Genomic DNA, 288,358 nt, shown 5'->3' on the forward strand with positions numbered 1-288,358 from the left:
CCTAAAAGGAAGCAATGATGAAATTTAACCTAGATATATGTACCAATCAGATATATACCTACTACTTGTGAATTATTACTGGGAACAGCTGACACATAAAAGTTTGCAAAAGGTATTCTTTCCCGTAAATTAGAGTAAGTGGCATCCGATCATAATGTCACTTCAGTTCACTTGATTCTGCTATTCTTTCTTCTGTGAAAGAGAAATGAGTAGAGTTCCAGCTGATCCTCTGGAAAAGGTGCCAGGGTGTATGTGACATTTCAGCTACTGTGTATCGAAGCGGAAGGAAAGTTTGAGAGCTCCCAGGAGGTGGGAGTAATGAGTGTCTGGTTCTGGCTTTTAGATGATCCTGTTTTATTTTAGAAGATATCTTCAGGAATAGCTATTTGCCATATATAAAATTTAGCTGAGGGAGAATGACAATTGAGTCCAGTCTCTAGTTAAGAATATACTCTTGCTGGTGTAGCTCATTGGATTGAGTGCCAACCTGCAAAGCAAAGGGTCGATGGTTCAATTCCCAGTCAGGGTACATGCCTGGGTTGCGGATCAGGTCCCCAGTGAGGGGGTGCCTGAGAGGCAACCACATATTGATGTTTCTCTCTCTCTTTCTCCTTCCCTTCCCATCTAACAATAAATAAATAAAAACTAAAAAAAAAAGACTTTAAAAAAAAAGAATATAAAGGGAAATGAATTAATAGTGGAGATGAGTATTTTTCGCCGCCTCCTGTGAAGAACCTCTCCCTCCTTCCCTTTAACCAACGCAACCAAAGATGGCTCAACACTTGCCAGTTGGCTGCAGCCCTGGGGCAGCCAGAGGCCTTTACCAGTACGATGTGAGTCGGCTGGGACATAAGGTAGCTCTGCTCTGCAGGGCCATTCCCCTCTTTCTGGGGTTTGTAACTAGATGGTTACCTTCCATTGGTTTCCATTTGGGCATCTCAGGCTTTTTTTTTTACAACTGAAATGATATATTTGTCACAGGATATTGATCCTAAGTGATACACTGGAGTCTAGAGGGAACCACAGAATGCCGAGGCAAAGCACAGCATCTTATGTCCTGGTAAGTTACATGGGCCTTGATATTAGAAAGCCTGGGTTCAAACCCTGGGGCAGCCACTTGGAGCTTTGTGATCCTGGAATGTTAAATTGCTCAGAGCATCTGGTTTCCTGATCTGTGAAATGAAGAAAATAATAATGGTTCTTATTTCATAGGGAAATGGAGATGATTGTGCATGTATTTAGTAACCGTGAGTTGCTTGTGTTATCAGTAGTCGTGGAAAATATGGGGACTTTTATTTTGCAAACTAGAAAAATAAGAACCTGTTAGTCTAGTGTGAAGATCTGAACATTACGTTAGTCTCTGAGATAGGAATTTGGCAAGGAAATCAAACCATGGACACAAAGGCATCTTGGCAGTGTGCTGCAACCCAGACAGCAAAACCTTCAGCTCAGTGCCTGTCTTACACTCTGCCTGCGATCAGCTGTCTGACAGGAAGGGCTGCATTTCTTCCTGAAGAGCCCTGAGGATCCTGGGATAAGACCTTGCTCCACCTGGATCGAGTTACTAATGTTCCTTACCAGGCTGTCTTCCTCTAGGTCAGGCACTTCTCACCTATGTATGGAAATGAAATCTTTTCTTTTACAATCTAATCTGCCCTTCAGGGTTGGCACTTCTTTAATAAAGTAAATGGACTGGCAGCAATTTTTTTTTAGATTTATTTATTTATTTATTTTTAGAGGGGAAGGGAGGGGGGAAAAGAGAAGAAAACTTCAGTGTGTTCTTGCCCCTCGCATGCCCCCTACTGGGGACCCTGCCCCCAACTCAGCCATATGCCCTGACTGGGAATCAAACTGGAGACCCTTTGGTTCACAGGCCAGCACCATTGAGCCACACCAGCCAGGGTGGCTGGCAGTATTTTTTTTTTTAAATTCAATTCCCCATTTGTGAGGATGGGTTGCATATATTTTAAAACATTTTTATTTTGAAATACTTTTAAATTTATAGAAAATTTGAAAAAAATAGTACAAAGAACCCTTATCTATCTCTCATCAACATTTCCCAATATTTAGTGTACAGACCCATTCAAGACTCCAGAATTGGTATAAATATTATCTTTAACTGAAGATATTTGAGAATCAACATGTGGAAAGAAGTCTTCTTGGAGCTTCCCTTATCTAACTGAAGCCAGTAATTTTGGGGAACTAAGCCACAAATAAATTTATTCCGTGGGCAGATTTATGCCCACAAGGAAGAACATGAGTAAGACCGCCTCTGAATTCCTTCTCCTGGGGCAGTGTTATGGCCCTGGAGGGCACAGAAAGCCATTTGTATCTGTGTAGACAAGCATTATCCTTTGTCAGCTGTTTTATCCTTGGATTGTTATCTTAAAAACCTATTCCTAAGGAAACCTACTTATTCTTCCCAGAAAGACCTTCTCTCTCCCATCTTTTTCCCCTTCTAAATTAGGAAGATAAGCTTTTAATTGAATCATTTATAGAGCCAACTACTCCTTTAGTAGGCTCCTGTTAATTCGTCTTTTGACAATGGTCACTTTCTAATGTCATTAGTACCTCTGTATTTTTATCTGGCTTTCGGTTAAAAGGGAGAGCTTTATCTTTCCCTTCATGTACTTATGTGTTCACTCATTTATTTGTGTAAAAATGGACTCATGGACTTTCGTTTTGTTCAATGTGTTGTTATCTGTTACTGTGATTGTTCATTAGCCCCCTCAAGCAGGCTTCTCTGTCCTTTCGATGTGTCCCCATCATTCCTTGAAGCACTTGCTCACTTTCTGGTTCAACATGATGTTCCAGGTTCCAAGATTGTAATTTAGAAACCGTGATCTCGATGCTCATTGATATTGGGGTGTCACTACTTTTCATTCTTCTCAGCAGACTAGGAAATAGGTACGTACACACATACCCACTCATATATATGTGCACACATCCTTATCTGTCTGTCTGCCTATCTATTGATCATCTACATTAAAACACCATGAACTCACATTTCTACCTTCAATTCCAATCCAACACCACAAGGTTTATCCTTTCCTCTTCTACCTATTTGCTGTGCCATTCTCCAGCCCTGAGAAACTTGGCTCCCTTAGCCTCAATATGTTTACTTAGTTTGTCATTCCTCCTGTGTGTAACCAATGTTCTGACCCTACAGGCTGCTTCTTTGGCCCCAGCCCCACTGACCATGCTACACCAGTCAAGTTCTTGACCTTAACTAAGGGAACTGGAAGAAGAGATGCTATATTTTTTCTTTAATGAAGCCTAAAGTAGAAGTTCTGCTACTCAGTGCAATGTGTTATTCCCACCTAAATACAATTCTAAATTCAAAACAGACAAGTAAAAAGCCGAAGTGAGGGTTTGCAGTCAATTGTTACAATTAGTGATGAATTTAGCAAGTAATCATCTACTGTGCTTCTTTCCATTGTCAGAGACTGATGTAACACCCTGTCGAAGCCATTAATGTCAATCATTTTGTTGCATGATGAACAGATCTGCTCATTTCAGTGCAACCAATGTGCTTGATTGGTGTAGGTAAAATTCCAAAAATTAGGTTTTGCCACAAGCTTAAACTTCTCAGATTGCACTCATTTTCAAGCATTGAAATTCAGCATTTCCACATACTTAAACGTTGTTCTAGCTTCTAGTATTATTTGTTACTTAGTGGTTTGACCAACAGCTCTGGATTCGCTTAATCAGCACTCAAACTTTAGTGGGCACCCAAACTCCTGTTGTGCTGGTTAACAAGGCTGACACCTGGGCCCATACGAAGAGGTTTGGATTCAGTAGCCCTGGGGAATGTCTGCATTTTAATGAGATCCCCAGCAGACTCAGGAGTAGGTAACTCAGGGACCACACCTTAAGAAACAATGGATTTTCATGTTTTTACACAAGACCAGGGGGGTTCTAGTTAAGAAGCTGTAGTCCATTATTCCCGGTCATATGCAAGGTTGAACTGATTGTTAGATCCAGCAAAGCTTTCATAATCAACAAGCAAATAAATCAATGTGTTGAATCTGTCTGCCAACACCTGCCATCAAAGGGCAAATGTGTCAGTGATTTGTCAACATTGACGTGTCCAAGGCTGTGCTAGTGTGTCTGAAAGGGGTAGCATCCAAGCCAGAAACCTGGCCAACAAGGTAGAACTACAGCAACCCCCACCAAGATGCTGACATGATGGGCCGAGTCTTCAGGCCTTTCGGTTTGGCTGGTGGGTGTTTTTATTAAGTCTGAGAAGTGACTGGAGACAGACTGAGCTCATGTGCTTGCAATCCCGGGTAAAAGTCTGTTTTCTCTCTTCAGTTTTCCTTGGGGGACAAAGACAGATGATGGAAAAAAATAAGCAGAAAGCAAGAAAGCTATCCATCAGCACTTATTTATGTTGAGTGCTTTCACAGAGTGTTGCATTCAATGTCCGTACGTCACCTAGTGGACAGGTGACTCTGTTATCACAGTTGCACGGATGGGGAAAGGGAGACTCGAGGAGTGTGTTACTTTGCACATGATCACGCATCTAGTTAGTGCCATGAAGACTTTTAACCATTGACCTTTGTCTTTAAATCCAGTGCTTTGTGCAATAAATACTATGTTGACTAACCTTATATTCTGACTTTGTTTTCTATACTAGACCTGTTCTTTGAATTTTAAAGCAGAATATAGAAACAAAGGTCAGTGATTAATGTGAATGCCATTTTTCAGACAATTAACATCTCTATGCTTAATGTATTCTGGAAAAAAATTTGAGCTATTAGCTGGGTTTATTTCCCCTGAGGGTAGGCATCTTTCCTGGGTAGGTGGTCTTTTAGAACGAGAATGTACATGGTGACCAGAGTAGAGTGGTTTCCCTGTGTTCTGAGTGTAGGATCTTGCTGCTGTCTAGTTGCTGGTTTCTTTGATCCTTCACATGAGATACATGCTTTGTTAAATGATTTTACTGCTCTTTTATAGTCTATCAAAGGTAACTTCGGACATAACCCGGGGGTTTCCCTTTACTGCTGCCAGGTCTTAGTTATGCAAATTTTAAAGCAAAGGCGCTCTTCTGAAATGGAAATATTTCACAGAGGTTCTTTCCTTTACATTTAAAAAAGAAATAAAAAGGACCATCTGTACAATAAAAAGGACCATTTTGCCCTGGCTGTTGTGGCTCAGCGGATTGAGCACAGGCTGAGAACCAAAGGGCTACTGGTTCGACTCCCAATCAGCACACCACATTGATATTTCTGTTTCTCTCTTTTTCCCTCCTTTCCCCTCTCTAAAAATACATTTAAAAAATATTTTTTTTAAAAAGGACCATGTGGGCGATTTCACAAGAAGAAAGGACCGGCTCCCGAAGTATTACTGTAGGGCTCATCACTTCCAGATCTGAGCTGCTACTTTTGTTGCCCCCACTTCCCCCCAGGTTCTTTCCCTCAAGATTTCAGCCCAGGCGCCTATTACAGGAGTCAAGGGGCTATTGGTCCACAGACCTCAGTGGCAGTACTCGAGCTCATTGACCCAGAAACTCGCACTGACCAATTCCCTCAGCTTGTACGAGTCAGAATCAGAATTCAAACCAGATCTCCTGACTTTAGTCTATTCCTCTGTCCTTAGAGCCTGGGCAGAGGGCTTGAAGGTGTGTGAGTATAATGGGTAGGAGTGTCGAGAGGCTAGAGAGTAGCCCCAGTTCTCCCCTAATAGTTCTCTCTCCCAGGCTTGAACTAAAATACTTAGATGAGTTATTTGGGACCAGCTCCTAGTCCCTTTTCCTGAAACCCTACAACTCAATTTATCTAGTTGTAAACTGGGTAATAGCAGCTACCAAAACTCAGTGCCTTAGGCAGGTACCTGTCGGTTTGCAACCAAGGTAGATTCCCTGGTGAACCCCGAAACTGTTTCCTGTACATGGAGGTCAAGACTGATGAAAGAGGCCGATGACTCCAGATTGATAGGTGGCAGGTTTAATAAGGGAACTTACAAGGAGGCTTGTCTTGGGTGACCGCAAGATGAGTAGATCTGTGCATCCACCAGCCAGAATCTCAAAAGTTTAAATAGAGTTAAACGTAACTGGGTTCAGTCACATATTCAGTTTGGACGGTCTCGGCAACTCTGTACTTTCCAAGTCTGTCTTTGAACTGGCTTCCGCTGTGGGAATGGTGTGCAGGACGAACCTTCCAAGGACAGGAAACAGTGTGAAGAGCCTCTGATTGCCTGGGTCCAGCTTCTGGGCCAACTGGCGGTCACACCTCCTTGAGGACTTCCTCTAACAATAGTGCAGAAATAACACTAAGAGCACAATATGAAACATCCATATCCGTCCCCACACCTAATAATCACCAAGTCCAGTGAATTTTTGTTTCTAAATATCTCTCCATCCAATTCTGTCTGTCTCCATTGTTACCATTCTGGTGTAAGCCATCATTATCTTTGGTGGGGCCACTGAAAGACTCCTAGTCTCCCTTCTTTGCATACCCCAGTGTCCCCTTCAATTCATGTTTCGCTCCGCATCCTAAGGTTGCGGCCTTCTTGCGTGACGGTCCTAGAACGACCCTCCTCACACCCTTCTGCCTAATGCCCACATACTCACCCTTCAGATCTCAGCTCCAGCAAGGTTCACTTCCTTAGGGAGATTGGCTTTGCCCCCCAAGTTTTCATGTTACTTGCTCTTAAAGAAATTTCTTCTTTCACTTCATAGCATTTATCTCCACTGATAATTAAACACTCGGTCTGTGTGACTATTAAGTTAATGGGTGTCTCCTGTACTAAACCATAAAATCCATGAGAAGGGGATACATCTGTGTTAGTCTCTTTCCCTTCCCTTCTCTACTTCTCTTCCTGTTACCGAACAAGAGGTCCGAGGGAGGGGCAATACAATATTCAGCCCACCTAGGGATGCCAAAACTGCTACACAACAGGGGCCCCTCCCAAGGACAAAATACTAAAATCTACTGGGCTCTTCTGTCCGCCGCCAATTGGAAAGACATCTCTCAATGCCAGAGATTTGTGAAAAGGAAACAAAATGTTTATTTAATGCTATTCAGGCCTAACACCACCACTAAAATAGCAAAGTCCTTTAGGGTATACTCCTACACCCACACAGCTCTCCCTTCTCCCACTGTCCCAACTCCGGGTACCATAAATCAGGAAAAGAGCACACGTTTGTGTTTCAGGCCGCTGGCACCGTCAGCTGTGTCACCGTGCAGGCAGGATCTCTCTCTAGTTAATCCAAAGTACTATGGTACCCTCTCACGGTCCACTGGCAAGAGTTCTTTGTACCAAGTTCCAGTCAAAGTCTCTCCTGCTTTCCAGGCCACGCGGCCAAAGGGGGCACCCCAAAGCCTCGTGGGCCTCTTCTACCAAAGCTGCAGGGATTCGCACTCCACCAAAAGCATATGGCTTTCTTCTTCACTTGGCTGCAGGGATATCCACTCTGGCAAAGCTACGTGGTTTTCCCTTTCACCTGGGCAGTTATCCCCTCACGTCCTGGAGCCAGTCTTTTCCAAGCTCTCACACAGGCGCTCTCACTCCGGGGCGTAGCCCCTCGTTACATACTGAGTCCCAGCTACTCTCTTCTCCCTGGCTCAAAACTTAGCCACAACTATTTAACATATCTATGAAACCAGTTAAAGGTTATAGATATGTTAAATAAACATTCCAGAGGTTAGCTGCAAAACTATTGCTATGCAAAACATCTCTCAATGGCCCTGGCTCTATTTGTGTCTTCCCCCTGGGGCGGGGGCGGGGGGCGCGGTGAGGACATCTTATATGTCTCTCCAATATTCCTATACACTTTGAATTCTGGACACCATTCCAAATCTTTTTGCCCCCCCCTTTGGCTGCACCCTGTATCATTCCTGCCTCACTTTTTTCCATAGGAAGAACCCTTTGTTCCTTTCACTGGACAAAGGGTGTGAACTATCCCGCACTGAAAAGGAAAGATGGAAGCTGTTCCGTTGGAGGGCAGGCTTCCAAAGACCAGAGATGTCCCACTGAAGTCTAAGTTGAAGCACCTCTGCTGGGGCCCCCTACAACCTTTTATGTGTACAGTTAGTTTTTCTCACTTTCAGGGATTCTCTTTCTTCATTTGTCTATAGTTTTATTTATTAAAAATGTTAACAGAAAATTTTAGAATTACATAGAAGAAAATGATATCATGAGCTTTTAATCACTGTAACCCAGCTTTAACAATTAATAACATTTGGCTAACCTTATTTCATCCTTTTCCTTCCACTTCTGTTAGTGGTGGTGGCAAAGTAATTTAAAGCAAATTTGACATTATGTCATTTTACCGATAGATAGTTCAGAAACTAACATACAAGGATTTTTAAAGACATAACCTTACCCCAAGGCCATTATCATCCCTAATAATATTTCTGTCATGTAATTTTTAAAGAAGGTTTTATTTATTTATTTCTTAGAGAGGGGAAGGGAGGGAGAAAGAAAGAGAAAAACAACGTGTGCTTGCCTCTCACATGGCTCCACTGGGAACCTGGCCCGCAACCCAGGTATGTGCCCTGACTGGCAATTGAACTGGTGACCCTTTGGTTTGCAGGCCGGTGCTCAACCACTGAGCCACACCAGCCAGGGCTGTCATGTAATTTTAATAATACCCAATTCCCCCATGCTCAAATCCTCCCCATGGTCTAAAAATTGTCCTACAATTGGTTTGTTTAGGTTATAATTGAACAAGATTCACATACTGCATTATTTCCTAAGTCTCTTTTTATCCATAACTATTTCTTCTTCTCCCACCTTTTAAAATTCCAGTTATCTGTTGGGGAAACTGGGTCATTTATTGCATACACTTTCCTATCTTCTGTATTTGGCTGATTGCCTCCTTGTCCAACTTGTTTCTGTATCTCTTCCCTGTATTTCCTGTAAACTGGTCGCTAGATCTCCAGGCTTGATTAGGTTCAAGTAAACCTTCTTTGGCAAGAACACGTCCTAGGTAGTGCTTTGTACTTCTTATTGCACCTCATCGGGAGGCCTCTGATGTCCCATTTTCAGTGATGAGCTAGATCAGCTGATTTGGCTGTTGAGTGACAGTTCTCCACGGGGCTCTGCCTTCCTTATGTTTCGCAAGAAGAGCTTTTGAGTGCTTTGTCTGCGCTACCTTCTCAAGGTTGTTTGTGTACGGAAGCAGTCTTAGAAGAAAGAGATAGTGTCTCTCACTGGAGTAAAGGACAGATAAGCTCACTAGACAGTATAAAATATCAGAATCCTCTAAGCTTGGGGGTTACTTCTTCTAAGCAGCCCACTATGTGTGCAGGGTCATCCGACCCTCTTTGTTCGAATTGAGGCTCAGGGAACCAGTGTAAACATGATAATACCCTGGCCACTGCTATTGCTGTAGCAATCAACTGTCTTTGGTCTCTGTATTAGTCCAGATTCTCCAGAGAAACACACACACACACACACACACACACACACACACACACACACACACACACACAGCTTTACTGTAAGGAATTGGTGATTAGGGAAGCTGGGAAGGCCAAGATCACAGCAGTCAGCAAGCTGGAGACTTGGAAGAACCAATGAATTATGTTCCAGTCCAAGTCCAAAGGCCTAAGGAGCAAGAGAGCTGAATAGGGTAAGTTTCAGTCTGAGTCCAAGTCTGAAAGCCCAATGTCCCAGCTCAAACCCAGTCAGGAGAGAAGGAATTGTTTGTTATTCAGCTTTTTATTCTTTTCAGGACTTTGCTAGATTGGATGAGGCCCACCCGCATTAGGGAGGGCAGTCAGTTTTCCTCATCTTACTGATTCAAATGTTAATGTCATCCAGAAACACCCTCACAGACACGCCCAGAATACTGTCTGACCAAATATCTGGGCACCCTGTGGCCCAGTCAAGTTGACACATAAAATCCACCATCATAATCTCTGACCCAGTATCTGTATCATCTATCAGCTTCCATGAAACTGTGGCAGGTTAATTTGTTAGTTTACAAGTAGAATAAAATCTCGGACCCTTCACAGCTCGTGATATATTCTTAAAAAACACAATGAAAATATTGGTCAGTGGGCTCCGGTGGTGCCAGCCTACTCTCTTCATTACAAAACTTCCATTAGCTTTTCCCTTAAAGATTTTAGCATCAATGGATGTTTATTGCTTAGAGCCATTATTCTTATTAGAAGTTACAAAGTGGTGTCACTCTAATGCTACCATTCTGTTTGCATTCATTAGTAGGACTCTTTCTACAAATAATTTTCTCTTATCAATATTTGATTATGCTAAAATCTAATTTATACAGGAAAGACAGGATTAATTTCTAGTTCTTTCCCATTAGTTATTTAAGAATTTTAAGAAAAATGAGTTGGTGTGGTAGAAATTTCCCAAGTAATCAGTATACTCATCTTTTGAGTGTTATTATGAACCAATAAGTTTTTACATATTTCATATTTCAATTCAGTAAAGTTGTTTGTTTTTTTTTATGCTCAAATTGTCCCATCTTTGATTAGTTGGAACCCCTTCAGATGGCTACTGTAAACTTGAAAGATGATCACAATAGTATTTGATACTCTTATTGCTTTCCTGAATAACAAAGCGGCCCACAATTACCTTGTTGTACGTTTATACTGTTTACTGGAATCAGTCATTTCTCCAAGAAGTCCTGATTCCTTACAGCTCACTTATATCTGTGCCAAGCAAGGTGTGTTAAGTCAACCCTGCAGTGGATTGACCAACCACTGTAGAATTAGATGACTACAAGGGATTTCAGAAATCCTCTGGGCCAGCTTCGCTTCGCCCTTAGACAAATGGACAGAATGTTATTTGTCAATATTTACAGGGAAGATCCTAGCCTGCAGAGTAGAGGAAAGAGTTGCAGGGTTGACTAACACATTCTGCAGGGGAAATAGGGATAAGGAAAAGACTAAAAATGTGAATGGGGAAGGGAGAACGAGTAGTGGAACAGGCCCTGCCCTCAGAATTTGGTGGATGATGCATCTCGGCCTGAGACGCTCACGGCCTGGTCTGCAAGGGATCACCACATAATAACTGGGGATGGCTTGGTGTGTCTGTCTTTAGGAGATCCCAGCCTATTAGTAATTAGATAGTATTCTAAAGACTTGGTATTCTCTTTATAGCCTATTTTTAGGGCTGCCTCTGAAATACTAAGCCAGGAAAGAAGCCAGAAGCTAGATAACAGAAACTTTGCAAAGAATCGTGGAAAAAAACCTGAAGCCAGCTCAGAACAAGAGAGAAGGTCAGGGCCAGATCTGCTGACCTGTTTTCCAGGAAAGGGTCGTAAGGAAGGGCTGGCAGTGACTCACACCCCAGGGAGGAAAGCCGGGGTGTCAGAAAAAATGCCTTCACTGTCCCCGGTGCCTTGTGATTACTAAAAATGAAACAAAACAAAACAAAAGAAATTTCCTAAAACTAAGCAGTACCTGTAATGAGAATGGTCAGCACAGGGCCTTCAAATAAACGGGAACACTGAATACTGTTTGATCTTTGTGTGGGATCTTTGAGTCTTGCATCCTCTTCACTATAGAATTTTTAAAATAAAACATTTTTAAATCCTTTACATTCTGTTGGAAAATAGTTGCCTGCATTACGCATGTGTTGCTGACATTGAATTATGGTTGTTAGCAGTGTTCTGAGAGCAAGGCACTTCAGCAAAAGGTCAGCAGGTGGCAAGCTTCTACAACCTCAGGCTGAGGAAGGCCTGTAATGGACAGACCTCATTCAAAGGCATGGGATCTCTTGCAGTATCTCCATCGGCTGAAAGGATCAGCCAAATTCTGAGGGCAGGGCCTGTTCCACTACTCGTTCTCTGCTCCGGCCCGCGGAGCAATCAACTGGGGCTCGACCACCTACCTAGAACAAATGAGTTGGGGGGACAAGAGGTACGAAGAATGGCAGCAAAAGATTCTGATCAAGCTGCAAACTTTATTTTTCCGAACTGGGTATATATATATAAAAAAAAAAAAAGGGGGGGAGGGAGAGGAAGGAGATTAGGTTGCTTGCTATTGGCTAGCTTGAGACAAAGAAGGGCCCGCTTATTGATTACTTGGGTGCAGCTGGTACTCGTGGACACCTCATGTGCCTGTACATTGGCTTTGCGCGCACCATGTGCCTGTAGCCCATTGGCTTTGTGGAGCGCACAGGTTCCTGTAATCAATGCAATGTTTTTAGCTAGAAGCCAGGTGTAAGGTTCCCAACAGTTCTCCCTTCCCCATTCACATTTTTAGTCTTTTCCTTATCCTTATTTCCCCTGCAGAATGTGTTAGTTGACCTTGCAACTCTTTACTCTGCAGGCTAGGATCTTCCCTGTAAATATTGACAAATAACATTCTGTCCATTTGTCTAAGGGCGAAGCGAAGCTGGCCCAGAGGATTTCTGAAATCCCTTGTAGTCATCTAATTCTACAGTGGTTGGTCAATGCACTGCAGAGTTGACTTAACACACCTTGCTTGGCACAGATATAAGTGAGCTGTAAGGAATCAGGACTTCTTGGAGAAATGACTGATTCCAGTAAACAGTATAATACTGCAAGAGAATTATTTTTTAAATTATAATAAAATTAAATAATTTTAATTTAAAATTATTTTTTCACTCTCAGATGTTTTTCCTTTTAAAAAAGTTTTATTTTTTAATTACAGTTTGCATTTAATATTATTTTTTATTAGTTTCAGATGTACAATGTAGTGGGGAGTCATATACTTTACAAAGCAGCCCCCCTATATTTCAAGTATCCGCCTGGCACTGTACGTAGTTCTTACAGTATTACTGACCAGATTCCCTATGCTGTCCTTTACATCCCCGGTGCTGTTTCGTGACTAGCAATCTGTACTTCTCAGTCCCTTCCTGTTTTTCACTCCCCTCAATAGTGACATCCCTTACATGCTCTGAAGTCTGCCTTGTCGAACAGTAATGTGGACACTCCCGCTTGCTTTTGATTAGTGGTGGCATTCTGTGTCGTGTTCGTCTTTTTACTTCGAACTTTTTTATGTCATTATAGTTAAAGTTTGTTTCTTGTAGATAACGGATTTGGTTCTTGCTCATTTATTCAGTCTAACCATCTTTGTGGGTTAAATTTGTGAGCTTGGTATTTGGATCTAGTTTTTCTTCTTCTCTTTCGTGTGCCATTTTCCTCTTTTTCTGACTTTTTTTTTTGCATTGAATAATTGTTATGATTTGATTTTACCTTCCCTTTGGCTTATTAGCTATTCCTCTTTTATTTATTTTTGTGTGTGTGTGGTTGCTGTTGGGTCTATAGTACATTACTTAAGCATATCACAATCTACCTTCAGGTAACACTAAGTGAGCCCATGACTTACAATTGCACATTTGTCTTTGTGCACTGGTGTATTTATTCTCACTGCATAAAGTCTAAGAAGTGGTTTGCAAAAGCTGTTGATTTTTAAAATGTATCTCTTTCATCCAGATACTTATTTAATTCCATTTTGAACTCTAAAAGTTTTTCAGTTGATTTGTTGGGTGGTCTTGTCTGGTCATCACATCGTCTGTGAATCATCGTGAATTTGTCTTCCCAGTTCCATAGTTAGGTACTGCTGGCTTTTGTTGCATGTCTCATTGAACAAATCAGACTTCTAGAACCACAAAAAATATCTCACTTTATTTCTAATTCTAACAGGAATACTACTGCTGGTTAACGAACACATATCAGCAGTTACTGTGTGTCAGGCACTGTTCTTTTTTTCTTTAAGATTTTATTTATTTATCTTTAGAGGGGAAGGGAAGGAGAGAGGGAGAGAAACATCAATGTATGGTTCATGCATCCCCTGCTGGGAACTGGCCTGCGGGGAACCGGCCTGCAACCCTGGTATGTGCCCTGACTGGGATGTCAGGCACTGTTCTCAGTGCTCCGCCTGTATGATCTACTTTCACCGTCACAACACTGTAAGGTCATTGTCTCCAATTCACAGCGAGGAGACTGGCCAGAGAGGTTCAGTAACTGACCTAAGAGGAGAAGCAGAGAGCTGGGATGTGAACTCTGGCTCTAGAGCCTGTTGATCTTTATCTCCCAACTGGTGTGCTGGTGTTTAACATCCAGCTCTCTGAAGATGAGCTCTGGTTTGTCACATTTGCCAGTTTTCATGGTGTAAATACTCCACCGTGGCTGACGTGGCATCACTGAGCATGGACGGGTTCAGGGACAGCGCCTCATAATTCCTCTTGGAAGCTGGAACTCTTGCCAGTTCCTGTGCACCACAGCCTTCAGTGTTAACGCCATTAGGTAAGCAGGTGGTGGTGTTTAAGATAATTAGTTATTGCAATTCTTTGGTTTTAAGAAATCAGCTGGAGCTGGCCCAAGCAGAAAGTGGAATTTACTATAAGAATATAGTCTCAGAATAGGGGGCAGGGGGTCCTTGCGAGGGTGGTGGGCAGCAGATGAGGAGCAGATACACTGGGGTCCTCACTGGGTGCCTGGTCTCTAAGTTTCTCTTTACTACAGGTCAGCGTTCTGGCATCTCTGGCCCATAGGCAGAAAGCCACTGCCCATCACTCCTGAATGCTCTTTCTCACCGAGGTTCCTGCCACCAGCAGAGACTGATGTCTTCTCTGACTGGCTCTATTAGGCCAAGAGTCAGGTCCAGGTCAGTCGGCTGTGGCCATGCAACTTCAGTGGGTCCGTTTGGCACTGTTCGTGATCTATCGGAGATGTCAGCCTGTGGTAGGACCAGCCCCTCCTGTCTCTGAAGTTCTGTCACACTGAAAACCTACCTTTGTACTGTGGTTCCCTGGGCTCCTCACCATTTGGGTCCTGATGACTTTTCTGACATATGTCCTCCCTGTCAATTTTTTATTTACTCACTTTGGCATCCTGGCCTTCCCATTGGCCTTTGAATATTACAAGCTCCTCTCACCTCAGGGCCTTTGTACATGCTCTTCCAGTGTCCTTCCACTGGTCTTCTCATGGCTCACAGCCTCCCTTCAGTCAAGTCCCTCCCCCAGAGAGTTTTTTTCCTGCACATTCTTCCTGAAACCGTCTCTTACCTGCTCTATTTGTCTTCATTATGCTCATATTATCTGAAATTGTATCATGTATTCGACTGCCAGCTCACGTCTCTCCACTGGACTGTAACCAGTGGGTGCAGGGACTTTGTCTTGTTGATGGCTGTGTTTTCAGCCTGTTGTAGATACTCAAACTCTATCCTTTAAATGCATGCTTAAGTGAATGAATGAATGAGTTGCGGACATATTGTGAGGTATACACTCAAACATACACCTTAACTATTGACTTTATTTTCAAATGGGTTTTGCTATTGTGTCTGGAAAAAAATAGTATTTCTTTAAAAATGAGATGTAATTCAGATTTTTAATGGTCTGACCCTCCCTAATCTAGTCCTTAATGTACTTCCTCCCCGGCCCTGCCTGCAGTATTCTAAATAAGTGAGGTTTTACAATGATATGTGGAAATGGGCTTTTGTTGTTCATCTGATGCAGGAAATAATTGACATTAATTATGATTTGATGATCTGTATGTTTTCCTGGTAAGAGAGGGAGTGGCCTGAAGAGCTGGTGTTCTGTTTTCTGCTTTTAAAGATTTCGTGCAAGCAGAAAACATTATCCATTTGTTCATAAAACTCTCTCATGGATGACTGCTGCACGAGTCATCTTTCGTTAAACCCAGGTAAAGTGACTCAGAATTATCATCAAGATAGGTAGATGAGGAAAAAACGGTTCCCTGCCTGAAAAAAATTGAGAAAGGCATGTTTCCAAAAGTATGCCAAAAAAAAAAAGAATTTACCTTTCTTATGAAAAATGCAGAGCAAGAAGGAAAATATTATATTCACAGGAGAAAGCACACATTTGGCCATTGACAAGCCTGTTTTCTTTCTAAAGGTAAGGAGATATTCAGCTGAAGAAAATTGACAACTTTGCCTCCAGGCTGAATTTTATAGTTTTTTACTATCATGATTGATTTTCCTTTGCAGCTGACACACTCTGATAGGGTTTCAAGAAATATTGTGAACTGTGGCATTCTCATTGGCATGCACACAGGTCTAGCTCTTGTGTCCCAAGGCAATGTCTAATTCATGCCCTCCATTTAGATGTATCTATTCAAGAGCTTTTGGGGAAAATGTTCTTTCTTTGCTGTATAATCAACCTTGTACATTTCAGACTCTTGGGCAATGATGGAAATGAGAATGAACAACTGCACAGCTGGAGGGAAGCAAGTGCCTCTCTAATTAACTGGTTAACACATAAATTAATGAATTCAACAAACACTTAATAACAAACTCTGCACCCGATGTTGCTCTAGGATGCAGGCACATCACCGGGAGGAGACGTGGTCCATGCCCTCACGTAGCTCACAGGCCAGTGAGCAGATCCTAGAAAGAGGCGTTGTCCAATTTCAGGTCACAGACCAGTGGGAGGAAGTCATGCTTAAGCTCAGCTATCTCTGGCACTGGGAGTTGACCACCCCACTTAATTTTAAGCCTTTCAGATAAGCCATAATATTCATTATGAATTGGTTGGGCTCTTCTCTTTTCTCAAGGATTTTACTTTTTCAAGAAGGGTGACTGGTCAAACCATTATGTATATCCTTGTAGGAAATATGCCTTTACCTGCCACAGAAAGAGGAAGAATACTTTTTGCAACGAACTGGGAGTAACTATGCCCAGGGATCATCTAATGACCTTTTGTCCTTGGAAGAAACATGTATGACTGTCTCCTGACACAGCAGTCCTTTTATGTTCTGAGTGACTGATCTGAATGCACGTAAGGTCAAATTAAGCAGGTGTTTCCCTCTCTATTTTTTTCTGGAGGGGAGGAGTTTTCTAAATAAGACTTAAAAGGATGTTTTTGTTTCGCTTTGTTTGAAAGTTTTACTAATATCTTAGAATTTTCTGGATGGCATAAAAGTATTTTTAAAGTATGCTTAAAGTAAACCCTAATTTTACACAAAAGAAGCTCTTAAAATTACCTAAAAACATCTAATTTAAAAAAATTTATTCATTCATTTTTAGAGGGAAGGGAGGGAGAGAGAGAGGGAGAGAAACATCAGTGTGTGGTTGCCTCTCACATGCCCCTCAATTGGGAACCTAGCCTGCAACCAAGCACATGCCCTGACTGGGAATCCAACCAGCAACCTTTCAGTTTGCAGGCTGGTATTCAGTCCACTGAACCACACCAGCCAGAAATAAAAAAATCTAACTTTTATAAATGAAGTAATTTTTGGACTGAACATTTTAAAAGTCCTTTTAGTTTTGAAGAGTTCTAAGATCTGCCTCATACTAGACATTACTCCACCTCTTTCCTGCAGCCACTCTGTTATGAGATGATAGAATTGCTAACTCACAAAAAATGACTTGAGCTTAGCCTCTAATGTAGCATTAGTATGACTTTTCTTTAAAAACTCATATCAAATCTACTCTTTCATCTCTTTGATTTATAAGATCTAATTTGCTTTTTTTCCCTTTTTCTTTTTTTTGTTTTTTTTGCTTTTAAAAAATATGGTGTGGGGGGCCCCAGCTGGTGTGGCTCAGTTCATTGAGGATGGGCCTGTAAACCAAAGGGTCAGTGGTTTGATTGCCAGTCAGGGCACATGCCTGGGTTGCAGGCCAGGTCCCCAGTAGAGGACACATGAGAGGCAACCACACATTGATGTTTCTCTCCTGCTCTTTCTCCTTCCCTTCCTCTCTCTCTAAAAATAAATAAATAAAATCTTTTAAAATATCTGGTGTGGGGGCAAATGTCAAAGGTAGACCCCAATGAACCCCACTTTGGAATTCACACCCTTTTTCATTGACTGTGATCTGACCAGTGAGTTGCTTCAACCAACAGAATGTGGTAGGGGTGATGCTGAGCCCATTCCATGATTACTCGCTTCTGCTTCCTCCTCTTGGAACATTGATTACTCCAAACATTTGCTGTTGGGAGCCCTGGGCTCCTGACTCACTCACTGCCTTGGGGAAACATGCGCAGAGACCTCTGAGACCATATGGAGAAGGAATGAAGCCCAGCTGTCTGAGTGTCCTGGTCGAACCCTAGCTGCTGGCTGACTTCAACTACATGAAAGATTCAAAGGAGAGTGCAGAAGAACCACCCAGCCGAGCCCCGCAACACACAGAAAAGTGAAACAATATATAGCTGTTGTTTAAGCCCCTAAGTTTTGCAGCAGTTAGCTATGCAGCATGATTAACAAAATACATCACACTTCTTAACCATAAGGCTCCAAATAAAAGGAAAGTGAGTTGGTTTCCTCAGAATAATTCATATACTAACTTGAAGAGTTTTTACAGGACAGTAAGTATTCAGTGCACTGAGTATCTTGGTTAGTGAAGAGCATTCTTATTCTAGATCATAAAACTCATCAAAAACAGAGATCCTCTCTGTCCTGGTCCTCACCAGGGCTTGTGGTTTCTTCTTGACAGTCCCCAGCTCCTCTGAGTCGGAGCCGGAACTGTCCCAGAGAAGCTGTTCCCGGGCCCCTTGTTCGTAGGGCCGTGTCTCCGTCTTGCCGATTTTCTGGGGACAGTCATCCCTCCTTGCTTGATGCTCTAAAAATTCCGCGTGCTGTGGATTTTCTACAAAAAGTTAAAAGTTTATTTAATTTATTATTTCCTGACAATATTGTATTTGTTTAAGTGCTGATGTTTTTATGAACACAGAATAATTCGTTTGCCATTTAAAAAATATGTATAAAGGATTCCAACTGGGAATGTATTATAGATGTTTTTCTTTTTATTTTGGTAAAAATTAAAATGATCTGGGAGTCACAAGAATAGTGTAACATGTACTTGTATACTCCAACCCACCAACAATATTTTATCACAATAATGATATATAGTGACTTGTATTGTAGTATGTACATAGAAACACACACAGACATATTGTTACTTTTCAGTAGAAACACTTGAGAATTAGATGCAGAGTCACTTCCCTGCTCCACATACATCACCGCAAACCTCCTAAGAACAAGGGCAGGAAGGAGAAAAGAAGAAAGAAGAAAAGGATAGGGGATTGTTCTTGAATTAGAAAAGACAGAGGCAAGAAAAATAAATGCAACGTATGATCCTGGATCTTAATAAGAAAGCACAAATGGGGAAACAAAAAGTAGCTATAAAGGGCGTTATGAGGACAACCACAGATATTTATATATGGACCATATATTAGAAAATAGTGTGTTTCAAAGTTAAAACTTTTAAGTGTGATAATTGTATTGTGGTTATCTTGGGAAGTTGCTCTTGTTCTTAGGAGGTAGCTTTAAAATGCTAAGTAAATAGTAGTACAGGTGTCCAGATAAGGCCGGAATTGGGAAGGTACCATTAAAGTAATGTATTTAGGGTGACAGTTCCTGTGAAGCATCTCGTTATTTTCACTATTACATATAAGTTCCATCTGTCTTCAGTTCTGTCTGTATTCCCATGCCTTTAATGACACATTTCATATGTGCTTTTACTCATATTTAGATTAATTTTTACACAAAACCTACATGGTGACATGCGTTGTATTTCCAGTTTACAGATGTGGAAACTGAGGTTTGTGAGAGGTTAAATAACTGGAGTTTACCTACAATCTGTTTATATACAGGGTAAACCCATGTAGACAAATATATAGCTAATATTTATAGAGAGGATACTGTGTCCCAGGCACTGTTTTAGGAACGAGAGGGGACCCCTGCTTCCATAGAGCTTACATTTAGTAGCTACACTGTTGGGGTTCCAATGAAAGGCTTTGGCTCCAAGTCCATGGCTTTTTCTACCCACTATATTCAATTCAAAGCTTCTGGAAAGGGCAGCAGCCTCATAAACATGCTAACACTCATAGAATTGTGAGCCTGAAAGAGTGATGTTCACTTTGTAAAAGTTATAAATTGTTTTGTATATACATACATATAATTTATTATATAAATATATGCAAAGCATGGGCAATTCATTTTAAAGAGGCAGCAAAAAACAAAGACTGGTTTTTGGTTTTGTATTTCACAAGAGACCTGAACTCTCACCCCATCATCCAAAAGAGGGGACAAGAATGGGCAAAAATAGCATTCAATAAGAGGAGATGGGTACAGAGGAATCTTAATGAGCTGAATCTGACTAGCAGAATGCTCATGTAAATCTATGATCTTGGCTACACTCCACTTTTAGGAGAAAGCAAAGTGACCAGCTTTTAGAATACAGGGAAATAAATTAAAAACTCTCTTTGGGAATAAATAAAAAGGAATCATTGCTTCAGCATACGACAACTGCAGTGGTGAAATCTCTAGACTTTGCAGAGGGCAGCTCTTGAAAGATAAAGTTGAAGAGTCCCAACCTCTATATTTGCAGACTTTCCCGAGGTGGTCCTGGACGGAGCTCCAAGTCCCTGGAGTCCTATGAGACTGTACGAGGGGGTGGGTGGAAGAGCGTGCTCGGGATCAGAGGGACCTGGCCTTGAATCTTGGCTCTGTCATGTGGGGGCTAATAGTAACTCCTCCCATATAGGTTGTGTGAGGATTGAATACAATAATGCATTTAAGGGCAGACCACAGTGCCTGGCTTATAGTAAGCACTCGATAAACCTTTGCCAGAGCAAAATGAAACAGCTCTAAAAAGCATGAGGGGAGCAGAGGAAACCCCCCTTCACCTGGTGTCACAGTCTCTCCTATGCCCCCCAATCTGAGGCATCTTCCAAAGGCTATATCCATGTTGGTTTTCTTGGCCTGATCCCAAGCGATGAGTATAAATGTCTAACTATTGCTGGGGCGCTTGTCTTGATTGTTTTGCCACTATTTTTTTAATTGTAAAAGTTGTTTCTTTACATGACTACACAGCATATTTCATTCTGGGACTTGGGTATAGGTTAAACAGATGCCTTCCATAGATTTTCAATTATTTATCTTTTTCTTGTTTAATGAGCTTATTGATTAGGCATCTCATTCCTCTGAGCAGGAGCAATATCTCTTTCAGCTGGCTATTTTGCTTCTTAGACGCCCAAGACCTCCAGACACATGGCCAGCATTTCGTTGGAGCTCTTGGTGGTCAGTCTGGCCGGGGGTCTGGCCCACAGATCAGGAGTGGGGACTGCGTGTGAGAGTGGCAGGAGATGAAGCTGGGAAGGGAGCTGAGACTTTGTCTTCAGGGTGATGGAGGCTCATTAAAGGATTTTTTTAAAAACAAGACAGTGAGTTGGTCAGACATGCATTTTGTAAGACTACTCCACTATGGGTGCATTACTTCTAGAACTTTATTGTGTATGAGAATCACTTTGGAATCTTGATAAAATGCAGGGCCTGACTCAGTAGGTCTGGGGGTGGGGCCTGAAATCCCACATTTCTTTCTCTCTTTTTTTAAATTTTATTTATTTATTTTTAGAGAGAGGGGAAGGAAGGGAGAAAGAGAGAAACATCAATGTGTGGTTGCCGCTCACATGGCCCCTACTGGGGGCCATGCCTGCACATGCCTGCAGACATGTGCCCTGACTGGGAATGAACTGGCGACCCTTTGCTTTGCAGCCCCAATCCACTGAGCTACACCAGGTAGGGCCCACATTTCTAATAAACTCTCAGGTGATGCAGACTCTGCTGGTCTGCGGACAGTACTTTGATTACCAAGTAGACCAGTGGTTCTTAAACTTCAGGGACATCAGAATCACTGGGGTGGAGGTGTTAAACCCAGATTTCTGGGCCCCACCCCTGCAGTTTCTGATTTGGTCACTCTGGCCAGGGCCCTAACAAGTTCCTAGGTGATGCTGGTGCCAGTGGTCTGGGGACCATGCTGAGAACCACTGGAGTGGAGGGCTGATGTGAAAGGGTGAGAACCTGAGTGAGGATCCCAGTCGGGAGGCTGTAGCCACAGCCCTGGTATGACACGGTGACCCAAGGGTGACATAGGGAATGGGAGAAAGAGGGCAGATTTCAGCACTGGGTGACATCAACAGGACTTTGTGACTGACCAACTGCAAGAGGAGGGAACAGAAGGGCTGGAGAGGCCCCAGGTCTCTGAGTGACACGGGGCATGGAGGCCTCCCTGAGACAGTGGACGCAGCAGGAGCAGGCTTGGGCTCTGTTTTAGACGTTCCAAGTGTGCTGGAAGGGGACACTGGGCCGGGGGCAACCTTGTCTGCATAGGGCGCCAGGTTGGCTGATACCAATTAGCCGTTTAATATTTTCTCCACATGCTTCATTCTCTCTCACCACAAGATGAGGCTCTTTTGCCTTTTTTCTCCTACAGATGGAGGAAGGATTGCCAATAGTGCATATAAAGTACAGTAAACTTCTAAATAGAAAGAAACGTCTTATTGCAGTGCTTAAACTTCTGTGTTTTCTTCTTGGCCCTCCAAAATTACATAATACACCCACTATATCCTGGGAGGTAAAATATCAGCAGGGACCCAAGGCTATTTGCTGGCCTTTCCCTCTGGCCCCCTAGAAGTATATCTGATGCTGTTTTAAACACCCAAATGAATATTTTATTTTACTGAAACAATTTACATGACTCACCTGCACTTGGGTTGAAGGTTTCATCGGGCAACAAGGTTAGAAAATCACCATCCTCATTTCTTGGGATGCCGTGAAGGAGTTTCTTGGCTTTATGTTCCCTCAGTCTCTCCTTATTAATCCTTGCCTCCCTGTGCAGACTTTTCTTCAACTCTGCTTGGGTCTGAAAATGATTTGTTATAGATGGTTAAAGTTCTTCCTCCCACTTCCACCCCCAGCTACTTTCAGCCACTCTGCAAGTTGGGTACTTATCTATAGACCTCCGTGGTCCCCTACTCAGAGCATGGTTCCCTTTTTCCTGTTAGAAGGCACAGAGACATTCTTTCTGCACGGGTTGGTTAGGAGAAGGGAGAGTATGCTCTCAGTCTCAAAAAGGGGAGGACGTCTATAAAAGCACTTCTCTGCAGGCTAGTTGATATACTCGCCATTGCAGCAGACAGTGGCTTTGGGCTTGTTCAGCAGAGTGAGAAACTTGGAATGCAAGAGTTAGAGGGGCACACCGTAGGGGGTTTGTTACAAGAATCTTTCTTGTAAGAGAATTCTGTGGTACTAGTTCTAGAGAGGCCTAGGCATCAAAGTGAAGATGAACTCGCCCCCTTTCCTTTTACTAAACCAAGGAAAATGATCTAACCCCATTTTCTACTCTAGCCAGAACGTCCTAGTCAAAAAGGAAAGACTGGAGACACAGACCCATCCTTGTGAGGACGAAAACAGAGGAAAGACTCGGTCAGTAGCAGAAGGGACCTGGCTGGCTCTTCCTAACTCTAGTAGTCGAATCTTTTGTACCCAATAAGTTAAGCAAAGCCTGGAGACGAACGCTTCACTAATTTGCGTGCAGGGCAGTAATCATGTGGAGTGTCTTTGGTGAATGTGACATTCTTCCACTCTCTTCACATATTTACCTCTTGTCTTTTACGGTTCATTTCCAGCATTTGCATCTTATGTAAATATTGTCTTTTCCCAGAAGTATACATTGGAATTTGCATCTTTTTTTCTAACTCCTGCCACAAAAGACGACACATTTGTTAGTATGAAGTCATTAGTTACTGATTCTGCCATCAACAACTTGAAATCCTTTTGGGGACAGAATGAGATCAACCCTCAATCATAATTCACAGAGATCTCTGGTGACATCACAGGCGGGCCATTGCAGTCCCCGATAAGTTCGTTGTGTGGCCATCAGCGAATGAAGTGGACATGTGCAGTGTGCGTGTTGTAGTTGTTAAGGTTCCTGGAGAGTCTTACAGACCTTGAACGGACATATCTTTTCACATCACATTTTAACATGTTATCACTTCCCCTGGGAATAGATGCCTATTACTTGCTTCCCAGAAATGTGTTCTGGTTCAGTGAGACCTGCCTCTCTCTCCCCATCTTTTCTACTACTGACTGATTGTCTGGCTGTGAACTTAGAGGGGAGCCACTGAGTGGTTAAGTGGGACCTATTTTTGTAGAGTGTTCCCCCACGTACCAATCTAAGCTCTGGTTATAGTGCAGCTCAGGAAGGACTTGAGGTTGATTATTTGTGACTTTGGTGCTCTTCCCCTGGTGAATCATAAGCTGCAGTGAGACCGTGCAGACAGGCAGCTATACAGGGGAACCGTGGGGTGCATGCATTCACCACCAAATGTGTCCGGTGACATTTCACGTTGCCCTGGGGACAGTGACTGTGTTCGCTGCTGTGAGCCTCAGAGAGGGCCCCTCTCCCCAGGTGCTGCCAGCATCACAGACACGGCCTGGAGGATCCAAAGTGCCTGGACACCTTCCACCAGGTGAGGCGGTGCACTGCAGCATCTCGCTGGCTCCAAAGTGAGTCAGGAGTGGCAAGTGTTGTGAATCTGCTCCCACCTCGAATTGTGCATTTTTACATGAGGGGAGTTTCCTCAGTAGAGGTGACATTTATAAAAGGGGAGAGCTCTACAGAAGGCCTTTTCCCGATTACTTTTTGGTGCATTTGTGGAAAACAGGTCAGGAACAACTCACAGATAGGATTTATCCTGAAAACTGAGAACAGAAAGAAAGATTCAGTCCGAGAGGAAGAAGTGAAAGAGAAGAGTTATGTTGGACTTTTCCACACATTTGAACACTTCTAGAATCACCAATTTCCAAGAGAAAGTCCTCTGTCTCATCTACATCTCCTCGTTTCACCTGGAAACAGGAAAGGGCCACAGGTTCCCCTGAGAGGCAGGAGCTGGTCCCAGATGGAAGCAGGCCCAGGAGAATAGCTTTGGAAAGTACGGATAGCTTTGGAAAGTTCTAAGCCTGAATGGCACATTAGTTTGATTTGCTGTGAAGTCTTCTGGGCAGGGAGTACATGAGAGGGACAGCCCCCCCCCCCCCTCCAGTTCACCACTGTAGTTCACCTTTGCTTTGTGAGTCGTCCTGGCTTCTTGCTGGCTCAGGATCCTTTCAGAAGTAATTACTTGTGGCAGGCCAATGGGTTCAAGCTTCTAGAAGTCCAACATTTAGAGTATTCAGCATTCCTCGTGCCATGAGATGATGAAACATAAAAGCCATGCATTAAACTATCTTAACACTTTGCAAAAGCAGCGCTTGCTCCTGAGAGGACACTGAGAAGGCGATTTCAACAGGATTATAGTCACATCTGTGCAAAAGGCTTTTCAACCTCTCTGGGTTCTTTATTGTTCTAGGGCACTGTTGTCAGTGACTTACTGATCTAAATATTGGTCGGAGAGTTAAAAGACTAAGAATCCTTTTCTATCAGCATTGAGGGACCACATCTGAAGTAATCAAACAACGAGGACTTTAGGGTATTAGAGATGAAAGGGGCACCAAGAAGTTACTTTATTTTATTCATCTCTTAACCACCCAGCTGAGCTCTTCTGTCCTATTTTTGAGGTCTCTGGAGAAGCTCCCTGAGCCTCCTCAGTAATAATCAGCAGTGCTTATGAAGCTGGTGCAAAATGAAAGTGCAGTGTGCTCACCAATTTTAGACATGACTGTTCCTAGCAAGGGCTTGGCTTTTATGGGGGAGGCAACATTGGAGTTTCCACGGGTCACTAAGACTGGGCAGCCATGGATGAACAGGTGGATCTGCCTCCGGCCCTATGTGCCTCCGATGACTTCTGGCTCCGGAAGCTAGAGCACTGGGCAGTGACTGAGGAAGCTCGGGACATAGAGGCTGCTCTGTTCACATTGACCTACAGTCAAGGACCTGGAGGGTCGCAGAGTTTATTTCTTCTCTCGGCGGGCACTTATCGCACAACGGCCACGGGCCAGGCGTGGGGGTACAGTGGTCCGGAAAAAAGGGCACGGTTCCCCACAGAGCTCACAGTCTATGGGGGGAGCAAACACACCTTTGCTCATGTGATTATGTGATTAAGAATTACATACTAATGAGTGCTTTAAAGAAAACGCCCACAGGGCAGGGCCATGACAACACACACCTGGAAGACGCCATCTCAGAAATGTGTGGGGGGGGGTGTGTTATGAGTTGAACTGTGTTCCTTCTCCCAAATTTATGTGTTGAAGTTCTAAGCCCCAGGAGCTCCGAATGTGACCTTACAGTGATCCCTCCTCACCTATTGTGGGAGTTATGTTCCAGAGACCCCCGTGATAGGTGAAAATCCGCAAAGTAGCGGCGTTATATTTATTTTATCATTTATATATATTTTAAGGCTTTATAAACCCTCCCCACTCTCTTATTAACCTTTCTCACACTCTTATAAACACTTCATATGCTCTTAAACACTTTCTACACTCTTAAATCTATGTAATTTTAACAACATGTAAAATTTTATATGGGTACTCACCAGTGAAGTATACAGTCATTCCTCACTATATCGCAGTTCACTTATTGCGGCTTCGCTGTATTGTGGGCTTAAAAAACCCCGAGTTACAATGAAGCCACAATAAGTAAACTCGATATAGTGAGGGATGACTGTATTGAGGAATAGGGTCCTTGCGGATACAAATAGTTAAGGTGAGGTTGTCCTGGAGTAGTCTGGGTCCTTAATTTAATATGTCAGTGTCCTCATAAGAAGAGGAATTTGGACAGACACACACGCAGGAGAATACCACGTGAAGATGAAGGCAGACATCAGGGTGATGCTTCACAAGACAAGGAAAGCCAAAGGCTGCCAGCAAGTCCCCAGGACCTAAGAGGAGGCATGGGACAGGTCCTTCCTCATAGCCCTCAGAAGAAACCGTCCCTGCCAACACCTTGGCATCAGACTTCTAGCTTCCAGAACTGTGAGACAATGCATTTCCGTTATTTGAAGCCACATGATTTGCTATACTTTATGAGTGTAGCCCTAGAAAATGAATACAATGAGAAGACAGGTGAGGAAACCAGCCACAGAAATTTCTGAGGAAGCAATCTTTCAGCAGAAGTTAGCAGGTTGGCAGTTTTAAGGAAGAGAGAATGGCCCCGAGGTAGGAGGGTGCGTGAGCTGTTCAAGGAACTGCAGGAAGTCAGTTGGCTGCAGCTGGAGAGTAAGAGCAGCTCAGAGGAGGCTGGAGTCGGAGGCTGGAGTCGGAGGCTGGGGCCAGCTCATGCCCCGCCTGATGAGGGAGTGAGTATCAGATGTTAGTTTTCTTAAGACCATGGGCAGCCATTGGCATGTGCTCAGCAAAGTAGTGACGTGATTACATTTGCTTTCAGCAAACAATCACTGTGGCTGCAGTGTGGTAACTAAACTAAACTAACAAGAGCAGTCGGGAGGACAAAGATGACTGGCTGAGATTCATGGAAGGATGTAGGTGGGCTCCACAAACATTTAACACCAGCCAAACAGGATTCATGATGGTTGGTAAGGTGGAGTGAAGCCTTACAGATGACATTCAAGTATAAGGGACAGATAGTGTTACCCATCCCTGAGACAGGGAACTCTAGAGGAGGACCAGGTTTGGGTGGAACACAGCAGGGAGAAGCCAATTCGATTCAGAGCAGGTTGCGTTTGGGAAGCCTTTGAGACGGCCGCGTGGGTGCTGAGTAGGTGCACAGAGAGACAGGAACGGCACTCGGAGGACGGGTCTGTGCAGAAGATGCATGTGTGGGGATTGTTCCTGGGTAGAGAAAACCTGAAACCACAGTCATGGGCAAGGTCAGGAGTGAGAAGAGCAGAGCCAATAAGCCCAACACTGAGGGGCCATTGAACAGGGACAAAATGGCCAAGGACACTGAGAAGTGATGGCTCAGGAAGCAGGAGGAAACCAGGACACCACGCTGCTGCAGCAAACGTGTGAGCAAAAATCCCTCAGTCCAACACGAGAAGCAACTGAGAATACATGCATTTTACAATCTTTTTCACTGCAGTCAGGTTTGTTGTGTTATCAAGGGGTAGTCCTGGAAGTCAGTGTGGCTTTCAAGGGTGAAAAAAGAGAGAGGGAGGCTGCTGAGCATCCAGCACTCACAGTGGGGAGCATGACATTCCTGTCCCCCTCTCCCCCACTACCTATGGAACAGTTTCCTGGACCCTTGGCTTGGCCTGAACCGTTCTCAGGAAGGCAGCCAGCATTTCTTCCTGCTAGTGCAGTCTAACATGAGAAAGTGTTGTTGTTTGCTTGTTTATTTGTTTTTTTTATCATAATGACTTATCAAGGAGGTAACGAGAGGTGACCAATACTACTTAGAGAGGTTTGTCTGAGGCTCTCTTCTCTGCAGAACATTAAGGTACAGAGCAAATGGGACCTGGTACATAGGAAGAAGCAGCTGGTCCTGAGGGGGATGGAGTAGAAAAGGAAGGAGAAGGGGGACCAAGAGCAAAGGAATATCCAGGCACGAACAGAATGGAGAATCAATAATGACCAAGGAGAAATTTGAGGTTGAAGAAAGAACAAGGAAGTATTTATACTGTCCCCTGGCTTGGTTCATGATTCGGTTCTTTCTGGTGATTAGGCCCATATGCCTGAGAGGCCACTGCTGTCCGTCATGCCCAGGTCACAGTACGTTGTCTTATTCGATTATCATGGGAGCCCTATTAATGATTATAATGATTCCCCATGTCAGAGAGGTTAATAACGCGTCCAAAGATGAATAGCTAGTAAGTGGCAACTCAGGATTGAAGCTCAGGTCTGTCCAGTCCTGAATTTCATGCTTTTTTCTTTACTTTTTCCTGTACCTGGTTTTATCATTAGAAACTCTGGAATTAAGAAAATCCTGTGCCATTCATTGGGGATTGAGATTCAATAGGTCTGGGCTATGTCCTGGCAAAAAAACCAAAACCCTCATATATATATATATATAGTATATACACTTGTATGTATAGTTAATTAATATGCTTTATTTTTAAAGCATATTTGGGTTCACAGAAAAAGTAAGCAGCAAGTATAGAGTTCTCATATACCTTCTGCACCTAAATCTATCATCAGCACCCCTCACCAGAGTGTGCATTTATTACACTTGATAAACCAACACTCACACATCAGCAGCATCAGCAGCAGCATCCAAAGTCTTTAGTTTACATTGGGGTTCACTCTCAGTGTTGCCCATTCCAATGAGTTTGGACAAATGTATAATGACATGTATTTACCATTGTAGTATCATATAGAGTGGTTATATTACCCCCCAAATCCTCTGTGCTCTGACTACTTATTCGTCCCTCTTTCCCTCTTTACTCCTGGCAACCTCTAATACTTCTATTGCTGTCTCTATAGTTTTACATTTTCCAGAATGTCACAGAGCTGGAATCAAATAGTATGTAGTCTTTTCAGATTGGTTTCCTTCACTTAGTTTTTGCCATGCCTTTTCATGCTCAAGAGCTTGTTTCCTTTTAATGCTCAATAATATTTCATTGTCTGGATATATCACAATTTATTTCTCCTTTCACCTACTGAAGGACATCTTGATTGCTTCCAAGTTTTGGAAATTATGAGTAAAGCTGCTATAAACATCCATGTGCAGATTTTTATATGAATATGAGATTGTAGTTCATTTGGGTAAATGTCAAGGAGTGTGATTGCCAGATTATACGCTAAGAGTATGATTACTTTTGTAAAAAATCTTCCCACGTGGCTGTACCATTTTTGCATACCACTAGCAATGGATGGGTTCCCAGTTCTCCACATGCTCATCGGCATTTGGTGGTGTTAGTGTTGCGGACTTTGGCCATTCCAATATATATATGCAGTAGCATTTCACTGATGTTCTAATTTGCAATTTTCCAATGACATATGATGTTGAATACCTTCTTACATGCTTAATTGCCAGTATATCTTCTCTTATATTCTCATTTTCTTGATACCATCTTTCATAAAACATAAGTTCTTAATTTTAATAAAGTCCAGTTTATCAATTGTTTCTTTGGAATATATATTTTTCAAAACTCTCCAGTGAATTCTGATCATTTCCTAGGTGGGGTCCACTGGCCTCCACACTGTTTGAACTGAATGGAGGAGCCACGTCCAAATCGACCAGAGTGCATTTGTTTGTGGAGCATTAGTGAAAAACTGAGTCTGAAGAAGCCAGCTATGTCAATATTTTCAGCTATTTAAAAAATAACCTATCTATAAGCCAGGCTTTCCTGGGAAAGTATGAGTATATATTTTTCTCTTTTCAGCCTCATTTTATCTGAATCCTCAGCTCTGGTAAGGGTCAAGTAGTAGGTGACTTGAAGTCCTATCCAGACAATTCCTTCCTGGCCTTTGAAAAGAGCTGGAGGCCCACACTATTTCTCCATGAAGGACACTAGGTGGCAGCAGCTAACACTGCAAATAGGATCTCTAGGTTGGCCCCAGAAGCACTGCAGACAAAAATTTCGGAAAATCGGCCTCTCTAAACAAATAGTCAAAGGAAATTGCCTTGGAATTCTGGCTTCATGTTATGTTCTTTCTCCCTGCCTGGAAAACAAGATGCCTCACTTCATCATCTCCAGAAAGAATACAATGGAAGGAATTGGTGGGATGATAGCTGTTTTCGTTTCACTACTTAGAAATAAAAATGATTATTTGTCTATAGATTTCTAGATTGTTTGGCTTCTCGAATAAAACAAATTGTCAGGATGACCAACTGAAGTGTCACAGAGGAGACTGAAGAAAGAAGATTACATCCAGCCGAGATCTTTGAACCTGGTGACAAACACCAACCTGAGACAGTGGCTTCTATTTACTAGCAGGACAACAGAGGTGGGCAGGAGCACCTGGAAGAAAGTCTAAAATGCATTTGGCATCTGACTTAAGACAGTGTCCTCCCAGGTTCTGGGAGAAAAAGTAAAGATGTCCAGAGCAGCCTTGGAGCAAGAAATCGTAACACCAAGGAGGAATTTCTGGTCGAGGCATTGCAGTGAGTTCGTATCTTAGTAACATTGTTCCCTCCAAACATATAGCAATGAAAAATAAAACATGAACCCCCAAAAATATGGTCAGGCTTTAGATATAAGATATGTATCTCCATGGATCAGAAAACTCAGGGGAAGTTGATCTACAAAACATTTAGGCTCCTGATGGCTGTGCATTGCTTCTGTCAGTTAAACGGTAGGTAAAAGTTCTCCATACAGGATGGGAGACTAGAGCCAGGCTCAGTGTCAGCTCAGGGGTCGAGTTGTTCTTTACCTCTTTCCCTGCTTAAAAAGAGCTGCATCAACATGTAAGCTGGCAGATTTGTTGAAAAGTTGAATATGAATAAGCTAAGGCCTTATAAAGATAGAGTTGAAAGCTTAAATAAATGGATAATTTTTGGGAAAAATATAAGTTAGCAAGATTAAATGGGGAAGAAATCAGATACCTAAATCATCTAAGAAGTATAACACAAATTTCTCAACTCCCCCAAAATTCAGGTGGCCAAAGATGGTTTCACAGGCCCGTTTTACCAGACTTTTATGGAAAAAATAACTATGCTTATCAAATGTTTCAGAGAATAGAAAAGAAGAAAAGGTAATGAACTAATTTTAAAGATTTTATTTATTTTTAAAGAGAGGGGAAGGGAGGGATGAAACATGGATTGGTTGCCTCTCACAAGCCCCCAACTTGGGCCCTGGTCTGCAACCCAAACATGAGCCCTGACCAACAATGAACCAGCTACTTTGCACTTTGCCAGATGATGGCCAACCCACTGGGCCACAGCAGTCAGGGCTCAAATTTTCTAAACCTAGTATAATTTTGAGAGCAAAGCTGGAAAAAGAAGTATAGGGAAGTTAGCCCTGGCTGGTGTGGCTCAGTGGGTTGAGTGCTGGCCTGAGAATCAAGAGGTCACTGGTTGGATCCCCAGTCAGGGCACATACCTGGGTCGGGGGCCAGGACACCAGTTGGGGGCATACAAGAGGCAGCTGATCAATGTTTCTCTCCCTCTCTTTCTCTTTCCCTTTTCCTCTCTCTAAAAATAAATTAAAAATTTAAAAATAGGGAAATTATAGAACAGCTTTACTAATGAAAATTGATGCAAAAACCCTAAGCATATTTTATATATATTTTATTGATTATGCCATTACAGTTGTTCCATTTCCCCCCTTCATTCCCCTCCACCCTGCACACTCCCTCCCCCACCATTCCCCCCCCTTTAGTTTATGACCATGTGTCTCAAGTTCTTTAGATTCTATATTTCCCATACTATTCTTGCCCTCCCCCTATCTATTTTCTACCTACCATCTATGCTACTTATTTTCTGTACCTTCTCCCCCCTTCTCCTCCTCCCACTCCCCTGTTGCTAACCCTTCATGTGATCTTCATTTCTATGGTTCGATCCTGATCTAGATGTCCTCTTAGTTTGCTTTTGTTTTAGGTGTGGTTGTTAATAACTGTGAGTTTGCAGTCCTTTAACTATTCATCTTTTTTATCTTCTTTTTCTTAGATAAGTCTCTTTAACATTTTATATAATAATGGCTTGGTGATGATGAATTCCTTGAATTTGATCTTATCTGAGAAGCACTTTATCTGCCCTTCCATTCTACATGAAAGCTTTGCTGGATAGATCAATCTTAGATGTACGTCTTTGGATTTCATGACTTGGAATACTTCTTTCCAGCCCCTTCTTGCCTGTAAGGTCTCTTTTGAGAAATCTGCTGACAGTCTGATGGGAACTCCTTTGTAGGTGACTGTCCCCTTATCTCCTGCTGCTTCTAGGATTCTCTCTTTCATTTTAATCTTGGCTAATGTAATGATGATGTGCCTTGGTGTGTTCCTTCTTGGATCCAACTTCTTTGGGACTCTCTGAGCTTCCTGGATTTCCTGGAAGTGTATTTCCTTTGCCAGATTGGAGAAGTTCTCCTTTATTATTTGTTTAAATAAGTTTTCCACTCATGGCTGTTCCTCTTCCCCTTCTGGTACCCCTATAATGCGGATGTTGGAACATTTAAAGATGACCTGAAGGTTTGTAAGCCTCTCCTCATTTTTTTGAATTCTTGTTTCTTCATCCTTTTTTGTTTGGTCATTCTTTTCCTCCTTCTGGTCTACTCCCTTGATTTGAGTCCCAGCTTCCTTTCCATCACTATTGGTTTCCTGTGCATTTCCCTTCATTTCAATTAGTTTAGCCTTCATATGTTCCTCTAATTTGTGACTAAAATCAACCAGTTCTGTGAGCATCCTGATCACCAGTGTTTTGAACTGTGCATCTGAAAGTTTAGCTATTTCTTCATCGCTTTATTGGCTCTGGGGCTCTGAGTTGTTCTTGAGCCATGTTTTGATCTGTTTGTGCCTGTTACATATGAGGAGTGGAGCCTCAGGTGTTCACCAGGGTGGGGCCACCCAGGTTGCTGGTTTGTGATGCTGTATGTGGGGGCAGGGTCAGAGAGGGACAATAGCGGTTCCCTCTGCCACTTCGGGCTGCTGAGGCCTGCGTGGTCCGTCTCACTGCTCGCTCCTTCACCAGTTTATCGGTTTGGCTGAAGGGTTTGGTGTTGTCAGACTTCCGTATAGTTCAATTTTCTGTGGTTTGGCTGCATTTTTGTTGCTAAAACTTTGTTGTTTTAAAACTTGGTTGTGCGAGAAGACACTTTAATAGATTATTTAATAGATGGAGTAAAAAATCAATAAAATTTAATACTCAGCCAGGAAAAAACCTCTGAGCACACTAGGAATAAAGAAAACAATAATTTAGAAAGTGGCGTTCTGCCAGTTATCTTCTACTTGTTTCTCCAAATTGGTTCAGCTCATTTCTCTACCCTTTTCTCTGCTTGTGAGGACTAAGCAGTTTCTCCTGCCTTATGGCTTTCCACTGGGTTCAGCCACTCAGGAGCCCTGTTAGGGGATCTGAGAGAGGAGAGTGAGATCAGGATATTTCTTCCTCTGGCTCCTGCCCTGGTTGGTCATGCTGCTTGTTTGTGCCCCTCTCAAAGCAGCTTCCTCTACCTGACTCTCCCAGTCCAAGTTCCAGAAGTCTGGCCCTTTCCTCGTCCTTTTGCCTAGAGATAGTTACTCCTCAGCTGACACTGGCAGGTATTGCACTATCTTCTGTGATTTTCCTAACCCAAACCTGTATGAAGTTAGTTGTAAAGAAAACTGCCTTGAATTATGCTGAGTGTTCTCTTTTAAGTCTCTGACAGCATCTATCCAAATCCTATCACAACTATAGTTTGTTTTAGGACCAGTGCCATTGACATCACAGATGTGACAAGGATGCTCATTATCACTACTTGAGTTCAACATTGCAAGGGACATTCTTTCCATGCAAAAGTCAAGAAAACTAGTCCAAGGAATAAGGGAAGAAAGAAAAAATATTCTTATTTATAAGAGATATTGTCTACATAGAAAGTCAAGAAGAATCTGTAGACAAATAGAATTTCTAAGGTTTTTCAATAAAGTTGAAAATTCATTGTACAAATATCATCAGTTTTCTTGTTCACCAATAAATAATCACTTACAAGTCATTTATAACAGGAGGGGAAAACCCTACAGAATATATTGATGTCCATTTGTAAGTGTTAATGTGGCTAGGCCAGTCTCCAGTTATTTCAACACTCATCTAGGGGTTGCTGTGAAATTCTTTGGTAACTGTGGTTAAAGTCCATACTCCATTGACTTTAAGTAAGGAAGATTATTTTAAATAATCTGGGTGAGCCTGATTCAATTGGTTGAAAGGCCTGCAGAGCAGAGTTGAGGCTCCATGAAGAAGAGGAAATGCTACTTGTGGAGTGGCTTCAGCTCAGGCCCTGCTGCCCCAGCTGCCCTTCCTGATGGCCTGCCTTGTGGATTTCAGACTTGCTTTGCCAGCCTTCACAGTCATCGGAGCTTACTTCCTGCACTAAGTCTCTTAATATATAGCTCCGTCTGCTCATTCTGTCTCTTTCGTTGAACCCTGATTGATAAAGGTCCTGATAAATAAACATTAAAAAATTACACAAGACCCCTGTGGAAAAATGATGAAATATTATTGAAAGATCTGAAAGGCAATATAAGTCAATGGGGATGTCTGCCATGTTCATGATTTAGAAGACTCAGTATTGTAAATTTGGTTAATTTTCCTCAAGTTCCCCCATCGATGCATTCCAATCAGAAGAATGACTGAAGACAGAGTTTTTTGTGGCACTTGCCAAGAAGTTCCAAACTTTATATGAAAGGACTATGAATAGCAAAGGCAATTCTGAAGAAGAACAAAGTGAGGAGACTTTCCACACTGGATATTAAAATTCAGTTTAAAGTTACACAGTTAAGACAGCGTAGAATTCTTGTGGAGACACCGAGCAACCAAGGCAACAGAAGACAAGAGTCCAGAAACAGACTCATGAAGCTCTGGAAATTGTGCATTTGACAGAAATAACATTTCAAATAAATGGTCAAAGAATGGCTGACTCCCTAAAGAGTACAGGGACAACAGATTAAGCAAATGGACAGAAAGTAAAACTAGATTCCAACTTCACACCTGCACACAAATGAATTTCAGATCAATTAAGACCTAAACGTGAAAGTTAAATATTACATTTTTTAGAAATAAAGAATACTGTTATGAACTTGGAGAAGATAAAAATTAGTCAGAATACAAGAAACACACAACATAAAGATTAAGACTGAGACATCTGACATTAAAACAGGAATCTGTGTGTACACACGCACATCACACACATGTGCCACATGAGAAGGCAAACCGTGGGTGAAGAGATTTGCAACAGATATTACTAACAAAACACCAGGTTTAATATATGTAAAGAACTCTTACAAATCACAAAGAAAAAGATAATAGAAAATGGGCAAAGGACTAGAAAAAATAAAGGGCATAAGTTTGTGACAAATTATCTAATACTGAAAACAATCTAACAAAACCACCAGGGCAGAACCAGCTTCTTTATCTTTCATCAGCAGTCTTTATGCTCACCTTTCCCTCCTCTCTATTCAGTCATTCAACATGCATTCAACACATGCTTACCCATCACCTGTGATGTGCCATGTACTGTTGTAGACACTTGCATTCATTAGTGAAGACAACAGACAGAGATCCCTGCTTCTGTGAAGATTATATTCTTGCACTAGGGTTGGGGAGAGGGTGGGGAGGTATTGAAGAAAATACATGATGGAAATAACAGATAAGTACATTGCTTGCTATGTTCAATGAAAAGAAGTGTTCTACGGCGAGTGGGGGGAAATACTGAATGGTCAGTGCAATTGGGAGAGCCAGGGTGAGGGTTGCAATTGTCAGTGGGTTGTCAGGATAAGCCTTTCCAGAGAAGGTGAAGTTTGAGAAAATATTTGGAGATGAGGGAGTCATCCAAGATCACCTGAGGAAACATCATGTAGTGCGGTGGTTGGGGAAAACATCTCCTCCTTAGGCTGGACCTGAGATGGCTGACTGAGAAGGTGAATTGGGCCAGAAGGGACAGTGATGGTCAACTCTTCAACTGGGATAGGCATATTTGCATCAGAGTTCCCTGGAGGGGGCTCTCAGATTTCAGCTGCTCCAAGCTAGAGAGAACCCTAGTTCATGACCTGCTCTTCACTTGAGGAGTAGATGGTCAGCAAGTACAGAATGCCAAATACACAGCTCAAGTTATTTAAGTGCAATTAGACTTGGTTTAATAATTTAAAATACTTTAACATTTTTCTCTGGCAGAGATTAGGCTATTCATTAGCATGTCATGGGAACCCAGCATTTATTATTCTCTCAAAAACCCATTTGCAATGGCAAATGTGCTGAGCCTCATTTGTAAAGATAATTAGAGTTGATATCCTTCAGATATCTGCCAAGTTCCCAGTGATTTCCCTCTTCTCAGGGAGCTGCTTTCAGAATCTAAAGTGGAAGGCTTTGCTACCCACGTTTCTACTGCATGAGCATATTCTCTGGTCACAGCTCATTGGGCCAAAATTAGAATCATGAGCATAGCTGAGCCAATAAGATTTCTTCTCCTAGAAATTTGGAATTGGAGCCAACAGAGCCAGGCCACTCTGTTTGACTAGAACTCTAAGATGCAAATTAATGGTTATATTTCACCATTGGTCTTGAAGAGCAGAGAAAGTTGATTTGCAGGGAGAGAGTAAAGCAAATGTATGAAGAAAAGCTTAGGGGAGACACATAGAGAGTTCTGCCTTTCAAGTTCCAGGGCACAGCCCTTCCCTCAAGTTCAGGGGCCTCCCAGCTCTTGGGCTCAACAAAACACTCCTCTATCCTTGTAATTCATCACATTGGTTGTTTTGGCTAGTCACTTGGGCTTCCAATACAGTGATGCTACAGGTCTGTAGTAGGAAGTGTGCTTTGATGTTCTCATTCATACCTCTGTTCATTGTCACAAAATTTTGTGGGGTACATATTAGGGTGTTAGTAAATGAATATATAAGACTGAATAAAACATACTCTTTGTGCTCATATAACTTGTTTGTCTTGATTCTTCTTTTTTAAGGTGGTTGGTTAGGTTGTGGGGGTATAGTCTTTGAAACACCAGAGTTCTTTTTGAGTTTGATGGACTGACTCTTTTAACTTATTTAGGGTTGGTAGATATAAAAAGTACTTTGTATACCATAGACAGCTACACATTTATTTTTCACTGGTTATAGTAATATCTTCTATGTGAGATATTCAACTTAGAGTCTCTGCAGTAACATATGTTAAACACACTCCTTTGAAAGGGTATATTTGATTTAGGAATAAGTCATAAGTTTTAAAACTGTTCAATTTATCTAGAGATATGCTTAAAAATTAAAATCACTTTATTTTCATTAAACAATATTTTGAGATTTCTGATATTTTTGGGAAAAGGTGCTTTTTGTGATCAAAGGATATATAGCTACAGCAATAATAATTGTGAGCTTCTGGAGAAAACAGGTAAAATAAAAACCAAAATAATGAAACAAAAATAATGCCTCGCAATGAACTCAGATACACCTGGGATTGGTCTAGTCATCTGGGTGAACTATGTAGCAGGTGGGATTTGGCTCCATTTTTTGAAATGTCAGTGGTAGATCCTGCTCACAAGAGAGGCCCCAGCCTTCCTTTTAGCTGGTGCTCATTTTCAAGGACCCACTCATATCTCTTTCCCCTTCTAGGATAAGAGTTCTTAGAATTTGCAGTTCTCTAGAGAAAATGCATTAAATATTTATTAAGGTGAGTGCATTTAAAATTCTTGCTCTGCTGCCTTGCAATCTAATGTCCTCAATTTCAACAACCAGTGAACACTTAGAACAAGAAAAGGTTAGGGACAGAGGGCCATAGAGATCATCTATGCCCAGCTAAGAGCATGGGATTTGGAGAACTGGCTGATATCTGGCCTCTGTTGTCCTTGCTTACTCTCTGAACCACACGGAGAAAGCAAAGATGATACATCCTTTCTCACAGAGGGGTATAAGGATTAAAGAAATAACATAGATCAAGTTATCTGGAGTGTATCTGAGCTGTAATAGGCAGCAATTAAAAACTAGTAGTTGCTGTTATTGTTTATTACAAGTGATTTCCCATAGTCATCCAACTAATCAGTGCAAGCTCAGGTTTTTCGAATCCCATCATGGCTATGTCTTTGGTACTATACTATACTTCCTTCTTTTAGTGGTAGCCTTGAAAGTGAAATCATTACACTCGGAAACTTAAAGAAAGATGGTCTCACCCTGGCTGGTATGGCTCAGTGGATTGAGTGCTGGCCAGTGAACCAAAGGGTCACTGGTTCAATTCCCAGTCAGCACATATGCCAGGGTTGCAGACCAGGTCCCCAGTAGGGGGCACATGAGAGGCAACCACACATTGAGGTTTCTCTCCCTTTCTTTCTCCCTTCCCCTCTCTAAAAATAATGAATAAATAAAATATTTTTTTAAATTTACAGATTAAAAAAAAAGAAAGATGGTCTTTTCATTGACAACATTCTTTCTAACATTATTCTCATTCTCATTTGCTTGGTACTTGTCAGGGTCCCTTTCTATGATTATTGTTAAAAAGGGATGTTACCATTAAATTCCTTATGAAGCCCTTTAAATTCATCTTACTTGAAGTCTCCGGGGTGGATGCCTTTTAATAATACTTGTTTCTGTCTGTTCCAGTGGGATGTCAAAATACAGGGCCCTGGGCACTTGAAGAATTGGGGGAGAAGCAAAAAAAGACCATTAGAAACAATTTACTATTAAAGTAGGCTGATCATGTGTTTTTAGACTTTGTTAGCACAATTTTGCACCTTCTTTGTTAAATATGTCTAACCTATGGGTGGAATGTGGAGGTGAAACATCTCAAGTGGGACCCCTACCTGCAGAATTGACAAAATATTAGCCTAGATACAGGATTGAATCTCTCCTTTCCTCACTTTCTCTCCAGATTGATATTTAGAGGAAGCACTGCACAATGAAAAATGTATTGATGACAAAGTTTATTCAAACACAGAATTTGGCAGGTAAAATAGAAACTTATTGATTTATTTTCATTTCCTGAAAATGCCCCAACATAATAGAGTAAATCAGGAAAATATAGCATTAAGAAATGAAAATAATCCCTTTTAAGATTAAATAGATAGATAAATAGATAGGTGTTAGAGAGGTGATAAAGAAATGGAGCATGAGTGTATCATAGGTGTATGCAGTGCTGAGCATGGTATGTTCCTAATTAAATAGTCTCCTTAACTGGGGAAAGCCATCCCCACAAGTCGCCACTATAATGCAACATGTCAGTATTCTCTCCTGATAAAATAATGCAGGGCTAAGCTGTGTTAGGAAACAGAGAGGCTCAAGAGATCTATCATGAATTTGATTTTTAGCTTGATTATCCTGGGCCCTGGGACTACTACCATGACCAGCAGTGCATGAATGAAGTTCTTAGTTAATTGCACTTCCAATACAGAGAGAGAGTCCTTTCCTCTCAACAAACTGGAAGCATTCTGATTTCTAGATTCTTGTGTAGACTATCCTGCAGTTCTACTTTGCATTTACAATGGAAAAAATTCCTAGGTTACAACGTGTTTCTCTCCTTAAGACATTTGAATGATCACCTTAAGAACTTTGCTATGTCCTTCTTTTCTTTCAAGAGATGCCAGCATAGTTAGGGAAACAGAAATGACAGTAAAGGCAATGAAAAACATGTGGGGTTTAAAAATCCAAATAGTTTTGGCAAAATTTTCTCTAGTAGCCTGAGTACTCTGTAACTATGTATTATGATTTTAGTGATATCACCCCATTATTTGATTCTCCTGAAATGGCATAGGCCACATCAGGTAGTTATTTTCACCCCTGGTTTGTGGTTGAAGAAAACTGAGGAAGTAAATTGCCCAAAGTCATACTATTTGGTATTTGGTGGAGATGGATTTAGAATATTGGCCCCTTGAAAACGGTGGTCAAAATGCTCACCATCTCCTAGTTATTTATTTTTAATGTGATTTTCACTTCAAAACTAAGAACATTTTCCAGTTGGGACTCAAATCCATTAGAATCAGCTTTTACTATCCAGATACCAAAATCTTAACACTCTGAATAAAGGGTTTACATTAAAAAAGAAAAAAAAAGAATTCTTCAGTAAAATTAAGATGAAAATTCCCACTCCTGTCCTTAGAAAGTTGAAGAACAAAAGAACATAGGTTATAGAACCAATAAAAGGTTGTCAGTTACAGAAAGTAGCCATTCTAGGTGAGATTTTCTAGTTACTGAAATAGAATGTAAGGCTTCTGGCCAAACTGACCAATAATGGGAACTTGTTTGTGTCATTGATCCAGAACATGAAAAGAGAAAATTACATACATCTACAGGCATGTTTACACTGTGTCTGTGTACTATTCTTCCCAAGTAAGAATGTCTGTTTAATTACCATTGTGGTTGTCATAAGCACTTTACATAAGCATTTTATGTAAAATATCCCAGGATAATTTACAGCCATTTCAGGCTCAGAGATTTCTATCATAATTGGAAAAAATTCTCTTAGTTCTTCAAATAACCATGAAAAACATGGAGATTGAGAGAGGGTGACTCACCCACTCATCTGTACTGTGATAAATCAATTCCGTTTGGGGCGCTTTCCAAGTTCACTTAGAATGAACTCCTACAGTGTGGCTTTCACAACAACAAAGCCTGATGCATTACACAGTACTGGAGAGAATGATTTAAATTTAGAATCTAACTGAAACATATGATCATTACAATTTATCACACCTTTATCTAAATAATTTTAATTGTCTGACAAAGCTACTTATAAACCTTGAAAGCACTATAAACTAAGCTAAAACAAAATGATTTCTTTCTTCTCACGTGAAATGCTGAAAAGCCCTTTATGCAGTTTACATACTCACACTAATACACCCAGAATATTTACAGCTGACAAACCTTCAATCTCTCATCAAAAGGTATTCCCTTACATTTCAGTACTTTAGGAATTTTCTGAGATTACAGGGCAAGGCAGGTAAAGCTATCAATAGCTCTCTTGACACAAATACATGAATCTCATGCTGGGTTTTATGTTTACCTGCGGAATATCTCCCATACCAGGTCTCTCGCAGAGGTGGCAGCTGCCCTTCCAACGCTGGGTTCTGGTCCTGCAGTCTTGCCAAGAAATGTGCACTCTTTTCATCCAGGTTCTGATCCAATGCAAAGTCCACAGGTGCAGCTGAAGGCATTTCTTCCTCCTTGTTTTGCAGAGGGGCTACTTTGGTCACTCTAGGGTGAGCCTTTGAGGGGCTCAGGCCCATTTTACATGAAAAACAGTCAAAAGAAAAACAAGAGGGAAGTGGTGTGGGACCTTTAGTGCGGGCTGTTTTAATCAAAGTATTTCAAAAGTTGACCTATCCCTGTTTTACAAAGCAGTTGTTTCCTTCCTGACATCTTTGTAGGTCTGCTTCACCACACACTAGCCCCTCTGGCCACTTCCTGGGAGGCTGGTTTCCATGGAGACTTCCCTCCAACTCCCACTTTGCCATTTCAGACTGAGAAAATCCAGTTAAACATTGACTTGGTTATGCTACTTTCTGGAAGACTCAGTGGTAGGAATAGGACTCTCTATTGATCATTAAACAAATCTCTAACACCAGGAAGGCCATTACGGGTGACGGGGAGCAGATGTTTAGAGAAGTCTTAAACTTGACCCTTTCATTGCAGGTACCTTGAAGCTCCACCTGTAACAAAACTACCAACTAAGAATAGCTAAATTACCACTGGACTTAAGGGGATGCGTGCTAACCATTTAGGGTTTTGTTAATCTTTAATTTTAATTGAAAAATTTATCTTCAAATAGGTAAGAAAACAGAAGACTGGTTAAAATAATTTGGTTTTTCTGTCAATGACTTGAATTGCCTTTGAAGGAGATAAATACATTACAGGAGCACAGGAAGATAATAGGAATTTTTCCTAAAGACCAGAGGACAAACTTCTTGAATAAATGGTTCAAGTAAACCTTGAGTGTTAAAAAATAGTCTGTTTACTATGCTTTTAAAAATAAGGCGGGGGGAAGCACTTGAAAGAAATGTGCTAAAATATTGAGTGGGGGGTTTGAATGATGAAATTATGGGTGATTATTATTTTATTTTTTATGCTTAGAAACATACTCACCTTCAAGTTCTAATTGTTCATGGACATAGAGGACATGTTTTTATCACATCCCTGAAGAGAAGTTCATTTTTGAAAATTTTATTACTAAGAGTCTAACATGGGTTTGGAAAATCTTGATAACCAATAGAGTTCATTTAAAAAGATGTTAGAGTTTCATTTTTTTCCCCATTTAACTCCCTTTTTATTTTACAACAATGTTATCTGTGGCAAAGAGCCTTGTCAGAAAGAATCATATATTAACAGTATTTGAATACTATTTAGTCAGGTTTATTTTTGGATACAATCAGTTTACATATTTCTAAGGTCAAGGAAAAGCATTGCAAACTAACAGATGAACGAGGAATGATATGGGGAACTGTGGACTTTGTGCATCTAGACCAGTGAGAGGAATTCAACTCTCATATTTTGCTTTACTATTGTCTAATTTTGAGAGACTATATGTGGGGAGAGTATCAGCCTGTGCAGAGGACATCGGTTAGTTGTAGAGGAAATTATTTTTAAAATGGAGATTCACATTATGTTCATTCCCATTTTTATTATTAGCCACCGCCATGCTTTGTAACTTGCAAAGACTTAACTACTCAGCGCCTCAATTTCCTCATCTTTATAATGGGGTTAACACCTATGAATGGCAACAAACTGATTCCATTTATAGCTCTTAGAATAATATCTGACATACGATAAGCTCAGAGTAAACTTTAGCCATCATTCTCCTCCGGAGGGGGTATTGCTACATGTCTACATGCAGTGGGATAGTCCCTGTTTCCCACTGGTCAGAGTCCATTAAGTTAGACATATTCCTTACAAAAGAGTTTATACCTACGTATCGAAAAGACCAGTGAAGAAAGGGTAAATTAGTTGTGTCTATTTAACAACAGCACTTGTGGACTAGCATTTAAAAAGTGCTCATGTGTTGGAAGAATTTTTGTTAAAATAATGATAAAAAATAATTTCAGGCCCTGAGCTGGTGTAGCTCAGTGGATTGAGCGCAGAACCAAAAGATTGCGGTTTGATTCCCAGTCACAGGGCACATGCCTGGGTTGCAGGCCAGTTCCTAGCAAGGGCCAGTTCCCAGCAGGGGACACACCGGAAGCAACCATACATTGATGTTTCTCCTCCTCTCTCCTTCCCTTCCCTTCTAAAGATAAATAAATAAAATTTTTAAAAAGTCTATTCATTAAAAAATAATAATAATTTCATGTTCATTAAAAGAGGGAAAGGAAAATTGGATGTCACCTACAGAGCTATATATAAGATATAGTTTCTTAACCACAACAGCTGAAAACATTAAAAAGCTCTCACCCACCATAATCTTGCCTGCTCCTCAGATTATCTGTGATATTTTATAATGGTCCCTTCCCAGTTCAAAATGGTTATAAATAATGCATTATTGTGTGTAAAAGATGATAAAATCTGATGTTATTTTTAATTGTCAGAGCTCATGAATATGAAATAAGAATATCCGTTTATAAGTTTCTTAAAATAAGGCCAATAAAAGATTCATTCGGGTTTTCTAAAGCTGAGGGTAGTGCTCAGAGAAAACTGCATTAAGACGCAGGGCACAGAGGAAAGAGAAGTTGGTGGGGGAAGGAGCAGGAAGTGACAGCCCTGTGAACTATTCCACAGATTGAGGGACAAAAGCCACCAGTTTGCAGTGGCAACACTGACCACCTGACCGTGGAGTTCCCAAGGAATGTCCCTGCATAAGCTCCCAGCACTCAGAGCTTTCTTGCTTCATGTAGAGAACGCCTTCCTTCTAGGTGTGGAGTGAGCTCAGCACCGATTATCCCCACTCCCAACCTTCACTTTAGCCTTTCCACCCAAAGGGGAGGGACAAAGCTACAAAGATGCTTTCTCAACCAGAAATCTCTGCTTTTGTTCTCGGTTCACTCTTAACTTGGGCAAAACTGGTAAGGAAGCTTCTTTAATGGATTTAAATTCTATAGTAAACTCAATGCATGGTCATAGATGTGTGGATTTTTCTGCTCTCTTATCTAATAGGAGAAACTTTACCTTTGGGCGATGGAGGGCTTTAAGTATAAGTTTGGTACCAGAGTGTGGTGTAGTGCCAGCAAAACGAAAGCACCACCCCCCCAGCCAGTCCTGCCCCATCTCTTGTGTGGAAAAGTTACTTATCTTTGTTCATAGGATTGTGATTTGATTAGCTCTTGCCTTAGTTTTTTTCATGGACTTGCCAGGCTCACCCACTCTCTCTGGATAAGGTACCTCTTGGAGATACGGAACCTGAGGGAAGAAAGGTAGATTTTTGTGCTGGTAGCTCACCAGTACTATGTGAATCAAACAGGTAATGATGGTGACTGCAATAGCAGTAGCAGTAGCAGTGAGTTCTAAGCAGCCACAGGCAATGCAGAACCACACAAATGCTCAATGGCTGTGTACATTCATGAATAATAAATTTAAAATTTTAAACAACCTGATAATAGAGAAATGTTTTTTAATGGGCTATGGATATATACATTCAGATGTTTTATAGAAGGCAGGTTATAAATGCCCAGGTGATTTTTGTTAGGATAGGAAGGTGGTGCTCTGGAGTGAGGTTGGTTAAATTGCCTTTTGATCCATTAAGCATATGGTTTTCTTGAAAAGGGTTCAGATAGAATTAAAAACAACGTGCGTATGAATATTCCTTAGGGTTGGAAGTAATTTCACACATGGGTTCATTACTATGCACTGACCATCCAGAAAGTGGGGTTTAAATCCTGTCTTTACAGGATCCTTAAATTATGCTGCTAAAAGTGTTATAGCCTTTTCTGCAATTGATCTGAAATGGATAAGCCATCGCCGGAGGCTGTTCAGCAATGGGAATTATGTGTTTGGATGCCAGCTAGGCAGAGTAGATGTACCACCAAACCTTACTTTTCCTCCCGGTGATTATTTCCCTCTATCTTTGTCCATGCATCGGGTGGGAGGGGGACGGTGTCACTAGACCTTGGTTTGGAATTGCTGAAGCAAAACAAATGAAAAACAGTGAATTGAATCTTCTTGTATAAACTGTTCAATGAGATCATTTGAACTATCTCTTTACCCTTTAAGAGCAGTCTGCAAGTGCATTATTGAATTAAATGCTAAAACCAAACCACCACGTACCTGCTACTCTGCAGACAGCCAGTGCATGAGTTTCTTAAAATGCATTGCTGATAGGTTTAACTTAGGCCAAAGAATTTTTCTGTATTTTATTTCTTATTGGGAGCACATCAACCTTTGACTAATGACCTAAGGCTTCCCTTTGGCTTCATTTCCTCTTTGATTCTGTTTATTCCCCATCAAATGTAACGCCATTCTCACTGCTCTGGCCTCGGTCTGACAGGTCCTTCCTTCTGTCCTTTCTTCTTTCCTTCCTTCCTGCAAGGTTACATTTTAACTGTTGTCCATAGATGTTTATCTCAAGAATTTGCCCTGAAATTTAATCTTTAATATATGCTACCTGTGTGGTCTAAATAGTCATTCAGCACATAGGCCTAAATCAAATAATGTGCACTTTTTTCCAAGGCAAAAGGCCTATTCTTACTGATATCTACTGAAACCAAATTTTGAGTTTCTCTTTTTTTTTCTTAATAGAAATTTAACTGTGGACCCAGAGGTGAAAATGTGAACTTTAAATTTTAAGATAGCATAAAAACAGGGTGGAGAGGAGTAGAGCGAACTCCATGTCCCAAAGTTCAGGGTGGTCCAAGGTGGTCCAGAGTGAAGCTTCGGTTGGTGTCACTGAACCAAATGCCAGTCTGGCCCATGCTAGTGCTGAGCTCAGAAACCTGTTCTCAGTGGGTGTAGACTGCATTCACTCTGGGGTCTGCCCAAATCAGGATTTTGGTTTTTAAAAATGATTTTTAAAAAATTGCTTTGAGATGAAATTTAGAGGATACCAAATAAAGAGACCTTCCCCAAAGATTTCCCTTCCCCTTAATTCCCTCTTTTATTCCTTTTATTTCCCATCAAATGCAACTCCAAGACACATGGAGGTACTGCCCTCACTGCTCTGGCACGCTGCCTTCATTTGTCCAGGTGGCCAGGAACCCTGATCTGGCCCAGGTCACTTGGCAATGTGACGAGTAGAGAGGCTTCCTGTTACCTGTGACTGAGCTCTGGCCAGTGTCGTCAGGTGGCCACTCTGACCCTGTTTATTGCTTTCTTCCTGTGCAGAAATGATGTGTTTGTGATGACATCCAATTTTAACTCCGTGATCTCTTTTGGGATTCTGTAGGGGCAGCTTTCTACTTTTCATATCTCTTCCTTCCTTCCTTCCTTCCTTCCTTCCTTCCTTCCTTCCTTCCTTCCTTCCTTCCTTCCTTCCTTCCTTCCTTCCTTCCTTCCTCCTTTCTTTCCTAATATAAACAAAAAACAAATCAACAAGATTTCCGAACAAAGGAATAGAATCACAGAATTTTGCTAATATTAAATTAGCTTCCTTGCTCCCAACTTGTAGCTTAATAAAGGACACAGATCTTGGAATATCTTGCTTTAGAACAAAAAAGTAATAAAACAATAGGCTCAGTCTATTTTATCTGCTTCTCATAAAAAGAGCAAAATGTTGCCCAGAAGTGTGAGGGGTCTCAGCTGCTACTTGAATGATTTTCCCAAAGGCCTTCCATCATAACACCACTGGGACCCAAATTCTTTCTGCAGTTGTTCTAAGAACAGTGCTCAAAGTTTTTCCAATGGTTTGCTAGCAGCTGCCCAATCTTATGCTCGTGGCTTGTTCTGGGTCTTGTTAGCATGCTCATGGGCACTGCCATTGAGATAAAGCAGGGGCAGAGGATTCTTTATTAGAGTTGTGCAGCTTTCTGCTGGTCTTTCCCAGGGCTTGCTCCGTTATCCTGCGGAAGTTCCCTGGCACTGTGCTCACAGGCAGCCAGGTGCTCCCTTCGATCTCCATTTCCTCTAGACATTTCCTGCTACAAGTGGCATGATGCCCTCTCTTGGATTTTACTCCTAGACTTCAGACACCTCCAAGCAGAAAGCAGTAGTGAATTTCTAGGTAATTGTTTGCAGCTGGGGTGGCTGCAATGTGTGGGCACTGTGTAATGAGGGACTCTGGGCCTACCTTCAACTTCCTTGCCTGTTGCTCCTGGTGGGAAGCAGGGGGAGGAGTTGCAGAGCAGGGTGGGGAGGCTGTTGTCTGGGGCCGCTGGAGGGAGCCCACTGTGATGGCCACTACATGGGGAGTGTCTGATGTGACTGAGACACAACACTTACTATTCTGGCACATAGGCACAGAGTGGGACAGAACTAGCCATCCTAGAATGACACCAACAGCTGCAGCTTAGTGAACATGCCAAAGGCTTCCTGCTGCTCTTGGAGTAAACTCCAGCCTCACCTGCATGGTGTCCCGGGTGCCCTCAGACAAAGCTGGCAGTGCAAGTGGTATATTTGGGGGGTGATCCTAGAAAACTCAGGGGGCAGAAAACTCAGGGGACAGGTGGGGAAGAGAAAAAAAAGCTAACAAATCTAGTTTATTAGTTTTTAGTTAGTTTATTTAGTTAGTTTATTTAGTTAGTCTAATTAGTTTATTAGTTATCTAGTTTGTTTCAACATGAGTAGAACTTGTTTCTGCTGTAGATTTCTGGGAAACACCTCATAGATATCCCACCAGAAGGGTGAGGGAGCTGAGACATCCGTACCCCATCCTGTCTGACACTGGTTGAGAAATGCTGAGGGGAAGGGGTTTCTGTGTGTGTGTGTGTGTGTGTGTGTGTGTGTGTGTGTGTGTGTGTGTGAATTTCCCGGCACTTCTATCTGGGCACACTCTTGAGTCAGAATGGACCCTAGCAGTGAGAGAAGTCCCAGGACACAGTGACAAGTGCTGGCCATCTGGTCTGAAATAGTAAAAGCCCAGGAGACTGGGCAGGGAATCAACAGTGTCTACTACGATGCTCTTCCACAGTCCCGCACAGGCAGGCCTTTGGTGACCATTCCAGCCTTGGCTCAGGAAGACAGACTATATAGGACATTTAGGTTTGGGGAGATGACATTCTCAGTAGGGTGGGTTAGGCATCATTATGTAAAGAAGTCACTACGTGGTAAGTAGGAAGGCCATGATAGCACCAAGCTGCAGGCCATTCCATAGGAACAGGTCAGTTCATACATAGATCTCTGGTATGATACCAATGGTTGCCAGTTTTGAGTACCCAGTGTGCCCAGGTACGGTGCTAAAGGCTTTCATGCATCTTCTCAGCTATCTTTACAACCTGCCTGGAACGTAGAATGTGTCACTTTCTTTTTGCAGGGAAGGAAATAAGGCTCAGAGGAGTTCAGTAACTTGTCCCCAGGCCCATAAGCAGTAAAGACAAGATGTAAGCCCCCCGAAACCGTCTGACTCCCAGCCTCTTGTTTTGTTTTCAGTTGTTATATATCTAAAATGTCAAACATTTTTATCTAAAGCAATCCTCCCACCTTTTACATGTCACTAGGTTGTTGAAGAGACTGTGGAATCAGTTGACCTGTGGACCTGATGGTGTCCTCTTGGTGTCATTGAACTTGTTCCTCCAGCCCTTGGGCTTTCTGTAAAGTGAGAGTTAGGTCTGGAGGCTTGGTAGATAGAGACCAAGCCCTGTCTCAATCTTTCAGAGACCCTGATTCGATTCTAGTTGGTCTAGTTGGGCTGTATATGGTGCATTGCATCTATGGGGAGGTTGCATGCTAAAACTGGGTTTAGGAGGTGATGGTAAGATGCTCACCCCGCCACATTGTAAAGCTGCTTTTCCCACTTAAAATTAGTAAGTAATCATCCATGGGGTGATACTTTTAATGCCTCTACTGTTAACCATAATATAATAGAGATATCTCAACCCAGAAGTTTCAAGTTAGATGGGACCATGCCAAATCTGACTTCCACCAAGGTGCCAAGTGTAAACTAACAGATGAGTATCAGACTTCAGACTGCCTCAGACTTTGTTTTAAAATAAATGGAAAAGAGGCAGGATGTGCCTCCTTCGTGTTTCCCTAGACCTAGCCATGGTAGAGGCTTTAAGACCTTATCTTTTCTGTTTCCATGTGGAGAGAACAGGCAGGCCCTGAGGGCTGCAGAGGTTGACCACCGAGTAGGTTGGGACAGTTTTGGCACAGAACCAAGGACAACGGCAAGGCTCCTGACTTCCTGCCACGGCCAGCCAGGTGCAAGGGTGTCCTCTCCTTTCCTGAACTTGCCCAGATTCACTCCAAATGAAGCCGGACCCTGCTTTGTCTCTCATGCCAGCCTCCTCAGGTCCTGGATGAACAAAGACACGGTCAGTTTCCATTTCCAATTATGTCAAATGGTTCTATTATGTAATCAGATCTAGATGAGGCCCAGAATAGACCCCAAATCACCAAGTGATCTGATGACATTCCTACGCACTCTGTTCTCATTAATACTCTCCCTGGCCTGGTGAGCTATCTGACACCATCCAGATGTTCCCTGGGGCCGGAACTCTACAGGGAAAGCCCAAGGCTGAATTGCTACAGCTGCTTTTTGGGGGGCCAGAGGCAGGCTCCTCTGGCTGTGCCTGTCATTTTTGCTGCACTGTCATTATATTTCCTTGACATCTGGGTCCAGAGAGAAAGGTCATGGGCCCTTCCACTCTGAAAAAGTGAGATACAACCAATAATAATTGTGGTTTTTCCTAAAGGGCAAGCACAGTGGCTTGGAGCATGTCAATGCTGGGCTAGCCCACTCAGAAAAGACTCCTAATGTCCTTTCCCCAACCCCCAAATATTGCCGGGTTAGCAATGGACCCATGCACATACCCTAACAGAGAAAAATAGTTGCCCAGACTTTTGGAAGTTGAAGTTTAGAGGTTTAAGGTTCAGGAAGACTGCTCTGTATTTGGAGGGGCAGAACCCTAGGAAACAATGCCTCAAAGTTAGGTCCAGAGCCAAGAGGTGGCCAGCTCAATGTCACAGTGGGGTGAGAACATGCCACAGTCTAGAGACAGGACTAGATTTCAGGTCTAGTGAAGAAAAATCCTATATGAGAGAACTTATAATTTTTGTTCTTGCCAAAAAAATTTTTAAATTTATTTTATTGATTATGCTATTACAGTTGCCCAATTTCCCCCCCTTTGCCACTCTCTGCCTAGTGCCCTCATTCCCTCTAGCAATCTCTCCCTTAATTCACGTCCATGGGTCATGCATATAAGTTCTTTGGCTTTTTCATTTTTTTAACTATTCTAAACTTCCCCCCATCTGTTTTGTACCTACCATTTATGCTTCTTAGTCCCTGCACCTTTTCTCCTATTCTTCCCTTTCCTCCTCCCAGCTGATAACTCTCCACATCTATTCTGTTCCTGTTTTGCTTATTTACTTAGTTTGTTTTTTAGATTCAGTTGTTGATAGTTGTGAATTTGTTGCAATTTTAGTGTTCATAGTTTTGATCTTCACTTTCTTAAATAAGTCCCTTAACATTTCGTGTAATAATGGCTTGGTGATGATGAACTCCTTTAACTTTACCTTGTCTGGGAAACACTTTATCTGCCCTTCCATTCTAAATGATAGCTGCTGGACAGACTAATCTAGGTTGTAGGTCCTTCCTTTTCATCACATTGAATACTTCTTGCCAGTCCCTTCTTGCCTGCAAAGTTTCTTTTGAGAAATCAGCTGACAGTCTTATGGTCACTCCTTCGTAGGTAACTCTGCTTTTCTCTTGGGGCTTTTAAAATTCTTTGTTCATCTTTAACCTTTGGTATTTCAATTATGATGTGTCTTGGTGTGGTCCTCTTTGGGTCCAACTTGTTTGGGACTCTCTGTGCTTCCTGGACTTCTATGTCTATTTCCTTCATGACATTAGGAAAGTTTTCTTTCATTATTTTTTCAAATAAGTTTTCAATTTCCCACTCTTCCTTTTCTCTATCTGGCACCCCTATAATTCGGATGTTGGTACATTCAAAGATGTCCCAGAGGCTCCTTAGCCTATCCTCATTTTTTAATTATTTTTTCTTTTTGCTTTTCTGGTTGAATGCTTATTTCTTGCTTATGACCCAAATTTGTTGATTTGAATCTTGGCTTCATCCCCTCCACTGATGGTTCCTTGTAGATTTTTCTTTATTTCACTTAATGTAAGCTTTATTTTTGCCTGGGTCTTTTTTATGCTGTTGCCATACTCAGTGAGTTCTTTCAACATCCTAATAACCAGTGTTTTGAACTCTGTATCTGATAGGTTGGTTATCTACATTTTGTTTAGCTATTATTCTGGAGTTTTGTTCTGTTCTTTCATATGGCCATATTTCTTTGTCTCCTCAATTTGAGGAGACAAAGCCTCCTTGTATTTGTTTTTGTGTATTAGGTAGAGTTTCTTTGACTCCCTGTCTTAATAGTATGACCTACTATAGAAAAGACACCTATAAATTATATGGGGCAGAACCCTAGAAAATTGTCAGAATGGGGCAACCCGCTTCATTGCTTTTTTGGTTCTGCATGGGGAGAGGGTTCAGAGAGGGGATGATGCGTTGTCCTCCACACTGGAAGAAGAAGAGCTGTCTTGGGCCACACATTAAATACACAAACACTAACAAAAACTGATGAGCAAAACAAATACCTTTAAGTAAATTTATGATTTTGTGTTGGGCTACATATATAGCCATCCTAGGCCACATGTGGCCCATGGGCTACAGTTTGGACACCCTCTCTGAACCCTCTCTCTTCTGCCTGGATTCCGGGGAAAGAACTCTGAGTTTCTAATTAGTGCCTGATCTTCAAAATAGCATAAAGAAAAAAATCCTTAAGTTCTCATTAAGTTTCTAATAAGTTTTATTATAAGCACAAAGAAGAAAAGCAGTGATCATTCCACATCTTGCAGCTGTTAGTCTGTAACTGTCTTCATCATCATGTATATTGTAAAGATTCAAGGGAAGCATTTTTGAGTCCCTCCATTAGGAGAAGATCATGGATGTGATAACCGCTTGGCAAACACCAAAATGCACATTGGTGGATATGTGCCGTGAGGACTGTGGTGTGCCCCCTGCCCAGAAATCTGAACATCTTTCCTTGTCACAGCTGGTTGGTGCTGCATCTATCCTGACCACTCAGTTGCAGGCTTTACTTCCATGTCTGGCCCTTTCACCAGACTGCTAACGAGGACATCTGTCTTGGCGAGGTTAGAGGCCTCTGCACTTAAAACAGGGAAAATGTTCTCCATTATATTTCATAGCCTTTAAATGGACATGATCTCCAGCTGCTACTGAGCTGGATCTACCAGCCTATTGGCCTGGAGCTACTATTTCCTGTGTTTGAACACCTGTGATGAGGTGCCATAACAGAAGATGGAAAAATCAATTACATTGCAAGTATGAAACTGAGTGAAATCTCTCCACATAGTCATGGTGATTTATGATCCTCTTGTGTTAAGCAATACTTACCCCAATTCCAGTAGAACAGAAGAACTTGGAACACACCCTCAAAATGGGTTTAACCTACGAACCATGTGGCCCTTGTGCTTAGAAAGTTCTCCATTTGGTTCCTGACTTTCTCTGCAGGGATGGCAGTTGTTTCTTTTTGCCATTTTTCCTTCTTCTCCATAATCAACAAGCACTCCAATCAACTTTTTAGTGCCCCACTTTGACATATGGACAGAGAAGGCTCGCCAGACGTGTGGAAAAGACCTCTAATATGAAAGATAGAGACTAAAACAAAGAAACAAACAAAAACAAATTGGCAGAAACAGAGACAATGCAGGCAGGAGAAAACTGAAGAAAAAATCAACAACTTTCTATTCACAAACATTGAGGAGAGTATTTACCATCCATGAAACAAGACTGCAGATACTATATTTTTTCTTTTAAAAAGGACATCCAGAGAGCAAAAAAAGAGTGCTTAGAAATTAAAAACATCATAGAGAAAAAGTTTTAACTCCATAGAAATTTTGGAAAATTAATTTCTGCAAAATATAAAGGGGAAAAGATAGGGAGATAAAAATGGAGAACCAACAAAACAGAGTGAGAGGAGAGGAGAAAGAGAAAGAGAGAGAGAGAGAGAAACAGAGGGGAGGAAGTAATCACAGAAATTATTTATGAAAATCTCCTGGAACTGAAAGGGTATATTGAGTACCAAGCACAATGGATGAAAGTACTAAGTCCAGCCATTGTGAGCTTTTAGAGCAGCAGTTCCCAACCTTTTTAGCGCCAGGGACTGATTTTCCCACGAATGAGGGTGGAGGGTGGAGGTGGTCAGGAGGTGGACCTCAGGTGAGCTTCCCTCACTGCTCAGTTCCTAACAGGCCCTGAGGTCAGGATCCCCTGTTTTAGAGGACATGGGACAAAGAGAAAATCCTAAAAGCTTCTGACAAAAACCAATTTAAATTTTCTTTTTCTTTTTTTTTTAGAATTTATATTTATCTTTAGAGGGGAAGGGAAGGAGAGAGGGAGAGAAACATACCCGTTCTGAGGGAACCTGCTCAACCCTATCTGACTTTACCACCAGGGCTAAAAAACTCAAGTTTTAAACCAAGGTTCAGAATGGTACTAAGCTTCTCTACAGAATTCTCAGAAGCTAAAATACAATGTTTGAGGGCACTGAAACTTGCTTAATAACAAGCACACTTCAGTATGAAAGTTTAATAAGGACCTCTCGGGTATGCCATGTCTCAAAGAATTTACCTGATATACACCCTTTCTTTGGAAGATAATGGTGGATATAACCTACCAAAACAAATGAGTAAATGAAGTGAGATAAAACCTGGGATCCAGGAAAATGTGACTCAATGTAAGTGATGGACAAAAAACATGCCAAAGATGAAGTTGGAAGGAAAATCCAAGATGACCGCTGTGTAACAAGCATGCAGCAACTAGTCCACCTTGCAGCCAGCCAGAAGGCTCAAGGAGAGATTTTTTTCAGGATGAAATTGATAACTATTGATTTTTCTCTTCTCCATTCTCCCTGCTTCTTTTCCTTGTCTTTCCCCCTACCTTTTTCTTCTTCTTTAAAAATTTTTGGCATAAAATAGTTTGTCTTAATTTCGAAAGTACTGCTTGATCGCCACAGGATATCAAACAAAATACCAACAATAGCAAACATTAATCAAGTGCTTGCTGCATGTCAAGTGCCCTGAAGCACATTTCATGGCTTATCTCAATCTTCATCTTAACCCTGTGAGGTTGGAACTATTCTGATCTCATTCTCAGAGGAGGGAATGAGGGACAGAAGTTAAGAACTTGCCCAGTGACCCACATAAGAAGTGGTAGGATTGGGATTTGAACCTAGTCTGACTCCAGAGCCTGTGATTTTGACCATTGTTAAATGTATTAAAGGAAATGTTAAATTCTCTCCCCTTGCTTCAAATCCATGACATAGTTCTTGATTACAGTTTGGTGTGAGTATTGTCCTACTTTTTCATGTTCATATGAATATATGAACATATATATGAGTTTTTCCTTTAAAAAATGAACCATATTGCATGTTTCTATTTGAATTCAATGTTATTGAATGCACAGTTTGTGCTTAGCACCATGCTAGGTATTGGGATGAAAAGAGTCATATAGTCTCAATTTATAAGGATCTCTTAGATTAATAAATTGAATATTCTGGTTTATTGAGAGTTATTGTCATAAATACTTTTTTTCAAAGAACTGGGGTATAATGAACATACTTTTCTTTGATTCAGATACCACTTTACACTCTTGAAATACCTTTGCCTTTTTAGTGTAAACACCAGATAGTCTTGAATAATACAGCAAAAAATTCTGTTATTTGAATTTTCAGGTGTTTAAATTCCAGGGAAATACGTCTATAGAATGCATTTAATCAGCCTCTCTGCCAACACTCTTCTCATAAATGCATCCACCCCATGGCCTCGGTCTGTGCCAATGTGGTATCATTTAACTTGGCCCCAGGCCAGATCCCATGTAATCTTTTTAAAAGGCCTACATAATGTTGTCTAGGTTGTTGGTATATCTAACTCTTGGACTAGTGACAAACTGTTCAGTCTGTCTAGCAGAGATTTTGCTTCATCACCCCACCCATGAAAAGATTAAATGATAAGGAGTAAAAAATAAAGCTCGTTTAGTCAAAGACAAATTGTTGGCTTGGGATGTTGCTCGTCTGCTGGGTGCAGCAATGAGAAAGTAGGGAGAAATGAGGGAGATTTTGCAATTGATATGCCTTGAGAACTGCTAAGGTTTTTCTTATATGTGTCCGTGACGCTCAGAGACAGAGCTCAACTTACGGCTGTTATTATTGGAACCTGAAGATTGTCTCCTTGAAATTACTTGTCTTGAAGGTAACTATCGACCTGTAAATCTGGGTACACATCCTCATTTGTAATCTTTATCCTGTATAGCTTTCCTACAGTCTTGAATTTCATCTGATAACAAGAGAAAAATTATTGATGTTAAATTGTATGACAGAGTAAGATACAGATCAGTCTCCAGTTCTTTATCTGTAGAGTGCAGTATTCTACTGCCGGTGGTGGTGGCCAATTTCAGGTCAGGGAATATATCAGATCTCCCGAACAGCAGTTGAAATATGATCTCTTCATTACGACTGATGTTCCTGCATCTGGGAGCATGTTTACTGGCTTTAATACAGTTCCAGAGGCTGCTGCTGAACAACTGTGATTGCAATCTATGGATGATTTGTAGAGAAGAGTGTCTGAGCATGCTCATGTTGCAACAATTTATTCTGCTTCTTTTTCTTCCTGATCAACTTTATTAACAAAGAAGAGCTTACAAACAGTAAAACACATTTTAAGTGTACATTTCAACAAGTTTAGACACTTGTATACATCTTTGTAACTACCATCTCAATCAATGTGCAGAATATGTGCTCCAACCTAGTCACTCTTTTCTTCATTTCCCACACCCTTAGCCTCAGGCAACTGTAGATCTGCTTTTGTCCTTATAGGTTAGATTTGTTCTTTCTAGAGTTTCATGTAAATGGAACCATATGGTACATATTCTTTTGTGCCCATCTTCTATATAGTTCAGCATAAGGATTTCAAGATTCATTCACATTGCTGTATGTTTATTTCACGTATGTGCAATTTATTTCTTTTTTATGTTAAGCCATGTTCCATTGCACAAATATGCCACAACTTATTTACCAATTCACCTGTTGATGGGATTGTTTGGGGTTGTTTCCGATCATTGGCTATTATGGCTAGAACTGCTATGACCATTGTGTACAGGTCTTCATGTGGACACACGAGAAAAGTTTTATTTCTCTTGGGTAAATGTGTAAAAGTAGAGTTGCTGAGCCACATGTTGAATGTGTGTTTAACTTCTTAAGAAACTCATTTTTCACAGTGGTGTACCATTTTACATTCCCAGCAATAATATGTGAGAGTTTCAGCTGTTCCACATCCTTGAGAACATTTGGTATTTTCAGCCATGTAAACTTTAGCCACTCTGGTGGGTGTAATTTTAATGTGGATTTTCATTTGCTTACTTTATATCCACCTATCTTCTTTGATGAAATAATCTGTTCAAATTTTTTGACCACTTAAAATCTCTGTTTTTGCCCATTAAATTTTTTTTGTTCTTCTTGCTCTTGAGTTCTAAATGCTCTTTATGTATTCTGGATAAACGTATTTCATTAGATAGATGCTTTGCAATATTTTCTCTCAAACTGGGTTTGCCTTTCAATTTTCTTAAAGGCGTCTTTTGTAAAGCAACAGTTTTTAAACTCCAGTGAATTCAAAGCTTTCAAATTTGTTTATAGTTTTGCTTTGTATATTCTGAGAAATCTCTGCCTGTTTTGTTACTTAAAAAATCTTTCTTTTACTGGTCAAAATGAATTATTCATAGATGATAAGACTATGTTCTTAGAAAGGTCAAGGCAATCAATAATTATGAGAGATGATGAGAAAATTAAATAAGATGACCGGAATGAGATGCAGATCACAGCTGTCTTGTTTTAGCCAGGGAGCTGGCAGGAAGGCCAATGTATTCAAGAAGATGACTGAAGTGACTATTTACTCAGGAGTGGGTAGGGTTCAGCACTCAATGTCTAACAGCAGCAGGAAGCCATTACTAAGCCTAGGCTTGAAGAACTCAAAAGAAAGATCCAGTTTCTAGAGAAACTTAGAGCTATAGCAGAGGTCCACCTGATGGGAGCTATAGTCTTTGGTAGAGTAATGCAGATACTGTCAACCCACGACCTAGCAGGGAGGGAGTCTGGTAAATAAACACTTCAGTCCTCTCTCCTCCCATCCTTTGAATCTTCTGCCAGTGCTTCCCATTGGCCAAACTCAACTGGAAGCCAGATGGTAAGGAAGGCCAACCGACATAGTAAGTAAAAATTGGGCTCTCAGAGATTAATGTTGGCTCATTGGCATGAAGAATCCAAATCAACTAGAGGATAATCCCAACTTCCAAAGTAATGGAGCCCAGACTATGTTTATTGGTGGAATCACTTCTCTCTTGGGCAGGATGCCTTACAGAACCATTAAACTTAAGGCTGCACTATCAGCATAAAGAACCCAAACTCTCTAGGCGGGTTATTAAATCTAATAATGAGAAGAGCTATTCCCACTTCTACCCCTTGCTTCCCAGGAAATAGCATTCAGTCTATGAGGAGAGGGCACTGTATATTTGTATATTTGGTTTATTGTATTCACTCTGTCTTGTAGGAAAACACCCCATTTGCAGAATTAGACTTTAGGCTTTAAAAAACCCAATCTTGTGGCAATGGAGCTAGGGTGGCTCCTTTCAGAGAAGTCATAGAAGCTTTCTGATAACTTATGCAGATATTTAGCTGGAAACGCAAAGCTCTGAGTTCATCATTTTTTTCTCCAATCTCTCCAGCTCACTTAGAAGCAAGTAACCAACCAACTCCATAGTCCTTGTACTACATTTATACTAAAATCTTCTGTAGGAGCAACTACTTGATCATCCAAAGCCTTTACCTTCAGTAGGAATTTGGCTCTGGGTGATACAGACAGTATTTTATGTAACTTTTTGGTAACTCTATGCCATGAACTGTCTGTCTGTGTACCTTTTACCAATGAAAACATTGCCAATAACACCTTTAAAACTAGCCAATCGGAGAACCAATTCCAGATTTCCATCCTCATCCTTCTGTTCCACTGGGACCACTTATAGTATCAACAACTTTTTAATCAAGATTTGATTGAAATCTTGGCAGGAGAACAGAGTTCCTACAAGAATGATAGGGCAAGACACTGGTTGTAGGAATTGGAACTTACATTATTATGGGAAGAGGTACAGAAGTGAAGATCTGGAAGTTGTAGTGCCTCCTATGACAAGAGCCTTTCCAGATTTTACAGCAAGTTATATCTATCATCCAAAAACATCCTTCATTCCAAATCTGACCACTAGAGGAAATTGAATTCTGCCACTCTTCAGTTTGTTCCCACAGTAAAGTTAAAGACTCTGTCAGTGAGTTAAAGGGTCATTGTCTTTTTTTCCCCTTTCAGCCTGCTACATATTATTGAATCTGTTCATTCTTTCAACAAATATTTCTTAAGCATCTACTGATCTAGGAGCTGGAGAAACATTATTGAACAAAATAGGCAAAAATCCATGCTTTATGGATCTTGTATTCTAGCAAGAGAAGACTATAAACTAAGCAGTTCAATTGTTAGAGTGGGTTGGAAAATGAAGGAAAGGGTCTATTGAAAGGGAGACTGACAAGCCTGGGACCCGAATCCCCCAAAGTGGGGATTTCTGTATCTGGCCTTGATGGCCTCCCCACAGTCTTGCCCAACCTTGCCTTGCATACCTTGTCTTTCACTGCTCCCCAATGTCAGCCCCACCTTTCTATTAAACTAGTTCTTTCTCCCTCTTCTTTCAAGAAAATTGAGTGTTCCCTCCCACACAGCCATGGAAGCCACTCTGGGTGCTCCCTGAGGCCTCTCTCTTTGATTCTTCACTGGGATGCATCTTGAAGCTAAGTATTCAATGTCATAGATACCTGGCATGTCTCCTCCTTCTGTTACCAGACCCCCTTCACTTACACACAAAATTGATAGCATAGTCATTGCTTTGGATCTGGATTTGCAAATTTATGTTTTCCATGGGGTGTGTGAAGTGAAGCCACATCTTGTTTTACCAAAAAATTAAGAAAAGCGTCAGGTCCCTGGGGCACAGAGAATGTACACAGTTGGGAAATCCAAATAGGACTGGCTGCCCAAAACAGACCGAGATGGGTCAGGGCGATGGCTCGCAAGTGGAGGTCACATATTTCCCCTTGGAAAAGTTAGCAGATCTCATCCCCCACCCAAAACAGGACTGGGATATTATTCTGCCTTGGGAAGAAAGGGTGATTATCAAGGTGCAGATGGAATAAGGATGTTTCCCAGTGCCTGGAACAAGGTCAAGCTTAGTCATAGCTTCTCAACATGGTCTTAGGAAGCACATGTCCTTATATTCAGGGACCCAAGGGAGTGAGAAGTGTTCTGCAAGGTGTGCTTGTAAGGTCTAGAGGCAGCATGTGTTCTGAATCCTTGGAAAGTATGCTCTGAAGGCTGGAATCATGTTTTGGATCTTGTCCAACCCTGTTACTCAGGGTAATTAGGGGTTACACTGCCTCATGTGCACACCAACATGAAATAGGGTGGAGCGTGGAGCTGGCTCTGGCATCATCGAATGTCTACCTCTCCCAGCGCCACCATGCCTCAGCAGTGATACCACCTGTTCTCAGAGTCTAGGAGAAGGTTCCTAGGCGAGGCAGCCAGGCTTAAGCTTCCTTTTCAGTAATATCCAATCTATTTGCACAGTGGAAGAAAACTTCAACTCCAAAGTCAACTCTCAGGAAATTCTCCTGGGAGTCTAAGGGAGCAGTGTCAAGTCATAAGTACAGGATGCTTTCCTATTAATAGTTGCTATTAAATTTGTAGAGCGCTTTTAGCAGTTGTAAAGCATGTTCATGTTTACAGCTCTGGGAGTGCTTCACAAATACAGAAATGGGCTTAAAAAGGTTACCCAGGGACTATGTGGAAGCTTCAGGCTTTGACCCAGATATTCTGACCCCCCAAACCTGTGTTCTCTATACCATAGAACACTGCATTTTGCTTAATGGACTGCAAAATATTTGCCAACCATTCTTTTCTGAGAGTATTATTTTGCCTGGGAATTTGTTTACAATTCTGATGTGATGGAAATCTCTTTGTGAAATGGTAGGAAGCAGTGTGTTTTATTGGAAAGAGGAAGATTAAAATTCATGAACTTTGAATTCAATTCCCAGCTTGACTATTCAGTGGCTGTGTGACCTTGAGCCAGCTCCTTAACCTCTTTGGCCTTAGATTCTATTAAACAGGGGGTTCAAACTTGATATTTGTACTGTTTTACAGCTTCCAAGTTCTCAAGTGAACTCAGTCCTGTGGGGGAAACCATGCAGGTGCCACTGAAGACCATTTTTCTAAAAAAACAAGCTTTGTTCTGGATGTCTCATTAGGACTTAACTTTTATAAAGTCAAATAATTGGCCTAAGAGTCCTAGTGGTATCTGAATGTTTATAACTTTGTGTCTCTGTTCCCAATTACCTAGTGCTTTGTAATCGAAGAGTAGTGGTTTAAAACAATACAGATTTAGTATTTCTTATAACTCCGTGGGTTGGTGGGCTCAGCTGGGCAATTCTTCTGCTTCCTCTGGGGTCAGTCAAGTGGTTGTATTTGGTCTTAGTTGGAGCTAGAATGTCCGTGATGACCTCCCTCACATATTGGGGCCTAGATTCTGGCTGTTGGCTGAAGATCTCCACTGTGCTCAACTTGTGTCTCCAGAAGAAAAGCCCTGACTTCTTTTCTTGGCAGCTCAAGGTTTTGAAGAGGGTAAAATGCAAGTTGCAAGGTTTCTTAAGGGCTCAGTGTGGAAATTATACACCATCGCCTCTCCCATGTGCTATTGGTCGAAGCAAGTCAGAGCCACCCTGAATTCAAGAGGAAGGGAAATTGGCCCTTCCACCTCTTGATGGAACAGTGGCAAAGCCCCTTTGCAGAAGAGCGCACAGCATGCCATTTTTAGAAATGATCTGCAAAGGAAACTATGGAAGAGCTGGTGATGCAAGAGAGTAGCCCAAGGCCAGAAGACACAGGATCTTTTTAGAGTACATTCAAATCCAGGGAAAACCACAGGCTTCTGGGGTGCATTGGTAGAATGGATTAACTGTTACCAGTTGCCTGCTTCAAGTCGTCACTGTCAGCCCCAATATCTTTCTGCTCCCTTACTCCCTGCTCCTCCCCGCACTATTTCCCTGCCTCTCTCCCCGCCCCAGTCTTATTGGCTCTTCACATCTTTGTACTCCAGTTATAGTATTCTCCCCGATCCGCAGCTTCTCTTTCCATGGCCTCCATTACCCATAGTCAACTGCAGTCTGAAAACATTAGACTGGAATTTTCTGAAAAATTAAAGAAATAAACAATTCATAACTTTCAAATTACAAGCCCTTCTGAGTAACAGGATGAAATTGTGTGCTGTCCTGCTCTGCCCCGCCCAGGATATGAATCACCCCTTTGTCCAGTGTGTCCACACTATGTGCACTACCCACTTGGTCGTCACTTAGCTGCCATCTCAGTTATCAGGTCAGCTGTTGTGGTATCACTGTGCTTGTGTTCAAGTAACCTTTATTTTACTTAGTAACAACCCCAAAGTGCAAGAGTGGTGATGATGACAATTTGGATATGCCAAAGAACATGGCATATCCAAAGGAGTGCCATGGCATATCCAAGGAGTGCTTCCTTTAAATGAAAAGGTGAAAGTTCTCAACTTAAGTAAGGAAAAAAATTGTATGCTGAGGATGCTAAAGGTCTACAGTAAGAAGGGATCTTCTATCTGCGAGACTGTAAAGAAGGGAAAAAGAAATGCATGCTCGTGTTGCTCTTGCACCTCAAACTGCAGATGTTCCAGCCCCAGGGAGTGACAAGTAGTTACTCAAGACCGAAAAGGCACTAAAATAGTGGGTGGAAGACATGAACAGAAAATGTGTTTGATTGATGGCAATGTGTTGCACCAGAAAACACGGAGCCTATAAGAAGACATTAGCAAGGGATCCCCTTACACAAGTGACATCAAGCCATTTACTGCAAGTCAGGGATGGTCGCACAGATTCAGGACTGATGTGTCCTGTAAGTCTGCAGTGTCTGTACTTTCAAAGTTAAAACAAAACATACAAATAAATAAATAAAATAAAAATTGCTGGAAAGGCTGTGTCTGTTATGAGGAAGCTGCTGTCACATTCTGGCAGAGCCGAAACCTCTGGCAGAGGCTTTAGTACGCTCTGGGGTTTCAAGTGTCCTCTGGGGGTCTTGGAACCTACACCCCGAGGATAACGCGGGGACCACTGTACTTGGTTTTCTTGGGGAGGGAGTTATCTGGGGGAGAGTCCTCTTCACCAGCAACTTAAATTCCTGTGCTGATTAAACTCAAGGCTGTACCTTTTATGGATCATTTGAAACTGTGTCTTTGGAGGATCTCAGTTTGATTCCTCAGTTACAGGGTTTGTGTGTATTGTGTGTGTGTGTGTGTGTGTGTGTGTTCTCATGGGCTTGCAATGCCCCCTGTGCCACGGACCCCAACAAACTACTGTTTTACACCAAAGCTGCCCCCTTTTCACTGTTTCTATTTTCTGCCAGGCCCCTGAGGGTGTTTATGTCTGCATCCTTGGTCTAGTCTAACACCCTCAGTTTACCGGCTAGGAAAACAAGGCCCAGGGCTGGAAGGTGATTGGTCTCTCTAAATTAAAAAAAACAAACAAACCACTCAACCTTTGCTTTCTCATTATTATCTTTTTTCATCTTTTCCAAAGCCCAGTTCCTAGATAGGAAAATCAATATTTTGGGTGTCAGAAAAAGACCTATAGCCCAGATCTCTCGGTCTCCCTTCCACCACACTTTCCAATGCAGCGTGTGGGGTTGGCCTTGAACATGGGAAAGAAGAGTATCCGCTGTTCCTCAGGTGAGGCCAGCATTTTCCTGGGATTCTGTGGAATCATCTGGACTCTTCCTAAGTACAGATCTGCCTTCATGTTGTATCCTTGGAAAACTCTGAGCCAGTGAAGCTGTTTACAGATCCCCATGAATTGCTTCACTTGTTATCTTAAAGCAAATAATAAAAGCAAATGTGAAATTCAGGTGAGCAGTATTACTTTGTGTGAATGCTGCAGAATACATCTTTCATCTTGCATTGTGGACTCCTAGCGAACCGGGGTCAGGTCATTCATTTGCTTAGCATCTAGAATAATGGGAGGAAAACAGTAGGTGCTCAATAAATACTTGAAAGTCTGAGTGGATATTTTGGGGGAGTGTCCTTTAAGTGAGTTGTCTTTGCTCTTCCCATGGATCAATAGTTGGAGACTGGGTACACTTTTTTCACCTCTAAAATAAAGTTAGAAAAGACAGTCTCTTGTATTCTTCTCACGTTCAAAATTCTATAATTTTTTCATGTTATATTGGTTTAGGAAATGGAAAAAGTACTTCAGTCAAATATTTTCTGCTTCTGCATCAGTTTCTCATTGTTTGAATTTCGGAGTTTAAAGCTTCCTACTGAAAGAAGAAGAAGAGAGCCATCAGAGATTCTTGGGTTAAAGAAATGTATTGCCTTGTGGCAGCTGTTGAGTGTAGACCCCTGTGGCTCGTGTTTATTTTACGCAGCCAAATCTTGGAAGGAATGAGTTTTGGGAAAGAGAAAGCCAGAGTAGCTTATGTCCTTATAGAACTGATCAACTCTTCAAAATAGTGTTCACATAATAGATTTCAAAATAGACTTAGGGACTTATAAACTAGGAGGAACTTACTTCTAGGTTTTCCTGGATTAGGGAAACAGGCATTTCCTGAATATTCTGCTCTGAATGTGAATAGGGATGTAGTGTCTGGCATCTACCTGATATTCGGTAAAACTCTACTGAGTGAGCAAGTGCATGAGTCAGAGAATGATCTTTGCTGATTCATTCTCCTTTTCTACCTAAACAGATCTAATCAATCGACTTTTCTACATTCTCTCTCTCCTGGCTTGAAAGTTATCTATACTTTTCTTATTGTTGTAGTGGTCACCCTGATTTCCGCTTTCTCCCAGATATAAGAAAAGTTGATTCCAAATTCCAGGCCCTGTTCAAAAAGGCAGCTGCAGTCACAGTCTTGTTGGTTTTTCCCCCTGAGACCCATAGGTGGATTTTCTATGATTATAGTGATCTGAAGTTCAGGCCCCTCACTTGCACACTCCAATGTTATAGTACATATTTAACTAGTGTGAAGTTAATTATTAACCCATGAAGAGGTGCAATACACACATAAAGGCCTGCATGCTTTTCCTATTTGTATAGACAGAAAACTGAAGAATATGTATGGGAATGGATATGGAGAGTGTGTGACTAAGGTAGCAGGAATATTAAGGTGGAAAGCCTTAAAAATGGGACTGAGGTTTTAGAGAGAGAGCAAGAGTAAGAGTGAGAGTGAGAAAGAGAGAGGGAAAATGAGTGTAGGGAGGTGGATGGAGGGGAAAAAGGGATTAAGAGGAGAGAGAGCTTTTTATGTCCTCTGTTTATCCCCAGTTTGGGGCTGTCACTTACAAAGGCCATGGAGACAGGTGAACCCTTGGGATACACTGTAATCCCAAGCCAGAAGAGAGGTAGATATTCTAGAGAGATACTGCGGAAGATGAGGTGGCTGGGGTTTAATCACTGTAACTGAAAAGTGTTAGTTGTCTTTCAGATCATTTATCTGAGAGGTTCTCTCCTGTCCTTCACTATGATGCAGATGTGAATCGGCCTCTACCCATTCTATCCATTCAGGGACACTAGATAAAGATACAACATGACTTATAACTCACAGTGAAGGTAAGACACGGGACAGGTAGGACCTTGATGAGGAAAAAGGGTTGGGAGGGTGAAAAGGACCCTGGGAATAGTGGGAAAGATGGGGTTCTTGAGGAGGAAGGAATGGAGGAAAATCTTCTGATGGGAGGTTCTACTCAAGAGACTGGGCTAAGATCCAGTACCAAGGAAGGAGCACTAGGAAACACACTGAACAGCCTACACACCTGACCTTGACATGGCCTTGACATGGTTAAAAATTTTTCACTGGATCAGAAGCAGAGAGTGGCTGTCTCTAGGACTGCACGTGTGTGCTTCCCCAACTGAAAGTGAGACCATTTTGTTTTAGGTTCTAACTACCCTTCCTTTTACAATCAAGAGCATAGTGGCAGGGTTATGGTTGAAAAAGATAGGGCATGTGTCAGAGAAAAACAGCCATAGATCTGGAAGATTCTGATTTAATCACACTGCTTCTGACATCAAGTCCTCTCGATTCTCTCTGGCTCCACCATCAACCACAGCAAATCAGATTTAATGGATGTGAGCAACTAACATTGAGCCATTCTTATGATTTATTAACTCACTGTCCCTCCCAGCAGTGTGATGAATAATTTGTGTGGCACTTAACACACAGAGGAAAAAATGGAACAGTTCATTTTCCACCTGCCAAACCTCAGAGTCGCTTTTTGGCCAGTCAGCTGTTATTTGATCAATTGACCCCTCAGTTAACCATGCACCTTGGCTAAAAGCTAGTTGGGGTGAAATTAAATTGAAATATCTCATGAAGAAAGGCATTCACATTGAAGAAAAAATTCATCTCATGAACCACAAGATTTAAAAAGTCACTACTGTGCAAATGGGTAGTTTAAAATGATGCTCTTGTCTCTAGCTTAATTTTCAACTTTTCTGTGTTTTAATTGTGTTAGTGGTGTGCTGTTTTAAGGAAGTGGTGCTTTATTTACACAGTGCTTTGCTGGGCACAAAACTTTCCTGGTTTGTCTTTAATAGCAGAATTCTTATTTTTCTTATTTACCCAAATAAGAACAAGAACCGCAGAAGAACGTTGGTTAGAGGGGAAACAGCCAAAGATATCTGCTTATCAATTTGCCAATTTATATAGGCACTGGCCTTGAAATTCAATGGCAACTATGATTCACCAATTTGAGAAGAGAAATGAAAAGCTATGACTTTTGTGAAAACAAACAAACAAACAAAACTAATGCCCTTGGCCAAGATGAGATAGAAAGTTAACTCTAGTGGGAACAAAACAAAACCACCACCAACAAAAACAGTGAACCAGGAGACAGCCTGGTTTAGGCCAGCGATCTACCACAAGCTAATGGGTAATCTCGGACGGGCCACTGTTAACAATCTTGTTATTTTTTCTGAGATATAAAGGTAGATTTGCTGTGATGTTAATGAAGCTAAAATTCGGGGCACCTCACTTTCATGCTCCAACATTTTTAACAAGTACCTTTTTAACAAGTGTGAAGTTAGTGATCTCTGTCTACCTCCCTGGAGAAGGGGCAGTACACACAAGGAACTGTATGACTTTAGAACTAGAGGATCAACATTATGAACATGGACTTTTATATTATTTTTAGGTATATTTTATTGATTATTCTATTACAGTTGTCTCCATTTTCCCCTTTATCCCCCCTCCAACCTGCATTCCCCAACCCTCCAGCATCCCTCCCCCCTTAGTTCACGTCCATGGGCTGTACATATAAGTTCTTTGAGTTCTCTGTTTCCTATACCATTTTTTACCTCTTTCCATCTATTTAATGCCTACTAGTTATGCTTCTTCTTCCCTGTACATTTCCCAGCTATCCCTCCCTTTCCACTCCCCACTGAAACCCTTCCATGTGATGTCCATTTCTCTGATTCTATTCCTGTTCTAGTTGTTGGCTTAGTTTTTATTTTTCTTTTTTTAGGTTCAGTTTTTGATAGTTATGAGTTTGTTGGCATTTTACTATTCATAGTTTTTTATCTTCTTTTTCTTCGTTAAGTCCCTTTAACATTGCATATAATAAGGGCTTGGTGATGATGAACTACTTGAACTTGACCTTATCTGGGAAGCACTTGATCTGCCCTTCCATTGTAAAGGATAGCTTTGCTCAATGGAGTAATCTTGAATGTAGGTCCTTGCCTTTCATGACCTTGAATACTTCTTTCCAGTCCATTTTTGCTTGTAAGGTTTCTTTTGAGAAATCAGCTGACAGTCTTATGGGTGCTCCTTTGTAGGTAACTGTCTCCTTTCCTCCTTCTTCTTTTAAGATTCTCTCTTTGTCTTTAATCTTGGGTAACTTAATGATGATGTGCCTTGGTGTGTTCTTCTTTGGGTCCAACTTCCTTGGGACTCTCTTGGCTTCCTGGACTTCCTGAAAGTCTATTTTCTTCACCAGATTGGGGAAGTTTTCCTTCATTATTTGTTCAAGTAAGTTTTTAATTTCTTGCTGTTGTTCTTCTCCTTCTGGCACCCCTATAATTTGGATATTGGAATGTTTCAGGTTGCCCCAGAGGTTTGTAAGAGTCTCTTCACTTTTTAAAATTCTTGTTTCTTCATTTGTTCCAGTTGGATTTCTTCCTTTTGTTCCAAATCATTGCTTTCAGTCCTGGTTTCCTTCCTGTCACTGTTGGTTTCCTTAATATTTTGCTTTATTTCATTTTGGGTATCTTTCATTTGTTTTTTCATTTTTCAAGCAAGTTCAATCAGTTCTGTGAGCATTTTGATTACCAGGGCTTTAAATTCCCTCTCACATAGGTTGGCTATCTCCTTATCACTGAGGTCTCTTTCTAAGGCATTGCTCTGTTCTTTCATTTGGGCCATTTTCTTTTGTTCGGGCCCCCTGATAATTTGTAAGAGGGCGGGGCCTTAGGTATTCATTCACCTGAGCAGGGCAAATGTCCTTGCTGTGCTGCTTGTGTGGGAGGAGCCAGAGAGGGAACAGTGAGGCTAACCAGCTTTTCTATAGCTCACTTTCCAACGAACTCTAGTGTCAGACTGGGAGTTTCTCCCTATGCAGCAACCACCATAGTCCACACTCAGCTCTGATTCTCAGTTTCCCCATAAGTCAGCCCCTCCCTTGAAGCCTGCCACTGGGCCACAGCCAGCATTGCCCCAACAGTCTGCTGCCTCACCTCGGTTTCTCTCTCTGTCCACTGCCTTACTGGTCTGGTTGTTCTGTTTGACTGTTTCTTTAATTCCATGGTCATCAGAGTTCCATGCAGTGTGATTTTGTGGCACTTCTGGTTGTTTATTGATTTTAGCTTGGTCGTTATCCTCCTTTTGATTGTACGAGGAAGTAAAGGGTTCCTACCTATTGCTCCCATCTTGGCTGGAACTCAATATGGACTTTTATATTATTGTAGATGTAAAGAGAGAAGATAGAGACAAAGAAGAGATGCAGGTGTGCCAGAGAGGTTCTTGGAAAACTGAGAATTAAGAACTAGAAGTTAACATCATTTTTAAGACTTGGTATAGCAATGGCATCTTGAACATAGTACTCTTTCAAGGCCAAAGTTAGGAAGAGCTTTAGAGTTCAGCTCAAATATATTATATGATGTTAACATTTCCAAGAGAAAAAAAACTTTATTAATCAGAAGCAGGTGATCACCTCAAAGCAGGAAACACTGCAGTGTCTATTCAGCATGGGTGAGGGCTGCAGGATCACGTGTGGGGATATTGAAGGAAAGGGGAAACTTGTATGTGAAAGGAGGGAATTAAACTGGTGTTCACTGATGGAAATAGGATTAGTAAAAATAAAAATATAAGTAATGTTTTAAAATTACAGGTAGAAGTTGGATTTTATAGAAGTCCATATAAAAGAAAAGTAAAAACTGGACACATTTTATCATTAAGATGAGTTAATGCAAATAAAAAATAAAACAAGGTGGAAATTTTGGTGACTACGTTGGATAAATCACATAACCAGTAAGTACAGCATTGTTGGGACTCTCAGAGCGGGTTTAGCCAAGGACATGGACAGAAGTAGAGCAGAGGTCTTGTCAAAGACTGAATGCCAGTGCATCACTTAGAATTACCCAGGTAAATGGAGCCCCTAATTATATTATAAGAAGAAAATCCATGTGTAAGGGAAGTAATCATGGAAGGATTAACTCTAGACTTGTTAGCTTTTCCCTTAAGGGAAAAGACATTAAGAAGGAACTTGTGTAGAAAAAAAAAGTTCATAAAGAGATCTATCTGCTGGACACTTCTGGGTGCATATGTACCTGTATTGACTATTTTGGTCAAACCAGTGTCTATAAATCAAGAGTTGGCACATCTATGATGTCTACTTGTTAATATCATTAACTGAAGGGAGTTTCAATTTGGGATTAGGTAGAATTGGGATGGGAGCAATTTTACCAGTTGGTTCTCTAGATTCCTCTCTTTACCACCTTTACTCAGCAAGGATGAGCTCATTTCACAAGGTGGCTGGGGATGGGGGGAGTTGAAATGCAAATCACAAACAGAAGGGAAGAGTTTGAATCTGACTCTTCTTGCTTTGATTTCGGCTCTCTGAGCAACCTTTTCATGAATGCTCAGCTTCCCAGGCGAAGATTTGCCTCTTAGAGAAAGATTGCACTGGTCTTACTAATGAGAGTTTTCGTCTATATGACAGTTCAATTCATGATTTCAATGAGTCATTTTTCTGTTTATAGCCCAGCAGTCATTAGTGGCTCTTAGACTTTAGCATGCATGGGAATCACTTACATCATATGATCATGTGCTAATTTCAAGCAGGGCTTATTAAAACCAGATTGCTGGGCAATCTACAATGTGAGTCACAGATGCAAATTTAAAAGTTAAAAAATTTCTAGTAGCTACATTAAAAGAGTAAAAAGAAACAGGTTAAATGAATTTGATAATATTTTTATTTAAACCAACATATCTAAAATATTTCCATTTCAATATGTAATGACTAGAGAAAGCTATTAATTAAATAGCTTACATTCTTTTCTTCATACTAAATCTTCAAATCTGGTGCATTTGACACAGCACTTCTCAATGTAAACTAAGCCATATTTCAATAGCTTCAGGTGACTAGTGACTAATATATTGAACACTATGGTTTTAGGGCCTCTGAATTCTCTGAATTAATTCCTCCGGAATAAAGCAGCTAAGTTCGCACTGTTTTGAAAACTCTGTCAGGAGTTTTTGAACAACTGTTGAAGCCCATTCCTGGAGCTCAGGTTAGAATTCTTGTTCTTCCACCTACAAAGGAGTCCCCATCAGACTGTCAGCAGATTTCTCAAAAGAGACCTTACAGGCAAGAAGGGGCTGGAAAGAGGTATTCCAAGTCATGAAATCCAAAGACCTACAACCAAGATTGCTCTATCCAGCAAAACTTTCATTTAGAATGGAAGGACAGATAAAGTGCTTCTCAGATAAGATCAAATTCAAGGAGTTCATCATCACCAAGCCCTTATTATATGAAATGTTAAAGGGACTTATCTAAGAAAAAGAAGTTAAAGAAACATGAACAGTGAAAGGACAACAAACTCACAGTTATTAACAACCACACCTAAAACGAAAGCAAACTAAAAGGACAGCTAGATCAGGAGTGGAAACATAGAAATGAAGATCTCAAGGAGGGTTAGCAACAGGGGGGGGGGAGGAGGAGAAGGGGGGAGAAGGTACAGAAAATAAGTAGCATAGACAGTAGATAGAAAATAGAGGGGGGGGGGCAAGAATAGCATGGGAAATATAGAATCTAAAGGACTTGAGACACATGGTCATAAACTAAAGGGGGGGTAATGGTGGGGATGGGGGGGTAGGGTGGAGGGGAATAAAAGGGGGAACAGAACAACTGTAACAGCATGATCAATAAAAAAATTTAAAAAAAAAAGAACTCTTGTTCTTAAGGTTCCCACAGCTCCCCAACGATCTGGTGCTCCTGTCTCCAATGACAAAGCCAACAACGACACAGTAACCTCTGCTTTGTGGCATACATGTGGGGGCACTCGGCTTATCAGAGCTTTACAACACAAGACTCTGCTTATTCTGTCCCTGGTTTCTTGGCATCAGCGCCCCCACACCATTAGCTCCTGCATTCTTCTGTTCTTACTTCACCTTCAACTACTACAGGTGGTGGATGTGGGGAGAAAAAAAGAAAGAAAAAGAATTAGAATTAATAGAGACTTCTGTTCTAGCCTGCCAGGCCCACCAGGATCTCCTGTGCTAGGTGTTCTTTGTATTTGTGACAAGGGTTTATGGATAAGAAAGAGGATTTGTACTTAAATATCAGAAACATTCTAACACTTGGCCGGTTATACTGTTCACTCTTCTATTGCTTGCATGTCCTTCTCCAAATGGGTTGTCCTCTGGTACATCCTGACAAAGCGCCTGCACAAAATTAACAGGCATGCAAAGCCTGGGTGAGCAAAATTGATTGGCCTATAATTTGTTTGCAAAGCAATCAGAACATGGCTGAAGTGATTTTAATTTCAGAGCCCAAGTTGCCAGTCTGTTTTTTGACAGGCAATTAGTTCCACTGGCTGGGCCAGCACGCCCTGGCATGGTGCGCTGAGGGGAACTGGGTAAATGGGGACAGCGTAGCCTGTTTTGCTGTCTCCTGTCAGGCTTCTTTTGTCTCTCTGGCTTATTCTGGGTAAAATTCCCTGCTCTGTACCAGGTTCTGTGACTGCTGAGCATAGTGCTGTGGATATGTGCTCTTGATAAGGACTTGGAGGAAGGTAAACAGAGGAAACCCTGACAGTAGTTAATAATTCTAGATTGGCACTGTGTTAAGCTCTTCTACACATGATTTTATTTAATATACTGGCAGCCTCAAATGATAGGTATTAATATCCTTATTTTACTGATGATGAAGTCGAGGGGCACAGAGAGGTTAACAGTCAGCCAAAGTCGCACTTTTCAGAAATGCAGTCGGATTGTGACCCAGGGGCTCTCTTCCCTGAATGATGTGGCTCATTCAGTCACCTGGGAGCCACTGACTCCTGGACTTTGGGGAGGAACCAGGTTCGGATGAACAGGCAAGACAATGGCAACCTCAACGAGGCACTTCCACCCATGAGGGTGGGGACTTTGTCAGTATTTTCCCAACCCAACTGAACTTGACTCATTGAATGTGTATCGTAAGCACCTGGGAGGCACAGCCATATGGGTTCAGTGACTGAAATATATTACCCTATTTGACTCTCACCACGGCAGTGAGAAGTAGCAAGGCAAGGTATTATTATCTTTATTTATGACTACTTTACTTGAATCAAAGAGTGTATCTCACACTCCCAAAGTGATTTAAACAAATTTCTGAGTTGTTGTGGTTTTAATTATTGTGGTAACAACTTACCTATTAAGGCTAAATTTGCCAGAGGCAGAGACCATTTCCTATACATTTTGTGATGCCTTGCTCACAGTGCAGAGAGAGGACGTGTCTGTGATGACAGAATGTTCTGGCAGACAGTGCTGCTCTAGAGACAGGCAGAAGCCAGCTGGTGTTCATCTGACATAATATCCTGTTTCAGAGCCGGAAGCAGAGCTTAATATTATTTTTGAATGAATAAGTGAAGGAATACCATACTGGAGGTGTTTTCTTAATATAGACTAAGCTAATTACAGTGATCAGTCACAGGGTGAATTAGTACTTTCCAGGGTACCTGACTCCATTTTTCAAAATGAATCGTTAAAAAGAGCAAAACAATTCATTTCTTAAACCTGTCAAAATACAATTTTAAATGCCATGCTAAGTAATGGCAAGATACCGGAGTGGGTTAGTCAGTGATTACTGCTATTTAGTAGTAATTTGAAAACAAAGTAAGAGCAATGTTTGTACCCATATGACATTTAAATAGTCAAAACCAACTTGACTTAAATTATGAATTAACTCATATTTATTAATAATATATATCATTTATTTCGTGAAGCTTAAAGTGAGTCATGGTGATTATTTTAGTTAATATCATGTTATCTGTCTATGCCAGGGGACTAGCATTTTCTTCTCAAAAAAAAAAAAATGACGGAGCAACGAAAGAATGTTAAAGTTTTAATGTACCACAGGGCCCAGCCAGCAGGTGTGGTATCCTGAGTCCCCTCTACTTGCCCTATGATTGTCTCACCTACGCCTTTGGGGACATTTGAATTTAAAAAAAACATAATAAAACAGATGTGAGAAAGGCTTGGCTTCTTGCACTAAGTTTTCCAGGAAGTGCAGATTATCTTCGATTGCTAGCTGCCCTAACCAGCCTGTTAGGGAAGAAAATGCCTTTTATCAATTTAGTAAGTTGGCATTTTATGGAAACACAACAAAGGCTATGGTGCATTGAACCCTTTTGGTCTTTAACCAATCTCATGTGTGAGCCTGCCTACCCTCAGCTACGACTGGTCTAATAGAGTTTGTGTAAAACAACCCATTCACTCATCCTTTAAATGTCTGCAAGTGCCAGGCACTGTGCTGGGAACACAGTGAGCAGTGCTCCACAGTCCCACCTTCGAGGAGCTTATGGTCTACTGGGAACGCAGATGAGCAGACTGACAGTTACTGTGGCGGACGGTCAGTGCCATGCTGGTGATAACAGAGGTTTCTAAAGAAGCCACATCGTTCAGCACGGGGGGTAAGAAAAGGCTTCCTGGGAAAATAAGACCAAAATGTTGTCGTGAAGCCTAGGTAAGTGTTATTCAAGTGATGAGAGAGGAAAAGAGAGTACAAAAAAGAGAGCATGCCTTTTTTTTTTAAAGATTTATTTATTTATTTATTTATTTATTTATTTATTTATTTATTTATTTTTAGACAGAGGAGAAGGGAGAGAGAAAGAGAGTGAGAGAAACATCAATGTGTGGTTGTTTCTCAGAGACCCCAAACAGACCTGACCCCACGATCCAGGCATGTGCCCTGAGTGGGAATTGAACTGACAACCCTTTGGTTCTCAGACCTGCGCTCAATCCACTGAGCCACACCAGCCAAGGCAGGAGAACATGTCGTGATTGAAGAACTGCAAGAAGTGTAGTGTCACTAAAACATAGGGTTTCCGGGGTACCAGTGTGGTATAGTGGAATGAGGCCCTGGAGTTGTGTTGTCCCATATGGTAGTGAGTAGCCACATAAATTTAATTTAAAATTAATTCAAAGTAAATAAAATTAAAAATGCAGGCCTCGAATTTCTCTAGCTGTGCCTGGAAAGCTTGATAGCCACTTGTGGCTACTGTGTCGGACTGTGAAGATAGGGAATAGTTCCATCATCAGAGGAGGTCCTATTAGATAATGCTTCTCTGGCCACTGATGGGCAGGGGCCATTTAATTAACTTTGAATGACAAGTGGAGGTGCTTGGGCCTTATTCTGAGGACAATGAGATGCCACTGAAGTATTTTACACAGGGGAGTAGAATGATCAAAATTATGTTAGAAAAGTCACTCTACAGAGCACAAAAGGGATGAGAGAGGCAAGACTGGGAGTTGGAGAGACCAATGTAAGGAGTGTCTTTCATTCATCAGGAAAAGGTGATTTGGCCTAGAATAGGTAACATTGTAGGGAAGTGTATAGAATCAAAAAATATTCAGAAAGGGAAGCAACAGGACTTATGGTTTAGATGTGGAAGGTGAGGATAAGAAGTTAAGGTTGATCTCTGGCTTGGGTAGCCAGTGATTGATGGTACCATTTACCTAGACAGGGAACAAGGGAGAGGAAGGAATACTGTATTTTGCCATGTATAATGCTCCCCCATATTTTGTGCACATTATATACAGGAGTATTATACCCATAATATGTAATCATTACACCCATGTATAATGTGCGTCCTTATTTTTCTCTAAAAATTTTGGGCCAAAAATGCTCATTATACATGGCAAAATACAGTATGTCTGGGGAGGAAAGATGGTAAATTCAACTTTGCTCTTGAACCTGAAGTGAGTAATGAAGTATCTAATTTAGCTTGCAGAAGGCATTTGGATAGTCTATTCTGAAGCTCAGGGACCAATTGGGGCTGGAGATGAAAGATTTTGAAGCCACCAACATCTGGATGACATTTGAAGCATGGGAGGAGGTAAGACCCCCCCATGGGAAAATGTGGAATGAGATGCTAAGAAAACCAAGGACGGAACACTGATGGTGACGAGATCAGCCTAGGAAGAGAGGCCCAGAGAGGCAGACAGTGAGGGAGAAAGAGAACCAGGAGACTAAAGTGGATCTAGGAGAGGAGACTATTTTAGGGAAAAAAAGGAGTAGTCATGTCAAATGTTGCAGAGAGGACAATCAAGTAAGGGTTGAATGGTGTCAATAGGTTTTTCAAAAGAGAGGTCATTGGTGACTTCGGTGAATGACCTTTTGGGAGAATGATGGGGGCAGAAGGTGGATTGTAGTGGATTGAAGAGTGAATGGGAGTTGAAGAAGTAAAAGCAAATATAAATGACTCTTGCAAAAAAACTTTGTGGTGAAGGGCTTTAGAGGTGGCTGGTGACAGATGTTCTCTCTGTCACCATTGTGCCACTTTCAAATGTCTATCTCCTATTAGAGATATTTGTAACCTCTCTCATGCTCAGTACTACTCCAAGCACATTGGAAATACAGATGGGGTCTTCTGCAATACCTCTCACATCTTAATTTCTAGTGTAGGTCTTGCACATAGAAGAAGGCGCTCTGTTGATATGTTTAATTACTTTCCAGCTTTCAAATTTAAGGTTGTTAATATATAATATATATATATATATATAAAATATAAATATATAAAAAGTATGTATCCTTTTCAAGTGTTTTCCTTTTAGACAACTTTCTCTGAATGAAAAGGTCTCAATTTCAGGTGGGAAAAAGTAATGACAAGCCCATAATTTAATAGAATTTCATGTTTTCAGGAAATTTTGTGAATCAGTAGGAAGGAAATTCTACCCTGCCAAACCCAGAAGAAATAAAACAAGAATGAATATATTTTAATAAAAAATTTTATTATGATTATTTATACCAGTTCCTTGATATGCATATAAATGTAAACTTTTATTGTTGGCATTATTTCACATATGACTTATCCAAATTCAGAGTTAATAATGTCGTGTGAGTATACAGGTAGTGAGAAAGTTTTATTATATTCACAGAATATACATACACGTGCATTCAAAATGTGTTTCTCCTTAAGCCAGTGGTATAGACACTGTCCCATTGACCCTGCTTCTGCTTCGCAGGTGCACACTGGAATCTGTGAGGTCATCCGCATGCTCCTCACTCTTCTTTTCCTTCAGGCTGTTGATGAATTTCAGGGTAATTTCATCCCACTCCTCTGGCAATAGCATCAGCAGGAATCCAATGCAGATGATGATGGTAGCAGCCAGGCGCACGACATTGAATATCACCTCCTGCTTCAGGAGATCCACAGCTAAGTAAGAAATATCACGTCAGTCACCATCTATGACTATTTCTAAGCTTTTTTTAAAAAAAAAAATGATCCAACTCAGGGCTACTTCTGGAGATTTCCAAAGGTCTTCCTTGTTCTTTCAAGCTCACCTTTCCTTTTTCTACAGCATTGTCTGTGGTGTTCCCTTTATCTGCCTTTCATTCCTTATCTTTAAATCATAGTTATCCCTTAAGGCCCCTGTGATCTGATTTAATTACTTCTTAGGACTTTTCCTCTCCATCCTTTCAGAGCCAAGTTGGTTAATGTTTAGGTCATTGCACATGCTATTCTTTTAAAATTTTTTGATTGAGGTAATAATCATATAACATAAAACTAACCATTTTAAAGTGAACTTAGTGGCCTTTAGCATATTCATCATGTTGTATAATCATCACCTCTCTCTGCTTCCAAAACATCTCCATCACTTTAAAATAAAACTTCTCATCCATTAAGTAGCTACCAACCCCTACCTCCTACCCGCTGGCAACCACCAATCTACTGTTTGTTTCTATAGATTTACTTATTCTGGAGTCACGCTATATGTGGTCTTTTGTGTCTGACTTCCTTCACTTAGCAAGATGTTTTTGAAGTTCATCTAGGTTGTAGCATGCATTCATACTTTTTCTCTTTTTATGTCTGAATAATATCCCATTTTATAGATCAAAATTTGTTTATCCATTCATGTGTTGATGGATATTTATGTGTTTCTGCCTTGGCCATTGTGAAGAGTACTGCTACTCACATTCATATACAATGATATATTTGAGCCCCTGTTTTCAATTTGGGGGTGTATGTACCTAATAGTGGAATTGTTGGTCACACACATTCTGTTCTTTTTTCATGGAATGCCCTTTCCTCCTCATACCTACTTCATCCAACTACACCCTCTACTAGATCTCTCCATTTAGGCTTCTTGCAGGGAGACTTCTTGGTTGCACCTCCTGTGAGCTATCAGAGCATTCAGTACATGCCTCTATCAAAGCAATTCTCTTTTGTCTCCCTCTTGATAATATGTAGTCCTGAAAGCAGGGACTGTGCCTTGCCCAGGATTGCTCACCAGGGCTATCACAGCTTCAAGCTGCTCTAAGTGCTCAGAGACTACTTGTTGAATGAATGAATCCATAGATGAATGAATAAACTTTCTTGACAATGCCATTCCTCCCTAACATTCCTTTCCACTGAATATCTTATAGTCTTTGGAGTCTGTCACACAACTGACATTTAATGATAAATTACTTTGTAGAGCTCTAAGTGATTTACTGTATGGTGGTCTCATTTTCCAATGCAGGCATAAGCTTCTTAAGGGAACAATAATATCACGTTTTCCTGTCTCTTCTACAGTTCTAATCCCCATAGTAAGTGCTCAAGAAACACTTTCTGATTGTCCTGAGGCAAAGAAAGATGGAATGGAACCATGCATTTTAACGTTAGGAGGACTGTGCAGTCATCCAGATCACCCACTTCCCTTCCTTGTTCCACCAACAGGTTTTATTAGAAAGATTATCCTGGAAAAATAACTTCTCCTCTTGTCGCTGAAGTGAACCAAATTGCTTTTTTCCTATCCCTGTTCCAGAGAGCCATCTGCTGTGCCCCCGGGAAAAGCTTCTGCAGCTCCGCAGGGTTGGGCTGATAGGGAGCCAACACCCTGTACGTCTCCTACACTTTCATTAGTGATGTTTACTTGAGAGTCCTATGCTGGGATGCCTTTTGTTTCCATAAAATTTCCTCTAAAAATACCCCAAAATTAGGTTGTCAGGGAGATTACATGAAACCCAAATGATACATTCAGTATTTAATTCTAAAAACACAACCAAGTAAAAACAGTGTTTATAGCTGCAAATTTGAAATCTGTTGCATAGTTATTCTGTTGATGCCACCTTCGTGATATTTAAAAACATTTTCCCAGGCAGGCAAGGGACATAATTCACAATTGCTCAGAGAAACAACTCAGGGTGCAAAACAAACATGAGCAGGAGACTTACTGTGCACACGTCAAATCGTACCAGTACCTGCATTTCCAGGAACACTGAGCAGGGTCCCAATGGAGATTAGGATTGGGTATGTCAGCACCACGCCGACATTCACCAGGATGTTGAAGACTGTAAAACAAAGGAGGATATTGAGGATATTGGAGGATAGAGGGGAATTGATATGCTAGGTGCTTTCCTTCTTAACATAAAATAACCAATGTCTGTGCTAAACTGTCGGCGCCTTCGGCCAGTTAATTCTCGAATTTTGGAGACAGATGTATGCATCTCTCATCAGAAGTAAGCTTCTTGTTTTTCTCCTCTGCCACTCTGGCTGCCTGACCTCCTGCCTGCTGGATGAAAGGGTGTATGGAACAAACGCAAAGAGGTGGGATCATCAATTTGCCATGCTGGGATACTACACCCCTTGGGGTGTGGAGACCATGCTGTTGGCGAGGAACCAGTGTCCCGCCGGCACGGGCAGCATCCAGCCTTGCAGGCTTGCTCAGAGGTGTGTATTAGACGTGTCTGGGGATGCATGTTAGAGGAGGGCTACTTGGCAACAACTGGAGATTGTGTGTGTGCAGGTGGGGCCGCAACCAGTGAAATTTTGGCTGTGATTGTCCCCAGTTAGATTGGTTTGGGCCAGGAAATTGTCCAGGCACCTTTCATTAGGATGTTTGGTCTTGCGGAAACATTGCTACTGATTTCTACTTAACTTAGCAGAGGTTATGACAGGTCATAACCACATATTTTTGGTCTTCAAATGTAGAATTCAAAGGACCAACAATTAGCTGAAGTGTTTCCTGTCCTGCTTAAGACCTCCCCTTAGGGCCTGGGCCAGAGTGTAAAAAGATGACTCAGCGCCTATGGGGGTGGGGCGGGAAATAAGAGCATATTTTTCTTCTAAGAATTGCTCTGCTGTTTCAGATTGTGTTTCAGATTATGTCACCTTGATAAAGAAAGTCAAGCGAGGGTTGGCAGATGTCTTGTAGGTCAAATCTTGTGGGTAAACATGGAGTGGGCAGAGGGGGCTGTCTTAGGTGGAGTGAGGAAAGAGTAGCAACATGAAAAGGATTTGATTCTGAGCAAAGAGACACTGGTCACTGGGTGGGGGTGTTTGCTGGGCCCGAGAAGAGCAGGCTTGTTAATGTTCAAGTACCTCTCACGTCAAGTTACAGCAGGGGCACAGCCTGAAAGTGGGAGGCCCTTGGTGAGGCAGGCAGCCTCAGAGTTACAGGGAGTAAAATACTAAAAAGGGAGAAAAAATATTAAAAAGAGTCCAGGTGACCTTTTCTTGGTCATCAGGCAGGCCATAGCCTGCTTGGCTGAGCCACCGAGCCCAGTGCTACTTCGTTGCCTTGCTTAGTGAGGGCTGGTATCTCACATTCCTTCTCTGTGCACAGCTAGAACGGGCTGTTTAAGATGCAGATCTGAGCCTGTTGCCTCCCTGCTGAGAGATTAGTAAGTAAATGTCATATGATCTCACTTATATGTGGAATCTAATGAACAAAATAAACTGACGAACAAAATAGAAGCAGGCTTGGGTCCACGGACCAGATTGACAGCTGTCAGAGATGAAAGAAAGTGAAGAAAGAGATTAACCGAAAAGCATATGCATGACACACAGACACAGACAACAGTGTGGAGATAGCCAGAGGGAAAGAGGTGTGGGGGTGTAGGTGGAGCTGGGCAAAGCAGCAGGGTGGGGGGTGGAATGGGGACAGAAAGAGACTTTGCTTGGAGGGACGGGCACAGGATGCAGTGTGCGAATGATGTTTTATTGAGTTGTACACTTGAAACCTGTATGGTTTTGTGAACCAATGTCACCCCGATAAGTTCAATTAAAAAGTAAGTGGATTTTAAATTCAACCCTGTGACCCAGCTGGTGTGGCTCAGTGGATTGAGTGCTGGCCTGTGAACCAAAAAGTTGAGCCAAAGCGTCACCAGTTTGATTCCCAGTAAATAACACATGCCTGGGTTGTGGGCCAGATCCCCAGTAGGGGGCACAAGAGAGGCAACCACACACTGATGTTTCTCTCCCTCCCTCCCTCCCTTCCCCTCTCTAAAAATAAGTAAATAAAATATTAAAAAATAAATAAGTAAATCCAACCCTGTCAATGTGGCTTTTCAGGTCCTTCATTACCGGCTGCCCTCCCGAATGTCATTTTCATCTTCCTCACCACTGTTCTTGCATTCAGTGCTCCAGCCACTTTGAACCACTTTGAGTTCCTTGAGTAAGAGTGTCCCTCTGTCCCTCAGCCTGACACATGGTGGCACACTTGGAACCCAACAGCATCATACAGTAGAGCAGGAAGCATGGACGAGGCTGCTTGCAGCCCCAGGGTGATCAGAGTGGCTGGACCTCCAGCTCGCACTTTAACCCCTGGGAGGCACACCGGTTGGAGAGCTCTGATCTAACCAAGCAATAGCCTGCAAAGAACCTTCCAAATTCAATAACATGAACCAACCTTAGGTAAGTTTGGGAAATAGAGGACAGAGGTACCCAAGGAAACAATCTAATGTGATGATTTAACTATCCAAGGGAACTTCAGTGACATGGGGAGTGGAAGGCAAAACACGGGGTCACTTACCCAGCCACAGCCCTGCCATCCCACAGAGACAGCCCCAGGGCAGAGCCGCGAAGGAGGACCAGTGCTCCACCTTGGTGAAATACAGGATGACCGGGGCCAAGGAGATGACGATTAAGTTGAAGAAACCCACCGTGGAGACAAAGTGTGCCGCTTCCCCGAAGTTGGCACTTCCGAGAAACATCTTAAACAAAACCTGGAATGGGAAGAAACCCTTAAGCCACACCAGAAAGGTGAGTTCTATTCACCTACTCAGGGAGCTAACTGGCCCGGTGTTTATCCTCCATGTCTTCTTACCTGCCACCTCCATGACATCCCATGTGGTGCTGAGATACGGAGCTAAAATGCCCTGTAGCCTTCATGTGAAACAGCAAGTGCCAGGAGACAAATTCCTTATGGTGGTGGAAACTGCGGGGACACTACACACTGTGCTGAGCACCGTGACCAGTGTGGTGGTATAGGGTGGGTCATAAAGAAAAGCGGGAAAACCCAGGAAAATCTTCTAGTTTGAGATGCTGTCAATTTTCCCCTCCAAGCATGGGATTCATTTCACTCTTGTTTGGACAGAGACTGAAAATCATATTGGATAGGGAGAGCCTGTCATTATTCGTTGAGGTAAATAACAATGATGCCTTGGATTTATAAATACTTTTCTCTCAGAGCTTAAAATATTTTCACAAACACTGTTTATTCTTCAGATTAAAAAATCTTTTTCTCTGGATTGTAAATCTGTGGACAGAGAAAGATGGCAAGAAGGCATGAACGGCGAACCTAGTGTCGCGTGTCAGACTGGGGAGGAACCAGGACTCTAGTCCCTACATCTTGGTTTTGTTAACCCCTTCGCTTCCTATGTGAGTCCTCAAACAATGGAGAATGAAGCAGATCTCTGTGGCTCTCATACAAGTTTGTGCATGTCAGCAAATACTACCTCTCCTGTAATGGGTCCACCTGTAACATGGTCAGGAGAATCCTGTCTATCAGATGGCCATCCTGGTCACACAGTGATGCCAGATAGTGCTTTTAATTTCTATTGGACTTATTATTATTTGTTCTTTTGAGAGACTTAATCAAGAGACCTTGATCAGATACTAGTCTTTGGTCACATCAGACATCTCAGTGGAGTCTCAGTTGGGGGCAAGTTAGACACGACTGGTGACTGAGTGAACACTCGTCAAGCTTGTCACGCAGAATCAGTGGGCCAGGAAATGTCAGGATGGAGACAGACTCAGTGTCCTCTGAGCTGCAGTGCTGGCAGATAATGAGAAAAGGCGTCCACGAGAAAGGCAAAGGGCATTTTCTGCCTTTCAGAGAGAATTTTCTCATTCAAACACCAAGAGAGATAAAAGTGGAATAAGTCCTTTAGCTACATCCAGAAAGTTGGCTCTGAAATGTGGAGCTTTGGGGCATACCCTTTTAGATCTGCTCTCTAGTCCTCACTTCTGAAGTTAAGAGCAATGATTGAATAGAATTTTCATTGACGACAGCAGTTCCAGGAGAGAAAGAACAGTGAGTACACAGTGCAAGCCAGGAGTATCCTTCAGAGAGGAAGAGAGACTCTTCATTTTGCTAATAATACGAACTTGTGTGGCAGAGTCAATATGTAGCAAAAGGTAACTTTTCAAACGACAGCTTGTTTATTAATTTTAACACCTCAATTGGAATTAAGATAATAACCGTAGGTAGGTCAAGTAAAGAAACATAAAGAGGGGAGAGGTCTTTCTCCGCCTCTGCTACAACTGATTGATGATGCGGGAGGTGTGTTTTAATCTTGGCTCTATCACATCCTAGTTGTATGACTTTGGGCGAGGTACTTAATGTTTCAAACCCTCAGCATCCTCCTCTGTCATTCAAACAATATTAACACACCAAATGCAAAAATATTTATAAGAATTCGATGCCTCCATTATTTCAGAGCAAACAATTGAACACTTCATGGAAGTTGCTAAATGCTTCCTCAAACTCAGTTCCCTCTTTGAAATCGGGGATAAACACCTTTGTCTCATGAGGGTGCGATCACAATTCTCTGGCAGGTGCCCAGCATGTAGCAAGCACTCAGTAAATGGCACTTATTAAACCAGCTTTATTTGTTTCTAGCCGAGATTTTCTCTGCCCTTCCTTTATTATTTAAGTCTAAGCTGCAGACGACAATTGACTACGTAAGAAAGCGCACAACATACCTTATACAACGCGGACGTAGAGGCGGAGCCCACCGCAAACGCCACGCCTACGATCGAGTCCGCATGGAAATTATCTGCGTAAGCCATCATGACAATGCCTGTAATTGCCATTATCGTGGCAACTATCTGTCGAATAGAATGCACAGAAATAAGAAAATAAACAACAAAAAAAATAAATAAAAATCTGATGACTCCATATTCCTGAGCAAGCAATTGAAGACTTCATGAAAGCTGCCAAATGCTTCCTCAAACTCAATTACCTCTGTACACTGCTGTTTCATTGTAGAAGGGGTTGTATTAACAAGGAATCGGTATATTCAGGAGATATCCAGACAGAGAATATAAAAGCTGCTCACATTCAAATCAAGGACTAAAGATTCTAGTTTAGTTTTTTTGGTTCAATTTTGTAGAGATTTATACCCATATTGGTGAACTACAGTTAGTGGGAAGCCAGTTCTAAGCCTTTTCATCTATACTGCATTCTTTTTCTTCAAACATTTAGCATACATTTTAATCAGCTCCTTGGATCAATGCATGTTGGTAAAGACTTCCACATAACCAGAACTTGACTAGGGAGACTTCATACTGATGCAGCCAAGAGGCCAAATTTAGGGCAAAAGGAAAAAAGAAAGTGAGTAATCTCACAATGATTTATAAGGAGCAAGCTTGCACTGCCACTTGGAATGTCAAATGGAAGCTAGTTCTTCCTTTTGTTTTCATGTAAATTAAGCCACAGAGAGATAGTTTTATTTCATTGTTCTAGAACATAAATCACAAAGTGAAATGTTCATAATTTGATTGCAATCATAATGGTTGACTGTAAATTGGTATGATGCTTGGCATATTTAAAACAAGAGTTGACCCCTTTGTGAAGTGCTGATTTGCATCTGTTTCTTTAATTGTCTTCAACTGGAGCGATTCAGACATTTCACAGTTGCCTCACTGACTTTAAAACCAAAGTGCAACTTTGTAAGAAATTTAAACATATGTGGCAATTAATTTTGTTAAGCTTCAGTTCTGAGTATTCCCAAGTAAATCAATTCCCCTGCTGAGCTGCAAAAGCTACCTCAGAAGTTACAGATAGCCTTTTCGCATGGATTTCCTTGCCCCTCTGAACATTTTTAGTGAATTATTTATTACAACAAAGTGTAGATCTTTAACAAGGAACTGTGTGCAGTGCATGATAATGATGACATGTAATTTAGATGCTGCTAAAGCAATTCTTTTGTTAATAACCACCAAAAGCAAGTGCACAGTCGGCTTCAGAGCCAGCTCCATACTAAAGCGTCCTTTATGGAAAACAGCAGGAGAACTTGAGAACAGACGCTGACATGTCAGCAGTGAAAAACTGTCTTCATAAAGTGTGATCCGGGGGGCTGCTTGATGGGAAGCGTTTCTCTTGCTGAGTGAATATCATATTCTCCAAAGCTGCCGGGCACATGTTCTAGTTAGACTGTGCCTCAGACTGTAGGGAATAAAATGTAATATACACACCATGAGGTGTCAAGGAAATTTTCCAAACAAGAAGTAATAGATTCATAAATAAACATGGCGAGGGGGTTATCTAGACCTGGAAATTCTGGGAGGGCTATCATTTTCTTTGATTTGTGGATTTATCGTTCAGCCAGGGATTTGCAGCAATTCTTTGGGCAGTCTGATTTCAGACAATGAAAAGGAACATAAGACCTTTGCAATTTCTGATTTGTTTTTGTGTTTAAATAATGTCCAGGGGTTAAAGTATTCAGGAGCATACATAAATCTCCCTCATAAGACCGAACTTGTAGGGTAATAAATTTGAATTAATATTTGTGGGGTGTTTTTTGAGGGGCCAAGCACCAATTGTATTTTCTTGGTCAAATAAATACAACAGGGTTAAAAGAACACAGTATTAATCCTAATGATTTTTAACACAATGTGCTGTTTCATATTTTAAATTATTATAAGTTTCTATACTCTATAATTCTGGGTCTAGAAAATTATAAAAACAAACAGCCCATATGAACAAACAAAAAAAGCAAAAAACAAAATCACTGACTAGGAAGAGATGAATATTTAAAACTTTTATCCCCAGGATCTGACCCTAGTTGGGGACTGTTCTTTTCCGGAGTCACCCATTATTAACAAGATATATGTATAATATTATTATTATAAGTTTTCTCAAGATAGGCATTAGGCATGGACAAAGATTACATAATTTTATAGCAATTCCAAATTAGAACCATAATGGGCCTCTTTAACTCTCCATTACATTTTACATTCAAGTGCCTGTGGAAATATTGGTCTGGATGATGTAAATTGACATATCAATTACAGCAATGTATCTCTCGATTGCCTTCATGGAGAGAAGCATTTTTCACTTCAGGGGGTCAGACAACACTGTTAGTTAAGTTCTAAAAGCATGAAAATCTGAATATTTGAGATGTTAGAAAAAATTTCTCTCTATGGTGTGAACAGTAGTTTATAGGTTAATAATTTATAGGTTTATATAGGTTTCCTGGGGAGAAAGACAAGTTAAATTATTTTCCATTTTTATTTAAATTTTACAACTATCTGATAGAAAAAGTTCTCTGAGACCAAGTTTTAAGAAATTTTCAATATGCTTCTTATCCACACCATTAGCACTAAGTAAGGGAAGGGGTCTCTGCTAATCCAGGAAATGCAGGAAAATGTTGCATAGGAGTCCCCTGTGGAGTGGTCGTTTGCATGGTCGCAGGGTGGTGTGGCTTGGCTCCATCAGTTCATTACAGAGTAAATACTCTCCAGCTATCCCAAGAACAAACAACGGAAGCACAGGTCTGAATGGTGCATTTTCAGAATTCACCAGGCACTAAGGAAGGATCAATAGTTTGTTCTTTGTAAAAGAAAAACACAAAACGACTTCCATTGTCCTTGGGCTCAGGTCGCTGGAAATGCGCCTGCAGTGGAGCAGGAAATGCCCAGGAGCAGTGGCTTAGCCGCTGTGTCACAGAAGCTCAAACGTGCACGCCCACACGACAAAACCACAGAAATGCTGCCGAGCACTTCAGTGTGCACAGCACTGGCTCCTGTGCTGGAAACCCGCCATTCCCTGGTGCCACCTGCTTGGCCTCAGAGAAACTCAGCCCTCCTCACAGCCTATTCCAAGTCCAGCCCCTTCACCAACCAGAGGTGCCTGAACAAGATGAAAATCCCACCACTGCCATCACTCGAGTCTGTCTGGCATGAGAGGGTTAATAACCACAGTGGCCACAGAACTGATGATACCTCACTGTTAACTGTTTGACCCTGTTAGTCCTCTCTCATCACGGTGCGACCTCATTATCCCAACACGCCACTTGAGTGAGATCACCTCCCAGGACAGCCACCTTCCTCTTCAGGCTCAGCCCCCTCTGAGAGCCTCCACATCAACTTTCTGGGCCAATTGGAGGGACCACGAGGCTGTTTGAGCCTGTTCCTGAAGCCCAAAGGCCAGAAAGGTAGTATCACTGTGCTGTAGACCACCTGTGACCCTGCATTAAGGCCAGGCTTCTTTCACCTCTCAAAAAACTAGTTCGTACAGATAAAGGCGGGAGAAGTGGTTTCTGGCTAACAGTTTCCTTAATCTCCCCTACTTCCTCTTTGGGCTCAGGCCCTCAAAAATTACAAGGTTCAGCCTTTTTCTGGATCTCCATGAAGTTTTCCAGTCTCATTACTATTTCTCCTTGACAAACGATTTATTTCCAGAATATTTATTTGCACAGCAATATCAGCTCTTCTAGAGTTCAGGGAGTTGAAATGAACTTTTAATTGCTTCTATTTCTATTTGTAACCCCCAACATCTTCCTTAATTTGCCTTGTGCTCAACTCTCTTTCTGAAGCTGAGTGGAACATGGAGGAGATCTACTGACTCACAGTGGACCCTCAAGTCTCAAGCCTACAGCAGCCTCTGAAGTGGAAGGCCTTGAAGCTACACTGCCAGCAGGCTGCACTCAAGTTCAAGAATGAGGGACAGCAACTGAAAGTGGGATGCTCATTAGTGACTTGGCCAATGAGACCTGCTCCGATGATCATCCTGTTCTCACTGAATATATTTAGACAGAGCCTGTTTTCTAGGAACTGTGGCTGCACGAAACCCTAAAACATGTTCACTGGTGACGTTTAAGGTTTCACAAAGAAGAACTATCTGTTTTACTCAGATCCAGTGAAATCGGTCAAGATTTGAAGTGAGAGAAATGCAAGAGGTGAGCAGTCCATAGCTGTCCAGATGCTGTGTGTACGTGAGCGGTGAAGGGTGGCTCCCTAAACTGGTCTAACACCAGGGGTGCAGACCCTCAAACCAAGATTCCCACCTCCCTATCTCCTACCACACACACACACACACATTTATTTTTATATGCATAAAATCCATCTGAAAATTGTCCCAGTGGGAGACCAAGATGAAAAAGAGGGAAAGAAATGCCAGCAGGGAAGACTGAAGAGTGTATGGGAGTGGACCTACTGACTCCACCAGGGTGAAGGGGCTATGGATTCCTGGTGGACATAAAACCAGAGTCATTACAACTCATCTTTCTTCTCCCATATTTATAAATCAATCTTCTGCCAAGAGGGGGCTGAGAGGATGAGCCTCACTACCCATCCTGTACTGCCTCCTTCAGGAGCCATTGAGGTTCTGGACAGAGGATTCTACATAACACTTGAATGAACAGTAACAGCATAAATGGCAACCAAAGGCAAGGTGGAAACCAGATGTTATCTTGGATCCTATCTGAGTGTGTAAAGTTGGCACAAATCAGTAGCAGCTCGGCTCCAGTGTCCTGATATAGAGCACTCTGGAGCCCAGTTTGAATTCAGAGAAGCATAGTTCAAGCAATGAAAGATTCTCTTTAACTGACATTCTTTGGGGGGGCCTTGGTGGGTGTAGGAAAGTCTCTAAAAGAACCACAGTTTGAGAATTTAACTGCATAGGGAGCAATTAGAGCTAGAAAAAAAATGTGGGTGCCAAGGCAAAGGGACATGATTTCATCCCTAAACCTGCTAAGAAGACCAGGGTCTGCTGAACCATTCACCACCCACCAGTTTTCTTCATATGTTCAAGGAAATTTTTTAAAATGATGAAACATTTCAATTAATAATATAAAAAATAAGGGAAGGACAAGATCTGAAAGAAAAACATTTAACTTCTTAGTCTGACATTTAGCTTTCATTGGAGTGAAATAGATTCTAGTGACATAGTAAAAAAAAAAAAAAAAAAAGCCCAGCCAGGGGCTCATTTTCCTTGAAAAAAATTTTAAAAATTAAAGTCGTTTCTCAGCTTCTCATGAATTTAAAAACTCTAGCACCACAAGACAAGATATTAGAGATGGGAAAACACCCATTTTCAAAGCTGCAAGAACTGGGTTTTCACCAACATCTTTGCAATTTAAAAAACTGATCTTTTAAAGAAGTTTTCTAATTTCCATGGAATGATCATATATCGGCTGCAAGCAACTACTCATGAAAGAATTTGCTAGCACACTGAAGTTTACCAGAAAATTGGTTGAAATTATTTCATAACAGAAAATTAAATGTATAATAGATTCCCTTGTCGTCTATATGTCAATCCATAGTCCAAAGAAACAAGCTATTAAGAAGTTATTTATAACATAAAATTACTTTTTGTGTGAATATTGATAATTACGGCCAACCAGTACTCCGGGTAAACACATATTTATTGATATTATAACTAAGGCATCCTTCATTCTGTCAATGGTGTTACTTTGACAAAAAAAAAAGAAGTGGGGGAAGCCATATATTTCATCTCAAATGTGATCATTCTTGGGGTCAAACAAATGGACCTACAATCCAAAAATGATTGGTTTCTAAACTACTGCAGCCTTAAAATCAGTCAGAAATATTCATTTAAATTCGATGACTAACTACTTAAAAAAGAGGCGTCCAGATGAGGCAGCACTCACAGGCCACGCTTTAGGTGACTCGTGGGTGGAGCCAATAAAAACCACACTCGTGCTGTCGGTATTCTGCCTGCCCTCCCTCGATCTCTCAAAGGGCCGAATTCTACATGCTCTCAGTACGTCTCAGGAGGACCAGAATTGCCGACTGTCAAGAGGTAAAATGCTGAATACGTTCTGGTGCTGAGTATACTCCATGGGCTGAGTATTGGCATCGTGAAAATTACACCTTGACATTCTTCTGAAACGTGGCATGAAATCGTTCCTAATGTTCCACAGTGAGACGTGAAGCCTTTCCTGTCAGTTAAAAAGAAGCGTATCTGACTTCCTCCAGCGTGCCTGACAGTCATGCTTACCGTTTTGCCATCTAAGATGTCTTACTTTACCTATGTACTTATAACCATTACTTATTGGCTACTTAACATTTTTGCTACAGATACTCTACTAGGTTCCTGAGGCTACTGTAAGAAATTACCAAAACTTAGTGACGAAAAGTAATAAAAATGTATTCTCTCACAGTTCTGGAGTCCAGAAATTTAAATCCAGCAGAGCCACGCTCCCCGTGGCAGGGCCGGGAGGGAGCACGTTCCTCGCCCCTTCCCGGTGCCGGTGCCACCCCGGCTTTCCTGGGCTTGCAGCCGCACCACTCCAGTTTCTGCCTCGTGGTCTCGTTGCCTCCTCCTCTTCTGTAAGTCTCTTCAGTGTGTGTCTCTTTTAAGGATACTGGCTGTTGGATTTAGGGGCCACCCAGATCATCTAAAATGATCCCCTCTTCCCAAGATACTTAAATTAATTATGTCTGCAGAGACCATTTTTTTCAGATAAGGTCATAGTCACACATTCTTGGCGTTAGGACATGAGCACCTATTGGGGGTCACCATTCAACCCACTACGGATACCAATTTTAAAATGGCAATGGTCTGTGGCCTCTGGGCAGATTTCCTAACCCTATGATTTAAATATATTACAAAGTTGAGGGTTTTTTTCCTTTAAAAGACCTCAAATAAACACCAAATGTCTTTTGATAGGGCCTCTTGCTTCAGTATGTTCCATAGTTAGATGCAGTCATTCACTCCAATGCAGTTGCTTTTCTTACTGGTCAATCTAACAGTCAATGTATTAATTTCCTTTTGGTAATCAGATGCCACTGAGAGGACAGAAAAGCCTTGAATCTCCTCTGTTTCCCCCTCTCCTGACAAGCCCCCCCCCAAACTCTCATGGATCAACCATGGTGGAGGTAGACAAAAAAAAGTAGGACCTCATAAACATGAGTTCACTTACTATGCCCTCAAATACCTGCTGAGCCCCTACTTTGTCCCCGGAATTATTCTGATAGAGATAGAGGCAGAGCTGGACTCCCGGGCAGATGCCTGGGGCGGCCCCATGATTAGAAGGGCCCCATTCTTGGTTTAATGTTCTGCTGTTGCCATCTTGACATTATTAATAATTTTTTTCATTTCAAGTTTTTAATGAAAGTTGTTTTTTTCCTGCATCTTCTCAATTGTTTCTTCCTTGTATTTGCCCTTTTCCTTTCCTAGTTGGAGAGATCTGGCTTTACGTTCAAGGATTTCTTGTGGTCTTTGTCCAGCTTTAGTCTGGTGATGACCACCTTGCTGGGGTGAATACCCACATGAACAGTTGTGCCATTAGCGTCCTCCCGCTGCACTCGTTCAGTGAAGCTGACGCATTTCTTCCTGCAAACCTGGACTACTTCGCCAATTTGCTGCCCTTTGTAATGTCCTCGCACAACCTGAACTTCATCATTCTTTCAGATGGGCGAATCTTGTACTTCTGTCTCAGCTCTTTGGAAAGAGGAGAAGACATAATTCTCCTGTGAATGTGGGAAGGTGCATTGAAATACCTTTTATGGTTCTTGCTCCGGTCAGAAATCACAAAGGAATTGAACTTCATTTTGACCACTGGCACCTCAACTTTGGCCACAAAAGGACTATTCATAATTTTTAATGGGGGCCCTGTGCTTTCATTTTGCACTGGACCCCACAAATCATGTAGCTCATCCTGAATGGAGCAGTGAGCAAAATAGGGAAGTCCTTGCTCTCAAGGACTTGTCAGGGTACCTGATAGTGACCTGCCAGCACCTCGTAAAACATGAAGCTAAGCCCTTTGGGTGTCAAATCTAAGTAAGACAAGCTAATGGAGAGTGTGGCTATATTCTAATGACATCATGGACTGAGTCAGAGTTTCTCATCTGGTCTTCTGCTTTCTACTCCATCACTTTCTACTCCTTGTTCATGTCACTCTTCAGTCCTGAATTTCTGAGCAGACTCTCCCAGCATACAACCAGAATTTGCTAATTGGTTGTTTTTTTAAAAAAAACTTTCAGGGTTATGATTATCATAAACTTTTAAATACAGACATTAACTTTATCATGTAGGGTGGAGAGAGCACTGGAATCATTGCAACAAGAGCAACATTTGGGTGGCCATCTTGGACATCTCTCTCAGAGCACAATAATTATGGGATGTTTATCTTTCGGGAAAAGGCCATTCATTTAGAACTGCTTCTAACGAACTATTTCCTCAATATTATCATCAGGGGGGCAGGCCAGATTACATAAATGAGATCTGACTCTTTAAATTTGCATGACTTTCAATCTAACATAGATTAAACGTACAAAAAAAACGTTAAAAAAATCCATGTTACTTCTGAAAGGAATAAACTCAGAACTGAAATGGTTGGTTGAAGTTTAATGCAGTTCAATTAATTTGTACCCACAGTACAAGTCATTGCTTTTGGTTCCATTTCTAGATTAGTCACATAGATATACAGACACTTTTAACAGCACTGTGACATGACCAGGGACTTCAATTACCGTTTGGTTATCTTGCCTACTTATACCAATATTAGGTCCATCTCTGGGTAGGAGGGAACAAGAGGGAAGTGTCCCAACATAGGTTGATTGAAAATAAAAAAGCATCACCTCTGGCTAATTTTCCTCAGACTCTTATTCCCCAAGCACAGAAGGAACTGATCACACCATTACTCCTAAAAAATAGATGTTATTTTCCCTGGTTTAGTGCCTCCTGTTGAAATCAGCTGACTGCCCAATAGAAATCTCTTTATCCTTTCATGATTTGCAATGTCGTGGGCATCCTAATCTGCCTTCAAATGCCACTTTGTACTCAGAACCTATGGAAACTTCGTGAAACAGGGCAGCTCTCCTGATGCCAATGGTTTATGATTAAGGGCGGCCTCACACAGTGAATCAAGCGTGCCATTACCCTCACTCCCATGAACCTGTCTTTCAGGACGATCCACGACAGCAAGAAGACAAAGGCTTTGTTACAACAGAACAGAGCAGAGACGTCTGTGGCCGTCAGCTTCCTTAAAGCCAGTAAATACAGGTAGTTAGTCAAAGTCCATAGAATAGAAAAAGGAGCAGTTCTTTTAAGAAAGAGCTTCAACGTCAGACCATCTTCCCCAAAAATCCGACTGCATTCCCTAGGAAAGAAAAAGAGGTTAATAGTCAGGTACTGTTTGTGACACATCTCATGTTGTCTAACTCCTGCCCCCCATGTCCAGGCAAGAGCACAAAACACTCCAGACTCATCAGTCGTCTGTGGAACATACTGAACCCAGTCCTGCTGCCTCCAGGCCACAGAGGATTCCATGGAAAAGAGTCCACCTCTCCCCAGGCACAGGGTGAGACCTCTCCTACCTTGGTATGCTCTCAAGATTCCTGAGGCAGCCACGCTGCTGCTGCTGAATGTTCTCCGAGAAGCCCAGAGAAACACAGAAATGTGTGGTTGCTGGGATTACCAGTTATTAAAAGAGAGAGAAAATTCTTTCCCAATGGGTGAGTGCAGCAGGATCGAATTGGCTGCTACCGGGCGAACAGGCTCCAGATAACCTGCAGCCTCACGTATCACATAGAGACAAGTGTGGGGCTCTGCTCTTCCTAAGACAGTCTACCTCTTTGTAATATATCTGCCCTATTGACTCGTTTCTTTTTTCTTTAGCATTTTAAGGCAGGACAAAAAAAAACAAAGAAAGTAAAAATTTAAAAAAACCTCAAGATATACCTTTGTTATATATAAACACTTGGTCATTTTGGAGAAATTATCTGGATTCATTGTGTACAAGTAATCACCTCAGTTAAATTGTTGATGTGTTTGATTTCTGACTAAATTGGTTATTTAGCCCAAGGGGCCATTTTAATCAAAACATTCAAGCTAGTGATACAGATCAGCAATCACGGAAGTGATAGAATAGCTACTTATTTGACTATAGACTGAAAACAGACTTGCCACTGAGAGAAGTCAGCTTGATTTTCTTTACTCAGTTGTTCATGAACATTCAAGTATTCATTGGGCAACTATCATGTGCCAGGCACTGAATTTTCAAGAATAGTATAAATATCTTGTTCCAAGCAACAGGTTACTAATATTTGCACATTTCTAATGAAATACATTTACATGGTTCTAGATGGTACTAGTACTAGTTTCTCTTTCAGCATTTTCTGAAAAGAGATCATTGAGCCTCAAAGTATTGTCACCCAAAGTAATCTCTAGCAATGCTTGCCTCATGTGCATGAAGCAGGAGGACCTCATGGAGGGGGGAGTGACAAAGCAGTGAGGCTCTAGGCACAGGGGCATGACTGTCTATATCAAGTCTCATAGAAAATGTTGCTGAGAATGCTGAGAATTGCAAGTTAGAGATTCCGGGAAGGTTGAAAATGGAATTTGCACACGTAGGAAATGTGTAGTGGTTCACTTTCATGCAAGAGACAACCAAAGAGGATTTTTCACAAAATGAAAACGTGGTTTCCCAAAAGTAAACTTTACCTTAAAAGAGACAAAACTTTAATGAAGGGTCTAAAAAACCCAAAAGTAAAGTTTTTATGAGGGAAGCAGAAATTACACATGCTCACCCACGCAGGAAAGCAGAGGGCCTCTCTCCAACCCTGTCACCACGGGCATATTCGGGATCAGAGCCACAGGTGGAACGAGCAACTCTCCTCTTAGGACGTCTTGGGCACATGTTCTGTATTCTGTATTTTATTTTTTAATTCTATTGTTGTTGTACTTTTTCCTTACCATTCAGTCCCCTTATATGCCCCACCCTCAGTAGTCACCACACATGTTCTGTATTTTCAAACAGATCTACTCCGCGAGACTCTGCCAGGCAGAGATAGAGGCGAGAGTTAGAGGTTAGCCCTAACATCTACAACTACTAAATGCCCTTTAATTTTTTAAAATATGTCTATTGATTTTAGACAGAGAACAAAGGAGAGAGAGAGAAAGAGAGAGTGAGGGGAGAAAGAGAGAGAGAGAAACATCAATGTGAGAAATATTTGGTTGCCTCCTATATGTTCTCAGACTGGGGATTGAACCTGCAGCCTAGGTATGTGCCCTGACTGAGAATCAAACCCCCAGCTTTTTGGTGCACAGGACGATACTCTAACCAACCAAGCCACACTGGCCAGGGCTAAATGCATTTTAAATATACATTTATGGAGAACCACAACAAACCCATTTCTGATTAAAGAATTTTTTTCTTATCATTGGCCCTAGCAAGTGGTGGTTCTTCCTTCCTAGAGCCCACCATCACGCTAGTTGAGTGCTCTCAAGTGAAGAGTTTGTGTGCATGCCAGCAAGCGTTCTGACTCCCATGGGGGAAGCCAGTGGAGGCATACAGACAAGGAGAGCCCCCCACCAAGTGCTGCTGAGGAAGGGCCCCCACTACTCCTAGAAAAGACTTCTCTTCACTGGCTCATTACCCCCTTCTGCCAGGTATTGGCTGCCTTATCATTCCCCTCTCTTCCCCTTCTCCTTTCACTGTCAACCTTCTCTCCATTTGTTGCTGCTGTTTCAGGAATTTAAAATGCTCTCCACTCAAACACCAGGTTACCTGTGTAGAACCTTATGCTATTTAAGCATTAAAATGATAAGAAATGCAAATATTTTTTAAAAGAATAAATTTTAATGGAGAAGCAAATAACAGTCTCTCCCTGGAATGATGGGAGGCAGAATTTCTAAGCAAGCATCACTGACAGATGGAAAAACTTGGAAGGAAGCTTAGAAGTTGGGGGACATTGATAACTTAATTACAATCATCATTGTTACAGCAGCTACTAGTTATTGAATTTTTTCTAGATGTCAGGTGACACCTTAAACATATTTTATCAGTGCCTGACATAGACAAATGTATCTTTGGCTCTAGTTTTATGCTTTCTACATATTCTTTTCCTGAAGATAACGCTCCTTCAAAATATAGTATATATGTTTTTTCTCCTTAAATTTCAAATTTTTCCTGAGGCAATTAAATTCTCTTGGTAGTATATAAATGGAATGATCAAATATCAAGAACTACTTCTAAGTGCAGAATTGTCACCATCTAGATTTGATACTTTATTAAAAATTCTTTTGCTGGTAGTGATAAGAAAAACACTAGAAATGCTTTCATACCATTTAAGAGAAAAGAAGAAACTAGTCAGAAGGTTTGGCACTATGGGACAAATCCTGTTTCTAGTCTTATATATTAACTTTGTTTCCCCTTTCTGCTGTGCTGAGAGCTTGGGGGAGTGCCTTCTCAGCAGATGGTGTTAATGAGTCTGTAGGGAAAAAAAGATGGAGGATTTCAGAATTTTCTGAGTGTGTTTAGCTCTCATACGGAGGAGGCCCTGGAGAATATTTCCTTCAAAGGCAATGCTTTCTGCTTGACAGTAAGAGCTCTTTGATTTGGTTTTAGAAGTGATCAGCTTTACTCTACCTCCACGAACAAGTGCAAATGTCTTGTCAAATCACAGATTTTGCTAAATTCATAGTTAGTCTGACATGACAGTTGTGGTGAAGATGAAGCTGTTGCCAGAACATTTCCGTCAGCAGCAGCCTCTAGCAAATGCGTTATCTTCAACACCACAGGCCTGGCTTACTCTGAGCTGTCCTGAGTTACCACTACCCATACCGAACTTTTGTTCTTGTATCAGCACGTGTGTCTAAACCACAGGGACACACACCCACTGTGAGTACACGCAGACATTTTCAAACAAGAATTTTAGCCCAATAATAATCACCTCCTCTGCAACCATTTATTAAATGTCATTATTTAAAAAGAACTTATGCCTCAAGATCCTGTCTATGTTGATGGACATCAACTACAAAGTATTTTTAACAATCACAAACAGGTGTAAGGCTTTTTATTTCCCCAAAACCAGAACACATTTATTTTTAAATGGTTTTTTATCTTTAACTGTAATTGCATTTTCATGGACACACATGGAAAATGAGCTCACAGTGTGACTTTATCATTCCCAGGAACTTCCAAGCAGGTGATAGACAACAGGTTGAAGATAAACTCTTTACAATTTGTTAAGTTTTTAAGAACAGTCTTATAATGCGCCAATTATAATAGTCATTCATTTTTCATTCTGGACAGGGATAAGATATAAAGGTTATTTGGGCTCCCGCAGGACAAATTGTCATTCTGCTGAGGAGCAATGAGCTAGTGTAGAGAACCACGGGGATCCTGACTACTGTTTTTCCCTTGGTCATCAGAGTGACTTCCTCCGTTATCTTGGAAGTTACTCCTTAGCTCTGGGCTTTTCCTTTCTGAGAAGCAGTCTGTTAGCAAAGGAACTTAGATCCAAAAGCTGTTTTTCCTTCCCTGAGCACTGTGCAGTGCTGGGTGACACTGTCCCTACCAGCTTTCTGAGCTCCCCAAGGTGTGGCTGCAAAATCCAGGTTTAGCACAGAGCAACCACTAGGACCTTGATACTATCAAGTTCATGGCTTACAAACCAACAGACAAGTCTCCATGTGCTCCTAGAAAGCAAAGAACAGCATCTTTCAAAGTATTCCAGGGTCAAACTTCCCTTTGCGAGGAATCAGGTCATTCCATCTGCTTAGGCACCACTGTGTCCAGAACATTGAACAAATGTTTTTCTAACAATTAATCTTATTAATACAGTTTTTTCCTCCCTGGGCTAGAAACACTGGGTATTTTGTTTTGTTTTGTTTTATTTTATTTTATTTTTTAGGTTATGTGAATTTTCTTTTTCTTTTTAAAAATATATTTTATTGATTATATTATTACATTTTTTCCTATGTTCCCCTCTTTGCTCCCTTCCACCTGGTACACTCCTTCCTTCCAGCAATCTCCCCTGCCCCTTAGTTCATGTAGATGGATCATGCATATAAGTTCATTGGCTTCTCCATTTCCTATACTTAACATCCCTCTGGCTATTTTATACCTATCAATTTATGTTTCTTAATCCCTGAGCCTTTCCCCCATTCTGCCTGTTACCCCTCCTCACTTGATCACCCTCCAGATGATCTCTGTATCTATGATTCTGTTCCTGTATGGTTGTTTGCTTAGTTTGTTTGCGTTTTTTAATTCAGTTGTTGATAGTTGTGAATTTGTTGCCATTTTAATGTTCATAGTTTTGATATTCTTTTTCTTAGATAAGTCCCATAAGATAAATGTTAAATGTCTTTAACATTTCTTGTGATAATAGCTTGGTGATGATGAAGTCTTGAGCTTTGGCTTTAGCTTTGTCCTTTAGCTTTGTCTTGTCTGGGAAGCACTCTTTCTGCCTTTCCATTCTAAATGATTGCTTTGCTGGATAGAGTAATCTAGGTTCTAGGTCTTTGCTTTTCATCACTTTGAATACTTTTGCCAGTTCCGTCTCGCCTGCAAAGTTTCTTTTGAGAAATCAGCTGACAGTCTTATGTGAAGTCCTTTGTAGGTAAATGTCTGCTTTTCTTTTGCTGCTTTTAAGATTCTTTTTATATCTTTAACCTTTGGTATTTTAATTATGATGTGTCTTGGTGTGGTCCTCTTTGGGTCCAACTTCTTTGGGATTCTCTGTACTTTCTGGACTTGTATGTCTATTCCTTTCTCCAAATTAGGGAAGTTTTCTTTCATTATTTTTTCAAATAAGTATTCAATTTCTTGATTTTCCTCTTCTCCTTCTGGCATCCCTAAGATTTGGATGTTGGTTCATTTGGACATGTCCCAGAGGTACTTTATACTATCCTCATTTGGGAGGATTGTTTTTTTCTTCTTGCTGTTCTGTTCGAATGCTTATTTCTTCCTTATGTTCCAAATCATTGATTTGAATCCTGGCTTCACCCCCTCCACTAATATTTCCCTGTAGATTTTTCTTTATTTCATTTAGTGTAGTCTTCATTTCTTCCTGGTATTCTTTATACCGTTGTCATACTCAATGAGTTTTTTGAGCATCCTGATCACCAGTGTTTTGAACTCTGTATCTGATAGGTTGGTTATCTCTGTTTCTATTTAGTTCTTTTTCTGGGGTTTTGTTCTATTATTTCATTTGGGCCATATTTCTTTGTCTCCTCAATTTGGCAGCCTCACTGTGTTTGTTTCTGTGTATTAGGTACTGCTGCTTTGACTTCCTGTCTTAGTAGTATGGTCTATTGTAGAAAAGGCACCTGTCTGGATGAATGTGGCTTCTTTAAATCCTTGGTTGTTGGACTTCCATACAGCTTGATTTTCTGACAGTTTTATTTGTTTTGAGGTGTGGTTGTAGTTCTTTCTGTGGTTGTGGGAGGAGGCAAAGTCTATTTACCTACGTCTCCATTTTGACTGGAAGTCTGGGTGCTATTTTAAAACATGACTTTCAGAGATAAACAGGTCTGGATAAAAATTGGGGGTCATTATTTGTAAGTACATGACCTTGAACAAGTCACTTAACCTTTCTAAATCTTTTCTAAATATGCTTAAATAGGGATAATAGCACCACTGTAAAAGGTTGGCGTCACCACCAGTGACAATTAAATAAGGTAAGATACATAAAAGCACCAGTATAGACACTCAATAATTTTTTTGGGGGGTAGAAAATATTCCATTTCCTAGTATTCATTCCTGACCTTAGATCCTGTCTTTCCACACTCATATTCCAAAGAGATGAAAATATACACATCTGTATGCAGTTATTTTAGAACATATCCTATTGGCCATTTAATATGAAACCTACCTGATTTTTTTCATTGGTGGTTGCTTTTCTTGAGCAGTGGCCAGATGACCAGAATAATAGACCGGGAAAAACATAATGTTCCAGTTTGTTGAAAACCAAGTCATGAAAAATGGACAGTAGAAGTTCTTATAAGTAATTTTTACAATCTGTGTGGTTCCAACCCAAGATGATGACACTGACAAGATGATCAAGAGTCCCCAGACAGCCTTCAGAACCATGGACATGCAGGACAGGCAGCGAGCCTTGATTCTGTTTTCTTGGCTGCTGTTCTCAGGATGAGTCTGTGTTCCATCATCCCCTGAAAACAAGACAGGAATACAAATGTGTGAGAATTGAGTTATGAAACAGCAGTCAAAGAGACAGGCAGCAGAAACATCAGTGGTTTTCTTTTCTACCATCATTTCAAAAGACTGATAACTGTGGCTCACATTATGTCTAGAATCTCTAGTCTGCAAGGTACAATATGAACCTTGTCTTCCATCCAAGTCATGACAATGTTCATGAACTTAGTGGATGCTGCACTGTTCCCCAGCATACCCTACTGACTTCCTTGTAAGAGCATTGCACATTTCAAGGCCAAAAGACTTTGGCCTTGTCCACATTACCTGCTTTGTCTAATCAGACATGAGCAGATGAAAGTATGCCACCTCCCAGAAGAGCTTTAAGAAGCATCACAAGGTCCCACCAGCTCTCTTGTGCTTTTTTTTTCCCACCAGAACAGTAAATCCCAAATAGTTGCTGCTCTCCCACACTGCTAGTCAGTGTGGGAGAACAAGCAGAACCTAGCCAAAGCAGCCTTGTGTCCACTGACAGGAAAAGTAAGTGAGAAACAAGTATTTGTTTAATATAAATTCCACTGAGTTTTTTTTAACTGCAGCAAAGATGACTACTAAACTGAAAAACAATGTGTCCCAAGAAAAGAAAAAGTCCTGACTACACAAAGTCATCCCCCACCTCAAGACAAATTATTATTTAATGTAGTTCTGGGAGCACAGTGAGTTCTACTTTGTATTTTTACATTTACTAAAAATATTTAGTAGCATATTTTTCACACTAAAATAGAACTCCCCGAAAGTGACAATCAAAAAGGCCTTCTCCTGTGATAGGGAAAACAAGTTCAATACAATGAATTTATGTCAGGAAGTTAAATGGGAGAAGAGGTTCCTATGCTGAGATATTAGGTGGTAGAATCCTGAGGGGAGGGAGGCAGAATTTATCTGCAAGATTCTCTTGTGTCTTTGTGTCTTGTGATGCAGTCCACAGATTGCAAGTCATAGTAGATGGGTTTCCCACTTTACCACTCTAGAACCTACTGGCTCTCCTGCTGAATATGTTCCTGCAGCTAAATGAGCCAGGAGCGACTGCCCCACTGGAATAAAAACTTTCACCCAGCACAGGCTTTCTCATATAATTATTTGGAGGGGGCAGCAAGCCTTAAAAGGGAACTCTTCACTGGAGGAATATAACCCAAGTCAGGATGAACACAGCCCTTACTCCATGAGTTCCAAGACTTACACACAGTACTAAATTCTCTGGTCTAGGCTTCCAGGTGAAAACTGGTATTCTTTTATTCATTTACTCAATCAAATCCTGTGGAGACTACCAAGAACTAGTTAGCTAGTTGGGTCCCAGGAGTTTAGAGATGAAAGACTTGAGTTCATGGCCTAGTGGAAAGCCAGAAAATACATCCAAGACAGTGTGGTAAGGGCCAACTATGGCATATACAAGGCCATCTGGAGGCAGAGGAGAAGCACTTGTTACAGAGTGGTGTGGGCAATGATCAGGAGAAACTTCCATGCTGTAGTGACATTGAGATGCACCTAGAAGTATGAGTTAGCTAGCTCCCTTAACTATGTGCAGTCAACACCTGCTCTTGAAAACAGTTCTGCTCTTCATAAGTTCAGTGATCGTGTGGCTTATGCAGAGAGTAGAGGGGAAAAACTTAAGATGAGTAGGAGGTAGAATAAGAGACTCTTGTATTAGGGGTCGGGAACACGAACTTACCAAAATAAGTAGGTGTTATCATTCTCATTTTATAAATGAAACAACTGAGACATGGTTTAAGGTTATCTAAGGGTGAATAGAAGTCAGCGTGACCTAAGGGTCCTAGCTTTCTATTCTGAATATGCATTCTGTCTAGGATTCAGGTTTGAGGACTCTGTTCAAACACTGGAAGTTTTAGAAATGGTTTGGAAGAAAAGTTCTGTTTCCTGTCATGAATGATTGTTTTGCATTAAGACAAGTGACACTTAAGAGACTGCACTTCAGATCGCAGTATTCTCAGGGACTTTCTCATAAAGTAGAAATGATTCTACCAAGATTCTAAGTATCCCTTTGAGCTGACTCCTGCCTTTATTGTCACCCTCTTTGAAGATTGCTTCTATACCACCAGCACAGCACAAACACTACTTCCACTGACATCAAAAGCCACTTAAATCCTCCAGTAGATTTGGCCCATTCTCTTTCTGTTAACTATATTTAATTGTTGCCAATTCTTTAATTTTACCATCTATAGGTACCATAGAAAGACTACCTCCAGAACTCATTTATTTTTCTATTTTAAACATAACTTTTAGATAGTCCTGCTTAGATACATAGTTTTATAAATATGTTTCATTAAGATCAACTTACCAGGAACTCCATCCATTTTTATAAATTGCGATTGAAGCCATACAAATCAATAGTAGAGGCAATCGGAATTTGGGAACATGCATGTAAATCCTGCCTTGCCCTGAATATATGTTTAATTCTAGCCTAGTTTCATTATCTGTCAAGCAGTGATAATATCTGTATCATGGAGTTCATTCTGAGGTTAATTTCTATAACATTCATGGAAGCCAAGTGAGCTTCTCTTCAGACTCTTCTTCTTTAATCTTTTTTCTTTGGTGCCCTGGAATATCCCCAAGTGCCTCTGCACACCACAGAAAGAGTAAGTTGTGTCCCACATGATCTTTAACGGTAGAGTCTTTGAAATTTGTTATCTATATATGATAGGGCAAATCTTTATGAAGTAGCACATTTAATTAACTAGTATATTCTGCTTTGCAGGTAACTAGGATAATAGGAACATGATGTCTGTCTAGAAGGTATCCAACCATGTAATATGAAAAAGGGACATTTATTGAAGAGGATACAAGATACAAGAAACATCGTACATAGGACAATGATGCCTCAGTCCCCTTCAAAGTAGGCACCTTGGGACTTCATACAGTTCTCCCAATCACCATTAGCTGCCTTATTATATTTTCCTGAATCTTATCAATGGTCTGACATCTCTTCCCTTTCAAAGGTGATTTTATGCACGAGATGTGATACATGAGTGGGCATGTTGTTGTGATAAAGCTGCCAACTACTAGTTGCCCATAGCTTTGGCCTTCTGAATTATCTGAATAGTTTTGATGGAGGAATGTTCAAGCTTAAAGCAAAATTTGATGCAGATTCATTGCTCTACTTGCTCAGTCATTTTAAATGTGATGGCCACACAGTACACATGCTCACTCAATGGCATCTACTGCCTCCACTGACTAGTACAGTGAAGTCATCATTGTTTATGCATGCACATTCCAGTCTACTCTCCTTGGCTGCCAGGTTATACCAATGTTGCATAAAACATTCTCATTATACTAACAATGGCTAGACTTTTTCCAGACAGACCTGGTATTACTGCAATTTATTAAAGCCAGTTAAAAGTTTCTGAAAAGTTAAGGTATTTTCTTCACTTTTTAAAGGAATTTTAGTCTTGAGATTCATATCATTTAAAAATACTGTCACTTTGTAGAAATTATATTTCCCCATATTTAAAAAATCCTCTTCTCAAATCAGTAGGATCCTAGAAAGAGCCTTTCAGGTCTCCTTTATACATTTGTTTACCCCATCCCTACCTGTGTTCCCCAAATGCTCATTTCTCTTCTTTTGTTTTTAAAGCCAGTTTTCTCAAAGTTCTGATTTTTTTTTACTACCCTGATATTTTGCATGGAATATTTTGCTGTTGTTACTGTTTTTAAGGATGCAGGACATTTTAATGTGTTGCTTGCCAAGCTGAGGGAACAAATGGAGAAGGAGAGACTGAAAATGTCAGTGGAAGTGATGGAGGGGTGATCCCAGACGCAGGAAAAGGAGTTAACATCGGAATGTAAGAAGCACACAAGTCAAAGGTGGTCTTGCAGTGGTGGTAATAAGCAACAAGAGAACATTTTGAGGCAGAGAAGAAGGCATCTATTAGCATATAACCCTTTTGCTCTTTGGGGGAAGGTAGAGTGTGGTGAGGTGATGAGAACAAGTAAGTATGGACTCAGGGCCTGAGAGCATCCTCTAGGAACGGCAAAGCGTATCAAAAAATAACAGCATTGGGCAGCAGCCTAGTGGAGACAGCTGTAATAAAAATGTAAATTTGTTGGGAAACTCGTGGATATAGTTATAAGATTTATCTAGCAATTCCAGTAACCCAGGTAACCCAGGAGTTGGCAGGCAAATAAGAGGAAAGTCTAAAGGTCTTGACTAATCGGTAAATGCTGATTAGGGAGGCAAGTAAAGCATCCCAAAGGATGTGTAATGTTGCAAAAATTACAAGTGCTCCAAGGACTGGCAGTCCCAAAGAGAACACGAGCAGAGCCTGTGATTTCATGGGTGTTTCTATTGCTTGCAGAACAGGCACACTGCACTGCTGCTGAACCCCAGGGCTGAAAGATGCTGGCTTTTGACACCTCGAAGCTGAGAAAACTATGTAAATGTCATTACCCTGTAAATGTCATTAGATGTCATTATTTAACCATGTGTTGGTTAAGCCCTTCAACAATAGGTTTGTGTTCAGTTTCTCTGCTACATTGTACACCCCTAAGAGACTGTACAAATCATGCTCCTTGACTTACAATGGGGTTACATCAAAATGAACCCACTGTAACTTGAACATACTGTAAGTCTAGAAGGCATTTCACACAACACTGTAGAGAATTGGTTGTTTACCCTTGTGATAGCGTGGCTGACTTGGAGCTGTGGTCACTGCTGCTGTCTGGCATCATGGAAGAGCATCATACCATATATCAATAGCTCAGAAAAGATCAGAATTCAAAATTTGAAATACAGTGTCTACTGAATGTGTAAAGTCAAAAACTCCCAAATCAAACCATCGTAAGTCAGGGACTGTCTTTATCAATACATTTCCCTTCTTCCTTCTCCTACTCGAGAAACCTTCCCCTCACCCAGTCCCAAGCATGCACACAATGTCTCTGTGTTCTGTGACAATGGTGAGATCTTTCATGGCTGGTTAGAAGGTTACTCGGATGTACTGCTGTTTAAGAGAAGGTCACCAGCCTACCTGCTCTGCTCTGCCTCTCGATTCTGTGTCCACAAACTCCAGAGGATCCTCGGCTCTGAAGTTCAAGAATAGGAGCAGAAGAATCTTCGGTGACAGACAGAGGGGATAACTGTCTACTGATGCCACTGTGTGAACTGGGGCAGTTGGCTCCTGGTTTACATCGAGTGACGGATGATCTGGAGGTACCTGGGAAGAAAGAGTTCACAGCAGTTTGAGTACTTCCTGGAGGAAGGTATTGGAAACAGATCTTAAGTGCCTTGGCAGGAAAATATGTGGCAGCCATAATCACGGACCATATGGAATATTCATTGAGCTCATTTCTAATTTTATAGGGGCTCTTAAAAAAATGCTGTGTTGGCAAGGTCTGCCTCCCTAAGATAAAGAGTCTTTTTAGATAAATCCACTAACTAGAAATGAACATTAGAATATGGTGTTTGGGTTGATACCTCTGTTCTGAATTAGAACCGTTAACACTGTCTAATTTGTCTCTCACTGAAACAAATCTCAAGGAAAGCAAACTGTTACGATATGTTTGCTCTCTCATTGAATTCCTAAATGGTAAAGCTGCCAAACAATGTCTCCAATCAAATCCACGGTGCATTTTTTTCATCAGATTGATCACTAAAATCCAATTTCATGTGTCTTCTCAGTGACCTCTAGCCTCTATCCACTGTTATAGACAAAAACTCAGCCTTCAGGATCCTCCAGTGTCTAAGCCCCTTCCTATCCCAATAAATCTTCCCTGAATCCCCAACCCAGGCTGGCTCCTGGGCCTGCCACCAGTGCAGTCACATAGAGCACTGTATTAGAAGGACCCCGCCACCACCAGCACCACACACACCTGAGGGTAGGTGTTGTGTAGGTGCCACCTGGAAATTCTCAATGCTTTTATCTTTTAAACTGTTTTATTTATTTATTTATTTATTTATTTATTTATTTGGTAAGTGACTTCTGATGACATAACAGAACATACAGGGGCTTGGTGCTTCAGTTCATGCATGGTCTTGTCTCCCTACCTCCTGGGTGGGATTTCATCTTTGTTCCTGCTTAGCCAGGACAAAGGGTCCTTACAGGGCCCTGGGTGCTGGAATGCAGAGTGTTGGGGTCTCAGGGTGAGGCCACAGTGTCTGTGGGGGCCGGAACTCACCCAATAAGCATTCCCACATCCAAGGGAGCAGACATTAAATAGCAAGAAAAAATGCCATGATATGGAGTCACAGAGATAGACACACTCATGGGTGCATACACACAAAGAGAGAGAGTGTGCACATAAGAAAGGAAAAAGCCATTTTCCCCCTGCTTTTTGACCAAGGAACCCTACATTCTCGTTTTGCTAGCCCTTACCCCAACCCGAATACCCCATTTCAAAGAAGCTGGTTCTGGCTGTGTTCTGACACTTTACTCTCGGTGCTGGAAGTGTTTAAGGTTTTGATGGGCTGCTCCTTTATCTGAAACACTCCAAAACTAGCCAAGTTCTTAAATCCTTGACCAAGTTCTGATTGGTTCATGCATTCTTCACTATTATTAGATCTCATGCACCTGTACTTTCTTTGCACTTGTATGGTCTGAGCTCAGTTGACAGCAGCCAGACACTAGCTGCCCCAATACTTCACTTTCTCGTGTGTGAATGCAAAAGCCACCTGATGTCAAGAGACTGTGTTCTTCTCTATCTCTTTTGTTAAATACACTTTTAAGTTTGGAATAGTTTTATATTTACAGGAAAGTTGAAAAGATAATTCATGGAGTTCCTGTGTGCTCTTAATCAATTTCTCTTTAGTGTTAATATTTTACACACACTTGGTGCACTTATCCAAGTCAAGATATTAACATTGGCAATTACTATTAATGACATTTAAAACTTCATTTGAATTACATTAGTTGTATCACTAATGACCTTCTATTCCAGGATCCCATCCAGGATACATTACATTTAGTCTTCATGTCTCCTTAGCCACCTATGGTCCTTGACAGCGTTTCAGTCTTTCCTGGTTTCTCATGACCTTGACAGTTTTGAGAAGTGCTGCTGAAGTGTTTTGTAGGCTGTCCCTCAGATTGGGGTTTGTCAGATGCTTTCTCCTCATGTTTATACTGGGGCTATGTGTTCTGGGGAAGAACATCACAGAGGTGAAGTGTCCTTACCACAGGATATCAGTCCTTTTATGCTACCAAAATGACTTATTACTGATGAAGTTTACCTTGATCACCTGGCCAAAGTAGTATTTGCCCAAATTTTTCCACTGCCTTTCTCTCCTTCCCATACTTTGTTCTTTGAAAGCAAGTCACAGAGTCCAGCTCACACTCTGGGGTGCAGAACGGGGATGTGTTAAGCTTTACCTTCTGGAAAAAACTGTCTGTGTATATTATTTGGAATTCTTCTGAAAAAAAAAAGATTTGCCTTCCATCCTCCCTTTATTTATTCAATCATTTATCTATATGAGTACGGACTCATGCATGTTTTTGTATGCTTTGAATTATTATCAAACCTGGTTTGTTTATTCTTTCACTCAAATTATTTCATCTTTCACCATTGGGAGACTGACTTCTGAGTTCTTTTGACACATTCCCATTCTTTTGTTTTGGAGTCATTCTTCCTTTTGGGCATTACAAGTACTCTGGGCTCATCTTTTATTTTCTCTGTCCCACTCCTAGAATCAGTCATCTCTTCAAGGGTCCCGATTTCCTTTCATTAAAGAACATTATTTAGCAACAAGGTCTGGCTGTGTGATTATTGTTAGTGGAATACACCTGAATGTAGGTCTTCTCAGTTGTCAGAGCTAGGAAATAAGTGTGTATGTTTCAACCCATGTATACACATATATCCATAATTCTTCTTGTTATCTACATATCATACACTTTTAAAGTTATCTCTAAGAACCAGGTAAAATGTTCTATGTACAGTATGACCTCAAAAAATGCCTGTTGGGGAGCAACTGGGGTGATCAGAAGTATCAGAATCAACTTAGACACTGATGGGCATCAGCTCCGAGGTTGGTGGGAGACCGCTCTAACTGCTCTCCGGAGCATTTGTGTTTGTTCTTCACTGCAGTTAGGAGTCTCTTTAGTGTTGCTGATGCAAGGTGGAGAACAAGGCTATCATTTCCTCTGGGCTATGGAGGCTATGTCTTGTTGGGGTGCTTCTGTGATGGCAGGAAGGAGGTAGAAACTGTCAAATGGAAGACCACATCTTGAAATGGCAATAATATATTGGTTTTAACTTGGCTTTGAATACATCACGTTATGTACTAAGTGAGTAATCACTTGACACAATCAAGTCAGAACCTGGAGAAGCAATGATGTCAAGAAAATGGCATCTCCACCAAGAAACTAACAGAACAGCAGTGTAACTTCACTGCAAATGTTAGTTCCACAGCCCAGGCCTCTCCATCTATGACAAAAGTGTGTCTTGCTTTCTTTTCTTTTTTTCTTTTTTCTGGTTCTCAATCTTGGGGAAAAAATAAGTAGAGGTATGTAAAAATGGAGTTAGCTGTACTATCAGCAGAGTCAAGTTGATTAAAATTTATTCTTTAATTTTGGAATTAAGGAAGTAAAAAATGTATAGCTACTCAAAAGTCAACAGAATTACATACAGATTACTATGGTTAAATTAATGCAATGTTAATATGGTTATTATCAAACTGTCATAATACATAAGATTATCATTTTAAATATCCAAGATGCTTACTGTACTTTTTATGACTATGTTTCTAAATGCAATGAGGGAGGCTGTCTGGAATTCTGTGAACCCCCATTTATTCATGCTCTTCAAGATGGACTGACACTCAGATACTTTGAATAATTTTTTACTTATCTTTCAAGTATCTTTTATAATTTATTTTTGCACAAATTGTGCCTTCTCCTGTTTTCTTAGGTGAATACCAGGTTTCATTGTGTGATCATTTGGCAATTGTGGGTGGAAAGGAAAAAGCCTCCAAACAGGTTGGATGGCAAGTTGAAATGGAGTTGAGATAACATATTGGCCATAGTTACTCAAAAGTTGGTAAATCATGTGTAGCTGGTAAGTGCTGGATTTGTAAGCCAGACTAACAATTTCTCTTGCTTCTTCATTTTCACTGACATGTTATGCCCTAGCTTCTGTACCTTCTTATGCAATATGGTTCAAAGCCTATTGCCTGCTGCCAGCTACTTCCAAATGGTTCATTTGTGGAAAGACCTAAAAGCAGTTGAGCCACTGGAGATATTTAAATCATTGTCCTGAAAAGGCAAATTTGAAACTTTAGAGCCAGGCTCAGAGGCTTGTTCGGGGATTGGACCATGAAACAGTCATCTTCAATCCTGTTAATGAAGACACTGCCCCATGCTGTATGGCTTTGTACCACTCAATTAATATAAAGCCAGTCCTAACAAAAAATAAATATTCAGAATGTAACCTGGGATGCAGTCAAGAATTATAAATAGACCATATCGATTTTTCTATGCCCCTGAAAATGGCAGGGGCATAGAAAAATCAGACTTTAATAGGTATAGAGAAAAATCAGACTTTAACAGGTATTGAGAGTAAGCTGTATTAGGAGTGATGGGTTGGAAGTCTCTCATTTATCATATCAGATGATCCTCCTGCTTCAAGAAGAAAAAAAGACATTCTTGCTTGGGCAAACTTTATACTCATCAAACATATGTTCAGGATTTGTATTCTAAAGAACAGGTCAGAGTCAAGATTTATTTATTCTGGCTTCCTTCTCCCAAATAAATGATCATCCCTAATACTTGTTTGTTTAGATCATTTCTGGCCCTCAATCTCCGTCCAGTATGAAGCTTTGTTCCTTCAGTGCTGCCCAGGGATGACCCCCTGCATCAACTGCAGCCCTAATCACACCAATGTTTTCTCACATCTAAACTTGTTTTCCTGTCCCAGCTACTCTTATCTTGCCCATACCCAGTCTCTGACTACTGAGCCTGTTACACCTTCCATCATCTGTAGAATTAAACTATGGGTTAAGCTTGACGATTTTTGCTGAACATTCATAAAAATCTGAAATGGATTTCTAAGTATATTTCAAGTATACTTAGAGAAAGTGCCTAAGGAAGACATTTGAATCTATTTGGTTTATCCTATAGATGAATCAGCAGAAATACCACAAAACTGCCTGAAAATTTTTTGATGGTAGTCCTGATTTTAAATAATTTCCCAGATAATAGAAAGTGAGGGGTTTTGTTGTAAAAGAATATTTTTTTAAAAATCTCTAAGCCCAATTAACAACTCCCGCAATATTTTTGATGTGGATACCTCAATCCCCTGTCCTATTTTTAATGGCCAGCATCAAATTCCCTTCCCATTTAGGGAAACAATGCTCCATATCCCACAATGGAACGTTAAAAAAAAAAAAAAGCCAAAGAATTCTCCCTGCCCCTGGCAATAGGGTACAGGCATGACTGGGATTTAGCCAATCAGACCCTCCTAGCCAGAACTTTGAATCTCAAGGAAGACAGATTGTTGCTATTTCATGAGCAGCAGGGTAGCAGGTAGTGATGGTGATGATAGCATCCTGGCAGCTTGTCCCAGCTGCTCAACTGCGGTGCCCTCTCAGAGCCCACACATTTTTCAAGGCTCTGTGAGTCTCCCCTTCCAGATCTGCTCAGTAAATCTCCCTGTTGTTAACTGGTTTCTGAGGCTTGCAATCAAGAGCCCTGTCTGATATCCACTTTCCAGAGCTTTAACATGCACTCAACCTCATGGAGCCTTCCTCACCTGTCCTTCCCCCTTTCTCTCTGATGTCTTTACTCACCACTTCTTTTCTTAAATTTTTCCAATTACAGTTGGCATACAATATATTAGTTTCAGGTGCACAACGTAGTCATTAGACATTTATATAGCTTATAAAGTGATCACCCCTATAAGTCCGGTACCCATCTGACACCATACTTAGTTATTGCAATATTATTGACTATTCCCTGTGTTGTACTTTACATCCCTGTGACTGTTTATATAACTGAAATTTATACTTCTTCATCCCTTCACCTTTTCTTTATCCACACCCCCTAACTCCCCTCCCATCCAGCAACCTCACTACTTCTTTTTGGACTGCATCCACCTCTATGGAGGATGGTTCCTGTGCTCAGAGAAGGGCCCATTAGAGCATTTAGGAGATTTTCTGGAATTCTTGCCAGCTTCCCAATAAGAACCCAATGGCATACATTCTAAAGGGGACATAGCTAGCCAAGTTACCTTTGCCAAACACCTGCAGGCAAGTTTCCCTCTGGAAGATGATTCCCAGGTGAAGGCAGGGAGGAGAATCTCTAAGATGCACTTTTCCTCCCATCATCCTTGTCACCCTAATGCCAACAGCAACTTGAGATTCATTGGCCATACAGTAAAAAGCCTTGTTTTGATGGGTCTGAAATATTCACTTTAACCCAGGAAAAACCAAAGAAATATAAGATCCACATTAGAACGTTTTCCAAGAATATCAGCTCAGTAAGTTGAAGCAAAATAGATAAGAAAATGCTGTGCTGCATGAAGAAAATAAAACTGAAAGCGCTGTCCTGGTCTTGTATAAATCTATAGAAAATGCAGTTTTGGAAGTTGTGCTTTTGAACTTATGTCCCTTACTCTTACATAGTTAAGACGCTGGCCTTAAGAGTACACGACAGTTTTATTTTTTTGATAACACCATCTACACCACTCCTAAACACATACAAATAGTGTAATAGTATTTAAATCATACTTTAGAGGGAATGGGAGTATTTATGCTTAGAAATAATTTCTTGTTAAAGTAAGTGGTTCTAATTGTTTTAATCCTGGTTTCTCGTAGGTTGAGTTTACTTCCTTGAATCACCCTGTGTGCTTTTCATCAGGCCTTCATACCGACTTTCTTTTAGCTGAGACTTTGTCTCTTCTGCCTCCAAAATCTTGATTTCTTGTAAATTTGAACCAGAGTAATGACCTACATATAGGTGCATATAAAAGGTACTAGGATGCCTATATGCACCTTGCAGCATCACTATCTCCCTCTTGCAATGCCACTGTGACCCTGAAGATCTTGGAAAATACTCGCTACTGACTGTGGAAACTCTTTACTCACAAATTCCTCTCTATTAGGGCCCCCCTAGAATACATTCCCTTCTGAATGGCCTTGGTGAGTACCTTGATTGATGGATTCAACAAAGCATTTGTAAGACAGAGTCATAATTTATTATAATAAAAAAATTGCAGGATAAATCAAAAAGCTTATGGCAATTGGTCTAATTCTGTGATATTTCATTAATCAACAAGTTATTGATACCTACTATATGTCTAGCCCTCAGCTAAGTACAAGGAAGGCAAGAAAGCATGTTGACTGCCCTCATTTTCTTATGGTCCAGATAGGGCAGTAGCAAATTAGACAGTAATTTCTGTAAAGAGAGCTAAATGCTGAATGAGTGGATAATCCAGCCTTTAATCAAGGAGCCAACTGACTGCTCAGCCCTTTGCCACTGCCAATAGTCACAAATGTCCTTTTCATTTGGGAATTGGCTTTTAAGCCATAACCTTATGGGTCAGTTCACAAAATATGTATGCCTTGTTTATGAGCAGAAAGGAATGAATGGGCAGTCAAGTATGCCAGGGTACAGCGAATGCTGTTAGCATTTACATGTGTCACTTGGGAGGAGTTCAGATCTGGAGCTGGCAGAGGCAACTGACTACTGACTTAAGCCACGATCTAAATGAAACTCTTGAACAGGCATTTCTTCAAGGAGGACATACAGAAGATCCAGAGACACATGAAAAAATGTTCAATATCACTAGCTATCAGAGAGATGCAAATTAAAACCACAGTGAGATATCACCTTACACCAGTCAGAATGGCCATCATAAACAAAGCAACAAACAACAAGTGTTGGAGAGGTTGTGGAGAAAAGGTGACCTTAATCCATTGTTGTTGGGATTGCAAACTGGTACAACCACTATGGAAAACAGTATGGTATTTTCTCATAAAACTAAAAATGGACCTGCCTTTTGACCCAGCAATTCCACTGCTAGGATTGTATCATAAGAACCCTAAAACACCAATCCAAAAGAACCTATGCACCCCAATGTTCATAGCAGCACAATTTACAATAGCCAAGAGTTGGAAGCAACCTAGGCACCCATCAGTAAATGAATGGATCAAAAAATTATGGTACATATACACAATGGAATTTTATGTAGCAGAAAGAAAGAAGGAGCTCCTACTCTTTGCAAGAGCATGGATGGAACTGGAAAACATTATGCTGGGTGAAATAAGCCAGGTGTTGAAAGACAAATACCATAGGATCTCACCTTTAACAGGAAGCTAAACAACAAGACAAACAAGCAAGTAAAATATAACATAACCAAAGACACTGAAATAGAGAACAGGCTGACAGTGACCAGAGGGGAGAGGGGAGGGAATTTCAGGGGAAAAGGGGGAAGAATTTACAGGAACAAGGACAGTATAAAGGACACATGGACAAAAACTAAGGGGGGTGGAAATGAGAGGGAGGTGGGAAGCACTGGGGGGGCTGGGATGGGAGTAAAAGACAGAAAACTGTACTTGAACAACAATTAAATTTTAAAAATTTTAAGAAAAGAATAAAAAATAAATGAAACTCTTTGTAAGTTTTTGCCTTGGGGAATATGAAGAAAGCTAAACAACCAGCATCAGGTTATTTTCACAATTGTCATGGGTGTACTCACCTACAAGGTGGGTGGGCTGCCACAGTCTGTGAACTGAAACCCACTGTGGTAAGTTCCAGCTCCACAGTCACACAAGCAATCAAGCCTCTTCCCCACTAACTTAGATCCTACTCTCCTTTCAATGTTCAGCTCCAGGCCTAACCCCAACTGTCTGAGCCTAAGTTCCACTTTCATTCACATAAGACAATATTCATTGAGCTAGAAAGGGGACCTAGTTGGTGGGGAGGGTGACATATTGAGTTTAAGGTGCATAAAAGTCATCCAAGGGAAGATGGACAGCAGGCAACTGGGCACACCGGTCTAGAGTTGAAAAGACAGGTTTGGATGGAGACACAGATCTGAGAGTCACCAGTATATGGGCAAGTCACTGAAGTCATAGGAGAGGTTAAGGGTTGCATTGTGTCCCCCCAAATTCACAAGTTGAAGTCCTAACCTTCTAAATGTCAGAATGTGACCTTATTTGGAGATAAGATTTTTATAGAGGTAATCAAATTAAAGCAAGGTCCTTAGGGTGGACCCCAATCCCATATGATTAGTGTCTTTATAAAAAGGGGAAATTTGGACACAGACACACACGCAGTGAAAACACCACATGAATATGAAGGCAGATATAAGGGTGATACTTCTACAAGCCGAAGAATGCCAAAGATTGTCAGCAAATCACCAGGAACTAGGCAAGAAGCAAGAGGCATGGAATAGATTTCTTCTCACAGGCTTCAGATGGAAGCAACCCTGCTGACACCTTGATCTCGGACTTCTGGCCTCCAAAACCGAGACAAGAGATCTCTGTTATGTAAGCCATCAAGTCTGTGGTACTTGGTTATGGTAAGGAATGACATCATCCAGAGAGAGAATGCTGACTGAGAAATGCAGATAACTGGGACTGAGACCCAAGAAAACCAAGAATAAAAGGGATATGTACCTATTAGAAAAAAGCCAAAAAGGTTGGGGGAGGATGTAACAATGTGAAAATCAAAGAGAGTGAGAGGGAAGATCACGGCACAGGGTGCTTTGGTGACAGGACAGTCACCGATGAGTGTGGAAGGAGTACTTTGGTTGGACACTAAGGGCGAAAGGACTAGCATTTACTGAGAAAGGCATGGGGGGGTGAGAAAGTGCATGCAAGAAGTGTAGAAAGCACACAGATGCAAGGAGAAAGGAAGAGTTTTCTCAACATAGCTTCTGAAAACACCAAAAACAAGTGAGTTTCAACCCCAGCACGGAAAGCCCTAATCTACTGACAAATCCTGGGCCAAATGAGGATCCACAATGGGAATAGATGGATGGATGGGGGAAAAGACAGCAGAGCCAGGGAATTCAGGGTAGTTTGTTAGAAAACAGTATTTTATTCACCATGCAAAAGTTCATGAAAATCATGCATGGCTTTGTAATTTAATAAGAGATGATGTAAAACTGTCTTTAAGCTCCTTGAAATCTTCCTACCCAGAATTCAGGGGACCTGACTTAGCATGTTAATCACTTCCCTGCTATCATGGCTGTTGCAAATGTTCAATCAAAATCCCCACTAAACTCATCATTTCTTGGTCAAAATGAGGAATATATATTAAAGCTCTGTTCCTTTCATAAGCAAACGAGAGTAAATTATCCCCTGGGAGTGCCGTATTCACCCATGTAAGGCAAATTACAGCCGCTGATAGAATGTGAGTGATAGAATGCTTAATGCACTAGTACTGACAATTGAGCATAATATGTTTAAAAATTCTCCTGTAGAGGCAGCGCTTGCAGTTTGCTGGGCATGCTCTACCCTTGAATTCTAATTTTAGCTTATGGAGTAGAAGATACTTTGTTCACACTATCTAAAAAAAATGACTTTAATGTATTATTCAGGGCCTGGAATAAGGCAAAAGGCCCTGCTGGCATTACCTTCTAAACATTCATTGGGTCCATCTCCCTTTGCCATCTTTACCCATCCAGTTCCCCACATTGTGTCCTTGTTGGCTCTTTCTTTGCATAACTGATGGTCATGCCCCCAGGCCCAGAATTGCAGAGAGGAGCTATGAAAATGAAAGTTATCTGATGTCAAAGAGAAAACTCTGGGTTAACCTTGGCCTCATGTCTATAGCCCAGAGACTAATTTTCCTGGTTACTATTTGTTTAGGTTAGAGAAAATTTGGCAAACCTTATTCTTTCATTCATACACATTTCCTGAGGGGTCTCCCATGTGCCAGGCATTGAACTGGGATAGAGAAGCTACAAAGAGGGCAAAGACCCAGTTTCTCTGCCTTGATTCACAGTATATCAGGGCAAAGAGGCTGGAAAACAGGTGAATTATAACCCAACATGGAAAGCACTGATATACTGACAAGTTTTGGGGTTAATGGGAATGAAGATCTGCAGGAACCTGAGTCTTCAGGTAAGACCTGAAGACCGCAAAAGTAGGAACAACATTTTTAGGGCAACCACTTCTTGGGAAACTAGTCAAAACCATCAGGAAAACAGCCTGTGGTCTGTGGGATCAACCACACCATCCGGACTCAATAACAGCGAAGCTAAATTGTAATGGTGTGCAGTCCGGGCTACCAGACCAATCATGGTTTTCAGTCTTAAGGACTCTGTAGTCAGTTCCTTTTCTCCACCACCACCCCACAGCATCTAACCCCTTAGTTTCTTTTGTGCTCAGTGTGCACTTTCTCAGAAACTTTATTATTTTTATTAATAGAGGAACAAAAGGTTGCAGAAGCATTAAAGACTATACTTCATATGTTTATGTCTCTAACATCAATGCCTAGCACAGAAAAGCTAGGGTGAAGGATCTTTCTGCGGAGAAGAAAAGTGAGTCTTGTTATGTGCTCACTCATGCAACCTGCAAGTATTTACTGAGAATCTACAGTATCCCAGGCACCATGCTAGATGTCAAATAGAGCTTAATTGATAAAGCAGACAGGGTGTCATCCTTTTGAAGCTTAGGATAAGTGAATAAACACGTAGACATATGAATACAGCATGGATAAGCAAATACATCAACAATTACCAGTAATAAGTACTGTGAAAGAAGCAAGCGGGAGTGGTGATAAGGAACGACAGGGTGGCATCTGGGTAGACTGTGCAGTCAAGGGACATCTTTCTGAGGAGACTAAGGGGAAGTGGAGACCTTAGGGTGAGAAGACAGGCTTGCAAAAACAGAGGGAAGAGTGATTCAGGAGATGAGAACAGCATGTGCAAAACCCCTGAAGTGGGAACGCGATTGGTGTGTTTCAGTCAGTGTAGATGGAGTACAATAGTCAAAGGAGCAAAGAGTATAAGATAAGGTTAAAAAGAAGACAGCAGCCAAATCAATTTTGAGGTGGGATATCCAGATAAAAATATCTATGAGGCAACTGGACAATTCTGGCAAGAGTTTGGGTGAAGACAGGATTGGTCACACAAAGCTGCAACCATAAGCATAAATGAGACAGTGGAAGGCAAGACAGGAAATTAAATATATAAACCTATGAATAGATAGAAGCAGGTGAGCACCCTGGGGAACAGTCCTGGGAATACCTGTTATCAGGAGGTAGAGAAGTTGAGACCAGCAAATAAAACAGAGCAGGAGGATTCAGAGGCAGAAACAGAGTCATAGAGGGGAGAATCCAAGAGAAAAGTTTCAAAAAGGAGACACTGGCTAACCTTTTCACATACCACCATGAGGTCAAAGACAGTGAAGGTGGAAGAAATACTACGGCAATAAGGATATCACAGGTGACTTGCAAAAGCAGCTTCAGTGGGGAGAAGGTGAAGGAAGTGGAAGGAATAGGAAAGGAGGCAGACGTTTGAGGAACTGGAAGGTAGACAGCATCCAGGTCCAATGAGGGGCCTTCAAGATACGGGAAAGCTCCAGCTATGATGAAGTAACTTGTGCAGGACTAGTCCCCCTTCCCACTGCACACACAACTGGACAAACCACATGAGGCGACTGTCTTTCAGGCATTGGCCAACAGGGGGTGCAAGAGTGCAATCTCTAAGAGAGGTCACAAGGTCAGCTCCAAGAGCTCCAGCTTCTGCTTGGGGACAATTTCCCCTGTGGTGCAGAAAGCTGAGTCCACACAGGGCTCTGAGGTATCACTGAGTAGAGAAGGAAGAAGTCAAAGTGTGGGGCAGCTGAGGTCACCTGAATTGGTGGGGCACTTGGAGAGGAGGGAGCTGTGACTTCTGAGGCTGTTACAAACAAGTCAGTTTGCCTTTTTCTCCAGCCATGCCGTCGACCTTTCTCCTCATGGACCTCTTCGGCCTACATTCTGCAAACTGCTATTTAATTTTAAGACTCAGTTCAAGGGTTGTCCACCTTCAAGGACGTTCCTTGACCATTTGCCCTCCTCTGTGCATGCTGTACCCACCTAATTACACCATACCGTAATGCAGTTTCTGGTTAATTTCTTTTTCTCCCTGGCTCTCCTGTCACTTGTAGGTTTTCATGAACATTTGTTGAGTTGCCTGGCCCTTCAGGAGAAGTGAAATGTAGTGCCTAATTATGCTCTCCTATATTCAGTACCTCTCATGTGTATGTGTCTCATCATCCTCACACGTTAAGATGTGTTTAATGACTAAATGAATACATTGACATTAGAAATGCTTTGATTAAGAAGAACTGATTTCTAATTGTTTGGAATCTCTTATCTCTCCATGAAAAGATGTTGGATACACACTCACTGTTCAATAAATACTTGTGAAATTGGCTGATTAACAAGCAAGTCAATAAACCCCCAGATGCATCAAGAATTTCCTCACGTTTGCAACTTTGAAATGTGAGCATGGAATGGGAACTGCACTGGCAGTTACGTTTAAAGATTTTATTTATTTATGTTTAGAGAGGGCAGAAGAGAGAGAGACAGAGAGGGTGAGAAACGGTGATTGATTGCCTCTTGCTTGCCTCTAACCGGAGACCTGGCCTGCAGCCCAGGCCTGTGCTCTGACTGGGAATCAAACTGGTGACCTTCCGGTTTGCAGGCCAGCACTCAATCCACTGAGACACCCCAGCCAGGGCCTGGCAGTTACTTTGAGCTCTCTCATGAGCACTGATGTGTTGAGTGTAAGGAGCAATCACACTTAAGATCTATCTGGGCAGCAAGGACAGGATTGTATCTGCATCCCTGTTTCTGCCTTCTGAACGGAGACCATTAAGATACATGCTGAGTTGGTCTGATCAGCAGAGGCATGGACGAGGCTTGGAAAGCTTCCCAGGCTTTCTGGCAAATCTCAACAGAGTAATTAGAAAATCTATTGTGTGTTGGGCTCCATCAAAGGTTTAGATCAAAGTGCCACATCTGAGACCTGTTATTTATAAACTCTTATTTGAGGGGCAAAAGCAGAGTACGTCATATGTGTTCCTGAGAAATGGCAGTTTGTGCCACTGTCTGTGTCCTCTTTTCTTTTTGCCAAGGGACCGTCCCAGTCACAGCTCCAGAGGCCCTGTCCTCTGGAGTCTCAGTCACTCCAGTGATTCTTTTTTATCTCTCAGTAACTTGGGACAGGATTCACCCAGGTGTTGCTGATCTGGTTAGTCTGAGGAAACTTTTTCTGAGATTTAGGACAACAACATTATCTTTTCCTTGAAGATGCTGACAGCATAGCTTCCAAGGAATTTCTAAGGTCCAGCTTGGCTTCTGTCACGTTTTTGGGGTTTTTTTGGTGATCAATTTGGTTTTTTTTTTCATTTTCTTCATTTTAATTGTTGTTCAAGTACAGTTTTCTGTCTTTTACTCCCATCCCAGCACCCCCCCAGCCCTCCCCCACTCCCTCCCATTTCTACCTCCGCTAGTTTTTGTCCATGTGTCCTTTATACTTGTTCCTGTGAACACCTTCCCCTTTTCTCCTGAAATTCCCTCCCCTCTCCCCTCTGGGCACTGTCAGCCTGGTCTTTTCGGAGTGTGATTTCTGCACCACAGCACAGTTGCAAGAGCCCAGACTTGGAATCAGGCAGCCGGGATGAAACGCCAGCTCTGCCTGTCAGCAGTGCTGTGCTTTTGAGCAAGTCCTCTTTTCCCTCCAAGCTTCGGTTTCTTCGTTGCACTAGGTGAGGTAGCGTATCTCCCTGTTGTTATTTTCTTTGCAGAACATTATAGCCCCTGGAATGCTGGTTTTCACCTTAGAAGGCTCTGAAAAATATTTACTGACTGAATTTCACTCAAACAGAACATTCATCGTAGACAGAATTTCACTTATAAATGGCAGTTTTGCCCAAGTTTATATATATTTACCCATATAAAAAAGTTATAAATTGTGGTTTGACCACAGATTGGCACTAAAATCCCCTTCAGTGCCTCATATTGTATATCTGCAGTGGGGAAGCATAGTTATTAAACCAGACAAGGGCGCACTGGCTAAACCACTTTTATATTTATCTTGAAAGTTTGCAGTTGAAAAAGAGTTACATTTAAGAAAGAGGAAAAGGTTGTAGATAATTTCTTCAGGGGAACCTGAGGGAAGCTTTCAGGCATTGCCCCAAGGCTCAGGGTTGGTGCCTGCAGCGTGACTGGGTTTGGTTTCCATCAAGCTTTACCACTGGCTTCCTTGATACAGGCATCTCGTTAGTGCCAATTCCGTGTTAATCAAATGGGATTTCAGGAGTCCAGCTGTTATCTCCCAGAGAATAGAAAATGAAAAAAAAGATGAATGGGAGAGAAATGGAACACTTTTTAAAAGTAAGAACACTAAGACTATGTTAAAAAAATTGGAAACGAAGTTAAAAGTAGGTGTGTGTGTAGAGAGTGGACTAGGATGGAGCTCAGGTGAAAGATGGCGGTGGCTTTGGCCAGAGTGGTGGCACGAAGATGAAAATAAGCAGCCAGAGCCGAGCTCAATTTCGGAGACAGATCTGTCAAGATTTGATGATAGATGGTCCAAAGCAAGCCAAGAGAGGGGTAGAAGGCAGGAGATGAGGGCAGGAAAGCCTTAAAATAACCCTTGAATTTCTGGCTTTTGCAACTGGTGGACATTACTGAGCAATGAAGAAAGAACGAGGAAGTGAAAGGAGAGGACCCATCCGGCTGTGGAGGGAGGAGGGAGACTCAGTGTGTTAGGGTTAAGAAGTCTAAGAGACATCCAAGTGGCGGTGTCAGAAAGGCTACTGGATGCACAAGGGTAACCTGCTCAGAAGGTTAACACTAAGCTGGAGAACTGTGGGTATCGTCAGCTGACTCACTACAAGTGATTTTTAAATCACTACAAGGTTGGGTGAGGTCAGCTGACACCGAGAGAGAGCTGCAGGAGGAGACAGGGCTGAGCCCCAAGACCTCCCACATTCAGAGATGACGTTGAAATGCAGCCAATAAAGGAAACTGAAATTCAGAAAGGCAAGAAGGATGGGAGCTTAATATGCCCCATTTGAAATGCACAGAGTAATTTTTTCCCAGGAATTACAAATGTATTCTTGGAAGCTAATGGGCTGTTTTGGTTTCTGAGAACAAACTTAAATAAATTTGAGGAATAACACCAAACAATTTCTGCCAGTGTGTGCAGTTACGCCAACACATATCGCACCTTAAAACCACTCACTACTTCAATGGCACAAAAAATGCTGGCCAAGAAGGGAGCAACGACTCTCAACTCACAGCTTCCTGGCTCTACCAGGTGAAGTGAAGCAGCTTTTACACGTCTAGCTTCTATTGCTGACTTGTTGAGGTAGGCTTTTCATGATTTTAACAGATGCTTCAAGAAAATTATCCAGAACTTACACTGCAAACCTTACTGATTGCTTCAGAATCATCATATCAGACAGCTGAGGCATGAAGGGGGTGGGCATGGGCAGGCAGGGATCCTGGGGAACCAGGAGTTAGGCACAGCTTTCCCTGCAGAAACCAGTCCAAGCTTAAACAGACACTGGGTGGGTCTCCTCTAGGGAGCTGGGGTCGGGGTAGGGGGAACCAGAACAGCCCCGGAGGAACTGCTCCTGTACTCTGGATTTACTTACTGAACATGTACTTCTTACTGAAATATTAAGAAAACATACTCTTTTCCCTTTATTGCAGAGGCTACCATGAAAACGCCATTCCCAGCAGCTCTACTCCTTGCGCTATTTGTAACAGATTTGCAGCACATTTGTAGATTGCTGTAAAATTTGTAAAGCAGGCTCACATATCCCATTTCATGTTACTCTTCCATTACATTAATCTGTGAGGCACATACTGTTATCTTTGCTTAATCGATAAGGAAACCAAAGCTCCAACAGTTGCTGAAAGCAAGTATCACATGGCCAGCAGTTGTCCAAATATTCTAATGGTTTTTTTTTCTGGAACCATGTATTAAGCACTTGCTATGGGATAGGCATTGTGCTAGGATGTGGAAATATAAAAATAAGTTAGGTAATGATTTCTGCTGAGAGTCTACTGATACTTATTAGTGGGGTTAGTAGACAGAATCTTACAATATGTGAGATAGACTAATGCTAAAAATTATTCGTTGTGTATCTGATTCACATTTAACTGGGTGTTCTGTGTTTTTATGTGCAAAATCTTGCAGTCCTCCAAGTTATTAGAAACTCTTTATGAACCATCTGGGACAGCAGAGCCCTCATTATTTTTACATTAGATAGTGATTTTAAATGTTTTACTTTCCAAAAAATTATATTTGCCAACAAAATAAAAAATACAGACTGATGTTTGTTGACTGTAGCATAACCAGACCAAAGTTATAATTTGGAGTATATTTTTGGGGGGGTATTACAACAATAATTACAAATTATCTTCCTATTTAAGAAAAGTTTTATCTCTGAATTCATTATATATAAAAGTTCTTAGTTCATAGAGTTTCGCATACATTATGGTATTGGACCTTACACAGAGCAAGAGATGTCATGCCTGATTTGCAGGTGAGGAAACCAAGCCTCAGAGAAGCCATGTGCCTTGCTTGCAAGTGGGTGGTCAGTGGCAGCACTCAGAAACCAATGAATCTCCAGCTGAAGTGCTTGTTTTCCTACAGGATTCTGGGTACTGAGGACAATAATAACTGCTGAAGCAGAATCCCAAAATTGAACTCTTTCTTCTTCTGTCTTGGATGAGGCCACCAAGGCAGAAAACATTACAAAAGTCGTCAGGCGTTGCCACATCTGGAAGCCAGAGCACATCGCCTATGCCTACCTAAATAAGGTAGAGTGGCCTGTGGTCTGTGCTGCGGCGCCCTCACCCCTCGCCATGCAGGGGTGGAGGGAAGTGCTTCTCCCTGACCGTGGCTGGAGGGGAAACGTGGGGATCCCTTGCAGCACTTGCCATGTGTCCACCAGGGCCTAGTGTTCATGAGTGCTGCAGCCGAGTCTCCCCAAGGGAAAGAAGTTCGAAGGGGAATTTTGCAGCTGGAGATGTCCCTGTGTGAGTATAAGGGACGGCGCTGGGAGAAAGGAGCCCCTTTTCCAACACTGGGCGAAACAATATGTGCTCAGGACCAGCGAGGTGGTCTTAAAGGGCACGCTTCCCAAGATTACATGTCCAGAGTGGGAGCAGGGGAAGCCCAGGAACTAAGAGTTGGGGCATTATAACCAGCTAGTTTTCATGGGACAGGCAATTTCTTGGAACTCTTTGAATTGCTTTACATACATTCACTCTTGTCAATTGTCATCGCAATTCTATAAACTAACTACTGTTGTTATCCCACTTTATAGATGAGGAAACTCTAGCACATATGTAGTTGAATTACCAACCCAAGTTCATACAGGCAATGAAGCTGGAATATGAACTGAGGAATTTGTAAGTCCAGAGACAGGCTCTTAAGTTCTACTGATTTTATTAGGCGTTTACTTAATTAAATCCTCAAACAACCCCATTACTGTCCTATAATTATATTCAGCTGGAGTCAACAGGCTATAAAGTGAAAGGTTTTCTGAAGTTATTGATATTGTCATAGGGAACAAAAACTAACTTTTCCTTTTCTTGATTTTATTCCACCACACACTAAAGAAAAAGGTGTGATATATAGGTTTACTTTGAGTTACGGGATCATTTAAGCCATACTTTCCATCCCATACTCCCAAAGGCTCTCAGCTCATGGGACAGATAGCAGAAATGATGGAAGACAACACATTGGAAAGCGTGTGGTAAAGATGTTGAGCTTCATGTGCTGTCTCTGCCCGTAAGCTTCTGCTCTCCGGTCACAGATGGTAGATAGGTAGTAAGAAGGGAAGAAATTCTGACCTGAACTTGTATTGATAATGAACCCAGATTTGGCTGCCTGGCACTCAAAAGCCAATAATTGAGACACAAGGGCTGGTGGAAGGAAAGCAGGTTTATTCATGAGCCAACAACTTGAGAAGATGATGGACTTTCATCACAAAGACCATCTTAACAATTAGACATGGGCAGGAGATTTTGCAAAAAGGGAGGAAGAAAAAAAAACCCAGAGCACAGGAATCAAAAGGAGGGCATTGAGAGTTCTCCATGGAGGGGACTCCATGCAAGTTAACATAGTCTGTCCAGAAACTGGTTGAAGGTCAGCAGTCTCCCAGAGCTGTAATGTCTGAAAGTTGGAGTCTGCTTCTTTTGAAGGTCGTTCCTAGAATTCTTAAGCGAATAGGCTGTTTATGTGCAGTCACATATTAGTTAACAGGTCATCATTTGCAGAAATAATGTTAAAAGAATGGTGAGGTGGGTTACAGTATAATAAAAATTATAATCTATAGCCCTGGCTGGTGTAGCTCAGTGGATTGAGTCCAGGCTGTAAACCAAAGGATGTCTGGTTCAATTCCGTCAGGGCACATGCCTGGGTTGTGGGCCACGTCTCCAGTGGAGGCCACATGACAGGCAACCACACGTTGATGTTTCTCTCCCTCACTTTCTCCTTCCCTTCCCTTCTCTCTAAAAATAAATAAATAAATATTTAAAAAATATATCATCTATAAAAAAGCCTGCAGTCTTATGCATGTGATATGGAAAAAACATGCAAATGTAAGAATGCATAAAAGTAGATCTTTCCCAGGAAGTTTCCAGCCAAGACTACTGTGCTAAAAGTGGGTTCATTCTTCCAAGCTAATTGACAGAGGTGCTAAAGTCACCTCTGAAAGAATTATCACCATTAGACCATACCATTTTACATATTCTAAATTACTAGTTTAATGCCATGCCATTTTACATATTCTAAATCACTATTTTAATAGAATTTAATATGAACATTGTCACAAACATTTCCCCAGGAGACTAGGGCATGGAGCCAGCTAGTGTGATACTTTACAGAGTCACGTGGGACTAAAGCAAGAGGCTGCCCTTCTGGTATAAGAAAGGTTACCACAAGGAAAGGCAGGGGGCTGGAGAGAACACACGTCTCTCACTTGCCCCACACTGCTTTTTCATGATGAACACCCATGATCTTCCCTTGAGGAACCATGTCTGTTCTACTCTAGCTCTGTGTGGTTTAGGTGAAGCTGGATACCCCTCCACATGCCCCTGACCTTAACTGGTATTGATAGTGAACCCAGGATGAACAAGTGACCCATGACTGATCAATCAGTCTGTTCCATAACTCAGCCGCACAAGACTTAAGGTAAACCCATGAGGGCTGGCCCAGGACTCTTGCCAGACCTTATGAGAAAGACACTCTTTAATTGTTGAGATTGCCTAAATTGGTAGAATAAGAGCCTAAAGTTGTTGGGTTCGTCTTTGCCATAAAAAAATGGCGAGAGACAGGATCACCATAATTTTGGCTTTCTTATCAAGCTTCACCTGAACTGACACAACCCCTGGACTTTCCAGTTTCATAAGCCAATAAATTCTGCTTTTTATTTTATTTGTGTTTTTTAAACCCAGTTTGGGTTAGGGACCTGTCACTTGATAACGAAAGGGTCAGGACCATTTCGATGGCCCTAAGCAAGGGAAGCTGATGACATTTGACCTAATAGCTATTGCCAGCAATTAGAAAACAACTTGAAAAACAGCCTCAGTATCTACATTGAAGGTTAAGTTGGTTACAGATTTCAACCTGACAGGAGAAAAGGAGACGTGTTCCTGAATCGCCACCACATTGCCCGTCTCCTACCCAAAGTAGATCCTGTCTCATCAGTGACACAAGCTATTCTACTTCTCATTTCTCTCTTATGAAACCACTTTCTCATCCTTTTGTATCTATGTGGATAAATGAAAAAGGCAGAAGATTAATTGAGAAATCCCCATCTCCCGCCCCCATGTTAATCCTGTATCCTGTGCTTGAGGTTATCTTGAATCTACAAAACTGCGCATTGGCTTACCAAAACCCAAGTTAAATGAAGGATATGTTTATTTCTATCATCAGTGTCAGACAAAGCTTTAAAATATGATCTTGTACAGAGGCTCTCATAATTTCATATCAAAATAATCTCAGGAACATTGTTGCCTTCTTGGTGAAAGGCCTGATGATTTATTCAGGGATGTGGCAGAGGGCAAGGCACTGGCCCCGAATTATTGAACTAATGACAGTGGCCTAAATCTACTGGTGTACAGGGTCTACTCATTGTGAACCTAACAGTACATGCAACTATTCTCTCTAGCAGCAAACTTACTGGCTTAGAAAACTTGGCCTCCCAGATGTTCTGCAGTAGTGAGGGCGGGTGCACAGCCGGTCTATCCAAAAGAACCTTAAGAAACTCTTTCCAGCTCATGGTGCTTATGGACATCATGGCTGTGTGAGGCATCATCTCTACTCTAGCTTAAATAATAAACTTTTCCTCAAAGCTGACAATGTCCAGCCCATTCTTCTATATTAAAAATCTTCTGTCCTTTCCTCTCTGTACAATCCCTTCCTTTGACCATAACAACTCCCATCTCGTACTAAATCATCAAGTCTCTAATCGAAAAAGGGGGCACAAGAGGGAGGAAAGGGTAAAGTTCCTTGTCTTCTGACATGCCCTGTAAATGTGCCAGATGGGCCATGTGTTTGCAGCATCTGGACTTCACAGTGTTCCCAACATGTTGGCAACGCAAATTCCGTGAATCCCACTGAGTAAATATGGGAACAATAAGGAATTCATCTCTACTCACTTAAAGCCGAAACACAAAGAGTACCAAGCAAAAAGAAATATAAAATGACTTCAGACCTTAGAAACAGATAAAAAATGTCAGAAAGCTTCAAGCCAAGAGAACATTATAGACGCATGGGGCTTGAACCAAGGCAGATTTAAGTTTCCTGCCTCTTAAATTCTGGCTCTGAGCAAACGCTCTTGTTTTATTCGGGTACTACTAGTCCTTCCAACCAACCAATTTTAGTAACGCATTCTTTCTACATGTGCCAAATACTGTTTTAAAGGATACTTCGTTTGCTTCTTAGCAAACGAAGGTGCGGCATTTTGGTGAGGCAAATCTTACACATTATCCCTATCTGACAAAGGGAACAGAAAAATTAAGACCAGAAAAGTTAAGTAAAATGACTAAGATTACATAAGTTTATACAGCAAGTATAATCACACAGTCCTGATATATCATCTTAAATAATGTATTTCTGGTAAGTTTGTTTTACATAGATTCTCTCTTTTAAAATAGTACCTAGAAAAGATAAATATTTTCATATTTTGCCCTTACAAAAACCACTTGAGGCTCCAAAGGAATCAGGTAACGTTTTACAAATGATACTAACATAAAAATAAAACTTACATAGGCTCGACTGAAGGCAGACAGTTCATAGACTGTGGCATTTATGAAATGATAGAAAATAGAAGTTTATGTGACCTATGAATTAGCTGGTTCATGGGGGCTGACTCTGTACACAAATATAATGTCTTTCTGGTATTTAAAAAATTTTTTTCTTGCTAGAAGGCATTATCACAAAAGCAAAAATAAATTCAGTTTTATAAAAACAAGAGAGGGAGTATAAACAAGCATTAACTAGGCTTAGAGAGAAAGCAAAGATAATTAGTTACACGATGTAAGCCTTTCTCTGTATACCAGGAGCGCCTGCTGCATCTTAATTATTTACGCAGAATAGAGATTAAAAAAAAATAAGGTGGTGATAAACTGAGCACTCCCAGTTTCATTGAAAATCTCACCAAAGTTGACAGAGGTGACTACAGAATGAGATGCAAGGAACCTGGACTACCAGGCCAGCCTCATCAGTCTGGGCCTCAGTTTCTTCATCTTTAAGATGAGCATGTCAGACTGGATGATCCTAGACTGCAAAAACCAACAGTATAACAAAAAAAGCACCCTTCAAAATAAGTTGGTGAAATGGATAAATATATCTTTTTTGTTTTCTTACTTAAAAGCAAATAGCACAATACCCCACAGTTTACCATAGAGCTGACTAATCTGACTATTTCATTTTAATTTTGAGAGTTTCAGAGCCCCATTTACACTAAATGTACTCAAATCAAATTTGAGTACATTATTGTCCGCTGTGGCTCTATGATTATGAGAAGAGGTGGGGAAATGATTTGTGAAATGGAACCATAGCTGGTGGTTCATCTTGCAAACAGTTCTGATCCAGAGCAGTTCGACTAAGCACTAATTGCCTTTCTTATTTAGTGCTGTTGCTACCTCATGAAAGATTCTACTTGACTCTTTTCTCCAGGCATTTCCCCCTCCATTGAGAAACTTCCATAAATTGAAGGCAACCCCTTCAGACTATTAGAAGCATCGGCCTTCAATATATTAAAAGATCTCAAGTACATTTTTCTTTGGAAGTTCAATATCACAGAAGTCACAAGGCCATTTACAAGGACTACTTCCAAAGGCCTTTTATGGTTACTATTAAATAAATTATATGTTCAGTGTACTGGAGCTCTAGAGAAGAGATAAAAGTAGAATCCCTGCCTTGAAGTGTTTGCAATATCCTGCCAGGCCCAATAAAATATGGTGTGAAAGAGTTTTCATTGCAACAGGAACAGTCAGGTTTCACTGGGGGAAAAATTCACAAGGGAAACTCTTTCAAAGAGGGGACCCAGAGGACTCACAGGCACAATGTGGGGAGCATTCACTGTGGGCATGGGAGGGGCGGGGTAGGGGTGAGCAATGGGGAAAAAGGAGGGACAGCTGTAACTGGACAATAAATTAAAAAATAGAGCCCTGGCTGGTGTAGCTCAGTGATTTGAGCGCGGGCCTGCGAACCAGACAATTGCGGTTCTATTCCCAGTCAGGGCACATGCCTGGGTTGCAGACCAGTTCCCTGCAGGCCAGTTCCCAGCAGGGGACGCACGAAAGGCAACCATACATTGATGTTTCTCTCCCTCTCTCCTTCCCTTCCCCTCTAAAGATAAATAAATAAAAATATTTTAAAAAATAGAGAGGGAGGACCCAGCAAAGCCAAGGCTTTTCCCTCTGCTAAAGGGCCAAGTGGCAGAGAGCAATGCGGGCCCTGGCACCTCTCGCTCCGGACCTGAGCTAAGTGTGGACAGAATCCCAGGTCGGCATGAGCAGAGGCCACGGACTGAGCTGCTGGCTCTGTGTCCAGACTTGTACTGAGAGCAGTTCAGCTCTGGGACTTTGATTCACCTTTTTATCACCACAAATTTACTCAGGTACAAAATAGAATTGCTGGAAACACAAATTTCTTCAGCTTCCTTGTCTGCTTCCTAATCAAGACTATGGCTACCTCCTGAAAATGTTGCTGTGAAGTAATATTCGTCAGGAGGCAGGTGATGTTTGCTGCCACTATTCAGAGTGGTGGCCCCCTTAGGGGCAGCCACGCACTGTCAGGGCTGGGGACATGCTTGCTTGGTGTATTAGTTTATCAGAGGTGCTGTGACTAAGTACCCCACACTGGGTGGCTTAAACAGCAAGCAGAAAGGTATTGTTTCCCAGTTCTGGAGGCCAGAAGTCAGATCAAGGTGTTGACAGAATTGGTTCCTTCTAACGGCTGTGAGGGAGAATCTGTTTCGGGCCTCTTCCCCAGCTTCTGGTGGTTTGCTTGTTACCTTGGACGTGCTTTGAATTGTAGAGGCATCACCCCGATGTCTGCCTTCATATTCATGTAGTGTTCCCTCTGTGTGGATGCCTGCGTCCAGATGTCCCCTTTGGTAGGGACATAGCTGGGCTCCGCTCAGCTGCCCTAACATGGCTCAGAAGAGATTTTTTGGTTTGGCTTGTGTATCTGTTTGTGAGGGATAAATATGTTTGAGTATCTTAGAACAATGGAACTCAATTAGAGGGCAGGGGCATGGCCAGAAAAGAGTGATGAAGCTCAATTTGCAAGGTCTGGTTGGATGGTGTGCAGGCCACCATTGTCAGGCCAGCGTACGTGTGCAGGTCTCACTGACCTGTGCTAGAGCAGTGGTGTGTAGACAAAACATTGGAAAGCAGTATCTGGACTAGATTCAAAGGCATCACGATTAGGAAAAAAGCTTGACTCTTGACCAGTTCCTGCTGGGCATAACTTCACAGTTCACAGCTGTTCTGACATCTGTACCAATCATAATCTGTGAATCAATCCATCAACAGGTACGTGGTCCACTTTGAACCCATGGTCTGCTGTGGAAACCAGCCTCCAAGATAGTCCCCAATGGCCCATCTCCTGATGTTCACATCCTCATGTAGTCCCCTCTCACACTGAACTAGGGTTGGTCTGTGTGACCAGTAGAATATGGCAGAAATGGTGGGATGTCACCTCTGAGACGAGGTGATAAGCATCACTGTCCTTGTTGCTCATTGTCTTTATCAGATCATTCTCTCTGGGGGAAGCCAGGCACCTTATTGTGAGCAGCTTTGAGAAGAGGCCCAGGTAGCGAGGAAATGAAGCTCCTGCCATAAGTTTGAAAGCAGATCCTCCCACCCAATCAAGCTGTCAAATATTTTGACTGAAAGCTCATGAGATACCAGAACCAGAACCTCCCAATTAAGCCATTCCCAGTTCCCAGGTTCCTAATTCAGAGAAACTATGCAAAACAGTAAGTTGTTGTACATTGTGAGACTGGTTTTCGTGCAGCAATGGAAAACCAATACATCCACTTGGCTAACACTGGCCAGTTTGAATTACTCTGTTTCTTAGGCATTGTAGGGGCCGCAGGCAATAGGTTCATGGAAAATTAAACTGGGCAGATCAATCCTGCCACCATGTAAATAGTTACAGAACATTGGAGCAGCCTTTTAAGGCTTTTTTTTCTTTTACAGACCCAGACCTACCGAGGTGAAATGACTTGTCTGTGGTCCGACAGTCAATGCCAAAACGTCACTGCCCTTCCAGGCTCCTCCAGAGGCACCCTCAGGAGCTAGGGACACATAGCTGATCGTTAGGATCAAGATAGTGTTAAATTTAGGGTTAAAGTTCACTTTGAGGTTAGAGTTTTGGGTTAAATAAGGGTTAGAATTACGATTAGGGATAGGTTAACGATAGGGTTAAGTTTAGGTTTAGGGTTGGGGTTAGGTTTAGAATTAGGGTTAGGACCGTTCAACATGGTCTCAGCAATGCAATGATCTTAGGCCAATAAGTAATAAATGAGTTCAAATCAAGCCCAGCGCTACTGATAAGAGAGGCCAGCTTCCTGAAGGACTTCATTCACAACCTCCAGCTCATAGCTACCCTGTGTGAAGGGATATTAAGGCTGTGGGTCCCGAGGTAAATGCGCCCTTTGTGACAGGACACTGAGGGCCCCAGACTCTAGAGCCATGAGTTCCAGACTTCTGTGAGCATCAGAAAGCCCTGGGAAGCTTGTTCAAATGGTTTTCCTGGCCCCACTCTCAAAGTTTCTGATTCAGTATGTCTGTGTCTGTCGTTACAGTGCAGGGACCCCAGAGCCAGGACATAGTCACATGCACCTGACAGCTTGACACTGCTGCCCTGATTTCTCTGGTTTGTCAATGACACATTCAGGACAAATGTCAACCCTGTAGTCCCACGGGGTTCCAGCAATGGAAAATGCCACAGGTAACTAAAACAGAACTTGACAATTGCCACAAATTGGTCTGCTGATCAAATCAGGCTGCCGGGCCCTTGTTAGGAGTGACAGGTTAGTATTGCTTCTTTTGCTGTGACAAGGAAACATGAAGCGTCCTGGGCCAGGGGGCAAAGCCACAGTGAGAGATAGCAAGTTGGCAGCTCACAGTTGCTGTGTAATCCACAGGCATGTTTCAGTCAGCCCAAATGGTATTTTTATTTTTTTCAGTGGGGTTCCAACATATAATATTTGGGAGACTTCATATAAAAATTTGGATTTTCAGCTTCTATTGAAAAAATTCTCATGATGTTATGATGCTTACATAGAGCAAAATACCCGATAAGCCTTGATGGAAATATTAATGGCTGTAAACTAATAAGAGAATCAGGATGGTTCAGGGCTGCCCAACACGGGACTTAGAGGGACACTGATGATCCAGGAGCTGCTGCTGATGGCAAGGCAGCTGCAGGACGGAGACGGATGGACAGAGAATACAGTTGTCCCCCTTATTGATGGGGCATGTTTTCCAGTGCACGCCTGAAATCATAGATAGGACCAAACCAAATATATATATAAAATAGATGATATATACAATGTATATATAGTTGACCCTTGGACAATGTGGGGTTAGCAGTACTGACCCTCCCTCTCCACATCCAGTCAAAAATCCACATATAATCTTTCACTCCCCCAAAACTTTACTACGGCATCTCTCTTGCCTCTCACAGACTTAGAAAATGAATGGGTGAGGGGCGACTGGCACCGTCTCCCTAGCACCCCGCACCCCAGTTGGCACAGGCTGTTAATGGACCTCTCCAGAACAGACGCAAGACAGTCTCTGTGCTTGCTTCCCCTGCCTGACTCCTCCTCAGCCCCTGTCCCCAGGCAGCCCCTAAAGAGCTCTTCCCAGCCACTCGCCTGGGACACTGGACAGGCCTGCAGGTTGAGTAAAACACCCTGTGCCAGGCCACCCTTCCGGAAAGCACCTCAGTCTCTAAGAGAGAACTCTTCCCCAGGAACCCCACACCTTACTTGGCTCACTTCAAGAGAACATTCCCTCTGTCCTCTCTCTCAGAGGTGTCTCTTCAGAGTTTGTGGACAGATTCTATTGCTCTTTAGCTGATTAGATAGAGGAGGGGTGAGGAGAGTGGGGTAGGACTGGGCATGTCCAGCCTCAGTTGTGGTGGCTTGTGGGATATTTAGCACCTTTTGTTTGAGCTTCAGGACTGAACTGTAAATCAGAACAATGTGAAAATTCCCACTTGATATTACTTCTTACAAAAATCTGGATGAGTATAAAATGAATCAGTGTACTACATTATCTATGTAACAAGAACCAGATTTTCAAAATGCTGTAAAAGAGGTGGGTTATATCTTAATTGCAAGTAAGGGTAAGTAGTATTGTTATTAACTTTGAGTGAGATAAAGACACTGCATCAGTCCCTTCAGCTTCCCACCAGTGGGTCTCTGGTAGCATCTATTAAGGTTTGCCCTGCCCAACTGATGAGAAAGTCAAAGTAACAAGGGGAGTCAAGAACAGGCAGGTATGGCCTTTGGAAAAGATTAGGGCCTACACTTGACCTGACCACCAGAGATTAGACTGAAATTTATTTTGGTGACTTCAAGGAAATTTGAGGAAGAGAGCAGAGAACTCCCAATGGTTAGAAATGAACTTTCACAGTAAATCTTTGGCTTCAGGCCTCGTTGGTAAGTGAGTGACTTTCCTTGAGTTGCACAAGTATTACCTTTTCCAGTATTGGTCGTAGCTCCTTCCACTTCATTTCATTTCACTTGAACTGAATCTTTCCAAAGCATTGATATACTACTTTACACTTCTAAACAGGGTATACTGATCACATCACACTCTCCTAAGTCATCCAAGGTAAAATTATCCAAATTCCAATGTTGTCCTAGGACATACAGTGACACACTCAAAAGCCATTGGACATGAGACAGCTCATTGCCTTAAACATTAAATAACACTCACCCTCCCAACTCACTGCTTTTTAAATTATTTGTTTGTTAGAGACTTTTCTGAAGTCTTCCCCCATGATCAGTCTGATGACTCTTTTCACTGCTGCTTCCTGTCCATTAGAAGTCCTTGCCATCTCAGGCGCCTGGCCTTTGGCCTTGGGAACTAGCCAACCACAGCCATTTGAACTATTGAATGCACGGAAAGCAAGAGTGGGTCTGAGCAGATCTCCAAGAACCAAACAATATTATCTTCACTCCGTGTGACAACAAGGTTTGCTGTTCAGGGACATGTCTGGTTATTTCTCAGTTATTCCCTATGTTCAGACTGGATGAGGTTACCAGATACCCGAGTTTTAAATAAGTAATATTGAGCCAAAGTTTCTAGATAGAAATTAGGTATTGTGAGAGAGCATTAATTCTTATATCAGTGGGTCATTATTGCAATAAAAATCTATCAAGATAGGAAAACAGTCAGTGCATTTTTTGAAATGTCTTAATGTTACCAAGGAGTCAGCTTCTTACTTACCTGGCCCATATCTTGAAACTAATTCCTAAAGCTATTTATAATACGCAGGCTGTCCCTGGAGGCACACTTTAAAGGATGCTATTTCCAGCATGAGCTCACTCATTCAAGGCAGTGTCCTGGGGTTTTCAGTTCAAAATATCAAATTAGTACAGCTGGGCCGATTACCAAAAGCCATTAAAAGGCTCTGGTTGGCTTTTTAACAGCTCCCTACTCTCTTGCACTGTTCCTGCCTTGGAACCGCGGATGTTCATTGCCACAGCTTTTCTTTCTAAATTGCTTTTGACACAGGCTGCAGGCAGGCAAGCATGCAGTTAGAAGCTCACCCAGAATCAAAGTTATATGACAAAGCTGATCTCGGCTCCCAAAGTCAAGGGAAGAGCTTTATTTTGGCACAAGATTCATTCTGCTCTGACCCAAGTCAAGGACATTCCCTTATTTTTCAGGGCTTTTGATAACCTCATATCAATGTTAAAATGTGAGTCCCTAGATAATAAAAAATGATTGCCAAAGTCTTTATCAATGACATTTAAGAACTAGGTTCTGTCTAGGTTTGCTATGGGCCCCCCACCCCAAATTTGTTTAAAGTCCTAACTCCAGTATTTCAGGATGTGTCTGTACTTGGAGATAGGGTCTTCAAAAGGATGATTCAGTTAAAACAAGGCCATCGAGGTGGACCCTAATCCAATAGGACTAGTATTCTAATAAGAAGAGATTAGGATAGACAGACACAGAGGGAGGGCAATGGGAAGACACAGGAAGAACATTGTCCTCTGAACACTGTCAAGGAGAGAGACCCGAAAAAACCAACTCTGCTGACACCTTGACCTTAGACATCCAGCATTCAGAACTGTGGGTAAACAAATTTCTGTTGATTTAGACAGCCTTTGTCATAGCAGCCTTAGCAAACACTGGTTAAAAACCCACATCATAAACCAAAAAGGCACAAGAAAGCTCATAACCATGTATGGCAGCAGTGGTACCGAGCACAGCACATGAGTTACAATTTGAATACCTTTTTGCTCTAAGTGGCCCTGTTTAGGTGTCAGCTATGGATAGACTTGGCACCACCAATGATCAGTCCTCACAAAATAGTTACTCTTTGAGCAAAGGTGTTCTTTGTCCTATTCCAAACATAAAACATCTTCATCATTCTAAACACTTCTCTCATCTTTCAGGGCCCAAAGACCTTTTCTGAGTTCCAGGCTCTGTGGCCTTTGCTCCACCTCTAGGGTCTACGTGTCAGCTGAGCTCACACCCTCTCTCAGGGTTAGCTAACGAGCCTCCCTCCTGCCATCTCCTGTAGCTTTTTCCTCTCCAGCCAGAAGGGGAAAGTGTGAGACACACTTAGGCAGGTGCTGATTTTCAATACCTTGTAGTCATCTCCTTTACTGGCTTAACTAAGGCACCAGGAATTAATTAGCTATTAGTGGTAGAGTCTGTCCTTGCCTGCCAAAAAAAAATCATCAATGTACTAAAATGTTATCTCTGAAGAACTTAAACAAGAGAATCCTAATTTGAGGCCAAAAACAGTATTTCAGCAATATGTGAAAGTTGAGGTAGCTCTGTATTTAGATTACAATTGTACAGATGGAAAAATGAATGGCCACATAGCAAGCCTGGGGAGTCATCAATAAAGACTTGGCCCTAGAGAGGGGTGTTCTCAACTCCAGGCGAGTCTCCTGAGGAATGTTTAGAAAATTCTCATAGCTCTCACTCACAGAGATTCTGAGTTAACTGGTCTGGGGGAGGGTCTGTTCATCAGTGTTTCAAAAGTACATAAGGAATATGAAGGTGGGATCATTAATGAGGGAAATAGAGACACAGAGAAAATAGGTAGTAAAAAAGAAACAGAAATTTTGAGAGAAAGAGATTGAGAAGTAGCTGGAAAGACGGATCGATTTATTTTTTGCTCCTCACTACTATGCAGGAGCCGGTGTTGCCTTTGCAAGCAAAATTCAGAATCAATTAGGTTTGACTGCAGCTAAGAGCACCCTATTAAGACTGTGGAAAAACAACTCATATCACAGAATGGATGATACCTTAAACTGTGGCATCACCATAAAAGAGCTTTACAAATTACAGGGTACAGTGGGCTATTTTGATGAGATTATGGGTTCTTTATATTGCTTACTTAGACAGGGATAATAGCAGAATACAACCATGTTCACAGTTGCTATTGAAAAAGCCCTTAAACATGACCAGGATGAAAATGGTGATGATTGCATCTCCAAGGTGTGTTTTCTGAATAATGAAGTTCGTAATACTTCTTAATCTGAGCAACCATGCTTAGAGGTCAAGGTGGGCAAGATTCCATCTAGATGTAACCAATGGTCTGCTGTCTAACTGCAGCCCTGTTTTCCTATTCTTCCTACTGGGTAATATTCATTTGTTGATCTTGTTGAGATATTCAGATGACAAATACTTGGAAATGAAGGCAGGATTGTGGCTTATGACAAAGGGCTTTTCATTATTTACCATTGTAAATTAATCAATTTATTTTTATTTTCAAATCTAATAGACAACAAGAAAAGTCTAGATAAAATAGTGCCGTGCCAATACAATGTTTAGCACCAGGAAAAGCAAACATACATAGGGAAGTTGTCTGACATGCTGTTAAAGTTACTGTGTACATATTGTTAGTCAATTGCTATAAAATATCTTTGTAAAGATATTAAGCAGCATTAAGAAAACTATTGGATATTTTTTTGAGATTTTAATTAGTTGACTTTCAATATTATTTTGTATTAGTTTCAGGTACACAAAATAGCAGTTAGACAACCATATACTTTACAAAGTGTCCCCCCAGTATTTCAAGCACCCACCTGGCACCACACAGGGTTATCACAATATCCTTGACTATATTCCCTATGCTGTACTTTACAGCCCCATGGCTGTTTTGTAACTACCAGTTTGTATTTCTCAGACCCTTCACCTTTTTCATGCAGTCCTCTAACTCCTTCCTTTTGGCAACCATCATTCTCTTCTCCATGTCTATTGAGTCTGTTTCTATTTTGTTTGTTCATTTATTTTGCTCTTTAGATTTTACATGTAAGTGAAATCATATGGTACTTGTCTTTCTCTGGCTTATTTCATTGGCATGATACCCTCTAGGTTCTTCCATGCTATAGCAAATGGTAAGATTTCATTTTTTATGGTCTAGAAATAATCCAATGTCTATATGTACCACAGCTTTTTTATCCACTCATCTATTGATGGGCACTTGGGGTGCTTCTATATCTTGGTGATTGTGAATAATACTGCAGTGAACATAAAGGTGCATTATTCTTTCAAATTAATGAAAAACTATTGTTTTTCTGTGTCTCCTCTTTCTTCATCCAAATGTGCTATGTTTCAAATGCAGCATTCTTCAAAGCAAACTAATTTCCCTCTCACTTCCTAAATTCTTGACTTGAGTTAACAGAATCACCCTCCAATCAAATTAGAAACCTCCACACCACAATCTTCTCTCTCTCTCTTTCTCTCTCCCCCATCCCCAACCCACACACCTATGTGCCCAATGAACTCTAATTTTTTCCAGAGTGCATCTCACCACTCTTTTTTAAAATGTATTTTATTAATTAAGCCATTACAGTTGTTCTATTTCCCCCCTTCATTCCCTTCCACCCTGCACAACCCTCCCCCACCATTCCCCCCTTTAGTTTATGACCACGTGTCTCAAGTTCTTTAGATTCTATATTTCCCATACTATTCTTGCCCTCCCCCTATTTTCTACCTACCATCTATACTACTTATTTTCTGTACCTTCTCCCCCCTTCTCCTTCTCCCACTCCCCTGTTGCTAACCCTCCATGTGATCTTCATTTCTATGGTTCTGCTCCTGATCTAACTGTCCTCTTAGTTTGCTTTTGTTTTCGGTGTGGTTCTTAATAACTGTGACTTTTTATCTTCTTTTTCTTAGGTAAGTCCCTTTAACATTTCATATAATAAGGGCTTGGTGATGATGAACTCCTTGAATTTGATCTTATCTGAGAAGCACTTTATCTGCCCTTCCATTCTAAAGGAAAGCTTTGCTGGATAGAGCAATCTTGGATGTAGGTCTTTGGATTTCATGACTTGGAATACTTCTTTCCAGCCCCTTCTTGCCTGTAAGGTCTCTTTTGAGAAATCAGCTGACAGTCTGATGGGAACTCCTTTGTAGGTGACTGTTCCCTTATCTCTTGCTGTTTCTAGGATTCTCTCTTTCATTTTAATCTTGGCTAATGTAATGATGATGTGCCTTGGTGTGTTCCTTCTTGGATCCAACTTCTTTGGGACTCTCTGAGCTTCCTGGATTTCCTGGAAGTCTATTTCCTTTGCCAGATTGGGGAAGTTCTCCTTTATTATTTGTTCAAATAAGATTTCCACTCATGGCTGTTCCTCTTCCCCTTCCGGTACCCCTATAATTCAGATGTTGGAATGTTTAAAGATGTCTTGAAGGTTCCTAAGCCTCTCCTCATTTTTTTTTTGAATTCTTGTTTCTTCATTCTTTTCTTTTTGGTCATTTTTTTTCTTCCTTCTGATCCACTCCTTTGATTTGAGTCCCAGTTTCCTTTACATTACTATTGGTTTCCTGTGCATTTCCCTTCATTTCAATTAGTTTAGCCTTCATATGCTCCTCTAATTTGTGACTAAAATCAACCAGTTCTGTGAGCATCCTGATCACCAGTGTTTTGAACTGTGCATCTGAAAGTTTGGCTATTTCTTGGTCACTTACAGTTATGGGCTCTGGGGCTCTGAGTTGTTCTTGAGCCATGTTTTGATCTGTTTGTGCCTGTTAGCTATGAGGGGCGGAGCCTCAGGTGTTCACCAGGGCGGGGCCACCCAGGTCTCAGGTTTATGATGCTGTATGTGGGGCCGGGATCGGAGAGGGACAACGGCGGTCCCCTCTGCCGCTTCCCGCCGCTGGGGCCTGTGAGATCTGTCTCACTGCTAGCTCCTTCACCAGTTTATCTGTGCACAAATGTGTGACTGAGATCAGCCCTCAGTGGGTCCACCACCTTGTGCCCTCAGTGGGTCCGCCCGCTTCTCCACACCTGGGATCCACCCATGGCTGCTCATCTGGGTCTCATGCCCGGGTCTGTCTGGTGGATTTTTCCTGCCCAACCCCACTCTGCTGCTGGCTCTGCCCCTCTTACCAGTTTGGCTGAAGTGTTCGTTGTCAGACTTCCATGTAGTTCAATTTTTTGTGGTTTGGCTATGTTTTTGTTGCTAAAACTTTGTTGTTTTTAAACTTGGTTGTGTGAGAAGGTGCAGTGCTTCCACCTACGCCTCCATCTTGGCAGAAGTCCCATCTCACCACTCTTTAGCCCACTGTCATGAGAGCTACATCATCGCTCTCCTGGAGGATGGCAGTGTTCCCTGGAGGAGTGCTAAGCCACCTCAAATGCTCACACACTTTTAGGAATAAGGCTGTTACTAAAAACAACAAAACACACTCCCTGTGCCTGGTCTCACTTCTCACTTTGGCCCCCCAGGCCATTTTCCCTTCCATTCCCAGGGGAATGTTTTGAAAATTAAAAGTAGGTACATTATGACTTTGCTTAAGAACTTACAGTGCTTTAAAGATATAGTTCAGATTCTTTAGTATTCTAAGCACTTCATCCCTGTCCACACTAGATGGTTCCATTTACTTCTAAAAACAAGCCATGCTCTCTCCCACTTCTCCATCTTTCAACCCTACTTGCTCTTTCTAGAATGCTCTTTTGCACTCTCTCTCTAACCCTAAACCTTTTCTCTACCTCAGTTTTTAATCCTAGAATGAAACCTGGACTAGCCAGCATCTCTTAGAATGAGTTAGTTTATCCAGTCAACAGACAAAACACTGTACAAATCCTCACTGTAAGTTATTTATTGTACCATAACTACTGAGCACCTACTGTGTGCTAGATGCCAGGCGAAAGTAGCACATAAGAAAGGTAAGGTCCATGTTCTCATGTAACTAATATTCTAGTGGCAAGAGACAGGTATTAAGCAAAAAACCTAATACCTACAGTGACATTAGGACAAAAATCTAACTGGACTAGACTGAGGACAGAATAGGGGATAAGAAAGTGGAGACAACTCAGTACATTTTGGGTTTTTTATTCATTTGAGTGTCTTCCTTGCCCTCTAGCCCGTGAGCCACAGAAGAGCAATGATATCTTATTTATTGATGTAAATGAGGTCACAGCAGAGTGTCTGGCTTGTAATAAGCATCAATAGATTTTGTATAAAAAAAGAAGGAAGGAAGGAAGAAAGGAAAAAAACACAGGGAACAAAAAGGTGACACCTCACACTTGGTGTTTGCCACACCAGATCTTGAGTAGCATACCTCACCGAAGGCAGAAAGCCTAAATGCTAAAGTTAGCAGACTGGATACTGTAACTGTGATGGACTGATACCTAACTTCTTTTTGTTATGTTGAAGGTCAAAGGGAGCTGCAGTCCACAGCCAATGGTGGGAGTTCATAGGTAAAGGATTTTATAGCTGTTATCACAACAGATTCAGAACTGGAATCGGGGCATATATAAGGATAGACATGCTATTTAGGAAAATTAAGCACCGGGTGCTAATTATAATACTAGAGCATGAATAATCAACAGAACAACAGAACCTTATGTTGGCTGTGTAAAGTAATATTAATTGCAGTCATTTATGTGATCTAATGACCATTTATGTTTATCCTGGAGCACAATGATCATTTTTTACTCATATAACATTACATTCTTAAGACTACCTTTGTTTGTTACCTTATCAAACTAATACAGATCTAGTGCCCACCATATTTAGGACATCTAGCAGAACTCTGTTAGAGGATATTCAAAAGTTTAGAGAATAGGCTCCTTGCATTAAGGAGTTTCAGTAAAATAGGGAAGGATAAAGTACTCATATAATATAGGTCAAATGTGACACTCTTTCTAAAACATCGCCAATGCTACCGGAGTGGCAGGCCCTACGAAGGTCCCATGGGAGGGTTTGAAGGATGTGTGGGGGTCGGTCAGATGGAGATGAGAGGAGAGGTAAAAATTGTCTTTCTTTGCAGATGGCATGACCTTATATAGAGAATATCCTAAAGACTGTATTAAACAAATTCATTAGAACTAATCAACAAATTCAGCGAAGTTGCAGGGTACATAACCAATAAACTGGGTTTCTACCCACTGACAGTGAACTACCTGAGAAAGAAATAAAGGAAACAACCCCATTGCATTAGCATCAACAATAAAATACTTAGGAATAAATTTAACTAAGGAGATAAAAGATCTATACACCAGAAACAGCAAGACAAAACTACATGAAAGAAATTAAAGAAGACACAAATTAATGGAAAGATATTTGCACTCATGGATCAGAAAAATTAATATTATTAAAATGTCCATGCTACCCAAAGCCATCTGTAGATTTGATGCTATTCTTATTAAAATTCCAACATCATTTTTCACAGAAATAGAAAAAACAATCCTAACATTTGTATAAGACCACAAAAGATCCAAACAGCTAAAGCAGTCCTGAGCAAAAATAAACCTACAGGCATCACATTTCCTGATTTCACAGAGTGGAATGGTTGCCAGGAGTTGGGGGTGTATGTATTGGGGGGAATATTGATCACAGGCTACAAAATGTTAGTTGTGCAAGATGACTAAGCTCTGGGGAGCTGAGGTACAGCACGGTGACTAGAGTTGACAATACTGTATTGTATACTTGAAGGTTGCTAAGAGAGTTTATCTTAAATGTTCTCATCACACACATGCACACAAGAGATAACTACATGAGGTAATGAATGTGTTAACTAATCTTACTCTGGTAATCATGTGACAATATATACGTATATTAAATCATCATGTGTACATCTTAAACTTACACAATATTACATCTTAGTTATACCTCAATAAATCTGCAAAATACAATTTTATACAATAAAGAAGAAAATGGTTGGAATAAAGGGTATTCTAAAGTGAACAAAGTTCAGAAGTGGGACTTTATGGTGTGTGTCCAGGAAACTATGGAGTGTATACTTTTCATAGATGGAAAAGTAAAATAAAAGGAGTGAAATTAGGTAAGAATGAGAAAGTAGATTCAGGCAAGACCACAATGGCCAAGTAGAAGTTTAAACTTTGTCCACTTCTTTATCAGTTTCCAGAAAAGCTGCATTTGGAATTCCCTGCACCACGTCCACTAGGTCTTCTTAGCCCTACCCAGAGGCCCCTAGTACAAGGCAGTTCCAACACAGAAGGATTCCCGAGGCCCAGCTCATGCGTGGCAAATGCATTCAGTTTTCAGTAAGTCACTGCCATCCAGCTTTTTAGTCTCAAGGTCAAATTGTCATCACTTGTGCTATATACAGATGGGAGAACTGGTTAAAAATGCTCATACTTTAATTGCCTGTATCTGCTTGTTTGTTAGTTTTTCTTTTTAAAGAAGATTTTGAGACAACTCCTCACTTATTGTTTGAAAAACAGGGTTTGTTTATCAAGAATCCATTTCGGTTCACCCCTGGCAGGCAAATTTCCCCGCTCGGAGGTGTAAAATTATATCTACTTGCTATTTCAGGAGATGCTCTGTCCCTGTCTTGTGAGAGGGATTAGAGTTTCTTTTTGCTCAGGCCTGAACACCAGCGAGGAGACAATCTAACTGGAAAACCTTCACTTATCTCCCCAAAGGCCAAGTAACTGCCCTGCAGCAGTAGACTGCGGTTCCTCATTTCTTCCTGTTATTTTGTGCGAATCTCCACCTCCAGGTGGAGCCAGTGTCCCAGGAAGTCACTGGAAATGTAGACAAGACTGTTAAGATAGATTTTTCCAGAAAGACCCATCATCTGCACAGCTATATCACACAGTTTTTCGTAACTACCTGTTGGAGTGCTCCAAACATGACAAAAACAAGAAAGCGCTGTTTCATTATTCCAAAGGGTACTTTAGGGAATTTTCATCAATGTGTACAACAGCTGATTTTGATTCTCAAAAAGCAGACCATTCAGGGGAAGTAATAAACACAGGCAGTTCCACAATGCTTTATTTTTCTATTTGACTCTATTTAAAGATATGTATTCTCTGCAAAGAGCTGAACATACCAAATGAGTTGGGAGTTTAAGTAAAGGAAGTGTTTTTCAACAGTATTGACCCCCGACATTTTTTTTTTCAATCTGTGAAGATTTCATGCCCACTTAGTAGAGTTGGTTCCAGTCTCAAACAGGATCTAAGCATGGACCAGACATATACCTTTTCCCAAAAACTTTAAGTCTGATATATCTATGATGCTAGGATCCAGTGTCGAACTTTAGAAGTAAAAAAAATTTCATCCAGTTTGACTCATTTGTGTTTAAAATAAATCCTTTTAAAAATGTAGAATATAATACAGATTTAGAAAAGTACATACAGATGTAAAATTCAGTAGTTTATAACCAATAAACATTTCATTCCTTGACCTTATTTCCCAAGTCAAGAAATAAAACACTGAGAGCACCTGAGAAGCTCCCTTCCTATCTTCCCAAACATTATCTTCTCCCACCAAATAGAACCGCATCCCTGGATTTGTGCATAGTTTGGCTACTTAAGAATACATCTCTAAATTGTATGGTTTAGTGTTGCCTCATTGTTTTTCAAACATTATATAAGTTTGATCATACACTGTTGTTTATGTCTTGCTTCTTTCATTTTCTGCAGTGTTTGTGAGATTCATACCAACATTTTGTGAAGCTGTGGTGTATTCATTTTAATCACAGAACTCCATTGTATGAACATATCACAGTTAAGTACCCATTCTAATGTTAATAGGCATGTAGTTTTTTTCTAATTTGGAAATATTACAAATAATGGTAGCAGGTTAAAAGAATTGGTATTAATTCTTTAAATGTTAGAATTCACCCGTGAATCCATCTGGTCCTGGGCTTTTCTTTGTTGGCAAGTTTTTGGTGACTGGTTGAATCTCCTAATTTTTATTGGTCTGTTCAATTTCTTCTTGATTCCATTTTGGTAGATTGTATGCTTCTAGGAATTTGTCCATTTCTTCTAGGTTATCCAATATTTTGGTATATAACTGCTCACAATAGTCCCTTGTTTTATTTTAAGATATTCATTGTAATGTCTCCTCTTTCATTTCTTATTCTATTTATTAGAGTCTTCTCTATTTTTCATAGGTGGTCTAATGAAAGATTTGTTTATTTTATTTTTGCAAAAAGTCTTAGTTTTTGTTTATTTTTTCTTATTTTTCTATTCTTGAATTTGTTTCTGCTCTAATCATTACTCTTCCCTTCCTTCTGCTAAATTTGGGTTTAGTTTTGTTCTTTTTTTCATTCCTTGAGGTGCAAATGAGGTTTATTTCCAATATTTTCTCTTTTTAATGCAGGCATTTATTGCTGTAATCATCCCTCTTAAATCTGCTAATGAATTTCATACTTTTGTATGCAATGCCTTTATTTTTATTTGTCTCAATACTTTTTAAAATCTCTTTTATTTACTCTTTTTTCTAATGGTTGTTCAAGAGTGTGTTGTTTAGTTTCCACGTGTCTGTGAATTTTCCCATTTTCTTATGTTATTGATTTCTAGTTTGATTCCGTTTTTGTCAGAAAAGATACTTGGGGTGATTTTGATTGTCCTAACTTTGTGAAGATTTGTTTTGTGACCCAATATGTGGTCTATCCTAGGGCTATTCCACGTATGCCTGAGAAGAATGAGTATTTTTCAAAGGTCTGTATATGTGTGTTAGGTCCATTTGTCTATCTGGTTAATCAGTTCTGCTGTTTCCTTATTGATTTTTTGTGTGGATGGTCTATCCATTATTTAGAGTGGAGTATCGAGGCCCTGGCTGGATAGCTCAGTTGGCTAGAGCATCATCCTGATATGCCAAGGCTGCAGGCTCAAAACCAGGCCAAGGAACATATAAGAATCAATCAATGAATGCATACATAGGTGGAACAACAAATCAATGTTTCTGTCTGTCTTTTTCCCTCTCAAATCAATAAATAAAAATTATATCTTTCCATTGGATTGGCTCTTTTATTATTACAAATAACCTTTGTTTTTGTCTCTAGAGACCATTTTTATTTTAAAGTCTATTTTGTCTGGTATAAGTATAGTCATCTGTGGTATCTTTTGGTTGCTACTTGCATGGAATATCTTTTTCTATCCCTTTGCTTTCAGCCTGTGTTTGTCCTTAAATTTCAGGTGAGTCTTTAATAAACAGCATGTCAGTGGATCTTGTTTATTTATCTGTTCAGCCACTCTACACCTTTTGATTGAGGGGTTTATTCCATATCTATTTAAAGCGATTATTGATAGATGAGAACTTACTTTGCCACTTTGTTCATTGTTTTTTTAATCTGCTTTTGCAGTTTTGTTCCTGTCTTCCTCTTTGCTATATTCTTTTGTTATTTGATGATTTGCTATAGTTGTTTGCTTTGTTTCCTTTTTTGTTATGTCTCCTAATACCACTTTTAAATGTGTATGTAAAGGTTTTAAATATAATCTAGACAATTGATTTAAAGACTTTAATATATATTTATATGTAATAACAACAATCTCAATAGACAGAAAAAATACTCACTAAAATTAACATCTTGCCTGTAATATATTGTTTAGAAATTCCTAACCAACAAGGAATAAAAGGAACTTCTTTAATTTCATAAGCGTATGTGTCAAAAACTGACAGCAGTTATAAACTTGATGGAGAAACTTTGGACATATTCTCATTGAAGTCAGAAATGAAGAATGGTGTCTATTACTCTTACTCTTTAGCATTATGCTGTTGTCCTATCTGATGAAATAAAATAAGGAAAATAAATGAGAAAAATAAGAATTGGAAAGGAAGAAACAAAATGTCCTAATTTATGAATGCCATAAACTATCTCAAAGGATCTACAATTAAAATTAATGAGAATTAAGTAAAATGTCTCATTACAAGATTACACTATAAAAACCTGTACCATCAACCATAATAAAAATATAGAACGATTTCATGACCCCTCAAAATTTCCTGTGTCCATTTGTTGTAAACCCTTCCTCTGGTCCTTGGTTCTTAGAAACCATTGAGTTACTTTCTGTCCTTATAATTTTTGCTTTTTTCAAAAAGTCATATAAATAAAATAACATAGTGTTTAGCCTTTTGAATCTTGCTTCTTTCACTTAGGACAATGCATTTAAAACCTGTCCATTTTGTTGCATAAGTTAGTAGTTCGTGTAATGTTATTACTAAGTAGTATTCCACTATAGATGTACCACAGTTTGTTTTTCCATTTACCAGTTCAAAAACATTAGGGTGTTTCCAGGTTTTTGCAATATGACTAAAGTTGCTAGAAACATTTACATACAAGTTTTTGAGTGAACATAATTTTCATATCTGTTGGATAAATTTGGAGACGGAGTAGCTGACAAGCTATTTCAAAAGTGACTGCATCATTAGTATTTCCATAAACAACATATGCGAATTCCAGTTGTTTCATGTCCTCTTCAGCACTTAGTATCATCAGTTGTTGTTTTTTTAACCACTTTAATAGGCATATACAGGTACTTCACTGTTGTTTCAATTTGTATTTCCCTGATGACTAATGATATTGGTTTATAGTTTTCTTTTAATGTCTTTTATTTTGGTACCAGGATAATGCTGGCTTTATAGAAAGAAATAGGAAGGGTTCCTTCCTCTTCTATTTTTGGGACAGATTATGTAGAATTAGTATAGTTTACTCCTTAGATGATTAATGGATTTCACCTGTGAAGTCGTCGGGGCCTAGAAGGCTTTTAACTGTAAATTTAATTTCCTTATTATATATAAGACAATTCACATTTTCTATTTCTTTCTCTGTGAGATTTGATAGTTTGTGTCTTTCCAGGAATTTGTTTGTTTCACTAATCAAATGTATGGGCATAAACCTGTTTATAATATTCCCTCATTATTGATGTAACATCTCATGGGTCAATAGCAATGTCTCCTTTTCCATTATTGATATTGATAATTTGTGTCTTCTTTCTATGTTCTTGGTCAGTCTGGCTATAGGTTTATCAGTTTTATTGATCTTTCCAGAGAACCAATTTTTGGTTTCATTAGTTTCCTCTACTGTTTTGCTGTGTTCAATCTCACTTCCTATTTTTATTATTACATTTTAATGCTTGCTTGAGTTTAATTTGCTTTTTGTATTTTTTTAAGTTTTAGTGAAAACTTAGAGCATTGATTTCTGACTTTTATTATTTTCTAGTACAAGTATTTAATGATATAAATTGCTCTTAGCATGATATAGATGCATCCTACAAATTTTGATATGTTGTGTTTTTATTTTCATTCAGTTCAAAATATTTCTAATTTCCCTTGTGACTTTCTCTTTGACCCATGGATCATTTAGAAGCATGATGTTTAATTCTAAATATCTAGGGATTTTTAAGATGTATTTCTGTTTTAATTTCAAGTTTAATATTTATGTTCAAAGAACATGCTTAGCATGATTTCAATTTTACAAAAAGTTGTTGAGGTGCCCTGACTGGTGTGGCTCAGTTGCATGGGCATTGTCCTGCAAAGCAAAAGGTCACCAGTTAAATTCCAGGTCAGGGCACATGCCTACATTGCAGGTTCAGTCCTGGCCAGGGTACGTGTGAGAGGCAACCAATTAATATTTCTCTCCTACTTTTTCTCCCTCCCATTCCCTCTTTCTAAAAATAAATAAATAAAATCTCTTTTAAAAAGTTGTTAAAGTTTGTTTAATGGCCCAGAACATGATCATTATGGAACATTTAGAAAATTCATATGAGCAAAAACATTTAAAGAACCCATTGCCCTAATTTAGTTAACAGTTTGATTATGTATTGTTTCATTTATTTTATTGTACCCCATACATATACATACATGTATATGTACACATGCGTATGTGTGCTATAGATAGACATACACACATCTACAAATGTAGAATCATGCCATGTACATACTTTATCTATGTAAAGCAGCATAAATTAGTAGTTAAGACATGAGCTCTTAAACCCCACTGCTTGGGTCCGAATCCAGGTTTCACAGTTTACCAGCTACATGACCTTTGGTGAGGTCTTTAAGTTCTCTGTGATTCAGTTCTTCACATGTAAAACAGGGATGGTAAAATGGCACTGACCTCGTAGGGAGTTTTAAGACAATTGTTTGAATTAATACAAATAACCTACATATCCCTGGCATTTTGCTAACATTATATAAAAGCTTCCTGTTCTCTACTATTGCCCCCCGGTCATGGTTCCAGTGTAAGCATGAACCGTGGTTCATTCAGCTGGTATCTTAGAACTAGTGTTTGCATATTTTCAACATTCACCAGTACAAAGTTACTGTGATAAAACTTGCAGGTAGGGAGCAGTCACAGTTATGTCCTTCCTAAGGATGAATTCACAGAGGTACAATTGCTATTTTGAAGGATGGGTCTATTTATAAAGATTTTTTGATGCTTTTGCCCAAGTCCCAAAGAAAGTTTATTTTTGTTTGTTCATTTGCTTTAACTTATTTATGAACCCATCATTATGTAACAAAGTGTGAAGATGTGTCATTTTAGGAAGTATTTTCCACAATCTTCTAAAATAATACCTGTTGAGGTTTGGGTAGACAATAGCATTAGAACACAACTCATTGGGGTAAGTTTCAAAGAGCTCCCCAAAGAAAGGATCTCACTCCAGGGCCCCAGATCATGAATGTTTCTTTTATAAATGAGTCCCAGGAGGATGACAGCAGACGCCGACCAAAAACACAAAGGGGAATGTGCTGCTACACTGAACAAGTTTTTAAACCGTGTAAGTTAATCTGGTAAATCAATGAACTGATTAAGAAAAATTTCCTATCAGACATTTACAGCCTTTTAAAGTTAGATGTAAATTCACCTTCTGTGGGTGTAGATAATATATATATATATGTATATGTATATGTATTTCTCTGCTTGCAACCCTGAATACTTAGCTTCTTGATTTGATAAAAGCTACATTTGATTCACAAGAACAAAAATGGAACACTTGGGGACAATCTCTTCCATTTTTTAACACTAAAATCCTAAAGAGTAGTGTTTAGAGAGGTGAGGAATATGGCCTTGAAGGTTTTATCTCAACAATTTTCCACATTCAACTCCATTTCCAACATGAATAGCAAATGTTTGAGAAAATTCTGGTCTGCATGTAAATAAGACCAAACCCAAGAATCTCATAATCTCTGCCAGAAAAGTCTGGCTGGCAAAACCAGACCAGATAGTCTTACATATTTAACCAAGCCTCAAAGGTAGAGAGCTTGAGCCATTCTCACCAATCAACATTTGCCAGAGGCTAAATTTAATCATATAAAAGAGAGATCACTCCAGGGAAGTCACCTTTACCTGAAGGAAACTATAGCAGGACAAAAGGCCTGTCCTACTTGGGGGAAAGAATTGAAGCAACTCTATTGATATTTTCTTGCAGTAAGCAAACCAGCTGATAGAGAGAACTAGCTGATCTACTTTAAGGATGCATAGACCCAAAGAACTAGAAAAATGAGGTACAGAAAGTTTTTTCATTAAAAAAGCTCTCTTTAACAGGAAGCTAGCAACAAAACAAACAAACAAGCAAAATAAAAACAAAGACACTGAAATAGAGAACAGGGGGACAGTGACCAGAGGGGAGAGGGGAGGGAATTTCAGGGGAAAAGGGGAAGGATTTACAGGAACTAGTATAAAGGACACATGGACAACAACTAAGAGGGGTGGAAATGGGAGGGAGGTGGGGAGCCCTGGTGGGGGGGTGGGCTGGGATGGGGATAAAAGGCAGAAAACTGTACTTGAACAATAATTAAATTTAAAAATAATTTTAAAAAGCTCTCTTTAAAAAGAATTACATATCTTCTGAAATGTAATTTATACTCCAAGGCTCACTTTTCTTTGGCTCCAAAGTCTGAGATTTTCCTACAAAATTGAAGTTCAATTGTACAGAATAATTAATTTTGTATACTTTCAATATCCTAGGGATGTGAAGGAGACCCATTCACTATGAGAATCAAAACTGTGGGCTTTATTAGAGTGTGGTCTGTTTGGAAATCAGAAAACTCATATCCAACCTCAGCCCATTTTATTCATTTTACTTCCTTCTCTTTAAAATAATAACACACTACCAGTATTGATTATTTATGTCTTCCCAAATGACAGGTCTTCATATGAAAAATTCATGTAAGTTTTTGACACCTTCAATTTAGTTGAATGAAAGATCTCATTAATACAAGCTGGTAATGATAGTTTACCAAAATGTTTGCTGCATGCCTCTTTCATAGGAGTGCAAATTAAGAGAAGCAGTAAAAAATGTGTCAACTTCTCATCTAATTTAAACACCTTGAGACTAAGACAGATTTCAAAACTAATTAGTTTTAGACCAGCAAAGAACAACACCAACAGAACATGTTCTCTGAAATTCAAAGTGCGTTTCTGTTATTACTCACTTTATCTGCAGTGTTCCATGAGCCAGTTCAGTCTAGTCTCATTTTATAGATGAAGACTCCTAGCACTGTCTTCATCCACAAAATGAGACTAGACTCCAAGAAGGCAAGACAACAATAATCTGCTATTGTTATAAAATGAAGGCAGTGCACGGCAGCCACAACCAGTGAGAAGGATGATTTTCTGAGTCCTGATCCTGCCTTTCTTGTGGATTGTTGAGATACATTGTCTTTACTTCTTTTAATACACACACACCTACACATACAGGCATATTTTTTATATCAAGCTACAGTTCATACTGACTTTGCACACACAGGTATAAAACAAAGCTGTTCTGATAAGGAAGATGGACAGCAGAACAAAAAGAAAGTAGAACTTGGGAGTCAAGTAAACCAACTCAAATCTTGGTTTTGCCACATACCAGCTATATAACCCTCTCCGAGTGCCATTTTCCTTGCCTGTAAAGTGAGGCTAATAGTGTCATCTTCACAGAGAGGTAATGAGAACAGAGAAAATGTGAGCACAGTAATGGGTACATACTTGATGCCTGACTGTCTGTTCCCTTCTTATTAGTAAATACAGTAGGTGGCAAATTAGTTAAGTCATTGTCCTTTCCTACTTACCCTGAATAAATGACAATCCACAGGTTTGCAAGGGGAAACAGCAAATAGCACAGGACAAGATTAAGCAGGATGTACACAGTCCTCAGATAAGCTGTTCACAAGTGGCCAGACAGATGTGAGGATTCCCTTGTCCCTACCACTACCTACTCTGTCCCAAGGGTTAATGGCAGTGGCAATGACCAAAGGGCTACAAGTGAGCAGTGGGGGAGGTAAGCTGTTACAGACAGGACTAATCCAACACCATATAATTCTTTCCCATTTAATTACATGTTGAATTTGTGCACCCATAAAACTCTTTTTCTCAGGGAAGCTAAACTCGGCAAAGGCAAGCTACTGCCACGTTCCTTCTTCCATTACTAGCATTGGCTCCAAAACTACTCAGGAAATTCTTTGCCATTCATTCTAAAGGGAATCTCTCGAAGAAGCTGAAACAATCAAGACACATTTTCAAACCATATTCATACCATTTCAAACCTCTTTATTGGCATATTTGGCCAGTTAGAAAACAAATGCCCCAAAGAGATCATTTTCTTCTTCAAAAGTACAGGCCTGTTCTTATTCTTTGTAAAAGGGAGTGGGTGCTGATGCAGTGAACCACAGATTCTTAAAGATCCTTGGGATTTCCTGCTGGAACTTTCCGCTGCTGCCACCAGAGGTCCAAACAGTAGGACCCTGATGCCAAATATTTGTCTGTACCTTTTCTCCAGAACACAGGACTTTGAACTAGAGAGTTAAAACTTTTTTTTTATGAGAAGCAATGTAGGGATCCAAATTTTCATTGTATGACCTTGAACAAGTGTTTTAACCTCCCAGACTGCAAAGAGACTGGTAGCAAATTTGGCCTCTTGACCATTGCTCCATGGTTTCCTATGGGGAAAAGCAGTCTGGTTCAACTCCTGCTGAACTAGGAGTTGAAAGGCCTGGTTCTAATCCAAGTTCTGATAACATTTGTGTGGGACCTTGACTTCTATGGCTTTAGCTTCTTCCATTTATACAATAAAAGTCAATGGTGAGAGACCCAGCCTGCTGCCACAGGACGTTCGCAATTCACAGGAGCTGGCTCTCAGCACCCACGAGGACTGGAGTCCCAGAGCCCTGGACCAGACAGACAGGCAGCTGGATGTGGGCAGGGGAGGGAGAGAAAGGAAGATGGCGACAGAGTAGGATGGAGCAGTTCTAGCTCCCGTACTTGTGGGTGAAAATCCTGGCAGATCTATAGAGAAGCAGCACACTAATCCATCGGTTATCCAGCATTTGTGAAATTAAAAGAACACAGATCGTGATGGACACTGAAACACCAGAAAGCAGCAGGTCAGTGGAGTCTCGGGGGCCGGAGTAAAGACAAAGCTGCAGCGGGGGACCGGTGCCCCCGGCCAGGTGGCCCGGGTGCTGCCTCTACGGCCAGGGTCCAGAGCCATCCATCTGAGACCAACACCAGAGGTGTCTGCCACAGGAGCCTGGGCACCCAGCGGCCCCAGTGGCCACCAGTGTGGGCCAGCAGCTCTCCCACTCCCCGTATAAGCAAAACTGGACAACACCGGGCAGAGACCTGTCTGCTTGCCTGCTTGCATTATCAGGAAGGGTTACAAAGACACAGGGCCCTATACAGCTGCAGACTCTGTGATTGCAAGCCTGGGAGAATTGAGAGATACATTGGCGTCACTGGTCTGGTAGGGGACTGAGCTGGACTGAGAGGCAGGCTATCTGGAGAGTTTTGTTTTTTTTGAAAGTGGACTGAGGGGTTCTCCTGCCAGGGCAGCTTGACTTGCTTCCCACCCGGCCTTGCAGCAAGCCAGGGGGAAAGCGGAGGCTTCTGGGTTCCTGCCACAGGGCTGGGAGGCACCTTGCTGGTTTCTCGTATCCCAGACAGCTTGGTGGGTGCACACAGGCACAGAAGCCTCTGAGTCCCCTCCACAGGACTAGGAACGAACCCATGGGTCCCAAGCAGCTTGGCGAGTGTGCGGGCACCCACACCCCAATCTGGTAGCCTGGCTGGTGTGCGCACTTGCGCAGGCTTCCCAGCCCACAGAGAGATCCTGCTGCAACCAGAAAAACCAGTCTGGACAGTTTGAAACCAACAAGGGAAGAGTTTCTCTGTTGTTGTTGTTGTTATTGTTTTTTGTTGTTTGTTTGTTTCCCCCCCTTTTTAGTAACTTTTTTGTGCGTTTGTTTAGTAATCTTATATATTTTTTAATTTTATTACTGCTTTATCTTTCTATATTTTATTCCTCTCCTTTCTTTTTCCCTGTTTTAGTCCTTCTTCCTTTCCTCTTAAATTCATTGCTTTCGCCTCCCTTCTCCTGCCTTTTTGTTTGTTTGTTTGTTGCTTCGTTTTCTTTTACCCACAAGAGACACAAACAACTAGGAACTGTGAAAGGACCAGAATGGGACCCAAAGAGGGGGCATCTCAACAGTAGAGACAGAGAGACAAATTCCACTTTCCTATAGCAGAGAAGCTATGAGGTGTTGCATATTTTTTCATTATTCTCACTTATTTTATATTTTAATAGTATCTCTGTATTCCTCCTCTTTCTGCATAGGCTTCTCAGTCTTGAGTAGTTATATTGTATTATTAGACAGGCTCCCCCTGTTCTTTCCTCCACAATGCTTTGCTAATCCTCTATACTCCACGACACTTGTTTTCCTTTAGCATACTACCTAAAGCTCTATAACCCCTACTCAGACAGATCACATAGAGTTTGTTATATGAGTGCTGCTCTAATCTTAGTGTAAATAATAGCTGATCTATACAACAGTAAATACTTCACAACACATATCCCAGATCTTAGCCCATTGTACAGGTCCCTGAATTCTATTACTGTAGTGATTAACTCTATTTGCTCACACATGACACCTATTTACTGTTCCTTACACTCACCTTACCTCAAAATCTGACTTTCTGAAACTTCACTGCTTTCTAGTTCCAACTAACAAGACTTCCCTCCCCAACAAGAGGCTTATCTTTTGTCCATCCTTTTGTAAAAGTGGCAAGTTGGGCTGAAGAATACAGTTAACACAATATATAGCCTAAAGATCGCCTATCTCCTCTCTACCGGCTGTGACTGTAAATATCATAAAAAACTCTTCTGCTGTCATAAACCATTTTGCCTCCCCCTCCAACTGGTTACACATACACGACAAAAGGAGTAGGTGGAAACGGAGAACATCAAGACACCTGAAGGAGTCTGCACCACTGAAATTCACAGGTATTATACCACAGAGGTTCACAACATAAACCCAGGAAGTCAGAACAGATCAATTTGAGAAGCTGAGGCTAACAAGAAGAGTCTCACAAACAATGGGAAGACAAATAAACAATCCCCATATGAAAGAAAAAGCAGAAACTTCAGAAAGAATGTTAGATGAAATAGAGGCTAATCAACTATTAGATAGCGAATTCAAAGCACTGGTTATCACGAAGTTCAAAGAGCTCACAATGAGCTACCAGAAACTACAGGGGAGCTACAATGATCTCACCGCAAACTATATCAACATGAAAAAGGAAATAGAAACTATCAGCAAGGGACAAGAGGAAATGAAGAATGCAATTTCCAAATTGAAGAACACAGTAGAAGGTTTCAAAAGTAGAATTGATGAGGTGGAGGATAGGATTAGCGAGTTGGAGGACAAAGTAGAAAGCATCTCACAGAAAGAGAAGGAAAATGAAAAGAAACTCAGGAAAAATGAAGAGGGATTAAGAGAAATACAAGACAATATGAAACGTAATAATATCCAAATAATAGGGATACCAGAAGGAGAAGAAGAAGAACAAGGGATAGAAAACATATTTGAAAGAGTAATGAAAGAAAATTTCCCTAATTTGATGAGAGAAAAAGTCACACAAATCCAGGAATCACAGAGTCCCAATCAAGAGGAACCCAAGGAGGCCCACTTCAACACACATCATCATCAAAATGGCAAAATTCCAAGACAAAGAGAGAATTTTAAAGGCAGCAAGGGAGAAAAAAGAAGTAACATACAAGGGAGCCCCAATAAGGTTAACTACTGACTTCTCAATGGAAACACTCCAAGCAAGAAGAGAATGGCAAGAAATATACCAAGTAACGAGAACCAGAGGCCTACAACCAAGGCTACTTTACCCAGCAAGGCTCTCAATCAAGATAGAAGGCCAAATAAAGAGCTTCCAAGACCAAAGAAGTCTAAAAGAATATGCCTCCACCAAACCAGTCCTACAAGAAATACTAAAAGGACTGCTTTAAGGAAAGGAAGGAAAAGTGAGAGACAGAGAGGAACACAGGTACAAAAATGGCAATGAATAAGTACCTATCAATAACCTTTAACGTAAATGGGTTAAATGCTCCAATCAAAAGACACAGAATAGCTGAATGGATAAGAAAGCATGCCCCTTACATATGCTGCCTACAAGAGACCCACCTTAGGACAAAAGACCATCACAGACTAAAAGTGAAAGGCTGGAAACAAATTTACCAAGCAAACGGACAAGAAAAAAAAGCTGGGGTAGCAATTCTCATATCAGACAAAATAGACTTCAAAAAGAGGGCCATAAAGAGAGACCCAGAAGGTCACTTTATAATACTCAAGGGAAAAATCCACCAAGAAGACATTCACATCATAAACATATATGCACCAAACATAGGAGCACCCAAATATATCAAGAAAATCTTGAAAGATAGAGGACTTCAAGAAAGATATTGACAGTAACACAATTATAGTAGAGGATTTTAACACCCCACTATCAAAAATGGACAGATCTTCCAAATAAAATGTCAACAAAGATATTGCGGCATTAAACAACACCCTAGATGAAATGGACTTAACTGATATATATAGAGCCCTTCATCCCAAAGAAGCTAGATACACATTCTTTTCAAATGCACATGGAACATTTTCAAAAATAGACCACATGATAGGACACAAAACGAGCCTCAAAAAATTCAAGAAAATTAAAATCATACCAAGCATTTTCTGTGACCACAAGGGACTGAAATTGGAAACCAACCCCAGAGGAAAAAACCCAAAGCACCCAAAATCATGGAGACTGAATGGTATCTATTAAACAATGAGTGGATCAAGAATGAAATTAGGGAAGAAATCAAAACGTTTCTGGAAACAAATGACAACGAACTCACAACAACACAAAACTTATGGGACACAGCGAAGGCAGTCCTGAGAGGGAAGTTTATAGCAATACAGGCCTACCTAAAAAAGATAGAAACATTTCAAACAAACAACCTAATCCTACACCTGCAAGAACTCGAGGAACAACAACAAAGACAGCCCAGAGCAAGCAGAAGGAAGTGAATAACCAAGATTAGAGCAGAACTAAATGACATAGAAACTAAAAGCACAATTCTAAGGATCAATGAATCCAGGAATTGGTTCTTTGAAAAGATAAACAAAATAGACAAGCCTTTAAGTAGGCTCATCAAGAAAAGAAGAGAGAGGACTCAAATAAACACAATCAGAAATGAAAGAGGAGAGATTACAACTGATACCCCAGAAATAGAAGGAATTGTAAGAAATTACTATGAAGAATTGTATGCCAAGAAATTTGAAAACCAAGGGGAAATGGACACATTTCTAGAAAAATATAATCTTCCAAAACTCAATGAAAAAGAAACAGAAAATCTGAACACACCAATAACAGGAAAAGAAATTGAAACAATAATCAAAAAACTCTCATCACACAAAAGCCCTGGACCAGATGGTTTCACAGGAGAAATCTACAAAGTGTTTAAGGAAGAGCTAACCCCTGTTCTTCAAAGACTATTCCAAAATATCCAGAGGATGGAAAACTCCCAAATTTTTTTATGAAGCCAGCATCATCCTAATACCAAAACCAGATAGAGACACAACAAAGAAAGAGAACTTCAGGCCAATATCGCTGATGAACATAGACACTAAAATTCTCAACAAAATATTGGTAAATTGAATCCAACAATACATTAAAAAGATCATACACCATGACCAAGTGGGATTCATCCCAGGGATGCAAGGATGGTTCAACATTCGCAAATCAGTAAATGTAATACATCACATAAACAAAAGCAAAGACAAAAACCACATGATCATATCAATAGACGCGGAAAAAGCTTTTGATAAGGTACAACACCCATTTATGATAAAAACACTCTGCAAAGTGGGAATAGAGGGAGCATTCCTCAATATAATAAAGGCCATATATGAGAGACCTACAGCCAATATCATACTGAATGGGCAAAAATTTAAAGCTTTTCCACTAAGATCAGGAACAAGATATGGATGTCCACTTTCACCACTTCTATTCAGTATAGTTTTGGAAGTTTTGGCCACAGTGATCAGGCAAGAAAGGGAAATAAAAGGTATCCAAATAGGAAAAGAGGTAACAAAACTGTCATTGTTTACAGATGACATGATAGTGTACATGGAAAATCCTATAGACTCTACCAAAAAACTGCTCCAACTAATGAATGAATTTGGCAAAACAGCAGGATACAAAGTCAATATCCAGAAATCAAAGGCATTTTTGTATACTAACAATGAATCAGCAGAAGCAGAAATCAAGAAAAAAATCCCATTAGATATAGCAAAAAAAAAAATAAAATATCTGGGAATAAACCTAACCAAGGAGGTAAAAGACCTGTATGCAGAAAACAACACAGCACTGAAGAAAGAGATCAGGGAAGAAACAAATGGAAACATATACCTTGTTCATCCTCATCAAAATGTCCATACTACCCAAAGCAATTTACACATTCGAACCATAAATGACCCCAAATAGCAGCTGCACTTTTGAGAAAGAAGAACAAAGTAGGAGGGATCACAATACCTGATATCAGACTGTATTACAAAGCCACTGTAATCAAAACGGCCTGGTACTGGCATAAAAACAGGCACATAGACCAATGGAACAGAACAGAGAGACCAGAAATCAACCCAACTTTCTACAGTCAATTAATATTCGACAAAGGGGGCAGTAACATAAAATGGAGTAAAGATAGCCTCTTCAACAAATGGTGTTGGGAGAACTGGACAGCTACATGCAAAAAAATGAAACTTGAGCACAAACTTACACCATACACCAAAATAAAGTCAAGGTGGATAAAAGAGTTAAATATAAGCCATGACACCATTAAAGTTCTAGAGGAGAACATCGGCAAGAAAATCTCAGATATTTCACACAGCAACATTTTTACCGATATGTCCCCTACAGCAAGGAATATAAAGGAAAGAGTAAACAAATGGGATCTCATCAAAATAAAAAGCTTCTGCATGGCTAAAGAAAACAGTATTAAATTAAAAAGACAACCAACTGTATGGGAAAATATTTGCCAATGACACCTCAGACAAAGGTTTAATCTCCAAAATATACAAAGAACTTACACGACTCCACTCTGAGAAGACATCTAACCCAATTAAAAAATGGGAAAAGGACTTGAACAGACACTTCTCCAAGGAGAACATAGAGAAGATCCAGACACATGAAGAGATGCTCAATATCGCTAGCTATCAGAGAGATGCAAATTAAAACCACAATGAGATACCACTTTACACCAGTCAGGATGGCTATCATAAACAAAGCAACAAACAACAAATGTTGGAGAGGTTGTGGAGAAAAGGGGACCTTAGTTCACTGTTGGTGGGATTGCAGACTGGTACAACCATTATGGAAAACAGTATGGAATTTTCTCAGAAAAATAAAAATTGACCTGCCTTTTGACCCAGCAATTCCACTGCTAGGATTATATCCTAAGAATCCTAAAACATCAATTTCAAAGAACCTATGCACCACAATGTTCATAGCAGTACAATTTACAATAGCCAAGAGTTGGAAGCAACCTAGGTGCCCGTCAGTAAATGAATGGATCAAAAAATTGTGGCACATATACACAATGGAATTCTATGCAGCAGAGAGAAAGAAGGAGCTACTACCCTTTGCAACAACATGGATGGAACTGGAAAGCATTATGCTGAGTGAAATAGGCCAGGTGTTGAAAGACAAATACCATATGATCTCACCTTTAACAGGAAGCTAAACAACAAAACAAACAAGCAAGCAGAATAAAAACAAAGACACTGAAATAGAGAATAAGGGGACAGTGACCAGAGGGGAGAGGGAAGGGAATTTAAGGGGAAAAGGGGGGAGGGATTTGGAGGAACAAATATGAAGGACACAGGGATAAGAACTAAGGGGGGTGGAAATGTTAGGGAGGTGGGGAGCACGGGGGGCGGCTAGGATGGGAGAAATAGAAAAAAAAACTACTTGAAAAATAACTAAACAAAACTTTTAAAACATTTTTAAAAAGGTAATAAAAAAATTTTAAAAAATGGTAAGATCAGTGATTCTGATGAAAGTTGGGCTGTTGTCCCAGAAAAATGGGGGAAAAAATCTCCAAAATTGGCACACAGTACCTGGTGGTGCACTGGCCCACAGGGCTGGATGGGCCTCCCCGCTCTGGGACATATGACTACTGTTCTCATGTATCCTGATGGGAAGGGGTGTCTCCTCTCCACTGGCTCCTGTTGCTCTTATTGCAAGAGACAGGGAAGGATAAATTAAGAAGAAAGAAGCACGAGAAGGCCAAGGTGACAAGTGATGACTAGATCGTTAGCTAAATATATTCTCTTTACACATATACTTAGGCCTCTGTGCAAAGAAAGAGTTCACTGCTGTGGCCCTGTATGCATTTACATAAGAAGGCAGCCAAAATGTCTCATTTACTTCAGTGTTATGTGCATGAGAGAGATAAAGAGAGAGAGAGAGGGCCCGCTCTGTAGTGGTGTCCTACCTAGGAACACACAGCAGGAGTCCCCCTGCATACAAATCGCCCAGCAGGGCTTCTTGCGGCAGAGTGGAAGGGAGAGGTTGCTCCTTGGCCGCTGCCTTATCCCAGTGAGGGCCAGGCAGCAGTGGCCTCTGTAGTAGCAATAGAAAGTCACCGGCAGTAGCTCAGCAGCACAAAGAATAAACATAAAGAATAAGGTGCCGTTCTGCATTGCCTACTGATTAGGCAATATTATACCCAGAACTTACATGTACGACCCATGGACATAAAGTAAATGGGGGGAATGCGGGCAGGACGGAGGTTGCAGGGTGGAGGGGAATAAAGGGGGTAGAAATGGGACAACTAATATCATAATCAATCAAATATACTTTTAAACGTAAAAAAATGTTCTGAGAATTAAATAAATTAATATAGGTAAAGGACGGTGCCTAGCACTAGGATAGCACTAATAAATGTTAACCATTAGTGCCAAAAAACTAATTGACAAAGAAAAGCACTAAAATTCAGCTCCACTGCATGTGGGGAGCACATGTGGAAACAAAAAGATCTTCTTTTACTCAATAATTGGATAAAGAGGCCAGGAACTAGAAGATAGGCTAAGTCCTAATTCATTTAGCACAATGAGAAACACCAATTTAGTGCGTTTACAATTATTCTCATAAAACCAACATTGGTTAAGTCCTATATTACCTGTGCTGGCTCTCTGTTTGACCCCCCGCCCCCGCCCCCAGATTCATTCTCTGCCTTTCCCTGCTCTACTCAGTATCCCAGAAAGCGGACCTTTGACATGTGGCCTCCTTCACTCCACACTCCTTACTGGGTCTGGGCGATGGGGGGCCTAGCAAGGGATGGAAGCATGGTGACCTCCGCAGCTACAGCTCCTGGTGAGCAGCCCCAAGATCCCGGCGGCTCCCGAGGGGTTTGTGGGTAATGCCATTCCCTCCCTTTTCCCCCTCAGGCCAAGGGGTTACAACGCTCTCCCACTGTGGCTAGACTCTGGCTATTTCTCCATTCCTTTCGGGTCCCCTAATGCTGTCCGCACCTCTGAAAACAGTCCAGTACACTTTCTTTAGTTAAATCCTTTTGACTGTGGCATCTGTTTCCTACTGGGACACTAATGGAAACACTTATTTTCTTATCTAAATGTTTCCTTGAAATCAGCTTCCTCTCCCCGAGCAGAAGTCAGCAGAATGGCCTTCGATTTCTTTCCTGCTTCATCTCTTCCACCTCATTCCCCCGACTCCCGCCTCGAACACAGAGCAATGTGCTCAAGGCACGAAAATGCGGCCAGCACGCCTCGTGCTCCATCTGAGCTCATCTTTCTCTCAAATGAGCTAAAGAAACGTCTCTAAACCTTGATGTGCAGGTTGCCATGAGTCTGTCCCAGGTAGGTTCGACCGACTGCTCTGAACTGCAGTGTCAGACGCCACACAACACTGAACCAATTCTGCAGTGAGTGCCACCTACTGTCACCAGTTAGTAATAATAACTATGTGTGCAGGTTATAGATATTATGTCTATATCTATACAAAGTTAGAAAAGATCCAAGTTTCATAAAAAAATATCACTGTCCCAGTTTAAATTCTAGTCCTTATAGTGAGGGGAAAAAAAGGATGGAATTGCCAATAGGACAATGTGAATTTTACAGGAAAAGTCTAACAGCCTTATTCCAAATGCTGGAAGTGTTCACAAGAGTGTAGTTTTTTTCATCGAACACATATTTGTTAAAGTCTGCCCCATGGCAGGCCCTGTGCCAGGCACAGCGGATACAGCAGTAAATAAGACAGAAATGGTCTCTACCTTTGAAGAGTTTATAGTGTGATGGTAAGAATAATTTTGGCTGAGTTCATAAGCATGGTGAGTGTCACGAAGAAGAGATTCAGATGCCATCTGAGCATATGACAGAGGATCTGACTTACCCTGCATAGTCGAGGAAGCGGAGTTGGAACTGTGCCCTGAAAGACTGGCATCAGCTCGAGGAATGGGGGTGAGAAAGTTGGAGCAAGATGTGCAGAGAGGAGGAGAAAGATCACGTGTTCAAGGAACTGAAGTAGGCCAGAGTGGCTATAATAGAAAGAGTACAGGATGAGTCTGTAGAAGTGGGCTGGATAATTCAAGACTCTATAGCCAAATTAAGAATGTGGATCTTTTATTTTAAGGCCAATGGGAAGCTATTGAAGGCCTTTAAGAAGGAGACAAAAATGACCAGATTCTGAAAGGATCTCTCTGGCTGCAGTAGAAAAGCTCTATTAAGGAGGATGGACATGGATGTGGGGAGACTGGTTTGGAGGCTGGTGGACTCAGCCCAGGCCAAAGATGACACTGGTTTGAACTAAGGGAGTGATGATCAAGGGGAGAAGTAATCAGATTAAAAAGGTGTTGAGAAAAGGGGTCCATAAGACTTGGGAATTGGTGGAACGTGGAGAGTGAAGGAGGAGGTAGAGTTGTGATAACTCCTGGTTATCTGGCTTGTGTAGTGGGATGGGTGGTAATGCTAATTCCTGAGGTAGGGAATACAGGAAGAGATAGGGCTGGGGGCATGAGAATGTCGTCTATTAGATTAGATGAAGAAAAAGTGGTTAAGAGCTATGCAACTAAGCTACAGGTTGAATCATTAAATTGTCAATGCTGGACCATCAGAGTTTAAAAACTGGTTCACACTTATTCATCATAATACTAGGGAAAGCAGGCAAGAAATGTGCCGAGTTTGATGCTAATTTTAAACAAGAATGCAGGTTTCTTGCTCTGGAGATCATTTAGAGAAACAGGTGCCCAGCACAGCATGTGGAAGCTCCATCCTGGATCTTGGATCGCCATCAATACTACTGCATATTGGACAGGCTGAAGCTCCTCTTTCCAAAAAAAAACCCCCATAACAAACAATAAGGAGTATTCACCAAGGTCTAGCATTGCTCATTGCAGTTTCTGAGAGGACTATCCCTCCGGCTCAGGCTGTGTCCTCTGCTACTGCATTGCAAGGCTCGGAGCCTATTTCTCTTGAAGCAAAATCACAATTGTTAACAGGGAGCGAAGTCAAGTCTACACAGGGTGAGATTGTTTTCACTGAGCACGGCTTTGTCCTACAGGTCACTTCAAATCAGGGATTCACATCACTTTCACTCTTGTCTGGTGCTGGTGTATGACCCATGATTAAGTAGGCATCCCAGAAATATACTGCTAGTAAAGAGCAAAACCGCACACTTAAAAGATTCAAATCTAATACGTTAGCCACTATTAGCCAAGAGTTTTTTTAAGGTATTGGTATTAACAAGTTGATTTCTTAGATATAATATTTTCCATGTGAAGTCTCGTTACAAGTTTGTAACAGTACCTGCCTGTTTTCTTCATTCCCCCAGACTCCAGGGCAAGGAGGGAGGGAAATTTATACACATGTTTAATTGCCTTCTCTGCCTAATTTATTTCTGCACTGCTTTACCAAAGAGATACATTTTTGAGTGGAAAGGGATTACTTTGACTTTCTATGACTTGGTTAGTTTCTCTCAAGAAAACAATTGCATATTTATATTTCATAATTTTAAAAGAGCTTCTAAATGCCTGTCAAAAAAAGATGTTATTTATAATCCCCTTTATTGGATGATTAAAAAAATTTATAGACATATCTGTGGCTAATTGGTTGCAGTTGGTTAGAGCAGCAATTCCCCACCTTTGGAAATTTTTAATACTTTGTTGGATTTGGTTTGATTTTATATTTCCTACCACGTCCACTTCTCAGAGATAGAATGTGCACATCTTCCTATAAACTGCGAAGGCCAGAAACCCCCAAAATATCCTGAATTCTCTCCCTTCCTTCATCCCGTTTTCTTCCCTGTTTCAACCGAGCCACCAAGTTCTGCTTGTTCTTCCTCTTAAGTATGTTTCTAATATTGTTACTCTGCTCTGTCCTCAGAGCTGCTGCCTTGATTTAAGCCTCACTATATACAACCCAGACAACAGCCAGAGCCTCTCCACTCTTGTCCATGCTTTACGCTGTTTTCCCCACTCAACCATCTGCAGTACATTTGCGTGACCTTCCTAAGCACAGATCTGCCAGTTTCTTTCCTGTACAAACCTTCAGTGCCTCTCCTTTGCCTGTAGAATGAAGTTCAATGCCCTTAGTTCGATGTGCAAGGTCATCTGTCTCATGGCTCTCTCCTCCCTTCCCAGACTTATTTTCCCTTCCCCACCCAGCACCCCTCTCAGCACCAGCCATGACAAACTACTTGTAGGTTCCTAAATATGATCTATACTCGTTCATACCTTTAAATCATCACAGTTTTCCCTCTCAACATGGGACTCTCCCCTGCCAAATTAAGTTTTTCTCCTTTGTGTTAACACCAAAGTGGGTATATATCTCTATTTCTGCTTTTATCTCACTATAGACAATAATTCTGTTTCCACGGCTGCCTTCCTATGTGGAACACAATAAAGGCTGGGGATTTTCTTATTTATTCTACCTTCAGCGACACCTGGCATGGTGTCTGACCCCTGATATGTGCTCAATAAATGGATGGATAAGGTCTTAAGTGGAATTTGTTTTTTAAGTGAATTAATGAACATTATTTTGCTATAAGAACATAGGAAAATTCTTTAAATACGTAAGTTGTAAAGTGTTGGCCAATATTCATTCAATTGTTGTCGTAACCCCACCCCCACCCACAATAGTTCGGCTTCTCTCTGCTCACAGGCTACAGACAATGTCTGAATCCCAATCCAACAAATATTTCTACAAATAGATACAAACGTATCAGCAGAGAGGAAAAAATCCACACCATGCACCTAACTGAAGGACAATAGCCCCATCTTTGTGCAGGACACAACAGTCAGAAATAGACAACACCTAAGAGGAGAACTGCCTACTCAGAGTTAAGAAGCAACTTAAGAACCTTTTTGTATATCACAATTTTTAAAAAATTATTACTCTTTGGCTCACCCAAAAGAAGGGGTTTCCCCAAAATTATTCAAGTCAAAGAGCTAACAGTGATGCACCCACAAATTAAGCCAGAAATTTACAAAGTTTTGCATTAAAAAACTCAACAAAAAATAAAAATCCCAGGACCTGAGTTATGTTTTATTATTCAATCTTTGAAGGCATTCAGCCAGACCGGCTAAATGTGTTTCCCTGCTGAGAGCCTCAAAAATAAACTTTAAACTTAGGAACTCTGCGAATCATGTTCCTTTAGAAAATGAAACCATTTTGTTTGTTGACTTTGCCTACACGTGAAAGCACACAGCCTCCGTTTAGTTTAATTATCTATGGATATACTTTGCCCTGAAGTGTTCTGTTTTTCCCACTCTTTACAAATAAGACCACCAAGGAAGAATAGAGAAGGTATGGTCTACCTGTGTGCATTCCCTCATTCAGCAAACACACATGAGCTTGCTAGGCCCTGAGGCCACCGAGGTGAATAATTTATAGTCCTCTCCTTCAACAGATTCTCAGCTCAGTGGAGATATGACACCTAATCATGTAATTATAAAGCCACGTGGGAGAGCAGTGATAGAGACACACAGGGTTTGGTGTCAGCTCAGGAGAGAAGTATCTAACCCACAGGTTAGAGCAGAAGAACAGACACACATTTCTGAGACTAAAGAGGCCAAGAATAGGCATGTTGGGAGTAAATCTGTAGGGAGATGCAAGGAATGGAAAGATGAGGGAGTTTATAGCTACTAATCTCAGTTGTCTCGATAGCAGAGGATTCTAGCTCATTTGCTAGGAGAAAGGAGTCAAGGATGGAGTGGGGGGCATCTCTCCGAAGAGCAGTGAAAGTGTGGGATCATCTTGGAGAGGACTACGAAACGGAGATGACTGAAGACAGGAAAACTGTGCAAGAGTGGCTCAGGGGGCTCAGTTAGGGGACTAAATCTGTGGGGAAGCCAGTCTGCAGGGATGTAGGAGAGGACCCGGCAAGCAGGAACACCTGGGTTTTGTAGAACCTTATACAGAAAAATACAAGAGGAAGTAAGGGGGCTGGTGAGAAAGCAGTTCTGACGGCTAGCCACAGGTTGGACAGAAAAGAAAGGTTACTCAGCAGTGTGTGGGGACTAGTGTGACCGTGCATCCCTGTTTGCCTGGGACCAAGTCGTGTCCACTTTCACTGCAAAAGACTCCTTTGGGGCAATAAATTTAATGATTCCCTAATGATAGCCTGGAAGAAATAATAAGAAAGTGAATGGGTATATTTGAAGTTAAATGGATAGGGCCAAAGAATGGACTGAAGGACTTATGTTTTCAGAAGGGAGGGGTTCCTAATAACAAGAAGAGAAAGAGTGTGGTCCTGGCAGCTGGTGGCTGAGATGGTGCAAAGGTGACAGCCTTTGGAGTTAAGGTAGCCCAAGAAACATGAATCCAATTAGTTGGATGGATCATTCTCATGGCTGCTGAGATCAGCATGTGGCACTTAGTAGATGTTCCTTAAGTGGTTGAAGATATGATGTAAGTTGGGGTGGGAAGGGAGACTATAAGTCGGGTCCCAGTGTTTCAGATGGTAGCGGGTTACCCAGAAGAAGAGAAACAAGTGGCGCTCGAGATGACAGGTGTGTGCCTGGGATGCAATGTGTTCTAAAAGTGTACTTTTAAAAGAGGGAGGTAGAGCAATGATCAGACAGCATTCAGAGGCAAGCCAGTAATTTGTGGGTGTAAGAGAATAAAAAGACTGTAGTGTGACCCTGGCTGGTGTAGCTCAGTGGATTGAGCACGGGCCTGTGAAGCAAAGGGTCGCCGGTTCAATTCCCAGTCAGGGCACATGCCTGGGTTACAGGCCAGGTCCCAGCAACGGACACATGAGAGGCAACCACACATTGATGTTTCTCTCCCACTCTTTCTCCTTCCCTTCCCCTCTCTCTAAAAATAAATAAATAAAATATTTTTTTAAAAAAGACTCTAGTGTGAGCTGCTGAAGAAGCATGTCCCCAAGAGAGAGGAATGGTGGGCGCCACTGTGTGGGGTTTCCGTGCCGTCTGCAGGGGGCAGCAAACTCCTGTTAGCGTAGAGGCCCTGGGACCAAGTATCTACCTTAATAGGAAGTTTGAGGGTACCAGGTAATTTTTCACATATCTTTTTTTTCCTTGTATCCTAGCCTACACCTTGAAGGGATGGTATAGTGAGAAAAAGATGGTTCACTGCTTTACTGGTTTGGGGCTAGTGTGTCAATTATGTTTTTTGTGTTATTACTTAACAATTGCTAGAAAAAAAGACTGGTGTCTATAAGTCACTTCCACTTCCCACATAATGTATCTCGAACAGCAATTTTTCTAAGTCATTCGGGGAGAGAACTGTAGCTTGTACCAGTCGTCTCTTCCTGTCTGGGTGGGGTATAAGGCTGACCTCAATGAGCAACGGCCCACAAGTTGTTCTGAATTTCCTGAAAATGTGCAACGTGCTAAATATGCTCAAAACACCTGTTAAATGAAATTAAATGATCAAATTAAATTATCATAACCAAATACAAAGATGGTAAAACTCAAAATGTTTTTCGGTGAAAAGAATCTCAGCAAATTCAACAATTTTAGAATAATTTGAAAATGTCTGGGTTCCTCTGCCTTCAAATCATGGTTCGGGGTGGGGTGGAGAGCAGACTACAGAATTCTGGCCCTAGTGACTCAGGAGGGAGAGGGGGGCATTGTGAAGGGAGCCGAAGAAGGGTTCATCCCAAACCTATTTCAATGAAACAGTTCCTGTCTGGGTCCCCTGCTTGCCATCCCTGTCCCAGTTACTGGGAGGCCTAGACACATGTCCCTGAACACGTGGCAAATTCTCTTCACTAAAAATGTGCTCGCCATCCAGTATTGACTTAAGCACTTCCATGTTAACAGGTGTCCATTAGGACCGTAGTTTCCAGTTTCAGAACTCCCCCAGCTCGTCTCATTAGCTGTCTCCTGTGTCTTCATGGTTTTTCTCTGGGTCAACCTCAGTCTAAATATCAAACTAAATAATGGAAAGATTATAACCAGTTGTATAGAAATATGGGAGGTGACTTTTATTTTGGTTTGCTCTTATGAGGAACTCTCCTGTGTTAAAATTTAAACAGTCAAAAATATCACTGTCTGAGCTAGGGGCATCTCTGAAAAATGGCAGCAATATGGGTGTGCATTATTTCATTTCTTCCTGTTTCATTATTTAGATACACACACTTCTGCGGCAGTAGGTCCCTAAATTTATCTCATAAATATGTCAAAAATTACCGCAGATGCAACTAGGAGTTGAGCCAACAAATACAAATAAGACACCAGGACCCTTTCAAAGGAATTTGGAATCCAAATGTCATGTGGCATGGTGAAATATACAGTGTTTCAGAATGCAGCTTGTGTTGCGGGGCCCAGATCACAGCTAGGGGTGGGGTTCCCAACAGAAAGTACAACATTTAAATGAAAGTAGCCCTGGGAGATGCCTCTTGGGAAGGGGGCATGTTCTTTTTTAGATTCATAGGAGAGACCTTAACAAGACAGAAGAGATTATTCATGGAAACGTCTTCATTTTACTACGGGAAGGATGACAACCCCCAATTTTGGGTCTGTTCAGAGACCCACAGCACACCCCAGGTGCAAACCAGAATCTTCAGGACAGCAGTCAGTGATGTATGTCACACAGCCTCCCCTTCAAGAAAGAGGGACCAAGCTGTGCCTTCGTCATCTGGAGACGACACATCGGGGGTTCCCGCTCCACACCCCACGACTGCCATGGACCCCTGTCATTTTCTGACCACCCAGCATTATTTCCCCAAGTCCTCGGATTCCTTTGTGGAATCATTTCTCTCCTGCTAGGACAGACTTTGGTGGGAGAGTTAATCCACCTGCCCGTCCACCGTGGAAGCTAAGGCAGCTCCGGAGGCATTTGCTCCCATCCTACAGCAGCCAGGGGCGGAGGCAGTGGGGTCCAGGGATCCCAGCAGGCAGCCCGGCCAAAACCAAGAGGCGATCAGTTCCTACTCCTGAGACGCAAACACCTCTCTTTTTTAGGTTTATGTTTGGAGCCCTGCCTTCCATTCAGGGATTTTCTTATATCTTTGCAAGATACAAGGAGTATTCCCAGATGCAGTAAAAGCAGAGAAAAACTACCAACCTGCTGAGATCTGGGTATAAACAGCTGGTGAATTTTTGATGTGATGCCGGTATTATCTTGGGGTTAAAAATCAGTGACCTCAGAGCTTTTCAAAAGAATAAAGTTTCAATTCCAAGATAAAATTCAACACGAGTTATAAAGAACCAGCACACACAGGTCTGAGGCTGAAACCAGATTTAGATTAAAGTTGAAGAGATCGCAGTGACATCAGTGTGAAAGGCATTATCTATGTCTCCATGTTTACTTTTTAAAATTTTTCTCCATATTTACTTAAATCTACTGTTTAATAGCTTCGTAATATTAACTTTTCCTTGTTTCGAGTTTTAGTTTTTGGAAAATAACAGCAGGTAGACAAAGTGATAAAATGAGGAAAAAACCAAATCTATCTCAGGCACAAAAAAAAATCCCCTGTCTGTGCTTTGCCCTGAGCATGGCCGCGACTGACGACTGACGCGGATGCGCGGTGGCCAACCTGAGTCACAGACCCTGTTTCTCCGATAAATAAGCCCTTTGACAGAATGACCTTACAACCTAAAGTTTAGTAAAGGGCAGTAAAGTCATGATTTCCATCTGAATTAAAAAAAAACATTCATATAATAGAAAAAGCTTTTTAGTTTCAAAACATCAAGGAAGTGAAACCTTCTAGTTGGGGGTAATTAAGACTCGTTAGATGTTCACACATATTGCTGTGTCATGTTCTTCATCCTGACATTTATAAATCAATATGTTGCACCAACAAGTTTTGGGGAACCAGAAGCTGAGCCTTCCAATTGCAGTAACCAGGCAGATGGCCTTACAAATAGAGTTAAGGAGCTCCAGTCAGAAGAACGGGTTTTACAAGTCGGGAGGAGGAAAACCCAGACCAAGCTAAACTGCGTTATGCAGCTTCCTTTCCTTAGTTGAAAGGAAAATCTATCTACAAAAAAAGAGTCCCCCAGACTGTCATACATCAGAACACTCACGCACGCAAATAAAAGCCAGTGCGTATTTCTAACACAAATCATTTTCACAGAATGCATGAAAATTTTAAAAATCTATTTTAAAATTCATGTTATATTTTGAAAACAAGCCATCTGTTGTTTTTGAAGAAAAGAATATGAAGTGAGCTTCAGAAGCAAAGGTGACAGGAAGGGCACTGATTCATGTATAAAAACACATAAATATGAAAAAATATTCAGCCTGCAGATTTGTAAAACATATTGCCAGGGACTGCCAACGCCAGGGCCCAGGCTGCTCTGGCTTCGCTACTGATCAGCGCGGGCCCGGCCCAGCCGCCAGGTCCTGGGCCATGTAGGCCACGTCAGAAACCCCAGCTTCCCAGCTGACTGGTTTGGAAAGTATGTACTGTGAAAATGAAAGTTTCGTATTCAGAAGTCAAGACAGAAATATGACTGTGGTTTAAAAAATACATTTCTGCTACAAAGAAGTGTCAATTTTCTTTTTTTTAAAATTGTCCATGACTATTAAAGTTGGCTTATAGGGAGATTTTCTATCAACCAATTAATTTAGAAACATTCAGGATAACTTTGGAAGGAGCATCCAGCCGGCACAGAAGACAGAAGACTGAACTTAGAGGTATATATTGGCAGGAAAAACAAATATCTTACATGCTCAAGACTGATGCGTGTTTAAGAATGCTAGAACACTATTCCATTGATGTATTAGAAACATTAAGAGAGGAGACTTTCATATTCTAATATAAACACCAAATTTTAAACATTTTTAACCCTTTAATCATGAAAATTTTAAGTCTATATAAAAGTGGAGAGGATAGTATAATGAACTATCAGGACTGTTTCAACCAGCTTCAGTGATTATCAGTTCATGATTCGGCTTGGCAAGTCTAGGATGTAGACAGTAATCTCAGTGTGTTGTAGAAAACGATACTTTATTTTCCAAAAGAAATGTTTAGCTTCAGTCTATTCCATGATTACCACGCAAATTTTTAAACTAGCTTTCAAGCCAGCTATTTTAAGAATCAGAAAACAGCGTGGCTGGTGTAGCTCAGTGGATTGAGTGCAGGCCTGCGAACCAGAGAATCGAGGTTCAATTCCCAGTCAGGGCACATGCCTGGGTTGCAGGCCAGTTCCCAGCAGGGGACGCAGGAGAGGCAACCATTGATGTTTCTCTCCCTCTCTCCTTCCCTTCCCTTCCCCTCTAAAGATAAATAAATAAAATCTCTTAAAAAAAGAATCAGAAAACAGGTTGGAGGGAACTTAGAGATCATTATCTGATCATTATCTACTCAACAATATCTACCTTAGTGCAAGACCCCCTGTACCTAAGATCCTCACAAAGTATAAGGAAAGTCTTTCCAGAAACAGTAGGAATTATTTCAAGTTCAGAAAATTTGCCTTACGAAGGAGTGGGCACTCCGCCCCTAGAAGGCTGAGACACAGGCTGCATTTCAGCAACCGCTTCACACAGGCAGGCAGATACTGTGCACTGGGTTCCAGATTGCTGCAGTAAAGCAAATATCGCGATAAAGCGAGAATTTGTTTTCCCAGTGCATATAAAAGTTATGTTTACACTAGGTAGTACTCTGTTAAGTGTGCAATAGCATAATGTCTTTAAAAAACAGTGTATTGAATACATACTTTAATTAAAAATACTTATTGCTAAAATATGCTATCATCTGAGCCTTCAGGAAATTGTAATGACATCAAAGATCACTGATCACAAATCACTGTAACAAATATAATAACAATGGAAAAGCCGGAAGTATTGTGAGAATGACCAAAATGTGATAAAGAGACACAAAGTGAGTATGTGGTTGAAAAGTTGCACCTATGGGTGTGCTCAACACCAGCTTAACATAGAGCCTTGATGTGTGACAATCACGGTGTCTTCAAAGTGTCATGAAGCAGAGCACAGTAGAACAAGGTGGGCTGTGCCGTGGAATACCGGGGAGAGAGTGGGCTGCAGAAACACACAGTTCTAAGTTTGAATCCTGTCTGTGCTGGTTGGTAGCTGTGCCTTCTTTGCGTCTCGACCCTCCCTCACAGGGTTGCTATTAGGATCCAATGAGGTAACAAATAAAATGTCTCACACACAGAGGATACTAAGTAAGCACCTCTTTCTTTCATCTCCCTTCAGTACCAAAATAAGTTGCACATAATGAGAGAGAAAACAAACACGGATATAAAATATTTTACTAAACAAAGTTATATACATATGTAATTTTTTAGCCACTGTCTTATTATGGGATAACATTTATCAACATTAGTAGTGTTTGCCCATGGCTAGACTTTCCCCTGGACGATGCACATGGAAAAGGATTGAAGAATATAGTGCTTTCATATCAGACTATTAAGCCAGAATAACACAGGGGAAAATAATCGCTCCAGAGATTTACAGCAATAAGAACTAAATTAGGTTTTTTTGCTTCACTCACATTCTTATGCTATGGAGAACATAACAGAATTGAAAAAAGAGGAGTTTTTATAGAAAAGAAGAGAACCCAATTAAAAGGAAACGAAAAAAATCCTGAAGTAGATAAATCCATAACTGCCTTGTCTGCCACTAGCTTAATAACCAGCTCCAGCGGTTTCATATTTTAAATTAGTGACTCCAGGGCAGTTTCAATGCCCAGGAACCTTCGGTGTAAAGCAAGTTCTCATGCGGCCTTGTGCTCGCAGCCTGAGCTCTCTGAGGAATGGCTGGCTCTCTCTACCTTCCAATACTCATTCCCGATGTGGAAAATTTCGAACAGCTACACAAGGTATCATTATTATTCTATGCGGAACCAATGTTTTGTTTTGGTTTGCTTTTGAAAAAAATATTCTTTTCCAAAAGAACCTGCCATATGACAAGTACTGACACTGTGATGTAAACAGTACAACATGCGGAGCATTTAAGTATTTCTCTAGGTGTGATTTCTCGTCTAGGGAGCACAGGGTTCTGGTGACTTTGTTGCAGATTTTTTTCTTGAATATTGTGCTCTGCTGTCCCTCGTTTCGTGGGTGTTCTATAACCATCAAAGTGAAAGATAGATTCTATTTTTAAAGCCTAAAATTATTTATTGAGTGTTTCAGTCAATCTCTACTTCGTAACACATTGGTCCAAAAATTGTTGGCCTAAAGCGGCAATTTTTTTTTACTTGTTTGTCTCTGTCTCATGATTCTGCTGGTTGCACCTGAGCTCACTCACACAGCTACATTCAGCTAGCGAGTTGGTGGGGCCAGAGGTTCAAGATGGCCTCACTTGTGTCTAATAGTTGCCGCTGCCTGTTGGCCAGGGCGCCTCAGTTCTCCATTTCACCTGCAGGAGACCAGGCTGGCTTTTCTTCACGGCTGTCTCAGGGTGGTGTTCTTGTCCTGGGTGGTCTAAAGCAGAAAGTACAGGCCTCTTCAGGCTTTGGGAGTTATATAACATCATCACCATTGCATTCTATGGATCAAAGCAAGTCAAAAGGCCAGCTCATGTTCAAGGGTAGGAAAATGGACTGTACCTCTTAAAGGGAGAAGCAGCAAAGTCACATTGCAAAAACGTTGAGGAGGAAACATTAAAGCCATTTTTTAAAACAATCAGCCACAGAGGGTTCTAAACAATGAATTGAGGGTCTGGCCTTTCTCTGTACCAAGCTTGCCTCTCGGAAGCCCAGCGCAGCGCAAAACCTCTGGCTGGGATCTCGGGTCAAAATCTAAGCCTTTGCTTAGAATTGCAACACATCTCTCAGTGCTCTGACTGTATCAATAATCCACAAAAGATTAAAACCTCACCTGCAAGTGGAAATGTAAGAAAGAAAAAGAGTTTATTTCATTTTTTCACAGTAATAATACCTATATTTTTTCAAATAAAAATAATATTGTAGGAAAAACGTTCGATCATATACAATACTAGCAACTGCCATGCTTGGATAGTGCAGGCAGGAAAATCTTCAAGATCCGTAGGCGGAGAATGTGACTGTGATGGCAGAGTGACCACCGGGGCACCGCCAGGCTGTTGCCATGACCACACAGCAGGCTCTCCCACATCCAGCACGCCCCCACAAAGGCCAAGAGCAGCGGAACAGCGACCAGCGGGTGGATGGTGCCTGGACCAGTGCTCAGAAGCCAGGAGCTCCGACCTGTCCTGCTGCTTCGCTTGCTTCTCTGACTGTGCACCTGACTCCCCCCACAGGTTATGCAGAAAGAATTTTAGATGTCCCTGATAAAATGAAATAATGAAATACCAGAATACAGTTTCCCTCAAATTTTGGCTACCGCTAATCAGTGGGTTATTTTAAGAGATTGCTGTGCAAAGGGAAACTTGCCTTCAGTTTTAAACTATTTTACTTGGGAAAAATAAAATCATGATGTTATTACAGAGCTTCGAGAGGCAAATTTGGTTCCACAGGTATTGTACCTCATTATGCCAAAAAACACTATACATATTTTTTCTGTTAGTCAGTGATCCATCTCTTCCTACTTTAAAGATTGTATGAAAGATATTTTGTGGTATCAGTTGCTTGCTTGGGTTTTTTCTACTAACTGGCCGTCGATCTTCCAGGTTGGCTATAGTCAGTGATTAGAAACGCCAGGATGATATATCAAATCTGTAGCTGTCTGTTCCTACAGTCTACTCCCTATTCTGCACCGGCTTGGCTTCCTCAGCTTATTTTGTTTTCTCCCTTTCTGGGGTTAAGTGATGACATGTTATTGCTTTGAAAGAACATAAGCTCTGCCATTATCTCTTGACGCTAGACTGTAAATTATGGCACTTAAAGAATGTACGTTGTCCAGAACTGCGAACAGATAACTGGAAAGGGGTTCATAGTAAGGTTCCAAGGTAAAATGACCCACTTAGCTGTCAGGAGTTAAATGAGTGTGGTGTGAACAGCAGCGCATGACCACCCAGTTTCACAACACTCAAGTTCAGACCTCAGTTTCTGACATATTATCCTCTCTCTAAACTCTGCTCGAGTGTCATAACGCACACTTCATTACTGTAAGCCATGCTACATTGGGCTTCCTCAAAGAGTGATGAAAAGCTACCAGCTCCCACAGAATAGAGCAGAACAATGAGAGCAACACCATGGAGCAGCAGCAGCTTGGCACCCCTGCCTTCCAGGGCAGAGCAGTAGAATTAATCTTTTTCAAATGCAACTAATTGAACCTTCCAGTCCAAAGTAAATAGAGATAAGGCTTATTGGATTACAACACTCACTAAGTGGGAAAGGACAGGCAAGTACTAGGGGTGGCTGGAAGAACTTCTATTGGAACAAAGATTGGTATGCACTGAAGTGCTGAGCAAGGGAACTGTATCTATAACTCATTTCCACGTAAAAAAAAAAAATCTGAGAGGTGTCTTAACTGTGCCTGCAAGCAAAGGTTCAATAACCCAGGAAGTTAGTTTCCCAGACCAGAAATGCAGGTCTGTCTCAGTCTTGGAGGACATTAGGATCTATGTGACTCCTGAGGGGCGGTGCCACCTCACCTGCACTCATTTATCTATTCCACGAATTTTTGCTGACCTCCTATTTTTGTGGCCCTCATCCACGTCAACATCACAGGGACTGTAAATCTGGACAGAAAGCAAAATGACCCCTGTCCTCAGAAGAGAAGTCAGCAACACCACTGCTGCTAAGGCGGGCTTTCCTCCCGCGGAGCCTCCTGGCACCCGCCCCTATCTGCCCATGTGAACCTCCGGGACCCTGACTGCCTGGATCCAGGCCTCCATCCGGCTGTTCCTCTGCTCCTGCCTTGCTCCTGGGGGTGGTTGCTGTCAGCCCCAGGACCAGACTCCGCCTCCCTAGCTGCATTCTGCCACACGCCACACACTGTTCTGGCATCCTTGTGGCTGCTTATGTTCCAGTGTAGATTATTACATGCAAGGATGTTTAAAAACAAACGGGCAAATGTAATTAACCTGCTTTTCAGCTAAATTAACTCTTGTTTTGTTTATTTCTCAAAATTATTGGAAGTCTGCCTAATGCCACTGGATTTACCACGCCAAATTCATTAGTACACATAGACTTTGTTTCATCAGTGTTTAAGTTGTCAATGTTTTAAAGCTCCTGGCAATGGTGTGATTCAAGAGAACTCTCAGCTGTGTCTTGGACAGCTTTTCTCCAGACTAAACACAAAGAAACAACTTTTACTCTCACTTTGCAACTAACAAAAATAATACGATCAAAGTTTCTCTTGTAATCAGTCCACAGATGGTGGCCAGGCTTTGTGTATGTGACACTGTGTCTCTTCTTACATAAAGACCGCCTTGGGGACACTCCTGGCCTATGCATCCTGCCAGGAGGTGGGGCTTCTGGCCTCTGAGTATTGGACTAGGGAGGAGACGCTTTTGGGACAGAGTCCTCCGGGTGCCTCCAGGTGTTCGTGCAGTCACTTAGACCTCTAGGTGTCAAAAAAACCCTCCACGATACTCCCCCACCACCCACCAGAGGGTCTTGCATTTTAGATGCTTTATCCAACATCTCCTAAGGACCCAGGGAGCAGCAGGAATAACAGCACATCAAAGTTTAGCACTGTGCTAATTGCTTTCTCTCTCCCTGCTTTTACCTAGTGGAAGGTTTCTTTGTGTGTAGAAGTGATAATGATGAAGCACTGGTTTGGAGAATGACTTGTTTTTAATCACACAGTTCCTAGCTGTGACTGGGAAGGGCATGTAATCTCTAGCAACTTTGGGCTAAAAACCAGGATCCAAAGATCTTCCCTTTCTGGACCAAACGGCCCACAGTGGGTTGTGTTGCAGACGGGACCAGCAGGGATGCTTGAGGAGTGAGACTTAGTGAGCAGTGGTGTGGAGTCTCAGCCCCACCCCGGGCCTGAAGCAAGCCTGTGCCGTTTAGTGCCTCCTCAACCTGGCGGAGCTTCCTCATCTACAAGTCAGAGGTATCATTCCTGCCTGAGAGGCTCTCTATCACAGGAAAAAATGATCCATGCGGGGTACTTAGCATAGAGCGGGCTCTCAGCAAATGGCAGCTATTGTTATTTTTCACTTCAAATGCAAGGCGATGATAACCTGACTCCTGTGAGACTTTCATACCTATTTATAATAATTCATAAAAAGCCACAAACTTTATTTTTAAGAGATTTATTTTTTAAAACTACAATTATTAGTTACATATTGCATTTTCTAAGTACTCAGAGACATAATTTAGACCATATATTTTAGGGTAAGTTATTTAAGTGTTGTCTTTCTGTTTTTTCAATAGCATGCATATTTTGCCTCCAAACGTGCTAAGACCCTTAAGCTGCTTAAACTCCAGCTACAAGGAGATTCATAAGGAATGCTTGCCGGAAGAATAAGGTTTAGAGACTCTAGTTTTGTGAGGTTTTGTGAGGGGAGGGGGCAGCTTTTTTTTGTCTTCCAAAGTTTTGTGTCATTCCAAAATAACTCAAGGAATAGATGTTATGCAAACACTGTTTATTACCCAGAAATTCAAGAATAAGAAACATGTGCTTTAACAATTTAGGAAGATATTATGAAGGTGTGAAGGGTAGAGTCTGGAGTGTGTGAGCCACGTCCAAGTTCCAGCCCGATTCTAAGGGCTTTGCAGCAGCTCAGTAATGGGCAGCTGGTCGCCTTCCCGCCCTCTCCTGCCCACACAGAGGGAGGAGTCTGGAAGAAATCCTAAGTGTGGAAGCTCTTGAGATAATCACTTTACTAAACACAGAGACATTTAAAAAAGATATTACTCATTCCATTAGGATTCAGAGTTTTACAACAAAACTCATTCTCAGGAAATGAAACAAACAAAAAGAAATAAACACATGAGTAATAATGCCCCCTAAAATATTTGTCTTGCTTTCTTGAAGGTTATCTCAGAAAAAAAAGCCTATTTTAATGACATACTTCAATAAGAAGACTAAAGATATAAAGCCAAGAACTTTAGAGGGCAAATGTCCACTGCCCTAGGATGTATTGGGCACCATGCGACCCAATACATGCTGAGGTCCGTGCACACTTCCACAGTGAGACACCCAGGAGTGTCCTGAGGCCGCGGATGACATGTGAAGTCCCTACAGGTTTAGTCCACATTTCCAACAAGAACTTCAAAAGGCTGGACTTTGTGTTGGGGCAGCAGTAAGGCCGCTTCTGATTTTGACTACCTTTTTCTTTGACGTTATCATATGAAATATTTCAGGTTGATACAAAAGTAGAGAAAATGGTGTTATGAACCCATCACCTCATTTCCACAATTAGCAACCTACGGCCAATCTTGCTCCATCTGTACCCCTATCTATTTCCCCTGTCCCTGGAATATTTTGAAGCAAATTCCACTTCATTATATCACTTCATCCATACATATTTTGGCATGCATTTTTTAAAGATTGTAACTCTCATCTCAAACCCAACCACAACACTCTTAGGCCATTGGAGAACGTGTAAAGTGATTCTTCGATGTCAGTGAGTACCCAGTGCTGACTACCCTTCCCACAATTATAAACAAGTTTGTTATGCACACGTCAACGCATTTGCATGAAAATGACAGCTGCCACTGAAATCCCAAATCTCTGAACAATCTTCGTTAGAACCAAATTATTGATAGTGAACAGCATCCAGAATATGCTTTAAGGGAACAAAAAGTGTGTTTCAGTGAAGAAAGCTATCCATTTTTAGGGGCACTTGCCTTCCCCAGCGAACTTCAACAGCACATTTGATCCAACCACTTAACTCAGTGATGGAATCCTGCGCAGAGAAAATTGAAAGCGTGGTATTTTTAGGCTCCAGTTGCAGAACTCTCTATTGGACCGAGAAAACATAGAAATCTAATGAAGCCAGCTTGACAGAGCCAGCACTTGGCTAAGTTGATTTTTTTTTAAAGAAAAACTATCTGAGGTTTTTTTACTGGTAGGTTAATATAAACGATTAAATACATTTGAATGTTAAGGTTGCTCCTACAGTACATTAATCTAGATCATGTGTGTGTATATTTTATATAATTTTATCACAAGTATAGATGTGTATGACCACCACCACAGTGTAGATACAGGACTTTCCCATGATAAGAGTCAGGTGCTACCCTTTATAGCTACAGTGTTGGTTTCCCTTTAAGATATGATGCAGGAGCCACCTGTATCAACATCACCTGCGGGCAGGGGCCAGGGCTGGCTTATGAATTCCAGGGTCTCACTCGAGAACAGCTGAGTCAGAGGTGCAATGGGCTGGGTCTAGGAATTTGCATTTTAATAAGCTGCTGAAGGAATTTTCATTTATATTAGGTTTTGAGAATCTTTCTTATATTAGTACCCTGGCTATAGCATAGACATATTTTTCTTAAAACTAGGCCAGAAGAGATATAGAACTTTCAAATTCAGGAGCAATCAGGATTGTTGCATAAGTATAATGAATCTAGTCCCAGTTCACATAGAAGGCTACTTTGAATTTTGGGAAGCCATGCAATGACTACATAGTGTATGTGGTCGCATCTAGAGCCAACTAAAATTGCAAAGTTTAGACTGTAAGTTCACTCCCAAATATGTGATACAAAACAGACCTCTTTGCTAGCTCCTCCCTGGGCGCTGTGCTAGGTACTTGACCGGCACCAGGTATTTGATCCTCGCCCTAATTTTATACGGTGGGTCTGAAGGTCCACATTTTACAGATGAAGAAACAAAGGTTCAGAGAAATAACTTGTCCACCACTTACACAGCTAGTACTCAGCTGAGCTGAGATTAAAACACAGGTAAATCTGACATCAATATTCATACTCTTTCCACTGTGCCAAGAGGCTTCAGAGATAAAGCAGAGAGCAGTGGAGTTAGATTAATATGAGCACTCTCTAAATTTCCTATCCGGTGGCTGAAATTGTATCTTTATTAAATTTTGCTGCTCTAGTTATTGTTTTTGTTTGGAGGTAGGATTACGACAGCAGAGAGCAGCCCCACGCAAAATAGTTGTTCTCAGACTGCAACAAATGCAGCGTAGAAACTGGGAGTAAGCATTTAGAAACTTTCACAGCAACTTGACATTGGGATGACATCCACGTAAGCAATCAGTGAACTGGCATCCTTGAAGAGAATGTCGGCCGGTTCAGGAAGCCTGGTGTGACTCCAGGTGCCTGCTGGTGACAGGCGGCAGGACCACAGACTGGTATGGGATGGCTCGGAAAGGAAGAACTGGTTCTGGGAAAGCACTGGGTTTTGCAAACGAAAATTTTAAAGGTCTAGCAGATGCACTTTGCCTCCCATTTTCCCCTGGTGCAAGGCAAGCATAAGCTGACCAGCCTCTCAGAAGCTTCCCAGCCTTACAAATTCCACAGCTGTCTCCTTGGGTGACGCACCAAGGTCTCCCCAGACCGCCCTGACCATAACACCCACTGCAGATCGAGACACAACTCTCTCACAAAAGGTCAACATTTAGCACGTTTGCTTGGAGCACCCTAGAGAGGAGGAATCGGAGCACAAAATCCTCTTCTGGTCCCTCACCTGCGACGTGCAGTGGCATCAGCAGCGGAGCTCTGACGTCCCCTGACGGGCAGTCTCTGACCTGCCCGGCCCCTCTGCAGGCCGGCTTTCGTTAGTGGCCCAGAAGCCGTCTGACCGGGAATCTGGAGGCCCCTTTCCTCACCTGCTCCTGATGCTTATATGTAATATACATGACTTACACAATCCGCATCATCGTCATTACAGCAGCTGTAATATACTAAAAAGTTATGTGTCAAACCTGACACAAGAGGAATTATGTGAATTATTTCATTCAACTCACAAAATCTACATGAAGGACATATAATTATCCCCATTTTTCATAAGAAAGAACTAAAGCTTAAGGGTATTTTCTCTTGGTATCATGGCTAAGAGGCAGGGCAACCATTTTATTCCCAACCTATGTTCTTGGTCACTTTAGATTAATAAATAACATTCGACATTATTAACATCTCTATGTAGTTAGTAGTAAATATCTCTACTTTACAGACAAGGAAACTGAGGCACAGAGAGGGTCAGACACCCAGTGATAAGGCAGGTAAGTTCTCATGACGCAGAGCAGTGGCCTTCGCACCGGAGCTCACTCAGAGGACGTTTTTCCCTTCGTGACTACTGGTCATAAAGGTCCCCCTCTGCTATTTGAAAGTCATTACCTGCATCGTCTAAATGGAGATTTACTTGAGCTGAATATCTCAGAAAGGCAACAACAAAACAAAGCACTTCACTTTAAAGTTATGAATGCCCAGAGCTTCTAGCCTATGTTTTTATTTTGGTTAATATTTAATTTAGCTCCTTGCAGGTGAATGGAGAATGAGTCCGTAATACAAAGCAGGGGGCGCGTGGAGACTGAAGTACATTACAAGGAACAGGATAAAAATAGAAGGAAGTTAGTTCTTGAAAATGATGGGGGATTTATTAAAAAGTCCGTGCTCACAATGAAAATATCATATAGCACTCATGTGGGTATTGGCATTTTTTGGAGGCATAGAATTTGGCCTTCATTAAATTTTTAATAAGTCAATATGGAACACCGAATCCAAACACCGAGATTCTAAAATTAGGCCCTTAAACAACATTGTCTCATACGTTCGTGTGCGTGTGCATTTTTTTTTCTTCACGACTAGGCAATCCATTACTTTTCCAGCTACTCGGGTAGGGAAGCAAGATTGCTGATGGGCCCCTTCTGCAGGCTCCTCGGACAGTGCGCCACGGTCCGCCAATCACATCCTCTGATGGAGCCGAGGTGCTCAGTGCAATCCCTAAAGAGCAACTCTCCAAAAGGAGATACGTTTGTTGGGGAGGGGTGGGAGTGGAGAGTTCTTAAGAGAATTTCTTGCATTTTAATGGTTTTGGTTTTATTGGACTAATACCTAACTAATGCTTTTTCAAGACAATCTGCTGACTTAAGAGTTTGCCTGCAAGTGGAACTCAAATTTGCTCTCCCAGAAAAGAAGTCTCCAAACTTATTGACCACCCCCCTCCCACCACCCCTAGCTCCAGCTCCAGCCCTTTGGAGGAAGGTGCAGGCAGACACCTGAGTCCGGCAGGCAGCTCCCACCTGGTGGGTGCTTGGCTCTGAGATGGGAAGCCTGGGTCTGCAGGGAGCCCCGTGTGGCCTTTACTTGTCAGGACCTGAAACAACCGTCTCCTATTTTAAGAAACACCAATACTCAGTGAAGTACATACACATGGTCCTGTAGCTACAGCAGACAGGAGGACAAGGGTACATGACCTTGAGAAGCAGGTAAAAGCTCAATAGCAAGGTGTGGTCATGTGACCCGGGGCTCTCTCTATCTGAGCCCTGCACATTCATTGTCTTCGCTCCTCCCTTTCCACGCCGGGGTCCGAGGGGCTTTGTTTTACCACTAGGACAGCAGGGGAGAGAAAAGAGATTTCATTTCTGAGAAAGAGCCACAGGTTCAGGGTGGGGCTGTGTGCCTGGGGCCTCCTTCCAATTGGGACTGTTTCTGAGGAACAGGAGGTGTTTGCAAGGTGGTAAGTACAAGCTTCCTGAGACAGTGTCAACCACACCCAAGCCCCAGCTATCACGGAGGACTCCCCGACAGGAGCAACCATGCCCTCTCTCTCCTGGTTGGGTCTCCCCAACACCTGGCTTAGCAGCCCAGGGGTTCTCAACTCTCTACCAACTTCCAGGAGCCCTACAGGAAATTAGAGATGCCTAAAAGGCAGTTTCTACATCCTCTGAGGGCGGAAGAGATGGCTATGGGGTAAGGTTTGCTCCTGTCTATTCCCGGGTGCCTCACACACAGCCTTTTCAAACCCCATGGGCACAGCTGCTCCCCTGGGCCTTCCGACATCTCTAGGCCAGATGCAGGCACCCACATTCCCTCAAACTTCAGGGAAACCATGTCAAACTTCAGCGCAAAGAATTCTCTCACACACACCACCCTGCGGGCAGCACCAGGAAGGAATTACAACATTCGGGCCACCCAGCCTCTGGTGATTCTCCTGCTGTCCCTTGCTCTTGGGTTGGATAAGGGGAGAAAATAGCTTTTATTTTCCACAAACGTGGCTTCCCCCCAGTGTAGACTCCTTCCATTAATCCCCTTTCTTCCATTTTCTGGAGTAAGAAGTGCCTGTGCCTGTTCCACTGAAACTGGCACCTCTGGGTGACCTCAGCAGGAAATTGTCCCCACGTGAGGCCAGCTCATGGGCAGCTCTGTGGACCTGGACTGTGTGCAACAGATTTCCATTCTCTCTTGGATTAGGGAAAGTGACTGGAAAAATATAAAAAGTCCCCCAGACATCCTTTACATAGAGATGAGATCCTTGGCGACTAAAAAACAGTGTATTTTAATTGTTCCTAACTTAGATTCGGTCCACCGCATCCTTCCTCCTGTGTGGTTGATCACCCCAAAGAGCCAGAGAGCTCACACTCAGGACTTCATTAATGGGACTCCAGGCCTGGCTGAGAAGCCAGGTGAACCACACTCCTGCATCTCCCATCCAGGGCCAGCTTCCTGGGCTCAGGACCAGTGTAGTTAGCCCCGTGCTTGTCTGCTCAATGTTCTGCATCTGCTGTCCTGAAATTCTTAGTAAGTTTTGCAAATGGGCCCTGCCTTTTCTCCTGCCAGTGGGCTATGCAAATTATGTAGCCATCCTGCTGGCATTAGCATATCCCACGTACCATAGGCCTCAGGCCTCCATATACAAAGAAGATAAGAAGAAATGGAATAAAAAGGAAAGTCAATATTCTTTGGGTCCGAAGAATCATGGGAGGAAAAAGGCAGGAGGCAAGGGACATAGGGAAGCAAAGTGGTCAGCAGTGTATCTCGATTTCCCCTCAACTCCCTTTCTTTGGTCTGAAGCCCAGGCAAGGGGGGGAGTGTTAGCAGCACGGGGGAGCTGGATGGAAGAGGAGCTTCAACTCCCAGTGCTAATCAGAGAGCTGGCAGGAGACTCACCCTGTCCCTTACCAAGCGGCTGCTAGCCCAGCAAGGTTAAACTTGGTGCTATGGCTCAGATAGGCTTGGGGCCTTGATGCTTAGCTCCCCTGACTACAAAGCCACCAGTGGACCCCACCTGGGCAACCCCCCCATTCCACACTGAGCCAGCCACAACAAGGTTCTATAAGCCCCTCCCTCCACAACCCAGAGAGCAAGTCAGAGAGAGGGGGAAGAAATAGCAGAGGCAAGCATAACCTAAAGGGCCTATTTTAAATGACAGCCCAACCACTTTATATGGGGTTTACAATTATTTCTTTCCCACTCCCTTGCAAGTAAGAGGGAAGGCCATATTGATTACAAACAAAATTAATGGAATTACATTTCCTCTGCACATGTAGGCTTGTAACGCTGCTATATTTTATGCTGTATTAAGTGCTACATTAAAAGTTTAATTATCCATTACAACAACAACACAAAGATGACTTACGTAAACAAAATCCACACATTAATCCCCAAGCTTCAGTTTATCTAGTAACTCCAAATTTCTTCCTACCTAATCTATACTGCACATTTTTCAGCAGTTTTATGTAAATTACTTTCACATGCATTGTCTTATTTGCTCTTGCAATAACCTGCAAGCTATGTAGGGAAAATACCACTGTCCATATTTTGCAGAGGACCAAGAGATGCGAAGTGACTTGTCCAAGGACAAGTCCAAGGACTCGGCCATTACAGGTGGAACCAGACCTGGAAGCCAGGCCAGACTCCACTCTCTCTAGCGTGCCATTCACACCCGCTCCACACTTGATAGCAAGACTAAAAAGTGATGAGTGTGGTGGGTGCCTTCCTCTTTCTCCCTCTGCTAATCCACTTCTCCTAACAGTTAGGGAACTTTTCTGGGCAGCTGCTCTGTTTTCTACGTCATTGATTTCTGCTCTGACTTTTGTATTTTCCTTCCTTCTGCTTGCTTCGATTTTATTTCCTCCTTTTTGCTAGCCTCTTAAAGATGAAAGCTCAGGTCTTTGATCTGAATTGTTATTTTGAGCCGCTAGGCTGTGGGATGTTTTACATGCAGCAATGGACACCTAATACAAACCCCCTTCCTATCTCCCTGCCGTGCAGTTCTGAGAACAAGAACCATTTTTGGTTTATCTCACTGTAAGTTGATTTACCTCAAGCATTCTTTTCCAAGCAAAAGCAAACTAAATTTCTAGCTGTTTCAAACATCAGTCCCCTTGGATATGATACGGGCGGGCCACACATGCATTTATATTTATAGAACTGTCATGTTCAGCATAAGTATTTGAAACTAATGAAAAGTCTTCCAGGCCCTCCCCTCCCATCAGGAATTGCTTTCTTTCCAAAGCGAGCATGGCTGCTACTGAGTTCCTATGTTGTTGGGGGCAGGGTGGTGGTGCTTTGACGTGATCTGTAGCTGTCCACTGGGTGTACAGCCCCTGAGGTTTCCCAGGTAGTGTGGGCCAAGGTCAGCCTACACCCGTGTTTTTCCTGGGACCACCCTGTCTGAGTTATAAAGCAATCTGAGATCGCTTTATAACGGTTCTCAGATTGCTGAGAACGGTGCAGCTGGCTGCTGCTTTTGCTGGACTTGGAGATTCCCAGGTGAAGCCAAGCTGTGACTCTAGGCTGGCTGCTGCTAGTGCCAGGCCTGATGCCACTTAGCAAAAGCTATTGGGCTGGATGTTGGCTGAGGCCAGCTGTTGCTTATCTGATCAGATTTAGGAATTTGTAAAGCTTGAGCCAAAATCAGCCATTCATAGAAAAAAGCAGTGTGTTTGGGTCCGTAAATTGGGTCGGGTGGAGTCTCTGGGGATCTCCAAGGAGGGAGATCCAAACAGTGTTAACCAGGTTGATGGAGTCTCAGATATGGCACCAACCTGCCAGCTCTTTGTGGGGAGGGTTTAGAATAGGGACAACGGCCTCTGCTCGCCTTGATGTCAGACACTTCGGTTTCTCCCTGTTACACCCCTGGGGCCCTTCAAGCTGCGGCCCTGTTGCTGGAGATCAGAGGGAGTGAGTCCTAGTAGGTGAATCCACGTGTGGGTTCATTAAGAGAAACTGCCTGGGGCTCGAGAAGTTTCTTTCACTAACTCAATCCCCACTTGTGTTTGCAGCCAGAAGTTGTGGGGACTTATCTTCCTGGCACTGGAACTATGGGTTGGGGGCATGGTATGTGGTTGGGACTCCTCACTCCGAAGTTATCCTTCCGAAATTTTTATCCAACACACATGGGTGAGGGACCAGCCTGTTCTGCGTCTGCCATCCATGGATGGATGTGGTTTCTTTAATTCTGTAGTTGTCAGACTTTCATTCAACTTGATCTCTGACAGTTCCAAGTGATAGTTGTTCTATATTTTAGTTGTAACTTCAATGTGGTTGTATGAAGAGTTGAGCCACGCCCCCCTATGCCGCTGACTTGACTGGACATCCCGAAACCATTTTTAAAGAAAAAAATTATTGGAAATCCTCATCACTCTTTTACATTATTTTCATTACAAAATTATTTAAATATGTGTGAACATAAAACAAGTATGTATCATGCCCTGCCTGGTGTAGCTCAGTGGATTGAGCGCGGGCCTGCGAACCAGACAATCGCAGTTCGATTCCCAGTCAGGGCACATTCCTGGGCTGCAGGCCAGTTCCCTGCAGGCCAATTCCCAGCAGGGGATGCAGGAAAGGCAACCATACATTAATGTTTCTCTCCCTCTCTCCTTCCCTTCCCCTCTAAGGATAAATAAATAAATAAATCTTTAAAAAAAACAAGCATGTATCAAGTGCCTACTATTCTAGGCACTGTTCTAGGCACTGATGAAAGACTACATCTTAGATCTCGGGGACTTTGTAATGTGGTAGAACAGGCCACTTATTTTCTACACATGGCGTTACTCAAAACAGAAAAGTCCAGATTTGGGGACATGTACAAATGCTGCACTGTTGTAATCCAAAGTCTTGGGAAGGCTAAAGAGCAAGACAGTGCAGATAGGGTGCCAGTGCCCTGGGAGGGAGTCGATGTTCACGCTGTCTGTTATCCTAGAGAAGGGTTAACCGGGAGGCAGGGTGTGGGGATTCAGGAAGCAGGCCTTACAGAGGAGGTAGAGATGGCCCCTCTCCGGGGTCCTGTCGGTCAGATCTGGACTGCGAGGCTGCTGCCCACAGAGCCTATTCTGCACTGGGAACCACAGACACAAGGATTTTAAAAATCCATCAAGTCCTGGCTGGTGTAGCTCAGTGGATTGAGCACGGGTCTGTGAAGCAAAGGGTCGCCAGTTCGATTTGCAGTCAGGGCACATGCCTGGGTTGCAGGCCAGGTCCCCAGTAGGGGACACATGAGAGGCAACCACACATTGATGTTTCTTTCCCACTCTTTCTCCTTCCCTTCCCCTCTCTCTAAAAAATAAATAAATGAAGTATTAAAAAAAATTTTTAAGCCTATCAAAATGTTTGAAAACTGGGAGGAAATTTATTGGCTCCAACATAAGAAAATTGCTAAATCAGTACTAATAGATGTTTAATTAAGTGTCTATACAATGTAACATTGTACCAGTAGCACTAATTGTTAAAATTAATATTCATTAAAATGTCATTCCATTTGGAAATAATTGGTCAGATTATCTCATTTTGCCAGAATTCTCAAATATGTATGATTGTCAAGAAATTGTTCTCAATAATGAGTTAAATGAGTTGCCAAATAATTGCCAAAGGAAACTTGTAAAAATCCTTTTATACAGTTAATATTAAGTTGATGTGGGATGTGGGTAGGTGCAGATGTGTTTGACAGGAAATTGAGTATAGTTTATCTAAAAGTGTGAGAACTCACAGTCAATAAAGGTCTGAAATGCGGAGCAGAGGTCTGTTTGCCCAGAGCCCTGTGAACGGTGCAGGGAAGCGCTTTCCTAGCCATAATGAAGCAGGCCGGGTGTTCAGTAGGGAGGAGTTTAGCAAGGCCACCAGGGCCACTCTAAATCCACACGGTGCAGCAGAAGATGGTGACCCTTTCAAGCAGATGGAGCCCCAGCCAAGGCACAGAGCACTATATGCCAGAATGTGCAACACTCCCCCGCAGAAACGCAAGACTGGCTTCTGAATCTGTGCAGGGGCAATCCACCCAAACTTCGTAAAATAATTCCATAATTTCAGTATCACACAGCCACTCTGCTACCTATTTCTTTTAGCATTTTGTGAATGACAGCCTGCCTTTCTCATTGTGGAAGGTGATTTTATGGAATCCAATAGGAAATGTCAAGTCTGAACCAAGGCTGCAGAGAACCACAAAGCAGGCATTCAACCAGAAGAACTAAGTCAGAGCTGGAAGGGCCACGTCCTCACCGACTACAGGCCCCTGTGAGAAGTATGGAGGACAAAGGACACCTGACACAGTGTTGTCAGGGGCGTAGGGATTACATAACACAGCTCTGAGAGAAATAAAAATGAATTTTCTGCCCCTTTCTTTATAAGACCAATGTATTTCAAGTGGATTTTGACCACAATTTCCCATAGCCTGAGGATAAGCCTTTTTTTGGAAAAGAGCAGCCATATTTTCGATATTTTACTGATGCTTTGCATTAATCATTTAAAAACACCATCTGCCTCTTTTGTCAAATGTCCAAGTTCTGAATTTAGAAGAGAAAGTCCAATGGCAAAAAAACAACACAAAAAAACCTCACAGAAACAAAAATTAAACTGTAAAAACACCACCCCAGAGATAAGTTCAATAAGCACTAGAGTCCGGTCTCAGATGATCCATTTGAAACAATGAAAGGGGAGCCAGCGCTGCTGTGAGAGCAGCCAGTGAAAATGCCTCTCGTCCGCCGCACAGAAGGGCACTTCAGAGGGCAATTCAGAGGGAAGGGCAGGGGGGTCAAGTGGCTCTTCACCTCCGACAAGTGGTGGCAGCGCAAAGGCTAAATGACAGGACATCTGTCTGTCAGATTGCCACGCAGTGCTGTTGTTGGCCAACTCGCAACATTTGTCATGTGGTGGAATGATGACTGTCAGTGCGCCAGGCCACTTATTTTCTAAATATGGCCTTACTCGGGACAAAAAAACCAAATTTGGGGAAATGTGCAAATTCTGTACTATTGTAATCTGATGTCTCGGAAGGCTAAAGGATGAGAGTAGGATTTGGGGCTTGCTTGTTTGGCTTTTGCAGTTAAGAAGTAGAAATACATACTGTGTTTCCTATGTAGTTGTTATCACTGGGACAGGGCCTTCTCATAGCCAATGATCAAGGTTCCCACAGAAACATAGTATAAAATCACACATTCTGAGAGGTGGGGAAAAGGCGAGGACAAGGCTTAGCCCCTTGGGTTCTGTTCCCACCTTCGCAGGCTCTCTCTTCCTTGTGGACTCTCCAAGCACCCAGAGCTGTGAAGCGGGGTCATCGCTGGTACAGGGGTACAGCCCGTGTGTTGGGGATTTATGCACAATGTGTTCTGCAAAGACTCTCAAGTGAAATATTTCTTTATATATATATTTTTAGATTTTATTTATTTGTTTTTAGAGAGAAGAGGAGGGAGAGAAACATTGATGTGCGAGAGAAACATTGGCTGCCTCTCATATACCCACAACTGGGGACCTGGCCTGCAACCCAGCCATGTGCCCTGACTGGGAATTGAACTGGTGACATTTCGGTTTGCAGGCTGGCACTCAATCCACTGAGCCACACCAGCCAGGGATCAAGAAAAATCTTATAGGTCCTTTCTCCATGGCCAAAAATAAATTTGGACTCTGGTATGTTCTATAATTCACTGAAAGCTTGGAACTTTCAAGGCAATTTATTATCCCATAAATCACAGTATAAGACACCTGATTGTTTTGTCTTTCTTGGTGTATTTAAAACCATGGGTGGGGGGGGACTGACACCAAAAACTCTATTTTGCCCTGCACATGCAGGGGATAGAATTTCTTCACTTCAAAATTCTTAATGTGAAAAACAGGCATCCTCAAAATTTCACATGCTCAAAACTTCACTGGCCAATTTTAAATTTCAAATCAGGCTTTCTTTCCCCTGTGGATGCCTCAGAGGGTCCTCTATGCCTTGCAACTACTTCCAGTGTCATTTTACGGCCTCTGACTGCTTTTATAGCACAGAGGGTTCTTTCAGAGAGTATAATTTTACTTCATGTGTTTCTAATGACCTTTCTCCTAGCTTTAATATCTCCAAGTCTACTAAGTTTCATTTCTTTTTTCCAGGCTCAATACCATAAAAAAAGACATAGGAATCATAAAAAAGACCAGTCAGAAATAAAGGATACAATATTGTTAATAAATCATACACTGGAATGAATAAACAGTAGGTCAGGGTTAGATGAAGCAGAGGATTGAATCAGTGATTTGGAAGACAAGGTAGAAAATACACTCAGACAGAGCATCAAAAAGAAAAAAAAAATTAAAAAGTGAAGAAAACTTAAGAAACATTATGGACAGCATGAAACATTAACAACATCTGCATAATGGGAATATCAGAAAGAGAAAAGAGTGAGTAAAGAACTGAGAACCTATTTGAAGAAATAATGACTGAAAACTTTCTTAATCTGGTGAAGGAAAAAGACAAGTCCAGGAAGCCCAGAGAGTCCCAAACAAGTTGGACCCAAAGAAGCCTAAACCAAGGAACATCATAATCAAAATGATAAGGCTTAAAGACAAGGAGAGAATCCCAAAAGCTGCAAGAGAAAAGCAGGTAGTTACATGCAAGGGAGCACCAATTAGATTGTCATCTGATTTCTCAGCAGAAACATTCAGGCCAGAAGGAAGTGGCGTGAAATACTCAAGGTGATAAAGAGCAAGGACCTACAACCAAGGCTACTTTACCCAACAAGGCTATCATATAAAATCAAAGGAGAAATAAGGAGCTTCCCCCATAAGAAAAAGCTAAAGGAGTTTGTTAACAGCAAACCAGTATGCAAGAAATGTTAAAGGGCATGCTTTAAGAAGAAAAAGAGAAAGAAAATAGTTTAACAATAACATGGCACTAAAAACGTATCTATCAATAACCACTTAAAATGTAAATGGCTTAAATGCCCCAGCCAAAAGATATAGGGTAGCTGAATGAATAAAGAAACAAGACATATATATGCTGCCTCCAAGGGACCCAGCTCAGATTGAAAAATACATACAGAGTAAAAGTAAAGGAATGGAAAAAGATACTTCATGCAAATGGAAGGGAAAAAAAGCTGGGGTATCACTATTTATATCTGACAAAATATACTTGAAAACTAAGGCCATAGTAAGAGACAAAGAAGGACATTACATAATGAGAAAGGGAGCTATCCAACAAGAAGATATAACCCTAGTAAACATCTATGCACCCAACATAGGAGCACCTTAATATGTGAAGCAAATCTCGATGGACATAAAGGGAGAGATCAACAGGAATACAGCCATAGTCAGGGATTTTAACACCCCATTGACTCCAACGGATAGATCTTCCAGACAGAAAATCAATAAGGAGATAGCAGCCTTAATGACACACTAGATCAAATGGATTTAATTGATATCTTCAGAGCATTTCACCCCAAAGCAGCAGAATATACACACTTTTCAAGTGCCAAAAATACTATTTTAAAATGGTGAGGTAAAATGTCATTCTTTTTAAAAGTGCTTTTATTTTTTATTATTTTTTTAATTTTATTTTTCAATCACAGTTTATATTCAACGTGATTTTATATTAGTTTCAGGTGCACAGCATAGACGTTAGTCATATACTTTAGCAGGGGCCTCAAACTCATTTTCACTGGGGGCCACATCAGCTTCACAGTTGCCTTCAAAGGGTCGAATGTAACTTCAGGACTGTATGAATGTAACTACTCCTTAACTAGGGGCAAGGAGCTTGGTGCTGCCACCAGGTAGAAACAAAGTGCTGGGCTGGATAAAACAAGGTGGAGGAATGGATTCGACCCACAGGCCATGTGTTTGCCACCTGTGCTTTATAGAGTGTTGCCCCCTGCCCCAACATTTCCAGTACCCATCTGGCACCATACATAGTTATCACAATATTATTGACTATATTCCTATGCTGTACTTTGCATCCCTGTGTAACTACACATTTGTACTTCTTTTTTTTTAAGATTTTATTTATTCATCTTTAGAGGGGAAGGGAAAGAGAGAGGGAGAGAAATGTCGATGTATGGTTGCCTCTCGTGTGTCCCCTGCTGGGAACTTGCCTGCAACCCAGGCATGTGCCCTGACTGGGAATTGAACCGCTGTTGTCTGGTTCGCAGGCCTGCACTCAATCCACTGAGCTACACCAGCCAGGGCACATTTGTACTTCTTAATCCCTTCACTTTTTCACCCAGTCCCCCAACCCTCTTTTCCCCTGGCAATCATCAATCTGTTCTCTGTCTGAGTCGGTTTCAATTTTGTTTGTTCTTTAAATTCCATATATAAGTGAAATCATGTGTTGTGTGTCTTTCTCTGTCTGACTTAGTATACTGAGCATAATAACCTGCTAGGTTCACTTGTGCTATTGCAAATGTTAAGATTTCATTGTTTTTAATGGCTTACAATATTCTATTGTGTGTGTGTGTGTGTGTGTGTGTGTATCACTGCTTTTTCATTCAGTTGTCATTGGGTTATTTCCATATCTTCATAATTATAAATAATGCTGCAATAAACATAGGGGTGCATATATTCTTTCAAATTAGTGTTTCAGGTTTCTTTGGATAAACCCCCAGAAGTGAAGCCACTGAGTCATCAGGCACTTTCATTTTTAATATTTGTGGCAATGCCATACTGCTTTCCACAGGGGCTGCACCATCTGCATTCTCACCAACAGTGCACTGGGGTTCCCTTTTCTCCACGACCTCGTCAGCACTTGTTTGAGGATTTATGGATGATAGCCATTCTGACAGGTGTGAGGTGATTACTCATTGTGGTTTTAATTTGCATTTTTCTGACAATTAGTGACATTGAGCATCTTTTCACATGTCTATTGGCCATCTGCATATCCTCTTTGGATATACAGAGAGGTGTCTATTCAGTTCCTCTGCCCATTTTTAATTAGGTTGTTTGTTTTTTCAGTGTTGAGTTGTATGAGTTCTTTATAAATTGTGCATATTAACCCCTTAGCAGATATACCTCAATAGTGTCATTCTAAAGCACCATGTGCAGAATGAAACAAGCAGACTCAACTGGCTCCTGGCCAGAGCAGATGGGAGGACACCAATGAAGCAGTTAAGCATCAAGCTGAGGGACTCCCACACACACGTACACACACAGCTCCATAAATACTGTCTGATGTTGATGAAATACTGATCCTCACGGAATCTCAGATGATGGGGGGCCCGAATGACATTATTAATAACTTTATAAGACTGACAAGGTGAGTGTGCCCTTGCAGCTCAGATAAAATACGGAAGCACACTCATGGGCACTCACACACACGCCCTGCTCGCCTCGCACTTCCTGATTTCATGGCTCCTCCCTGCACAGAAAGGCTTTCATAGCCATGCCTCTATTTCCACACATAATACCTTCCTATAACCTTCTGGAGAGGATTCGTGAAGCTGTTTGTAAAAGCACCCTCACTAGGAGGTTGTCAACCTGACACTCAGAACATCTGTGACTCTTATCCAGGGCCCAGCAGTCCTGAGCTCGTCACCTGTGCTGGAGGGGACAGACACTCCCTGCCTGTGGGTAGGACTCATTCATGGTCCCTCTGCCCCAGGTGGTCTATTATTCCATTTTTAATGTTTCCAGTGCAGGTTGGCCAGCAGGACTCCTCCTGGGAAGTGGCTGGGAATTGGCATACAATGAGGGAGGACATATGGGTCAAAGGGAAAAGGAACTTAAGAATGTGCTGCTCCCTGCCTTGCACATTGAAATACATTATTACTGACTGCCAATCACTGAGCATTTTTAGACTTCAGTTTTCTTACCTGAGAAATGATAGAACTAAAACTCTAAGGCACATTCCAAGTCACACTCTGAGGAGTAGCTGTGAAGGATTCTATGTCAATAAAACTTACGTAAAGCTAGTTTTAATTTTTATTGTATTTTCTATTACCATTTATAAAGCTATTTTTAAGGAGAGCAAATTATGAAAATACATTTTAAAGTGCACAGAAAAGACCAATTGCCTTATGAAACTGTAAGCAAGTGAGAGGAGGTATCTAAGCCCCAAAGATAACATGTCGAATACTGTATGGTAAACAGAAGTACTGATCTCATTTGTCATTCCCCTGCAGTAATAGTGTATGTCCTTGGTATATTCTGATAGCATGTGGAACATACTGCTCCACTCGTTAACCTTGTGATTTGGCCACATGACACTGGTCAGTGGGACATTAGTGAAAGTGGTACAAGCAAAGGTTTAAAATGTGTTTGTGTCTTTGGGTCATCCTCCTGAGCTTCTGCTATTGCCATGGAGTAAATAAAGCACAGGTAGTCACTGCCTACTCAACCGAAACCCGAGGAGACACATGGAGATCCCTGAATCAGGTGTACATCCTGAAGGCCAGCGGAGTCCAGGTGAGCTCCCAGTTGAACCCCACAGACCCAAGTATTTTTGTTGTAGTCCCTGAGATTTTGAGGTAGCTGCAGAGCATCATTACAATAAAAGCTACTGATAAACCCTGCCAGGAAATGACATATCAAGAATGAAGAAAGCATGTAAAGAACCTGAGAAGGTAAACACCTAACTATTTATGTGGATGTCACCCAACCTAGAATGAAGTGTACTCATCACACCACCTAGAATGGAGTGTGGTCAACATAGTCACAAATATGTCAACACGACAGTGGCATTAATTTGAAAACAGCACACAAATTACAACAGGAGCTTGTATACTCAATTTAAAATGAACATAATTAATGACCATAAGTGGTTAACTTGATAATAGAATTAGGCCTTTATTGAGAAAGGGGTTAAAATCTAAACATTCCTGAAACTTTATTTAGAACATTGGTTTTCAGAAGCTGCCACAGACTGTCTTTCCCCATCATCCTCTGCCTGGGGACACTGTAGACGTTTGCCACCATAAGCCATAGGGCTGTCATGCACTCACCTTTTTTTCTTTGCAGATGAACTTTTATTTTTTTAATTTTTTAAAATTGAGATGTACTCAACACATACCATTGTGTAAGTTTAAGGTGTATACCACATCAGTTCAATACATTTACACACTGCAGTGTGATTGCCACCAAAGTGTGAGTGACAGCCCCATCACACCACAGTTACCGTCACTTTCTGTGGTGAGCGATCAAGAACTAGTCTCTCAGCCACTCTGAAGTTCATGGTGCAGTATGCCGACTACTATCACTACGCCGTGCACCAGCTCTGCAGCACATATGTATGGACCAGCTGCAAGTTTGCACCATTCAGTCAACATCTCCTCAAGTCCCTCAGCCCCAGATCCTGCCAATCACCATTCTACTCTGCTTTCTACAGTCCGGCTTTTTTCAATTCCACATTTAAGTGAGATCATACAGCATTTGTCTTTGCCTCTCTGACTGTCTCCCTTGTCGTCAGGGTCCATCCAGGTTGTCACAATGGCAGGATGTCCTTCTTTCTCATGGCTGAATAATATTACAATGGAACATTCTATGTATTATAACATGGGATTATGTGTATATATTCCATATGTTATATGTATATAGTTCCATTGTGTGTGTGTGCATATATATATCTATATCTATATATCTATATATATCTATATCTATATATATATATATATCACATCTTCCTCATTCATTTATCTGTTGACAAACACTTAAGTTGTTTGTATATCTTAGCTATTGTGAGCAATACTGCAATAAACATGGGGGTATGGATATCTCTTTGAGATACTGATTTCGATTCCTTCAGATATATACCTAGAAGTAGAATTGCTGGGTCAAATAGAACTAATATAATAGTTCTATTTTTATTTTTTTTAAAACTGCTGTACTGATTTCCACAATGGCTAAACCACTTTACATTCCCACCAACAGTGTACGAGTTCCCCTTTCTCCACATCCTCGCCAGCATTTGCTATCTCTTGTCTTATACACAGGCTCTAGCAGAAGCAACACCTACTTGAGTGTAGTTGGTAGGGCAATAATATGAGAGTAATAATTTATAGTTTTTACTTGAACACTCACCTAAAATGTCATATGGTGTGCTTGAGTGTGATATTGTTGTGTTACAGAATTACATGCTTATGATTTTATAATAAAAGGGGGCGATATTTGTGTGCACTCTGTATGATAGCCAGCCTAACAGATGTGTGGTGATATCTCATTATAGTTTTGACATGACAGTTTTTATTTCCCAGATGATTAGTGAGGTTAATCATCTCTTCATGTAGCTGTTGGCCATTTGTGTGTCTTCTTTGGAAAAATGTCTATTCAGGTCCTCTGCCCATTGTTTACTTTGGATGTTTGGGTTTCATTTTGTTTTTGCTATTGAGTCATATGAGTTCTTTATATATTTTGTATATTAACCCCTTATCAGATATATGGTTTGTGAGTATTTTCTCCCATTCAGTGGGCTGCCTTTTTTATTTACTGATTATTTTCTTTGTTCCTGGGTTTAAAATAGACCCACTTTGTTTATTTTAGTTCTCCTCGCCTGGAGCACACACCTTAGAAACAATATTTCCATTTCTCCTGGAATCCAGGTGCTACTGAATCTGAACAAATCAACTTTAGAGAGAAATGTGTACATACTTCTCCCAATATTAAATAATAAAATTACAACATTGCCATCTGATTTTTATGCTACTCTGTCTATTGCAGTTGGGAATCTTACTCAGCCAACTGTAGGACTTCATGGTAAAAGTGCTAATGTCTTGGTTTTGTTTAACAGATTAAGCAAAGAGGATTAGAGAATAAACTAGGCAGAGAGGATAAACTCCCCCAACTCAGTATCAGAGTATCAATCATACTTATAAGAATCTAAAAAAACGAAAAATGAACCTGCCTTTTGACCCAGCAATTCCACTGCTGGGATTATATCCTAAGAACCCTAAAACACTAATCCAAAAGGCCCTGTGTACCCCAATGTTCACAGCAGCACAATTTACAATAGCCAAGAGCTGGAAGCAACCTAGGTGCCCGTCAGTAAATGAGTGGATCAAAAAATTATGGTACATATACACAATGGAATTCTATGCAGCAGAAAGAAGGAGCTCCTTTGCAACATCATGGATAGACCTGGAAAGTATTCTGCTGAGTGAATTAAGTCAGGTGTTGAAAGACAAATACCATATGATCTCACCTTTAACAGGAAGCTAAACAACAAAACAAACAAGCTAGCAAAATAAAAACAAAGACACTGAAATAGAGAACAAGGGGACAGTGTCCAGAAGGGAGAGGGGAGGGAATTTCAGGGGGAAAAGGGGAGGGATTTAGAGGAACTAGTATAAAGGACACATGGACAACAACTAAGGGGGGTGGAAATGGGAGGGAGGTGGGGAGCACTGTGGGGTGGGCTGGGATGGGAGTAAAAAACAGGAAACTGTACTTGAACAATAATTAAATACATTTTTAAAAAAGAATGAAATAGTTGTTATTTTACTGCTTGATAATAAATAATGTATCCGATGGGGAAAAAACATTGGCGATGATGAACTCCTTGAACTTGACCTTATCTGAGAAGCACTTTATCTGCCCTTCCATTCTGAATGAAAGCTTTGCTGGATAGAACAATCTTGGATGTAGGTCTTTGGATTTCATGACTTGAAATACTTCTTTCCAGTCCCTTCTTGCCTGTAAGGTCTCTTTTGAGAAATCATCTAACAGTCTGATGGGAACTCCTTTGTAGGTGACTATCCCCTTATCTCTTGCTGCTTCTAGGATTCTCTCCTTCATTTTAATCTTGGCTAATATAATGATGATGTGCCTTGGTATGTTTCTTCTTGGGTCCACCTTCTTTGGGACTCTCTGAGCTTCCTGGATTTCCTGGAAGTGTATTTCCTTTGCCAGATTGGGGAAGTTCTCCTTTATTATTTGTTCAAATAAGCTTTCCACTCGTGGGTGTCCCTCTTCCCCTTCTGGTACCCCTATAATTCAGATGTTGGAACGTTTAAAGATGTCACGGAGGTTCTAAGCCTCTCCTCATGTTTTTGAATTCTTGTTTCTTCATTCTTTTCTTTTTGGTCATTTTTTCTTCCTTCTGGTCCACTCCCTTGATTTGAGTCCCAGCTTCCTTTCCATCACTATTGGTTTCCTGTGCATTTCCCTTCATTTCAATTAGTTTAGCCTTCATATGTTCCTCTAATTTGTGACTAAAATCAACCAGTTCTGTGAGCATCCTGATCACCAGTGTCTTGAACTGTGCATCTGAAAGGTTAGCTATCTCTTGGTCGCTTAGATTTATTGGCTCTGGGGCTTTGAGTTCTTTTTATGCTCGAGCCATAATGTTTTGGTCAGGTCACGCCTATTACACCTATTACGGAGCCTTAGGTGTTCACCAGGGCAAGGCAACAGGATGGCTAGGTTTTGACGCTGTATGTGGGGGCGGGGTCAGAGAGGGGCAATGGCATTTGTTCCGCTTTCTCTCAGATTTCTGTCCCCTCTGCCTCTTCCCACAAGCAAACTGGGCCCTTCTGGTGCTGGTTTCCAGGTGTGTGGGCTTGTGCACCCTCCAGGACTCTGCGGGTCTCTCTAACGAACTCTCTGTCAGCCTGGGAGCTTCTCCCCACACCTCGACCCCAAAAGTCTTTACAATTGGTGCTTTCAGGCTCTAATTCCTGACGATGGGGCCCTGGCCTGAGCAGTCTGTCTCATTGCTTGCTCCTTCACTTGGTTTATCTTCGCACCAATGTGTGACCATGGTCAGCCAGCTGGCTTGCGCCCTCACTGGGTCTGCCAGTTGCCACCCCACACCTGGGATTCGCCAACCACTGCTTGCGCTCCTGTGCTTCTGAGCTCCTGGGTTGGTTGGCTGACCATTCCTGCCCGACCCTGCTGCACTGCTGACTCTGCCCCTCTTACCAGTCTGGATGAATGGTTTATTGTTGTCAGACTTTTGTACAGTTCAACTTTCTGTGTTTTGGTTGTGTTTTTGTTACTAAAACTTTGTTGTCTTTAAAGTTGGTTGTGCCAGGAGACACAGTGTTTCCACCTATGCCTCCATCTTGGCCAGAAGTCTATGTACTTCCGTCTTGATCTTCAAAGTTTTGTTCATTACCAGCAACATAAATATTTGGTCCTATAGCTAAAATTACAGCTGCATTTTTTAAAACCTAATATTAACCAGAACAATGAAATGGCAATCTCCACAGAAGGGTTGATAATACCTTACAGCCTGGTCATTAAAAATGAAGATGCCAACCTGTCATTGCAAGATCAGGGACATTTTGACATTATAAAAAATATGAAAATATTGTGCCCCAAATACACACCAGTCATATCTCCAAATTTGTAATTATTTCAACATAATGGACTGGCCTAAGTAAAAAATTATAATTAGCAAATTATAAAAATTATAATCTCAAAAGAATAAAGGGGTAGTACACTCTTCATCCATAAGAGCTTAAAAGACTTTATCTAATAAAATGTCATGATCTCTGTTTCTCCAGACAAGTAGAAAATAGTAATGGGAAGTGATTTCTCTAAGCTCACACAGAGTAAAATATTATTACATTAGATACTTACTGATTTATTAATGTTTCTTGTGTCATTAGAATCTTGAAAATATATGTTACCACCGAGCTATGTAGAGAAAATATTTTTAATCAAAATTCCCATGTTGCAAAAGTAATTTTGCATACAGCAATATTTAGTGTTTTCATTTCCAAAGTAAACATTTGAAAAAAGAAAACTATTTTTCACTTGGTCTTATGGGGAATTGCTACTCATAACTCTGGTTAAACAGTTTGCAAAAATATGACATCATTTCATAGTATGATAGTAAGAATAAAGCATAAATAAATAATTCTCTGCAATTGTTTTCCAGCTTCAAAAAAGTACACATGCTTTTACTAGTTGAAAATCTAGAAATATTCATTAAAAATTAATAGCCTTGTATAATAAATAACATAAGCATATCTCTAAAGGGCGTGAAAGATTGATTATTGGCACTTTGTAAGATTAACAGTGAAAGACTACTATGTCCCATCTCAAAGATTGACCTACATTTCTAGAAAGGCTGAGGAACAATTTTGGGAGTTTGCTTAATGTATAATTTCTCTTAGATTCGCAAGGACCAGGAAACAGCAAAACTTACCTCTTAACTGTGCACATCCACCCAACACCCACCACTCACACATGATAGCAACTAAGATCAGCCACTAATTGATTTTTTTTAAAGTAAGGGCTCCACTACATATTTTTTCTTCCTCATAAAGAAAAACACATTGTCCTTTCTGCTGGTTGTTTGTGGGTGGAGAAGCAGAAGCCTCACCAGGGTCCATGGAAGAAGGACGAACGTGTGGAGAACACGACAGTGAGTGGGGTCACGTGTAAGTAAGTTAATACTAGAAAGAGCGGAGCAGACAGCCTAAGTCATAAGTTTACAAAGGAGGCCAAACAGTGAGTGCTCTAATGGTTTGGAGCTTTATTAGAGGGAAACAGCTTTCCTGCCCCCACAATTGAGGTGAATGGAAAGGATGGGCTTGCTCAGCTCACTCTTCTTCCCACAGGGGTGTCCAACCTTTGGGCGTGTCTGGGCCACACCGAAAAAAGGGTTGTCTTGGGCCACACATTAAATACACTGTGACACGTAATCACAAAAAAACTCATGATGTTTTAAGTAAATTTACAATTTTGTGTTGGGCCGATTTCTCACCGTCCTGGTGACACCCCTGGTGGAGAGAGTGCCTGTGCAGGCAGACCTGCCCAGGGCCTCCTTGGGGCAGGCAGGCCACCCCTCTGGGGGAATTCAGCCCCCGCAGGTGCCACCTGCTGCCTAACTCAGGGTTTAACCATTAGCAACCCTCGTGGCTCACAGAGCAAGGCCAACGCCTTCCTCTGGCTTCTGGCAGTAAACAGGTGATATTCCATCTCCATCTTTATGCTTTTACCTCTCAGCTTGCTTAGAAACCAAGCATCCTTGAGTACCAGTTTTAGGCTGGTTTTGTTTCATTGGTGCTGTAAAGTACAGCAAAGTACTGTACTCACTCTCAGAAAAGTGCTCTCATTCATTGCTGGCTGATTTACATCTCCAAGCCAGACCCACTGCCTGATGACATGAGGATGCCACCCATCACCGCAGGGCACACTTGCATAATCCACTTGCCAACATCACAGCTCTGGCCACAGCACTCTCTGCCTTGTGCTCTTATTTATTAATTATTCTCTTTTAAAGGGCTCACTGTATTTTACTTTAAAGTATTAAGCTCAAAGGAAACTACATCACCACTGTGAAAGGAAAATAAGTACCAAAGGAAAATAATCTTGTCAAAGATTAACGCCAAAACCATCATAGCACTCAGTATATGCCAGGCACCATTATAAGTGCCCCATAAATATTAACTCACAGAATTCTCACAATAATCCTATGAGCCAGGTACTCGTATTGCTGACATTTTTAGGTGAAAAAACTGAGGCATGGAGGAATTAAGAAATTTGCTCCAATTCAGGCAGCCAGTGAGGGACAGATTGGAATCTTGCTTTTCCCCATTGTCTCTTTAAAACTGTCCATGTCCTTCTCTTAACCCTAAATTTTACTTAGATTTCATGCTTGGATTTAAAAAGAACAGAACAGAACAGAACAGAACAGAAAAGAAAAGAAAAGAAAAGAAAAGAAAAGAAAAGAAAAGAAAAGAAAAGAAAAGAAAAGAAAAGAAAAGAAAAGAAAAGAAAAAGGAAGGAAGGAAGGAAGGAAGGAAGGAAGGAAGGAAGGAAGGAAGGAAGGAAGGAAGGAAGAAATCCACTGTCATTTTACACCACAATTGCAATCCCAGTTCATCATCTAAAAGTGTCAAGTTGGATATAGTAATCAACAGATCAATCCTCCTTCAAAATTGAGACTTCTCCCTTCCACATGCCCCTCCCTGATTTGAGTCAGCGGCCACCTGCTCCCTCATCTTACCAGAAAAGGGTCTGGTTAATATCTTCTGTATTCAGTTCTTTCTTTTCCATTTACCCACATCTATTTCTAACCTGTATCCCACCCAGGAGGGAAGCTGCAAAGGGAAGGAAGTAAGAGAGAGGAAAACTCCTACCTGAGGAGTTCTGTAGTAAGAGAGCGCTGCTCTTTCTGGTGTTGGTAGACATTTAAAGCTGACATTTTCTACTGTGTGTACCTTTCTGGGTTCTCTGGACACTCCCATCTGGGTCCCTCTGACTGCAGCACTGGTGACTTACCAACGCCTTTCATTTGGCTGCCCACTCCCAACACCCCCAGCTTCTGCCCCCAAGGCCCCCCACCTCAGTCACCACCACTGTATACCGCACAGCCTTTTACTGCCACAGTCTCGTCACACAGGCTGAATCCCAGTGGGATCAGTCCAGGCCGTTGGTTCCACATTTGGTCACAAGGCTCCACATTCCATCAGAGAGGGGGGCAGTTTGATGATCAGAGGTGGCAGCGCCTTACCATCCCATCTCTCCGGCTCCTTCGATATCTCAGTGGGGATGGGGGGTTGGGTGGCGGACTCTGGTCTACCAAGTCCCTCTACACACAGGGTCACATCGTGAGCTCCCTGGAGGTCTGGGGGAAGCCCCTCCTCAGGCCCGAGCTGAGGGGGTGAGAATCACAACGCATTTTGGGTGGAATCACAATGCAGCTTTCCCTCTTTTTTTGAGACGAATCCTCACAAAATTGTCTTAATTTGAACCTCAGTTCACTTATCCTTGTCATAGGTGAGGAGCTTAATGAATCAAGGAAGTGGTTTCAGCCTTTTTTTCCTAAATTCTGGACAGTAAGACTTAGTTCGGTCCAGACGGCTGTTTGGGAACCGAATTGTGGGAAATGGGAGACATTTGAGAACTGAGGTGGGACTGTATAATTTTAAGACTGTCCCTCCCCCCACTCCTTATATTTTTTGAGAAAACAGCAAATCAAATAAACAGTTTTTTTAACAGGCACTTGGCCATGCTATTTTTTCCAAATGCAGGGATGATTTTTACAAAGCATAAACCTCAGCATAAGACATTATTCGACTTTCAACTAATAACCTGCGTCTATTTGTTTTGGTCAAGGAGGAGCTCTAGGATTAATCCCAAATCCCTCTAATTATCTTTTCTCCCAGGTTTCTTTTCATATAACTTCTGTAAAAAGGAAAATGCAGAAGTAATTACCGAGTCAGGCAAAATCAATATGGCTGCTGACCACCAAGCAGGCCCTTTCCAGCAAGCTCCAGCTGAGATCGAGGGGAGCTTGACCAGGGGTTCTCAAACTTAGATGTACATTTGAATCTTTGAGAGCATTTAAAAAATACCCATGCCCTAGACTCAAAACCAGAGATTTTAATTTGCTTGGTCTGGGAAAGAGCAGAGAAATTTTTAAATCTCCCTATGCATTATAATCTACCCAGGCCTGAAACCACTGTACAGGAAAAGCTTCGAGGACAGCTGGTTTTGCAAGAAATTTGAACACCAACAGAAAGAGTGGATTCTCAATAGTCATAACATGTGGTAATCCAATAGATACAATGGGCCAAGTTCTCATGTGATAGGAAAATTGGACAGGGGGCAGGGACTAGAAAATGCAGGCAATGGGCATATTTAAACTTTACAGAGATTAACCTCTTATGGCAATAGTGACTTATTCTTCCCACACATACCCCCTGAAGCCCTTAAAAGCAATTTTCTTTTAAATCCCATATAAGTAGCCTGTGCTCTCTGCCAAATTCTTAAATATGCATTAGGAATCCACATGTCACAACATTGCCCCAAACCAGCTCCTTCCACCTATTGCTGGTAATCCAGAGAATGCAGGGAGGAGTCAAAGAACTTCTTCCAGAAAACAGAAAAAGTTCTCTGGGCAGCACCGGATGTGCCACAGGGTAGAATTCAGCAATCCAATCTTGGGAAACAAACCTGAGCAGAGCTTCACAAGAATATCTTAGAAAGAGAACAATATTATATAGCAACAATCACCCCATAGCCCGAGCTCACCTGCATTTTTTGGCTGCAATGCACAACTGGTTGCTTTTTTAAACAGCTGTCCTGGTAATGCCTCATATAAGGAAGAATCTCTATACAATCTGAAATAACTGTCAGACTTAGATTTCTGGGTATCTGTTATGTCCAAAAGCAGTGTGCCAGGTCCTGTGATGGATAGAAAATATAATCCATGGGCCTGGCATTCAAGGCAATGGTGATTTTGTTGACAGGAAGGTACGCACACAGGCTGTGACATGCAGGCACCAAGTGAGGTGTACAGAGAAAAGCTGGCACAGAAGGTCAGAACAGGAGACTGCTGGTGGCAGGAGTCACTAGGAAAGCTTCCAGGCAGGCAGGAAGATTAGACCAGATCCTGGTCTAGGAGCTCAGAAGGAGGAGATAACCAGGTAGGGAGTACCTTGAGCAAAAGCCCTCCCGCAGGAGCAGAGAGTGCCTACAGGTGAGGAGGGGTCGAGGCCTGTGCTCTAGAAGTGACTCTCAGCAGGTGTGCTGCAGTCACTAGCTTGCAGTGCCTGCTCACTTTCACGAATGTGAAAAATATAGTTATGCTACTACTGAGGAAAGCTATCCAGAGCAACATCTCTCTGTGACAGAATCCAAGCTGAGAGAGTTGTGCAAGGTAGTATAAAGCAGATTTAAATGTTGCAGCTACGAAGGGGGCGGGCCAAGTTGGCAAGCACAGGAGATTGGTGTGACTTGGGAACCCAAGGGAACTTTTCCTCTAAAAGCAGAGAGGTATGACCCTGGCACTGTGCCCAACCTCCACACAGTGCCAAAAGATGGCCAAGAGCATGAGGATAACACACTACCAGTGGCTGCCTTTGTGAGTGCCACACGGCCACATGCCACGGCCACGTGAGGTCGTGACTGGTGGACAGTTTTGTGTGAGTCTTTTAATTCCTTCCATCATGCAGCAAATTATTCTAGCATTTCAAAGAATGAAGTGATTTTAGAAGAGAAAAACGTTGAGAATCTTCAGCCCGTGCAGTGCGGTGCAGCTGGGTGCGGCACAGGAGAGTGACTGTGGGAAGAACGCGGCAGGAGAGACCGTCTTGTCCTTAATGCCAGTTGGGGTGGAAGGAGGAGAGCTTCCACCAACAGGGACAAAACTTATTATTCATTTTATCTGATGTGTTAGTTTTGAAAAGTAGGAAAAGTGTACATCCTTTTCTACTTTTCAACAAAATTTTAATACTTTCTCTTCTGCATAGAAAAAAAAGCAATGTATATAAAACCTAGTAAATATTGTCCCAAAATGTTTCCATAGTAATACTTCTCCCTTATATATTTTCCCATTATTCCAACTTCATAACATTGTAAACCTCAGTTTCATGATCTGTAAAATGGAGTAAGTCACCTCTTTCTTAAAAAAAAAAAGAAAAAGAAGATTTTTGTTTGGGTCTCCTTAGCATTGGGCAAGAAAAGTATTTGTTACTGGCCAAGGATGAGTAAACCCTAAATATCAGAGTTACAACCCAATTTCATTTTACACATGGAAATCTTAAAAGATATCTAGATATCTCTAGGGAAACTTACAGTCTATCATGATAACAAATTGAAAATATACTTAAGGAGTCAAGTGACTGGAAAATCAGTTAAGAAGCCAATAAATTAAAATAATTTAATGGGCCTAATAATAAAACAAATTTACATCATAGATAATATGTTTGATATTGCTCAGAATTAATGTAAGGATAAAATTGAAAGATTTGTTAGGAAGCACTTTGCAAACTCTAATGCACCTAAGACAGTGTAAATCATGTGAAAGATATGAATTGTAATACAGGAAGCTGATAATCAGAGATGTTCGATGGTTATAGAAGGTCACACTGTGCTGTCACGGTGGGAACGCAAACCCAGGACCCCTACTACTAGGGATGCCCATTCCATAGTCAGAAGAAGACACTCTGGGCTCAAAACTGAGCTCCACCACTTACTAACCATATGGCTTAGGAAAGTTTCTTTAGTTCTCTGAGCCTCAATTTCCTCACCTACAGGAGAAGAATGACAAAATAGATTTCACAGCATTGCTGAGAGGATTAAAGGACATAATGCGGAGTAAATGCTCAGCACAGTGCTTGATAAATGGAAGTTATTATGATGATTGTCTCCATTTTGGGCCATTTTCACTGAACCAGGCATTACCCAATTCTAGTTGCTCCTAGGTCAAGATCTCTGGTACCAGGCAGTGCTTAGGCAGTGTCAGAATGATCAGGATGTGTCTTCAATATCTTACCACTCCCCTTTCCAAGGGCTTCTTCCCCAGGTTTCACCTCCTGGGCTGGGACCTCATGTTCAAGGAGGCTTGGGGGAGTAACCCAAACATTCTGTCCTTCTCTCTCCTTTTCCACTTAATGCCAGCTATGTCTCATTCCTTCTGGACGCTGCACTCTGATTTCTGAAGTAACAGCTAATTACCTGAAGGACTAATCTACTGAAGTATTGCCTGCTAAAACTGGATAGGGCATTACTTTCCTCTCCCTGAGATGCCATCATCTGAACAAAAAACCCATCAGTGCACAAGCTGTGTGCTAAACCGTGAGGATGGCTCTGCCTCCTATAAATTCAGCTCCGGTGCCTCCATGTCTGAAAATCTACAGGGGACAGGAAACTAGGAGGTTGGATAGCGTTTGCATAATTATGAGGGGGAATAAGCAGTAAAGTCAATTTCCCATAACCTGATCTGTAAGAATATTTTAAAACCCATGCCTGATAATAAAAAAATTGTGTCATGAGGAAAAAGTATTCCCTAAAAAGAAGCATAAATAAAATTAACATATTAGGTAGATATGAGAGCAAACCAAATTTTCTTCTTTAAAACTAAGTGTAAAGGCTCTGACTGGTGTGGATCAGTTGGTTGGGCATCATCCCACACAGCAAAATATCACTGGTTCAATTTCTGCTCAGGGCACATGCCTGGGTTGCAGTTTTGGTCCCCATACAGGACACATACGAGAGGCAACCAATCGATGTTTATCTCTCACATTGATTTTTCCCCTTTCTCTCTTCCTCCTCCTCTCTCTATGAATAAATAGATGAAGTCTTTTTTTTAATAAGTAGGAAAAATTTAATTAGCCAAATACAACATACAATCAGATCTGACAAGGAGAGAAAGAAGATTAGGAATTACAGCCACCCAAAATGTACATTTCTGTGGTGTGAAATACATCAGCAGGGTTAGAGCCTTTTCCTGGTCCTAAGGGCTTGAACATCCTAAAAATATTCTTTGTTTTTCTGAAGGCATCGGGTTAAAAGAAATACTTTTTCATTTACAGCAATGACTGTGCTGAAATACAGACAAGTAATATTTGATTTAAAGTAATGTATATGTATAGAATATAGAAAATAACAAGAAGAAAAATCCAAGTCGTCCATAACCTTTCCCAATGAATAATTGCTAAAGAATTTTTTCACAACTTCTGGCCAAGATGGAGGCATAGATAGATATGCTTCACTTCCTCACACAACCAAAAGAAGAAAAACCAATTTAAACACAAAAAAACAACCAGAAACCAAAACTGCAAGAAAATTGAACTGTATGGAAGTCCAACAGCCATGTAGTTAAAGTAGAAACATTCATCTAGAAAGATAGGAATGGCAGAGACTGGCAGCCAGGGCAGAGAAGATGCGCAGCAAGGTGGTGGCTGGCAGACCACGTGGTCCCACATTTGTGTGTGGATAAATAGGGAAGAACAACTGGGGAGGGAGACAGACTGTATAATCCAGGGCTCTAGCATGGGAAAAGAAAACCTCAAAACCTCTGGCTGTAAAAACCTGTGGGTGTGTCCATGGTGGGAGAAACTCCCAGGCTCACAGGAGAGTCCATTGGAGGGACCCATGGGGTTCTAGAACATACACAAACCTACCCACCTGGGAATCAGCACCAGAAAGGTATAATTCGCTTGTGGGTAGTGGAGGAAGTGACTGAAAGCGGGGGCAAGAGCCAAGCAAGCTGCATTGTTCTCTCATTGTTCCCCCACACAGAGCAACAGAACAGTGCTGTGGGTTGCCCATCCCTGGTGCATACTTAAAGCTCCACTCCTTACAATGGAACAAGTGCACCAAGAGAAAGAAATATGGCCCAAATGAAAGAACAGATCAAAACTCCAGAAAAAATTCTAAGTGATAAAGAGATAGTCAACCTATCAGATGTGTGCGAAGTTCAAAACACTGGTAATCAGGATGCTCACAGAAATGACTGAATACGGATGCAAAATAAAGGAAGAAATGAAGCCTAGACAAAGTGAAATTAGGAAAAATATACAGGGAACCAACAGTGAAGGGAGGAAAAATGGGATTCAAATCAATGTTTCTGAGCAAAAGAAAAAAAATAAACATTTAACCAGAACAGAATGAAAAAAATTTAAAAAAAAAACAGGGGAGGCTTAGGAACCTCTGGGACAACTTTAAACATTCCAACATCTGAATTGTAATGGTGCCAGAGGGAAGAGAGGAAGAGCAAGAAATTGAAAACTTATTTGAAAAAAATAATGAAGGAAAGCTTCCCCAATCTGGCAAAGAAAATAGATGTGCAAGTCCAGGCAGCTCAAATAGTCCCAAAGAAGTTGGACCAAAGGAGGAACATGCCAAGACACATCATAATTATGTTACCCAAGATTAAAGATAAGGAGAAAATCCTAAAAGCAACAAGAGAAAAGTAAACAGTTACCTACAAAGGAGTTCCCATAAGACTATCGTATTTCTCAAAAGTAACCTTACAGGCAAAGGGGCTAGAAAGAAGTATTTGAAGTCATGAAAGGCAAGGACCTAGAGCCAAAATTACTCTATCCAGCAAAGCTATCAGTTAGAATGAAAGGACAGATAAAGTGCTTCCCAGATAAGGTCAAGTTAAAGGAGTTCATCATCACCAAGCCTTTATTACATGAAATGTTAAAGGGACTTATCTAAGAAAAAGAAGATCAAAACTAGGAACAGTAAAATGACAAACCCATAACTCTCAGCTGAACCTAAAAAACCTAAACAAAACAAAATCAGACTAAGCAGACAACTAGAAGAAGAACAGAATCACATGGAGGGTTCTCAGTGGGGAGGGTTTGGGTGTGGAGAAAGGGGGAAGAGGTATGCAGAGGGGGGTAAAGGGGAGAAAAATGGGACAACTGAAATAGCATAATCAGTAAAATATACAAAAAATTTTTTTCACTACCAGTTTACATTCAGTATTACTGTATTTTGCCATTTATAATGTGCACCCACATTGTTGGCTCAAACTTTCAAGAAAAAAATCTTTCATTTTAATGTTTTATTTCAATTATTTATTTATTTATATTTAGGTACTTATTTTTGTATTATAAAGGAATTTTAGCATTTATTTTTGAACATAGTATAGTATGGTATAGGAAATTTTATGTAACAAATAATTACAAAGCACAAGAACAGATACAAGTTACAAGAATCTATCTTACTCTGTGGACAACAATATGTTACTCATCATTTCATTTTGTTGAATCATTGGCCAAACTGCTTTCACTGCTTCCAAATTCATCTTAAGTTCAACAAACCCAATTACCAGATTCCTAGGGTAGTATTTTACATGCTGATATCATTATTGCTTTCTAGACACTTTTAGTTTATGATTATAAATAAAAGAATTAAAAACATTTATATAGATACAGAATTAGTACTACCCATGTATAATACACACCCTTATTTTTCCCTAAAAAATTTGGGCAAAAACTGTATATTATACATGACAAAATATGGGTATTTTGTATTAGTTTAGGTGCACGGCATATATATGTACACACCTTACATATATATGTACATAAGTGTGTGTGTGTATATACATCTAAGTGTATATATACACTTACATACATACATATAGCTCACATATGTACTTATAGTTGGCTTCATCTGTGTTAAAAATTTTGTAGTGTGATTGTTCTATCATGTTATATAATATTCCTTATTAACCTAATTTCATGGAATACTATATAGAGGTACTTTAACTTAAGAAACCACTTTCACATTGCTGAGCATTGTTATTTATATTATTATGAATTATTATAATTAACAATATTATGTGATTATTTGTGTACATGTCATTGCAATGCTAATTACTTCCCTTTGGTGGATTGCTAGAAGTAAAATTACTAGGTTGGCACATTAAATATTTCAAAGGCCTTTACCATAAACTACCATACTTATTTCCATCAAGTTTATAGCAATTTATCATCCTACCAGAAAATACAAAATATTCATCTTGTCATACCCACACCATGCAATGACTGTTATTTTTAAAACAAAAAAATAAAGGAAGATGTATTTTTGAGCCCAGGAAGTTTGTGGCTTCTCAGCCAAATCACTCCAGTAGCCATTTGCCTGAGTAACCCAAGATGTAAATATGGTAATAACACCAAGCACAATGAGCAGAGTACTACTGTTACAAGCAGGGTCTTAAGTGACCTTTTGTGTCATCTCCTCAGACATTCAGTCAGTCAGGGTCCCAGCAGGAACTAGACCACTGCGACAGGGAGTTGAGCGTTTCATTAGTGTTTACAAAAAGTGGTGCAGAATCGAGACTTGCAGGACAGTGTGAAGGAGCTATGCCACCCCTAGGCCTAAAGGGGAGGGGAATGGACCAGGACCAATCACTGAAGAGAGGAAAGGATGCCTGACAGTAGACGCAGGCCAGCAGGAGGGACCAGAAGAGGGACACTTTGACTTCACTGCCCTCCGGTCCTTCCTACCCATGTCTTCCATTAAAACCAGCAGTTTCACCCAGAGGGCAGGGCAATGGAACCTGGTTATGATGCTCTGTATGTTTGTGTCCCCCCAAGTCCAAATATTAAAGCCCTAACCTGCAGTGTGATGCTCTTAAAAGATGAGATGATGATGGTCATATGATAATGAGGTCATCAGGGAGAGCCCCCATGATAAGATCAGTGCCCTTATAAGAACAGAAAGAAACCAGAGTCCTCTCTTTCCACCCTGTGAGGCCACAACAAGAAGGCAGTGTCTACAAGCCAGGAAGATTCCCCACCAGAAAAAGAAATGGCTGGCACCTTGACACTGGATGCCATGGCCTCCTGAACAGAGAAATAAATGTCTGCAGTGTTTTGTTATAGCAGCCCAAGCAGACTAGACACTGGTAGATACAGTCATACAGGCCTGCCTCTCAGGTCACAGAGAACGAGGGTGGAGAGTGGATCTGGAGGGGTGAGCTGAAACTGTCCCAGAGAGCTAGTAAGAGATTAACGGATTTGCAAGGTGGCAGCAATCTATGCTTCACAAACCACCATGCCAAGTAATCCACTAGTGTCATTATTTTCTGTGGAATTCTCAAGCAGCAAGTGGCAATATGACGATATAATCATTTCCCTTTACTAATTTACAAAGTAAAGATCTTAAAGGTTTTTTCTTCTCAAGAGAACAGAGGATATTTGTGGGTCCAATAATGTCTTTGAAAACAGAAGAAATATTAACTATATCTTTAAATTACCCAGGCAGAGGGATGTATTGCAATAAGCAAACGACTGAAAAACCCTACTGTGATTGAATTTATTTTTCCAGAGAAATGGAGAAAATAGTCATGAATGTTTCATTAAGACTCCTCCTAATCATAAATGTATATCCATGTCTTAACAAGTACATGTTAGCAACTACCCAAGCCAGCAAACAATTCTGTGAAATTGCCTTTAGTCCCTCACAAATGACAAAAGTCTCACTGAGACTTTCACACACATTATTTAGTAAATCCAAGAATCTACAAACCAAGAGACATGGAAAGCCATGGCAACCAAGAACAAGATTGGAAAGGCAGCTCGGGTATGAAGGACGACACTGGGAGGGATACGCAGTCCCCCTGTGTATCCCACCCCTCAGAAACCCACCCCTCCCAGCTCACCTGACTTGACTTGACCTTGCCTTGGCCACTCCTCTTTCCTCTGCAGACTGAGTACAGGAACTGAAGCTGGAATGGTCTTTAGGAGTTTAACTGGTCTAGTCCCCTGCTTGCAGACATATTATTATCATTTTATACATGAAGAAAATGAGGACAGAGACTTCAAGTAACTTGTCCAAGGTCACAGAACTAATAAACAGAAAGACAGATACTAGAACTCAAATCCTGATCTTCCTAGCCCAAGGCTTTTACCAACTCTAATTTTTGTATGGGCTGGTTGTATAAACAAATGGAGCAAAGGATAAAAGACTCAAATTCTCCATATATCCTTGATGGTGATAAACATGCTGTTATGGCCATTGATAATGGCATACTAAAACTGAAATTAATCTATAAAATTGCACACACCAATAATTTTACATCTCATAGCAAATTTATCCTTCAGAAAATATCATAAAATATAGCAGGTGCTGGTTTCTATCAGCATAACCAACAAAGATCCAGTGTATTATTGTTCTTTCCAAGTCCTCATAATTGTTAAAGAATTTGTTCATTTGGTTAATGATAAGTATTTTAAGAACAGGAGGACAAGTATCTATTGACTGATGTTAATTAAGCAGACAAAAATTACAAAAGCATAAAGAAGTACAAGCCCTGTTCTTAGAGCTAATAAAAGCAAGACTGAGATAAAGCTTATAGCAGCTTGGTTACCATCATCATCATCATCACCATCACCATTCAATCTCAGGGCAATCTCATTTGAGACAGAGAATTCTCATATTTCGTGGTCTGTCATGGTCTGTCATGGTCTGTCAGTACCTTGAGCCTATCCCTAAAAGAGGTTTGTCAAGAACCATTCCTGCTAGGTAAGTCAGGTTTTTTTTTTCATTCATTCTTTTGTGAACATCAAAAACATATTCCCAAGCCTTGCGGCTCCAGAGCATCTGAGTCAGCGTTCTGGGATGGAGCCCAGGCACCAGGGTGTTGTAAAAGCTCCCCAGGTGATTCTAATGAATCAAAACACAGATGACTGGGCTCTGTCCCAGAGCAACCAAGAAACGCTGCAGTTTAAGTCCTGGGAGATCTGTGTTGTGAACAGGCTCCCCTAAGTTGATTCTGATGCGTACCAAAAAATGAGAAATACTCCCGCAACTGACAGGCATAAATCTCTCCACACCACCCCAGGCGATCCACTGGAGCAATGATCTATGTTAAATGGAAATTCAAATACAGACTCCAGTCATTCCCACAGTTAACCTCTCACTGGCTTTCCATTTTGGATAAACGCTAAATTTGCTCCTTAGGGCAGCTGCTGAGTGTATTTAAATATACTGTGGAGATGGCATGCACAACTCTGATGCATTTCTTATTGTTTTTTTAATATATTCACATATCACCTTTATGAGTACTAGCTTCACACCAAACAATAAAAATGCACATTAAACAAAAATATAAACCAAAACACCATTTTGAAAAAGTGTTTAATTTTACTCTAAGAATCTTTTGTTCCCTCTCTTTTAATATATTAAAATAAATTTGAATTCATTTACCAACTCTGTGTTGATTTAAGTAAAACAAAAAACCCACATCATTAAAACTCTGTAAGTTGAAGTAATATCAGAGGCAGACTCCAACATCCATCTAAGACAAGAGCAACCTGACATTTAAGAAACACTTTTCAAGAGAACAAGTCACCAGTCATGCCACCTTAAATTTTCAGAATACAAAATGTCAACACCAAAAGGACTGAGTTGGTAAACATTGAGAACAAATGGGTCCAGAGAAGTAAAACTACTTCCAGAGAAGTAGCCTGTTTCAACCAAAACAAACTATGACAAGATTCCGCACCTCGCTGAGTAGCTGCTGCGCATTGGTATATTCATGTTTTCCTTTTTTCTTCTTTCCTCCACAGATTCATTCTCCCTGCTTTGTGCAAGCCTGAATGGTGAGCCGTAAAAATGTCATAAATTATAGAGTGCAAATAGTGCCAAATCCTGTGCTCACAAGGAACCCAAAGTGGCAATCATGTATTCCTCGGTTTTAAATACACAGAGAAACACTCTGGCCTCCCATGTAAAATGATGACATTTGCAGAAACATCTCAGTGGGGCTCATCCCTGGTTTCTGCTGCCAGCGAAGGGAGGGGAGGCAAGAAGACGAGTAGGACAGTAGCATGACTAAACTATCTATTAATGGAAAGTCCAAATACAATGGAAGGGCAACATTATATTTACCCCAACTAAAATTAGATCAAATCCTTCTTGTCCAGCATGCCAGATTTGTTGAAGTGTTAACAGACCAATACAAATATTGTTCTTTGCTGTACAAACTTGAAAACAGAACCGATGTTATTCATTATCCCCATGGGGCGACTCATGCTTGGAATAAAGGCTCACTTCATTCTCCCTCTGATGCTGTAATCATATTGTTGCTCCTCATTAAAGACCAAGTTGTTTAAAAGGCCATCAAGTCCAGATAAGTCAGATAAGTCATGCAGGATGTCTCCAGTTAACCCCCACAATTCACAAGCCATGGTGCAGCCATATTAACTACCACAATCACTCAACACTCTTTTGTCAGATCAAATAATAGATGGGGAATATAATTATAATTCAGTAACATGAAAAAGTTTACATAAACCAATAGTTTTTAACTCTCCAACCCCTTTTGCCTTTCTTGGCACCCCTAAAAAACAACAAAGGACTGATTTGCATTTCACACCCTCTCCCTGTTTTGTGCTGCCTGTCAGCAAAATAATACTCAAACTATGACTGGCAGGAAAGAGAGAAGGGAGCACAAGAATTCTACAATATTTCTGCCATTAATTACCCACTGAGTACCCAAAAGTTGGCTGGAGAGAAATGGCCTCTGCCTGGTTTCTGCTGTATCAACATCCTGGAGTCCCAGAGGACACCCAAATTCAACGTGCCTGAAACCTCATTTACCAGTGATTATCCAGGAACACCTTTTCCTTGCCTTGCATCCTCCCTACACGGTCAAAGTTGCCATCATTCCACCATTAACACCTTGAGGTTACCCTTGGTTCCATCCTATGTTGGTATCAAGCCACAACCAGTTCCAACCGATTTCACCTATGCCTTCAAGATCACTCAGAATCTCCCTTCCTTTTCATTTCCATTGTTTGGGCTGAGAGTTAAAGAATGAGCAGAAATTTTCCAAGCAAACAGGTTTGGAAGGCATTCTGAGAAACCATCTATAGAGGTTATCTAATAATGATGCTAATGGTGATAACATTAATAGCTACTTTATTTTTAGTGCCTTCTCTGCTCCTAAGCACTATGCTAAATATTTTTATACATATTCTCTGATTTAATTCTCAAGAAATTCAAAAAGGAAAGACCTTTTAATATTTCTGTTTCCAAAGTCATAAAGCTAGATAAAAAAGCTGGAACTTGTACCCAAGAGTGCATTGATCCAAAATAAATGCTCTTTTTAGCCACTTCTCTACATTTTCTCCCAAAACTAATGAGATTCATTTGTTCACTGAATATCTATCTGGTCAAGTGCCATCTGAATGCCAAGTGCTGTGCCCTCAGTCGTATACAGAATAAATCAATATTCACACACTCCAAAGAAACAGTATATTTACTCAAGCTCCAACGGATAAAATTTGTCACAGAGATTATAGCAAATAGGCTAAAAACAGAATGAACAACAAGCTTTGTTACCCAGCAACTCAATTAAGGAAAGATTGTGCTATCAGAAAATAAGGTTTTTTTGGAAGGAGGAAACAAAGTGTAAGCTGTAGTGAGGAAAACACAGAAATGAGGCTTTGAAAAAATGGATGCTGCGCTTGCCATGTGTCTAGGCTCTCGAAGTCTGAGTCCCATGCACTCTTTACCTTGAGGAACTGTCAGATCACCTGATCATGAATCACAACAGAGAAATCCTATACTCAGGACTTAAGATGGCCTGAGACTGTAACAGAATATCCAAATGCCCTAAAAGAATGAATGTTTCCAAAAGAGTAAGTCTTGCACTCCTTCCTTACCCGAATATTTTAGGTCTGTGATTATTTCAATCCTTTGAGGGCCATAGGTACCACTGAGTAGCTAAAGGACCTCATAAAGACATTTAGAAAAACACGTATGTCTTTAGATCAAGACTCTCTCATTCAAGCAACTATTTCATTTGTTCTTTATCTGTTTAATTTTTAAAAATTAAGTGTTATTTCAGGCACTGGAGGTGCCTTAATAAACAAGAGAAAGAAAAATGCTCCTTGTCCCATTGGAATGCTTCTACAGTTTTTGTAACTAGGTTTTGAAAAATATATATAAGAAACCATACAATCAATTAACAGTAGTGCGTGAATGACTAGCCATACAGGGATAGCTAATACCTGGACGCCCATCAGAATGCAGGGCTGAGAACGTGATCAAGGGGAATTTGAGCCCTAGGTGACGGAAGGTGATCCAAGAAAGTCAGCAGCTGATAGTCTGGAAGATCTGGCAATAGTTGTGGGAACCAGGTAAAGGGGCCTGGGTTTGTTGGCCACAAGAAGACATGGGTTGAGGTTTTAGCCAAAGCACCAGTCTCTAAAGGTTGAGGCAGAAAACCAAAATAGGGATTGAGGCAATGGGGTCTTAGAGACTCAAACCTACTCACTCACACTGGGGTGCAGAAGTGGTTGGCTCACAAGGAAACAGGCAAGACTCCATACTTGGAATGGGCCCAAGATCACAATCATACTCACAGGGCACTGAATCTGGGAGCCACTGACCTACTGCTTCTCTGTGCCATCAAGTCCCCAGTCTTCTGAAGGCAGAGAACTGGTGCCAGGGACCATGGTGAAAGGTGGATTTACAGGTGAGGGTAAAATGGTTAACTCCAGCTGTGAAGATTAGGAGGGGATTATAAAACTACAAGAACTAGTGGCGAAAAGGAGCCTTAAAAGTGGTAACCACATTTCACAAGAAAGATCCTATTATCTTAAAATTCTGGGATGTGATTCTACCAAAGCAAAAAGAATGGAAAATTAGAACAAAAAATCACATAATTACCTAGAAATTTTTTGTCTGCTGAATGTTCGGCATTTTGATATTTTAAAATTATATAAAAGAGGTATTAGTAATATCAAGTTATTTTTGTGCTCCTCTCAGATGTTGTCAGTAGTAATGATCTATTTTCTGGATACAACAAATTCTCCACAAAAAGGAATTCTATATCCTGTAGTATTTCTTTCACCCCCTCTCTATAACTGAAAGGCTGGGCTATATACTGTTTATTCTGAGAGTATGAAAAAGGGTAGAAGAATATGATAACCAAGCTAAAAAAAAGCAACTAACATGTCTGATGGCTTGTCATTAAAAAAAAACACAGAACATTTGTTTCTTCCACATTTCTTCCATATCTAGGTTCACAGCAGTTAAATGGAGTAATTTTAAATATCTCCTCTAGAAGGGCATTCTGAAACAGAGCAGTCTAGCCAGCTAAACTTAAAAGGGGCAGGATCAAAGGAGCTGTCCCTTGCTGGAGTGCTGGAGACACTCTACTTGCCTCTCCACCCCGCTCTGTGGCCCGGAGCCTGAGCCATGTGCCCTCCATTGTGAGACCCCTTGTTCCTTGGCTTCCATGTAATTCAACCAATGGCAAGCACCCACCTGCAGGAGATGGGAGGAAGGAGGAGAAAGATATCAAGATATTTGTACCCCAGCTCCCTTCCTTAAAGGTCACCACAGGTTACAGGGTGACCTGTAACCTGCCACACCATGCCACACAGGTTCTGTCAGGCAGCCGTCTCCACATAGGGGTCCCTCTTTCCCTATATTTCAGGAATCGCTCCCTCCCTTTGTATCCTCACAGCCCACTCTTCCAGCCATACGGCTTCTTGTGTTTCTGGTGTCCCTACACATTGCCCACCCCTGAGTGTGCATGTTTCCTGCCAGTACCTGAACAGAGTATTATCATTCCACAGTCATCCCTCCAGTGGATGGGACGTCCACTGGCAATGCTATTTGGGTTGTGTCAAAAAGTTTTAATCTTCAGTGCAAGGAAAGGAGGTCTGTTATTTTCACTTGGCCAAGCATCCTGAGGGCAGAGTCAAATCTCACCTTCACCTATAGCAGCTCAATAAGGTGAGAGATTTTGGCTTCTGGATATGGTCAGGAACAAAAAAAAATCATCTCACCTAAGCCAATCTCAATTCCTCAAAACCAAGCGACCAAGAGAAAAATAAAAAAAACTGGACTAGAAAGGGTTTGAAGCTTGGCTTCTCTCCATATACTTAGAATATTTCTACCAATTGTATAATAAAAAATTAAAAACTAAATTTTCAGTATTTACTTATCAGATTCTCAAAAGAATTATTATATTCCTGCAACAGACTCAAAGTTCCAAAGCAATTTCAATAGCTCTGCAGGATGTTAGAACCACCAGCAGCTTCTCTTAAATTCAGTTTTTGTTTTTGGTTTCCATCAAGTAGTCAGGGATTTTATGCTCAAGTTTTACTGAAGATAGAAATAGGTAGCACTGATGTATCTTAAAAGGTCAATGGTTACCCATTAAGCATAAGTAAGATTGATTTTTAACTCCCCGCTGATCTTATTAATGCCACAGTTGAGAAACTTGGAACAGTCCATCTTAAGACATTCAACTAGAAATGTAGGAAACAAGCATGGTTTACCTACAGTGAAGTGATCTAATGCTGCTCAAATCTAAGCAGGAATGAGGCATCACTATAACCACACTTGCATTTCCAAAGTCGATAGAGATTTGCATTGAGTCTTGTAGAAGATTCAGTAATGTGAATAATGAAGGGTGAGACTCTAAGACCCATAGAGGCAATATTGAACTCTTTTTCTGAAAATGACAACAGCAACACAAGCATCAACATGTCCTTGATTTCAGTTATAATTAGAGAAATATCATTAGATATTAGAGCAAACATTGGCAGCTAAGACTGATGCATGGTTTGAAGTCCACAAACATTGTTATCAGGTACATGCCAGGCATAAATGACTCATAACTACAGACATCTGTACTTCACTGCAGAAAGAAACAAATTCATCTCCCTACGTCTCTTTATTAGGCTTATTTCTTTTTAACCTATGAATTCAGGGAAAAGCTCCCTTCTAGAAGCAAATCTTCCTGTGTCACAGAAAGATAGCCACTCATTTATCCAGGCAAAATCTTGAGCCAGGTGGGGCTCAAGAGGAAGGGCAGCTCCTTCTGTCTCTCCACTGTCCTTCCTTCTTCCTACCCCCCAAAACGTTGAGATTCCTGACTCTCTCTCTCTCTCTCTCTCTCTCACACACACACACACACACACACACACACACACTCGCACAGGCACACACACAGCCCAATTCTCAAGGTCATCTTGTTCCATCTGTTCTTTCTAAAAAGAGGCTTCAGGCACAAAGTCTACTCGAGGTAAAATTCAGACTTGGACTAGAAGGAGCAGCCTGGCCACAATCCTGAGGCTAAGGCTTGCTCAGAGCTGTGCATTCATTGCAAGTTAAAGGCACTGCTGAAAAATGAAGCAAAAGTTTATATTTTCCCACAACTTCCCAAGGGGGTGGAGGAGCTGCACCACTGGAGGATCTGAATTTTACAGTTTTGACTCCTTGTTACTCTCTCAGTGAAGGGTAGGCATGGGTTTGGGAAGCAGGCAGCCCTGGGTTCACCCTCTAGCCCTGACATCTGGTGACTGTGCCCTTGGGCAAGGTGACTCTTTCTGGGCCTCAACTTGCTCATCTTTAACATAGTGATAATAATACCCACTTCACAGAGAGGCTGTGAGTTTTCATGAAATCATATATGCTATTGCCTCATAGCACGTAAAAATACCGTACTATATGCCATACTATAACACTATACATGTGGCAGCAGCATCATTATTCAGAATTCACAGCCTGAATCTTTTGTGTGCTATGGTAAAGTTAAGACTCCACTGTTTAAGTCTCATAAACATTTCATCTCTACTCAATCTTCAAATAGTACTTGGCACATACTTCAGCCTTATGTTTGTTACACTCCCACCCTGGCTGTACATAGTACACATTTGGGTGTAATTTCCTGTTAAAGTCATAGGGTAACTAAATCCTTCCTAAGATACAGCATGCACCAAGATTCCGATTCCCGGCTTTCTTCCCTAGTAAGCTTTCATGTACCAGATATTATGTGTGCTAGGGGTTTCACATGCATGAGCTTTGTGCATGGAGTGTAAAACTTTAAGGAATATAGAACTCCACAAACAAGTATGTTAGACACTTAGTCTCCATTTTTCTTCCCTTATCAAGTAACTGAACCTGAATTGGGAAAGGCTTCAAGTTCAGAGTCACAGAATATGTTCACCTGTTTCCTTTCTGTTTCTTTTCTGGGAGACGGACCTAACTAACGCCGGTCTAGGGGAGCACTATAAACTTCTACACTCTGAGTGAATACAATCAGAATGTCACAGGAGTCAAGAGGAGTAAGAAGGCCATTGAAGACAGCTTTGTTAAATACCACACAAGAGATTGAGGGTGAAACTAACCACATATCTTCTCTGAAACGGGTGAGCCAGTACTGAGAGAAGAAAAGACTGAACAATAACGAGGGGGGAGGGTGGAGACGGGAGGGAGGTGGGGAGGGCTGGGGGTGTGTGGGCTGGGATGGGGGTAAAGGGCAGAAAACTGTATTCAAACAACAATTAAAAGAAGAAAAAGGAAGAAAAGCAAAGATTTAAAAAAGACATCTTTAATCGGATAATGTGCTTCAACTAGAATTCAACCCCAACACCTTCATAATAATCTCCCAAAGGAAGGGGACAAGAAGCCTTCATCAGAAAATTCATCTGAGTCATTCTGCACCCCTCTCTAGGATGAAGGTCCCATCAATTCCAACCCTCGATCTCCATTTCATGCTTCATAAACCTAATAGGATTCCTTCCACACGGGCAAATTTCCCTGTTGCCAGGCTAGTGGGCCAAGTGCCTGGGGGTAGCCCATTACGGCAGCCCACCTCTTTTCATTCAGCCCTCAAACACAACAGGCAGCCCCAACAGGCGTCTGAGTGAAACTCCCTTTGTCCTTTGGAGATTCCGGTCCAACTAACAGGAAAGTTTTTATTACATTCTCTCCTAAGGTACAAAATCTCTAAGAGTGATTTTTTTTGCTGTTGTTGTTCCTGGGAATCTTTAGTGGATTTTTTTTCTCGGAAATTCACTTGTACATACCGATGAGATCCACGATAATCCTACATGCTAAGATTTTAGTAGTCAAGAGTTTTTCCTGGATTAATATAGCTGAGGGGAAACAAGACCTGGAAAATCTCGAGCAAACCTGTGCATTATAACTATGGTTTTTACCATGTGCTTTTAGGGCCCAGAAATGCATCGAAGTAGATGCACTGTGTCAGTGGGACTATAGAAAAGGGACGGGATCACACACTGCTGGCCGCAGCCCAAATCCTCCTCCGTCTCCAGAGACTCCTTTGTCAGGTTGTGCTAGGAAACAGAGTATTCCAGTGTCTGCTACTCAATGTGTGCTCTGCAGACTGGTACCAGCCACGAACTGTTAGCTGTCTGTGGCAAGATAAACACAGAAATTAAGAGGAAGCAGGCTGACAATGTTGTGATACCTCAGGGCATGATTATTTTTTCTATCAGTTCACTTTTATTGATTTTGCAAGAGTTTGATCCATAATGAGTGGAAATTTTTAAGAGAGAAACTGGCCCTTCACCACAGATCATTTGAGAACCATTGCCCGGCTAGACCCATGTTCACAGACTTGGCTGTTTGTTCATTGGACGTTCCTGGGGAGCTTTAAAAGGTACTGATGCCTGGGTCTCAATCCTAGAGCATCTGTTTTAATTAGAATGGAATGCAGCCTTGGCTTTGGGGTGTTTTTTAGAACTCCCGAGGGTTTCTAATATGCAGCAAAATATCTGAGAACTACTTTCCTCATATTGCTAAGGGAGCAGAAGATACACCTAGAGGTTAGTTAGCAGGGAACATGCAAAAGTAATTATTTATTTGATGTTACTTTAAAAATTTGAAGAATATTTTTAAGTTAACAATTCAATGCTTTATTAAAATCAAGGGCAAATTGACCAAATGCTATGATATATAGTCATACCATGTACAATTTTTAATGTAACAATCTTATTGCAACATAACCTGCCTAAAGTTAAATGGCTTATGCTGAGAGACTCTCTTATGCTGAGAGTCTACAGAAACACCTTAAGTTCACTGCTTGATATTTTCATAAACTAAACACATCTGTGAACTGGCATTCAGATCAAGAAACAGATAATGCACAATATAATTTGCCTCCATGTTACAACATCTAAAATAGCTTCCTACTGGGAGGAAATAAAGATAATGTACTCTGCCGCTCTGAATCAGATATTTTTGTCTTGGTTTATAGTAGATACAGTATATGTTGGAAGATTTCAAAGAATAAAAAAAGTACAATGATCCTTCCTAGTAAAGATGGTAGATTGAATACATACATGTTTATCTGTTCATTCGGGAAATTCCACTAAAATGATAGTTAATTTTTTAAAAGCATAAGTCCACAAGAATCAGGAGAGGTAGGAAAATTTTAGAAGTTGGAAAGTAGTCAAACAGTTCTCAGGTCTAAGGAAACTGAAACCTAAACTAAGGGTAGAGGAAATGCCCAATTTTCTCTAAGGTTATCAGCCCAATTTACCACGCAGAATTTTCCGAAGTTACCAGCACCACTTTAAGAAGGAGGAGGACAGTGAGGCTAAAACCAGTAGCCTTAGTTTAATCTGCTTAGGAAGACTAAGGGCTTCTTAATATCCACCCTCACTCTGTAGAGTATTTGACAATGCCTCCCTTCACTCTGGCAAAGGCCAAGCTTTACTCTGTGGAGAGACCCAGATGAGAGTCTACAGAAATACTGGGCATGGCTGAATGTTTGTCCATACCGAAATCATGGACGAATTAAGTGAATCTGCACACACTGCTCCCTGAGATGCCCAGGCTTCTTTCCTGCTTGGTCCCCAGATGCTAGCAGCTAGTCAGGAGACTAGAATAGCTTTCTATGATCCAAAAGATCAGGTACTAAGAAAATGATATTGAAAGTTCCCAAGCAAACAGCCCAGCTTTTTGGCAAACCCTTGTTGGGAGATGATTTGTCTCTTTTCCATTTCTGAAACATCTCATGCCTGATCTGAGACCTTTTTTCTGGACTACCTTTTTAAGACCCTATATAGCAAACAGTTTGGAAGGTAGAGGTGTTCCTCTCTAGAACAGAGGCATTTTTTCCTGCTAATGTCTGGAGCAAAAGTCGAGTTGTTTTCTCATAGGCCTTTATAAATAATCGGGATTCCCTAAGCTCAGGATTCCTCAGCTGTGATTCAAAACTATTACATAGTGAGGAAGTCCCTGGGGAACTCGAGGTGCAAGGGAGTCAACTGTGAGCATGAGGCTTGTGTTACTTGCTTAAGTGTGAGTAATAAAGTTTTTTGTATCTGACCCTGTCTTGGGCTAGCATCCATGAAACCGTAGCAGGCTAACTTGAAAGTGGGGTCACTTGAAAGTAGGTTGTGCCTACATAGTTCTTGGCCTCTTCAACTATTCTCACCACTTCCCAATAGTTTCAGAGTCCTATACTCTAGAATATAAGCAGATAAACAAAAGTCACGAAACATCCAAGAATATTAGCTAACAATAATTTTAAAATTTCTAAAAGTAACTGAGAAGAAACAGCCCATTCAAAAAAAGAAAGCTTCAAAAAGCATGTTAGTAATATCCTCAGGCAATAAAAGAAGCTATTTCATCCGTAAAACAAAAATAAGGCTTGTCATAGAAGGTGTCATAATGTTAAAAGAAATATTAAGAAAACAAGAGAACCACTACAACTTTAAATAAAATTCTAAGTAAAAAACTTAATAGAAGAGTTTGAAAATAAAGTCAAGCAAATACAAAGTACAATACACAAAGATGAAAAACAAGAAAGAAAAATTAGAATCTTGTACTTTGTCACAGCATAAGCCATTTAAGTCATTCACCCCACCTCTCAACTGCCTGCTAGAAAAGAGAATGAATTTCCTCATTGCCTCATCCGATGCAAGTTGAGTGTTCTTTATTTGCAGCCAAACTCATCCCAGAGAGATCTTAGAAACCAGTGTGCCTTGGAAAAGGATAAACTTGGTTATAGTCTGCAACGGGAGATAAAAATGGAATCAGTGCCTTTATGAAGTAAAATCATTTCCCCAAACTTACTCATTTGCCATAATTTTGGTGCAAACATTGGAGATTTCAGCAACTATGCTGTTTTCTATTAACAGATAACAGTATATCTCACACTGCTTCCAACTCCTGGTTTTTCATTATATCTGTATGAGTGTCATTTACAGAGAATTCCTATCCCGTGAGGTTTCTTTTTTCTTTTTTCTTTGTTTAAGGAAGCATGAAAGGTTGCAATGTCTTAAAAACTGTCCCCGGAGGGAAAAGTAGGTTTTGCTGCTTTAGTGTAACTTGCTGTGTTATATACATCAGCATGTAGTAGCACCCAAAATATTGTCAGTGATCCCACAAGAAACTTTTTCTATTGCCTTAAAAGTCAATTCCATTGGAGCCAGTGAGTAGAGTGTGGTGTTCTCCTTGACTACCTGGAAGTTAATATCTTTCCAGAAATCAAGACTTGGGAAAACAATTATATCTCCTTTGAGATGTTACAAAGAAAAATCACAGGACAAAAGGGCATCACTCATGATACCAAACTTAGATTTTTTTAAATTATATTTTATTGATTATGCTATTACAGTTGTCCTGATTTCCCCCCCTTTGCCCCACCTCCACTGGGCAACCCTACTCCCTCAGGCAATTGCCCCAATCATTGTTCATGTCCATGGGTCATACAAATAAGTTCTTTGGCTACTTCATTTCCTATAGTGTACTTCACATCCCCATGGCTATTCTGTAACTGCCTATTTGTACTTCTTAATCCTCTCACCTCTTCACCCATTCCCCTAGAACCCTCTCCCAACTGGCAACCACCAAAACGCTCACTGTATCCATGAGCCCATCTCTGTTCTTGTTTGCTTAGTTTGTTTTTTAGATTCAACTGTTGATAGATCTGTATTTTTTCCATTATATTGTTCATATATTTGATATTCCTTTTCTTAAATAAGTTCCTTAAACATTTCAGGTAATAATGGTTTGATGATGTTGAACTCTTAGTTTTATCTTGTCTAGGAACTTCTTTATCTGCCCTTCAATTCTAAATAATATCTTTGCTGGGCAGAGCAATCTTAGCTGTAGGTTCTTGCTTTTCATGACTTTGAATATTTCTTGCCAGTCCCTTCTAGCCTGCAAAATTTCTTCTGAGAAATCAGCTGACAGTCTTAAGGGAACTCCCCTGTAGGTAACTAACTTCTATTCTCTTGCTGCTTCTAAGATTCTCTCTTTATCTTTAACCTTTTGCATTTTAATTATGATGTGTCTTAGAGTGGACCTCTTTATATCCACGTTCTTTGGGACTCTCTGTACTTCCCAGACTTGCACATCTATTTCCTTCACCAAATTAGGTAAGTTTTCTTTCATTATTTTTTCAATTAGATTTCCCATTTCTTGTTCTTTCTCTTCTCCTTCTGGCACCCATATGATGCAAATGCTGGACCTCTTAAAGTTGTTCCAGAGGCTTCTTTTGCTATCATTGTGTTTTTGGATTCTTTTTTCTTCTTGTTATTCTGATTGGTTGTTTTTTTTTCTTTTCTTCCATATCATTGATTTGGTTCTCATCTTCATCCACTCTTCCGTTGTTTGCCTGTAAGTTGTTCTTTATTTCAATTAGTGTATCCTTTGTTTCTGACTGGATCGTTTTTATGCTGTTAAGGTCCTCACTAAGTTCCTTGAACATTCTTATAATCAGTGTTTTGAACTCTGCATCTGATAGATTGCTTATCTTCATTTTGTTTAGTCTTTTTTGGAGTTTTGATCTGTTCTTTCATTTGGGACATGTTTCTTTGTCTCCTCATTTTGGCAGCCTCCTTGTATTTGTTTCTATGTATCAGGTAGAGCTGCTAGACTCCCTGTCTTGGTGGCATGGCCTAATGTTGTAGGTGCCCTATAGGGTCCAGTAGCATAGCCTCCCCTTTCACCCAAACTGGGTACTCAAGGTTGCCCTTTGTGTGGGCTAAGTATACCCTTTTCTTGTAGTTGAGCCTTGGTTGCTGTTGGCAGATCAATGGGAGGAATTTACCCAGGCCAGTCACCTGCAAAGGTTGGCTGTGACCACTGACCACCAACCTCTACCCTCCATGGAGGATCAGCTGTGCAGTGGCAGGCTGGTAGTGCTCCAACATGGTCTGTAGATGTCTACTAGGTGTGCTGGCCCTGGGGTTTCCTAGGTAGTGCAGGCCAAGTTCAGTCCTCACTTGTGTTTTGCCTAGGGCCACCCCACCTGAGCTATAAAGCAATCTGAGATGGCTGCTATTTGTGCTAATCTTGTAGATTCTTAGGTAAAGCCAAGCTGTGAATCTAGGCTCACAGCTGCCAGTGCCATGACTGGGGCTTACTGAGGCTGGCTATCTCTTGTTTGATTGGATTTAAGAAGTTGTGAAGCATGAGCCAAGATCAGCCATTCATAGAGAAAAGCACCTTGTATGGGCCCATAAATTAGGTGAGTCAGAGTCTCTGGGGATCTCCAAAGCAGGTCAAACTGTATTAGCCAGGTTGATGGAGTCTCAGATATGGCACCAACCTGATGGCTCTTTGTTGGGAGAGTTTAGAATAGGGACAATAGCCTCTGCTCACCTTGATGCCAGACATTTCAGTTTTCCCATTATACCACTGGAGCCTTTCAAGTTTCTACCCTGCTTCTAGAGCTCAGAGGGAGTGTGTCTGAGTAGGTGAGTCCACCTGTGGGTTCTTTAAGAGGAACCTCTTGGGGATCTAGCAGTATCTTCCACTGAATCAATCCCCACTTGTGTTTGCAGCCAGAAATTGTGGGGACTCATATTCCTGGCACTGGAACCTCAGGCTGAGGGGCCTGGTGTGAGCTGGGATTCTTACTTCCAAGATATCCTTCCCAAATTTTTAGCCACCACATGTGTTTGAGGGACCCCCAGCCTGTTCTGTGTCTGTGCCCCTCCTACCAGTCTGGATGGATGTGGTTTCTTTAATTCTGTAGTTATCAGACTTCCATTCAACTTGATTGTTAATGGTTCTGAGTGATGGTTGTTCTTAGTTGTAATTTTTATGTGGTTGTATGAAGAGGTGAGCCATGTCTGCCTATGTCACAATCTTGACCAGAAGACCCCAAACTAGATTTATGCCTGACGTAATTGCAGTTTCAGCCTCTCCCAGAAATATAATCTTAATCAATAAGTCTGGAATTTTCTGGTCAAGCACCAGTGAAGTATCTGTCACATGGGCCTTCTCCATTCCTCATAGAGAAGAAGAAAAGGTAATCTAAGAAAGAAGAGGTAATCTAAATGATAAACACCCTTGCTATTCCCTCCAGAAGATATCCTGGTATAAAAATAATGCTTTATTTTCTTTTGTTAATAGCTCCCTTGCCCTACCCTTCCTACTATAAAAATCTTCCACTTTGTACAACTCCTTGGAGTGCCCTTCTAGTTGGTAGGTGGGATGTTGCCTGAACCATAAATCACTTAATAAAGCCAATTAGATCTTCAAATTCACTCAGTTGAATTTTGTTTTCTTTTTTAACAGAGATGGAAAAAGTACATCTTTTTGTGCTTCTTCAAAGAATAGTTCAGTAAGGAGAAGTTCATTCTTCACTTTCCTTACTTTATAGATAATAAAATAATACATTTTTTCATTGTAAACTTTAAAGTCACTATTTTTACACAGCTGAAAACCACAAGTTATTATATTTTTTGGAAACACAGCTTCTCAAGAAAATAAAGATCCAGAATGATAACATATTATAAAATGTCTGTGCAGGCAAACAATCCGGAGGTACCTGGATACACTGCAGGATATATTTGAAGGTTAATGCTGCTTAGACAAACTTAAAATTGAAACATGACTTCATCATCCCTTCTCTGCTGACAATGACAGCATGGATGATGCGGATCTCGCCTCCAAGACAACTTCATTGACTTGAGTACAAACAAAATGATGTAACATTAATTCAACTGGAAGAGTCTATGAGAATTCCGGTGTTTCTTGGCACAAGACTTGACCCTAAGTGGGCCAGGTCCCTTTCCCCGGGAATCTGGACTTAGAAGTAAGAGATTCTTGCTCAATCTGTCTGCTCTCTTGAATAAAAAAAACATTTAAGCACTGGAACTGCTGACGGAGGCTATTTTCAACCATTTGGACAAGAAAATAGAGAAAGCCAGCCTGCAGCAAGAGACAAAGAATAGAGAACATGTGCCAGAAACAGAGATGGGAGGCAAAGAAAGAGGGCTTCCCATCTTCTCCACAGCCCCCCAGGACCTGCGCAAGCCCAGCCTACTTTATCTTTATCCCTCCCCTTAACATCAGTGGGAGATCTCAGGATCCCTCCAGTGGCTTCCATTTTTGCTTTAGCTAGTTCCAGTGCAACCCTGTGACTAGAAGCTAAACAAGCCCTCACTAACACTCCAGGTGTCTCCATTTTATTTAGTGTCAAATACATGAGAACCAGCTTGCCCAAATTTCTTAAGCCAAGATCTCTGAAAGGAGAATCTAATTCCAACCTCTCGTAGCAGGTAAATGCAAAAACATAAAAAGTGCTTACCCTAAAACATTAAGTGGAAAAGAGCTAGGGTGCAAAATCACATACCTATCAGAATTGTGACTACACTATGGCTTACATTTGTCAATAAACAGAGGAGTAAAGACCAGAATGCATTTAGGAAGATTGGAAGGAAATTAACCAAAATTACAGCAGCTGCATTAGGGTCGCAAAATCATTTTCCTTTTTCTCTACATGCCTCTGTATTTGTTAGTTAAATACTTTATAACTTAAAAAATTATAACTATTATACTTAATTAAGACTATGATGAAATGTGTAAATGTGTTTATGATACAAAATAACATATTTTTTAAAGTAGAGCATAAAATACCCTGCTATGTTTGCTGCTAATAAACAGCCAAAAGGGAACTGCCCCTTTAAGACTCTGCATGTGAAAAGAACAATACAACTTCCAACAGGACCCCAAATTAATCCTTAGCCTTCCCTTGTTTTCCACCTGTTTGTCCTCCCAGTCCTATCTAGCCCTACCTATCCCATCCCATGCTACCTACCCGTCCTCTCTTCCACTCCTTCCCCCACTTCCCCACATTCCCCACCCCCGCACTCCCCTCTGTTTTGACATCTGAGTATCTACATCTCCACACAAACAGACCCATCTGTTGTCCATAGGCCCTAGATTTGTCTCCTCTCCTTTGGATCAGCCCAGTGGAGATAACTTCATCACAGATGGCCTCCAGCCCATTGTAAACTATCCCTGGGGGCAATCCAGGTAGGCCTGCTCCTTTCCCTTGCAGCACCAGGCAAGCCAGAAAGGAGTAAGGAGAGGAAGGCAACATCCAAAAATAAAGCCACTGTGAACTCGAATAGTTGCAAATTACCTTTAACCTTGCTGTAACATAGTTTTCAGTAACAATTCAAAGAACAATACTGGGTATTAAAAAAAGTGAGCAAAGCTCTTAGAAATTATGAAATTGATTCTGTTGGCTTCCTCCATCATCATAATGGCTTCCATACATTAAATTGGGCATTGTGCCAGACATTCTATATACAATATCTTACATAACCCTCCCCATGACCTGTGAAGCAACTTTTATTATGCCCATTTTCCAGGAACAGAACTGTTGATCCAAGAGGTCAGGTTATGCAAATTTAGAAGGCTAACCAGTAGCAGGGCAGGGTCTTGTGGTCTTTGCACTAGACCTCATGGCCTCATGCAAGTCTTATACAAGCTTTCTACAGAAAGTATATCGGAACTTAATGTTAAACCTACCTGTCAGCGTGTGGTAGAAGTAGTATTTTATAACACAGATATCCAGTTTGCATATACATTTACATCTCAAATGAAAAACACACGTCGAAATTAACATTGTAGGAACTGCCACACTATCGGACGTCGACGGCATGTGCAGTAATATTCAGGATCAGCGCAGCTCTGGTATGTCACAGTTTAAAACTTTGTTATGAAAACTCCTCAATACTACATACCACTGGTGATGATAACTGTTTAAAAAACACTACTTATGGTATAAAAAGAAGCTTAAAACTTCTTATCAGGGTGCAAAGAGAGTATGAACTGGGAGAATCTTTTGTGTATTTATTTCAACAGTAAGAGACAGTTTAATAATGTACTCCAGCCAGAGTGAGCAAGGGTTACATTAATATTATACCATGAGGACCAACAGTGACCATTTTGCAGGGGGGGGCACATTTTATTTCTTACTATTCTAGTAACTTTATACTACTCCATATTTCTAAAAGTTGCCTTTCCTCTCATTCAAGTATAGAAAACACAGAAATAAGCACAAAAACAGGAAAGACACAAATGCAGAAGTTACAACCACAAATGTAAAGTGATCATAAAATACCATTTGACTTATTCTTTGAATAGGCGCATCAGTTTGATTCATTCATAGCTAACAAATTTTTTATATTTCCCTCCAACACTACCATTGTGTACTCCTTTTCTTCTGCATGAAAATAATTAACTCTCTAATTTCTTGCAAGGCAACCATAATCATTCACTCACTAGCGCAATAAACTTTACTGAGACCTCAGGACATACTGGTCTCTTTGCATAAGAGGAAAACAAATGGAGATAAGTCCTTGCCCTCCCCAACACTGCAGTTAGACAGCCTGGTGTAAACAGCCCAAAATAGTGCCTCAGTGCTGGCGTAGAGGTGAGAACACAGTATCACAGAAGCACAGAGGGAGGATTAACAGAGCCTGAAGCAATCGGGAAGCCTTAGTGAAGGGGGTGCGTTGAAATTCCACCTTTAATGATAAATAGGAGCTTTCCAGAGTGTGAGGAAGGAAATAGAAGAGGCAGCCATTCAGGGCCATAGTGCAAACAGGTACTGAGAGCAGAAGAACACGGGGACAATAATGGTAGGAGAACAATGAGCTGCTTAATGAGACTGTGACCAGGGTTTGAAGAGGCTATGTGGGATGTGAAATTAAAAAGAAAAAATGGGCTAAAAATCCAACAACTCAAGTCGACTAAGGTGCTTACATATATGGAAGACTATGCATACATTAAGCTATTACAAATACATACGCCAATGAGAGAAATGTTCAGGATGAAATAAAAAGCACTTGCGTGTGTCTAATATTAACCAAAATGTTAACACGAAATCACCTCTGAGTGGTGAAATTATGTGTAATTTAGTTTTAATCTCTTTTTGCTTCTCTGCCTTTCAGATTTTCTGCATTAAGCACTCATTGCTTTGGCAATTAGTGGGGAAGTGTGTACTAAAATAGAACAATGTAAGATGGGCTCAGATGGTGGCGTGCTAAGGAATTTGGACTTTATTCCACAGAAAATGAAGATTTATTTCAGGCAATTGATCAGAGGAATGAGGTGAGCAGATTTACATTCTAGGGAATTAAATGTTGTTAAGGTGTGCTTACTGGATTAAAAGGATTTGAGGCTGGGTGAAAGGTGTGATGGATAGAACCAAGGTAGTCACAATGTGGATGGGAAGCGCGTATCTGGGGTGCGAAATATAGGACAGTTAACTGAAAACAGGGCATGGGGAAAGGGCAGAGTATGAGGATAACTCCAGGTTTCTGGGCAATTGGTTAGATGCAGATGTTAGAGGCTAAATGATAATAATAATAACAATGACAACAATAACAATAACAACAACATTTACAGACAGGATGATGAATTCAGTTTTATGTGTGATGAGCCTGGAGGACATGCAGGTAGAACTTCTAGAAGGAAGTTTGAAATTTGTGTCTGGGTTCAGAAAAAGTAGACCTAGAAATACAGGTATGTGGAAGATGGTAAAGCCATGGGATTGAATGAGCTTGTGCAGGCAAAGTAAAGAGTGAGAAGAGATAGCTGAGGCTGGCGCCTCAGGAAGTGCTAAGTCAGAGCAGCAGTGGAAGTCAGAAAGTCAGACGAGCTAGAACTTAGTAGAGTTCTTTTTGGACACAGGATGATCGGAGATAGGACCAGGGCAAGGGCAAAATGTTTTACCATAACTATGCAACTACCAATAGAAAACAACCCCAGAACCTGGTCATTATGGTGTATGGAAAAGACAAAAGGCTGACATGGAACAAAGAGAAGCAACTGGCCACTACCTGTTGAGATAGAAGGTGGAGTGAGCAGAAGCCACGCACTGAGTGAGATTGTTCCGCACAGGGGGAGGAGTTTTGAAGGCTGTCAAAGCTGACCTATAGTTTTTTTCTGAGAGAGTAACTTCTACCTTCTTTTTTTACAAACAAGGAAACTGATGTCTACAGAGAGGTGTTCCAGATCTCAGGGTCAGCTGCTGACAGGTTTAAAACAAGAATCAATTTCCAAACCACTACGGTTCAGTTCACTACACATTAGCATACTACCTCCTATACAAATACAAAAAGAAGGCTCACCAGAAGTATCAATAATGAAATACAATAAAATGAAATGAATTTATCCTTTGACTTGAATTTTGAAAATGACTTCTCATAGTATACAGCACTTTTATGTTTTGGACCACCACCCTTTTTCTTTCAGCTAATTTCCACAAGCCTTTGATCCCATGGAGATTTCCAATCCATTGATCCTACCACTTTCCACCCTTCCCAATCATCTTGATTTCCTCTCCACTTACCAGCTTTAAGTTATACGGCCAATCATTACCATAATATCTTCATTGCATACATTTACAAGTGTCCTCACCCTATTATTTTATTATACCCATTGGATATTCTGCAACTCTTGTTAAATCTTTCTTTTCACTTACTCCAGGCTCCCACTATGTCAATGAACAGAACAACCAAGTGTCTGGTTTCACTTTAAATATGTCACCAGACACTTAAATGGGCTCTTTAAGGCAGCCAGACAAGCTTACTCCCTAGTTCGTGCATTCTCTGTATTTAACTACTCACACCTTTTTTTCTCCTCCAACCTCCACCGCCTCCTACCAAATCCTCACACTCAGTGGATCACCTTGCTTCCTATTTGAAGAAAACTAAAGCAGCCAGAAGAAAACCTCAACAGACTCCCACCATCTCAGCTGCCCATCTTCCAGGAACTGCACCCACACACTCTGCCCTATATCTATGCTCTTTTCTAAATTAAAGCAATATCCCTTCCCTGTGCGCTAAATTTGATACCCTACCTCTCCAACACCACCAATTTTTCTTTCTCTACTGAATCACATGCATGCAAACATGCTGTTATTTCTCCCATCTTAAAAAAAGACTTTCATCCTGGCTGGTGTAGCTCAGTGGATTGAGCACAGGCCTGCAAACCAGACAATCAGGGTTCAATTCCTAGTCAGGGCACATGCCTGGGTTGCAGGCCAGTTCCCAGCAGGGGACTCATGAGAGGCAACCATACATTGATATTTCTCTCCTTCTCTCCTTCCCTTCCCCTCTAAAGATAAATAAATAAAATCTTTTAAAAAAGACTTTCATAATACTACTATGCCCATTTCTTGCATTCCCCTTTGCACAAAAATCCCTGAAGAGCTATGCTTACATTTCCAATCCCTTCCTCCAGTTCTCTCTAAACACATTCTAATCCATTTTATGCTGCTTTACCTGCTCTTTTCAAGGTTACTAGTGACACCCCATTGCCAAATTCCTGGTCAGTTACCAGTCTTCATTGTACTTGACTTTTCAGCGGCAATGGACACAGTGAACGAACCCCTTCCCTCCAAAACTCTTCATTGGTTTCCAGGGTGTCACAGCCCCTGATTTTCCTCCTCTCTCCCTGGGAGCTCCTTCTTGGTCTTTTTAAATTATTCCCCCTCTTCTCCCCAATCTCTCAATGTCTGAGTACCCCAAAGTTTAGTTCTTGCTCCTCTTCTCTGCATACACTCATTCCTTGGAGATCTCATCAGTCTTAGGCATCAGGTAACATCCAAATGCTGGAAAACCCTACTTTATATCTCCAGTCAGACAACTCCAGGCTTACTCAACATCTCCAGTTACATTTAGCCTTTCTAAGATGTTATTCTTCTCCCTTGACTCCCCAGACTTCTCTACCTTGAAGACTTCCACACTTTAGCCACTGGCAATTCAAACTTGGTCCAATCAGAAAAGATGGGATCACTTTTTACTCCTCTCTTTCTTGCAGCTGCCATATCCAAATCCATCTGGATCCAATCCTATTCACTCTAATTTCAAACACATCCAGAATCTGACCACCTTCCATCACATCTACTGCTACTACTCTGATTCTGTTTTTGGTTATGTGTCTTGTTACTGTCTGATTCAAACCACCATCATCTCTCACCCAGGTAATTACTTACTAACATACTAACTAGTCTCTCTGCTTCCACCCCCACTCCAGTCAAGCAGCTCCTGTATACTGATCTTTTTGAAAGGTAAATCAAGTCACATCACCCCTCCATCAAAACCCTGCAGAGACTCCCCATTTCAGAACGCAAGGCAAAGGACTTACAATGACGTATAAGACCCTACTTCATTTGAGCCCCTGTATCCATAACGACCTCATTTCCAACCACCTCCCAATTGTTCACCCCATTTCATCCATGCAGGCTCCTTGTTTTCCCCAGCACACCAGGTATGCTCTTTCCCAGAACTCTGCACTAGCTGTTCTCTCTGCCTGAAATGCCATCCTCCCAGTGCCCACACAGATAACTCCCTCACATGCCTTCAGGTCTTTGTTCAGTTGTGACCTTCTTAGCGAGGCTTTATCTTACCACCTTATTAAAATGCTCACCATGGCTGCTGCCCTCAGAATTTTAAAATCCTTTTTACGCTGTTACAATTTTTTAAGCAGCTACTACCTTGAAGTATGCTACATAATTTATTTATTATTTGTCTGTGTCCTCCCACTAGAAGGGAGAGTATTAAAAAAGAAAATACTTTTGTCCATTTTGTTCACTGATGTATTCCTGGCACACAGGAAGTGCTCAGTTAACACCTGTTGAATGACTAGATCTATTTCTCCTAGCAGAACATAAGTAACTCCAGGCCAGACAAATGCTTTAATCATCTCTGTACCATGTATATGTATCAGACTAAAATGTTTATGTATTTTATATCAGCCCAACTACTACACTGTGTTCTAGACAGGTACTCATTTTCCTGATTGGCGAGGGTGGCAGCTAGATGCACTAACAGAGGGCTGAGCTCTGATGCGTATTCTCAGATGAGTTCCCACCTGCCTCTAAAAAAGGAAACAACATAGGTGTCAAGAGATCGTCCAATCGTTGAGGCCTCAAACACGAGCAGTCATAAAATGGGAAAGTCGCCTTGTCTTTACATATTATATACTCCTCACCACAGCATTTTAATAAACATATCCCTACAGATCTCCCCCAAGCTGTCATTCACTCCTGATAACAGCTAAATCAATTGACCATATTGTACTGGTTTGTTTCAATGTGTTTGTTTACTAGCTGGAGCCTGAATGAAGGGCCGGATTATTTCATGGCGCCTGGCTGTCTGGCCCTCTTCCAGCTCCCTCCTCTCCTAGTCTTCCACTGTGCAAAATGGCAATCTCTCCCTACCTCTGCAAGCACAAGAACCCTGAAAGTTATTTATTCACATAATTCTCTGTCCTTGTGAGTTTCTCTGCCTTCACTGTTTGAACTCTGTTGCCTGAAGTTCAGTAAATGTCTGTCACAAATAACTACGCCAAATGCATCTATATTCTCCCTTTAGCTTCAGCTACTGTCTTGGCCAATGTTTGTCCCTCTTTTTGTCGTGTTCCTATATGGCAAGTGAAAAACGTGCACCTATTTCAGCAAGCACAAAAAGATAACGTGAACATGCCTTTATTTAGAATGTCACTTTTTCGGTATTCTTTTTGGTTTTGCTCTTTATTAATCAGAGTTCCACTGTTATAAAAATTATAACAATATGCTACTCCAAGTCTTGGACTTTCGTAGACAGCTGCTACATTCGCTAAGCAACCAAAATCCATGGTTTCTAATTAAAATATTCATAGGTGAAATCTATGAATCTCCACGTGGTATGCTAATGCCTTCCCTTAAGTTTCTTGGGTTAAAAAAGAAACCCTTTGCCAATACGAAAAACAGGAGTTTTTGAGTCTAGAGTACAAAGACTTTAAACTGCATTCCACAGCATGTTATTTTCTTTCCAGAAAATTCTAACACTATATAATTACTTTTGTATGGAAAATGAATAATGTAAGCCTCTAAGGCTAAAAACAGCTAGACAGAAGCCATCCAAATCGCATAGGCCTTTCCTGAAGCCAAATGAAATATTAAACTAGAAAAGATCTGTGTAAAGACAACCCATGGAAGAAAGGGATTGGATTATTATTCAATAGAAATGCAGTGGAGTATAGTGCGGGAGAAAGTTACATGAAAAATAAAGTGTTTTCTGGTCATGTGTCAAGGTTTGTGTGCTTCAGAGAAACTGTAATGGTGGTTGAACCCCAAAATATCACAGAAAAATACCAATCAGAAATACTTCTAGGACCTTCCAAGCCTTTTGGTTAAAAACAACAGCCTAAACATCAATTAAGCTCCATCCACTGCGACAGAAATACACTGATACAGAAAAAGTGAAACCCCACCTGCGTGGGAATTAAGCCGCAGCTTAGTCCCCCAGTAGAAAAAGAAAAACGAGCTCCACTTCGCTTGCTCGGCAGAACTAACCTCAGTAAATACAGCCAGTGGGTTTGTGTGTTGGGGAAAGGGACCAGGGTAGAGCGCACCTCAAAGCTCTTCCCTCAAAACTGCCTCGAAACCGTGAAAGCACCCGCCGCAGGACCTCGCTTAGCCAGAAGAAAGATGGTACAGGACAGAGACCCCGCTGGGACTCAGAAGCAGCCGCGACGTGCGGCAGGCAGTGCGGACTGGCGGCTCGTCGCGCCTCCACCACCAGCCCTCCTCCCCACCGTCGAGTGTTTGGGGGTCTGGCTCCAAGCTCCAAGGACTCGGGACTCGGAGACCTGAGCAGGTTCTCTCTCTGCCCATGATAGAGAACCTTCCACAGACGTTTTAACGGGAGCAATTCCCGCGCTGGCAACGTCCCCGCAGCCCGGAGAAAGCAGGCTGACCCAGCGAGCGCTGGAACCCAAGTGCGGACAGCCTGCCCGGGCGGCCCCACCCCCGAACCCAGCCAGCCTACGTCCCCCGCACCCCGCCCGCAGCCTGGCACCGGTAGGGGCTTTCGGGGAGTACAACCCAGGGGTTGACTTTCCACTAAGTAAACAGCCATGTTAGCCTCCTCTGGTCGTAAATAAACCAGGGATGAGCGGGCCGACGGCCGTCCAGGGTGCTCACTGGTCCCTTCTTCGCCTTTGCCCCGAAGGCTGCGATTCTTCCCAAACTCCTAGGAGGAAACCAACGGGGCCCCATTTCTCTTCCATGGTTCAGCACCAAGGACAGCACACACTTTTCACCAGTGGCCCCCACGGCCCGGAGGGTGGCATTGGCAGCGCGGGCAAGGCTGCAGGTGTCCGGGTGGCGCTCCCTCCCGCATCCCAACCCTCTCCGGCGCCTCGAGCAGCGCAGCCCACGGCGTCTTACTTTTCTGGCTGGAGTAACCCGGGTAATAGCCATAGTAGCCCGTGATTCTCAAGATGCGGTCCTCGATGGTGGCCACCCCGTTGGGGGCCGCCTTGACATCCATAGAGAGCGCCCGGCGGCGGCCCCGGGCACGGCCGCGGGCAGAGAGCGCAGCGAGGGGCCCGGGAGCTGGTGCAGGTGCCGCCGCCTCCGGTGTTGATGCTGCAGCTCGTGCTCCCGCGCCCGGGCTCTGACTCCACCGCCCAGCGCACCACCCGCCCCGCATCACAGCGGCGGCGGCGGCGGCGGCGGAGCGGCCCCCACTCGGGCCGGCCTCTCCGTCAGCCTGGCAGCTCTCCCGCCCGCCACCCGGCGCGCCGCGGCTGCCCGAACAGCGCCCCCTCGCCTCCAACGCCCACCACAGCCGCCCCGGCTGTGGGCGCCCCACCTGGCCGCTGACTCTCATCATTAACCCTTTTACGCCCCAACCCACCTGACCGAAAGGATGGTTGGCCAAGGGGCGTGGGAGAGAAGAAGGTGAGGCAGCAGCAGGGCCTCAGGGAGGAGGGATGGGATCCGGGGGTGGGAGACAGGGCTGTTAATGCGAGAGGGACGCGCTGTAGCTCCGGGGCAGGGGGAGTGGTGACCCCTCGGGGGCGCCCTCGGGACTTGGTACACTTTGGGCGTCTACACCCCCTGGGGTAGTCTGATGGGTAAGCGTCTGCAGGGGTTAATCAGTCCTCGAAACTTGCCGAGAAGACAGTCTTTTTTTTTTTTTTTTTTTAAGAAATGAAAAGACAATGAGGCCCCAGCAGGTGGTACATGGAGTGATTATGCAGGTATTATGGACACAAAGACTTAAAGAGATCAAGCCACCAAGTCTGACAGGCCAGGTCAGGGCCCTCCAATCACCCCCTCTCTTTCTCTCCCCCCCCCCGGGAAAACATCAAAGGCAACTGTGCACAGCCTGTTGGTTTTGCCATTCCTAATGCCCTGAGAACTGATTTTCTTCTTTATTGCCGAAAACCTCAGGGGGAAGCCCTCTCCCTGTGCCTGCCTGGGCTGGTGAAAGCTCTAGCTGCAGGCTCCTGACTTTCCTTGAGGTTGTGTGTTGAGAGTGAACACCTCTCCGGGTGTGATTCTGCTTTGGCGACAGAGCCCCAGGCCTAGTGAGGAGCAGGGGGGATGATTGCTGTATTCGTAGTTTGCAGTCACAGCCTCCTAAATAATCTTCCAAGTTTCATCTCGGAACTAAGGGGTGTGTGGGGGTGTGGAGTGTGGGCTCATCAGTGTCCCCCCTCTATCCAGAGCCAGTGTGAGCCATCCCTGCCAGGTTTCACGTTTTTTGAAGTTTGTGGGGCAGGGAGAAGCAAAAACGTGTGGACTTCAGTGCCCCTCAGAAACCTCCAATCCCTCTGTCACCGCTTTCTGCTTTCCAGCATTCTCCACATTGTGTGCGGGTCCTTCAGAGGGAAGAAATATGCAAACTTTCTCAAGTGTATTAAAATGCAGGGTTAAACTTTACAATGAGTTGAGGGTTTTCATCCAGACACAAAGCCTAACATAGGATTTTGAGAGTGGACCGAACCTGACACAATTATGCCTGGAAGAAAGTTCATGAAGAAATACACTTGCCCCCTCATCTGCTTATCGGAACAGGAATGATGGAAGGGTGGAAGGAAGGGAAAGCTCAGAATGAACTTAAAGGAAAAAGCGACTTTGTGTCATGGTCAGGGACTGAACATTTAAAGCAAATAAATGAAAGGATAATGCCTGCTCAGTCTACCACTTTGGCAAACACAAATTCAAAAATTCCAATTTACAAAGTGTAAATTATCAATGTGCCTCAAATTTAGTCTGAAAAAATAAGGAAAGATATAATTTAACAAATAATGATTGAAGGTAGTTATTTCATTAATAAAATTGTTTCTCATAGTAGCCAGATTCACACAGTAAATCAGTTCTCTAGTAAATCAAACAATAGATCAATTTTCTAAGTAACTTATAACTTGACTTACAAAAATTTGGTTTGTAAGCAACTTTACAGCAATGTTTCTAACGCATTAAGCACTAGGCATCTGGTGATTCCAAGGGAATTTTGATATCTGGACCATATTTATTTTGATAATCTATTGTAGTCAGATTAGATATTTATACTAGCCAAGTATACAAAACTTAACTATTTGTGCTGTAAAACTGCCAAATCATCTGTAAAATAATTTGTGTGACAGTCACAGTCTCTGTATCTGATGCTAAAATAACTATACCAAGTAATAATATTAAAAACTAAACATGACCACTGGGTATAAATTCCATTCAAAGATATATGGTCTGTCACAAAATCATTTTTACATACTACCTCAGCCTTTATATGTTGGAAGGGTTAGTAAAATGAGTTCCATGCAATCTAGTCTTCCTTGCTTTGATTGGGAGCTGGTGGTCACCAAAGCTAGGGATTAAGTCTTTTATCATGGTAGGAACAAGTCATTTAACCTTTTTGACCACCTGTTCGCGGAGTACCAATGAAAGATGCTGAAAAAAAGAGAACATGATCATTTTTCCCCCCTGGGAAATTAATGATAGAGTGTACCTTCCTCCTTGAGCTAAGAGTAACTTGGCTACATGGAGAGCCAAGAATGTTTCAGTTTTAATACTGAAGGGCCAGTGTTACCTGGTACAATCATCAGCGCTGTTCACCCAACAAGAAGTTGACCCAATGTAGTTCGTCCAATTTGTGTTTAAAAGCATATGACATCTAGGAAAATGCAGACAACTGTAATTGAACAGCAATAAAGTAATTTTTAAATGGTTCTTAAAATAAAAATTCTGTTTCATAAAAAAAATTAAAAAGCAAATGGCACCTAGCCAACCAGATGATAAGCACTGGGATCTTGAAAGAAAAAAAAGTAGTCTTCATATTCCATTTTCAGGAAGGGCATTTTGAGCATTTAACCACCAAGTAATCAGCTTCCCACTGGAATGCCGACACTGCCTTGTGATTGCAGTCTTAGGCGATGGTAGGTGTTAACTTACTTTCAGTTCACAGTGGAAGTGAAAGGAGTTGGGAGCCCGGCACTCAGCATGTAAGAAGTCAGGGGAGAGTCCACTCCTTACTGAACTCAGGTGTCAGGCTTCATCGGAGAACTGTCTCTGATGCCCAGCTCTGGAAATGCATTGAACTTCTTTGGAGAAAATCTTAATTTCAAAAAATACCCTCAAGTTCTAGAATTTGTCTATGACTTCAATCTCTCTCTCTCTCTTTCTCCTTTTTCTGTGTGTGTGTGTGTGTGTGTGTGTGTGTATGTCTCTCTCCCTGTCTCTGACTCTCCCTCTCTCTCTTTCTCCATTCTTGCCTGCCTCCCTCTGTCACTCCCTTCCTCTCTTTTCCTCTCCTGCTCCTGCTTCCGTCATATAGCGCAGTGATTTAGGTCATGAACTTCACAGGCAGTCTGCCTGGGGTCAAATCTCACCATTTTTCAGTTGTGTGAACTTAGATAAGTCTCTTCAACTTTCTATGATTCAGTTTCCTCATCTGTACAATAAGAATGTTATAGCTATTGTACCTACCTCATAGAACTATTGTGAAAATTGAATGAGTTTCTATTTATAAAGGGCTTATAGCCCTGGGGGCATGTAATAAACATTATAAATGGTAGCTATTATTATTATTTTGTTTTATGCATACATAGAACCCTCTGAGCTTCAGTTTTCTCCTCTGTAAAATGGGCTCACACTCTCTTCTTAATGGCATTACTGTGCTGGTTAAGTGAGATAATGTGAAAATATCTAAGGCCTGGCACTTAGTAGGTACACAATAAATATTAATTTTCTGCTCCCACTCCACCCTGCTGTGACCACCATTTATTACTAAAGCAAATTCACACTTTAACACTTCATTCACAGTGCTAGGAATTACTCTGTGGCAATCACTTTCACAGGTCTCCTTTAATCCTTTCACCCATGGCAACCATCACAAGAGGCAGATCTTGGAATCACACGGGCAGACCAATGGAACAGGTGGGCTGCAGAATTTAAGTACTTTGTGAATAAAGAGGTTGGTTGCTGCTCCAGTCAGCAGTTCTTCCTGTCCTTTGAGAAGACCTTAGAATATAGAGAGTTTGCTTCAAACTAAGAATGAGCATGGAAAGGACTTGGGTCCTGCTGGATGACAGTGTCCCAGGGAAGTGGTGTGGCCTGGGGGGTTCACAGTTTGATGCCCTGAGGAGACTGAGCCAATAGCCCCAGGCTTCCCGACCCCATCAGAGATTCTGGTGCCTCCAGGCTTGGCCCAAAGGCTGCAGAGCCACCAGCCTCGGAGGGATGACATGTGGGCTTGACTGGTGTACGTCTCTGCAGTGACCAGAGGACTGAAGACCAAGGGTCTCCCTGATGCTTGAGCTTAGCCAAAGATTTCCCCTGATAGCATAACCCTGCAGCAGGGAGTCCCAATAACACTGAGACCAAATTTCCCACTATTTCTGTAAGGGACAAGGACTCAGAGTAATGTTTACAATAATAGAAAGAGAATTATGATTTTTGTGTGGGGAAAAAACCACATCTACTTTTTAAATAGATGTGTTGGTGGTTCTACAGTCAAACCAGCTATATATTCATTTTACAAATAAGACTTTCTGTCATGTAAACATCTAAAAATGCCAGGCATGCACAACCTTGAACCTGCTACATATTATTATCATACAAGGCTTCTGTAACATTACCCGCTAAAAGTGCCAAACCTGCTGTGGTAGTCGGACACATATTTATGTTTCCCCCCAGTGTGCGTGGACCACAGGACTGCACTTCCTGCCCCCTTGTGGCTATATGATGAGAGCTGTGAGTGATCCTAGTTCTGAACAAAAGGGACAATGACTGTGCCCCAGGCAGAGCTAATACCTGCTACTCAGAATTCCCTGGCTGGATGGCCGTCAACACCCAAGGTGACTTTGACACATGAAAAGTGAAGTTACCAAAAAATTAAAATGAGTTTGAATTTCTTTCACACACACTACGTTTAATTTCCAAATCTTATTCTCTTTCCTTTGTTTTCCAAGGATGTGCTCTGCATGTTTAAATACCTGCAGTTCCTGAAGCAATGTATCAACAAACAACACTGAGGACAAAATGAATTGTTGGAAAGAAACATTATGGGTGTTGTGAAAAAAACAGAGAGAACAGAAAATTTGAAACTCATCGATAAGACAGAGAGCCCAGAATACACATTCAATACATTTACATTTTGAATAACTATTGCCAAAAGCAATCTTAAGAATGACTTTGCCTTCAGCTTCAAGAACTATTAGCTTGCAAGAAATATGTTCCCAAGGTTTTATTTCATCACTATTCTCAGTGTCAGTGATACACTTTAATAAAACTCGCTCTTCGAATACCTTGAGATAATGCAGATCATCAGTATTGAAGTGGGTATTTGTCTTTTTTTTTTTTTGGCTCCCCACATAATGGACAGGAGGCTTCTAACTTACCAGAAAGAATACATCTCTCAAGAAAGAAGCTAATATGTTATATCAAGTACCTTTTATGCTCCAGTTCACTTCCACTAGTTTCGCCTTTGCAGTGACCAGCTCTGTGTGGGCTCCCATGCACTTGACACAGACACAGCCTGGCAGCGCTCCACCTGCTGCCAAGGTCATGCACCTCCAGCCTCCTGCCCCAGTTGATGCTGAGACATGAAGGTGCATCTGCTTGGATCAAACATGTGCAACCTGAACGTGCAAAGGACAGAGGCAATGCAGACAAATGTGCTAATGGGAGAAAGGAACTGGGGTGTAAACTCTTCTCCATTCTATTCTGAACAGACTACCCTGGATAGTTGTCACTTATGCAGCCTCCCCACGAGGGAGACAGAGTAATTGGTCAGATCTGTCGGTCTCCATGCCAAAGGATAGTCAGCTCAATAACATGCCTTTGTATTGTTCGGAAAAACATTGTTAAGATATCCAAAATTTAAAATGTGATTATTAGAGTTAATAGGATTATGAGAGTTATTTCATTTTCCAAACTTCCTGAAATATGGTTTTATAATCTTAAGATGAACACACACAGACATACAACAGCAACCAACCCTGAAACCTATTCTAGCGCTTTATTCCCCAGTGAGTCTAGTTTTTTATGTGCAGTGTGCTGGAGAGTGCCGCCTGCCTGCACATTAATCACTTTCGTAATTACAATTATCTCCTTCGCAGTGAATGTGATGAGGTCTAACTAAAGGTCTCCAGTTCTTCTGGTGCTCCATGTCCCCATAAATAATAAAACAGGGCTCCATGACAACAAATACATAAACATTTTGTAGCGTCTCAAAGTAGTCCTAGATGTTCAAATTCTTAAGCTAATAAAGTACTGTAGGTAGAGTGTTATCTGGGCATAAGCATCACTTGAGTCTATGTGGTGGAACTCAGTGGTAAGACCACGCATGCTTAGATAACTGTTATAGGGCTTTGGGAGGAGGTGGTCAAGGGGATGTGACCACCAGTTGACTTTAGTGCTGGACCCTCTGCCCTGTCTTTGGAACGTAGGGTCGTCCCACCATTCCCACAGCTGGATTCATTTTCAAGGATGCAGACTTAAGAGACCAATGTGTCGCTGAGACCATCTGGACGGTATACAAGACTGAATCCAGTTAAAGCCTCCGTATAAAGTTTTAAGATTCTGGCAGGTGGGTGCAAAGATCTAGTCATTCTGTGGTCCCCCAAAATTAAATCAAAGCAAGCCTTGTAAGAAAGTTCCCTTACTGTTAAACTGGTCACCTGCCAATCTGGAGTCCTTTCCCTCCTGCGGTTTCCTCTTGCCTTCCATGTAAGGGGGGCACTTTGCAAACCAACAGATGCTTCTTCATCTGCCTATCCTTCAGTTCATCCTTCAGTCCACTGCTCACCCTTTAGCTGTTTCTAAAGAGAATTCTCCTCGGATGCCGTCTCTGAGCACTCTCCCTTCCTAGAGAGGCCATGTATTTATCCCATCAGAGTTCCTTCCACGATGCATGATCTCTTCTGCACTGTACACTTAAGCTCTTCAATGGCAGGGACTGCATTTTGTTTACTACCATGTGACCGGTGCTTATCAGAGTTCCTGGCACACATCAGACAATCAAAGCTTGTTAAAGGCTGAAAAAATCATTGTGATAAACAAAACTTCTCATCGGGAGCTGGCACCAGTGTTTTGAAGAAGGGTTGGGGCACAAACACTCACTTAAGATAGGTTGTTTTCTCTGTAGAGCAAAAGGTAACAACTGGCCCAGTGCAAACTGGGAAACTGAAGCTAGGGAGCCCAAGTCAATGGTTCAGTTTCCTCAGTGAGTGGGTGGCAGCCCTTACTATGCTCAGTACATCATCCTTTCCCTGACACTGTACAATGTCACCTCCTCTTGTATGGCTTTCTGGCTGCTCCTTACTACAATCAGATCAATGTCCCTCAATCCAATGTCCATCAGTCCAATGTCCCTCCTATCCAATGTCCCTGTCCCTCCCTCCGCCTTCCCACTCAGATCACGCGCTTTTTTCCTTCCTCTTTTGTCTTTCTCTAGCTGAACCCTGGGCTCAGCAAACAAAGGGTCACTTAACCAAGGGCTCTCTTAAATTAAATCGAACCCCAAGAAGATGTCTGTTTTCTGTAAATTATGTTACTTATATTTCTGGTATAATGGGGACCTGGCTATTTATCCAGTTTGGTATCCAGTTGAATTGAAATATTACCCTTTATCTTTTGAGTAGGGGGGATAAATAAATAAGCAAATAAAATAAATAAAATAAAATAAATAAATTGGTGTGTATTCTCTTTATCTGTGAGTAAATTAAGAGAATTATATCATTTCTTCTTTGGGGGTTTAAAATTCACTGCCATAAAAAACACAAGCTTATTTTGACAAGTCTTTTGGGAATCGTAATTAACTAGGAAGTTTGAGTCTCCTCCTTTATGTATAATCTTCTACTGTAATGTTTCAGAGACTTTTTACTTGTTTCTTTATTGATTTAGGCTTAAAAAAATCATCAACTGGGCACAGAGAAGGTGGCAAGTGCATGTTATGCTTTTCCTTTTTCTTTAAGTCCCCTCTTTCCTTCAACCTACTCTGCTCTGCAGTCTACTAGGACCCAAACACTGTCGTAACGTCAAAATCGCTCCCCTATGATCTAACTTTTACTGCATGCCAAACACTCCCAAAACTTAGTGGCTTAAAATAACAATCGTTCATTACTTTTCATGACCTACAGGTCAACTCTGTGGTTCTGCTGATGTGTCTAGGTTTGGCTGATCTTGGCTGGGCTCCCTTATGCATCTGTGGTCAGCAAACAGATCAGCTGGGTACTGAGTAGTCTAAGATGGTCTCTCTCATATATGCAGTGAATGCAGAGACAGGGATGACTGGGCCACATCTCTTCTCACCAGGCAGGCTGCCCCATACTTGTTCAAGCCAGCAGTAAAGTCCCAAGAATGAGAGTCAAACTTGCAAGGTCTCTTGAGGCCCAGACTCAGAACTGTTACTATATTGCTTCTGCCATATTTTCTTGGCCAAAGCAAGTTACCAGTCTAGTCCAGATTCCGGGGGGTGGAGAAATAGATTCTTCCTCTTGATGGGATTGCTGCAAAAAACTGTTGCCACTTTTGGATTCTACCACATCCACCAATGTAAATCAATGCTGGTGTTGCAAAACAGATTTATCAGAGATTAGATGAAAATGTCCTTTCTGCAGAATGTGTCTTTTAATAGAAGGCCTTGAGTCCAGATCAGCAATGCAATCTTCCAATCACAGGTTAACAGAGGCAGTGGGGAAGTGACCATTATAGCACCGGCTGGCATTGAAAGGTCACCTGCAATGATGAGATTTTGTCTGAGTAGAAAAGCTGCAGCATGACATGTGATTCCAAACTCTCCGACTTCAAAATGGGAGCAAGAAGTCAGACGCCACCACAGTCTGGGTCTGCGTAACACTGGCACAGTGAGACACAGAACAAGGAACTGCAGCGAGTGGGACTCCGCAGAGCTCTTTTCATGGCCAGGACAAAAGTGAGGACCTGAAAGTTTGAGACATTCACTGTGCTCACCCGCATGGGGGCACTTGCCACACTACACAGCAAAGATACCATTGTCTCCCTCTTCCCCTACACTAGGTTTCTGGTTTCTGTGGGACACGAATAAGTCTTTTAAATCCACACTTCTACTATATAACACAGAGCCTGGCTGTTGAAGGAAAGGTAAGGGGGAGTTATTTCTGTGACTCTGAATAATGCTGATCTCATAGAATCGCATTTATATTTTTAAATGGATCTTTGCAAATATTCAAAGATTCTCCCATGTGAAAAATTACAGAAGTACTGGTGACAATCAGTCACTCCTTACAAATAGAGAAAATGCTGCTATTCAGCTTAAGTCAGAAGGAAAATGTTGCTGATGCTCAAGTCATAATCCAGGGGAAAGAGGATCAAGAAATGCATGCTTTTGCTTCATAAGTGAAGAGAAACCCTTAGATTGTAAAAAACTTGAATCTAAAGTTCAAATTCACAATTAAACTTTTAAGCATATATTCCTATTATTAATTTTCTAACTGGCATAAAGATCCAAAAAGTTTTTTTCATATTACTATAATTATTTATACTCAACTTTATTACAAAAAGAAAATTAAGTGGTTTATAAAGATATTACATTGCATGATTTAAAATAATAATAATAAACAAGTAAAGAAGTGGGAAGAAAGTTAAATTAAAAATAGAAATCAGAAAATTAAGCCAAAAATGAGGTCAATAAAGGCCACAAGGGCTAATACACTCTGCAGAAGCAGCAATAATTTGACTTGGGGTTTCCAAGACACCAAGCAAAGAGAAACTTGTGGTCACTGGTGCTACTCATCACAGTCAGAGCTCAAAACACTCAGGAGAAGCCCAACTCATTGGATGTGCTCCTTGAGATTAAGTTTTTTCAAGATGTTCCTGAAGAGGATCCCATGTAATGTTCTAAACAATAGCCTGAAAAATTGCACAGGAAGCTACAAAAACATATAGCCTGATGGCACATTGGTAAAACACGGTTGAGTAGAATCACATTGATAATGCACTTCAATTACAGCACCCCCTTGTGATGCTCAGCCAATCTAAAACCAAAGTTTGGAGTCTTACCAGCTGTCTGTCTAACGATGCTTCACAGAAGTATCTAAGTGCACATCGCAGAAGTCTTTGTAAATACTTAGTATCTCAAATGAGAAACTGGTAAACCTCACCAAACTCTGTAGATAGTAGCTCCCAGTTAGTCTCTTTCTCTAGTTCTTCAATGCCACTACTCAGGGTCAGGCAACCCGCTCTTCGCCTGGATGGCCACATGCTTCCTCACTGGTTTGCCCTACTCTAATCCATCCTCCAAACCACAGCCAGTCTGCTTTCTCTAAAACAAAGCTCTCCTTTAAATGGCTCTACAGTGTTCTTACGGGTGATGAATCCTGCCCCCTAATTGTTGAAGACAGACTGGCCTCCATCTACATGTCCAGCAACTCTCTGTCCCCTTCACTCTAGCCACCTCAAATGAGTTTCTCAAATGAGTTTCTAAGCCATGATCTCTCACCTCTGGATCTGTAAATATGCTCGTCCTCATATCTCTGAATCCTTTGCCCCCTGCCTTTATCTGGGTCTGTTTCTTCATCTCTCAAGCTAGAGGCCGCTTCTTCAGAAAAACCCCCTTTATTTGTCTCTCTCCCTCCCCAGACTGTAAGCTCCTCAAGGGCAGCTCCTGGCTGTTTCCGCTCATCATTGTGTTCCCAATGAGTGGCATAGTACCAGGCCCAGAATAAGTGTTTGGTAAATATTTGCATAATCAATTAGTTAAATGATATTAGTTATAACAGACAAGTCCTTGGAGCCAAATAGTCTATGTTATGCTGAAGAAAGATCCATTTACCTTCTTTAACAAGTAATAAAGTCAAAGACATTTTTTACATTGTTTGATTAATATTGACAGCCGCCATGCCAATGTTGAAGAATATACCATCTCTGCCACCTCTGTCCAGGCAGGGTCAAAATTTTCCTCACTGAACAATCCATGATCCTCTCCTAAACAAGTACATATGGGCAATTGAGGCCCCAAACTTTTATGACCTTCAAACATTATCATAACTAGTGTGGGGAAAACTTTAAAGTGGATGTTGTCAAACCTTACATTCCAATGAGTTTTACAAGGTATTTGACATTGTACTTTTCAAGGTAGTGTTGGTTTGAGACGCTAATCTCATCATGCAATGGCAGAAAAAGTCAGAAGACCTAGAGTCTGTCCTGACTTTGTCACTAACCATGTGTGTGGTCCCTGTTCAGCAGGCTGATCAATCAACAGTTACAGCACCAGAATGAACACAATCTTAAGAGGCCATGTCATTTCAGCATTTAACCTCTGCAAATGAAGCACTATTATCATATTAGGCTTTCAACCTCTGGTGTTAGAAAGGACCTTCTAATTTAGGTGAAGAGGGATGAATTGATGCCTGGAAATGATAAAGAGAAAAAAGTAAAATAACTCATGCATGGGGCACAAGCAACCACATGATTTAAGAAGATTTAATAATCTAGATGTAATTTTTAAGAGGTCCTCTGTTTTGACTGAATCTCCATCCTCTGGAGTTTTTATTTAATTGCCCAGGGTAGGAACTCATCATGGGTATTTTCATTTTTTTTCTCCCTACACAGCAGAGTTGAAGCGACAAGGGTGATTAGGTTTATATTAACTTGGCCGTTTTCTTTCCTGGACCTCACTGAATGAACTCATGTGGTTTCATTTCACCTGTTTTTTTTTTTTGGTCTCTCCAGGATCATCCATTTTCTAAATGAATATTCCTTTCTAAATTTTCTAAGAAGAATTGTATTTGATCATCTGTGTTACTTACAATCTCTAATTACTTTCGAATGAAATCACAAACACAAGAAGAAAAGAAGCTTCTCCATCGAACAGGTGAAAGTGTTAATAATAGAAGTGGGTAAAAATAACTCCCCAATTATAGTTCCTGGTCCTTCCACGGTTGAGCTACTTTTCTTAGTGTTCTAACTTTAGCTACCACTGTATCACTTCCTTGACAGTTTGATAATATTGACAAATCTTGAATCTCCTCACATCAGAGCCCTGACAATAATTCTCCCAGGCACTTCTTATTTTCAGGAATCCAATTATGCAAAGTCAAAGGTAATCAGAGCATCTCGGCGGATTCTGGCTTTTCATCATGTATGAAATCACCTCTAACTGGAGCACTAAATCAGCCAGTATAGTATGTTCAGTGATGGGATTAAATTTTCTGAAATGTAATCCCACTCCCCCTGGTGGTACACTTTCTAAATTTCCACTGAGCTCACAATTTGGTGATGATGTTCCAAAGGATTGGGAACTCTTTTATGTTTAGTTCCTTTTGCCCAGGAGTTACTGATGCTAACCCCTCCCTCCAAAGGGGATATTTTAGTGTTACAAGTTTTGTGAAAATGTAGAACAAAAGGAGCCACTTCTTCTCAATAATCCTCATGTGTGACATACGCCATGTCGAGGCGCACAGGGGAAGTTCTCTAGGCACCTGTCCCTTTACTCTGGGAAATCAGGAATGTAGTTCTTCGAGTTTTAAAATTTTACACTAGGAGATGCTTGTTGTTCTGACTAGTATAAAACAACAAGTAATACTGTGCACCACGACACTGACTCTCCAGGTTCACAGGTTCATCAAAACAATTATTAAATGATCAGTCAAGTAACAGGTAGACGGAGAGTCTATGAACTTCCCTGTTGGAAAACTCCTGTCCCTCTGTGCTTTGGTTAGGATATCATAAACAGCAGGAGTGCTGAAGACTTTCCAAAGGATACAATTGTGCATGACCACAGGCTTCCTAGAAACAGCTCATTTGATATTCACATTGTCTGTCATTACTTTGCAACATTCCTTCCCCATCAGAAGGTATTTCATCTCTACAACATACATAGGGACAGTGATCGAAGGAGAGAACCGAAGAGCCCCCTGCCTCGATCCCACCTTGCAATGCTCTTAGGTTTGTATGAAAGTCAATTTCATGCGGAAGTTAAAGCACAGATTTTGGACCCTGCCTGCCTACCTTGACTAATCATCAGCTGTGTCACCATGGACAAGTTAGCTGAGCCGTGCCACAGGTTTGTAATGCAGGTGATGAGTAACAGGTAACACAGATAATGTAAGTTATCACTGATGGGATTGCTGTGTGACATAAGTGAGTCTGGAAGACGCTTAGCAGAGTGCCTTGTATAGAATAAGTGCAGTTGCACGCATGTGCTAATATCATTGTTGGCAGAATTTCTTTCCAGAATTGGTTGGAGTGAGTAACATCCTAAGTAAGGTTTATCTCTACCCCAAAGCTTTGGTAGAAATCTTTTTTTTTTTTTTAATTTAGTTACTTTTGAAAGTCAAAATCTAATGTAACTCAAAGGTAGGGGATACAATTTTATTCCTGGAGGCTTCTTCTAGGTTGCGGGGAGGGCATAAAAAGGAAGCGGAAATTGATATGTTTTCTCACCATACCAAAACTGGTCAAGGAGTCCGTCCTCCCAGAGAATTGGATCCTTCCCATATTGAGAAGAAAAATTCAATTTTTCAAGTTCCTGCTAGTTGTTTACGTAGTTAAGGGTAGAGGCCTGTATGTAAGGCCTTGTCCTTAGCAAAACTCCTTACTAAAACTTTGATCACACAAAAACAAGTTGGGAACTATTTTGGGGTGGAGAAGAGAGCTACTTTACTAGGCATGATACAGGAAAGGTGAAGTGGGTATTGCAGGTTCATGTGGAAGTGAAGAGAAGAGAGTGAACCCCTAACAAGGTGGGGAAGCCAGGAAGAAAAATCCCCTGTGATAAGTGGTCAAGACGGTGGAGAATAGCAGTGTTCCTCAGTAGCTGCCTGCCTTTCCACGTTCAGCGTTACCATGTCCCAGACTGCCACAGGAGAGACACAAAACCCCTGTTGTCCAAAAACCATCACTAAACATCTACACACAAAGCAGCCCTCTGCTGGGGGCTCCGTGGGTAATTTAGGGGTAAAGCAGGAGAGGAAATCATCACTTCCCTGTGGGACCAGCACTGCCAAGCATGGTCATGTGGAAGGAAGCACATAGTCCTGTGGTTTTGATCAGAAACCAGGGTAGATGGTTAAGGGCAAGGCAGCCGCCCCGTGGAACTGCCAACTCCTTTCATCAAGTACAATAGAGGAAGGCGACCCTTGCAGGGAGGAAGGCAAGAGTCTTGGGCTACACCGTGGCTCTCCGGGCCCAGGATGCTTCCTCACACTTTATATGGTACAGCCACGCCAGGTTAACTGTTCTACAGGAGCACAGTGGTCCCTCAACCATGGAACCTGATACACAGGGCGCTCTTACATCACCTAGGGAATCTCTCTGTCTGCCGAGGCTGAAAACAAAGAACCAGAGCCCCTTGTTGCCCTCTGAATGGATAGCCTCTCCGTGAGTGATGAATGTGGCTTTCACAGGTGTCATGTTGAAGGATAAGTGTCCCATCGTCTCAGTGAGGAGTCGCAGAAAGACCAGAGAACTGTAAGCTCATGCCCATTTTTGTCTTCTGCTGTCAGAGAAACTGCTGCTTCCAGAACCCTGCAGAATGAATCCAGGAAAGTGTCAGAGGCTCGGCAAGGATTCGCAGAGCTGCTGTCAGCCTGTGTGCAACCTCTTCTGGGCATTATTCTCAGGAGGGAACCTCAACACATCACCTCCCCAAGGACAATGCAAAGTCACAGCTAACTATGCAAAGTTTGGGGACAGTAGTTGCCTGCTCCTGACAGCAACATACACACACACACACCTGCTCAGGATAAGTCCCTGCCGCGAACCATGGCAAGCATCTTCCACTGCCCCACAGAGGTGCTAATGGTGCAGATTCCTTGACCCAAGAGACACAGTATCCTCTGGCATCTCAGTGAAACTCTAAAAAATCCTCCATGAAAGTCTTAGTTGTAGGAGACCCGCTCTGCTTAATTAACTTCACTCTGGGCATTATTATCATTTCTTTTCATACTTGCTCACAATGGTCTGAGCCAAGGAGGATCTTGGAAGAAAGGACATTTGGGCTCTTTATAGAGTTTGGGCCAAAATACTAAGAAACACAGTAAAAAGCCACAGATCTCAATTACTTTCCCTTGAGTCAGGAAGGATGGGTTTCAAAGACACTTTATCAAACCCATGCATGTCTTTCAGCCAGCACCTGATATCAACATCTTCAACAGGACCGAGAAGATGATGTCTACCTATAGCCCCCTTCCATGTTGGAAACAGCGTTAAAAGACTCGGACATTCAAATATGAAACACTGGCTTCATCCTTTTCTATCTGAGAAAGCCATGGGTTCCTCTGCAAAAAGGGAATAGTAATATGCTCCACCTCATACATCAGTTTTAGGAATTAAATGAAATAATGCATGCAACACACTTAGCACAGTGCCTGGTGCATAGTAAATGCTCAATAAACACTAGATGTCATTATCACATTACAGTTGCCACCATCACTCCCATCACATTAGTGATATGACCTCCTTTACAGAAAAACAGGGAGCCAGGACAGAGAAGTTAGACTGTTCGTGCTTCATTCCAAATTGGAAAAATAAAAACAAGAATGTCATTTCATTCTTGTTCTGAACTGATTTTACTTTACCAAATACTACATAGTACTGCTCTAAACCTAGAACTCTTAAATCAAAATTTATTTAATTTTAAAGTATCACTAATTCGATAACATCATATTGTAGCATACTTAAAATATATTGTGAAGCTAAATACCAGTAATTTGGAGAGTGGATGTGCTTTTGGTTCATACATTCACAGAATACTAATTGAATACAGGATGGGGCAAAAGTAGGTTTATAGTTGTGAGTACACAAAAACACAGTTGATTCTTGTGTTATTATTAATCGTTGTATTATTTTCCATATGAACAACTGGGACCCTACTTTTGCCCCACCCTGTGTGTGTCACGAGCCAGCCCTGGTGCCAGTCACTGGGAGGAAAATGTTGACCAAGAAAGACAAGTTGCCTTCCCCAAATTTGCATTCTATTGATATGTTTGGAATCAGCAATCACCCTGGTTTTTGGTTCTGTTTTGTTGTTGTTGTTTTTGCATGAGGTTTCAAGTTGGACCAAATTTCAGATGGTTTGACCTCTTCTTTAGCAGCCAGACTTGGATCTGCCTACATAAACTATTTGGCTCCCGAGACAATTGAACTACAGCCATCGTGACCCAGGCAGGCTCACCAGCACTGCCAGGTGAGGCAGCAGCAGGTGGGGCTCAGCCTTCAGCGCCAGGTGTCAGGACCGACAACAGCGGGGCGTCAGAAGTGTGAGCTGTCTTGGTCGACTCTAACTGGGGTTGGAGCACTCCCTGCAACACAGCTTCAATCCACGCACCCCAGCTGGTTGGGGTCACAGGAACGGGGAGCTGGCCTGCAGCAATCCCTGCAGGGTGACTCATGTTCAGCAGGCAGCTCCAGGCAGAACAGCTCATGGCAAAGCAGGCTCAGCAGTCACCGCCAGTCGCGGGAGACCCTCATGCTTCTCCTGGGTGGAAGTACCTCCCGGCCAGGAGAGCACTCCTTACATACTGCTGACAGTGGGACAAATGCAAAACACCCCCCCCTCTCTCTAATAATATTTAAAAAAAAAAGACACAGGAATATATCTGTGTGTACCTTAGTGCAAATTGTGTCATACATTTTAAAATATCTTTTATTAAAATGCATGCTTTGTTTTAGGGAGAATATGCTACTCTGTTGCCATTAATACTATGCTTAGTCTGCTATTGCCAAATCTGCATTATCTCATTCATTCATTCATTTGACAAATGTTCATTGAACCATTATATGTGCAGAGCTGTAGGGTTACAGTGGCAAGCAAAACAGACAGAATACCCATCTTTGTAAAATTTATAGTCAGGTAGTCTGGGTGACTATTTAGATTGCTCTTCAGCAAATTATTTCTTTCTTTCTTTTCTTACTGTGGTTGCAGGATCCTTCTGTGCCTCAGTTGATATTGGACTTGGACATGTGACTTGCTTTAATCAAAAGAATGTTAGCAGATGACACACAGACAGAAGCCTTCAACACGCTTGCCTCTTGCAGTCCTGTCCTTCTTCCCAAGAACACGTTTCGGGTAGCCACTGGCCCAAGGAGAATGGGGGAATGTGGAGTCGAGAGGAAGCCCCCCACCCTGGAGTGACCTCGTGGCCGGCTGATGCCAGTCTAGGTCAGCTGGATCAACTGTGCCCAACCTGCACACTCATGAGCATGAGAGTAAATGGCTGTTGTTTGTAAGTTTCTGAGTTTGGGGATGGTTTGTTACACATGTAATTGTGGCAGTAACTCTAACACAGAGCTCAACAAAGCAAGAAAATGTCTAGCGCTTTGAAAATTTGAGTATAAGGTGCTCTTTATTTTCTATGAAAGAAAAATTATACCCCACTGGGGACATTTTGGAAGACAAGTTTTGTACCCTGTCTCTGTGGCTGTAATCCCCTCTCCTCGTCACATCCGCACGGGGCCTTCATCTACCAATATCCCTTTTCCTGAATACGAAAAAAAGGAAAGTCTAGGTCTCCCCGAAAAACCTGTGCCCAAGCTGCTTTTCCCAATGCCCCCAACATTGTTCACTGACTTTCATGGCTCAACATTGTTTACTGACTTTTATGGCTTCATAGTTTAAGCAAGTTGTGAACATATTAGAGATTTAGAGAAGAATGAAAATGTTATCAAATGTCTTATAAATAAGGCATGAAACCATGCAAAAGCAGAGCACTAGGCTTGTAACAGAGACTCTGAATACTGTTGATTGACATTAGAGGAGAAAAATTTAAGGAACAAGGTAAGAGTTTTGTCAAAAATACAAATGTAAAATATGTTGACAGACACTTTTTTCTCTTGCACTGAGGAACAAATAAAAACAAGCAAGCTGTTTCAACAGGACTGTTCCAGGTTAGAAACAGGAGAAAAGAATGTCAGTTGAAACACTTTTCTAGGGAAGGCTCAACATCTCTGGTAAACTTGTTTACCATGAAGATAGCAAGGGATGCTGGGACTTGGTGGGAATCAGGGGAATGTATTGGGTCACTGTTTCCCCAGTATTTTCAGGCTGTGCATCTCTCTGATGCAGGGAAAAGCCCACAGGCGGGCCCTGGCTGGTGTGGCTCAGTGGTTTGAGTACTGGCCTGTAAACCAAAGGGTCACCAATTCAATTCCCAGTCAGGGCACATGCCTGGGTTGCAAGCCAGTCCTCAGTGGAGGAGTGCATGAGAGGCAACCACACATTGCTGTTTCTCTCCTTCTCTTTCTCCTTCCTTCCCCTGTCTCTAAAAAAATAAATAAAGTTTTTTTTAAAAGTCAAAAAAAATCAACCCACAGACCACATCCCCCTCTGACTCCTGTAATCATCGAAAAACATTTTTTTAGCCCTGGCTGGTGTAGCTCAGTGGATTGAACACAGGCCTGTAAACCAGAGGATCGTGGTTCGATTCCAAGTCAGGGCACATATCTGGGTTGCAGGCCAGTTCCCAGCAAGGGACACACGAGAAGCAACCATACATTGATATTTCTCTCCCTCTCTCCTTTCCTTCCCTCCTAAAGATAAAAAAATAAAGTCTAAAATATTATTTTTAAAAACTCAATTCTAACAGGAAAACTGAAGTTCCCTTTGAGATGTTCCTACTAAGATGGTATCTTTTATTTTAAAAATAGATATTCATTCACTTATTTAACAACATTTTATTAAGCATCTACTATGTGCCTAGCACTGCTGTTGCCAAGTTTAAATACTGCAGTAAACTGGGCAAATCATCTGCCCTCGTGGAGGATACAGTCTCTCACAAGTTACAGTAGAAGTAATAATATAAACAGAGTAAATTGAACTGAATGCTTTAAGACCCTTTCTGGATTGTTATGCTTAGATTATTATAGGAAAAAGTCAATGAATTAATGATTTCTCATACATATCATAATAAAGACAGAGAATTCCCAGAGTTTTTAAAATAACCCCAAGAGTTTTAAAAAAAAACAAACATGAATATGAGGATCCTTTTCCAAAAATCCACATGTTCATGTGTTATTCACGCTTTAAACTTTTAAGTTAAAGTTAGTTTTGGGTGCTTTTTTTATGTCCTTGTCACTTCTCATCAATGAGGAAAGAGGTCAGGAAAGTGGCTGGCAGAGCCTGGGGCAACCCCACATGCCACGTGGGAGGCAGGATCTGGGCTTTCAGCTTCGTGAAGAACTGTGTCTAGACACAGTCAGTCACAGTCACTTTTGTCTCATGAGTGAAGAGCATGCTCACGGCCTTTCCATGCATCTCCCTGAGGACCCCAGGAGTGGCGCTCTGGCCATGCCCCTGAGGCCGGCATGCAGGGGTGTTGCTGCCTATCAACCAAATCCATTAACACATTACAGGCAGCTAAAAGGTACACCCCAAATAATTCCACTCTCCTGCTCATAGCTCCCAGAACCACTTGGAAGGAGAGAAACCTGCCTGGCAGATGTTATAGGAACAATTCATTTGAAGTTTCAAAGATGATTATATCAATACCCAACACTCTGCCTCTTGTGAGGGATTAAGCATGAATTGCAATTTTTGTTTTATATCTGCAACATAAAATGACTTGAATTGGCCCCTTGGTGTTAGAGGTAATATTCACAATTGATATTTTTTACAAAAGTCATAGATATAGTATTGGACTTATCTGAATATAGAAAAATGTCATGACTTTAAATGATTTTTTTTATCAGTTGGGAATCCTAGATTAGATTTCTATCACCTGCTTATGGAACCTCTTTAGAAGCTCTATGAAAGGATATTTTTCATGAAAATTTAAAAGTATTTTGGTTTAATTTTAAGTTGAGCTAACTGAACACTAACTATATTATACAGCCATAACCTTGAATACAGTTAGATGTCCCAGCATTAATTTGTCAAAGTTTTATTAGTCATGTCATAGGAAGATAATGGGTGTAGATAAACCACACTAAGTCTCTTATACAATTATACTCCTATAAAACAAGGCAAAAAAATTAAAATATTGTGAAACCCAATGTTCAATGTTAGTGTGCAGGTATACGTAAGTGTTATTCAAGGTACTAGACATTGACATTAGAGAAAGCAACCTGAAACTGAGTAGAAGGAGCCTTAAAACAATTCCTGACTTTTGAAGAAGTAATATCATGTTCCAGAAAAATAGCTCAGAAGAGAGAAGACAATTGTACAAATAGTCCCTTCACGGTACTATTTAAATGGCAAAAGGGTTAAAAGTCAAGTAGCAAACAAGAGAAGAAAACTCCATGAGCTATCATTATAAAACATGATAACTTTTGAAAGAGATACTTAGACTTTATTAGTCACCATATATAAAGTAACATTAAGTGGGAAAAAAAGCAGATCAAGAACAATAACAAAAAGTTATGTAAAATATGTACAATTGCTGAATTTTGCACTAGCATATTCTCCTTAAGATGATTTATTGGGCTGTATATAGTTTGTATATTTCTTATTAATACTTCAATAAACAAATTTCTAAAATCTATTTCTAAATTTTTACCTAATTCAGAGCGAAACCATTTATATTCATGGAAATAAAAAATTCACAGAATTTCAGCCAAGATGAAAGCATAGGTAGAAACCCTTTGCACAACCAAAAGGAGGATAACAACCAATCTAAAATCAATAAACAACCAGAAGCATCAGAAAATCAAACTGCATGGAGCTCCGACAACGAAGGAATTAAAGAAACAGTCAAACAGAACCACCAGACCAGTAAGAACTCTGGGCAAGGTAGCCAACTGTGAGGGTGGGGCTGGCTGAACAGAAAACTGAGACTCAGAACTGCGGACTATAGCAGTTGCTGTGGTGGGAGAAACTCCCAATCTCACATAAGGATCCGTTGGAAAGTGCACTAGAGACAAGTAGGCCAGCCACGCAGTTCCCTCCCTGACCCCTCCCCTACAGGCAGTGCCTAGGAGCAGCAAGGAGGGTTGCCCTGCCCACATGAATACCCAAGGCCCTGCCCCCTTACAACTTAACAGGTGCACTGAGACAAAGAAATATGGCCCAAATGAAAGAACAGAGCAAAGCTTCAGAACAAAAATTAAGCAATGAGGAGGTAGCAAATCTATCTGACGGAGAATTTAAAGCCCTGTTAAAATGCTCACAGAATTGATTGAGCTTGATTGCAAAATGAAATAAAGCAAAATATTCAGGGAACCAACAGTGACAGGAAGGAAACCAGGACTCAAAGCAATGATTTGGAACAAAAGGAAGAAATAAACATTCAACCAGAACAGAATGAAGAAACAAGAATTCAAAAAATAAAGAGAGGCTAACAAGTCTCTGGGACAACCCAAAACATTCCAATATCTGAATTATAGGGGTGCCAGAAGGAGAAGAGCAACAGCAGCAAGAAATTGAAAACTTATTTGAACAAATAATAAAGGAGAACTTCCCCAATCTGGAGAAGAAAATAGAGTTCTAGGAAGTCCAGGAAGCCCAGAGAGTCCCAAAGAAGGTGGACCCAAAGAGGAACACATCAAGGTACATCATCACTAAGTTAGCCAAGATTAAAGACAAAGAGAGAATCCTAAAAGCAGCAAAAGGAAAGGAGACAGTTACCTACAAAGGAGCTTCCATTAAGCTATCAGCTGATTTCTTAAAAGAAACCTTGCAGGCAAGAAGGGGCTAGAAAGAGGTATTCAGTCATGAAAGGCAAAGACCTACATTCAAGATTGCTCTATCCAGTAAAGCTATCATTTAGAATGGAAGGGCAGATAAAATACTTCTCAGATAAGGTCAAGTTCAAGGAGTTCATCATCACCAAGCCCTTATTATATGAATTGTTAAAAGGACTTATCTAAGAAAAAGAAGATAAAAAATATGGATAGTAAAATGACAACAAACTCACCAACTATCAACAAATGAACCTAAAAGAAAAGACAAACAAATGAAAACAAAAACTAAGCAATCAACTAGAACAGGAACAGAATCAGAGAAATGGACATCACATGGAGGGATTTCAGTGGGGGAGGGGAGGGGAAGATAGGAGGGAAATGGTACTGGGAAGAGGAAGCATAATTAGTAGGCATAAAATAGATGTGGAGAGGTCAAAAATGGTATAGGAAACAGAGAACTCAAAGAACTTATACGTGCAACCCATGAGCATGAACTAAGAGGAGGGACTGCTGTAAGATGGGGTGGGTGCAGGCCCAAGGGGGGATAAAAGGAGAGAAATTGGGAAACCTGTAATAGCATAATCAATAAAATATACTTAAAAAACAAAAAATGCACTTTTCACTTCTCCAAAGGGAATGATAAATAAAGCTAACCAATCATTTCAATTTTTGTATGGTTCAACTTTGTACTTGGTAAACTTAATCTAATCGTGAAGAGGAGCTTCATCTTCTTAACAGGACCTGAAAAACATAAGGAACTATTTGAGAGTTTCAAGGATAGACAGACTTACCTGGCATCGTCAACTAAAGCAAAATACCTTATTATGTAAACGAGGAACTGACCATCTATCTTTTCTTCAACACTCATTCTAAAGTAAACACATATGCCTACGCCTTTTATTATACTTCACCACCACGGGAAACTGAAAATTAGGAATTTTGTGTCTAATTTGTGCAGTGCACTGAACTGAACACAGTTAGAAGCTAGAGAACTGCAGATGTCAGAAAAGTCAGTTACCTGGTTGGTACCCAAGGCTGGTAATACATTTAGTAATACATTTGTGAGTTCTGATTCTCAGCATTTCAGAACAGAAACTCACTCCTGTCCATATACAGAGAATTGCCCAGTTTCTCAAGGATGTGTGGGGACACTGGCCAAGCACATGACATGCCAACTAAACAAACCTATTTGTGACCCCAGATGCCCAGTGTATTGTTCTAACAATGATCTTCTTTTTTTTTTAAGATTTTATTTATTTATCTTTAGAGGGGAAGGGAAGGAGAGAGGGAGAGAAACATCAATGTATGGTTGCCTTTCGTGCGTCCCCTGCTGGGAACTGGCCTGCAGGGAACCTGCCTGCAACCCTGGCATGTGCCCTGACTGGGAATCAAACCACGATTGTCTGGTTCGCAGGCCCGTGCTCAATCCACTGAGCTACACCAGCCAGGGCAACAATGATCTTCTTGACTGATTGCTTCTGCCTCCTGTTTAGGACCTGTTTCCAGATATCCAGGTATCTTGGAGGCCAACCAGTTATCAGAAGGTTTTTCAATGGGTGTGGACTCAAAGCCAATGATGGGAAGTTGAGAAGGGTTTCATCCTCTCTGTGACCACCCTGAACCTGGTATTCTACCACTATTGCACAACCAATCGCACTGAATGAAATGTATTGATTTATACAATTGTCTTCCTATGTACTCTTAAAGAGCAGCAGCCGTGCCTTAGCTGCATGATGAAGGTATTTTAAATTGAAATAGTTAAATTGGACTCTCTTTACCCTCAAATATAACCCAAATTGGTCAGAGTACACTTTCCAGATTCAGTATGCATATACCCCTTAGAAATTGCAGAGTAAATCATTCTGCCTATTGAGAGGAGAAAAGAATAGAAGGCAAGTGGAGATGCCAGGAGACCAATTAAAGAGCTAATAGGTAATTAAAGCAAGGAACAATTGTGAATGGATGAGTGATTATTGTATATTCATATGAGGGGAAGACTACAGAATAGTACAGAACACACTACTGATTTGTGCGATAACATGAATGGACCTCATAGACATGATGTCAGATGAAAGAAGCCAGGCCCTAGATATATACAGTATGACTCCTTTTCTATAACGTGCAGGAACAAGAAAACCCAGTTTACGGTGACAGTGGTCAGAATAACAGCTTCCTTTAGGAGAGGATAACTGTGACTCGGCAGGAGGGAGGCCCCTAGAAACATTCCCTGTCTTGATTAGGGAAGCCCCCCGGGATGGATATATATATGTGCATCTAAAAACTGGGCTCCTTACTGTATTGCGATCTTTCCCATAAACTTTTTATTTTACATTTTAAAAGGTTTTAAAATATTGTCGGTGGTCTGGCTTAGGATGGTGGCCAGTACAGGTTTACAGGAGTGAACAGGTAGCAGAGAGATATTTAAGAGGTAAAGTCGCCGGAATAAGAGAGGAGCCAACACCTATAAAGTGTTTAGCACAGTGCCTGGCATATAGTAAAGCTCAGTAAGGTCTGTTACAGCAATAATTGCCTGAAAATGTTGGTGAGCTGATTAAATTAAATAATGCATTTTGATCCTTGCCTGGAATATAGTAAATTTTCAGCAAGTGGCAACTTTTTCTTTAGTTGGTTAGGTTGTAACTGTTTTCATATTCTTTCGAGGATAACCTATAGCTTACTAACATAATTTCAGAAAAACCATGTTATCTCCTCTCATAAGTTTCATTAACTAAGTGCACTATCCCAGCTGCGTACGTACTGACTCCCACAGGACACTAAGGAACCCCTCTTCATAGCCTTCCCCAGAAACCTGGAAGACAAAAACCATATGAAATTGATGCACGTGAGTTTTACTCTCCTGGTTGCTGCTTTGTCATATCAGGATTGTTAGCACCATTTCTTGCAATAGGGCATCAAGAGACTCCCTGGTAGGGTTAAAGCTCCTTAGCATTGTGTGGGAAAGGACATCCCAGCACCATCTGCCAGGCCTGCAATTCCATTAAACTGTCAGCATGATAAATGACAAAGAGAAAGCATTAGAACCGGAGAAAATCTACAGTGAAACACTGTGGTCATAAAACAAGAAGAACCCAAAAGGACGTAGGGCAAGTACACAAACCATCCTTCATAATAAAATTTTCACTTGCAAGGAGGGAGCAAAGAGATGGCACTTTAACTCCCGGGTCCAAGCACAGGGCAGGAAGACCATCAATCAGTCATCCCTCAGCCCTGACGTGTGATCAGTGACACGTGCTCCAGCAGTTCCATCTCTGCTTCCAAACAGGTCTCCTGGGGCTCGTTAAACACACTTTGTCCACTACATGCAAGGGGATGGTATTTTGGTAGCTGGTTATTCTGTGCAACCCCCTTGCCTTTGCTTAAACAAACAAACAAACATCTCTGAAATGGAAAACAATTTGGTTACTTGCCTTCAATTCAAAATCATCTCGAGAGAGCAGCCACCCAGAGCATCGCTGCCCTGCTTCTAAATTTAGCTCCCACCAATGACGTCTTCTGTAAACAGAGCACAGGCAATCAGTTTCTGAATATTTGTATTTTGGGATCAACTCTAATGAGTCTCTCTTAAAGTCACCAAGTAATAATGTTAATATTAAGAGCAATATTGACTCTATGGATTCTAAGAGATTACTACTGAAGTGCTAAGAGGTTAAAATGACTTGGAATATACCTTCTCCTGGTAGCAAAGGAACTAGTGACAGCAAAATCACAAATGATCTCCGTGCATAAAACGTTGCCAGAATCATCCCTGGAGACTGGTTTTTTTAAAAGAGAAACTTCATAAACCCTGAGTCAAAATCAGCATTTATGTAATCTTGGGTTTTCCTCACACTTTAACCAAAACTAGTAAAATGAGAATAGTGATAGCCGAGTAAAAATGCAATTATCTCAACAACAAAACCAAGCATACCAGAATCATAACAACGTTGCCTTTTTCTGCATTTTCTGTGTGTGTGCTGGGTCGCCGCGTAGAAATGCGTGAGCGCAGCGAGCAAAACACTATTCTTTGCACACCTTAGGTGTAGGACATACAGGGGGTTTTCTTCTGAGCTTAAGACACATGGGGTTAGAGGATTTTATTGCCTTGGAAATGAGAAGTTAATAACCGAGTTAACCAGCTGGGTACATAGGTGCTTCAATCAGATCATTAAACACAAACCTTAATAAGTTTCTTGGGCAAAATCAGAAGGAAACAGAGACACAGGAAATAGACGAAAACATCTCTTGTCTCTTCTACTGTGCAGGCCGGTGATGCACTTACTCCTCCATCTCAAACGAGGTAATAGGCACTTAAAACACCTGGCAGTTGTTCCACTACTCGGTTTGCATTTCAACATTTGTATTATGTTAAAGGAAAGAGCAGTGAGGTCAGCAGATTCAGTAGGAAACCTGTTACTTTTTGCCAACTTATTCCGTATGAAAATGAACATCCAGTTATTTGATGTATTTCCCTATGTCGCCTTGTTGTCTCAGTTAATCTTCGTTATGAATTTTCTTAATTGGTTTTCAAGGAATATCCTTCAACATTTCCAGAATTCATGGTTTAAAATCACTTTGGGATAAGGTCAGAGGACCACAGAAGAGAAAAAAACACCTATGCCTCCCGGGTGAATTTTGTTCCTATTTTGCTCCTTAAAAGCCCTCACAGCTCTTCTCAACTGTTCTAAAGCTCCCCAAAGTCAAGCTCACAGAGAAGTTTGTGATGACTCAGGGGTGCACAGCCTGTGAAGGAATGAGAGGGTGCTGTGAAGAGGTATAAGAAGCAGTGGGTTTGGGTCACAGCAGTAACATTCACCAGCTCTCAGGTTTTGCAGAAATCGTGATACCAGTACTTTTTGCTAGATGACCACAGGTACTACCGTAAGCACTTTCTACTCCCCATCTCATTCTAATCCACTGAAAACTCTCTTTGGCCAGCATTAGCGGCCCAGTTTTTCAGACAAGAGATTCAGAGAGGTTCAGAGAAAGTGGTAACTTGCGCCAAGTCCCACAAGGAGGAAGCAGCAGGTCTACCTCTGAGTGTTGAACTGGCTCATGACTGCACGCACACACACACACACACACACACATACACACAGCTCTAGGTATTCTACTTTAAAAACTGCATAATGTCATTTTACAGGGGTGCTGGGAGCAACCAATGGTGAACATATAATATGTGTAACTCTTTGGAAAATAAAGAGTGAAACACTAATGTATAGACGTTGTATAATTCTTAAATCTTTGGGCTTCTACAGAACATCTGAACATCTACAGAACAAGCTGAACTAAGCAAAAATCATGTATTGGCCCATTTAACTGGCAAGTCCAAGACAAGCAGGGTATCAGACAATGCTGTTAAGGTTTTCTGTTCGCGTCTTTTGTCTCGCTTTTCATCTGCTTCAGCTGCATCATTGTGCAGTCTCTTCCTCCGTGGTGGCAAGATACTCAACCTATTCTCAGGTCCAGAAGAACAGGACACTGTCCTAGGTGCCACAGCAAATATTCCAGGAGGGCTTCTTATTATGCCATCCCTCAACCAATCCCTGGAATCAGGGGGTGAAGTGATATGCTTATAGGTTTAGGTCTGAGCCACTGTTCTCCTGAAGAGCCTAGAGCCAAGTCAGCTTTCCACGTAGCATGGAAACTGGGGCTGGGAGTGGAGCTGGGGATGGGGATGCTCCAAGAAACTGGAGCTATTTTACCAGAAGAGGAAGCCTCCCAGAAAAACGTGCTCTAAAATACCTCAATTATAAACACTTTTCTTCCTGTTTGTTTATAAGACAATGACAGAGAATGCCTAGTAAATAATATTAGCTAACGGATATATGTAGAATGCTCCAGGGTTAGAAAGCGCTTCCATACTCAATGTATCATTCTATTCTCACTTTATCCTTACCAAATATAAATCATCACTTTACAGATAAGCAAACTGAATCTTGGCATAGTTAAGAGATTTGCCCAAAGCCACATAGATAAGAGGCAAAGCCAGAACTTGAACCTCTTCTGATCCTAATTCACTACTCTGAGAAGCTAAGGTAGGTTTAATACCATGGATTTTAGTTGAATGTGTCCTGGAAGCAAATTTGCCTTAAAGATTTCATTCAGAAAACATCCTTCTACCTTATACTTTGAGGAAGCATCAAACTGTCCTTTGAGTGTGGACATTTGTAAGAAAACCTGCCATTCTTTTTGTAATTCTGGAGATTCCTGGTGGCACCGTACATTGTGGGTCCAGTCTTCTGGGAAGATAATTTGGTGATAACACATGAAGAGCTATAATAATGTCCATATCCTTTGACTTCCAATTCTACTCCTAGGAATTTGTCCTATAAAAATGATAGAAATAAATGAAGAAAAATGCATGTGTATAAAAACATTCACAGCCACACTAATCACAAACATCACCATTTTAGAATTCAAAGAGATAATGCATGCAAAATTCTTAGCAGGCCGCCCCTAATCCGTTAATGTAGGCTGCAAGAATGCCCTGCTCATTCCTGCAAGCTGAAGGGCCTGCACATCTGTGCTCCATGTGCATGGACAGCTCTTTTCCCAGATACCTTTGACTCTGCTCCTCCTTTCCTTCAGGTCTCTGTACATGTGACCCCACCAGAGAGGACTTTGCAAACCACCCTCTCTGAGTAGCACGTTCCTCGCTGTTCTTTCTTTTTTATCTCCTTCCTGTGCATTGTCTGGTTAATACTTATTTCTATCACAAATGTTACATATTTATGTAGATTTTGTTTTTGCCTTTCTCTTCCTCATGAGAAAGTGAGCCCTGTGAGGGCAGGGACTTTGGTTAGTTCACTGTGATGTTTCCTTCACCTGGGACAAAATCTGGAACGCTGTTGAATAAATATTTTTTCCTGTCTTTATTAGCATTCTTCAACCCTTGGCTTCCATATTTGTTCACATCAAACATTTTTATTTTGCCAACTTCTTTTTTTTTTTTGTCAGAAGCAGGGCTTTAGCACCAGCAGGGTGGATCCATTTGGAGGAGGCTCTGACAAGCAGTCCTAGAAGGCCTGCTGGTGGGCCGGAGGGCCACGATCTGAACATAAAAGTGCAGGCCAGAGTTGATATTCTCAGGAAGGACACAGGAGGAGTAAGTCTCATGGTGAGTCCAGATCTGCATACCAGGGTCTTGAGAAAAGGATGAGGGGTCTCTAACCTAGGGTGCAATCAGACCAGGTACAGGCAAGGCACAGAGGAGTGTATTTTCAAGGATCTTACTGTAGGAAAATTAAATTTCTGGAAAAAATTCTAACCACTGGGCTATATGAGATGCCAGAGAATTTCAGTATTGAGAGACGTAAATTCCCAGCACGGACCCCAGTTACTCAGGTACACAGAGGACCGATACACTGGTCAGTCAGGAGGCGAGGCCTGCCCGGGTGGAAGTAAACTCCCAGGCGCTCCCAGGGAAAGCAACTCCAGAAGCCTAAGCTCATCTCTCCAGAAGAAGAGCTGCAGGTGTTGGCTGATAGAGGTCAAAGTGCCCTGAAATCAGGTAGGGAGATAAGGCATAGAACAGAGGGTGATGAGAATCCAGGGATGCGCTGGCTTTATAATATGGTGACTAAGCCAGACTAAACTACACATCTCAAAAGTTCCATCCACCTAAGATTCCAGTTTGGGAGGCCAAAAAATACACTTCATGCAAGATTTAGAGGGTGGAAATGGATGAGTGGCCATTTTTACTCTTTATGTTAAGAAGGCGGAGGCAAGATTTTTATAGCTCACACAGGTTGGTGCTTATCTGCTGCCTCACCTCGTTAACGTGAGGCAGTGACGAGGCCTATACCTTACCCTGGGAAGCTCCTCCCAGAAGGATCCATCTTGCCTGGATCCTCCTGCACCTTCTCCTACCTCTGGTCGGGCATGTGTTGAGCTTTAGGATGAAGATGACCAACTTCTGCAGACACCTGTGACATCCAAGTGGGGGGCAGTGAGAACTGACCTGGGGTCTAGCTTATGCTCATGGATTCCAGTTGATCTCCCACTTTCTATCCATCTTCCCTTCCCAACTGGCTGCCTGCTGACTTCAGTATCCATGTCAGGTAGGAGATGACAGCCTTATAGAGACTGTTTAAACAGCTCCCACAATTGTGCCCTGTGAAATCCCCATTTAGACAATCATATACATACAAATTGTGGAGATATATATCCTAGGGGTTCTATTTCTCTAATTGAACCCTGACTGGTACAAAGTGGATCTGTGTGGAAGACTAAGCTTGCCTGCCAAAGTCTATTATAAGGTTAATTTTGTCTAAAAACACATTAACAGCCTGCACATCATGAAAAACCTATTATGATTTAGTTAATGTCCAGTGTAAGTATTAGTCTACTCCCAACAGAGAAGGTTTACGGCCACAAGTCTGAAGTGTAATAACAGGAAATCCATGACAAGAAAGGCAATTATGTAGAAACTTCTCACATTATTTACTCTGAATAAAATTAATGCTCATCAGTAATGCTGGAGATTTATCCTGCTGGGTTGTTTAAAATTAATTTCCACAGACCTTTTTTTGACCAAGCAATAGAATTTCCTGAACATGTCATCCATTTCAATACATCTTTGATTCTGCCATTTGACATGAACTTTGTAAGTTCTATTCTTTAAAAAAAAACTTACGTAACTGGTTGGGAGATTGAAAAATATTCTTGCAAAGAAAAGAAGTGCTGCTGTTACAGCTCAAGTGTTTAGCTTGAGAAGCAGAATCACTCGGCTTTTAAATAAAGAATCACTACAAATACTTAGTAGCTGTACATTCTGATATGACTCTGCATCAATCTATCACATTGATAAATTCATTGAAAATTTAAGCCTGGGATTTGGGGTCTGCACAAGCTATGAATTATTCATTCTACCATCAATCTACCAGCATCTCAGAAAGACGTACCTGTTGGTGATCAAGTTCCACTAATGTGCAATTGCAGGCTAGGTGGAACAACAAAGACAATGTGCCTTCCCTGTTCTGAATCAGAGAAATGCTAATTCTATGGGCAAAGTGCTCCTTTTAATAATGAAGGAATGCATAGTGTTGCAATACCCACAAAGGAAAGCAGACACGGTTCCCAGACCTCTCTTGGTTTAACGAAGCAGCCTCACAGACTCCAGGACTCCGCTCTGTGCTGAGCATATATTCACTCATCCAGTAGCAAGATGGTGAATGCACAATGGATTTAGCAGCAAAGCAAAGTTGAACTGAATTCAAATTGTTCACTTCACGTGTATCTGTTGAGAAAAGAGTTGGCGGGAGAAACGTTGCGAGGGGATTGCTGTTGTGTTCGGATCTCTTTGCCTTTTCTAAAGATAACATTTACAAAACATTTTCTCCGTATCAGAATCTGGGATTTTTGTTTTTACATACATCATCTTTAACGCACAGTGCTGCTGGCTGGATACCATCATTCTCCCCCATTTTACAAACGAAGAAGCTGAGATTCAGAGGGCTAAACAACTTAATCCAAGGTCCCAAACCTTGCGAGTGATGGTGCTGGGAGTATGAACCTGGTCTATCATAAAAGCCTATGTTCTTAATTACTTCTTGCTACAGACTGACTTTACAAAAAAGTAGATATGGGAAGACCACAGGGAGAAAAAGTATTCTGCGTCTTTGGGACATGGTTCTTGTATTCTGCCTCTGATGTTGTGAAACAAATTACCCCCACATTAGCAGTTTATAACAGTAAGAATCACTTATTATCTCATAACTCCATTTACAGGGGTGGGCCAACATAGGTTCACAGTTCTTTGTATGGGAAAATACAAACTAATAAATAACATTACAAGAATAATCTGTTTGCATACCCATGACTGTAAACCTACTTTTGCCCACACCCAGTATATGGGTCGAAAATTTAGCAGTGGTTTGGCTGAATGGTTCTAGCTTGAGTCTCTCATGGGGGGTTAAATGTCTGCTGTGCCTTCAGCCATCTGCACCCTTAACTGGATTTGGAGGATCTACTCCCAAGGGGTCTCACCCTAAGGGCTGCCGAGATGGTGCTGGCTGTTGGTAGGAGGCCTTGGTCTCCCTGTACATGGCCCTCTCAATAGGGCTGCCACAGTGTCCTGACAGTTTGATGGCTGGCTTCCCCTGGAGTCAGCAGTCCGGAAACCAAGGGAGAAGCTGCAGTGTCTTTTGCCATCTACCCTCAGAAGTCATATGCTGTGACTTCCACAGTATTCTTTACTCACACAGGTCAAACCTGATGTACTGCAGGAGGGGGATACACCAAGGTGTGAGTACCAAGAGGTGAGAATCCCTGGGCCTCATCTTGGAGACTCATTGCCTCAGTCCTCCTGCCATTCCCCTGGCAGTTAACACATACCTTAGGCCAGTGACGGTGTGTCAGTGGCCTAGTGCAGAGTCAGAAAGTGAGAAAACTGCTGAAAAACCGCCGAAGCTCAGAGCATCCTTAGCTAGTGGTGTGCATCCCAGCAACTGAAAGCAGGGGGCTCAGACTTCCTGCTGTGTAGGTGAGGGAGAGTTTTCTACCCTGTTTGGAGTGGTTGGCTGTAAACAAGAGCAGTCAGAGAAAAATGGCTTTTAGAAGATGAGAGAAAGAAAGTCAACATGAAAAAGACAGTGGAGAGAGGAACAGAGAGAACTGGAAACTACAGGAGGGAGAAGAAATGCAAAGAAAACTGAAGAACAGGAATGAGCACATGATGAAGCAAAAGCACGTTCAAAAGGATTTGAAGCAAAGGCACCAAATTGCAGGAGAACTTGCACCCAGAGCACCCATACAGCAGGAGGGCAGGAGGTGGGAAGAGGGCACAGAACTAGAACTGGACACACACAAGAGACAGTGTTCTCTGGTTAGGAGGGCTTATGACTAAAACTAAGCGGACCCACTGGCCAGGGACTTTTTAAAAAAATGTATGTGTGTATGTGTATACACATGCATATATGTATACACACATATATTAAAAATAATACATGTTGTGGAAAACTCAAACAGTACAGAAATAATAAAAATAGAAAGTAAAATTCCACCACTTCCTAAAGATGACGATCACCTTCAATCGGGTGTGTGTCCTTGCAGACCCTTCCCAAGACTGTGCGGCCTTACACATGGCCTTACACACAGAGAAATACACACAACTGCCCTGTGTGTATGTGTTGCACTTCCTGTGTTATCCAACAACACAGCTTCAACACTCCTCTGTATCACTAACTACAGAAACACCTCATTCTTCTTAAGATTCTTGGTATTCTGTTTTATGATTGTTGAGTGACTTATTTAACATATCTGCTACAAAAGGACATATGTATTGTTTCTAATTATTCACCACTATGAATAAATATACTGAAGGAAACAATCTATACAATATCTTTGCATAACTGTGGGAACATTTCTGTAGAAAAAATCCCAGAAGATTGCTTGATCAAAGAATACATTCAAATTTTTAATAGATATTGCCTTCCCAAAAGGTTATACCAATTTTACATTAGATATTTATGATTATCTCAACTTATACCTTAGATATTTATTATTATGATTATCTCATATTTATGATTACATTAGATACTTATATCTATCTCTACATTAGATATTTATGATCACTTCAACTTCTATGATTGGCTCAATCTTTATGAAAGATTAAGCCAATTCAAGAACTATCGGGTTATTCACCACGTGAATAAGTTATTGTCAAATGTGTAGCTCTAAATCTGGTATGTTACGGAGAGAATTCCATGCCTTCAGAAGGAATCATGATGTTGCAGAGTACAATATGCCAGATGAGCCAGGCATTATACTTACCCACGTAATTCTGTGCATGTTGCCACAGATTCATGGTACACACTAAAGCCTTCCTGGATGTTGTATAGCTCCAGTACAGAAGCCACAGTGTTTCCTTGATATTTTCTCCACTTCCCAACTCCCAGAATTCTTCAGGAATGTATTCTATCTAGAAAAAGCACCTACTGAGCCAGGATCGGTGTAGGGCGTATTGACTTTGAGACTTTGATTTGTGACCCTTCTCAGCAGTACTTGCGTTTTAGAATTGAGTGCAGAGAAATTAATCTATAATGGTGTTGCTTCTGTTTACAGTGTTGAAGGAGATTTAAACAAATAGAAGGGGAATGGAAAGTCACTGAAGACAACAGTTGCCTAGAAACTACTTCTAATTAGTGAACGGATGTGCTGCTTGCTATTCACACTTAGGTGTGTCTGGTAGCATAAGTCTGTGGTCCCAATCAATAGATTAGCATCTGCTTTTAAATATTTTCAATCACCCTGGTAGATCTCTAGTATAGTTACTACCAGGCAACCTTCTCCTTTCCCTGCCCTCCTATGCCCCCTCTATCCAGCTCCTTTTCTAGGCTTCACTGCAGACAGAGGCACAGCTAGGAGGGGCCCCACGCTCTTCCTGAATCCATATAAAGACTACACTGCAGGTGCAATCAACCTCACCCAGGAACTTCATCGCAAATCACCTTCAAGATGCCTTCAAGGCTTAAAAGAAATGAAAAGCATCTCTGCTTGATGAAGTTCTGAGGGCCAGTAAATAAGGTAAAATTGTCATTTAAGCCAATATTCAGGATAACTGGAATGCTTTTCACAACGTTATTTTCTTCTACAAATACTTTCTTTGGTTCTAGCCTACCCATTTCTCTATCTGGTCATAAATTTTGTTAACTGAACTCCAGGTAGACACATTCAGGCACGCATTCACATTTATTTGTCTCCCTCACACCTGGCTCACTCGCACCCGGCCCACTCACACCCAGATTGACAACCATGGTTTCTGCTCCTGCACCTTACATGGTAACACGGGTTCTCCATTTACTGGGCTTACTGGACTCTAATGTGGTCAGCTGTGGGACAGGGGTCTGGCTGGCCAAGGTCCTCAGGGGCAGAGCAACTAAGATTCACACAGAGTGATTCACACTGCCGCAGACGAATTTGCAAAACCAATATATTTATTTACCATCCTAAGTCACTGTCCAATACAGTGGCCAGGTAGAGGGGAAATCTTCTTCTTAGCAAATAATGACCAGAAAAGACACATCAAGAGCATTTTTTCATGAGCATTGAATTCAGAGAACATGGGTTGGGGTGGCTCCCTTATGTAGGTGGTCCCCATCTTATGTAAACACTAAGTTTTATTCTTCTTATGTGAGGGCCATGGGTCAGTTGGTGTGCAAAATGTTTACAATTCTGGTATACACTTCCTTTTGACACTGTTAAGTCATTAATGTTTGTTTGTCCAGTGCACATATTCAACCTGTGTGAGCAAGGCACTGTGTTAGGGCCACTATAGAAACAGTCTTAAGTGCTGAAAGATAAACAAGCATGACCAGGCATGGTCTTTAAATATATATATTTATTTTAACAAAGCCAACAGCGTAAGCAATACACATATCCATTGCCAAATGTATAATTATCTAAAGTTACACAATAGGGAAGGGCTGGTGGAACTGCAGGAAGTGGATTAGGACCCTGACCCACAACTTGCTGCTGCCCCTTCTGCAACAGCCCACTCCCTGCTCTGCCAAAACATCCAAAGGCCTCATGGTGGACATTGAACAGTCCTGGGGTGCAGCCCAATTCAAGGTCAGCTTTGGAAATGCTGCTTGCTGGGCTGGATTGAGACAACCAGACAGGAAATAGATATGTTAACACCATGGTCCTCCCTCACACTGACATAGTATAGTGTGATAGAGACTACTAGTTTATGCTCCCTCTTCTAATAGGATGAATTTGTTGCTGGCAGGTAACTGTCCAACCATAGACTTATTTCCCAGTGCTCCTTATATCCAGGTTTGACCATATGACTAGTTCACAGCAATGGAATGTGAGCGGAAATGTGAAGTGCCATTTTCAGATTCTTTTTTTTATTAGCTGGAAGCAGAGGACAGAAGGTCTGCAAGACAGAAGGAACCTTGGTGTCTGGATGACCACAGGCAGAAAAGCTGCATGCTGAGCAAGATTACACACATCAGACTGACATGTGACAAATAAATTTATCTTGTGTCAAGCCACTAACATGTTTGAGGTTTATTTATTTATTTATTATAGCAGGTAGTTTTACCCTAATAGAGAGAGAGAGAGAATATGAAACTCATGGAATAAGGGGTGAGAATCTACTCCCTATAGTCTACCTACAAGGAAAAAATATTTGGAAGTTTTCGAGCTCACAACACTTAGAGGGAAAAGGTAGTTGGGAAAAGGTTTTAACAAGTAGTGAACACATGTCAGGGTGATCATGAACAAATCCATGTCTCAGAGCAAACATTCTGCTCTCTGTTCCCCTGGGGTCCCCTCATGATTGAGTTCTGCCTGCAGGAGTAGTCAGGAAGCAGCCAAGAGAAAAGCGGATCCTTCTGCAGGTTAATCTGGGGAACAAGCTTCCCATTCCCCAGGCGGGCCAGTCACTAAGGCCACTGGATCAGAGTTGTCAGCTGTAGAACCCGTGCTTGGGGAGGGGCGGTCAGAGAGCATTTCCAAACACCTACAATAGCAGGCAGAGTGTGATGCCTGACATCGGACGTCCCGTGAGGGCCAGTGGGTCCTCTGGGGAGAAGACATCACAACCCCTTGGAGGATACGGAAGGCTGCCAAGAGGAAGGCATTAGAGATTCATTCTGAGAACACGGCGTCATTTTAACAAAGGCTTTCATGTGGGAAAAAAGGCCCAGTGAGAAAATGGTGATTCTCTGACAAGTGATCATTCCGTGCCTCTACAAACCACCCCACCAACTTTCAGGCTGCCTTCCCAGGCCTCACCACTCCTCACGTTTGCTCACACCCTGGGAACTGGGCCGCCTGTTCGGCCTGCCACGCAAGACCTGTGATGTAAGCATAACGCCTGCATGTCATTTTCTTATTTTTTATTACAAACTCATATTGCTTACTTTATAAAATGTTTGTTAGCCAACAGATTCACTCTACATTTGCCTTTGGTTATAAATTCTTCTGTCTTTATATCTCCTGAATCAGATATAAAACACCAATGAACATACATGAAAATCAGACCCATTGCTTCCCATGGGATCAGAAGCCTTTGGAAGACTCTGTCTAATTGTTGTGGTCACCATCCCCCCTCCCTGGGGAGCAGCCTTGGCTCTTAAGTCGTGTATTAACAACCGCACTACGCACAGGTCAATAAAAATGAATAGAGCGACGTGTTATAATCAGGGTTGGAGCCCCTGTGGATCACCTTCTCTTCCCACAGCTTCAGCCATTGAAGGATCCCATCAGCATCAAGAAACTTGAGGGAGGAAAAAAAAAACAGTAGCTGAAGCCTCTGGAAACATTTTTACAACAAACATATAGATTAAAGAACTCTTTTTTTATAACAATATACAGTAGTTTTTTAACTATAAGATGCACTTCTCTCCTCCCTGCAGTTTGGGAGAAATAATGGTTGTTAATGCTGCTGTTTAGTTCTGGTTACATTTACATTGGTGAAATAATATGTTATTTATCTTATTAAATATTTTGCCACACTTTTTGCTTCAAAACAATTTTTTCCTCTAAAAATATAAGGTGTGTCTTATGGTCTGAAAAATATGGTAAGCAATAATATTACAGATATAAACCTCCCTTCCCATTAAAGGTAATATCATTTTCACATGTTCTCCTAATGTTTTAAGCATGGACTATTTCAATGGCATTCTTTCATGTCTTCAGTTATTATGTTTATTTCAGGAGATTATTTATCTCATTGAACCAGAAAGTCATGCTACTACTTTCCCCTTCCATGCCCAAGGAAGATATCATTATTCAATCATAGCACTCTGTCTCAACGAACCTGGAAACACTCCCCAGGCAACTACTAGTGACTGAGCATGAGACGAAATCAATCGGCCACTCCTGCCTGAGCCCCAGCGCAGCTCTGAGTCTCCTGGGAGCCACGCGGTCTGCACAAGAGCCTTATCATTTCACAATGTATACAAATGTCAGATCATTATGTTGTATACCAGAAACTAATAGAATGTTATATGTCTGTTATATCTCAATTTTTTTAAAGAAGAGCTGTCCTTTTGTCCCTCTCCTCCCCGTGCTGAGTTTATGCTGGGTGGATGGAGGGACAGTGAAACCATAGGTCAAACCAACTACCTTGAGCGACTTAGTTAACCCTCTGGACCTGGCAGCTTGGTCTTGGGCAGCAGGGATCTTGAGACTGGTTAGTTTTGTAACTTAGGGAAATGTCTCCAGGCTTCGATTTCCACATTTGTAAAATGCAGCATTGGGCCAGATAGGCTACCAGGTTCCTTCTTCCTTTTATGCAACTGATTCTGAGTGCTGGGGTTGGTGCAAAGCCACAGAGATGAGCTATGTTGTTCAACCTTTCAATCAAATAAAAGCTGAAGACCCAAGCAAGGTGAGTTTAGTGGGAAAATTAGCATCTGAGTGCCTACAGTGTGGCTAAAAGCTCTATGTGCTTTATAATCTCTCATTTTATCCCTATGCGGTATACAGGTTTGTCATATCTATTTCTCAGGTAAGAAAACTGGGACTCAGGGGTGTTGAGCTAACCTTCCCAAGATCATACATCCAATAAGAAAAAACTCTAGAATCCAAATATCTTTTGGCACCCAAGTCCACTCCTTCCAACATATTTAGTTTTAAAACCCAGTTAAAGCATTCTAGAAATAGATTTAAGATTAGGAAAATGTATGAGATCCAGTCATATGAAATTGACAATATTCAACATTTTTTTCTAGTAAATATGGCAGTTTCCAGAATTTAACCTAAGAGTCTCCACACAGGTGATCCTTGCACATTGGCTGTTCTTGAGTTGACTTACTTTGCTCACCCGCCTCCCTCCAATCACCCACACAACCAGGTGAGCAGATTCTTGCTGATCTCTAACTCCTGGAATACGGCAATCTTGGCGCATCATTCAGAAGTGGCTCTGGCTCCTGAAAATACAGTGGAAATTCTATCCACCGACAATCTAAAATTAACCAGAACAATGCTCAAACGCTGGACTCAACTTACTTAAAATCTGGAAGGAGGTCCAAGTACATAATCCCACCCAACTGAACCTCCTCCCATCCCACGTAGACTCCAAAGCCTCCCTCTAGATGCCTTTTTCTTCCCCCTTCCTCTCCCCTGCTCCCCATGTCTTCATTTTGTCAATTGACTTAGCTTCTCTACGGGCGAGAGAGGATCATCCCTCTTAGCTGGGGGAAGAAGAGAGGAGTTGAGCTCATAGTTGGAGGAGTCTTGTTTGAGAGTTGGAGGGAGGTGGGTTGTTCAAACTGTCCCGTGTTAAACATTTCTGTCCTCTAACACAGGTCTCAGGCCGGTTTGTTGTATTTTCCCCATACATTCTCCTTCACCTACGTGAAGTGCCAGTGAAGAAGGATTTTCCTTGAATAATGACTTATTGTTGTGTATTTTAGCACTCGCTCTGTATTTCTGCATTTTAAAGGGCTGGTTAACTTCAAAGACAAAGACCAGACAAGAACAGATTCTCCTGGGAAATGGGAAGGAAGAAAGAAGACAGGCAGGAGTGTCCTGGAATAGAGTAATATTCTAATCTTAAGAAAGCGCTGAGACAAGTTTGAAGAAGTACCATTTTACCATTTTTTTAAATAAAAATAGTAGATAGCAACTATAGAGGACACATGGACAAAACCAAGAGGAGTGCAAGCAGGGGAGGGAGGTGGAAAGAGCTGGGGCAGTGGGGGGAGTGGTGGGGGGTAAATGCACACAACTGTACTAGAACAAAATAAATAATTTTAAAAATAAAAATAAAAAATAGTAGATAGCATTTATTCAGGATTTGTCCACAGGATAATTTGTGTCACTGTACCAAGTGTATAGATGTGCTTAAGTGGGCTTGCTGTTACAGCTCTCACATCCTATTAACACAACACCGGAAACACCCTCCAGCTTAGCTGTCAAACAGAGTTCACTGTCCGTATTCACACAGTGCTCACTCAGGTGCCTCACAGCCTCTGTCATCTGCCACTTCCTGGGTGTGGAGTTGGCACTTGCCCATTTGCTGATTTTTTTTCTCTTTTCTGTCAAGAGACAATATAGCATGTGCAAGTCTGGTTCATACCTGAACACCTCCACTTTCTAGTTCAGCAAGCACAGGCAAGTTCTTTCATCTCTTTGAGGGTCAGTGGTCGTATGCGTGAAGCTGGAATGGTTTTCACCACCTGGCAGAATGGACGAGAGCACTTCCAATGCTGCTCATGCCCTGCCTGTCCCACCGCACACACTCCCCTTCCCCACCCGGGTTTGTCTGTTTATTTGTTGGTTTGTTGGTTTGTTACCACTTTTATTAACAAACTATAAAGCCCTGGCACAGGGCCTGTGTCGCTAAGGGTTTCATACCCTCAGTGCCTGTGCCAGGGTTTAGCAAATGACCTACGAATGCCCGCTGTTGCAGTATTCTGTCTGCCAACTATTAGGATATTTCCATTACTTCTTTAGAAAGGAAATTTGATGCTAACTTTCACTAGGGAAATTTACAAGCAGATGCCATATGCACCTTTTTTTGCCATCACTTACACAATCACAAAAGCACACTCACAGTCTTCCCTGCTTCCAGCCACCATTGCTAAGACTTACGTACATTTAAGAAAGGGAGAAAACACTTTCCAACGATTAAGGAAGTGATGAAAAGCATCCTGATGCTAGAGGGCAAGCTGGGAAAGAAGTCTACATGAGGAAAGATCTATACGGGTGTGCATCTGCCACTGTTGCACACGGGTCTTGCCAACCTAAAGTGAGGGGTGGGGAAATCCCTAATAAACTGAATGGCTAACATGATTTCCTTCAGTTGAGAAGGTATCTTTAACCATTTGTTTGGGGGGGGAGGCATATAATAATGAATGAGGGGATGGAGATATATAGTAAAAGGCACAGTGATGCCTTGGGGGAGGGACAAGAAGGTGAGTCTGATTTGAAATTACCAAAGTTCCCAAAAGCTGTGTTCATCTCCATTCTCCCTCACCTCCGGCAGAGACCGGTTAAGCCCCGCTGAGATGCACAGCTGCCCTCTGGCCTCTCTTTTTTTCCTGCTGAGTACAGGAGAAAATGTTGCATTTACCACAAACTGAGAGAATAAAAAGAAATACCGCCAAGTGACCAGACTTAAGAAGAAGGCAGCACCCCGCAAAAGCCATCAGACTCAACCTTCCTCAAAGGCTCAGCCAGTGTAGCCTGCCTCAGAGATGGGCCTTACCCAGCGGCACCCCGGCAGGGGCACCCCCCCACGCCACATTTGACGGTCTGGCTCAGTGAGCCCTCTTTGTGGCTCCGAGCTTTGCCATTCTGTGAGCTGTCCTATTTCTGTCGGAACACACAAACCCCCTGGAAGAGTGGGAGATACTTACCTATTAACTCTTGATTATAACAATGCCTGCCCTAGGTGTAAGCCTAGGTGTAAGTCATTTCAAAACTGAGAGTCAGCTTTGAAATGACTCTCATATGCACAGTTCACTAATTCTCAAATTCTGATCCACAACCAAGGCTCGTCCCGGTGGTTCAGAAAGACCCAAGGTCTGCAACCACGTGATCTCTCAGTCTCACCTCCGGGACTTCTGACTGGTTAGCCTTTGTCCGGAAAACTTTCACCCCCTTTGTCGTCTGACTTAGATCTTTTAAATTAAAGTTTTATTTTGAAACACTTGCAGATTCACATGCAGTTGTAAGAAAAACCAAGAGAGTTCCTATATCTTTTACCTAGTTTTCCCACAAGGAAAACACTTGCAAAACTATAATACAATATCACAACTGGGATATTGACATTAATGCAAGACACAAAACAATTCCAGGACCGCAAAGATCTCTCCCTGCTGCCGTTTCACAGCCACACCCCTTTTCCCGCCTCCATGCCCCCCCTCAGCCCTTGACAGCCACTCATCTGCTCCCCACTCCTATAATTTTGTCACTTCAGGAATGTTATACAAATGGAATCATGCCATATGCACACTTTGGGTTCAGCTTTTATCACTAAGCATAATTCTCTAGAGAATTTTCCAGGTCGTTGTATCAATACTTTGCTGCTTTGTTTTTCTTTTTGTCTGAGTTGTGTTCTGTGATATGGATGTAATACAGTTTGTTTCATCACTCACCTACTGCGGGTCTGGTTTGTTTCCAGTGTTTGGTTATTACAAATACAACCGCTATCACTATTTGTCTACAGGTATTTGTGTGAAGATAATTCTTCAGTTCTCAGGGATAAGTGCCCAGCTGGGTTGGGTAGTTGTTCCATGTTGAGTTGTTTTGTTCTGTTTTTAAGAAACTTCCAAACTCTTTTCCAGAGTAGTTGTACCATTTTACATTCCTACAGATGAGTGATTCAGTTTTTCCAAAGCTTCACCAGTGTGTGGTATTGTTGGAATTTATACTCTTTGGTGAAAATGTTTCTTCATGTCTATTGCCCATTATCTAATTAAATTGTTTGGGTTTTTTTACTGTTGAATTTGAAGAGTTTTTAAACATGTAGTCTAGGTACTATTTATTCCTTTGGTTAACACTTTGTTTGCAAATATTTTCTTCCAGTCAATAGCTTGTCTTTTTATCCTCTTAACAGAATCACAGAGCAAAGTTTTTTCATTTTATGGAGTCCAATTTATCAACTTTTCATATTATGGATTTTTTCTATATCAAGTCTAAGAACTTTTAGTCTAGCCCCAGATACCCAATATGTTCTCCTACATTTTTTCTAAAAGCTATCTAAATTTTAGGTTTTACATTTAAATTCATGATTGAAGGCAAACGATTTTTAGATAATAACTGGTCTACAACAAACACCACAGAAAAAGTGTGGTCTCACCTCACCACACCAGCAAAGCTAAGTGGGGAAGCCTTGATCTCCATCCTCTCCAGGCTCTGATGAGGCTCCACAGTGCCCCTGCCAGGGTGGTATCAGGGATGACTGAGCAGGAAGCCAGGAATTTATTCCTTGCCAGCAACGAGCCTCCTCTGCTCACCTGCTCTGTGTCAGTGAAGACCATGTGGGAGCCTGTACTTTTACCTCCACCAGGCAGGACGAGGCACCTCTTCTCCTCCCCACTGGGGCAGAGTCAAGATTTTTGCCATCACCCAATGGTATCAAGGTCACCCCCACTTCATTGTCAGCAGAGACCCAGTGGGGAGCTGGAACTTCCATCCAATCGCAGTGAGACAGCGCCTCCCTCAGGTGTCAACTGAGGCTGAGTGGGGAACCTGGACCTCCTTCTCCATTTGGCAGGAACAAGGCCCTCCCTTCCATGCCAGATGGTGTCAGATACACCCAGTTAAAACACAGAGTTTAACTAAGATCCAGAGTCTCATAGCTTAATATAAAAGTGTTGATAGGAAAATCACTTGGCATGTCAAGAGCGAGGAAGTTCTCCCACTGAATGAAAAAACAATTAACATATGCCAACACAAAGACAATCAAGGTTTTAGGATTATCTTACAAAGATTTTGAAGCAGCCTGTGATAAAAATGCCTCGACAAACAATTATGAATATTCTTGAAACAAATGAATAAATGGAAAACTGCCCCAAAGAAATAGAAGAACCAAATGTAAGTTTAGGACTGAAAATTTCTATTGTTCTGTCTTCCAGTTCACTGAGTCTCTCCTCTGTCTCCTCCATTCTCCTCTGTTACTTCTGTTACTGAATAAAGAACTGAATTAAAAATCTCAGCAGAGGGGCTCTGCAGCAGAATGGAAAGACTCAGGAACCTGAAAGGTGGAGCAACAGAAATGAACAGATCCAAACAGCAAGAGAAGAAATAGATGGGAAAAAAAATCAACAGATTCAAACCCGCAGGGGAAGAAGGACCCACACGCAAGTAGTTCTGAGGCGAAGAGATAGTATCACTGCTGCCTGGGCAGTGGGCCCGGACCGACGGCCGTAGGTGTGGAGGACAAGCTCCGAGCTCCCCATCTCCTATGTTCTGCCCACCGACTGGCCAAACAGATTGGCCTAGGTTCTTGGACTCTCTTTGTCCAGTAGACAAGGTGAAAGAATTCATGAAAAGAGAGTGAACAAAGCAAAACGGGGGGAAATAGAAAATTTCATTTTGAATATGCCGTCTGAGTTGGGTGGGATCAAGTTCACCAAGAAGAAAGAATCATTGGCATTCAGGAGATATTAACTCTAAAATCTGTAACTGTTGAGGAGTGTCCCTCGCTTTTGCACCCCACCTTTTCAAAATCCTCGCACAGTTACCACTTCTTTACAATGCACACAGATTTGGTGTGTATACATACAGCTTTCACCAAACCTCCCTGACCACTTTATCACTGGAACGTCCAGAGTCACTTGTAAGGTTAAAAACGTGAATTACCGAAGCGAGAAAAGACACAATAAAAATGACTTTACCAGAAGAAAGCCATGTTATAAAATGTCAGAACAGCATGAAATACAAACACACGTCAAATAAATAAAATCTCCCCTCAGCCAGCACAGCGCTGAAGAAAAGTGAATTCCCGTCACTTTCCATCCACGGGGGTGAAGCACACAGTCTTGTGGATGCTTCAAGGTGACCAACCACTAGCAACACTGATGGAGAGTCTCAGTGTGTTTTTTGCCCCCTACATAGAAAGGAGTTCTCTTAGAAAAACACAGCAGCAGCCTACTATTTTGAGACTCTTAAGAGGACAGTGTTTTACGAAGGAATGGGGGAAGATTTACCATAGTCCTCACCTCTGAAAAATCTTCCCCTCCAAAAAAAATCAGTGGTGTTAACAAAACTCCCTGTGTAGACATTTTCTTCTCAACTCTAATTATGGATCTGAAATTCAGGCAGAGTAAAAACAAAGAGATTCAGGAGGAGCCAGGAGAAAGAGCAGAGGCAAAGTTGATAGAGTGTGATTGTCTTCTTTCCTCCTTGCTCTCAAGTGCTCGTTGAGCAAGGAGGCACTGCCTGAGTTTCATACAAATGAACATGGACAGACTGAGTCTAAGGGAACTTGTAAGGCAAATTTATTCCTGGGGTTCTTGGGGGTCTGCTGACTTCCTTGTTCACTGTTGCCTGGGACTTACATCATCCTAGCGTTCTATTAATCGCCCCCACCTCTGCCCCCTCCCAGCTCCTCCCTGTCTGTGACTCTGACCCCCACCAGAGAGCAACACTGGGCATTGCCCTGATTTTTTATGTATCACTCACACCTCTGCCCTATAAAAAAGTTTCCCCTTATCTTTCTCTTCCTCCAAGGTGCTGTGGTCAGGTAGCCAGCTCATTTGGAAAATTGAGATAAATGTATTCTAATTAAGCTGAAACAAGCTTAATGCCTCGCCTCTCCCAGGGCATATGTATATTAACAGAGTGCAGGTGCCTTATCTGCAGGCAACAAAGTCCTGAAGATGGAATTTCAGATTTCAGAGGCCATCCAGTGTGAGAAATACTTGGATGTAGCCCTCAGCTAACATTTACAAGGCAACCTCCTAATCTGTTCATGCCTCGAGTCTAACGTTGCTTATCAAAACCATGAAGAAAAGAAAAGTAAGGGACCCAAAGTGGTACCGCCTTCAGGAAAATCGTAGTGGTAATTAGAGAAAAAAATAAACCTGAAGAATTTTTTGTGATTTTTCACTTTGTAAGAAAACAAAGTATCAAAATCATAGGAAATGTTACACCTGAAGGGAACCCTAGACGTGAACTGTTTTCACCTCATTTTACAAAGGAGGAAATTGGAGGCTTGTCCTGGATCACGCCGTGAATTGGTGTGGGAGCCACGGTCAGAACCCAGGCCTGCTGGCTCCCAGTCCAGTGCTCCTCCTAGTGTAGCTCATTGGTGCTGTCCAGTTTCACGGGAGTCACTCAACTCCTGTATCTAGTCAGACACCTAGAGATGAGAAAAATAACTTTCCAGTGCTTTTATCCCTACTTCTTGGGTCATCATGTTCAAAATTTGAATTTGTAACAGTTCATTGCATCCCTTCCATTTAAGAGTTAAAAGAGGATCTTTAGTAGATGTTGACAAATTGTTGTCTGACGAAGATCAAGCTAAAAGAAGGGCATGAGCCTAGGTAGATTCTATAAAAAGAATGTGCAGATGTGATAGCCAGCTGGCTTGGTGATGTGGATTTGGAAAAAACATCCCATTAGAAATGAGAAATTATAACAAGTCATGTAAAAATGAAATTAGTCCTTCCCACATAGCTGGCGGGGGGAGACAATCTGCTGCATCAAACAGTAATTGGTGACACACGTCCTCCTCTGTGAGCACTGTACCAGCCCTCCTGCCTCCGAGAGCTCCAACTGCTAGCCATCCATGGCCCCTCAGACCTCTGGTCTCCAATTATCTCACAGCTGCTTCTCTATTGAAGAAAACGCCCGAGTCCACTTCGTCTTCACATTAAATGAACCACAGAGCACAGCTCAATAGAAGACCAAAAATGCCCTAAGGAAATTGTTCAAGCTTGAGTAAAACAGCCAGTATTAATCTTCTCAACTCCTGCTGCAGCCCCACAACCTATGCAAAACTCTTCGTGTGAAATATAAGTCATCTGCAGGGTAGACTTAAATTTTCAGAGGAAGAGGATGAGCAATGGCCCCAAATCCACTCACTTACTCTCGCCAGTCACCTGTGTCCTGAAAGGAGCATTCATTATTCCCTGTCGCCTTGCTGACAGTGTTAAAATCTTCATGTCTTTTACGGGCCTTGTGTCCTCTTTACAACATCTTTCCCCACATTGCCACTCATGTAGCTCAAAGACCAAAATTGTCATGTCAGCTGGATAGACTTTGGCAGTGTTTATTTGTTTAGCCAAACCTTTCCAGTTTCTTAAAATGAGAATATCTGTAGCTCATGCTCTTTGATGGATTCCCTACCTCTTTATTCCCTCAAAAAAAAAACCCTGAGTTTTCCAAACTGAGAGATCATCTTTAATCCATGATATGCAGATAGTGTGGCCAAGTGTTCTAAGTCACCAGAGTACTTGCAGTTCATAAGTGTTGTCCCATTAAATTAGTGACAGCACACTCCCTGTCTCTCAACAAGTGTCTTTGTTGGATGAAGTATATGGGCATTCTGTCTACAGATTCGCGTACATGGATAAGGAAAGATGTCAAAACTGTGATCGTGAAAAACTCAAGCAATTAATTATGTGTAAAGTACAATACCACTTGTATAAAAAATTCAAATACGTGTGCTTGAGCATGTGCATACAGTAAATTTCTGAAAGAAATTTTGCAATAACTACTTTAAGAAAAAGGTCATTGAGGGTGGGTGAGATAAGGAGGGTTTTTTAAACTTTATTTCTGTCTATTTGATACTTTTACAATTAGCATAACTTTATTTTATAATAATGAAAGTATGATCTATAGGTCTAGAGGTTTAGAATTCTTGAGATACAAAATGGCTGATAGAGTTTTATTTATTGATTTATTTGTGTGCCTTAAATACAGTGACAATAAAGTATGGATTGAAATAGCAGCAGCCAGTACCATGAAATGTGTGATTCAGAACTATTTCTTCCCACCCCAACCCCAGTTTTGGCCTCTTTCTCACCTCTTACATGAGCAAGAGAGAAAAATAAGGGAGGGGAAAAAAGGAGAAAGAAGTTCACTGATAAATCTAGAGAAGGGAGACATGGGTGGGTTTGAACCAGGCTGCTGGGAGACAAACATCTTTCGGCTTCTGGGGTGGGTCCTCCTCCAGGCAGCCGCCATGACCAGCCCTCACCTCTCTGTCACCTGCCACTCCCTGCCCACTTCTCCCCTCCAGACACACATGCAGCTTGATTTTTCTCTGGCTGCACTTAGGGACAGCACATAAGAAAATGCACAGAATGAACAACTGAATAGAAGATCATGGAAGGAAACTAAGGAGAAACTCTGCACCTTGGATGCAACACCCATTTCATCCTCCCCACTCCGGGAAAATGACCTTCCACTGTTTTCCGACTTGTATTAATCTCAGGCCAATGAAAGAAAGCTCTCTCATTACTTTTGGGGTTTAGTGCAGTGCATTTGGTATCTCACCCAAAGACCTTACAATTTGCTGCGTCGCACATTACTTGCAACACAGAGCCCCTAAGCTATGAGAGAGACTAAAGCAAATTACTTGGTCTCCCTGTTTAATCAGTTGGATCCCTCTTCCCCTCATATGCTGCCACTTCTCTTATTGAAAATAAGAGAACAATGCTGATGCCAGTTGGTTGGTTGAGTGGGTAAGTCAGCCAAGAAGGGTTTGGCAGAAGAGTTCTTTTTGCTCTGGCACATCGCCATTTATTTGTGAAAGGTCACTAGATAGCATCTCCCCGTTAAAATCAATGCAGCTTGCTTAACACAAATATTTACAAAACAAAATAGAACCAAATGGGAAAAAATCTTAAGGGATTTTAGGCCTAGATAATCAATGCTCTGTTAAAATCTTCCTTTTAAAATTTTATTAAGTAGAAAGCATAACATAAATCAGGAAGAAAATGCACCAATTATTCCTCATTGAATATACCTGGAGGAAGAAATATAATTTTGGCATGAAGATGAATGACCCACAGCCATGGACAATGGTGTTGGATATATTCAATCACTGCAAGTGACTTACGCAACAAAGATGCTCCTCGGGTGCTACAGCGGAAAAACACAAGCTGGCTTCAATTTTCTTTAGGGTCAATAATCTTTCAGAGGGCATTTCCCATTTATAGGCCTCTCTCCATAGATCGTGCTGGAGGATGGGGGAGGAGAGGCTACTAAACTTCCCCTAACTACAGCCTCTCTGCTGAGTGGAGATGAGAAAGCTTGTATCAGCTGCAGGCTGGCTGCCAGCACTGAAGGGTTGCTGATGGGCTGCTGCTTCTCCCATTGTCTCCATCGGCCACTCTGAAGTTGCACTGGCCTCCTTTCCATCCCTCGAACACCCAACACTCATTCTCACCTCATGCCCTTTGGAACACTCTGCCCCTAGATCTTCTCATGACTGGTTTCTTCTGGTCCTACAAGTCTTAGCTCAAATGGCGTCTTCTCAGGAAAGTCTTTCCTGCTCACCAAACTAAACTAACAGTCTCTACTTCTTGGGTTAAGTTTCCCAGAAGTGAGTCCAGAGATGAGGATTCATGTGCAGGTGATTTATTATGGACACACCGCCTGGTGTGTCCAGTAAGAGAGTAAGAGAAACCAGTAAGAGAGTGAAGGACATGGGGTGAGACTTTATAAGAAGACACATAATGGTGTGGATTGAGGCAAAGCCCAGCCTCAGCTTGATCCAGAGGAGCCCATGTGAATTGGGACTGAAAGTTTATCCAGATTCATACTCCTGCCGCAGTGAGTCACTGCGCAGGGCTGGCCGGAGGAGGGCCGTGTGGACACAAACTCCCAGCACTCCCAGCTCCTGCACCTGTGTGTGAAGTGGCTCCGACTGCCCGAAGGCTGACCTTTGGAGAGAGTCACATGCTGAGCATTCCTTGAAGAGTATCTATTTGTTACGGAATTTTTAAAAAAGAAAAAAGAGAAGGTTTAAATTGAGGGTTGCATTCAGCGTGTCTGTTATTCAGAGGCAGGAAAATAATTGAAACTTCATATATAAACCTTTGCAGAGATGTTTTCATAGTTCTAACACTTAATCCAAGTACACATTCTGCTGATTTAATCCACTTCTTTCTAAATCTACATCTGACGTTAAGAATTGACTTTAACACCATTACTTTCTCGGCCATTTGAGCTGAGAGCCGTAGGACCAGAAGAAGCCAATCATGAGAAGATCTAGGGGCAGAGAGTTCCAAAGGGCATGAGGTAAGGATGAGTGTTGGGTGTTCGAGAGACGGAAGGGAGGCCAGTGCAACTTCAGAGCGGCCGAGGGAGAGAATGGGGCTTGGTAGGCTTCCACAGCAGCTCGGATTCTGACATGGAAGCTGTTCAGAGAGAACCTTCATGGCAGTGGTGAAGCATCCCCAGGCAGACCTCCTGAGCTGGGGCCAAACGAGGGTCACAGGCACATATCAAAGGAGTCCCTCCATCAGCTGCGGTGGAGCGCAGGCTAGGTCAGCCACGGGGCAGGACCACAGCCTGCCCAGGGCAAGAGAGGTCAGCCACCAACGTCAGCCAACTTTGCCAGCAGAGCAAGTAGCACCCAGCTGGACAAGAGGCATTGGCCTGGAGACCAGAGGAGAAAAGGATTTCACCCAAACGGCCTGGTTCCCCCATGTTGCCCTTGGGTCATGGAAAGTCACACCCCCATCACATGTTCCTAAACAACATTTTAGAAAAGAAGCAGCGGAAGAAGGGAGGGAGGATCTCTGAGAAGCTTATTTTAATCCAGTAGAGAGATACTCAGTGTTACCTAAGGGAGCTACTTAATTTATGGGATTAAACTCCATTTCGAATTGGACTGGAGAGTTACATAATTTTTCCCAGTGGACTCGAGAAGAAGACCAATGTTTTTAGGGACAAAATAATGATATTACATTTTTCTCTAAACCTCTAAGTTATACAGCAAGTTAAATTTTCAAAACAACAAATATATAAAATTTTTAGCCACATGACCGCTAGATGGAAAGTGATGGTTAAATCACAACTCGGTAAAATAGGTCAAGTAAGGACCCATAAAAGGCCACTGGATTCAGCAGTTAAGAAAATATTAGTCTGTTTTGAGAGAGCAGTTTCAGCAAATGATAGAGATGGAAACTGGCCACCAAGGGTGTTCAGCCTAACAGTGAAAGTCGTTGAGGACCAACATGCCGGTCCTCAGCCCAGCTCTCATTGTGTGGAGAGGCAGGAAGGGTGGGACCCGAGTACAGGTGGAGTTCGAACCTCCCAAGGAAAGGCTCAGCATTATCGCCCATTAGATGAAATATCCCTTAGAGGAGTTTAAATACTATTTCTGGAAATTGACTCTGAAGCAATTCTCTTGATGAGAATGTGTTGCTGGCTAAGTGTGAGATGGCAGGTAAATATAAAAAAACATTATACATTCCAAAGTTAGAGCTGAAACTTTTTCTCCACTTTTTTCTCCACTGAGCATTTAAAAACAATCCTTAAAAAAATTAGTTCATTCTGAAACTGAATTAACAAGGAAGATGGGGACAGACTCAAGGATGGAGAGCAGGATGACAGCTGGTGACAGGAAAGGGGCAGAAGGGTTGAGCAAAGAGGGAAAGGGACTCATGGACATGGACGAACAGTGTGGTGACTGCTGGGGGGACAGAGTATACGGGGACTAAATGGTAATCAAAAATACACAGTAAAGATTAAATTTAGAAAACCGTAGTACATTTACACAGTGAACTACTACCCCACTGTAAAAAAGAAGAAAATCCGCCCTGGCTGGTGTAGCTCAGTGGACTGAGTGCGGGCCTGCGAACCAGACAATCGCGGTTTGATTCCCAGTCAGGGCACATACTGGGGTTGCAGGCCGGTTCCCTGCAGGCCAGTTCCCAGCAGAGGATGCATGAAAGGCAACCATACATTGATGTTTCTCTCCCTCTCTCCTTCCCTTCCCCTCTAAAGATAAATAAATAAAATCTTAAAAAAAAAAAAAAGAAGAAGAAAATCCTGTATTTTGCAACAGCATGGATGGACCTGGAGATCATGATGCCAAGTGAAATAAGCCAGTCACAGAAAGACAAGTACCATATGATCTCATTTATATATGGAATCTAATGCACGAAATTAACTAACAATATAGAAACAGACTCACGGATAGAGAGAACAGTCTGACAGCTGTCAGAGGGGAGAGAGGTTGTGGGGGGTGGGGGGAAAAGATAAAGGAATTTTTTTTAAAACCCACTGCCCTGGCAAGTGTAGCTCAGTGGGTTGAATGAGGGCTGCAAACCAAAGGGTTGCCAGTTCGATTCCCACTCAGGGCACATGCCTGGGTTGTGGGCCAGGTCCCCAGCGAGGGCCATGTAAGAGGCAACCATACATTGATATTTCTTTCCCTCTCTTTTTCCCTCCCTTCCCCTCTCTCTAAAAATAAATGAATAAAAAACAGTAGGAATTTTCCTGGCCAAATAGCTCAGCAGGTTAGAATATCATCCCAATAATCCAAGGTTTCCAGTTTGATCCCCAGTCAGGGCACATATAAGAATCAACTAATAAATGCATAAATAAGTGGAACAACAAATTGACCTCTTCCCCCCACAATTCCTTTTCCTCTCTCTCTCTCTAAAATCAATAAAATAAAAATTAAAAAAATAAATGAATAAAATATATTTTTAAAAACCTCATGGAGACAGACAACAACAGTATGGAGATTATCAGAGAAAAAAGGGGGTGAGGCAGGTGGAAGAGGGTGAAGAGAGGATATAAATGGTGATGGAAGGAGACTTGACCTTGGGTGGTGAGCACAACACAATATACAGATGATGTATTTTAGACCTGACATCTGAAACCTGTATAATTTGTTAAACAATGGCCCCTAATAAATTCAATTAAACAAACTGGAAACTGTTCAGTGAGTCTCACTGTCAAGGATGAACTGAAGGAAAATTGAAGTTGGGAAGACTTGGTCCCCTCCATGTGACCTGCCGGGGAGGCCACCACATGGAAAAAAATAGTTCATTCTGCATACCCCTAAATTGTGCCTTTATAGACGGGGCTTGCACCACCTCACGGTCCGGGGAGGACTCAAGATGTGCTCAGGCACTGCCACCTCCTCTCTCCTCTCAGGTCAAGGCTGCTTTTTCTCGTGCTCCCCAGCGGAGAAGTTTCCCAGTGGCCAGTGTGTAGCGCTGCCTCTTCTCCCTGAGCG

At 41.5% G+C, this 288,358-nt stretch overlaps 2 protein-coding genes and 1 pseudogene across 3 annotated transcripts; all 3 read right to left on the reverse strand.

The window, feature by feature from the left end:
- Window positions 1–6,008: 6,008 nt before the first annotated feature.
- On the reverse strand, window positions 6,009–41,573 carry CCDC198 (coiled-coil domain containing 198). 2 transcript variants are annotated; one of them, XM_053673378.1, is made up of 7 exons: window positions 41,121–41,573; window positions 38,672–38,754; window positions 24,748–24,834; window positions 23,287–23,385; window positions 22,388–22,547; window positions 18,313–18,491; window positions 6,009–6,250 (listed from the first exon to the last, which is right to left on the reverse strand). In XM_053673378.1, the coding sequence occupies exons 1-7, from the start codon at window positions 41,341–41,343 to the stop codon at window positions 6,065–6,067; spliced, it is 1,017 nt and encodes a 338-aa protein (XP_053529353.1). In that variant the 5' UTR covers window positions 41,344–41,573; the 3' UTR covers window positions 6,009–6,064. The 2 variants fall into 2 exon arrangements, with proteins under 2 accessions (XP_053529353.1, XP_053529354.1); XM_053673379.1 differs by lacking the exon at window positions 6,009–6,250 and adding an exon at window positions 12,599–13,544 and having other exon boundaries at window positions 41,121–41,572.
- Window positions 41,574–75,903: 34,330 nt separating this feature from the next.
- SLC35F4 (solute carrier family 35 member F4) lies at window positions 75,904–236,276 on the reverse strand. The gene is made up of 8 exons (XM_037139543.2): window positions 236,089–236,276; window positions 104,142–104,327; window positions 98,828–99,125; window positions 92,109–92,328; window positions 82,961–83,086; window positions 80,787–80,979; window positions 78,235–78,324; window positions 75,904–76,207 (listed from the first exon to the last, which is right to left on the reverse strand). Exons 1-8 carry the CDS (start codon window positions 236,189–236,191, stop codon window positions 75,966–75,968), a joined length of 1,458 nt encoding a protein of 485 aa, XP_036995438.1. The 5' UTR covers window positions 236,192–236,276; the 3' UTR covers window positions 75,904–75,965.
- On the reverse strand, window positions 90,333–90,777 carry LOC119044950 (60S ribosomal protein L26-like; annotated as a pseudogene).
- Window positions 236,277–288,358: the final 52,082 nt, after the last annotated feature.

This window comes from Artibeus jamaicensis, unplaced genomic scaffold (assembly GCF_021234435.1).
Source record: "Artibeus jamaicensis isolate MK-2021 breed Jamaican fruit bat unplaced genomic scaffold, CSHL_Jam_final contig_851, whole genome shotgun sequence".
NCBI classification, from domain to species: Eukaryota; Metazoa; Chordata; class Mammalia; order Chiroptera; family Phyllostomidae; genus Artibeus; species Artibeus jamaicensis.

Excerpts from the sequence above, each read along its gene's own strand:
- CCDC198 (XM_053673378.1), bottom strand. The coding sequence starts at position 41,343 with ATGGGCCTGAGCCCCTCAAAGGCTCACCCTAGAGTGACCAAAGTAGCC. Across the intron at positions 38,755-41,120 it reads GTATGGGAGATATTCCGCAG|TGCCCAGGGCCCTGTATTTT; the intron begins GTAAACATAAAA and ends CAATTCTTCAAG. Across the intron at positions 24,835-38,671 it reads ATCCACCCCGGAGACTTCAA|AAGCTTGAACCCATTGGCCT; the intron begins GTAAGATGAATT and ends TTGGACTTCTAG.
- SLC35F4 (XM_037139543.2), bottom strand. The coding sequence starts at position 236,191 with ATGGATGTCAAGGCGGCCCCCAACGGGGTGGCCACCATCGAGGACCGC. Across the intron at positions 78,325-80,786 it reads GATGGCAGGGCTGTGGCTGG|TCTTCAACATCCTGGTGAAT; the intron begins GTAAGTGACCCC and ends TTTGTTTTACAG. Across the intron at positions 76,208-78,234 it reads CAGTGTTCCTGGAAATGCAG|CTGTGGATCTCCTGAAGCAG; the intron begins GTACTGGTACGA and ends TTTCTTACTTAG.